This window comes from Amphiprion ocellaris, chromosome 11, assembly GCF_022539595.1.
Source record: "Amphiprion ocellaris isolate individual 3 ecotype Okinawa chromosome 11, ASM2253959v1, whole genome shotgun sequence".
In the NCBI taxonomy this organism is placed as follows: Eukaryota; Metazoa; Chordata; class Actinopteri; family Pomacentridae; genus Amphiprion; species Amphiprion ocellaris.
In genome coordinates, this window is record NC_072776.1 from 24482199 (window position 1) to 24735617 (window position 253419).

General features: G+C 39.7%; 5 protein-coding genes and 2 long non-coding RNA genes across 22 annotated transcripts in view; 3 read left to right on the forward strand and 4 right to left on the reverse strand.

The window, feature by feature from the left end:
- sema5ba (sema domain, seven thrombospondin repeats (type 1 and type 1-like), transmembrane domain (TM) and short cytoplasmic domain, (semaphorin) 5Ba) overlaps positions 1-5753 on the forward strand; it is a 298720-nt gene extending 292967 nt beyond the window's left edge. For all 6 annotated transcript variants that reach the window (XM_055015127.1, XM_055015129.1, XM_055015130.1 and 3 more), the window contains one exon: positions 4138-5753. In XM_055015127.1, the coding sequence (XP_054871102.1) occupies positions 4138-4314 (177 nt within the window). In that variant the 3' untranslated portion in view covers positions 4315-5753. The remainder of the gene's footprint in view (positions 1-4137) is intronic.
- A 6353-nt stretch (positions 5754-12106) lies between these two features.
- LOC118470605 (uncharacterized) lies at positions 12107-18390 on the reverse strand. The gene is made up of 2 exons (XR_008603150.1): positions 18247-18390; positions 12107-17604 (listed from the first exon to the last, which is right to left on the reverse strand). It is a non-coding gene; the product is annotated as an uncharacterized LOC118470605 (long non-coding RNA).
- A 53477-nt stretch (positions 18391-71867) lies between these two features.
- slc49a4 (solute carrier family 49 member 4) lies at positions 71868-154738 on the reverse strand. Of its 2 annotated transcripts, XM_055015623.1 has the most exons (10): positions 154310-154738; positions 148375-148468; positions 133484-133755; positions 132627-132756; positions 124579-124687; positions 118539-118606; positions 106581-106708; positions 101211-101393; positions 75942-76119; positions 71871-72100 (listed from the first exon to the last, which is right to left on the reverse strand). In XM_055015623.1, the coding sequence occupies exons 1-10, from the start codon at positions 154602-154604 to the stop codon at positions 72019-72021; spliced, it is 1539 nt and encodes a 512-aa protein (XP_054871598.1). In that variant the 5' UTR covers positions 154605-154738; the 3' UTR covers positions 71871-72018. The 2 variants fall into 2 exon arrangements, with proteins under 2 accessions (XP_023130339.1, XP_054871598.1); XM_023274571.3 differs by lacking the exon at positions 75942-76119 and having other exon boundaries at positions 71868-72100; positions 154310-154737.
- LOC118470608 (E3 SUMO-protein ligase ZBED1-like) lies at positions 113722-118532 on the reverse strand. The gene is made up of 4 exons (XM_035950117.2): positions 115952-118532; positions 115691-115840; positions 115097-115359; positions 113722-114972 (listed from the first exon to the last, which is right to left on the reverse strand). Exons 1-4 carry the CDS (start codon positions 116700-116702, stop codon positions 114892-114894), a joined length of 1245 nt encoding a protein of 414 aa, XP_035806010.2. The 5' UTR covers positions 116703-118532; the 3' UTR covers positions 113722-114891.
- Positions 154739-154743: 5 nt separating the features above from the next.
- Positions 154744-185672, forward strand: hspbap1 (hspb associated protein 1). The gene is made up of 8 exons (XM_023274572.3): positions 154744-154966; positions 157000-157221; positions 158212-158396; positions 160354-160490; positions 170583-170754; positions 178024-178107; positions 178574-178684; positions 182937-185672. Exons 2-8 carry the CDS (start codon positions 157026-157028, stop codon positions 183480-183482), a joined length of 1431 nt encoding a protein of 476 aa, XP_023130340.1. The 5' UTR covers positions 154744-154966; positions 157000-157025; the 3' UTR covers positions 183483-185672.
- slc15a2 (solute carrier family 15 member 2) lies at positions 184253-225514 on the reverse strand. Its single transcript, XM_023274568.3, has 23 exons — positions 225339-225514; positions 225148-225249; positions 216652-216739; positions 213355-213496; positions 211651-211743; positions 211154-211253; positions 209701-209791; positions 209542-209619; positions 205850-205932; positions 205568-205651; positions 205322-205411; positions 201365-201409; positions 201075-201110; positions 197786-197874; positions 197129-197210; positions 196285-196410; positions 195199-195363; positions 193910-193956; positions 193657-193764; positions 192149-192248; positions 191924-192067; positions 190852-190956; positions 184253-188442 (listed from the first exon to the last, which is right to left on the reverse strand). Exons 2-23 carry the CDS (start codon positions 225154-225156, stop codon positions 188233-188235), a joined length of 2115 nt encoding a protein of 704 aa, XP_023130336.1. The 5' UTR covers positions 225157-225249; positions 225339-225514; the 3' UTR covers positions 184253-188232.
- An 11166-nt stretch (positions 225515-236680) lies between these two features.
- On the forward strand, positions 236681-243560 carry LOC118470604 (uncharacterized). 10 transcript variants are annotated; one of them, XR_008603123.1, is made up of 4 exons: positions 236681-236720; positions 238927-238970; positions 241212-242853; positions 242925-243560. It is a non-coding gene; the product is annotated as an uncharacterized LOC118470604 (long non-coding RNA). The 10 variants fall into 10 exon arrangements; XR_008603124.1 differs by having other exon boundaries at positions 236696-236720; positions 241145-242853; XR_008603120.1 differs by having other exon boundaries at positions 236703-236798.
- The last annotated feature ends 9859 nt before the right edge of the window (positions 243561-253419 follow it).

Genomic DNA, 253419 nt, shown 5'->3' on the forward strand with positions numbered 1-253419 from the left:
TTCTGCCACTCGAGGGTAGAGACGGAGGCGGGACTCGCGATCTTCTTTGCAAAAATCCTGCTTGAATTGGATATTCCTCTCTTTACAGATTCTTGCGTCTTTTGACATCCCCCATACCAGGTCACGCACGGTTCTCTGAGCGAACTGCATGATAATCTGCCTGGGTCGACCATTCGCTCCCTTCTTCTGGCCCAAACGATGTACTGTATCCACTGCATATTGGAGTTGCTCTTGGCTCACGGGGATAACTTCTTTTAGGATGTTAATAACTTCTCCCCTTATGTTTTCCCCTTCTTTCTCTGGTACACCGTTGTCGAAGATTTCATTTATGCTTGTATCTTGCGTGCTCCAAACACATCTCTTTCAGGGCGACGTTTTCTTCTTGAAGCACGGTAACCTTTGTTTTGAGCAGGTTCACTTCTTCGGAAAGATCTTTCACAGCAGCAGTATTGACATCGACAGATTCTTTCACTTTCAGAACAGCCTCCGTGTTTTCTTGAAATCTCCAGTCCATCGCAAGCAGTTGTTCACCTTGGGTGTCGAGTTTTCGGGACAGCTTCATAATGACAGTATAGAGGGCAGAGTTGGATACGTCGTCCTCTCCGCCGCCATGATTCCCGCTTGTCGTTGATGCTGCAGGATGGGGCTCGTTAGACGAGCTCTTTTTCTTTTTGGGGTTCGGGCTCTTAATCGGCGTGTGTTGGCGACCCGTTTGTGAAGAATCTTGGGTGTCTACCTTCAGTGTAGATTCACGTTGAAGTTCTTGCTGTTCCATCCATTCAATATCATAGTCATCACAAGCCTGTTGCAAAGCGGCTAGGCGGGAGTAACCGTGGTACTTGCTTACTAGCAAGGACGACGGTTAATGCAGATAAACAGAAATGAAGCATGCATCACTCACGCAGAAAAATGAAAAAGCTCCTAGAAAACTTGCAATGCAGAACTTAAAAGTCGACGTTTTTATATTAGCTTAACAATCGTTGCACTTTGTAAATATCAATCCAGGTTAGAAGGTTTCAAATCAAGTTAGCATCAGAGCCCACCGTAAGTTTGACGGCTCTCTACTCCGCCATGTTGGAACCAGGAATAAGAGATTGAGCTTGTTTGACAGAAAGTTTCCTTTTAAAAATCTTCCTGATGGCAGCTTGGATAAAAGCCTGGTTGTGTGCAAATTGTACAACAAAGAGTTTTCTGATCACTGCAGCACTTCAAGCCGACGGTATCACCTCAATGTAAAACATGTTGCTGTTAGCACCAGAGCTAACGTTAGCTACGAGTCATGCTAACGGCTAACGGTGTAGCCATCCCATAATAGACCACTTTTCTATACAGTGCTTGAGTTTACAGAAAGTCTTAAAATGTTGAATAAAATCGCTATAATTTCACTTAGATTTGCAGTAATCTGTGAATGTAGCAGACAGATGAAAAATGCAGATAAATAGAAATGAAGCATTTTTGTGGTTTAACTTTTTACTCCGTCGAGGCTCTGCCTCCTTGGAGGAGGAATGACCTAAACAACAAAAATATCTCTTTTAATAACTTAATTATAAAATTTTTGCTTATAAAAAAAATTACATAAATAAAAATTGATATTTCTATAAAAAAGAACCACCAAAATGACACCATTTATCAGACCCAGAAAAGATGAAAACAGAATGAATCTCTGGATTTTCAACTTTCTGAAGCTCCTTGAACTACTTATGCTGATTTTATGTGCCATACAGTGGAAAAAACAACTAAATTCAGGCTTTAAGTCATCAAAATCACTTTTTTCTATATGTCCCATTTTCCTTTTTTTAAAATAAATTTTCAATTGTAAACACGTATATGTCTATTCATTGATTCAACTGTCAACCACAATTTTAGTTGAATTGAAAAACTTCACTTATTGTGTCAAATATTGCTATTTGACAAAACTGCAATTGCGATTAATTACAAAGCCTGTAATTAATTAGATACATTTTTTAATCGCGTCCCACCACTAATACATACATATATATATATATATATATATATATATATATATATATATATATATATATATATATATATATATATATATATATATATATATTGCGGAATGTGTAGAAATGGTAGAAACTACACTTTATGATAAGAAAAATTGCACTCATTAGGGGCACCATCCTCAGCTTGCCTGAGGAAAATCTCAATTCAAGGCAAGTCTCAGACTTTGACTAAATGAAGTTGATCAGTCTCATTCTGAAAGTCGTAAACTCTGATTTCATTGACCTCCATTTCCCAAAACAAAGAAATACACTGTAGAACCGATGATAATTATACACAAACATTCATTAACTAATACTACAAACAAACAATGACATGACAACAACAGATAGTGAATAAATGCATATAAATTAACTAATGAACTGTGATCATCACTGTAAGCAGTTGGTAGAAAAGGAGATGAATTTAGAATTTGGGATTTGGAAAACCAATTAGAATTTGTAAATTCACCCATTAAGAAGAAGGAAAGTGACACTTGTGTAGCCGCTGCAGGATATGGAGCTGTGACGATCTGCTGGATGAGATGTTCAGGAACGCAGAGACAAGAAGGCACTTTGGCAGGTTTGCTTTGCAAAAGTGTGCCAAAGTAAAAACACTAACAGTCAAAGCTCATAGTTATTAAGAAAATATTTGCGCTTTTGTAGTTCTTAAAGTCTGGTTGCATTCTTCTAAGAGATCCTTTGTTACGATAACCCATTCTTACAAGAACAGTTACAAGCCCAAGTTGAATTTTCTCTAAAAGCCCAAGTTACATTCAAAAAGGTCAAAAACAAAGCCCAAACTTAAACAAAAACTAAACCCAAGAAAACTAAACTTAAACTTAAAACAACTAAAACCTTAACTAAACCAAAGTAGCATTCCAGTTACTTTCCTCTATATAGAAAGCTTTGGAGCCAAATGCAAATCAGCATCTAGCCAATCATGGATGTGTTCCTCCCAGTGGGTGGTGTTGAGCTTCACTGTCCAGGAGAGGTCAAAGGCCAAATACCTTTAAAACGTACTCTTAATCCATTTCTTAAATGTAGAAATACAATTGTTCAATATTTATGATGATCACAGATCTGAAATAACACAGAATAAATTATTAAAATGACACCAAACAATATGTTTATCTCATGTAGGTCCTGAGATAGTAATAAAATGTGTAAACATAAGAATAAACTTACAAATTGTAGACTTTAGGCTTCATGAATGCAAAATTATAACATGGTTAAACATAAAAGCATATACATTCAATACTACTAAGAAAAAGAAGATATAGAGAGTAAATATTCTCAGAGTAAAAAGTCTCTCTGTGTCTTTTATGGGGGTGTTTGTGTTTTTGTATCATGTGTGTGCATTTTCAACAAACACTTCAGGTTCCATGTGTTCTTCTTCCATACTGGTCCTGATCAACTTGGTATCAGAAACTGAGTCCAGATCGTCATTCCAACGATGGTGCATTTCCTTAATGTTCTGACTTAAATTGTTCTATTCATTCCTGTGTAGAAAGTTCTGTGTGTTAATTAGGGAGATCAGAAGGTCAGAATGCCAGTCCTGCAGAGGTGTGGTTTTCCTCACAGTTGACACTTTATGACCCTTATCAGATTCTAGTGGAGGTAGGAGGCATCCTGTTGTCTCCAAAAGTGCCATTAGTGGTCCTTTAGTAGTAAACATCCGATCAGCAGATGTTCCATTTGGAGGTGAATTTTGGGTTAGCTTTCTCCTAAAATGGTGTCTTACCAAATTTACAGCTTTGGGAGAGGGTCTTTGGATGTTTGTGTGTGTTTTGCTCCTTAGTACGCTACATATACATACATATATGTATGTATATGTAGCGTATACATACATATGTGTATGTATACGCTACATATACATACATATATGTATGTATATGTAGCGTATACATACATATATGTATGTATGTGTGTGTGTGTGTGTATGTATATATGTATATATACATATATATATACACACACACATATATACATACATACAAGATAAATTTGATTATATGTGTATAGATATATAGACATATAGATAGATATATAGATATATAGATATAGATATATAGCCTATACATATAGGCTACAGAAATGGTAGTTTAATTCTTCCCTTCTTCTGTTATTCCAGACACTGAACAAAAACAACCTGCTTCCAGATGAAAGATCCAACTTCTACCCAACACCACTCCAGCAGACGAATGTCTACACCACCACCTACTATCCCACAGCACTTGGCAAATTCGACTACCAACCCAACTCATCCCCTTCGCCGTGCAGGACCTACAACAACAGTAACAATAGCTGAGATGAGGCCCACAACAGGCTCTCCAACCCCCCTGCTCCAAACGGACATCACCCAAATGCTGTGGTGACATAACATGAACTGAAATGTCACTCAGAGCTTGGCCAGGTTCCTCTGTTCACCACCGCCCCTCTCCTTGCTCCCGTAGTCTTTTCTGCATGGTAGGGTTTGTGTTTTCAAGGGCGTTTTTCAGAACTTTCCATTGGGAGATGTGGGTTTGGACAACAATGCCTGTGTCCTGGCACAGTCATGAACTTATGCAACCAGCTGGGGGTGTGTTATTGTAAGGGCCTGACTGGATATAGCAGTGTCAACTCTCAGCTTCATGTGGGCAACTAGTGGAAAACTCTATGAGGACGAGTTATGGCTTTAGACAGATTATGACCATATCACCTCAGTGCAGGTGCTGGGTCGAGCATACACGATTCCGGAGACAAACAACAACATACTAAAAAAAATAAATTACATTTCTCTGGATCTGGGTCATCATTTTATGCCTCTTCATGACAAACTCACATCCGCAACTTTGAGTCCCTTGACAACAACAGCAGTTACAGAGAACAAACGGCACATATGGTTATGTCCTTGCCGCACAACAGAGAGCAAGAGAACAAAAGAGAAAACTCAATGAAGTCGATGATGAAATAAATTAGGGATCAATATCACTCTGGTCGTTTGGGGGGGGGGCAACAATGCACGCCCTCCATTGATGGTGTTTCACGTGACAAAAGATAAGAACTTCAAAGTTGATTAAGGTTTTGGACGGCTATTTGGAGGAGTCATAACACTCAACATCACTCAACTGGAGAGAAATACTCACTAAATCAGCTTATGATCACAGTTGCGCCTTTTGTGGACAAGGACATTTACTCGTAAAATCAAAGCAAGGAATGCTGGAGGTGTTCTGAACTGTAAAAAGCTTTGGGAATGCCGTGGGTGCCTGTATGCAATAGAGGGCAGGGCGAGATTTGTTTTCATTTCTATTTCTGTTTCATTTTTTCCAAGAACAATAAAGACTTCTGGAAGAGGATTAATTGATTCTCCAATTGATTCTCCAATGGATGCATCGATTCTACTGAGTGCTAAATAGCTCGGTGGTCATATCAAATATGGCCAGTGTGCTGAACAACTGGATTGGGTGTTCTATGACAGTAGAATAAGCTAGTAGACTGGCACTTGTTCTTTTTTTAAATGTTTGTTTTTTAAGATGATACTTCTTTCATGCTCAATCGAGCCGTAGCATAGGTGGAAATATTTTGTTAAATAAGATATAACTGATTAATTCTTTTTCTTAATTACTTTAATTTCACTGAATGAACGCATTCCTTTGTTTTGATTATCCAGCAGCTTCATAATCACTGCATCTTCAACACATGAAATCTTAACACAGAACTAAAACAATGAATTTTATTGATGTGGGTTTTTTGATTTGTTTTTTTTTTTTAAACAAAGAATGACTAATAAAAACACAAAATTGGCCCCAGCTGAGAAGAAAAAAAAAAATGCTTGCTTAGAGGTTTGCCAGTGTGAAGATCAAAATGAATGCATGTGTGTGTGGATGTGCGTACGTGCAAACACATGTACTGTCTGTATGTCTGAATGAGCAAAAGGGGAGTTGCTGTATTTTTTACAAAATTTGCTTTCATACATATGATTATGAGGTCTGTAAAGGTTTGGGTTTTTTTGTATAAGTGCATTTTTCCACACTCTTGTCACTCTAGGCATTCTACTGGTTTTTCATGTATGAGATGTTAATCATTTGTAAGTTAAAGCATCGCGCCTCTGGTTCCTGCAGAGGTGGAATGGACATTATTTATAGTCAAAGCTTGGTTTATAAAGGGCATTTTCACAGCTATATTTTATTATTATTGCCTGATCGATGAATGCTAACCCAGCGATGCTTTTCAGTTCAGCTACTGTACATGCACGGGATGAGAGCTCTATCTGTATATAAGAGCAACAGCCTTCTGCCCATTTAATATCCCTGAAGAGGATCGTGTAAATGTATCTGTATATTGTATAGCTAACACTGTTTGTTAAAAAAAAAAGCCTTATAGTTGTTGTTTTTTTGTTTTTTGTTTTTTTAAATAAAAGTGCAGCAGCTAAGTACACACCAACCATGAAGTTTGTTTGGGGACAGAGCTCCACAATGTGACTGACCGCCTGTGGCTTATGACCTTTCCCAGCTGCTCAAACATCAAATTTCCAGAGATACATGAACCCACAATGAAAAAACCTGCATACAGCACTGCTAGTGAGAGCATTGAATATTAAAAAAAAAACACAAAGAATGAGGATATGGAGTTCAAAAGATGTCATTTTGATCTAAATTTAGCTTCTATTGGCCTGGTTTGAAAACCATTCATCTGATTGGTCAGTTTTGAGCTCTGTCCCCTGCAATGTGAGGCTCTGTGCCCTTCTATGCAACTTACCAGGTGTACTGTTAGACCTGTCATGTAGACTGTAATCACTGCCTTTTAGACACTGTGAATTTTTGGTACCCTATATTTTTGTATATTGTACATTATAAAAAGGACAATAAACCTTGATGCCAACACAAAATTATGGTTAGAGGCCTGTGTGGGAGTTACAGTTGACTGATATTTATGTTATTAAACTGGAGATGTTAAAAGTGGAGTGTGGAAATCTAATACCACACACGTTTTGCCAGAAACGCTCTGCTATAGAGCAACAACATTATCCAGAGAATGATCACTTATATCATGTTTGCTGTCTGTTTATTTTGAGAAGAGAGTGTAAATTGTTGGGTAACATTATTCTATAGTATTTCGCACATCTAAATTACGACATAGAAGAAGCTACCCAGTCTATAACTATGTACACCCTACAGTACATACCAGGCCAGTAGAGCCATATTTTGAGTCAGAAACATGTCACAGATGTGTTTCCTCTCTCTCCTTCATCCCCAGAACAAATGATTGCAGTGCTGGAATCCTTCACCGTATGAGAAGAGGGGAGATGGATGACACAAACGAGCCAAGTAGTCAGGGTGTGTCCAGCAGAGTGCCCGTGGATCACTGCTGGTGCCAATGGCCTAGACATCAGTACTTTATCACTACACCACAATGATTATGCTACTGTGCAGAGAATCAAGATCAAAGCTGGAGAACAGCTACTGTCAGACAAGGCAGTGACAGACCCTAAATAAAATCTAAAACACTCTGTACATTCAGTCTTTAGCCCTCATAAATAACTGAGTGCCCTCTTTGTATTTTACACTGGAGCAACTATATCATCCATTGTCAGACGCAGTCCACTCTTTATACCCTAACACACCCAGGGTTTCACATATCCCTTCTGTACATGTCCTCATTTTGTTCAGTGCGGCCCTAGCTGCATCTCTCAATTAGAGCAGCCTCTCTGCAGTTTTATGAATGGTCGCAGTGAAAGCATTAATCAGTTGGTATTCTGCTGACAGACAGATGCAGTGATCGGCATTCTGGCGGGCAGCCAGGGGGAGGTCGCCAGGAGGAGGCCGCTCAGATAAGATGGTAGATGAGTCATGGAGGAGACAGTGGCAGGGGAGAGGGAAGGACACACGCTCGGCTTTATAATTCATCCTCTGTACGACAGTGAGGGATAACGCTGAAGAGACCGAAGGAAAATACCAGCTCTGGCTCTGTGATGATCACTGATATTAATGAGGAGTCACTAAAACAGAGATAGCAGCTATGTGAGAAATGATTCAGCATCTTCAACAAATGAAGCACTGCTCTGAGAGTCACATTCATCATGGACTAGCTTAAAAAAATGATTGGATGGAGGCCATTGTTTACAAATTTGTTAACATTTAAGGTGATGAAATAACTTCTTATTAAATTAAGTGATAATAAATATTAAAGTTCAAGAGCATTTTAAAAGAAACTGTAGGCACAGCAAGGCATAGTTCACTTATTATTATATTAGCTGTAGTTAGAAGCTTTAAATTGGTAATTGTTAGTGTTATTCATGTTTAGGATTAGCCATTAGAAAGACCTTTTAAGAGTTTTAAACTGCCAGATTAAGAAGAAATGGCTTTAATCTTCAACTAGTTTAATTAGAGCTACACATATTACCTTTCTAGAACATCCCGGACAAAATCCATTCATTAAAGCTGCATTATTTCATTTGTGGAACAAGGGGAAACACAAAAATACATCAAAACATAGCAACAATTGCATAGACCTGGAATATAGTGATGTTATCATAGGCACCATACATGCTTAAGGTACCAGAAACACTTGAATGGTGGTGGCCGGTGCAGATGTATGTCTGGACAAATTACAGACAGACAAAAGCCAGGAAGCAAACAGTGTCACAAGCTATTTTGAAGTAAAGGAGGAAAAACCTCAAACTCATCTAAGCACTTGAAAGACAGTAGGACTTGCACACTTGAGGTGCAATGAATAATTAACATACTCAGCTAAAATTTATGACCTAATTAGTTGCCAAGATGTTGTTCCATGTGTTCGTAGCACTTACCTGGGAGTGTTTTGACATGTAGACATTACAGCTCACTGAAGTCAAGTGTGGCACTATCCAATGTGAATTACAGCCTGGTGTGATTGTATAAAAAGAGGTGGTTTGGTTGCAGTCAGATACACTATAATGCTTTATCTAATATTTGTGACTCAACCAAATTTGGAAAGACGGAGTGCAGCTGGTGAGCACCTCGTTGTCAGTGCAGCCAGCCAAGTTGTCCTCTAAGTTATCACAAACTATAGGACCCAACCTGCAATCAGTCTTTTTCTAGCCTCAAAAGATGCACTTAGCCGCAGGGCTGTTACAGCCACTAGCTCATCAACACATCCACCAAGTTTTTATCATCTGTCTCTTTACCTGCCCTCTCTGTGTGCAGGTCATTCAGGATCCACATGAGAGCATATTTACACACCACTGAGTTTAATGATTTTTCAACATAATATAATAAAGCTTGGTATCTGCAACTGCAGTGTTGTGGCAGCAATTCATGTAAATCACAAAAATACACAAAGGCTATATTACAGAAGTACACAACCTTCAGTGTAATTGTCTTTATAGATTAGTTAGAATATGTCTGAAATACTCTCAAGCCAAATTTAAAAGCTAAACAAAAGCCATTACAAAATTGTGCAATTCATAATCTGATAAGTCGAATATTCATTTCAATAATCAACACGTTGTTCAACTTGAACACTGAGCAGACGTCACAGCAGTTCCAGCAAAGCTGCCAACTTTTACAGCTAAGAGACACAACACAGAGCAACTGCAAACTTAGATTTGTGATTCAGTCCACCTGATTAGTGTAAGTTGGTTTGATCTCAACTTTTTTCACAATCTGTCTATCTATACACCGCTTAATCCTCACTAGGGTCGCGGGGGGGGGGGGGGGGGGGGGGCTGGAGCCTATCCCAGCTGACTCGGGCGAAGGCAGGGGACACCCTAGACAGGTCACCAGTCTGTCGCAGGGCTACATACAAAGACAAACAATCACTCTCACATTCACACCTACGGGCAATTTAGAATGATCAATTAACCTCAGCATATTTTTGGACTGTGGGAGGAAGCCGGAGTACCCGGAGAGAACCCACGCATGCACAGGGAGAACATGCAAACTCCATGCAGAAAGATCCCGGGAAAGCCGGGACGCGAACCAGGGATCTTCTCGCTGCAAGGCAAAAGTGCTAATCACTATACCACTGTGCAGCCCCTTTCCAGGAAACATTAATGCCATTTAGGGGAACTGCTGAGGAGAAAATAAGATTGTAAGGGAGTACAGCTCCTGGAATCAAGCATTTTTTATGGCAACTCAATTTGTGAAAAAACACAATAATCAATACCAGTCAAGGTTATAGTAGTGAGACTGAACCACACAATTAAAACAACTAGCAAAAATTACCGGTAGCGCTGTAGAGTTGGTGATAATTCTGAGTTTGTCACTTTAAACAATCCTGTACATTTGTGGTCACAGAAATAGCAGAGAAAGTAGCAGCAAATCTGTCCCACCAACACAAATATTTGGCTCTTGACAAAACCTGAAGCTTTGAATTTTGTTTCTTGCATCAAAAGATTGATTTTTTTTAATATAAAGCTAGAGTAGAGAAGCCTATGAATGCAAGGCTCTAAAAATTCCCAATAAATATGACCTTGTGAGAACAAATACCGCCTTCACATAAAGGGAGCAGATGGTGTTGAAATTAAGTCTAACAAGATTACAAGATAACACAGGTAAATCGTGTAATTTAGTCTATTTGACTGGATTTGTGTCGACAACAAAGCTTTAATCCAACTATAAATCAAGCAGGCTAATTTACTATTAGCATAAGCAATTTTATTAGCTCTCAGCTTCTAATGGGATTCATGACATCTGCTGTCAAATAAGACTTCTAAAAGGGTTTGGTAAATCACTGAAGACATATAGTCCTGTGTTTCCTCTTTTCACTTTTAAATGCTAAATGCAATTTATGATGAAAAACTTTGGCCTATGAACTTAACCTGATTAACCTACTTACTGACCGCTGCCATACATGCTGCCTGTCATCGTTTCATTTAATGTTAACAATGCAAAAGTTATTAATGGAACACTGCAACATTTGTAACTGCAGATGTAATTTTATACAGTTGTTATAACATTACGGTGAAGCAATGGAGAATAGACCAACCAAAGTCATTAAAAAAAGTTTTTGGGGGTCAAAAAGTCAACAGGCTTTCATTAATTAGTTATTACCATTTTAAAACATTAATATATTAATATTAATAAATAATTATACAGAAATATTTGTTATAAATGTTTGCCAGACAGTGTAGCAGCAGCCCAGTCTGGAAAGACTCAAACGCTCCACGGATCATTGCCGTTGCATATTATGAACATCTGATATTTATTCTGTGTTGTCATGTTTACAGAGCAAACAGCCGGTTGTTTTTGATGTGTTTTGCACAGAGTCCCAGGAGGCGGCCGGCAGACAGACGTGTCTGTGTTCTTGCACAATGACACAGGATGGGTAGATCACATAGCGTCTGAAGTTTCAGCCAGGAAATGTTGTCATCGTCTGCAGGGAGTGAGACTTTGTCGCCTCTGCCATCACAGCTCTGCATCCTCCTCCATGGGAAAATGGGGTAACTGTTTGATATGAATTATCAGCTTAACATTAATCCACTGGCCAGTTCTGTGTGTGCAAGTGTGGTCTGTCAAAGTCTAACTGGGAGGAACTCAAAGGAAATTGGTTATATTGGAAATATAACCAAAGGGGTCAAGACACGGCCAAAGTGCAATCTGCTATGGAATCCAAATCAAGCTTTCCAGTAAGTCCATCTGATCTGATACTGTTGATGTTTCATTCTCTGAAAAACTAAACCAACACAACACCTTAGTTACTTTTCTATCTATTCACTTCAGTCTACCTCAGAACAGTCAGAGTTCAGATGATCAAATTCATGAGTAACAAGAAACTGAATTAGAAAAATTCCATACAGGCCAACAAGGAAAAAACAAATTTACTCAGCATCTATTTTATTCAGGGGTGTTACTGCTTTTCCATCTGCCTCACTTCTTCCAAAGTGCTCCAAGTCATTGACTCATTTTCAAATTTCTTATATCCCTCTGGCCGCTGGCAGCCCTGGATGTGTCCTCAAGAAAAGTTTGGCCAGGGGAATGTAAGCAGAGGTGGGTAAAGTAGCCAAAAATTGTACTCAAGTAAGAGTAACGTTACTTCAAAATAATACCACTCAAGTAGAAGTAAAAAGTAGTCATCCAAAAAATTACTCAAGTAAGAGTAAAAAAGTATTTGGTAAAAAGACTACTCAATTACTGAGTAACTGTTTGTAATGTCCGATTTATTTTTTAGAAATGATGTGATCAGACAGACAAAAATATAAAATAATGTGCAAATTCTGGTATTTCCAAATAATAAAATTTTAAAAAATAGCAAAAATAAACATCTTTACACAATGACAAGTAAAAGCACAAGAAACACAAATGTCCAAATCTCAGTTTTTCACAACATAAAGCTTTTGAAACAAATACCTGTAGTAAGTGTTAAGGGAAGGGGTCAGAGAACCCAGGCACAGATAGTGGCAGACAGGTGGTCCAAGGGAAAGAGGTTTTTATTTTAACAAAACAGGAACTAAACCAATACAGAAAATGGGTAACCGAACAGGGGGGAAACTAAACCAAATCTATACTAAATAAGTCACACTACTAAAACCAACACCAAGATTACAAAAACGGAAGTCTACAAAACTAAAGTGGTTTAACAACACTAAGCTAAGAGGGGTACTCAAGATGGGGAAACTGACAACCGAAGGGAAAACAGGCTGGGGAAAATCCATGAACAGACAGGAACACAACAGAGTCCAAGAGGGGGGAAATCCAGGAGGGGGAAAGCAGCAGAGTCCAGGGGGCTGAAGCAGTCCAGAAGTGGCAGGCTTGGTGGGGAACAGTATCTATGATCCGACGGGGACTGAGAGAAAGAGCAGGGTTTAAATAGCGAACAGGTGATATTGTGGGCTGGTGAGCTGATTACTGCAAAGTGAGTCACCTGCAGTAATCAGCTGAGTGTAGACAGGTGAGCAGGGAGAGCAAGACACAGGGACGAGAGAGACAAGAGGGAAAGAGATGACAGACAGAGGGAGCCAAAGGGACAGGTCAAAATAGATGCAGAAAAACCGGGAGGAAGAAAGAAAGAGGGAGAAGGAACTGGGGCAGGAGCAGAATCATAACAGTAAGGTAACATGCTAATGTTGTCGGACTCCGAAGCAAGATCAAATTTCTCTCCCGTTTTTTTCATTCCAAGTCTGCTACGTGTATAGTTTGTGCCACTATGCTGCCACAGTTCGTATGTGGTCATGTGACTGCAGAGCGACGTCTGGTGAAACGGAGTCACGTGATTATTGTTGCTTCGTCTGATTAGTGAAACAGTCATGTGGTAGATCCACTGGGGACATCTCTCTGGCAAAATAAAGCATATCTAATGTGGTAAATAAAAAAAGTAACGAGTCGAGTGTAGCCCAGTGTAACGGAGTAAGAGTAGCGTTACTTATTCAGAAATCTACTCAGGTAAAAGTAAGAAGTATGACAGAGTGAAACTACTTTCAGAAGTACTTTTTTTTCCAAAAAATTACTCAAGTAAATGTAACTCGTTACTACCCACCTCTGAACATAGGTGTCAGCAAGATTCTCTTTAATGACTGAAGCTCCATGTCCTAAGGTCTGCATTTCTTTTTTTTTTTGTTGTTGTTTTAAAGGTTTTTTTTTGGTGTTTATTATAGTGCATACCAGAGAGAGAGACAGAAAACATGGGGAGAAGAGTGGGGGAAAGATATGCAGTAAATTGCTGTGGGTCGGACTTGAACCCATGACCGCTGTGTTGGGGACTATAGCCCCTGTTTATGGGTATTGGTCAACCTGTTGAGCTACAGGGGTGCCCACGGTCTGCATTTCTAACTACAACACAGGCAAATTTTACAGTGGTGTCAAGGGGAACAAAAGAGTAATGTGTTAAAATTTCTAATTTTTTTGTTACTGATGATCAGAATCATGTCTTTACCAAATACAAAAATCGGATCCACCAACTTAGTTCCTAAACCACAATTATTTTTAGATGCAAAACAGTCAAATCTAACTGAAAAAAAAAAAAAAACTAACAGTAGAAAAAAATAAAACCTCTTCCATTTTATGTATGGTGTAACAGTGGTATTTAACTGCAGGAGATGGCAAATCAAGTCACTGTTACACATTTAAAAAAAAAAACAGATGCCAGATTTTCAGCAAGTCCAGAAAAGAGAATTCTGCTTTCTGTAGTTCACAGATAAACATAAGATTCCTTTGTGTTTTCTCTTCAATCTCTACACAAGGTTCCCAAACTCATTTTATGTAAAGAAACTGAGTGTACACCATCTAACATGCCCACCTGTAATGTATAATTTCTGATCTTAACTTCTATCCAACTGGGCCACTGCTGCGTTGAGCAATGTTGTCGACAAAATATAAAAAAATCTGGCACTCTTCCAACAAACTGGACAGGGAGAATTGACAGGGTTGACAAAAACAGAGGCCTTCAGGGCAAAATGTGTTGGTTGCATGTGACAAGCATGAGAATATTCCACTTTCCCATTTTTGTATGTAAGCCCTCCAGAAAAGCAACAGTTTCTGTCACATTCCTGATGAGTACATTACTTTTGTCTGTGAGGCATGTTCACAGTGTGTAACAAGCAAATGACTACATGATGTATCTGTGTATGTGCAGTGGGGCACACAATGTAGTGCTCTTTTCATATATGTGGATGGAGAGTAAGTCCAAAACGTCGCAGCAGTAGACACATCGTCTATCATTGCAATCATCAGCAAAAGGGTTATTAATACAGACACTCAAATCATTAGTGGCCTTCTGCTAAACAATTTCTAATTGCTTGAAACATTTTTAGCATAAGCAATATATGTGTTAAATGGTATCTATGAAATTTTTGCTTGATATATCAAGTACTTTGAGACATTTTTCAAATACAATTGTCAGTCGATCCTCTTTCAGCTTGTTACTTCAAACATTTAAATTCGAAGCAATGTTTGGAGGACTATATCCCATTAACTATTCAGTCCCTCCAGGATTTCATGGGTGTTTTTCAAGATTGTTGTGGCCTAAAATGCCTGAATTCATGGCAGCTTTTGTAAAAAAAAATTGCGATGTAAGTTGCAATGTTTGCAGCATATTTGTGGCGATGAAATTGCAGGAGATGGTGACAATTGCTAAAAAGATGCATTTTTTTCAGCTTTTAGAACATGTTTCAACATTTTGATTGACAATACTTATTTCGAAATGAATTCTTTAAGATGCTCCAACCCATTTACACAAAAGCTTGAATACAACGGAGGGAAATTAGCAGCAGCCAGATACTGGTTTAACATGAAGTGGTTGGTAGATTTAAGGCACAAAATGATAGTTTACTATTGAATGAATCCCATTTGGACATACCCGTCAGTGGCAATTTCATATTGTAGCACACGGGTATTCACACACACGCTCACAGCTTGTCATGTCAATAATCAAGAAAAGCACTCAAACAGTACTCTGCCAAGACTGTTCATTCCCTGACCTTGCGCTGAACACAGGTGTGTGCTATGCATGTATATGTTATGTAGGGATACCTAATCACCTGACCTAAATATGTAGCGGGAATTGATGGGACTCAGAAACACCCCCACAATTTAATCATTTGTTCCTTGCATCATTTTCAGTAAGTCCACAGTTGTGGATTTGTAGTAGGATCGCAATCATGTGATCGCCTGCAGGCCGCTGTTCATTTGCCATGGTTTTTTAATCAGACGCCATGTCGCTAACTCAATGGGAAATCCTTAACAAATTCATGGATCCATACCATAAGCCGCATCAATGCCAAAATCTAATCACTTGGTCCTTGTGTCATTTCTGTCCCTGAAATTTCATCCATTCATTACTTGTGTTTTTTATGGCCTCATCATCAAGAACAGATGATTCCTTTATCCTTAATTATGCTTATGTATGTAATGTGCTAGTGCGTGTGCATTTTTCACATTGCCTTTCTTAAGGATAGGTAATCAGAAATTATCAATAGCTATCTATATTGAATTGAAAGGAAAATTGAAACAAAAAGTCCCTGGTCATTTGCCACTGATAAGTGCTATACTGTTATTTCTGCAACTACTACTTATGTATACTTTAAGGTTTTTTGGGGGGGCAGGGACTATCTGGCACTATCTCTGTTGCTGTAACACTGCAAATGTCCCCACTGTGGGATTAACAAAAGGCTTATCTTATCCTATCTTTCTTGGCAAATAAGACAACAACAGAAACACACACGCACTACACCGACAGAACTTAAATTTGTCTCCATCAAGCAAAGCATTCAGACACATTTTTAGAGTGTTGTAAGTGGAAAACTAAGACTTCCTCAATTCTGTAAACCAGTCTAACAGTGAAACCAGGACTTAGAGGTCACAACGTCATGTACTTAAAGGAGAAGTTGGGATTCTCTCCTTGCGTTTCCTTGCGAGAGGACAGGATGGGTTAAGGGAGCCACTAGTTAACCCCAGCTGACAGAGAGAGATGAGTAGGAGAGACGAATGCGGCAGTGATGGAGGGTCCTCTCCTCCTCCTAATACAACAGAGAGGGGAAACCAAACGATGTTAAATCACCTTCAATGCCTGCCTCTCACACAGAGCCAAGACTTCACATTTGGCCGTTAAAGTGGCTGCTGCAAAGTAGCGGGGCCTGTTTCCAAGACGCTCATTTGACAAACATTGGGGTTTATGGTGGTTGTGCAGCGCAGAGCTTGAGTGAGCCATTTGTGTTTTATTCAATCTGCTTAACCAGCTGACGGAGGTTGTAAAGGCTGGCAGCCACATTGAGTGGAAGCAATATTGATGACAGTGTCGTAAATAAAACTGCTGATGACACGGAAATATTGATGGGGACACGGGTACCTGTGAATGTGAAGCAAGGCGGTGTCACCTCAGTGCTTCTTATGCAGCTTCCTGAGGTATCTGAACCACATAAAGAAGATGACTGCCTCCCTTTCACCTTCACACACCAATCGATTAAATTTTGCTTGCTCATATACGCCCAGAAAGCTCAAGGCTCACTTTTTGCCATAGTTTGCTCTGAAACTAAATTGGAGTACTTTCTTGAATAAATGCTTTGTAATTGATATTGGAACCACTGAAATGGAAGGTTTGCACTGCGGCAGGGACATCTCCCGCTGCTCGTCTCATAGCTTGGCTAATGCAGCCAATATGCAGCCATTTACTTTCACATTTGCTTTGCAGATCTTAGCAGCAACAATTTGTTCTACATGAATCATTCATTCACTCCAGGGCTTGTGTGGTGTGAAGAGTGAAGGGAAGAATGCGTGTCGGAGTGCGTGAATAAAACGCACAGCGGCTAGGATTTAGGTGGATGTTGCAACAACGCCACCCAGGGGAGTTTCAGCCCTGGGACGTTCTATTCAATATGATCACCCAAGGATCATTTAAACACTCTCAAGGCACACACAGGTTCGTAATCACGTCTGTGTTCCAAAAAAGAATAATATCTTTATTTAATTACAACATTAATTATTATAGCTAAGGGTCAAGGCCGCCAGGTTAAAATAGGAGAGTAGAAGCACTCAACTTAAATATTAAAGGGATAGGTCGGCTTACCATGGCGGCAGGCAAAAATCTGAAAATCAAAAGAGGAAAGGGGTCCAAAAATAATCCCACACCTGTGAGACGACACACCAACGACAAAGGGGACTCGTGAAACCACCACCAGGGATTGGACTGCCGCTGAGGCTCACCGAACCTGCACAAAAGAAATTATTAGTACTTCTAACTTAACAGAGGCCTGGTGACCAGACCGATACACATGATCTGTCATAAAACTCTCTCACACACACACACACACACTCACGCCACAGAACAATGGTTAAAACACATATACAATATGATGCTAGGGCTTTAGCGCTGAAAGTGCAGTGCAATAAAACTAGTACGCCGAAGCAAAGAGCCGCAGAGAGAGCAAGCCAACACAACAAGTCGACAAGGGAGCCGAACAGAGAGCCCACAAAAGAAAAGAGCCGAAACAGCTGTAGGAAAAAGAGCCGAAACAGCCGTAAGAAAAAGAGCCGAAACAGCAGCCAGTCCAGGGAAGCGGTGGCGTCCGACAGGCCACACGTTTAGCTGCAGCCCGATTAGCCGTGGCGCAGCGTGACAGCAAGCAGCCGGAGGAGATCCACCAACAACCGCAGCAGTTATGCCCACCGACACGGACACACCCACGGCACGCTGAGCGGAGCGACCCGTCTCCCAGCATCACAGCCGTTGCTGTACCAGTGGTATTACATGCGCCCCGATCTACCACATCAGATACAGCACACCCGGCTGCAGTCACCTCCACGAGGAAAGCTCAGAGTGGAAAGCATGAAACTGAGGTAAAGCCACCCACCTGTGTATATATAAAGCGGCGCCGGATGCCGCCCCGCTGTCACAGCGGCGATTGAATTGGCACAGTGCCGTACAGCGGCCAGGAGGGAGAAACCATCTGGCTACACTTGGTTTTAACAACACAGTTTCAGCTTATGCCTGTACAGTGGCGTGCACAGATAGACACCAGGTGGTGCTAGAGCACCTGCCCCTTGGTCAGTATCGAGCAGGTGCCCTCCGTGTCTCAGCTTTAAAAAAAATTTATATATATCGTTTATATATGTGCATTTCCTCCTTTGCTGAGTAAATCAAATGTTAATGTTTTTTTCCATAATGTCCCTGAACGCACCTCGAGTGCCATGTTTTTCTCTATAGCTGCACAGTTTGTTGACTAGTTTCTCCCGTGCACATGTTCGGACTGAATGCATGTTGCATTTTTCCTTTACTTGCTGTGTGTGAATGACCAAAGGTGATTGGTCTTGTGTTCTTCCAGTGTAGAGTGTTCACTGTTCATTGTTACCTGTTGATCTTTATTGATACTTTATGTGACGGGCATTAGGTTAGCTTTTAGCCTATCACATTGTCGATTGTCAGCGCGTGTCTGGTTGCGTTGCTAATGTTATGTGAGTTATTAGGATTGAAATCCTAAGCCATACACAATATTTTACAGTTTATGCTATTTTGTTTATGTGCATTTTATGTTATTTCTCAGTATAATTATTATTATTTGGGGCTGTACTTAAGGCAAATGTGTCACTAATTTCTTATTCCTGTTTGTAATATTTCAGAACCACAGTGCAGCACAACACAGCTATCCACAGCTATCACAGCTATCTGCCACAGCTGTCTATAGTACAACAGCCTTTTGAGATATTCAGCAATAAATACCAATAACCTGGAAAGTCTGGCTGCCTGTTCTCTAACCTCATACCATGGCCACTCTGAAACCACCCACCTGGAGACCCTCTCTCCTTTTTAGCCTGCCTGCTTCACAAGCTCGACGCTACCCATAATAATAATAATCAATTAATTGACATAATGTGATGACGATGACCACACAACCAATGTTATTTGGTGAATTGGTACAGCATAGGATCAGTATACTATAACTGAATATTTAATTTGTGTAGGTTTATTATTAGCCTACATTAGGTCTCTACCTAATGTAGGCTAATAACACTTGCTGTGACTTATTTACTAAATGACACACAAAAAAGTAGCTTTCTGCCTTGTAGCCTAATGTCAGGAATCAGTCTTGATATTGTCAATCTCTTTCAATTTACCAATTGCAGCATGCCCAGAAGGGAAAGGATCGAGAGAGACAAAGAAAGGGAGCTACATATCATTTACAATGTTAAGATACAATGTTTTATTGGCCCTTTGTGTGTTTTTTTTAAGATGTAAAATAAATGCCGTTACAGACAATGTGTTCCTGGTTTTTTTATTTTGTCAAATCTCACACTGTTATATTAAGGCAGCCAGGAGTTTTACACGCCGCGCAAGGTGCCCTTTTTTTCCACTGAGCACCTGCCCCCCAAAATGTCTGTGCATGCCACTGTGCCTGTATATAGATGTGCATCTGAAGCAAAGGAATTTAAAAGTGCTTGAACAAGAAAAAGGGAAACATGGGTCTTAAAGTTTCAAAAAATGAAAAGTTGACAAAGTAATTGCAAACTGATTTCAGGCCAGGCATTTGCCACGCATTCTGACAGGCTTTTAACCAGTTTCCCTGTCCTTGTGCTTGTTTAATGTCTTTTCCTGCAATGTCATTGTAAGACAAGCACACATACATGTGCATTGCAGTCACTGTGTTCCATTAACTGACAAGTTATTTCAAAGAAAAGCTGCTTATAAGAAGGTTAGGAAAGTGTTCTCTTTGCCCTCAAAACTCAGACATTATGACAACAGAATAAAAGGCACATTTTATTCATACAGAGTCTACAAAAAGAAGTGAAACTGTTTTCTTGAATAGTAGCAATGTGCAAACTTGCATTGACCCCTGATGGCTTGTTTAAATGCTGCACACAACTGCAGAGATAGACGGGGTAATGAATGGGCCACTCGGTAATTTTTCAACACCGCTCTTTCTTTCAAGCCTCAGGGCATTATTACTTTCAGTGCTAATTTAGCTTCCCTTTTCCCCAGCCTCTCTAAACCAATCACTCAAATGTTCTGTATAGTAATCAGCCGAAATGAGTCACGGTGCATCTCTATACCTGCCGCAGTGCAAACTGGGCCTGTTTTGTTGAGGAAAGTGCGTAAAAAATGGATTTCTTTTTTCATCTTGCTTATGAGTGCTCCGGTGAGATCAGCACTGCATGTGGGCGTTGAAGCCAGGAATGTGTAGAATTACAGTCTGGCTATGCACAGTTTTGCTCTGCATCGCAGTTGTGAAATCAGTCAATCCAGGAAATAGCTGCAAGCTTTTGGGTTTTGAGCATCATAGGAAGATTTGGCTACAACTTTCATCTCGACTCCCCCGCTTCCATCCCAGGTAAAGCCCTCCCTGAGCCCGTGGCACTCGCAGCAGAAACAAACCAGGGCTCCAGTGTGTTTATCCCGAACACAACAAACAGGTTCAATGTAACAAGGTCTCTCACCATGTTTCTGCTCTGCTCTTGCTAGCTGTTGGTGAAGAGATCAAGAGGTTTGCAGGTTCCTTTACAGGGGGAAAAAAAAGCCTTGAATACCGCAAGGAAATCACTGCATGGATTATGAAAATGACTAAAATGAACCCAATTATACACTGTCTACACTGTGTTTACTACTCAAAGCAAGGTTTCTATAGTTTTAGCCTGTGGTTGTTTAAAAAGTGAGGAGATTCCTGCCAGCTTTCACCTCTTCAAAACCACATTTTGAAGATTAAGATTCAAGATTTGGGGTTATGACTGAATCAGGACCAGATATTGCTTTTGAGCTGCAACTAATTATTTGGATGACCGATTGTTCTCCCAATTATTTCTTGATTAATTCATCTGTCAGTACAATAATATTGTGGGAGAATATGGCATTCATAATGTCAGACCAACACTTATGCAAATCAAATCATATATGACAAGCAAAAGCAGCAAATTGTCACATTCAGATTTTTGCTTGCAAATTATTAATTATGGAAATGACCAATTATGTCAAAGCCCTGATGAGAGAGGATGCAGAGCAGCTGCAGGACATACGCAGCTGCAGCTCATCTCTCATCTGCTCTGCAATAAAGACCGGCGCCACGTGCAGTGCAGCGCCGGATCATTTCCTTTTGTTGTTGTCTCCAGTCTCAGAGACACGGTTTGAGACTGAGCCGACAACGCAGCCTGCTTTTCCCCCAGCCGTCCTCAAGAGGTGAGGATGTGGACCCCTGCAGGGGTCCCTGCCGAATGGAATGGAATGTTTAACATCAGCATGAAACTGATCCTGCTAAACATCAGCATATTGAGGATGAGATGATATAGAAACTGAGAAATACAGGAAGGTGGACAAAATAAAGAAACCACTTGTATGGTATTGTACACATTCATCCTCCTAATGTTTGATAATTATTAGACTTTTTAGGGCACTGTTGAGTCCAATGTTTAATTTTCAAGCAAAAAGGTTCTGATCAGACCACGTCCATGTAAAGTCTTCTGATGTGAAAAAAAACTTTTGAAACAATCACTGCTAGTATCCATATAATTGAGAGGAGGGAACGTGTTGAGCTACACATGCATGCACTAAATGCTTTTAGTATGTACGGTTAGGTTTCTCATTTGAATTCAGAGTTTGATCCACTTTATTCAGGTGCCAGCAGCCTCAAAGGAAAGCATGCATTAAGTTATGGAGATGTTGTCCCTTTCCTGGTATTCGGTATCAAAGACAGCTTTGCAGAGCTCCAAAAAGAAAAACTTTCCATAATAATGCTTTTCTCAATGTCAATGGGTCACTGAATGAAGTCTCCTCAGCTTTACCTGCAAGTCAGTCAACTCACAGCAGAAAAGTCCAAGTTGAGTATTAATCCTGGCAACTGAAGCCCAGCTCAAGTTATGATGGTCTTTGTCCAAAAAGGTTTTAACCCTGTCTCATCATGAACATATACAACAAGGAAATATAATCAGGAAAACACTGATCTTCATTTTTTTTTATTAAAGGAAAAGTAGTATACCATGGGTTTTAGGCACTGTTCATGTATAACTTCATCCACCCTATTCATCTCATTCTGTCCCAGTTAAATCTCCAGAAGCTTTGTGCTTGAAACAATGTACAATATGCAGTGAAATCTGTTTCATTGAGTGCTGGCCCAAAGGAGTCTACTGAGGAAAGAAAGGGCAATTTCATTTGCCATTTTCTTCTCACCAGCACAGATTTTAAAGACCCTATGGAGTGCTTTTTGGTTGGGTTTCTTTCTTTTTGTTTCTTTTCAGTATTCGTCACACTCACACATTAACACAAAACACGTCACACATCCGTCGGTCATCTCTCAGATCTCACTGCAGCTCTCAGACATCAACTTCAGGCTGCCGACGGTTAACTGCAGCTGTGAAATCCGGTGCCCTTTTGTTGAACCACAGGAAAAAGGGATGGGTTAATGAAACCACTGACCCAGCCTGGACACTCATCGACATGCTGCACCTCTAATTTTCTGTCCAGTGGGGCCACACAGGCAAAACTCAAGTTTGAAGATGACCACAAAGCCAACATTTCGGTGACTTTTTGTCATTTTCCTCTCAACAGAGAGACACACATTCATAATTGCAGTCTGTCAACTCACATGGCATGGACAATAATGTTGAAGGACTATTGGTTGGTGTCAGGGTTTTGACCCTAAATATGCAGCACTCATCACAGCCAAGACTGCAGAGAAAAACATGGACTGAGATTGTTATTTTACTTGGGCTTGGAGGCAGGATTGTATCTATTTAGGCCAGGGAGTTTCTAATGAATTCATACTATAACAGTCTGCATATTTAAAAAGAATGGTCAATGTGATCCACCAATACTAAAGATTAACACAAGTTCAGTGACAACAATGTATGACTGCATAATGCTTTGGGTCTCTTTTTCTGTTACTGGTTAGTAAAAAGAGCAACCACATCTGTGCACAAGGCTGCAAATATTAAAAAAAAAAAAAAAAGAACATCAAATAATATAAAAGAAGTATCTGTCAACATCAAAATAAAGAAAACCCGAGACTCCACTGTTCAGCTAGCAAACAAACTGACCCATTGTCGAGCAAACCAACTCTGTTAAACACGACTTAACTATTGGTTCACTTCAAAAAACTATCAAATAAGGCTACTTTTAATACAGGTCCAACAGAGTGACAGAACTCAACACATGAACTCACCTGCAAGCTAAATATGCAACGTTTCCAACATTGAAAAGCCTTAAAGCAGCAAGCTTTATGTAGAATCATTTTTTAACGTGCTTACATTATCCTAGATGTTTCAAACATGGCTCAAACACAGAGAAATCCACAATTTCATTCAGACTAAAGCCCTATTCGCATTGGATTAGTATGACCTGGGGATCTCTGGTAATTTGTGAATTACCCCAGGACGTCTGTGTTTCTTGCAGTGCATTTCCACGGGATAAGCGAAGTCTGTATTTTACTCAAATTTTCGGACATTACAGCCCGGATATGATATCAAATCTGTGCAGGTTGCAACGTCTGCCTTTGTCACATCCATGTGCAAAGTGGTCGGCCGCTACACGCAAAAAAATACACCGATCGAGTGAATAAACTTTAAAAACATTAAAAGCCTATGTAGCAACAACGCTATTGTTAGGGTGTCGTTAAGTTTGGCCACAAAAACCACTTGGTTAGGTTTATGGAAAGCTTGTGGTTCGGGTGAAAATGACCACTTTTAACGCGGTATGTAGTTGCCATTTTCAACAATAAATATGTCAAAGCAGCAACGTGACTTGAGAACAGCGGGCAGCATTGTCGGGATAACGGGCCGTCAGGGCGTTTGTATTCAGTCTGTTGAAAGATAGGCCTAGAAAAATGTTTCTTACCACATGCTGCTACGCATGTCATCCATCTCTATATCCTTCCAGATCTCCCTCTTCTTGTTGATCTGATTTTGCCGTTTCTCTAAATGGTCCATGGGCCTGTTGTGTGTAGGCTCACTCCTGCATTTGCTCCTAAAATGCTGTCAATAATTTCCACCGCAGCCTCCATAATTCAACCGAGAAAGATGTAGAAAAAGATGCGCAATAAAAAAAAAAAAACAACTAAACCCCCCCCCCAATCACCGAGATGTAGGTCATTTGCGGGGGAATTATTACTTTACAAATTACCGACATGGTGCATTCGCACGGGATTAAGATCACCGACCTCCTCCGCAATTATTACGAATCGCCAGAGGTCCCCAGGTAATACTAATCCCGTGCGAATAGGGCTTAACAGTATATTCCATTCTGGTTGCCTGTCAATGGTGTCTTATCTCCTTTACCACCTGTAGCCAGGGAAAAATGATGATAAATAAGAGAATGCAAAAGAAAAAGGAGTCAGCAAACTAGCTAGCCACTTTTGATTTTTTTCATTCTATGCTAGCTTTTGTAACTGTACAGGTAGTTGACTCATCTCATGGTAAATTAGCAATTTACATTACATTAGTCAACAGTATTTGTTGCTTATTCACTAAAATTAAACAGAAGCTAAACACAACGTGAATATGGCTTTAACACAGTCTCATCTATGAACATGATTCTGGTGTTTTATGTCAAGATAGATTTTTCATCAGCAATGGCACGAAAGACGACAACTCTCAAATTCCCACACTACTTCACAAGGTCATCAAACATCTCTTGCTATCATTTTGCTTAAGAGACCCCATGCAGCAGAATCTACAATCGAATTATAAACTAAGGATGTTTTCGATACCATTCAATGGCCATGTCATAGCTTTTTTGTTTTGTCACTTTTGAAAATAAGTATTCTACATTTTCTGGCAGCAGCAGATACCTCTGGCAGTAAACAAAGCCTTGAAATAGCTTTCTGGTATGACTACACTTGAAGGAATGTGGTATTTCTTACCCAGCAACTTTTTGAAGTTCAACTACAGAAAATGGTTGTAGGCCAGATAAGGGTCGTGGCTTTACAACTGTAGTGAAGATGACTTTTCAATACTAAACTATACTTTAATGAGAGATGTGTTTTTACATAGATACATGTATACAGAGCATACAAATGGACAGTAGAGACTTGATTACATAGATGGTTGTGTATCCTGTAGAAAAAACGAGCCTTCCTGCAACCCCTAAGTGACAGATAACTCACTTACGACTAATTACATCAAAATATTCCTGCTTTCTGAGGTGTCTGGTGGCCTAACAGCTCAGGCATGCCATACCCGTCTCTTTCTGTCCTTGTTTCATGACTTTCTACACTGTAAACTGTCATACAAAATGTCGAGTTTCTAAAAAAAAACAAAATCCCTCCTTGAAAGAAAGCAGCTAGTGGTCTTAATACACTCCAAAACCTCCCGCACGTGGAGAAAAAAAAGAGTGCTGCACCAAGTCAGTACGAACAGAATCTGTACAGTAGTCTGTAAAATAATGACTGTCCCCGTTTCTATTAGTAGAAGTCCTTATTGTTGGTCCAAAGAGTGCCTCGGATATTTTGGTTTGCCAACTAATGCTAAAGATTTATATTAACAAGAAGTGGGACAGTCAATGTATTTTCATTTACATTATAGTTGTGGCTTTGTTTATACTACACTGGTGATATGCATGTGTGAGTGTGTTGAGTTGCAGCCTTTGCTGGTTGACAGAATTCAACAAAATCTGGTTGACAATACAGACTTTCCTTCAATGACAAAAAAAATAGTCCTCCATAACTATTTTTATTTAAATATTTTTTCATTGATTACATGGATTATACATGAAACAAATAGTTTCCCCCAGTCCAAAAAACCTCCCCAAAGTGTTCAAATTGCTGGCTTTTTCTGATCTAAAGACCAAACCACAAATATATTAATCTACAAATATCATAAATGCTCGCATTTTGAGAGTCCAGACAATGTTTCTACGTACCTTCTCTGCAGGTATTTCTAGCATTTCTGATTTAAGGTTACCGGCCTAACCAAGCTCATGTTGATTAATTAAACTAGTTGGGTAATGAGACTTGTTTGGTAAATTTAAAAAATATATATATTTACATGAGTTAGGTCAACTTGTATAATATATAATATTAAAAGGTAAAAACTTACTATTTAAGTTAGTCTGCTAATTTTGTATTATATATACACGACTTTAATGGGATCTTAATCTTAGTAATTCAATTCAATTCCATTTTATTTATATAGCGCCAATTACAAGTCAAATTGTCTCAAGACGCTTTACAGAATCCATATGCCTGAACCTCCAGATCAAGCCCTTAAGGCGACAGTGGCACATGTATGATGAGCTAGATCAGTGGTTCCCAACCTGGGGTCCGCACCCCCCAGGGGGGGCGCCAGAGACCTGAGGGGGGAGGCGAAGCTTTGTCTGCTCTGAGGCTGTGATGTTATAAAAAATAGATTTTTACATTCTGGATAAAATCAGAGTAACAGACTCGCTGTGTCATCACAAGTCTACTTATAAAACATTTTAAAAACACATTTATTTGGTCTTTCTTCAGGTTGGCTCCTAGTTCATCCCGATTCATTAGTTTGTGTGCAGTTAGAAAATTACTGTCGGAAACGGTGTCTGCAAAACGCAAAATGGGTGAAGATTCATCAGTACCTAAAAACTCCGGCTATAGTTATAGAGAGTTACCTTAAATTTGGTTTTATTAAAGGACAAGACAGAATTATGTTATTTGTGGTGAAATGCTCGCAAATGACAGCATGAAGCCAGCGAATTACGGCGACGTCAGGAAACAAAACACAGTTCGGTAAAGTCGGAAAGATATTCACAAATTCGGACTTCCGGCATCAATAACTCATTAAATATACGTTGTCTAAACATAAACGATGCCTCTTTTCCATCTTTGTAAGGTAGACAATGTGCTACAAGCCCAGTTAAATCAAAAGTAGCTGTCTTTCGAGCTGCAGAAATAACATTGGCATCTATGAGCAGCCGGCTGTGCGACGAGTGAACAGGGACCGTCTGCAAAATGCAAAACCGATGCAAACAGCGAAGAGACACAAATATTAAACAAATTTACTGCAGTCAGCAACTGACTCCTGCTGGTCATACTACAACTCTTGGTTTGATATTAAATATTTTTTCTCATAATTTTAAGGATTTTTTTTAGTTAAAAAAAAAATCAATAACTTAACTCTTATGCATTGTAGTGTCAGCAAATTTACTGCAGCCATAAACTCTCTCCTCCTCGTCATAGTACAACTCTTGGTTTGATATAAAATATTTTTTTTTGTAATTTTAGGGAATTTTCTATTAGTAATACAATTCAATAACTTCCCTCTTATGTTTTGTAGTGTACTTATGTGGTGGTGGTGGTGGGTGTGTGTGTGTGTGTGTGTGTGTGTGTGTGTGTGTGTGTGTGTGTGTGTGTGTGTGTGTGTGTGTGTGTGTGTGTGTGTGTGTGGGTGTGTGAGTGGGTGGGTGGGTTGGGGGGGTTGTGGGGGGGCTTAGAGTTAGATGATACGTACAAAGAACAAGCTAACATTGAAATTGATTCATAGTTTACTGTTATGGTGTACGGCTCTGGCATTAAATATACTACATATATAGCTGGTAGTAAAATTCAAACAGTATGTAGATGAGCATATCAAGTATAGCGAGGGCAATGCAGAGTAGACTGCTGAAAATTGGAGGAAGGTCAGCAGCAGCATCCCACAGTGGACATGATGGAGACTAGGCCAGTTGGTGGGACAGCAACTGCAGATCTGAAGCATCCAGCTCTGGGAAGAGGGACATTTGGAGAAAGGACACAGGGAGAAACAGAATGAGTGTAATGGAATAACAGTATATATATCAGGCATATGGGTTCTGTAGACAATTTGACTGTAATTGGCGCTATATAAATAAAATTGAATTGAATTATATTAAATATAAAGGTTGATAGAGAAGGGCTCAGTGCATCAAGAGAGGTCCCCCAGCAGCCTAAGCCTATAGCAGCATAACTAGGGGCAGAACTAAGGAATGTCGAAAGGGGAAGTCATTTGTGCAAATGAAGATTACAGCTGATCCCCTCAGGGTCACCCAGTCTAGCTCTAACTAGAAGATTTGTCAAAAAGGAAGGTTTTAAGCCTGGTCTTAAAATTAGAGAGGGTGTCCGCCTCCCGAACCCAAACTGGAAGCTGGTTCCACAGGAACTGATAACTGAAGGCTCTGCCTCCCATTCTACTTTTAGAAATTCTAGGAGCAACAAGTAAACGTGCAGTCTGAGAGCGAAGAGTTCTGCTAGGATAATATGGTACTATCAGGTCTTTAAGATATGATGGAAATTGGTCGTTAAGAGCTTTATATGTCAGAAGAAGGATTTTTAATTGTATTCTAGATTTAACAGGAAGCCACTGAAGAGAAACCAGTATAGGAGAAATACGATCTCTCTTGCTAATCTGGCTGATAAATGTATATAACAAATAACTGTAGGATTTTGCCTGAGTATTTAATTTAGTCAAGTAAATTTGTTTGATTTGCAATATTGTAAAGTCTTAACCTTTATATTTAAATTAGCCTGCTAAATCTGTATATTATATAATCTAGTGGGCTCTTAACTTTGATATTCAGTCTGGAAAATGTGTTTTACAATTAGCATTGTGTGATTGTAACTGTGTCATTTAATTCAGGTAAATTTGTACGATATATAATATTACAAAGTCTTAAATTTAATATTTAAATGAGTCCAGTAAATAATATATAATATAGTAGGATCTTATGTTACTTTTTAGCTTGGTAAAGCTCTACAATAAATAATATTTTGAGGTCTTAACCATAATTAAACTTGTTTGGCAAATTTGTATAATAAATAATATTTTTGGGTCTTCACCTCTATTTCAAACTTGTTAGGTAAATTTAAAGTAACAATCTTATTTTTTCATTGGAAAGCACTTTGGCTCAACATCCTTTGTTAATGGAGACATGACTGTTTATGCTTGATGAATGATTATTTACTGCGAATCTTTCAGCATTACAAGAGAACACAACATATTTGGGTTAATGATACTCTATTCTCTGTTTTGTTGAAAGTCATAAATCCACATATATGTAAGTGTGTCTGTACTTACCTCTAAAACACAGAGAGAAGCGGTTGATCAACTGCTAAAGTCCAGTGATGTGGTGGAGACACAGGTGGCAGGTGTGTGCTAACTCTAATGGAGCCCTGTCTGCTAAGAGAAAACCAAACAAAAATGTTCCAAAAACACTAATATGTCTTCTCATTAACTGTAAGTGTCTATATGATTCTGGCAATGATAAAGCAACTATACTCACACATAAAGTTGAAATGAGTTTCACAAAAACATCAACAGCTTCTCGTCTTTCTAGCTAACAGTCGCTAGCTCGTGACCTTGCTAGCTTGTTTGCTTTGTGAACACAAAACAAAAAATAGTATTGCTCCAGCAGGGGAGAAAAATGAGGGGAACCGATGTGTACATCAATGAACATCTGACAAAGAAAAACTTGTATATCACAAGACAGGCCCGTTTGCTGAGGACACAAAACTAAATCCAATCAGTCCAAATCCAACAGCTAAGATCTTCATAAAACTCAAAGGAACACTGGAGGAGGCAAAAGTGCTGGTTTTATCAGAGACATCACTGAACCGGACAAATACCAGTGATGACAATTCACTGTTCTTGGGAGTGCAGACATTCTAAGCCCATCACTCTCCATAACCTTTGTAAACAGTTGAACATCATGTTGTGGATTAACTTCAGTGATGTAAAGTCACATCATTAATAATGAAGTTCAACATGTCTGCAAAGGGCCTTGTGATGTCCCGTCTGAATGTCTGTAGTGTAAAAAATGAGGTACATGAGCTTAACTGTCTGACTCAAGAACACACCATTCACATCTTGGCTGTGTCAGAGACCCACCTGGATGTTACTGTCCATGATGCTGAGGTATCCATCAATGGCTATATTTTTAGGAGGGACAGAAATATACATGGGGAGGGGGGCATAGCAATATACATAAAAAATTATTTTCCTGCAACACTCTGTGTGCTGAGTTCATGCCCAATCATCTGGAATTGTTATGGGTCAGAGTACTTCTTCCTCACCTAAAGCCAATTTTAATAGGTTGCTGCTATAGGCTTCCTGGAACCGACACAGTATTTGGATGACTTGTGTGAGTGGATTGAAAGAGTTGCAGATGTGAATGGGGAAATGTTCTTATTTGGAGATATGAATATCGACTGGCTTGCAAATCAGTGCCTGTTACGGCCTTGGGCCGTTGCGCTCCTCCTCCTTTCTTGATTTTCCATTATGAACAGCTGTGAGCAGTCTGCCATCAGAGGCATCCTTCCTCCGTGGTTCTGGGGTTGGGCCCGCCTGCAGTCCGAGGAGCTGCCTGATTGGTCCAGGACGAGAGCACTCCTCCTACCATGCTGACGGGGAGAGCTGTCAAAAGATTCAGTCACTCAGTATGTCGGCGGCAGCTCGTGGGTGAAGCTGAGCTGCCCGGTGTTGTGAAATTTTGGTGAACCTAGTGTCCGTGGGGGAGCTAAATGCTAGCAATTAGCAGGTCCAGTCACATGCTCCTTGTTAGTTTAGATAGGGGTGCTGCAGCATTTGTATTTTTGGGTTACGTGAGTTGTACATTAGTTCCCCGTTATACTTTTTCCTTTTATTTTGTTCAACAACTGTCAGGACAGTTCGCTTTCGGTTATATTTGGTTCTTTTAGTTCTGTAGCAACCGCTTTTTTTTTCTCTTTTGCATTTAACTCCCTCATCGTTTGATACCTTCATGTACACCTTTTGCTTTTCAAAATAAATCACGGCCCGTCACTCTATAATTCGGTTTCCTGTTGGTTCTTTCCTCTTTTTTTTTTTTTCTTTTCCTTTTGTTTACCACCTGACTACCCTAGACAGTCGGGTTGTAACAAGTGGGGGCTTGTCCCTTCTGGAGTTGGCCAGGCTGTGGTTTTTTTTGGAGGGGGGGTTATTGTGAGGCAAGTATGGCAGCTGTATTCAGGTGGGATCAGTTTGTGGCCGGCCCCTCTCTCGAGCTGCTTGAGTACTGCCGCAAGTGTGATTTACTGCAGATTGCCGAGCATTTTGGCATTGATATTCCGAAACAAACAGTCAAACGTGAACTGAAGGCTATCGTTGCAGGTAGGCTGGTGGAAATGGATGTGATTAAGGTGTCTGCGTCTGCTGTCCCTGCTGTGTTGGGACATGGCTCCCTGGATGTGGGAAGCTCTAAAGATGAGGAGGTGCCTCACGCTTCCTCAGGTGCTGGTGTGGATGTGGGTGGAGATGAGCGGGTGAAAACTCCGCTCACACTTCCCCATTTTGATCTACTATCACCTGTAAGTGCTGGGTCGCGGGATGAGGCGCGGCTGAAAGTTCGCCTTGCTCGTCTCCGCTTAGAGGCCCAGGAGAAGGAGCAGGCAAGACAGTTTGAGCTGGAGGTGAAAAGACTGCAGATTGAAGCCGACACGGCTGTGAGGCTGCGTAAGCTGGAGCTAGACGCTCAGGCTGCTCGGTTGCTACCTGCCTCTGATGGAGCTGCTGGGTCCGCTTCCACCGGTTTGCCGGCCGCCACGTTTGACGTTTGTAAGTATATTTCGATTGTTCCAAATTTTAGAGAGTCAGAGGTTGACTCGTATTTTGCAGCCTTTGAGCACATTGCTGGCGCTCTGCAGTGGCCGCGGGAGGTTTGGCCGCTACTGATCCAAAGTAAAATACATGGCAAAGCCCAAGAGGTTGTAGCTTCGCTCCCTCTTGAGGCTAGTTTGGATTATGACTCTGTGAAAGCTGCCATACTGCAGGCCTATGAATTGGTACCCGAGGCTTATCGACAGAGGTTTAGGAACCAGAAAAGAGCGTCTGATCAGAGCTATGTTGAGTTTGCTAGGGAGAAGGCAGTTCTTTCTGATAGGTGGTGTGTGGCTTCCAAAGCTGATACTTTTGCTTCCTTGCGGGAATTGTTATTGTTAGAAGAATTTAAAAGGTCTCTGCCGGATCGCATTGTTATGTATTTAAATGAGCAAAAAGTCATGTCACTCACCACTGCTGCCACTTTCGCTGATGAATATGTGCTGACACTGTTGTGAAATTTTGGTGAATCTAGTGTCCGTGGGGGAGCTAAATGCTAGCAATTAGCAGGTCCAGTCACATGCTCCTTGTTAGTTTAGATAGGGGTGCTGCAGCATTTGTATTTTTGGGTTACGTGAGTTGTGTACATTAGTTCCCCGTTCAGGACAGTTCGCTTTCGGTTATGTTTGGTTCTTTTAGTTCTGTAGCACCCGCTTTTTTTTTCTCTTTTGCATTTAACTCCCTCATCGTTTGATACCTTCATGTACACCTTTTGCTTTTCAAAATAAATCACGGCCCGTCACTCTATAATTCGGTTTCCTGTTGGTTCTTTCCTCTTTTTTTTTTTCTTTTCCTTTTGTTTACCACCTGACTACCCTAGACAGTCGGGTTTTAACAGTGCCCAATGAAAAAGAAGATGGTATCATTAATCAATACTTGTAACCTGTCACAGATGATTTCTAGACCAACAAGAGTCTTTACTAATAGTGTAGGCAAGGGTTGTCCAAACTTTTTTCAAAGAGGGCCAGATTTGATGAGGTCAACATGCGTGAGGGCCAACCATTCTGCCCGACATTCTGGGAACCATTAAAATCAAATGCAACTTGGCTATTTCATGGAAATTTCATTGCAAATGACACATTTTTCATTTTGTACATGTACAAAATGAAATTGTTCCATAAACTTTAAGAGGAGGGATCAGACAGTACAGTGGACAGATTAGCACTTCTCTCTGAATAAAGAGACATCCTGTCATTAAGGGTGACCTAAGCACCGGGAGTGTAAGGTTGGCTTAAGCCAAAGCATGTTGATGAAGAGAGGTTTTTTCCTGAAAAGTTTTTGGCTTCTCATTAATAAATGCAGTTTGTTACGTATTGCAAATCTAAACGGGTCTTACCAAAATCACTCTGTTTTTAATATCTAAAGGCCAAATAAAATGAAATGAGCTGAACTGAGGGAAAAAAAATCAGGACTCAGCTTCCTTTTTAACATTAAATGTTATTGGTAATTAATGTTGCCTAAGACATATGAACAGGAACAAAACCCCAACATTCAACTTATAATGAAATGCAAATTACATGTGTTCAGATATACTTATAACTGGTTTTAACCAACACAAAACAAATTAAATTAACTGCAACTTTACTATATATTCTTCTCAGATTACCAAAACAAATAATTTTCTTGCATTAATGTTTTGTCTGTGAAAAAAATGTAATTCAGTCACGAGAACAAGGAGTGCAGAAAGGTGCAGAATTACATCACGAGCAAAGAGAAAAGGAGCAGAAGGAGAACAGAAGAACAACTTTACATCATCCCCACACACAGTAAGCATATGGCAGCTCCATACAACACCATCCAGACTACTAAACTCTGAAGTGGCACATAAACACAGTCAAAATAAAGAGTGAGATGGATAGCTTTACTCAGCTGGGATAGACCTAGGATAGGATAGGAGGGATTTAGAACCAAATCACTGCTTCAATGTGAAGGGTGATACTGAGCTCTGGACTGCATCACATGGGCCCAGTCTGGTTCAAAGGCTGTGGTTTGGATGCCCCAAATGTCACGCAAGTGAGAGTCAGTTAGTCTTATCCCAACGCGGTTTTTATTAAATTTATTGAATGTTTTCTCGCACAGATATGTTGAGCCAAATAACCTCAGCATTTTCTTTGCAAACGTTCGAATACCTTGAAACCGGCCTTTTTCAAGTTGACGGTAAAAGTTGACAAGTGAGAGCTGTTGGTGACGACTGCGTAACTCGCTGTCACACTGCAGATCAGTAAGCTCCAGCTGCAGGTGATCTGGAGCATCATCGGGGTCAGTGGAGAATGGAGAGGACAAAAGCCTGATCTCCTTTTCAATACCTACAAAATCTTGAGAGTGCAGTTGAAACTCCCCAGCCAGAAATGCAATGTCTGCTGCATACCTCGTTTGCGCACGAATACTGTCCCGAGGAAAACTGTTCATTATTTCCTGCAGTGCTGAAAAATGTGCAGTATTAGGCTGTTTGTGACAAGTGCCTTTGGAAAAGCTGCAGCTTTGTTTCAAATGCTTTGATGTGTGAATACAGCTGGTTCACCGCTGCATCTTGGCCCTGAAGACTCGTGTCTTAGCAAGCCAAATAGGATCAGATAGTTCTGACATCGGTTGTCCCATATGTGCCAAAAAATTGTCCGATTTCCCTTCAGACAGAGAAGAAATGCTGCAGTGCAGACCCTAGACTGAGCCACTTGATATCGGTGTGATGTAAAACATCCCCATACTCAGCCTGGATGTCCAGTAGAAACTGTTTAACTAGCGGTAGGACAAGGCTTTCGAGCGAATAAAATTAATAGTCTTTGTCACCGGCTTCATGACATGGTCATATTTGAAATGTTTAGCACAGAGAACTTGTTGATGAATAATACAATGAAGCTTAATGGCCTCCTTCTTCACTCACCTTGTTGCAGATTAGGGTTGACAGTCCACTTCGTTCACCAACCATGGCAGGTGCGCCATCACAAATAATCCCAGTGACTTTTTTCCAGGGCAGTTTCATATCATCCACAGCGGAACTAACGGAAACAAATAAATCTGTTCCTCTTGTTCTGTCCATAAGGCTCTGGAGGTCAAGAAGCTCTTGAGTCACGTTTATCTCATCATCCACTACTCTCAAAAAAATAAGCAGCTGAGCAGTATCCGATGCATCTGAGCTTTCATCATACGCTATTGAGAAAAAGTGAAAATTTGCTAATTTGCCCTTCAACTGTGTTTTAATGTCTGCTGAAACATCTTCAATTCGCTGCACTACAGTGTTTCATGCCAGGCAAACTGTGGCAAACTCTTGCTTCTTCTCAGGGCAGCTATTCTCAACCATTTTCATAACACGGTCTTCTATGAAGTCACCATCGGAAAAAAATTTGCAATGCTTTGCAATTCAAGTCGCCACCTCGTAGCTTGCCTTTGTAGCATTTTCATTCGACTCATGCATTCTGGTAAAAAAAAAAAAAAGAAAGAAAAGCACTGCTGTGACAATAAAACAGCTTCCAGTTGCTTCACTTTTTTGCTGCGGTAGCTCCCTGTTAGCCCGTCGTAGACATTAGCATGTTTCCACTGGTAGTGTCGCTTGACATTGAATTCCTTATTATCCTTATTAACAACTACAGTCTCTTGGCAAATTAGGCAAACACAGTTGTTCCGTATTTCAGTTAAAAAAAAACAAAAGAAAAAAACTCCAGTTTCACCTGTCCTAGAAGCAATCAACTTTCCTTTTCTGAACAGTCGCCATTTTTGAAGGGTCAGTACAATTGACATCACAAGGACTATCTCGTTGAACGCTACTGCGCAAATGCTGGTGTCCATTCCATACAGCCTATGGTCAGAATGGGTCATGCTGCCACCTTGTGGTGAAACCTAAATTAGCTTTTTATGTGTGTATTTACACCCTGGTCACAAATGCTGGCGGGCCACAAGTGATACATTTTATGACAGAGGCCGTGGGCCATATGAAATTTGACAGCAGGCCACATTTGGCCCGCAGGCTGGACTTTGGACATGTCTGGTGTAGGCCATACAACTGCCACCTGTATTGACCATATTTATACAAATACTCCTGAATGTTGCTCTAAATCAGTATCTATGCCAGTGGGATTCAGTGACCATAACCTGCTTGCAATCACCATGAAAACTAAGATCTATAAATGTCAGGTCAAAATTATACACAAGAGAAAGTACAAGAAATTTACTCCTGACCATTTTTGAAGATGTTAGAAATATAAACTGGACTGAGATGTATGCTTCTCTTGAGCCAGATGCCTCCTAAAGGTGTGTGTCCACTGCAACGTGTGGTAGTATGAGCTGAGGAGTGGTCAGCCATGGACTTGTGCTAGTGGATAGCAAAAAGAGCAAAGACTTGTAGATTTCCACAGGTTTACATTTATTTTAGAAATAAAAATATAAATGTCAGCTGTACCACATGTTACTTTAGTGAGCACAGAGGTCCGTATACACACGGCCGAGTCCATGACACAAGCAACAGGAAACTAGGAACCATGAAAAAAAAGGGAAGAAGAGTGACCTATTAACCACACCAAATTAGCAAGGCACCACCGTGTGGCAAGATAGGGGCATCTGATAAGAACGGGTCGTAAAACTTGAAAGCTGGAGTTGAGAGTGTCACAATTTTGTTACTGAAAACATATGGACTCAAAATAAGTGTTTCTGACATGTATTTTGTGTATTCATGCCTACCAAAGTTACAGTAAGGAGTTCCTCTATCACATATCCAAAATTCACATCTGTAGGTGATATAGGGACAGAGTTGATGTTTTAATTAAATAATCAGTTTTTTTTTCATGGACCCACAGTGCCCCCCACAGGACACGACGATGTCGGGACGAATTCTATATATTATCCCTTCTATTGTCTCCAATTAAGAGTGTAAAATGTGAAATTGGTACCATTCATAACTGTACACATGAAATGTAACACATATCCTCACAATGACATATAGTTTTGGTATCTAGAGCACATCTGATATATAGTTTGAACATACACATTAACTCACACGCTTATTAAAATGTATAACCTCGATGTTGGTCATGCCCTATTGATAGATCATGGTGAGAGATGGACAGATCGCGTTTGCGCGCGTAATATCATATGTTTTAACTCGGTTTAATAAATATCGCTCTCCCTTCTTTCTGAGAACAAAGAGTAATCAGATTACCAAAAGTCGCGGGAAAGTTTCTTTCCACGCCCCGGGTCTCTCGGCCAGGATAGAGGCCGGACAACGCCTTTCATCGCTTCATAAATGCTGGAATATACTTTCCGCACGAACGAGCCGCGCGGAAATCAGCCGCACGGAAATCCATGCGAGAGAACGTGTGTGCATTTATACTCCGTGCGCGTCTGCTCCCAAACTGCAGGGGGCAGTGTATCCCAAACACACGTCTACCTGGTCTACTCTAGTAATAAACTAGAGAAGAAGTTTGCCATGGTTTACACCACTTACAGCATGGCAATTTACCGAATAAAAGCATTTCAGCAGTTAGTTTTATTTCACACCATGAATACTTCATAACCCGGTTACCACGGTGATCTCTGTGTGATGAATCATATAAGTGCGCGTATTTCTAGACTTCAGCTACGAGTAGGTCCTGGCCCTCCGCCATGTTTTTCCGTGCGGCTCCGTCCGCGTTGGTTAGAAAAATGTGGAGGTGCGCGGAGCGGAAATTTTCCGCACGGAAAGGCCGCTGGAGGGGGCGTGGGTGCGAAAATGACGTTAATTTTTCCGCACGGAGCCACACGGACCTCGCGGACGCGGTAAGCATAAAACAAGCTTTACCCCTTAACCTCTTCCTTCTGACACAGAACACTTCGTCTACACAGCCACTCCAACACCTTATCTCCGTTCTTTAGACACGTGTCGTCTTCTTTAACTTTAGTTTGAACTTTTACTTTCTTCGGTGTTTGTTTTTGCTAGCTTATTCTTGTCACCCTTTCCATTTTTGCAGCATAATTTAGGCGCTGCTCACTTTCAATACAAGCCTGAGCTTACATTTTGATCTGTTTTGCCAAAAAGAAATAACTGGAATCAAAGTTTTACCTTTTCTAAATTTCGTTGCGGCTCGACTCTCAAGTTTTAACATCCCGTTTTATCACTCGGCAGACGCCGACTGAAAACAGAACGAGAGCCACCATTAAACAAGTTATTTTTCATCAACCCTGGAAGAAGAGCATCGGCTCTCCATCACCTGCGGTACCACCTCGGAGGTCGGCGGAAAAGCCGACCGCGCTGAACCATCTCCTCGGCAGGACTCGACTCGTTGCCTGGCAACCACGCGATGCTCTGGGAAAAGGAAAGCCTAGGAGCATTGTGAAGACGTTCCGGCCCTATACCACGTCCCAGCCGAACGGAGGTTTTGAAACAGCGCTACGGAAAGTAAGAATCGCTAAGTTCTTGCTGTTTCTGATTTTGGGTTGATGCCAGTAATAACTTGATTAACTAAATCTAATCACTCTTTAACGTATTGACTATAATCAAATTACCAGCTCATTGCGTTAGTTCGTACGCTATCTGGCCTCCTTCACCATCATTTTCTTCTTTTGATACGTTAATTTGATTCCATGCAGCTAACATGCACACACACACACGCACACACACACACACACACACACACACACACAATATATATTCTTCTTTCACTGTATATAGCTCACCTGTATTGTCTTAGTAGAATAGTTAATAAACACCTTCATTTAGACCAATTCACGGTCTCGTGTATTTCTGGGTGTGGAACTGAAGTCAATTAAATCAGAATTCTAGACTTTTAGATATCTGACTGATCAACTGTATTCTCATCAGAGTTTCTTTGAGATTTTGCTTAATTTAATAATTTCCTCAGGCAAACTGAGGTGGTGCCCCCTTTCATTAATGAGTGCAAACGTAACGACTTCAGTGGTTACGCTACAAATAGTCAATTGTCATGATCAGAACACACTGACACAATAATTAAGAAAATGGATAATGGCATTTCTATGGTGAGAAAATGCCTGCCTTATGTTACTGAACACATTTTGGGTCAGGTAGTTAAATCTTAAATTCTAAGTCGCCTGGACTATTGCCCACCCATATGGTCCTCTGCATCAAAGGGTCTGCTGAACAAATTACAAATTGCCCGGAATAGAGCCGCCAGACTTGTTTTACATTGCCCCATCAGAGCAAACACAGAAAGTATGCATCGTAAACTCTCATTGTTAAAAGTAGAAAAAAGGCTTTCCTTAAGTACAGTCACATTTTTTAGCAATACTGTTTATTCCACCAAACCGAAGTTTTTACATAACCAAATTTTCAGACGTAGTCAGATTCACAGTCATTCCACTAGATTAGCAGATGATGGTCAAATTACAATCCCATGCCCAAATCCAGTGCTTTGAAAAAGGTAGTTATTTATTGTGCCATCAAACTTTTGAATAGCTGCTCCCTCCACATACGACAATCTAACAGCAAGGCCTCATTCAAATGCCATGTTAGAATGCATTAACGGCTGAGCAATATTCCAGTCCAACATGTATAATATCATATTTCTTGTTCTGTTTGTTCCTGTTGACTGAATGATTGGTCTAATATCAACTTGTTTAAATGTAATAAAATGTAAGATTACACAGCACTAATGTGCTGATGTTAGTATTACCGTAAACATGATGTACATTAAATGTCTGATCACCGATGTGATCTGGAAATCTGATGTTTTGATGTAAGGTTTTATTTTTTCGGACACCAGGAAGACTAGCTGAATCCATTGGCATCAGCTAATGGGGATCCTTTTAAATAAATAAATAAATAAATAAATAAAAAGTCAACTAGCGTTGGGTTGTGGAGGCTTTTACCATCAATTTAACAAAATTGCACTTGCACCAAATTAGGTTTTCCGTCATCATTTTACAAGGCAATAAATCATTAACAGTTTTACTTTTAATTAGTGATGTTACGAGATGTGCCAAGGCTTCGAAGCGTGTGTTGAGTAATGGGAATGGGGGGGTGGGGGTTGCAGTCAGTTGAAAGTTTGGATAGTTTAGATAGAGTTTTGATAGTTTGAATACTAGAGTTTGGATAGTGTTTATATAGTTTGGATATATTTTGGAGATTTTAGGGAGAGAGAGATAGTTTGGAGATTTCCTTTTTAGGTATGCTTGATATGAAGGCTGTGGCGGCAGGTGTTCCAGATTCACAATCGGCAATCAGCAGAAGCGCGAGCAGGTGGACCTACCCAATCAGCATTCACCTCCACAGCAGTATAACCAGACGCCTCTTTTCACTCAATGCCAGATCATTGAATGAACCAGTCAATTTTTGACCCATTCTGTCCAGCTGATGTTGCTCTCAGCACTTTAGTAACTTGTGTTTCTGTCTCCCCTAGGTCTGGATCACCACCTGTTTGAGCACCACCTGTTCCTGGCCACCTGGACCTCACAGCCCACCAAGGATCTGCCACTGCTTCATTCCCACCCAAGTTTTCCTCACCTGGTTCATCAGACACCTTCCTCTGCCACTTCAGCCACCGCAGCCTCGTCCCTTCGGCCACAAGCCCCGGCCTCTGTTGTTTTTCCTCACATGGACATTCCCTCTTCCCATCAGCAGCTCCCTGGCCACAGCTGAGTCCCCGTCCGTGCATGTCCAGACTAGCGTCAGCTTAGTATTATACGATAGTTCTGGTTTGTATATTTTGTCGAGTGTAATCACTCCTTTGAATTACATGAGTCTTTAGCTTTGTTACTAGTTGAGCATCTGGGTTGGTAATCCTGTAATTTTGTTGAGTGTAGTCACTCTTTCAGATAGTTCTTTGTACCCCAACCACGTTTATAGTACTTGTTCCGATTTCCTTTTTTGTAGCCTTCGGGTTGGTGGTTTTCTAATTTTGATGAGTGAAGTCACTCTTTCATATTGCTTTCGTACACCAGCCACGTTCATAGTATTTGCTTCGGTTAGTTCCATGAGTCTTTTCTGGTTAAGTGTTCTGTATTTTTATAGTGAGTGTGGTCACTCATACTTTGTAGCTTAGCAACCTCTTGCCTCGTTAGTTTCTATTTTTGTCTCGCTGAGCCAGCTTTCTCGTCCCTGCCCAGGTGTTTCCTGTTGTGGGTTTGTTTTTGTTTAATTCTTATAGTTTAGTCTGCCTGCCTGTAGAGGCAGTGTTTAACTATTCAACCAATTCTGGTCATAATTTTCACTTTCAGTTAAAGTCCCGATTCAGTTCCTGTAAACCTTTCGTTGTAAATAAATACTTTGAACTGTTCTTTCCTGTCTCCATCTCTTTCCTGTGTTTGAGCCTCACAGAAATCTTAACAGGGAGACGATGTGGGAGAACATTGCTGCCCGGGTCAGTGCGTAAGTTTAAATGTAGTCCTTTGCAATCACAATAATATTACAGGGGAGAACTGTTTGAATGGTAACCTATGAAGTTATTTCATTTAGGTGCAATCCCACGGGGGAGAAGTGCATGTGGCAGCAGCTTAAGATGAAATATAAAAACACTCCCTGGGAAATCCTAAAAGAAATTAAAATTACTATTCCCAGTCTGAGGTTGCAGCACAATGTCATTAACAGAATATGATTTAAAATGAATTTAACAGACCTCTACATCATTCACCTGGAATCCTGTGGAACTCCTCCTTGATGGCTCTGACAGGTTTATGTCTCCGCCCTCTTTCAGCCACACACGCTATTTGATTTCTTCATTCCGTCAGCAGGCGAGTTTTGGCGTAGCCTAGTTCTGCTGTCTGTCAAAATGGCATGTCCTTTCATTAACGATCCAGTAGATGAAGGAGCAGCATTACTGCACAGAGAATTAAATATTCGTCGGGAGATTATCAGACCTCGCATAGATGTTGTCGCATTTCCGGACAATTATCTTTTTGAGCGGTACCGTTTCACGTCACAGTCCATAATCTACATACATAACCTAATCCGTCCTTACATTTGCAACATTACCAACCTCAGTCATGCTCTCACATCCCATCAGATATTGTGTGTTGCACTCCGGTTCTTTGCAAAAGGAAGTTTTTTTGTATAATGTCGGAGATGCAGAGCATTTACACTATATTGCCAAAAGTATTCGCTCACCTGCCTTGACTCGCATATGAATGTAAGTGACATCCCATTCCTAATCCATAGGGTTCAATATGACATCGGTCCACCCTTTGCAGGTATAACAGCTTCAACTCTTCTGGGAAGGCTGTCCACAAGGTTTAGGAGTGTGTTTATGGGAATTTTTGACCATTCTTCCAGAAGCGCATTTGTGAGGTCACACACTGATGTTGGACGAGAAGGCCTGGCTCTCAGTCTCCGCTCTAATTCATCCCAAAGGTGTTCTATCGGGTTGAAGTCAGGACTCTGTGCAGGCCAGTCAAGTTCATCCACACCAGACTCTGTCATCCATGTCTTTATGGACCTTGCTTTGTGCACTGGTGCACAGTCATGTTGGAAGAGGAAGGCCAGCTCCAAACTGTTCCCACAAAGTTGGGAGCATGCAATTGTCCAAAATGTCTTGGTATGCTGAAGCATTCAGAGTTCCTTTCACTGGAACTAAGGGGCCAAGCCCAGCTCCTGAAAAACAACCCCACATCATAATCCCCCCTCCACCAAACTTTACACTTGGCACAATGCAGTCGGACAAGTATCGTTCTCCTGGCAACTGCCAAACCCAGAGTCGTCCAACAGATTGCCAGATGGAGAAGCGTGATTCGTCACTCCAGAGAATGCGTCTCCACTGTTCTAGAGTCCAGTGGTGGCTGCTTTACACCACTGCATCTGACGCTTTGCATTGCACTTGGTGATGTATGGCTTGGATGCAGCTGCTCGGCCATGGAAACCCATTCCATGAAGCTCTCTGCGCACTGTACTTGAGCTAATCTGAAGGCCACATGAAGTTTGAAGGTCTGTAGTGATTGACTGCAGAAAGTTGATGACCTCTTGGCACTATGCGCTTCAGCGATTCGCTGAACCCGCTCCGTCAGTTTACGTGGCCTACCATTTCATGGCTGAGTTGCTGTTCCCACACACTTCCACTTTCTTATAATACAGCTGACAGTTGACTATGGAATATTTAGGAGCGAGGAAATGTCACAACTGGATTTGCTGCACAGGTGGCATCCTATCACAGTTCCACGCTGGAATTCACTTAGCTCCTGAGAGCGACTCATTCTTTCACAAATGTTTGTAAAAGCAGTCTGCATGCCTAGGTGCTTGATTTTATACACCTGTGGCCATGAAAGTGATTGGAACGCCTGATTCTGATTATTTGGATGGGTGAGCGAATACTTTTGGCAATATAGCGTATATATATTAAAGCATATTCATACAAATATTTATTTCTCTTTCGTCTTTTTTTTCTTTTGGCCCAACAGATTATTATGGTGCTTATGGTGCTATCTGCCTGGTGGTGCCACAACAAACCTTGTAACTGTAAGTACGCAATACTCCAAAGATTTTGCCAAATGGTACTTTAAGTATACTGAAACATATCACTCATCTAGGATGTAGAGGATGAAACTGTGTCTGCTGTGTTTACAGAAGGGGATTCAGAATTGCATGTAGAGGTATGTTACTGATAGTTCTCTTCCCATTCACATTTCTTAACATTCTGGTGGAATATAGAGTGTGACATTTAACCTACACTGAAGTATTGCACATTCTCATACTTTTTAACAGAGCATGGCTTGACAGCAGCAGGACGGTCCCTGAACTTCCACTGCACAGATTGACACAGTGAGATGGATGTTCAGTAAACACCAGAGGTTCATTCCGTGGAATTCATGTGCAACTGTATCATTTAATGTCCTCTATGTATTCCCAGTGACCAGTAAAACAGATTTAACTGCACTTGCTGAGAAAAATCCAGAAAACAGATGAAGCAATGCAGTACTTGGACCGCCAGATTAGGAAGGCAGATCTGGAAATTGAAATACTGGAGCACAAGTTAGAGGTGGGTGCAGGTCACAGGTGAATTATGTTAGCTACTGGAACATTAACTAAACTACCTCTTTTATTTGTAGGAAATAAAGAAGATCAAATGAAATGTGTATCATGTCTTTATTTGCTGTGGTGGTGATGATGGTGACTTAAACTCTAAAGTGATTATTGCATATGGTGTCTCTGACTGCTCTGCCGTCCTGGATAGCTGGCAGGTGGATGAGGTCATCATCTGGGTCTTCAGTTTGTAGGGCAGGGTGTTGCTCTCCTCTAATAGTGGCAATATTATGAAGAACAACACATGCCACAATAATATCATAGGCCCTCACAGGGGTCACCCTGAGGTAACGTAGGCACTGGAAACGGGCTTTCAGCAGGCCTATGGTCATCTCCACCTGGACTCTCATCCTGTAGTGAGCCCGGTTGAAGTTCTGTTGGGGGCCTGGTTCAGGGTCAGGGTATGGGGTGATCAGCCTAGGTTGGCATGGTAACCCCTGTCACCCAGCAGAAGACCATCAAACTCTCCTGTAATGTATAGTTGATACATTAGAGTATATTAAAGGAGGGAGACAAGTGAATTATATTGTGAAATATAACTGATCGAGAGCTTATTTACCTCTCTTTGTGAAACAGGCTAGAGTTACCCCTCTGTCTCTGGTTTGAGTTACCTCCCTTTTTGAAACGCAAAACTCTGTTTCCCTCATTTCAAGGTTAACAGACTCAGAGTTTTCACTAAACCTGCTTTGTGAAACGGACCCCGGGTTTGTGATTTAAAAACGCCTGTACACGTTCATTGCAGAACACGACTTGTCGTTCACCAGATCTTAGCCACTCGTTAATCTGTGCTGAAGGTAAAAATGCTTTGTCAAAACTGTCCGTGTCAAATCAGCAGCTGGGTCCATAAATACACATGGCATAGCACCAGCATTTAAGAAATGAGCACTTTAATGTCTTTGTTATTATTTTGAACTGAACTATAGTTTGCTGTTAATATATTTTTATTTGTTTATTTTTTTTGCACTGTAACTGTTTACATAGTTGTATTTCAGAATAAATAGTGCAAATGGTGCACATATTGTTAAAAGGTGAAGCAGTGTCCTTTTTCCATTTCTTTTAGTGATTAGTTGCTAAATAATATATTTGCACCATGTTGTAGTCAGATGGAGTACCTACCACCACCTACTGACCTTTTTTTTTAGCATTACTATAATCTGCATTCTGAGTTTCTGAATGCAGATATCTTCATTTCTTATTAATTTGCTAGATTGTACCCCAACCCCCACCCAAAAGGAAAAAAGTTCAGGTTTAGGAATGTTTTTCACTTTAAGCCCTACAAGTGTGGCTGCAGTAACAAGCTTGCTGTGCCTGACTAACAATATGTCTGTGGTTTGGAATTATTTCCAAGTCCACATATATCGGTATCGGTTGATATCAGAATCAGAAATTGAGAGTTGGACAATATCGGCATGCAGTTTTTGGTTAAAAAAAACCCCAATATTGGACATCTCTAAAAAAAAAACAAAAAAACAATGCATGAGTCACTATTTGAATACTTTACTCCTCTCTCTACTCTATTAGTTTTCCAATGGTGTAAATATAGTAAGTTTTAGATAGATAGTTTTTTAAGCAAATATGACTACAGCAAGAGTAAATGCATTCACTCGGAGCTATTCTCAGTCTAAGATTAATAGACATTTGGTGTTTATTTACAGCAGCATTTACAGCAGCTGGGTGGTGTATTAGGGATTGACTCAAAATAAGCTACAGTGTGTATTCATGGTGATGCTGTTGCTTATTTAATAGTTTTTAAATAGTCAAAGTTTTTTGGGGGGGAGAAAACACAGAATAATGCCAGATGTTTTCTTTAAAGCATGCAGGCTGTGTGTGTTGCTACTTAAAATATACAGCGAGATCAATTAAAAATGACATTAAGTAGATTTGCATATTCAGCTGTGGCACATGCAACATGTTGTGGCACTACACAATTAAATGCTCAAACTTAAAAGATTCCCTTCAACTGCATGTGGAAAAAACTTGGAAACAGCTTTAATTGAATTTCTTCAAAGAATGTGAAGATTTGCTCTCATCTGACAAGTGGTGTCACACTTAATTAATTCTTCCAATCAGCATGACATTTTGGTGTCAAGAAACGTGTCAACAAGACTGTGATCTTTCTTTATTCTGGCCCTTTTTTTCTTTGGATACAAAGCTGAAAACATTTCACAGATGCTTGGATTACATCCTAATAGGAATTTATTTGAGCTAAAAGTAAATCAAAGCTGGTGTTTCATGTTGCCTCCTCATGCTCTGCTACTGAGGCAGTCTGTCTAAATGGTATTGAAAGGAAAAATGACTCACTGGTCTGTCACAAACACAAAAGCACCTTCACGTACCTTTGATGAGGAGGGAGGGCAAGGGAAACAAATTATGTTTTAAGGAGTGAAACAGCTGCATGTCATGACGCAGAAGCTCACGGGAGCCTGCAGAGGGCTCAAACTTCTTTTAAAAAGCCCATCTACATTAGCTGAGGATGGCGTCTGCAGCGGAGGTGAGCTGTGATTTAAATAGGCAGCCTGCTGGATCAAAGCCTGTCTTGCTGTTCTTCTGGCTGCAGCCTTTCCGCTTGCATGGTTATCATAATTGCTCTTGCTCAGAGGACATGCTGCTTCCGTCAGGGCCACGTCCTTCTGCATTAGAGCTGAGGAGCCTCAGCCAAGCAGAACCTGACTTTGCTGGTAGACACTTTTTTTGTCTCCTCAAAACATCTCAGGAAGTTTGACACAGCTAGTTTTAGGGCTAATAAGAGGGTACTTTATCACTGACAGCATCATTGCTTTTTAGCTTCAGTCAGGCAATTTTAATTTGACCTTCAAACATATTTTCATTGACCTCTGATATTTTTTCTTCCTCTTTATGAAATAAACTCCACTCGAAGTCTCTGTATGTTTAAAAATTGAAAACCTTGAAAAGGAATAATTGCCCTCAATTAGTAAAGTAACGTGCCAAAAGCAAGCCTGGGGTCAATGCTAAATGAAATTTTAATTTTTAAAGGCTGTGCCTTTATAAATCTAAGTTTTCACAACTGGAAAGCCTCAAAATGTCCAAAAAAAAAAAAAAAACTCAAATCACCTAAATATGCTGCCTTTCTGATGTGGCACCATGAATCAGCAACTTTAAAAACTTAATTGTATGATATTCAACTGCAGTTCAATCAGAAAACCAGCTATAAAATGTTGTATTCAGTCAAAATCACTTCATTCTACAGGTCTCATTTAAAAATCTGGCAAAATCTAGTTGATACTGACCACATTTTGTGAAAAATAAAAATATTCTGCACTTCTCAAGACAACCATTAGTGACAACCAGCAGTCATGTGGAAAAAATTCTGGGACTTTCCTACTGAACTGGGATGAACTGCAGGCCTTGTTTATACAGTGCAGATAAGAAACTAAGTAAAAATACATGTAGTAAAATAACTATTTTAAGTGGAGCTGCCATTTTCTGACTAGTTGTTATGACCCAACCTCTAGGGTCAGCTTGATGTAACAAAAGTACCAGATGCTAATGATTCAAGTAATGGAATTTTATTGCTCAGTGGCAAATTTAACAAAAAAGTGATCATACATAGAACACAAGGCTGGTGGGTATTGCCAAACTCAAAGAACAGATTATAATAAACGAAGGCTAACAGAGTTTGTAAAACTATCTAAACACAAGCAAAGTAACTGAACTCCCTAGCCAAACATAAGTACATTAGCAACACCCACCACAAGTAACAAAAACTAATACAATGGTGCACAAAAATGAACTAAACAAAACTGGTGCCTCTGAACACACATACTGAATACACAGTTCACAAAGACTCTCAATACCAAACAGCTTCTTCACTAAGTTGGCGGACTGCTAACTGGAGCCTCAGTCTCTACTGAGTCTGTAGGCTCCACACCAAATTAGCAGTCACCAACAGAAGCTCGAAGTGTCTGTAGTACCCACCACAAGTATCTACAGACTGAAGGACAACACAGGAATACGGACAATTTATCACTCACAGAGGCACCAGGGCGAACTGGTCACAATTTCCTGCCGCCATGACTGAGAGTCTTGGTTGCAGGTATACTAGTGTATGGTGATCACTGGGGTCTTCTGGGAGGGGGAGTTTTGGTGGTGGACCATCTGATGTGTCAGGAGGCGGGGAGATCAAGGGCTGGAGTGCAGATCTTCAGCTCCAGACTCATCAGCTGAGATGAGTGGCGGTGGGGGTTGCAGAGAAGCTCCCAAACCAGTCACAGCTGGGTCCACACATAATGACCCCATACAAAAGCCAAGAAGGAATCCACCCAAAGAACAAGAAGGCACACAGTTACTTGTGACCGTAACGCTAATATCGGTGACACTTGTGATCACTTGGAAAAAAATTGAGCAAGTTGATTCCAGGGATTGGCATTTGTTGAGAAGAAGAAATTCAACTTAGTTTTTTTTTTTTTTTTTTTAACCTTTTCTTATGATTTATGTTATTATAAGTGTGTCATACTGCACAGAGGACATTTTTGAGTTCTCTCTACTTCTAATCATGGTTGTGCTGTTTCCATATTATGGTGGAAATGAGCCCACAGTGAGCAAAAAAGTTGGTTAAACAGTTAAGAAATAATTCTGTGTTGTGAATTATGGTTGAATCAGTTTCTGTGGATGATTCAATTAGAAAAAAAAATGCTCATTTCAAAGCTTCACCAGTGGGATCATCTGCTTTTGAAGTGACTGTCATCCTCTGTACAAAAGCAGTTTTCAGAATTTTTCAGATCTGTCTAAACACACATTGGGTATGGAATTCCATTTTTGTGTTTCCATGTTGAGCTACAGTGGACAGATAAGGAAATGTATTTTGTACCTAAAAGTCTCCACATCCACTTGATTTGTCTGCATAAGCCTCTGATAGATAAAGTGTGGAATACATTTTTGCACAGAGAGCGATTACATCCCCTGTCATTTAGAGTGAAATTGCTTCACACCTGTTGTCCCGAATGGAAGAGAGTGCGTGGCTCGCTTGTTTGTATATTGGGTAAATGCACTTAGCTGATGCTTTCATTGGCTAAGCTGCAATTAATGAGCTTGTGTGAGTTTGATATGCTTCCTGGGCCACATGGCTGTCTCCCCGTGCCTATAAATCTGTGACCAAAACACGCTGCAAACACTCAGTCTACCTGCTCTGTGTGCTTGCAGCTGTTGTAGTAAAATTTCATCTGTACTTGTGTAACCCTTGTGAGATGTCTTCTAAAATGACTCTTCAGGAGGTGGTCAGGCTTGTGGTAACAGCAGGTTTATTCCACATGTCATTATAAATCCTGCATTCATAACAAAAGACAATGGATTTCAGTGAATCGTCATCTCATGTGGGCAACAGCATGTGCTCTCATCATAAATCCTCTGTTACTCTGAGAATTACCCATCCATATATCTGGGGGGGGGGGGGGGGGGGGGGTGCGGAGGGGGCTGAAGCACCTGCCCCTTTGCCCCTTGATGCCCAAAGTGCCCTTTTGTCAAAGTTTTTTTTTTTAAATTTTATTAAATTTTGTTTTTTTATTTGTTTGTTTGTGTGTGTGTGTGTGTGTGTGTGTGTGTGTGTGTGTGTGTGTGTGTGTGTGTGTAAAAGTATTTGAGGCCCAAAATAATAAATAAGACAAATATAAAAATAATAATTCAGATCTACCCTCAGTCGTACACATGATCCACGTAGACGTCCCTCACTGCTGACCTGCCCAGATGTTCCCTGTAGCTCAGCGCTAGCACAGCTAGTCTAGAAACCGGAGACCTGAGGGAGGACTTCAACAACTGATGGTCCTGATGGTGAGGAGGTTTTGCAGTGGGATTCGTTTGTGCATTCTGTTTGAGTATTCTAGATGACTGACAAAGTGAAGTGAGCATCATGTGTGTGTGTCTAACTCTGCACACAGCTCTCATCAGTTATAGCCGCTAGTTAACCACACAGCGTGTTGAGAGGATAAAGTATGCCAGGCTTCTTTTTGTTTCTGTATGTTTCTTTTGTCATGGGCAAAGGGCATCAGAGAGATGTATTATTTTACTGTCAGTGAGTTGCAGTGTGTTTCCTGTGTTTCTAGAGGCAATGAGGCATAGGTTATGTTATTTCACTAAAACTATGTACATGCATTTTCACATAATTTTGGACTATTGCAGTATAAATACAAAAACAATAATAATTAGAAGAATTTGAATTGTGATTTTCTCAACCTCTCATTTAAACATATCAGTACTTGTTTACAACATTTGTATATAGAGACAAATTAAATATAATATGCATAAATATAAAATATATAACTTTTAAAACTTTGCTGTCTTGCGCAAAATGGATAGTCAAACAGAATAAAAGCACAAATACATTTAAATACATCAATATATCATTTATTTTATTTCATTTTTTTTTTTACTTTATTATTAGCACTATGAATAATAAAGGGCAGATTATGAATCAGCACCATGGAGCAAATCCATGGCTATACAGTATATGTCTGGAAAAGGTATGAAATTTAAAAGCAAGGACTCCAGGAAGAGTAGCCACAGTTAAACAGTCCAGTGTCTAATGTGATCTAAATTCAACTTCAAAATAATAATCATTTGAAGGGCCCAATGGCGGCCACATCAGGATTTGAACCAGAGACCTCCTAATCAGTAGACCAGAGACTTAACCATTGCACCACCACTTCCATGTTAAATACTTCATGAATATGGGTTGTTACAATTCAGCCAGTTATGTTGTCAGGTATGTTTCTGTACGGGGTTTCAAATCCGTGCTCCATGTGCCCCCTTTTAACTTTGAGCACATGCCCCTCCAAAGGCCTCCATGGCCCTGGTGACCAGTGTCAAGCACCAAGGTCTAATAACACAGAGACCGTGAGACTTCTCGGCTGAGGAGTTTGTGTTGTCTTCACAAGAAAGGCAAAGCTGTACTGTGTGAAGGACAGATACTATTATAAGTTGTATGTTGTGTTTTTGTCTTCGTCAGATCTCTGAACACGAGCCTTGTGTCGGAGCTCTGTCCTTTCAACTGGAATATTCACTCAGCGTTCTCTCTTCTTCATTATTCCGGTTTGTCTGTTTGTGTGTCTGTTAGCAACATTACTCAAAAACGGATTTGGATGAAATTTTCAGAGAAGATCAGAAATGAAACAAGGACCAAGTGATTAGATTTTGGCAGTGATGCAGCTTATAGTCTAGATCCACAGATTTGTTAAAGATTTTTGTATCATTACGAGATAGGAGCTGTAACTATGACTACAAGTGAACATTATGTCAGCTGCCTGCTGACAATCACATGATTGCAATCTTACTACAAATCCACCATTGCGGACTTATCGGGACTTGTCCGTCGGAAATCATACAAGGAACAGTTGATTAAATTGTGGGGGTGTTTCCGAGTCCCATCAATTCCCGCCACCTGCTACATATTTAGGTCGGTATCTGTACATAATGTATACATGCATAACACACGCCTGTGCTCAGTGCAATGTCATTTTGTTTCTGGGTACATCTATATTAAATGACCACATTCTATGTTGCCTAGTTTCTGATCATCAATAACTAATAAACAAATGCTGCATTTCTAAAATATATCCTACATTTCTGACAATGTCATATGGGAGAATGAACAGCCTTGGCAGTGTACTGTGCTCTCTGAGTGCTTTATTGTTACTCCTTTTATTCTTTAATAATTACAAAGACAAATACTGTTGCTCCTTGATTTCTTTTGCTATGGCTCATCCAGACTTTCCACAACAGAAGCCATGTTCATGTCTTCTATATCTCACAAAAGTCTGCCTCAGGGTTTTTATAAACACTGGTAGCATGTTTCCATCTTAATATAAGTTGTGTTTTCCCACCAGAGCAGTCAAATATCTCAAAATCATCCGTGATTAATTGTCAAATTAGCGGCCAGCTGTCAAACGCCGGTTGCGCGGGCTTATGCAGCCCATCACTCCTAATCAAGAGCACCTAGCCCCCTTTTTAATATGTCGAAGATAAAGTAACAGGCACTGTGATAGCAATTGTGCTAAATGAGGCATTTTAAAGCACATATTTCATAATCTGGGGAGAAGTCAATTAAGGGACTTGTGGAGCTCAGGGAGACCCAAGGAGACATTAAAGTGCAATGCTAGAAAAAAGCCGGTTTGGACTTCCGGCTTAGCGACGCATTGGGTGAGACGTGTGTAGGGGAGCTCCTGCAAAGATAATATATTTTAGTCATTTAACGGCACAGTTTTCATCACTCCTACGGCTTGGGCTCGAGCTAACCTTTCTTTGACTTTTTAACATCGGCTTTCTACCGCGAATATGCCTCCGAAGAATGTCAAAGCAGGAAACAATCCTCAGTCTAACCTGCGGCCTGTTGCGCTTGCTGACCCCCCGCTCCATGGTGATTCTCCTCCCCCAGAAAATACCTGCTGCACGCCGCCTCCTACCGCAGATTTCACCGTACTCAAATCGGAACTACTTCCCGCTCTTCAAAATGATGTTGCAGCTATATTCAAGACGGAGCTTCAAGCAGTACTGACAATTTAACGTCTATTAAGTCCGAACTGCTCACTCTTAAAACGGATCTATCTAGCAGCATTTCATCCATGAAGTCGGAAGTCACGGGACTCAAAACTACAGTTACTGAGATGGAGCAGTCTCTTTCCACCTGTTCTGATGACATCGCTACTCTTCAGAACAAAGTTGATAATTTGTCAAAAGAATGTGTGAGGCTGGAAAACAGATGCGAGGAGCGAGTCAAGGGCGCGCCGTCAGAACATACGCATCATTGGTGTCCCGGAGGACGACGCTGATCTGTCTGCGACCGGTGTGTCTAAGCTGCTGATGGAAGCCTTTAAACTTGACAAGGATCCGCTTGTCGACAGGACTCACCGAGCTCTTTTGCCAAAGCCCAGACCTGTTGATCGTCCCCGCGCTATAGTAGCGAAGCTTCACTATCCCACAGACTGCTCCGACATCCTCAGGAAAGCGAGAGAGTTGCAGCGGATTAAAGTACGTAATATGATCATCTCCGTCTTCCCCGGACCACACCGCTAAGACGGCGCGGGCCCGCGCCACCTTCAACGACGTCCGCCGCCAGCTACGAGATATTGAGGGAGTCCGGTTTGGTCTGTTGTTTCCTGCCCGGTTACACATAACCTACGGAGGCCAGCAACGTGACTTTATATCACCAGAAGAAGCCATGACATTCATCAAGAAGATAAACAAAGATACTGCAATCTAAATTCTTAGACTGACTCCTTCCAACATGCTACACGAATATAGCCCAAGCCCCGGGGTAAGTGAGTAAATTCAGCAAAAATAACCTTATGTTGTAATTTCTTCCTGGACAATGACTATCTATATGTGCAGAACTGTCAAATTGTTGTGTAATTTCTCATAGACATGGCGCTCTTGTTCAATTATATCTATACAGTTCTGTCCCTGTTTGTTGCTGAATTGTTTAACGTTATGTTATTGTGGTTCTACATACCATATCATACCATTATCCTTTATTTCATTTTCTACTTCTTGCTGTCCTAATTGGACAACAGTTCTCGTCAAAGCTCTGATGGTTGGTTTCATGTGCCTTACATTTTACACACTAAGTTTAATTCTCTGCAGTTGCTCATTAGTTAAACTTTGCTACATAGTCGAAAGTATCTCTTCTTGAGAATGGCTCCCTTTGGAGCTCGCACGGTTTTTATCATTTGAGGATTAGAACATCTGATGTGCGGGTGGGTGGGTGGTGTGGGTTGTTGGTTACTGGGTTATGTCTCTGTATGTATATATGTGTTTGTATTTTGCTTTGGGTTGTTTTGTTTTCCCCTTTATTCCCTTTCTCCGAATCTCCCTTTGGGGTGGATAAGGCAGTTATATCTTCTCTCAAACAATACAGTATATGAGCAATAGTAATTTGGGCAACCCTGATACTGGTTCGAACACTAGATTTGTAAGCTGGAATGTTAAAGGCATGAACAATCCAATTAAGCGATCAAAGGTATTCTCCCATTTAAAACGTTTAAACACCGACACAATTTTCCTTCAGGAAACTCACTTGTGCAATAGAGATCATTTCAGACTCAGATGTCCATGGCTGGGGGATATTTTTCATTCAAATTTTGATTCCAAGTCCAGAGGGGTGGCAATTCTGGTTAACAAAAGAGTAAATTTTTCTGTCTCCAAGATTATAACCAATAAAAATGGTAGATTTCTGATTGTTGCAGGTGCATTATACGGCTACCCCATATTGCTAGTAAACGTATATGCGCCGAATTATGATGATTGTAACTTCAAAGATAGGCTATTTGGGAATCTCCCTTTCTTAAACACTCATCTTTTGATATTTGGTGGTGATTTGAATTGTGTTATTGACTCCTCTTTGGACCGCTCAAATCCTTGCTCTTTGACGCTGTCCTCTATGTCAAAATCAATTTCTGATTTTATGATCAAGAATGGGCTTGTCGATCCTTGGAGGTTCTCCAATCCTCGAGCTAAGGAATTTTCCTTTTTTTCACATCAGTCATATTTACGTATTGATTATTTTTTTTATCGACAGCTCTCTCCTCCCTAAAGTAACTTCTTCTAAATACCATCCAATTGTTATTACAGATCACGCCCCTCTAACTCTAAACATAAAATTTCTTGAACGGCCCCGCTTTTCTTTGGCCTGGAGGTTCAATCCATTGTTGCTGTCTGACGATGCATTTAACGTCCTAATATCCTCTTCAATAGATGATTTTGTTGCTTGAAATTAAAATGACTCTGTTAATTTTTTGTTACTATGGGAGTCACTGAAAGCATATTTGCGTGGTCAAATAATTTCTTCCTCAGCATACTCCAATAAAATCCACAGGGCTAAATTACAAGAGCTCACATCCAAAATTTCACACACAGACCAGTTATATTCAGCTAACCCAACTCCAAATTTGCTGAAGCAACGGCTTGATCTCCAGTCAGAATTCAACATTATAGCAACAACAGATGCAGAACGTCTACTACTACATTCTCGTGCCAACTATTATGAATATGGCGATAAATCAAGCAGCTCATTTGCTCATCAATTAAAAAGACAAGCATCCTCCAGATTGATTCATAGCATTAGAGATTCCACTGGCTCGCTTATCACCAACCCAACTGCCATCAATACAATTTTTAAATCCTATTATTCCTCTCTCTATGAATCGGAATCTCCACCCGATCCAGCAGAGATGATCTCTTTCATTGAGAATCTCAGTGCTCCCACTGTTGATCCAGATGTGGCTAGTGGGCTTGATGCTCCTATTACTTTGCAAGAAATTGCAGCGACCATTAAATCTATGCAAAGCAACAAGGCCCCTGGCCCCGAAGGATTTGGTGTTGAATTTTTAAAAAAAAATCCAGAGTCCTTTGATCATGGTTCATTGCCCCCAACCTTAACCCAGGGGTCCATAACCCTTCTTTTGAAGAAGGGCAAGGACCCTGAATCTTGTACCTCTTACAGACCTTTGTCCTTACTGAATGTGGATGTTAAAATTCTAGCCAAAGTGCTAACAGTTCGTCTGGAAAAGATTCTTCCTACGATCATATCAGAAGAACAAAATGGTTTTATCAAAGGACGCCACCTCTTTTGCAACATTCGTACACTTTTGAATGTCATTTTTTCCAAAAATTCTTCTCACTTCCCTGAAGCTGTTATTTCGATCGATGCCGAGAAGGCATTCGATCGTGTCGAGTGGAATTATCTCTTTGCTACACTTCATAAATTCGGATTTGGTGTAGATTTATATCTTGGATTAAACTTCCTTACACCTCCCCCCAAGCTAGCATTCACACAAATGACACTCACTCTAGTTATTTTACGTTATCTCGTGGCACTAGACAGGGGTGCCCTCTTTCCCCCTTACTATTTGCCCTGGCCATTGAGCCACTGTCAATTGCTTTGAAATCTCTTACCCTCTTTCGTGGAGTCTCTCGGTCTGATATATATATATATATATATAGATAGATAGATAGATAGATAGATAGATAGATAGATAGATAGATAGATAGATAGATAGATAGATATAAAATATTGTTATGGGCCCGTTCATGGCAATATTTGGACTCTCTGTTGACTCCTTGCATGTTAGCCCTATACAGTCAGACGTATTAGCTTTTACATCTTTTTTAGCAAGACGTTGTATCCTACTTTCATGGAAAGTTCCCAAACCTCCATCCATCTCCCTCTGGCTTAGGGATGTTATCTTCTTTCTCAAATTGGAAAAGATAAGACACTCTGTAAGAGGTGCTTCCTCTAAATTTGTTCATAAATGGCAGTCCTTCATAGATTACTTCAATGCGATGTAAAGCTTACCCCCGGATTGATCCTCCTTACCCCCCACCCCCGTTTTTTTGATTTATTTATTTTTAATTAGAAAATGTTTTTTTTAATTATTATTCATTTATTCATTTTTTTCTTTTTACTCAGTTTTATTTATTTATGTTTCACTTTTTAAAAAAAATATTTACAACTACTTTGCATAGTTGCTACATTTTGAGTTTACTTAATTTTATTTAACTGTACAGAGAATCTGTTCCATTCTTCATGTTGTTGACCCCCCTTGTGAGGGTCTGGTGTTCTGCAAGTTGGGAAAAAAAAAGTGGGAATTGTATAATATGTATAACCTCTTATTTTTTTTCTCTGTATCATTATCAGATTTCCACAAAAAAATGATTAATTAAAAAAAAAAAAAAAAAAAAAAAAAGCCGGTTTGAGTCACGAGAGGTAGAAAAACAAGCAGAGTCTCAATGGGAACACAATGGGGAAATGTAAGCAGCGGTGCCTGAAAGGGAGACAAAACAAAAGGTGGAGTATAAAAATGTCAGCCACGGTGACAGTGACACCAATTTTTGTCAGCGAGCCAGCTGCTATCATAGCCTTTGACAGGCGCAGCAACAAAAGTCAAAATACCTAAATTGCCTGTGAGTAAAAGAAGATTATTTTTAGACTTTGTATGGCTCTGTCTGCTCCCGAGAGACCTGCAGACAGAGCCACTGTCCCACATCCAGCTCTGACAGCGAGCCAGGGGAAGAAATTGGAATTGAACTCCTGCTGAAAGGTTGCTATTAAACAGTTAGTGTTGCATCTGTGAGCAGTGGGGAAATGTATGCATCATTACCTTATCTCTGTCTGACAAGAAAACACAGCCACCTCTTTAGTCCCGTGTTTGTTGGAGAAGGTGAGTGTGTTTGCTTACACCTCGTTGGAAAAAAAGAAAATGTTTTTTCCTTAATAACATCCCTCTTTGTGAGTAAAGGGACTCAGTTTTTTTGCAGTAATTTCCGCATTAGATGAAGCTGGATTTGCTGAAATTCTGCTCTATGGGTTGGTGGCTGCAGAAGGTTCTCTTTGTTTCTGACTCAAATTTAAAAGTTGAACCAGTGAGGATTTGATTTGGACCCCTGGAAGATGTAATGGGTTTGAATCGGAATAAATAAACAGGTTATGTGTGTAGTGGACACGGCTTGGCTTTCTTTGGAATGCCAAGAGAGAGGCTAAACCAGGTAACAAACCCTTTTTGTTTAGGTTGTGGACCTAGAGCCCACATAAATCTGCCACCTTGGACACTACACAGAACGGGGAACCCTCCCATTCTCAGGAAGAAATTCTATTAGTGTCAGAGGTGAATTACAGCAGGACCGCTGTGATTCACCCTCCCCATCTACAATCCTCTGGAGCAAATCGTGCTATATTCATTTCTTTTCAGCGTAAGTGTGAATCTTAGACCTCCTGCTGCAGGGATGAAGCTTCATGCAGGACATTAACACTGGCCACGTTTACATTAAGTTTTTTAATTCGGAATTATTAATTCGGAATTAACTCATTCAGAAATAAAGTTTTGTGCTTCGCGTTTACATGGAAATATGAATTCCGAATTAAGGTTTACATGGACTGCACGTTTATCCCCTTCCTTAATTCCGCTTTAACGCTTGGGCGTTGGAAAGGATTCTGATTGGACAGGGAGTGGACGTGGCGTATCCCTGTTTACCGGAAGAAAACAAACTCCATTTGCCGCGGCATTTCTTTTCCCCAACAACATGGAGGAACAACTAATAAGCACGCTTTTCACTTTGCTTTTTATTGTCATTTTGAAACAGCAACTCGACAATGGCATGCTACTTCTGTTGCGTCACTTGGGAAGGAGAAGAGAGATAGAATACCAGAGAAGGGAGGCAGACGACCAAGCTGTGTACGTCGCTACGTCATCGCTACGTGAGGAGCCAAGCATGCGCAGAATGACCGGAATTAACTAAAGCGGAATTAACTGTATACATGAATAGAACATACACAGGAATTAGTTAATTTGGAATTAACATCGTAATAAACCAGGTAGTTTATTCGGAATTACGTTTATTCGGAATTAACTTTTTAATTCAGAATTAAGTGTTTACAAGGAGATTTTAAAGCGGAATTAACTTTAATTCTGAATTAAAGAGGAATTAAAGGTCTCATGTAAATGTGGCAACTTCGGAAGACTGCAACTTAAAAGACACAGTGACTCCCATGTAGCTGTGAATGTTCCTGATCCCCACTTTATTCATGCCGGACCCCCCTCCTTCCTAGGAATGCAGACACCTTAGCCTCCCTTGCAAGGAGAGCATCTGACAAGACAAGCCATAAAACTTCTGCCATATACCTGAGAAGAGTCTGGTTTGAGACTCACATTTTTACACTGAAACATACACTCAGTAACTCAATAACTGTTTTCTGACATCTGTTTTATGTTTTCATGCCTACCAAAGTCACAATAAGGAGTTCCTTTATCACCTATCCAAACTTCACATCTGTAGGTGATATGGGGGCAAAGTTAAGGTTTTAATGAAATAATCACATTTCTTGCATGGACCCACAGTGCCTTTCTTGCAGGAACTGACAGTGCCACCTAGTTACATCGGATGATGTGACGATGTCGGGACAAAATCCATAACAACCACTGTATCATCATCGATTAAGAGTGTAAAATGTGAAATTGATAACATACTGTATATTTGATATATAGTTTGTATGTATAAGGTAACTCACTTCTTCGTTAAAATGTATAATCTTGATTTTTTGCTTATGTTCTATTGATGGATCATGGTGAGAGACGGACAGATCGTGTTTGCGCGCATAATATCAAGTTTTGATTCGATTTACCAAATGCAGTTTGTCCTCTGTCTGGGGAACAAAGAGAGAGTAATCAGATTACTAAAAGTCGCGGTAAACTTTCCCTCCTCCCAAAAAAAAAAAAAAACAACTCAGAGGATAAAAGACCGGACACCGACTTTGTTCTCTCTCATAACTTCTTCTCTTCCTGAACGCGCATCCTACCGCTCTGACACCTCAGCTCCGTTCTTTTCTTGTCTCGCTCTTGAACTTTTTCGTCCCCTGAATTTTTACTCCGTCTCTGTGTTCTTTTTCTTTGGCCCATTTTTGTCGCCTTTTTATTTTTGTGACATATTTAGACACTGCTCACCTTCATTACAAGCCTGAACTTACATGTTTTATTCTACTTGTTTGAATAAGAAATAATAGAAATCACTTTTTTTTCTCTAAAGTCTCGCCTCCGCTCTCAGTTTTTACAATTCTTTTGTATTACTTAGCTAACGCCAACAGAAAACATAATGAGAGCCACCATTAAGCAAGTTATTTTTCCATCAACCCTGAAGACAGCGCACCAAGCGCACTGAACACCGGCTGCCTGACGCTCATTACCTGCATGCCTACATCAGACGTCCGAAACTGCGCTGAGAGCTCCAACGGCAGAACTTATTGCCTAGTGACCACATGACGCTTTGGGACAGACAGCCTGGGTGCGTCGTGAGGAATTTTCCGGCCTCCCACTGCATTCCAGCCGAAAAGGAGACTCCAACCTAATCAGCGCTGCACAAATGTAGGAAAAGCTAACCTCTATCTGTTCCTGATTTGGGTTGATGTTATAATAACTTGGTGATATTTAAATTTATTCATTCTTAAGCCTATCAATCATAACCCAGATTACAGATTCATTGTGTTAGATCGTTCGCTATCTATCCTCCTTCACCATAATCCTCTTCCTGTTTATCTGATTCCACACATTCACCACACACACACACATTATATTTTTCACTGTATATAGCTCACCTGTATTCTTAGTAGAATAGTTAATAAATGTTTTTCGTTTAGACCAATTCACGGTCTCGTGCATTTCTTTGTGTGGGAATTGAGGTCAATTTAATCAGAATTCTAGACTTTCAGATATCAGACTGATCAACGAGATTTTTTTTAAAAATTTAATAATTTCCTCAGACAAACTGAGGATGGTGCGCCTTTATTAACAAGTGCAAAAATGAGTAGTTCCGCTACATGTGTATAGATTATGTTGTTACTAATATTACTAATATTTGTGTTTTTGTGGTACAACTTGCTCAATCAGTTTAAAAGTTCAAAGAAAATAAATTGGCTTGATATTGATTGATTTGGTGTTTCACATCAGTGAAGTATCAAGTATTCTACATATTTAGTTTTTTATTATTGTTAGCAGCATTAAAGAAATCATTAAAGGGAGAAAATTTTGTGGAAAAATGTGATAATTTCTTCTTTACATCCTATATTAAAAGTAACAAACTCCAACCATGACAACAAAGTTGGAGATAGTGTGGACCATGCTGCTAATCACTCCCACATGTTAAGCACATGTGGAAAAATTCTAGTATTTTGTGATTATATGTGCCAACATTGGAGAAGAATCACAGACATGAAATCCATGAAGATATCAGGTGTTTGGTGACATAAAAGATGTTACTGACAAAAATCTATATTTCATACTTTTATGTAAGTTTCAATGCTATTTTTTAAAAGTCTGTAAATATATTAAAATAATATCTATCTATCTATCTATCTATCTATCTATCTATCTATCTATCTATCTATCTATCTATCTATCTATCTATCTATCTATCTATCTATCTATCTATCTATCTATCTATCTATCTATCTATCTATCTATCTATCTATCTATCTATCTATCTATCTATCTATCTATCTATCTATCTATCTATCCGTCGTTTGAGCCAAAGTGGACTTCATGGGAGACGACCAAGGAGGACACCATTGTTGAAAACAAATCATAAAAAAGCCAGACTGGAATTTGCCAAACCGCATGTTGACAAGCCACAAAGCTTCTGGGAGAATGTCCTATGGACACACCAGACAAAACTGGAACTTTTTGGCAAGGCACATCAGCTCTATGTTCACAGACGCAAAAATGAAGCATATCAAGAAAAGAACACTGTCCCTACTGTGAAACATGGAGGAGGCTCTGTTATATTCTGGGGCTGCTTTGCTGCATCTGGCACAGGGTGTCTTGAATCTGTGCAGGGTACAATGAAATCTCATGACTATCAAGGTATTCTAGAGAAAAATGTGCTGCCCAGTGTCAGAAAGCTTGGTCTCAGTTGCAGGTCATGGGTCTTGCAACAGGATAATGACCCAAAACACACAGCTAAAAACAGCCAAGAATGGCTAAGAGGAAAACACTGGACTATTCTGAAGTGGCCTTCTATGAGCCCTGATCTAAATCCTATTGAACATCTGTGGAAGGAGCTGAAACATGCTGTCTGGAGAAGGCACCCTTCAAACCTGAAACAACTGGAGCAGTCTGCTCATGAGGAGTGGACCAAAATACCTACTGAGAGGTGCAGAAGTCTCACTGACAGTTACAGAAATCGTTTGATTGCAGTGATTGCCTCAAAAGGTTGTGCAACAAAATATTAAGTTAACGGTACCATCATTTTTGTCCAGGCCTGTTTCATGAGTTTATTTTTTAAAATAATTCTGTTGAACCACGGTTCAAAAGCAAGGTCTGAATTTCATTGGTTGACTTTCATAGAATTTTTATTTATTATTACTTTTGTCAGATTCAAATTATTTCTGTGACCATTGTGGGTTTTTCTTTCATGAACCGAGGGGTACCAACAATTTTGTGTGTGTATATATATATATATATATATATATATATATGTATATATATATATATATATATATATATATATATATATATATATATATATATATATATATATATATATATATATATATTAGTGGTGGACGCGATTAAAAAAACGTCATTATGGATATTCATCAGGAAGATTCTGTTCCCCCGTTGGTTAAAGTGCACCCCATCCGGAGGAAAGACCTTTTCAAAGTGTCTGAGGGAGGGTTGTCAGTAACCCGACCATTGAAGCTGGCAGCTGCCTTCCTGATGCACCTGGTGACAGTTTTACAGTCAGCTTTGATCTTCACAGGCTTCCCGTATCCCAGGCCTTAGGCTCGTTTGTGGCTGAGAAGACAATGGCCATGGAGGGGAAGGCCTTGTGCAGGTGCACCGGATCCCCCTTTATGTTGGTGGCATGTTCCGCTGGAGACACGAGTCCCAGATTGTTGCTTCCTGCGTGAACCACCAAAACGTCGGAGGGAGACTGCTGGGCCAGCTCAGCGTAGAAACTGGGAATAACGCTGCTCCATCTCAGGCCTCCCTTGCCGAACCAGTGGGCTCTGGTGTTCAGACCCAGATGGGCCTCGAACTCTTGGTGGGCCGCGTTCTCCCCTTGTCGAATGTAGCTGGACCCGATGATCCAGACTTTGTATGAGGTCTCAGCTACTTAGACAAATCTTTTTGTGGAGGAGAAGTCTGAGGTTCCACTGAGGGGTTTCACCTCAGAGATCTTCCTCTTCTTGGGTGGCGGTGAACCGCAGTCAGAGGAGACTGTCTAAGGTGACAATGGAAATCTCACTGAAGCGCTGTTTAAGTGAAGGTTTTACTTCACAGTCTGTCCTCATCTTTGTGGGTGGGGAGGCAGCATAGGGGCTTCTTCTGGGATTCAGGGTGTAATCGTCCAGCTTTCTCTTCACTGGTAGCTGCATGATGGATTTCTGCAGGGCGGTATCTAAGTAATGAAATATGAAAGGTAAATATTAGAGCTGAAAAACAAAGTATTGCACTCTATATTATACTTATTACAGCTGAAAATGAAATATTACACAAGATACTCAAACTGATTTAGCAAAAACTACTGAGAAAAAGTAATATTACAAATGACATTTCAGATTCCAGCTGTCATTACTGCAGAAAGGGAGGAGTCATACAGTTTAAATATGTGTAGTTTCAGATTCTCTGGGAAGAATCAAGTCAGTCATGGGAGACTGAAGGCAAAACGTGTATTAAATTTGATTGAAAGTGCTCAAGTGTGGATTTGTAAGTTTGAACTGGATTGTTTGACTTCAGTAGTCATTTAACAATGTTTGTTCAATATTGGATGTTGAGCTAATACGTAAATTAAAATGTATTTAGTTATACGAAAAATAGTCATTTACACACCTCAATGGAGAAGAAAGCCGCTGAAAGAAGATGTTTTCTTCGTCAGTTGGCTGTCAGAGATGGTTTAGGAAACTTTGGTTGGTCAGAAGAAGATATTTGATGTTTCTGTCTTGATTGAAACTCAATGAGTGTCTCAGTGTGTCCAGAAACAAAATGATGTACCCTATTCAATGGTTTCTTGAGTTCCAGAATGCCTTTGCAGATCTGACATCTTATGTTTTGACATCATAGATCCAGAAAACCAAACACATCGTCATGGTAACTGAGCTAGGCAGCTGATAATGAAGACGATGCAAATGACAAACACAGATGATATGATTAATTTTTCTGTTGCTAATAAATAATACATTTCGTTTTTGTAGAACACCTCTGGCACAAATTCACAAATTTAAGAGATTAACAAACATTTGTTTTCTATAAATGTGAGCTTGAAGGTTAATTTGTCATTGTGGAAACATGCAGTTTTTAACTTCAGGTCCAATAGATTTATTTTAAAGCTGCCTGAATTTGTCCAAGTACCGGTATTCCTGAATAAAAAAAATGCCCCATTAATACATAAATAGTATGTACAGTTTTATAATAATTTTCATTTAAAGCACGATGGTGTGTTTTGTAGGACTGCAATTCTGTTAATGTTATCATTAGATCTTTCTACTATTACATTAATCACTCACTATTTTGATAATCAGTTCATCAGTTTGAGTAATTTTTCAGGGAAATGAAAGAAATAATAAACTTTCACTGTTTCCAATTTGTTAAATTTTAATATTTCACTTGTGTTGTTGCTCATTTTGACAGAAAATTAAATATCTTTGGGATGTAGACATTTGAGGGTGTCATCTCAGATTTGTGAAATATTTTTCATCATTTTCTGGAACTTTTATAGACCAAACAAGTCATCAGTAACTGCCAGATTAATTGGCACTGATACTTATCATTAGTCCCAGGCTTAACTATGTAACTACGCATAATAATGTCCAGTATGATTCATGTTGTGTAATTTTGCCATCATCATGACTATTTGTGAAAATGTAGATTATTGATGTGCAAAATCAACATATTTTTTTCCTGAGATTTGAGATATTATTTGTGATTTAACAAAATAAAAAAACAACTACCTGCAATCAGCCTAAAGCAAAACATTTACATTATTTGTGAAACTGCTTTTAAAGTCAAACTGAAATCTAAATTCTACTCATTTTCTGTCTAAGATATTTGCCTTACTTCTCTCCTCATGTTAGCAATATGCTACGCTTGTCCTCATTTTTCAGAAAATAAATAATACAAGAATACAGCCTGTCATACCTTTAAGAGTATGACATACAAGGGATACTCGTACTTGCCTTCTACTACCAAAGGTTGGGAGGACGGGATGCCTAAAAGCAGTTATAAACTAAGTTAGCTTAGCGAAAGGCTAAATGAGGCTCGAAATTGTTTCCATGTCAGCTTTAACTGCATTAACCTTATTTCTGTCGAAGCCTAAAGGCAAAAAAACTATGATCATGCATTCTTTATAACAGCCAGCAGGGGGCGACTCCTCTGGCTAAAAGAAGAAGTCAGCTTGTATAGAAGTCTACTACTGATCAGAAGGTGGTTCAAACCCCAATGTGGCCACTGTCGGCCCCTTGAGCAAGGCCCTTAACCCTTCCTGCTCCAGGGGCACTGTACCATGGCTGACCTTGCGCTCTGACCCCAATTGGGATATGCAAAAACAAAATGATCCAACTTCTCACTTGATTTGTTACCTCAGTAAACATTCTCTCAGTGATTTTATGGTCTCAGTTATTAGTTTAAAACATTTTTCAATATAGCATGGTGTTTATTTTGTAAATCATGTTTCTTATTTATGGTAAAATAGATGATAAAACTGGGCGTGTTTCTGGACAAAGGTACCCTGCTTTTTGATTGATTGAGGTGATTGATTGGTTGCCATCATATCAGTGCATAGTGTCTTTTGGTTTTCCAATTCCATCTGCTCTATAAACCAAAAACAGATCACTATAAACCAACAGTGGATTAATTTTACATCCCCACAGGCTTGGCTTTGAATGCTTTACAGCAATTTGAGGCACATCCAACCTAAAACCATCCAATCTGATCTCAACACTGGGCCAAGCTCATTTTTTTGGAGTCTGGGTCTGGTTCAGGTCACAGTTCCTGCCTGAATAACATCAGTTTCTTGCATTAGAAAAGTATTATATGGGAAGTTAAAGCAATCGCAGCAATTTTAAGTTCACACACACACAGTCAGCGATGCTAATTGGAACCAGACTGTTGCACGCAAACTCACCTCAGAGACCTTTGCTCTTGTCAGCAACAGAGCATGAGCTCATCTCCAGCTTGGCCGCCGGTGGGAAGAAGGGGGAATACACATGCAGGGACATAATGTAGGGTTTTAAAAACAATTAGGTCATGAATATGGGTCACATTGATCCTGATTTGTATCCAAAGAGAGACAAAAGCATGGTAACTAGAAGGTTTCCTAGAATGCAGGTGTCCTCCAAGAGCAAACTCTGCTCCCGCTTCAAGAAAATGTGCAAGAATGTTCATGTGCAGCCAAAATAACACAGCAGTTGAGTTCAGGCCCCACCAGTGACGTAATTTGCTCCTTAAAGACTTAGTCGAATGTAAACAACAAAAACTCCACAAGTCAAGACTGCGACCATCAATCAATAAGAGTTGTTATGTTGCTAAATATTGATTCAGCCTTGTGTTTTTAATTATAACCAACTGGGGAGCCAATTTTTTCAACTGTAAATGTTGAATAAGGTTGGTGCCACTAATTGTACTAAGTGCGTACAATCACTTCTACGACATCATCTGAAGCTCTTGGGGAGCTTCGTCAGCTGTTAGAAAATAATTCTGATCATGACGTTTCTAAAGGGAGGCTTGTCTTGGAAAGTTTGAAAAGACATGGGCAATTATTTGGCATGGGAAAGTATGGAAAATTAATAGTTGCATTATGGGAAATGTAGCATTTCATATTCCTGATGCTTAACCCGATTATACTCCCTTGCTGACATGGAAGAAACTGCAGGAGTGCTGAAAGGAGATGGAGGAAATCAAAATTAACAGTTCACTACGAGATCTTACATCAACAACTCAAAACCTACAATAATGCAATCAAACAGGCAAGAACTTCCCATTTCGCACAGCTTATCACAGACCATAAAAACAACCCCAGGTTCCTCTTCTCCACCTTTAATGTTTTAGCAGGCACTAATTTTAATAAAGCTTTTAAGACGCCATCTGACGCCCTCTGTGAGAACTTTGCAGACCACTTCAGAACCAAAACCAAGGACATCAGATCCAGCCTTTTATCCCTACAAGTTTTACCTGTTACCACACCTGATCTGCTGTCCTTACCTGAGGAAATGCTGGAGAGTTTTGCCCTGGTTGATGCAAGGACGCTTGGTCGAGTTTTCTTCCAAGTGAACCCAACAACCTGCCTTTTAGATCCAATTCCCACACCTCTCTTAAAATCATTTTATGGATTCTTTGAGGAACAGTTTTTAAACATTATAAATTGCTCTCTTCAGACGGGTGTCTTCCCCACTGCCTTTAAAACGGCGGTGGTGAAGCCCCTTCTGAAGAAGAACAATTTAGATCCCAATGTTCTCAATAACTACCGTCCTGTATCCAACTTACCATTTTTAAGTAAAATTTTAGAAAAACTGGCTTTTAACCAAGTCAGTGACTTTTTAAACAGAATTAACATTTTAGAAAAACATCAGTCTGGTTTTAGAATGAACCACAGTACAGAGACAGCACTTTTAAAGATTTTAAATGACATCAGGTGGAATCTGGATAATAAAAAGCTCACAGTGTTGGTTCTACTGGATCTAAGTGCTGCTTTTGATACAGTAGACCATCATATTTTGTTGAACAGACTCAAACACCTGGTCGGCCTCTCTGGTACTGTTTTAACTGGTTTGATTCCTACCTCACAGACCGTTGCTTTTATGTAAGCACGGATACGTGTTCCTCAGGAACCCATGAAATTAGGTGTGGGGTTCCCCAAGGGTCAATTTTAGGTCCCATTCTTTTTAACCTTTATATGCTTCCTTTTGGGGACGTCATCAGGAGACACGGCATCAGTTTCCATAGCTACGCTGACGATACACAGCTGTACATTGCTGTGTCTCCTGATGACACAGGGCCAATAGATTCCCTTTTAAATTGTATTTTAGACATTAAGTTATGGATGGCAGTGAACTTCCTACAGCTCAACCAGGACAAAACTGAAGTTTTAGTCATAGGTCCTGAAGGCCAGAGAGAGAAACTTTTATCTAAACTACAAGATTTTAAACCAGCAAAATTTGTAAAAAACCTGGGCGTGATTTTCGACTCTGAGCTGAATTTTATGCCACATATTAAGAATATAACAAAAATAGGTTTTTATCATCTGAAGAACATAGCCAGAGTCCGCCCGTTTCTCTCTCAGGCCAGCACGGAGGTGCTAATGCATGCTTTTATCTCTTCTCGTCTAGACTATTGTAATGCACTGCTCTCTGGTCTTCCTAAAAAGAGTATTTTAAATCTGCAATTATTGCAAAACTCAGCCGCACGCGTGCTGACGAGGACCAGAGGGCGGGAACACATTACACCAGTTTTAAAGTCGCTGCATTGGCTCCCCGTCCGCTTCAGGATCGATTTTAAGGTTCTTTTATTAGTTTTTAAATGTCTTAACGGCCTTGCGCCTTCTTATTTATCTGATCTCCTTTTAACATATCGACCCTCGCGGATCCTGAGGTCCTCTGGCAGTGGCCTTTTATCCATACCACAAGCCAGGACAAAAACCCACGGTGAGGCGGCATTTAGCCACTATGGCCCCCGCCTGTGGAACAGCCTGCCGGAGAACCTCAGGACTGCAGAGACCGTCGATATTTTTAAAAGAAGGTTAAAGACTCACCTTTTTAATCAGGCTTTTAACTAACCTTTTAAATCTTTATGTTCTTATCATTTTGTATTTATTTTCGTATGTATTTTTCCTTTTTTTTTTTTTTTTTAACCTTTCACCTTTTTACTTATGTTATAGGTCTTTTATTCTATCTTGTAGTTTTAAATTTTTAGTTATTTAACTCCAGTGTTCTCCTCAGGGGGTCCTCCACACTGGGGGCTGTATCCAGTCTCCCACTGGGGGTGCTGTCCATGAGTCCCCTCGGCCCAGCTGGTTGGGGGGGCTCCCCACCTCGGTGTGGGGGTCCCCCTGTCTGTCGGGGTCAGGGGGTCTGTGGGTTTGGGTGCCAGCGCCCCCAGTGGTCGTGGCCTGCGACTCCTCCCAGTGCGGACGACCCCAATTGGAGGGTTTTTCCACAATCGTCAGTGCCATGCCATGTCTCCCAACTGTCAGTGGTGGGAGTGTGTGTCTGTGGGCATGTGTGTGTCTGTGTATGTACGGGTGTGTGTGTATGTATGTGTGTGTGGACGTGTGCGTGCTCCTGCAGTTGTGTGCATATATGTATATATGGAGGGAGGGAGGGACGGGTTTTCTTGTTTTTAATGTTTTTAATGTTGTAAAGCACTTTGCGTTGCATTTTTAACTGTATGAAAAGTGCTATATAAATAAAGTTTGATTTGATTTGATTTGATTTGACAGTACAGCTGTGAACACCAGGGATTATGCTATAATGATACGTGCCTATAAAGGTGTTAGTGTATTTTTGGAAGTTTTGGAACTTTTCTTTCACGTTACGAAAACCGTTTACCAAAAGATGTTCCTGAAAACATTTGAAACGAGAAAGAAGACATGTTAAAATCATGGCTAAATCGTTCTAAATTCGAAGCAATGTTTAGTTTAAAAGTTTTTCAAGAGGTTCCAGAGACGACAAGTTGTTGCTAGATGCCTCTGATTTGCATCAAGAAGCCTAAGCCTCAACTTTATGCAAATAAGGAGCAGCTAACATGATGCTATGTCTCTAAAACCACAATGTGATGCTATCAGAATGCATTGCACAGGTTCTTACAAATACAATAACTGGGAAGAATGGAAATGACGTATCCTGTGGACACTTTTATACTACGTTTTTAGTGCACTGGAGTCCCCTTGTATGACTTAGTTCCATACATGCACAGTAGCTTGTATCTACGCATTTCCAACATCCACACAAATGCCCAGAATACACAATATTGTCCCATTTAGACACAAATTTTGGGGTGCACATGAACATCCTTGAATGATCCCTGTAACAGACGTCAATGCTATATGGGCAGCAGTGTGCATATGCAGAATACATACATACTAATAAAGTCCTCCAAGTGGACTCCAGGAGACTAGAAACAGAGTCGACGAGGAGCAAAAATTTTGCAGCCGTCCAATGTGTGCATCTGCAAGGGAATATAAGCCAAGGCTTTGTACTCCTTTGCAAATTGTCAGCATGGACACATATTTTGGGATGTCCATGGAGCAGCCCCTGAGGATTCTGGAGGGCAGAGGATAAAATTTACATCACACAGACCCTTTGAAGTACAACAGTATCCTAACACTGACATAAAGGTGACTATGCTTTGGCCTTTGCTGACTTGGTTTTGGCCATTTCTTTCCTAAATTTGTCTCTCACCATCATCATTATCGGAAAGCGGTGATGTAGCATATTAAACTGGAAATAACTTATGTGAACATTTCTGCAAACATAAGCAGAGAAAAGTGTTTTGGGTAATCACATGCAAGCAATCCATCAGCCTGAGCAAGCTGATAATTTGATTAAACTTCAGTCAAACTGAGACAAAAAAGCATAGTTGCAGCATTATACATTGAACACCAGACATCATGTAGAGAAATGCCAATCACAGTTGCAAACCTTAGAAAAAAATGCAACAAAAGCTGTAAGACTGTATCATGTCCTAATTGAAAGCTCAATAAAGGACTCTGATGGAAATATACTAGAGTGTGAAAGTAAAAAAGGCAAGTTGAAGGTTAGTGGGCAAAGAAAAAAAAAACATCCTGAATCAAGTCTGGAGTGAACTGAACATCTTGAATTGATGTCAAGCAGCTGAACTTATCAACAACAGGAGAACAACAGCAGTTTTATTTGGAAAATGTTAATTTTAATAAGGTGCTGGAAATATTTGACAGCCATGTTTGTTCTTTTCTACAGAACAACAACATTTACAACCAAAACCCCGGGATGTGGTGGTATGACCAGAGTTTGTGCCACAGAAGAGAAGAACATGATTTTTTTTACAAAAATCTACAGATAAAATAGTCACAGTGTGGAGGAGAGGGAGGCTGAACGCACTGCACTGGGCAATTAAGGCAACATGTCCAAAGGTAAAAGACAACCTTTTCTGTACAAGGAGAGTAAAAAATAAAAACAATATAAAGAAAAGACAATCACCAGGAAACACACTACAGGGCCTCCTTAAATTTCAGAGGAAACGAGTCAAAATGCCTCATTTGGCTACTGTGCAAGACAAAGACACAAACATGAACAAAAGACGTTGTCACAGATCTTTTTCATTTGCAGTGATGTGTTTTTTAAGGTTATGAAGCTGGCTTTTGTCACAGCTTCAGCTTTTGTCAGTCAAGGAATCCAGGAAAACGTCTCCTTTTCTTTTTTTCCCTTTAGGTTTTATTTGTTAGTCGACTCTTAGTTGGCTCAAAGACACTTGTTGGTGCTTTGGAGGAGGAGCAGCTTGGCAATTTGAACTAATCCTCAAGTCTGCAATATAAAACCACCTCCCTCCTCTCATTGCATCTCAGCTGTGGGTGCAATTCTCACCAAACATCCCGTTTCTTGGGGAAACTGGTTGTTGATTGTTAGTGTTGAGACATTTCCAAAAACAAAAAAACGTTGAAGAAAACAAATGATTAAAAAACGTAAGAAACAAATTAATGTCAGGTTAAATAGCAAATATCCCAGAAAGCGACATCTTTAGCTATAAATAGGTGTGTGAAATGACTCAGCTTCATCTTCCACATGAACAGCTCATTGGTAGAAAAAAAAAAAGCGCAGGTGTATCCAGTCCGCGTCTGTGGCCGGCGTCCAATCATCAATCAGGTAGATAATGTTTGCATAATATTCATCTTGAGATGGTTATAAAACACCGTAAGTGCCTCCCTCGTAGTGACAGGCAATATCACAGGTCACTTAACAGCGTCGGGCTGGTTTAGCCTCCCCAGTGACTCACAGCCTGCAGTTTGAAGCAACACTAAAACACGCTGAGGTCCTTCGTTTATCCCCGACTCGGCCCAGTCGGACATCCTGATTGGCTGACGAAGCTGTCAAGTTTATGCCCTTTACTTCCTTGCTGGGAGCCCAAACCTGAATCTGGAGTCAGTTTGACGTCCTCGTTGTCAGGCTTTGAGGTTCGAGAAATGTTAGAGTGAAGGGAAACAATCGACTCAACTAACAAATAACAGTCCGTCATGCTGTGCCTGGTTAAGAAAAATCAAACTGTTCACAAACATCTGTTTACACACAAACAACAAATAAAAGGAGGTAATGACGTGTTAAATAGTCAGTCATATGGCATTAAGTGGATCACGTAGAAGGAGTAAACATTAAAGTACAACTTCCTGGTTCTTCTGGGCAACCATACAACATATCCATCACCATGGTTACCAGTATATACATACATATATATATATATATATGTATGTATATATATATATATATATATATATATATATATATATATATATATATATATATATATATATATATATATATATATATATATATAATATAATATTACATCATAAAAGAGTTTTCCACTCGCCCTTCGTCTCCCTTTTCTCATCATCTTTGTGCAAGATAATTAATTCAGTCCTTTATTATCAAGTTAGTTTTTGTCCTCAGCCGCATCACACGGAGACAAAGACATCCAGGTAGAGACGGTCATAGGACTCCCTGAAGAAGAGAATGAGGACGAGGCTGAAGAGGCATGAGCCAGTTAGACACCAGTTCAGCCAGGACACATCTGAAGGGAGGAGAGAGAAGGAAAACGAGTTCAGTTGAGTTATGAACAATAATTTATGCAGGTAAAATGATTCTATGTACACAATAAGTTACAACAATCAATCACCAAACACCACAGGAAACAAAAAACATTAAATTAGATGAAAGAAAAAGAAAGAAAGAAAGAAAGATCGAAAAAAGAAAGAAAGATGAAAGAAAGACAAAATAGACAGAAAGAGACTGAAAGGCCGAAAGAAACAAAGACAAAGAAAAATACAAAAAGAAAGCAAGAAAGAAAAATAACATTCACAACAAATTACAACAACCAATCACTAAACACTGCGTGAAACAGAAAAATGTTACATTAGATGAACTAATCTACAAAAGATGATATAATATAGAAAGAAAGAATAGAGGACACGTGTGGGTTACATTTTAAGTAGTTTGTTTCTGCTTGTTTCCAAGACACATTTGTTGAGCATTTCTCACTTTAGAGACTGTGTCCTTGCAAGCTTTCATTTAAATGCACATTTGTTTGTCAGATTTTCTCCTCTTTAAACCTTTTTTCTGCTGCCTGTCAAACTAAATAAATATTCTTATGAGGTCAAATCAGTGTGGATACATGCAGGGATGGAGGTCTCCAACATAAAAAAATTCTGAACGGGAAACTACCAGTGACTTCAACCCTGCTTAAGCACTATGCAACAGACCACATCATGACTTTCATAATACAATGAGTTATCCACAATACAGATAAACCACAACAATAAAACCATTGATAAGTAAAGTAAATAACATTGATTATGTGGTTACAGTGGCACCTGTCAATGGGTGGGATGTATCAAGCAGCAAGTCAACGGTCCATTCTTTAGTGTTGATGTGTTAGAAGCAGGGAAAATGGGCAATATAAGAATCTGAGAGACTTTGACAAAGACCAAAGGGTGATTACTGCACCACATGGTCAGAACATCTCTAAAAAGGAAGGTCTTGTCGGATGTTCCTGATATGCAGTGGTTACCTAAAGTGGTCCAATCGGTGCACTAGGGACAAGGACGTGGGTTTCCACGGTTCATTGATGTATGTGGGGAGCCTATAGAAAAGCTACTGTAGCACAAATTCCTACAAAACCTTAATACTGCCAATAATAGAAAGGTGTCTGAACACACAGTGTATCGGAATGGGGTTTAAGTAATAGTGGAATGGATAGTGAACATGCTGACACTACTAAAACACTTGCAACGGCAATGTGAGCTACGGAACCGAACCATGGAGCAACGGAAGAAGGTGGTCTGGTTTGATAGATTATAATGGTAGTAAGATGCATTACTGAAAGAAACTGGTGGAGTCAGTGCAGACTGTGTACTTTGTGAGGATTTCTTTAAATTGCAGGTTCATTTTCATGTAAGTCCTTTTGAGAAAGCAGCAGACTTTCAGCATCTCTTTCTGAGGATTTTACCAAAACTATGTAAATATGTTGTCGTCTGTGTAGATTCTCAGTCATCCAGATCATGGTAATCGTAGGAGCTTCAGTAAAAATCAACTAGATTTCTCTTGTAGGTTCTTCAAAATGTTTCACCTTCATCCAAGAGGACTCATGAGTCACTCCTGACTTGGCAGATTCACATCCTTTGTTGTGTAAACTGGCAGCTCCACCACCATGATTGTTGTCATTGTTGGTTGACCACCCGGTTTCAAATTATTCACACCTTGAGGCATGTGAGGTCCTGGGTCATTAATGGGCCATTGGCCATGTGACCTGGAATGACTATATGTTCTGTAACTCCCCATTAGTCAGTTAGAACTGAATAAACCAACTTGGATGAGAGGTGAAATGTCTCCAAGAACCTACAAGGAATGTAAAGTTGATTTCTACTGAAGCTGCTAGGATTACATATGTTGTTGTAATATTTATGGGTCTATTTACAGCTGATGATTCTTATATTGTAACATTGTTTTTTGGCAAACTGCTACAGGCAGTGTGTGAGACTCTGAACAATTTTCTGCTGAGAAATCTTGTGGATGTCACTTTGAAACAAGCACTGTTGCAGACCATCTACCCTCTTCCATGGCAACAGTGTTCCCTGAAAGCTTTTTCATCAAGATAATGCTCCCTGCTTCACTGCAGACATTGTTCAGGAGTGGTCTGAAGAACACGACAAAGAGTTTAAGATGTTGACTTGACTTCCAGATTGCCTAGATTTAAATCCAATCAAGAATCTGTGGGATGTCCAATCCATGGAGGCCCCACCTCACAGCTTACACGACTGAAATGATCTGCTGCCACCATGTTGCTCCCTGATCTAACAGGACACCTTCAGAGGTGCCTTGGCAGGTTAAAGCTGTTTTGAGGATCTGTATAATATCATATAGGTGTTTTTAATATTGTGGTTGATCTGTGAATGTACAGAAACCTAATTAGGGTTAGTAGGAAGTGGCATTGAATGATTTATGAGTCCCACCAGGAGTAATAGCTAATCAATAAAAATTCCTGACATACCATATAGGAAATAAGAACAGCTTGTGCTGTCGTTCATAATGATTCTGAATAATTCAATAATATTGACAGTGTTCCCTATTATCATTGACCTATACTTGAACCTAAACATGGTGCAGAATGAGGTGTTCTATTTTCTCAGCTCTGTTCAGGCTCCATTAACCAGAGAGGTGCTCTGGCTGTCTGCAATAATGCTGAATCTGGAGGGCAGATGAGAAGCTCACACTGCCACTGAACCGTCTGCACCTCGATTCATCAGCACTCAGACAAAAAAGCTCTTCTTGCTCAGTGCCTGTGATGCTCGCCCACTTGCTGATTTTATAAGTAAAGTGTCTTTGAGTGTTTTGAAAAGTGCTATACAAATAAAATGTCTCTTATCAGGGTCCGAGCACAGAATGGTGCGAAGACCGTATTGGAATGCAAGGAATTATTCGGGTCCGAGCACCGATGGTGCGAAGACCCTATTGGAATGCTAGAGATGATTATTATTATTATTATTATTATTATTATTATTATTATTATTATTATTATTATTATTATTATTATTATTATTATTATTATTATTATTATTGTTATTATTTTACTGAACACATTGATGATGAATCACAGAGAAAATGGTGACTTGTCATCAAATGTGTGTCTGTGGCAGCGCAGCGAGTTTTGATGTTTCGCCATGAAAATTCAAGTGTTTATATCTCAGCTGCACAAGATCCTATCTGCCCCAAACTTCATGTGCTGAACAAGAGTGTGGGTCTGAAGACATCCACACTCATAAATTTCAAAATAGTCATAGCACCACCTATTGGTAACAGGATGTTTAGGCATTACATTTGCACATCCCATTGCCCTAACCTTTGTCATATAATTCTGAAAATTGGTTAGCTGAGTCTTGATACCATGACCATGGCACAGTGACAAGATTTTGACTTTTCATACAACGCTGTTGCCGTGGCAATGCAAAGTTGATTTAAAAAACAACATGCCTTTGACAGGATAAGAATGCTCCAAAAATCACCAAACTTTGCACACACATCACCACCAGCTCAGGGAAGGACACTGGATGCATCTCAGCACTGCATGTGCGATAGCGCCCCCTGCAGTATTTCTAACAAACAGCCCCCACAGCACGTTTCACCTGCATCCTTGACACTTGGGAGGCTTATACAGCACATCAGGACACACAAAAAAAGCCTCTTGGAGCCATGCCCTAAACCCAACAGGAAGTCCACCATATTGAATTAATTGCACAAATTTTGGCAATTTTTATCATTTTTGAGAACGACCTCCTCTTAGGGGATTGGTCCTTGAGACCTCAAATTTGACCAGTCTATACAACGGAACATAATAATCAAAAGTTATCAAAAGGTACCTTGAAAGCCAAAGGGCATGGCCATGGCGGCCTCCAGAATTTTGATGCTTCGCCATGAACATCAACTGCTGTGTAACTATCCTCTGCATGCTCCAATCTGCCTCAAACTTTACATGTGTGATCAGAGCCCAACTTTGAAGACATCCATAGACCAATATACAGTCAGTGATAGCACCACCTGTTGGATGGACAGGAAATGCTGTATTAGTTATACAGCCTGTAGCTCCAATCTGCCTGACACTTTACATGAGTGATCAGTCCGGCCCTGATGAATTCTACAGACCAATATACACTCTTGGTCACAGTGCCACCTGGTGGATGGACAGGACATGCTGCATAACTAGCCTGTACATGCTCCAATCCGCCTGAAACTTTATATGTGTGATCAAAGTCTGGCCTTTATCACATCCATAGGCCGACATACACTCTCGGTCACAGCGTCACCTGGTGGACATGCTGGGACTCGCTGGCCAGCAAGGATGCGAGGACCCGTTCAATGCTGCTTGCAGCTTTAATTAGGGTCCGAGCACCGAACGGTGCGAAGACCCTATTGAAACCCTAGGATTTTTTATTATCATTATTATTATTATTATTATCCTGACAAAATGACTGCATTTTTGAGGGCCTAAACATGCACCAATTTGCATCAAAATTTGCACACACATCAGGACCGGCGCAAAATTTGATATTTTATGGGGCTTGCGCATGTGTGTCCCAAAATGGCTCCAAAGCGCACCCTGGAAAATTTAAAAATGTGGTATTAGCCCAACTGGGAGGACATTTCATCTACAGCTACAAAATTTGTGAGGCATATGCAGCATATCAGGAAACACAAAAAAGTCAATCACAGCCATGCTCTAAACCCAACAGGAAAGAAGTCCGTCGTCATGCGTTAACTGTAAAAAATCTGTGATGAACTCCTCCTAGGAGGTAAGTCTACGAGACCTGAAATTTTGCCAGTACATACAACAGGCCTTACTGAGCAAAAGTTATTAAAATGTTCCTGGATAGTCAAAGGGTGTGGCCGTGGCGGCCTGTAGAAGTTTGATCCTTCGCCATGAAACAGGAAGTGCTGTCTAACTCTCCTGAACATGCTCCAATCTGCCTGAAACTTTACATGTATGATCAGGGACCTTCCCTGATGACATCCATATGCTAATATTCAGATGTCTGAGGACATCCACCCTGAAAAATTTAGAAATAATCAGAGCACCACCTACTGGCAACAGGACGTTTAGGCATTACATTTGCACGTCCCATTGAATTAAACTTTGTCATATCATTCTGAAAATTAGTCAGCTGAGTCTTCACACCATGACAATACCACAGTGTGAAGATTTTGAGATTTCATACAATGCTGTTGCCATGGCAATGCATTGTTGATGTGATAAAGTGCTTTTTGATAGATTAAGAATGCTCATAACCTCACCAAAATTGCCACACATATCACAGTGGGTTAAAGGAAGAACACTATATGCATCTCAGCACTGCATGTGCCATAACGCCCCCTGCAGCATTTTTAACAAATAGCCCCCGCAGCCCGTTTCATCTACATCCATGAAATTTGGTGGGCATATAGAGCACATCAGGATGCCCAAAAAAGCCTCTTGGAGCCATGCCCTAAAGCCAACAGGAAGTCTGCCATTTTGAATTAACTGGACAATTTTTTGTGATTTTTTTCATTTTCAAGAACAAACTCCTCCTGGGGGTAACTCCTAGAGACCTCAGATTTGGCCAGTATATACAACACGTCATGATCAAAAGTTATCAAAAGGTTCCTCAAAAGCCGAAGGGCACCACCATGGCGCCCCCTGGAAATTTAATCCTTCACCATGAAAGAGTAAATAATAATTTTTGACACATGAACCTACATCCACAATATTTGGTATGCATATATATCATACATCAGGACGATTGAAAAAGTCAAAAAGGCCAAAAACCTAAACCCAACAGGATTCTGCCATCTTGGACTAACTGCGAGTTTTTTGGTAATTTTGGTCATTTTCAGTGGTTAACTACTCATAGGGGACAACTCCAACAGACATCAAATTTGGACAGTATATAAAACCACTCACAATGATGATAAATTATCAAAATCATCTGCATTAGTCAAAGGGCGTGGCCATGGCAACCCCCTGAACATTGATGCTTCGCCATGAAACATCAATTACTGTCTAACTACCCTCTGCATTCTTCAATCTGCCTCAAACTTTACATGTTTAACCAGAGTCCTGCCCTGATCACATCCATATGCCAATATCCCACTCACAGTGATAGCGCCACCTGCTGGAGAGGATATTACATGTTTTACACTTTGATGTACTATTGTTAGTCGATTGCCTGTATTCATGTTCACGGTTCTTTCATTCTCTTTACACTGGCTCCCAGTAATTTCTGTCTCTTCATATTGGCTCCTAGTGTGTTTCAAACTTCACAAACTGGTTCCCGGTATGTTTTATCCTCTTTCTATTGGCTAACAGCATGTTTCAGCCGATTTCAACTGACTCCCACTATGTTTTAGTCTTCTTATATTGGCTCCCAGTATGTTTCAGTCTCTTTACACTGGCTTCAATATATTTTGTCCTCCTTTTAAGACACCAGTTTGAGTGTTAGTACTTTTCTTAGACTTGTCTGTGCCATTTTGCCTCCTTATAAGGCACAGAAATGCTCTATTTTTGCACATACCATTTCTAGAAACTTTGTGATATTATCCTGAAATTGGTCAGCTATGTCTCGAAACTTTCACTTTTATGTCACATTCCGGCGTCCGCCACACGCTGAGGTGCATCAAGTCCCGAAGTGCGTGGATGTGCGAGGACCCATTCAATGCTGCTTGCAGCTTTAATTATTATTATTATTGTTATAATAGAGAAATCAGGTCATAACATGTAACAAAAAACAAGACAATACGCCACTACTGACACTGGATCTGCTTAAAGTCCAATTATGACATTAATTAGTCTACTTGATCAATGCATGAAGAGGCTGGAGCATCTTTTTGGTAAATCATGTGTTTGAGCTGTGCGCCTGATCGATTATCGTGGCAAATATTTTGCATTTTTTCAGATTATCTGTATTTTTATTGGCTGATTATCAAAAAATTAAATGCACTACTTCAGGTCTGATGCAGCCTCCTCTCTGTCTCTCGTCACTCTGTGGTCTCAGAAATGCCTCTTAAGCAGCAAAAACTGCACAAGAAACAAAAAGGGAAATTAACTCCTCTCATAATGGTTTAGGCTACGCTAAAGGCTAGCAGCTAAGTCTGGAAACCTGTAAAACAACAGACAAAAAAACCAAAACAAAAACAAAGTCTGATAAACAATATACTTTAAGATATGGACCTTAGTGGACAATAAAAGCGACAGAACAGTGAAATATTAAGAAAATAGAGAAGAACAGCAACTGCAGGAGACAAACTGATCAATCTCTGTTGATACCACATAAACTGAGGAGAGCACAGTAATTTCATTACTAACATTTCTATTTTACATATTAAGTTACATTCACCCTTAGAAATGAAGAAGCCTAGTTATGAATTACAGGTTCTCTGCTATCACATGCTGTTAAAACTACATTTAATGTACATTGGCTGCAAATACTAATTACTGGCATTTGTATCAGCCCTAGAAAACCCATATCGGTCAATCCCTAGTGTCTGAAGCATCACCTCTTTGACTAGAATTAAAAATATGGGGTGTAAGGTGTAAAGATGAAGGCAAAAGTGATAAACTGGGGCAAAAATGAGGCAGAGAAGTGTCTTGAGGGAAGGGGGAGGTTAAGAATTGTTTGAGGGTATTTGCTGAGAGAAGTCCAGCTTCCTGAAGCATCCTCATTAATCAGGAGTTTGTGAGCCGGACAGCAGGAGACCTGGCATGGAGGCGGGTTAATGGAGTTGTGTTTATCTGACTTGCAGTCTCCATCTGACTGTCTCGCTTTTGTGTTTGCACAACAAAGACTCATCCATTTAAAGTTACAGACACAGTCCGCCAATGTGTGTGCATTTGAGCAAACAGCCTTAAACAAATGCTAATGCGAAGCCGAGCAGTTTGACTAATTCAAATGTGGCAAAAATGGACAATTTGCTAACCTCTAATTGCCAAGCTCACATATGGAGCAAAGTTTGGAGGAAACAAAGTTTTGGACTGATTGAAATCAAACGGGAGGTTAAAGTGAGGAGTCGAGGGAGAAGGTTAGAGCAAATGAGATAAAAGGAGGAACCAAAGACAAGAAGTGCCAGCTGCGACTCTGGAGGCTCCTCGGGTCACCTTTTTGCTTTAAAGCTGATTATAAGATTTCAATGATCACTATGCGAAGGACGAAAACATATGGTTTACGGTGTATTGTGGTGCATTCCAGATCTAAACTCTGAGCTTTTAATTTCTGGTCTATTGACTTTGAATCACTTGAGGAACTTAGACAAATAAAAAAAGCATTTGAAAATCCTTTTTTTATAATTTTCCTACACCTTTTTTGGATAAATTGTTTTCATCTGCTGCGTCCTCATGTTATTACTTATTCAATTCAATTCAATTCAATTCAATTCTATTTATATAGCGCCAATTACAGTCAAATTGTCTCGAGACGCTTTACAGAACCCATATGCCTGACCCCCAGAGCAAGCCAAAAGGCGACAGTGGCAAGGAAAACACCCTTTTAACAGGGAAAAAAACCTCTAGCAGAACCCGGCTCTAATGTGGGGGGACCCATCTGCCTGCTGGCCGGGCGGGTTGAGAGGGACAGAAGAGGTAGAAAGGTAGAGATAGAGGGGTAGAGGTAGAGATAGAGGGATACAGATAGAGGGGTAGAGATAGAGAGGTGGGGGGGTGGGACACAAGGACCATAAAACACAACCACACATCTGAAGCATCCAGCATCCAGCTCTGGGACCAGGGACACTCGGAGAAAGGACACAGAAAGAAACAGAGTGAATGTAATGCAATAATGGTATATATAGTAAATACATAGGTAGTTAGAGAAGGGCTCAGTGCATCAAGAGAGGTTCCCCAGCAGTCTAGGCCTATAGCAGCATAACTAGGGGCAAACTAAAGGGACGTCAAGAGGGGAATTCAGTTTTGCAAATGAAAACACCAGCTCACCCCGTCAGGGTCCCCCAGTCAGCCCTAACTATAAGCTTTGTCGAAAAGGAAGGTTTTAAGCCTGGTCTTAAAAATAGAGAGGGTGTCCGCCTCCCGAACCCAAACTGGGAGCTGGTTCCACAGGAGAGGTGCCTGATAACTGAAGGCTCTGCCTCCCATTCTACTTTTAGAGATTCTAGGAACAACAAGTAAGCCTGCAGTCTGAGAGCGAAGAGTTCTGCTAGGATAATATGGTACTATCAGGTCTTTAAGATATGATGGAGATTGGTTGTTAAGAGCTTTATATGTCAGAAGAAGGATTTTGAATTCTATTCTAGATTTAACAGGAAGCCAATGAAGAGAAACCAATATAGGAGAAATATGATCTCTCTTGCTAACTCCCGTCAGTACTCTGGCTGCAGCGTTTTGGATCAGCTGTAGATATTTCAGAGAGCTATTGGGACAACCTGATAATAAGGAATTACAGTAGTCAAGCCTAGAAATAACAAATGCATGGACTAGTTTTTCTGCATCACTCTGAGACAGGATGTTCCTGATTTTCACAATATTTCTCAGGTGGAAAAAGGAAGTCCTACAGATTTGTTTTATGTGCGAGTTAAAGGACATGTCCTGGTCAAAGATAACACCGAGGTTCCTCACAGTAGTACTGGAGGCCAATGTAATGCCATCCAGAGTAACTATATGCTTTGAAAGCAATTCTCTAAGATGTTTGGGGCCAAATACAATGACTTCAGTCTTGTCTGAATTTAGTAGTAAGAAATTATAGGTCATCCAGGTCTTTATGTCCTTAAGACAATCTTGCAGTCTAGCTAGCTGATTAGTTTCATTTGGCTTCATAGATAAATACAATTGAGTGTCGTCAGCATAACAATGGAAATTAATACAGTGCTTCCTAATAATGTTGCCTAAGGGAAGCATGTATAATGTGAACAGTATTGGTCCTAAGACAGAACCCTGAGGAACTCCATGATTAACCCTAGTATGCTCAGAAGAGTCATTGTTGACATGCACAAACTGGAACCTGTCTGATAAGTAGGATTTAAACCAGTCCAGTGCTGTCCCTTTAATGCCAATAGAATGTTCTAGTCGCTGTAATAAAAGTTTGTGGTCGATTGTATCGAATGCTGCACTAAGGTCCAATAAAATAAGTATAGAGACCAGTCCATTATCTGACGCTATGAGAAGGTCATTAGTAACTTTCACCAGAGCTGTTTCTGTGCTATGATGCACTCTGAAGCCTGACTGAAACTCTTCAAACAAGCTATTCCTTTGTAAATGTTCACATAATTGATTTGCAACTGTTCTTTCCAGAATTTTGGAGAGAAATGGGAGGTTGGAAATTGGTCTATAGTTGGCTAAAACATCTGGATCTAGAGTGGGCTTTTTAAGTAAAGGTTTGATTACAGCAACCTTAAAAGCCTGTGGTACATAACCTGTTACTAGAGAGAGATTAATCAGATCTAACATTGAGGAATTAATTAAAGGTAAAGCCTCCTTGAACAGTCTAGTTGGGATAGGATCTAAAAGACATGTTGATGGTTTGGATGTAGAAACTATTGAAATGAGTTCAGAGAGATGTATGGGGGTGAAAAATTCTAAATTTCCATCTGGTCTTACAGCCAATTCTAAAGTATCTGTACTCGATGATACATCTGTGACATTTGCAGGAAGGGCCAGAATAATTTTTTCTCTAATCGTAATAATTTTATTTGTAAAGAAGCTCATGAAGTTGTTACTGCTCAAAGCTAAAGGAATACAAGGTTGAACAGAGCTCTGACTCTTTGTCAGCCTGGCTACAGTGCTGAAGAGAAACCTGGGGTTGTTCTTGTTTTCCTCTATTAAAGATGAATAATATGTTGTCCTGGCATTACGAAGAGCTTTTTTATAAATTACTAGACTATTTTTCCAAGCTACATAAACTTCCTCTAAATTAGTGGAGTACCACTTCCTTTCCAGCTTTCGGGACGCCTGCTTTAAAGTCCGCAGCTGGGAATTATACCAAGGAGCAGGTCCTCTCTGAGATAGAACTTTCTTTTTTACAGGTGCAACACTATCAAGTGTTGTACGCAGTGAGGCTGCAGCATTATTAACAATATAATCCACTTCTGTGGGGGTAAAATTATAATATTTCCCTTCCATTATATCAGTAAGTGGTGCTGGACTAAATAGAGAGGGTATTATTTCCTTAAATTTAGTCACCGAATTGTGAGACAGACATCTACTGTAATGATATTTATTCTTAACTCCTATACAATCTATTGTTGTAAATTGAAATGTTATCATTAAATGGTCAGAAAGAAGAGGGTTCTGGGGAAATACTGTTAACTGTTTGATTTCTTTGCCATAAGTCAGAACGAGGTCAAGGGTATGATTAAAACTATGAGTTGGTTTATTTACATGTTGAGAAAACCCAATTGAGTCTAATATTGAATTAAAAGCAGTCGTAAGGCTGTCACTGTCCACGTCAACATGAATGTTGAAGTCACCCACAATAATGACTTTATCTGAGCTGAGCACTAAATCAGATAAAAAGTCTGAGAATTGAGATAAAAACTCAGAGTAAGGAGCAGGAGGACGATATACAACAACAAATAAAACTGGTTTCTGAGCTTTTAAATCTGGATGAGAGAGACTGAGAGTAAGATTTTCAAATGAACTGTAACTAGGTTTAGGTCTCTGGTTCATTTTTAAGCTAGAGAGGTAAATTGCTGCCACTCCTCCTCCTCGGCCCGTGATTCGAGGAACATGACAGTTAGTATGACTAGTAGGAGTTGATTCATTTAGACTAACATATTCTTCCTGCTGCAACCAGGTTTCAGTCAAACAGAACAAATCAATCTGGTTATCAGTTATCAAATCATTTACTAACAGAGATTTAGACGAGAGAGATCTAATGTTTAACAGACCACATTTAATTGTCCTGTTTCTTCGCTCAGTTGAAATAGTGGTATTAATTTTAATTAGATTTTTATGGTTACTATGTCTTTTGTTTATTTTTGATTTGCTTAATTTATTGAATTTTGGTGGTCGGGGGACAGACACAGTCTCAATAAAGCTAAGTGATTTACTGGAGGGTGACAGCTGAGAGGAAACTGCAGAGAGGTGTGGAAGACTACAACTCTGCATCCTGGTCTGAACTCTGGGTTGTCATGCTTTAGGAGTTCTAATAAGATCAGCCATATTTCTAGAAATGAGAGCTGCACCAGCCAAAGTGGGATGGATGCCGTCTCTCCTAATCAGACCAGGTTTTCCCCAGAAAGAGCTCCAATTGTCTATAAAGTCAACGTCGTTTGCAGTACACCACGTAGACGACCAGCGGCGAAACGATGCCATACGGCTAAACATATCATCGCTTGTCAGATCAGGCAGGGGTCCAGAGAAAACTACGGAGTCCGACATGGTTTTGGCAAAGTTACACACCGATGCCACACTAACTTTGGTGACCTCCGATTGGCGTAACCGGGTGTCATTACCGCCGACATGAATAACAATCTTACTGTATTTACGATTATCTTTAGCCAGCAGTTTCAAATTTGCTTCTATGTCGCCCGCTCTGGCTCCTGGGAGGCATTTTACTACGGTCGCTGGTGTCGCTAGCTTCACGTTTCTGACTACGGAGCTGCCAATGATCAGAGTTGGTTTCTCAGCGGGTGTGTCATTGAGTGGGGAAAAACGATTAGAAACGTGAAGCGGTTTGTGGTGTGCCGGGACAGCGGGCTTGAGCTTAGGACTACGTTTCCTACGAACTGTCACCCAGCTACCCTGACTTCCCGGCTGCTCGGGAGCTGCTCGGTTACGGCTAGCAGAAGCTACACTAGCAGAAGCTACACTAGCAGCTATATTATTGCGGTCCGCACCGGCTAAGGGAGCCTGGCTAACAGCTAGCGGGGTGTTTTCCATGGTGCGGAGCCGCGCTTCCAATTCAGAGAGCCTCGCCTCCAAAGCTACAAACAGACTGCATTTATTACAGGTATCGTTATCACTAAAGGAGGCAGAGGAGTAACTAAACATGTGACACACTGAGCAGGAAAGAGAAGGAGAGGAAGAGGGAGAAGCCATGCTAACTGCTAAGTGCTAGGCTAGCGGACAGAGATAACAGATTAACTTAGAATTAAGTACTGAGAGGGTGCGTGAAGAAAACGAGTGTATGTTACGATTCAAATATTACCGCTACACACAGATTTAATGAATATCAAATTAGATGGAGTGGATAAGCTACAACAGTCACAGAACACAACACAGCGCTACAACAGGAAGTGACGCAATACGCTCACCGTAACGTCAGACGTCAGAAGGGAAAATCCTCGTGTTGAATGTTGAACTCAGTCTGTTCTACAGTCATTTCAACTCACTTGCTAATTAGGCTTTTATGCTAAGTGGTTGTGGAGTCATTTAAATTGCTGACAATTAGGTTGCTTAAGAGGAAGGAGGAGATGACAGAGAATAGTTTGACTACTGTCTTTTCTTCTACAAATTATTGCTATTCTTTCTCCTTTGTATTTTTTTGTCCCTTCCGTCGCTGCCAATTTTTGCACAGCAGTCCTGTCAGCGCTGTCATGGCAACAACTTTCAGGTCAAGATTGTGAGAATTAATTAACAGCTCTGTAAGTTTTGCAAGAAGAAGTGTTTTGTGCATCTCCGCTCATGAAATTTGCTGCAAAATCGCTAACTTCATTTTCCAAACTTGTATAGTCTATTCCATTTGACAGTAGTATGTCTATTATATTATTATTGCCATTGGAAGCAAAATAAAATGTATGACATTGCTAACAGTATTCATGCCTGCGGGTAGCAGCTTGCTAATTTGCAAACAGTGCGTGAATAAGACACCTAATGTATACCACTATGTCTGAAAATTAACATGGTAATCTGCCAAGCTGGACTTTTTTTTCTGTATTTCTGATCTTGGTGGCAACAAAAAGCTATACAAAAAAGACAATACACAAATTATTATGCAAAGTAGATAAGAAAAAGAAATTCTTGCCCCCAGCACCCATGAACATGGATGCAGTTTACTTAGGTCTGCATGCTAATATTAGCACAAATGAACCTAGTTATTAGAGCCTGGAAAACTGTAAAAGCAGAAAGAATCAATAATTGAACTATCCATCCATCTGTCCATCATCTATACACCGCTTAATCCTCATTAGGATCGCAGAGGGGCTTGACTCAGGGTGAAGGCAGGGGACACACTGGACAGATCAATGCTAACCACCAATCCACTGTGCAGCCCCATCACTGAACGAGTCATGTGTGATTTTTTTTTTTTTTTTTTTAAGCAAAATTTGACTTGATTTAATCCTGAAAACGTGATATTTAAAAAAACAAACAAACCACAAGAAACAACACTATTCTAAATTTGTAGTTTCAAAATTCTGATATATAGATAGATATAGATAATATATAATACACACACGCACACGCACACGCACACGCACACACACACACACACACACACACACACACACACACACACACACACACACACACACACACACACACACACACACACACACACAGTGCTTCCTCTAGGATTTTTTTCAGCAGCAGTGGCAGGGTCTCTGGGACCCGTGGCAACGTAAACAAATGACACTTGACTGCAGATTTTCCTTGTACAACCTATTTATTGAATGGCCAGTTGAAAATGGCTTTTTAAAGGCTGAATGTTAAAATTAAAAAAAAATTTTGAACAAGCTCATCTGAAAATGCAGTCAGCAGTTATTCATACATGGTGCGTAGATATTAACTTAATGCTATCAATAGTTTACTCACGTTAGCGACACTGAGTTGGCACCGGGCCCAATTAACTGAAGCTATCGATGTGTTAGGCTACGTAACATTAGCTGGCCATCAATATTTTGCTAATTTCTGTTTAACTTGTAAAATCTGTTATGAGTTATCTTAAGCTAATAACTTTTCTCCAGTAAGTAGCTGACCTATTTTCCAAGACGATACTCCTCTGACTCTGACCTGGTGCCTGGGTGCTTGACGTGATGTCACTTTCAAGGCCGCACTGTCACGAGTAATTTATTTATTTTATTTCATTTCTTTATTTGATCAGGGGCCATGTAATTATCATAGAACACATAAGACTGATGCATTACATATAGAGTGTGTAGCATTGAGCTAATTTGCAACTCCTGTCCCTGGTTGGGCTTTTAAGTAAAAGTAGTCAAAGGATCAACAACACAAATAAAAACAGCACAGACAGCATTAAAAACCTATAACCCCCACCCACACACGCACACACACACAAACACGCACAATGACACACTCCACAGTCAGTCGGACCTCTTAGATGTCATAGGTGGGTACATTCTTGTTTTTCTTTCAGCCAATGCTTAACTTTTGCTGTAAAAGTTTTTAAATCTGCTATCCTATTAATTTCATTAGGTAATGTATTCCAGATGTGACAACCTTTGATTGAAAAGGCTGTCTGTCCAAATGTAGTTCTGCGGTAAGCTATTTTGCAATTGTTGTTGGTGGAGCTTCTGGTGACCCTGCAGCCGTCCTGTCCTTGGATGAACCCAGAGTGGCTGTGGCACTGATTTATTGAGGCATTTAAAGACTAATTTGACATAGCAAAGATCTATAAAGCTTTCAAAACTCAAAAAATTGTATTTTTTTAAAATAAGACAGTGATGCCATTGAATTGGTTTTTTATCCATAATTTTCAAGGCTTGATTGTATAATGAACCGATGTGCTTTATTGTAGATGGAGCTGCTTGAGCCCAAACTGTAAGACAGTATGAGATATGAGAGAAGACCAGAGCATGCATATACAGCAAGGCTGCCTGGTCAGGAATATAATTTCTGATTAGCTTAAAGCAGTTCAGATTTTTTTTTAGCTGTTTTTGAAATCTTCTTTATGTGAAAATTAAATTTAAGTTGAGGGTCTAGTACAACTCCAAGATACTTGAATTCTGTCACTGGAATGATTTCTTGATTTTGTATATTAACTTTAAAGCATTGTTGGTTTGATTTCCTAACTGAGAAGCACATAGACACTGTTTTTTCCAGGTTTAATACAAGATGATTTTGAACCAGCCACTCTTGGACATTAACCATACATGAAGACAGGACGTCTGCAGCCTGTGCTGGTGTCTTAGTGGCTGTATATATAACTGCATCATCTGCATAAAGCTGACATGTTGCAGTAGAACAGTTTAATGGGAGGTGTGGAACGCCCATGTGGGTATTTAAAAATGTGGATGTCTCGTGGTGAACTTTGACACGTTCTCTATTCTGCAAATATGATGTAAACCAATCTATTGTCTCAGAGGAAAAACCAAAAGAAACCAATTTGGATGAGAGCAAAGTATGATTGATAGTATCAAATGCCTTTTTGAGGTCAAGAAAAACAGCTCCCACAACATTACCCCCATCCAGGCTCTGTTTAATATTTTCAATGAGGCAACAGTTTGCTGTTTCTGTTGAGTGGCCTGGTCTGAAACCAAACTGGTGTGGATGAAGAAGTTCACTGTCCTGTAGATAGTCTATGAGTTGTGTAGCGATTACTTTTTCAAGAACCTTAGACAAGACAGGTAAAATAGAGATTGGGCGATAGTTATTTATGTTATCCCGAATTCCTGATTTAAAAACTGGTACAATGACAGCCTTTTTCCAGTCAGATGGAAATTTACAAGATCTAATCGAGAGATTAATGAGATGAGTCGGTGGTTTTATTAATATTTTGCTGTATGTTTTGAGGAAAATAGTACTCGTTATAAATATCATTAGTTTTAGAGTTAGGTAATTTATTTATAATCTTAGCAACTAATTCCTCATTTACCTCATTGATGTGAAATAAACCTGTAGAAATGATTGCTTTGCCCTGGTGTAAAACATTTGGGAGCTCAAAGTTTTTAGTTAATTTTTCCACTGACTCTACAAAATATGAGTTAACTACATTTGCCAAGGAGGCATTGTTAGTAATAGACTCACCCTGGATTATAAGTTCCTTTACCCCTCTCTGATTGTTTGTTCTGTTGGTTAAATTAAGTGCTTCCATAGAGAAGTGCTATTACCCCTTGGGTTATCTATTAGTTTATTGTAGTAAGATACTTTAGATTTGCGTAGTTCCTTTACCACTGTATTTCTTAAGCTTTTGAACACTAAGTGATCAGTTTGAAGTTCAGAGGTTAATGCTTTCTTAAGAGCAGAGTCTCGCGTCTTCATCAGTGTTCTTATTTCTTTGTTTAGCCATGGTAGGTTAGTCCTTTTTTTTGTATATTTCATTTGCTTCGTGAATTTTTCTATACATTTTCTGATTGTTGTAGTTATAGAATTACAACATTCATCCACGGCACATATTGACATGACTTGTTCCCATTTTTGATTCTTTAAGTCATTTTCAAACTGTACGGTTTTAGACTTGAGAATAAGCCGTTGTATTTTGTGAACATCAGCACCACCAAGATATTGTAGTCGCTTTTTAGTAAGTTTTCGAACTGTAAGTATCAAGTTGTGGTCTGAAAGTCCTGTTACCAGGTTATAGGTTTTTGTTATAAGTTCTGGCTTGTTAGAAAATGCCATGTCAATGAGTGTTTTAGAGTGTTTGGTTAACCTGGTGGGTCCGTGGATCATTTGTTGATAATTAAATTTAGTCATAATGTTTTTCAATTTCTGTTTGTTATTTTTATCAGACCAGTTGATGTTGAAGTCCCCATAACATATTGTTTCTCTGTGAACTTCTAGTTGTTTAATCAGATCAACTAATTCATTATAGAAGGAAACCTTATGTGAAGGTGGATTGTACAGTACTGCAACGTTGAAATTCATTGTTGGTGAGAGTAACATTAACAGCTAGACATTCAAGGGGAGTATTCAAATCGACCAGCTGACATTTAAACTTTTCTTTGATGTAAATAATCACACCTCCTCCCTTCCCAACCTGTCTGTCTTTTCTAAGACAGTGATAACCTGGAATGTCTATCATGTTGGTGGGTATGTTTTTATGTAACCAGGTTTCTGATAGACAGAGAAAGTCCAGATTTGAGTCCAGCAGCAGAGCAGATATCTCGTCTCTTTTTGGGATTATACTGCGTATATTTAAATGTCTGCCTAAAATCCCCTTTGGTTTAGATTGAGGGTCCCAGAGAACTTGGGCATGATTCACGGTTTGGAAGAATAAATATTGTTTCTGTTTTTGTACAGCTCAACTTACAGGTTTTATCACATTTACTTGTAGTTTGACTGCTCCTGCTTCCTGCAGTGTATGCGAATCACTTTCATCGAGCGTTGCTATGGTATCACTGTAAACAACAGAATCTGACAGGTGGAGCGTTCCTCCCGACTCACCCAGCTGTCTGCATCGGGCTGTACCGGAGCGAATACTGGCAAAGTACTGCTCTGGCGGGTCTGTACTCAGAACTGGTAGTGCGTATCCGTGCAGCTCCGGTGCAAGTTGTGGATGTGGCAGTTGAGCCACACCACTCACTTTCGATGTTGTCAAGGTCCATGACAGGCGCAGCCGATCAGTCGATTCAGGTGCTAGCTGGGTCCGAGGCAGCAGCAGCCGACCAGACGATCCAGGTGTCAGCCGGGTCCGAGGCAGCAGCAGCCGACCAGACGATCCAGGTGTTAGCCGGGGCTGAGGCAGCAGCAGCCGATCAGTCGATCCAGGTGTTAGCCGGGACCGAGGCAGCAGCAGCCGAGCAGACGATCCAGGTCTTAGCTGGGGCTGAGGCAGCAGCAGCCGATCAGGTGGTCCAGAGGTTAACCGGGTCCGAGGAAACAGTAGCTGATTAGGTGATTCCGGTGTTAGCCGGGTCAGAAGTAGCTGCAGCTGATCAGGTGAGCCAGGTGTTAGCCGGGGCCGCGGCAGTCGCAGTAGAGGTATTTCAGGTGTTAGCCTGAGCTTATGACATGTAGCAGTTTGTGCTATCACAGGACAGGCCTGTTGTTGTTCAGCTGCGACAGGTCCAGGATTAAGGTGAATATCTCCAGCCAGGAGTAGTAGTACCATAAGTACTTTAATTGTGTAGGCTCTGCCATGTCGAGATGCCTGCTTGACAGACCTACTCCTGCTGTTTCTGCACAGGCCCCTTGAAGACCAGATAGAGTGTAGGATGGAATAACCATGCCCAAACAGATATAGCTTTGTGGATTCACCTTTAGATAAGTTGGCTGAAATCCCCCGCTTGCTATAGGTCCAGACACACACCACAAAGTAGACTAGCAAATAAAAATTAACGTCGTATTAATCCGACGTATGAAAGAGTAGATACTGTGCAAGATAGTTATCTGTAGTTTATCTTAGTGTAGCAGGATGAATGCTGCACTCTCTTTGGGTTGGCTGTGTTATGCTCCTGTGACATAATGGCCGTGCCTTGCTTTGACCAATCATGACAGGAGGATGCACTATAAAGCTGGGAAAGGGTTACTCATCGTTCTCTTGCTGCAACGTCAGGGGCACGCCCCGCTTCCCATTTGCCTCACTTCCTGTTTGCCTCACTTCCTGTTTACCGTTGCTAACAGGTATGGTAGCAGTTGCTGCATTGTTTGCCCTTTCTTTAAGGCTGTGTTCATTTCTAGTGGTTATAGAGGCCGTTTATTTTTATAGGGTCACTGTTGGGTGTCCATAGCCAGAGAGCTGAGCCGCTCGCTGGCTGCTGTACACCCGTTCGAGCCGTGAGTCGCTCGCGAGCCGTTACTGGTAGGTTTCCTTTGCTTGCGATCCCATAATGTGTTTATGTTGCATGTGTGTAACAGCTTGTCATTTTAGGCTGTTACCGTGGCTGCCAGTTGCTCCCCGTGTGTGTGTTTTCACGTGTGAGTGGGGTGATTTCTCCTGGGCTCCCTTGTGATGCCCGTTGGCCCAAACCTCCACCAGAGAGCCCCCAGCTTTGATTAGTCCCCAAACCCTTCATTTAACAATCTCTTGTGAATGGTTGTTTTTTTAAAATTGGTTTTAAACTGAGTATTTTTGGTACTAAATAAAATTTGTATTCTTTTGCCTGCACTGGAATCATTTCTCCTGCCTCACCAGTGGAACGAACCTGAGTTGCCTTCTCGTTAGTAGTGGTTATAATTCCCTGGGTGAAAGTCCCAGGGTGGCGTTGTCTGGCCGGTGTCTACATTTAGTAATTGTAGCACGTTAGTTTATCCCCGACCCCTCCGCTCACCACAATCGTACTTAGTACTCGTATCTTAGTACTCGTGAGTACCCGACACAGTGTGAATGAATGTAGAGGAAACCCTGTGTGTGTGTATATACAGACCTGATCAAAATCTTAAGACCAGTTGAAAAATAGCTAGAATTTACCTTTTGCACATTTGGATCTTAATGAGTGGAGCTACAATATGCAAAAGCAAGAAGGGGGAGTGAGACAAAAAGCACTTTGAAAAAGTAATTTATAGAAAACAACAAGTAAACTGAAATAGGCTGTTTATCAGCTGGTCAAAAGTTTAAGACCATCGCTCAAAAAATTACAAAAAAACTCTCCAAACCAGAACAAAAAATGTTCTCAGTAGGACTCAGTAATGAGTAGCTCCACCGTTATTGTTAATCACTTCAAAAATTCGTTTGGACACGCTTGATGCGAGTGTTTCCAGGAGGCTGGTGGGAACATTGCTCCAAGTGGTGAAGATGGCTTCACGAAGGGCATCAACTGTCTGGACCTGATGGCCATTTTTATAAACTTCCCTTGCCATCCATTCCCAAATGTTCTCTATGGGATTTAAATCAGGGGAACATGCGGGATGGTCCAAAAGAGTGATGTTATTCTCCCTGAAGAAGTCCTTCATCAAGCGAGCATTGTGAACTACAGCGTTGTCCTGTTGAAAAACCCAGCTGTTACCACACAGACGAGGGCCCTCAGTCATGAGGGATGCCTGCTGCAACATCTGCACGTAACCAGCCACCGTTTGACGACCCTGCACCACCTGAAGTTCCAGTGTTCCACTGAATGAAAAAGCACCCCAGATCATGATGGACCCCCCTCCACTGTGTCGGGTAGAAAACATCTCAGGTGGGATCTCAACGTTCGAAGCCATCTGGACTGTCAAGGTTAAATTTTTTCTCATCAGAGAATAAAACTTTTTCCACCTTTCAATGTCCCATGTTTGATGCTCCCTGGCAAAGTCTAAACGGGCAGTTTTGTGGCGTTGTGGGAGACGAGGTCTTTGAATTTGTTTTTTGTTTTTGAAACCCTTTTCCCGCAGATGCCGTCTGATGGTTATTGCGCTGCAGTCGGCACCAGTAAGGGCCTTAATTTGGGTCGAGAACCGCCCCGTGTCTTGACGGACAGCCAATCGGATCCTCCGGCTCAGCGCAGGTGTAATTTTTTTGGGTCTACCACTTGACTTTTTTGTTCCATAATGCTCAGGATCTTTCAAAAAAAAAAAAAAAATAAATAAAAATATATATATATATATATACATATATATATATATATATATACACATATATACATATATATATATATGTATATATATATATATATATATATATATATATATATATATATATATATATATATATATAAAAAAAAAAAATTCTGTAACCTTTCAGAGGAACTGCAGGCTTGGAAAAATATTGTACGAGGTGGTTCCATTTTTTCCCACTTCTCTGTATAATAAGTAATCAAAACAATTTCCTTCAGATTTTCCCAGGTTTCTGTAATGATTTAACGGCATTATAACTGTGTCATACTCTACAGAAGACATTTTTGGTTCTCTACTCCTAGTCATGTTTTTGCTGTTTCCATAAGGGTGCAGGACTGTATACTGCAGTAAAAAAGAGCTCACAGTAAGAAGAAATGTAACAGAAAAGCACCTAGACAGTGTTTTGGGTTCAGAAAGTTGGCATGATAATATATTAATTCCACCACAGGAGACACACGATGTTCTCTGCAATCAAGTGGAAAAAGTAGGTGCATATATTGGAACAAGCAATAAGCCAACATTAGTTTGAAAATATTGACAATAAAGATCTGCTATAAATCAACACTGTCTGTCTCTAGTCTTTACTGGAAGATTTCCAAATTTAAACCTGCAAGGATGCTTCTCTGTAAGACTGTAAAAGCCATGGGGTAAATTGCTGTAATTTTTTTGCCTATTATTTGAATTGTTTGCTTGAATATACAGTAAACAATTTACTGTACAAACAATTTAAACCAACTAAGTAGATGATCGTTTGGCCTCACATATTATATATTAACTATCTTCTATTTAAATCCATTACAATTTTATTAACCATTGAAAACTAGCTGACATTAGTAGTAGGTGATGATGTTAAAGGATGTCGAGTCTTAACTGAACCATAACAATTGGACATTAGCCACAATTGACAATCAAATTGATCACTAGTGTCATGAACTCTACCGGGTTCACTGTGATTGTATGACGGTATTCAGAGGACATCAGAGTGAATGTTGGATAGTTCATCATATTGACAGCCTATTACTGCCGCTGCCACCATCAGAACGGCATACATACATACATAACATGCACATGCATAACACATGCTTGTGCTCAGCGCAAGGTCATTTTTTATTAAAGATTTCATCCGTCAGAAATGATGCGTCAACTGAACAGCCTTGGCGGAGTCCTGCGCTCTCTGAGTGCTTTTCTAGTTATCTATGTCCTCTCTGTGGAGCTATTTTTGTTGGTAACTTTCTTGTAGGTAAGCACAGTTGTTGAAGAATTTCGTGAGGGTGAAAAGGTCTGAGGTTCACAAAAGACAATATTGTTACACTCCTAAAAAGTGTTCAGAAAAAAGGACTTTGGTTCTTATGTGGTATAGAACTAATAATGGAGTTACATTTACATCTTGAAAAAGAATTGCTGACTGTTCACTATAAAAGCTCTTCAGTTTGTACTTCTCCTTTGACAATTTCAACAAACTCAGCATTCTCCATATATATATCCACATACGATAGTAAATCTGTCAATGACCCAACAAGGTGTTTTGTGGTTTCTGACTTTGATGATATAACAAATTTCCATGACACATAGCATTTAACCCTGTGCAACTTTGGTCACATTGGCCAATATAATAAAGTTATGTATAATATTTTTATTGGACAAACTGTGATATTAACACCGTTATGTGAAACAATAACTGGTACAAATTTTGTGCAATTCTATGTTTGAGGTGCAGCACACAGCACCTGAATACTTTAATCTACCTCCATTTTGAGAGTATTGTCTATCTTATTTAATTCTTGCAAAAATGCATTTTTCACTGTTATTGTTTTATTCTCTCTGAATACATTATTTGCACCATTATAATTTGTAATACTTTAATGATAGATGGACGGATGGATAGATAGATGGATAGACAGATAGATAATTTATCCCACTTGGGGAAATTCAAGGTAACCAGTAGCTCATACATGTTGTCGTTAAGACAAGTAAGAAAGTGAGTTACAAATGTGCTGGAATTTACAATAAATAACAATAGTATTAAAACATCTAAGCATAGCATAAAAACAGAAATAATATAAAGTATAGAGGGGCAGTGCAGAATTATTGGATTTTACATCACTGTAACAAGATGATCAATGTATTTACTTCACGTGTCAGCGGTTTTAATGTGAAAAGCAGCCAAATTATTACCAATAAGTGCAAAATTTTGTGTCTTTGTGTGCTTCATGTGTAAACAGAGTCAGTGTGCTCCTGTTGATTTCCTCTGTCACTGGCACCTCTCACTCATGATTCAAAAGTCTCCCAAAAATAAAAAAAAGCAGCAAACGAAAAAAATGACTTTATTCTCTCAGGAATGATTGAGCTCTACAAAGAAATGATGTTTGTTTTTTTGCCTTTTTTTTTTTTTTTAACACCTCCACAGTCTTTACGGGGGGTTGAAAAAGTTAGTCTGTAAAGGCATTTTCACTTCAGAGGAGAACACAAAGTTTAGCAGAAAGGAGGAGGAAAGAATAAAATCCTCGGGACTGAAGAATTGTGGCAGTTATTTCTCTGTGCTGAATTATTCGTGCTCCCCACCGCCCCCTGATGCAGGAGACTAAACTCCTCGGCTCAATGGAAACTCGACCCCCCGCCCAAATCTTCCTACTCCAAAGGCACTTTTTGCTCCACAATGTGTCTCTGCTGCTTTGTATTCTGCCCGACACTCGGCGCTACATGGCAAACCAAAAAAGAGAGCGACAAGTGCGAATATATGGCCTTGAGGCTCCATTCATGTTTTCCCCGAGTAGCATGGTTCGGAAACTTTTGGAGATTTTTGAACATGACAGAGTCAAGAGGCCAGTTAGAGCTCACTGATCCAAGACCAGATTCTCATGGGTATTAAAATGGACAAGGAGGTAAATTCATAAATGCCTCCCTGCTCTCAGGGAGAAGGAGCCATAATTCAGAATACATAACAAGTGGCAGGCAATCAAAAGGAAAACCCTAAAATGAACTGTAAACAGGAAACAGATGGAAATCTTTAAAGGCTGAAGTCGGTGATTTTTCAATATCAAGAGGTGAAAGAGTTGTTTTTTGCTTTTTTTTTAATTTGAAAAGACGAGGCTCATGCAGTATTTATCAGTTTGGAAGTCTGCATATTATTTGCCACATCCATTATGGGACTACAGAGAGGAAATTAGAGTAATGAGACAGCCCACTAGAACACTTCCAAAGGGAATTTGCATAATAATCAAATTAATCTTCGCAGGAGAGATCACTTCAGGAGGACAGAACACTGCAAAGCTAAAGACAATACAGGAGAGAGACACTGTATTTTAAAATCGGGATTTCAATAACTTAAAATTCAAGTTCAGATTAGACGTATTCTGCCAACATAAAAGCAACATGCACATAAGCTTTAATAGTTGATTTTCCCTAAATCCAGTTTAAAAAGGTAACAGACAAACTATATGCCTATTTTGTACCTCAGAAATAGGTGTTTAGCACTCTGATGATTTTCTTTTTCTGTTACGTGACACTTACACCTACACATCTGTGGTAAGATGCTAATATCATTGATCAGTTTTGCTCTGATGAGGATCAGTAATGGCACAAAAGCAAACAAAAACGAGAGTATGGCGACCAAACAAGCACATTCTGCTGCTCACTGTATGGAGAATATTGAATTAGGCAAAGAAAATGTTAATATTTTACAAATCCTGAAGAGCTAGAAAAGATGACGCTGGTCATATTTTTTGTTTTTAATACTGCCAAATTATATATAAAAAGCCCAGAAATAAATCAGCATTAATGGATTATATAAACAAGCACTTTCTGTGTATAAAAAATCTTGCACGTCTTATTCCTCCATGACATTTCTCTCATTACAGTGTAGTTTATTTTGATTCAATCTCGCATATATCATTGCTGAAAACACTCACTAGGGCATCAGATTATTAGAAATCTTCGTCTTAATTCAATTTCAGGACAAGGAGGTGTTGCTTGTCCTAGACAGTCTTTGATTTGTGTTAACTTGCAAACACATTACCAGGTGCTCCTACAAATTTAACCTGTTGATTGTGGGTTGTTTTTGTATAATAATAAGTTCTGCATTTTGGACAGGGTGATGGTCTTAAGCAAATGTATTACTGCGATGTTTCATAAGTAATGTTCTTCCACTTCTATCCACTAGAATTGTGTGTTGTGTGGGTATTTCTTTAAGTTTCAGGTTTATTTCCATATAAGTTTAGGTCCTTCTGAGAAAGCAGCAGACTTTCAGCATCTCTTTTCTAGGATTTTACCCAAACTATGTAGATATTTTGCTGTAATATTTATGATTCTCTGTTTAAAATTACTGATTCTTATTTTGTAAATAATATTAAAAGTATTTTTTTGGTATTTCAAACATCCCTAGGGTATGTGCAGAATGTTTATAGGTGGCAGAGTCAGAGCCAGTCTTTATTTTAGATGACTTCTGGCTTTGTACCGAACTATTTGCCTGATGAGCAAAGGATTCTTACGCAAAAATGTATCTTTCCAAGTGTGCGGGAGTCTGATTTAATCTTTGGGATAAATCAGTCCTCAACAAATCCACTATTTAGTCCTCTTTGACTATTGTTCGTCATAACTGCAGGCGTTTTGTTTTTCTTTAACTACTGACCAACAACTGGGCCTCAAAAGGAAAGAGATGTTCAAAAATATATCTCGCTATTTTGTTATAACCAGCTGTATCGCCCCGTGTCAACAGTTGTTTACATGCTGATGTGGAAACTACAGCAGACCTGAGCAACTCGGGAACTACAGACACTCAGGCAAGCGGCAATCCACCACTGAGGTAGTTATCTGGAAGCTGACATTACAACAGCTACAGCAGTCAGAGCTCCCTGACAAGAGAGCTTCGATGCATCATTCCGTATTAAACAACTTCAGGGTGGGAAGTGAGGAAAAGAGCAGCAAAAGCCTCCATCATCTCAGCTTGATCTACTCCCCGGCTGTCACAGGGAACTTGTCAGGATCCATCTCAGTACACCAGATGCCCTTTGGCGCACACACAAACACACGCATGCACGCACACACACACACTGATGTGTCGGCATCTGCACTCAAAAACAAGCCCATATGTGCACACCCACGGAGGAGCAGGGACACACAAATTGCACGGTTGTATGCAAAACACAGACGCGCACACACACACACACACACCATCAGCCACACTGAGCACTCTATCGTTCAGTTCTGCAGAGAGACATCTTGTATTCTTTATCCTTTATTCTTTTTAGTCCGACTCTTGTGATTGTGTGTGTTGGCTTACAGCTGCTCCATCGTACGCCGAACACTGAACGCCCCACACATCCACACCTGGTACATCGCTGCCTACTCTATGATTTACCACCATACCCACACACTACCGGTTCAAAATACATCGCCTGCCATTTGGATTACAAGCAAAATACAACTTGATTTCAGTCTAGCTGCTCTTACTTTCACTGTGAAACCTATATAAAACATATAAAACACTCCTTGTGCTTCGAGCCGTCAGACTCCACCTGTTCAACGTATTCCGCCAAATCGAAACAAAATCCCACTTACTGTGTCTTTACATTTACAGGAGAGTACCTGCGGAGCTGTTTGCGTCGAGCACAGAAACTAAGATTTGTCACATTCTAAGTAAAGCCATGTCCTAATTAGTGTGATGCCGCGCACCTTTTAAACTTGTCTTGTATCTCACCAGTATAATTGGAGAGCGGCTTGTAATGACGCTTGACAAGATTATTTATCTGTGAAAAATCTGATGTATAATCCCAAAACAGGATGCGACTTTTTTAAAATTACCCCTCTTGCAGGAGATCGAGGTCAATTAAGTACCAGATGTCTGTTTTGGCAGCTACACGTAACCTTATAAGCTACCTTGGCAGGGAAACAATCAGAGTTTATCTACTATCTAAAATCTGTTTGGGTAAGACAGATGTACCAACAACAGGTACACCTTAGAATATATGTTTCAGGAAAATAAATTCTTTGCTCAGAAGACAGGAGGTGCACAAACAAGGACTTGGAAGCCAAAATGTTGGAGAAAGCACACTGCAACTCTTCAATTACATGTTTTAAAGACTCCCTTTGTTGAAAATTGTGTTTTTTATGCACTGGAAGACACATCATGAGCATAATAAGCACGGCAGTTGAGCGTTTTTACTCTCAAACTGCAGTGTACAGTCACAAAAACACAGATGTAGATGTTCGGAATTTCAAATCTAAGGAACCAATGCTGTCTATTTGCAGGGTTTCGGGTTTTCTTTATCATTTTTCATCATCAGAGGAGTTCAAATACGTGTGGTCAAATAACTGTAGTATTACAACTTGCCAGTGTGTAGCATAGCATAGTTTGACGAGATTTGTAGTTGAGATGGTGTGGTGAGCTGCAGGAAATGAGGAGAAGGGAGTAATTTTATTGAAAAACTTCCAAACGTAATTTTGATCGACAGAGATGAGTTTTTAGGGGTTAAATCAAAGACCAGAGAGACTTTACATTACTGAAACCACCACAGTTTTTAAAATCACAACAATAACCTAAAATTACTACTGTGTTCATAAGCCTCACTCTCAAAAATATCAATATGCTGGTAGATAAACTATAAAACTGACAAGAATCTATGTTGACAGACAGAGAAAGCCATATGAAGTTGTCAAGTTGCCCTGTGGGAACATTTAAATGGCTTTTTCCACTATTTTCAGAAGACTTATCCACAGATTAATCCATAATGAAGGTTACTTAACTCTCTCCATAATGGGTTATGTGTCATGTAAATGTTCAAGACCTGCTTTTTCCATCAATACAAGCTGGTTTCACCAACCAAACTATCTCATTTTCCCCCCGAGGGCCTCTGAGCCCGACGGTTATTCGGGTCAAAATAACATTTTATTTCGACCTGCACTGGAAAAACGACCCAGAAGACCAGATCAAGGTAGAGTTGTCAGACAGCAGCTGTCAGTAGCCGTATAGCATTTGGAAGGACTTGGCAAAGGAGGATAAATGTGAAATTCATGCATATGCATGAGGGTCTGAGAATATATCTATTATTCACTAAAAGAAACAGGGCAGAAGGAATGTGTGTCTGAGAAACATCCATAATTGCAGCTGATTGGAGCGTCAAACAACAAAACTTGCAGAGAAGGTGAAGACAGGTGGCAAAGGTCCTGAGTTTGGACCAATATGCAAACGTGTTTTTTCACACATGCAGCCACTTATATGATGACTGAGCTCGGTTTATTTATGATTTGCTTCCTCGTGTGAAAGCTGCAGAGGAAGACGAGAAGCAGATGACACGCTGTTCTCTCTGCCGTGGGCTTAAATTATTATATCAAACTCTGTCACACAGCCGACTCAAAGATAAAGCCGAGGCTAAATTACAACAGGAAGTTTTCCCTTCTTTGTGCACAGTGTGTCAATCACACTGGAACCTAATTTTTCCCACTGTCCGCCTTTTATCTGCAGCATCTGCAGGCCTTGGGATAGATTTTCGATAACAAGGGAGCCGGTAGCTTATGGGAGGTTAGTGAGAAACCTGCAGGGGGGCAGAAAGCCCCCGGATCGAGCAAAAGCTTCATTCAGACTCTTTTAGTGACAGTAATAAGAAACACAAAAGAAATATTTAAATGGTGCTATTCTAATCCTGTGACACTAAAGAGGCACAGAACATGAGGGGATACAGAAAATTGGAGCAGAAAATGAGTCAATTGATGCATTTATGCTTTGAAACAGTTCCAAAGCAAAAGTAATTTGAACACATACTCCTCCCCAGTTTATCTACTCATGTCTTACCTGTGCAGTAAAAGGTGAGGAAGAAGAGCAGCAGGCCGCAGACCAGATTCCCCAGGAAAGTGACGACTCCACAGGTGATGCCTTCAGGTACCGGGTACACCGTCTCGATGAAGAGCTCCAGGAAAATCGGCACGCTGCTGTTAATAAAAATGCCCACCAAGATGCAGGAAGTATAGAGGATGGCTGCAAAAGGACAAAAAACAAAATAGTCACAAAATAACTCACAGTTTAATTGGGAACCTTGATGAAAGAGGCTACCAAATCCCGTCTGAGCAGTTCTTTAAAGAAAGATGGCATTCTGGTCAAGTTTATGGAACATCAGCAGTGATTTTTTCCATCTTCTGCTGCTTCTTGCTCCACCATTTGTCCTCAGCAGCAGTGAGATTCATGACAAACCCTCATCCTGAAACAACTTTTCATTTAGAAAACTTTCACGTAAGGTTTCAACTTAGGACAAACACAACCAAAACGGTGTATGTGTGTTGAAGGAAAATGCTGGGAAACCGAAAAGGTCACATCAGCTTCCCCTGGTCTGCAGTGCGGCAATGATTATCAAAATTTGTCGGTTTTGTCATTTGAACTTTGATTTTTTTATATTGTGATGCTCCTATTTGATGTGCAAAGTTTCAGTGAGAATCAATTTGAGGCAACAGGCGATCACACAAGCGCTGCTGTCTCAGCAGAGCTCGCAACATCATCAAAGACTCCACACACCCCACCATGGACTGTTCTCCCTGCTCCCCTCTGGGAGGAGGTTCTGTAGCATCAGAATGAGAACAGCCAGGTTCTGTAACAGTTTCATCCCTCAGGCCATCAGACTCTTGAACTCAAAATAATCCTTCTGGGAAGGGGCAACCGTTGTCACTGTGAAAACATAACTGCTACTACTTTTTTTTTTCAATGCACGTGCAATACTGCTGCCACATCCTCACTGATGTGTATGTTTACAGGTGTGTGTGTATATATATGTGTGTGTGTGTGTGTGTGTGTGTGTGTGTGTGTGTGTGTGTGTGTATTTATATATATATATTTATATAGTTGTTTACATGTATATATTGCAATTGTTTTTATTTAGGAAATAATTTTGTTGTTTTTGTATTTATCAGTCCGATGGCGAGCTTCTTGCATTGCAATTTCAGTCATAATGTGCACTAACTAGTGTATGTTCTGGCTGACAATAAAGTGGCTATTCTATTCTATTCTATTCTATCCTATCAAGTTAGAAGCAGATGTGACTCTGCTACGAAGTGGTACAGAGCTGTGAAAGTAAAATCAACTGTGAACTCTTAGGTTATCGTGAATTACATGTTAAATCTATTTTGCTCATTTTATCTTTATGCATTCTTGTTTCTATTTCATGCTAGATGTTCCAAGAAAAGGCGGCAAAGGAAAAAGGCTTGAGGTCCATCTAAGGAGATGTGTTTCCATCTCTAGAGGGCTTTTTCCCTTTGGAAACTTGGTATCACCATTTCTAATATGTTAGGAAAACTAACCAAGAGGTTAAACATACAAAATTACAATGAATTTGTGAATTTCTGTTCTCCATAAAAGATGTTAGATTTGTGCTTCTCCTTTGAGAATCTGGATATACTCCTTATACTGAATTCAATATTAAATTTACCAACAACCCAGTAAAGTGTTTACTTTATTATTCATGGTTTTAAGAATCTTAGCAGTACTTCCTCAAAAGCCTGAATAAATGTAGCTTAAATTTTGCAAAAATCCAGAAATATGAGATCAAAGAATACCTAAAAAAAATACAAATCTCACCAAAAATTCAATGTTACCTTCCAGTACTTAACAGTTTTTGTTGCGGACACAGTTCTGTTACTAAAAAGGTAGTAAAGTTTGATACACGGTGCTATTTATAACTCTTCATGAAGATGTAATTTCCTCCCAGTCTGTCTCGAGCAGTTCCTTGCAGTATATTGCTGTTTTCAGTCTATTTGCACGATATGTTAAAATGAAACTCATTTCACGGATTCTACAGTAAATTAAAATCTAATTTCTCATTCTTTTTTGCCAAAATGCACAGGTGTCCACGTAGTAAACAGCTCGTGTCATTCCCTCCTCGTGCATGTTGAGGTTTTAGTGTCCATGCTGGCTACAGCTGGCGTAATTTGTGTTCACTTTTGGGTCGAAGTGGAAGCAAAAAAAATGTCATTCTGGGAAAGAAATTTTTGATTTAAAATAACAATATGTTGACTGGGTTAATCTATTTTCCACAGTGAACCTCACAAAGATTTGTGTGCTACGTAATACAAGCAACCAGACAAACTTTCAGTATGTTTTGCCCATTTAATGTTCCAGTCGAGGCTGCTGCCCACGACTGAACCCAAAGCAGAATGTGTGCTAGAGTGGATGTGCGGAGAGATTAAGCCATCACCTCTGGAGCATCACGACACCCTCCATCTCTCTTATCACAGCAGATTGGTCCAAATGAGCTCCCCATTAGCCTGCACGTCCCTTTAATCACAGTGCCTCTGAGGGCCCTCACGTGCTCGCCTGACTACCTGGCTGTGACGGGGAATCTGGGCGCCACTCGGCAGCCATCAAAGTCACCCGTCTCCCTGGCATGTCTTTACTCAATCCCAATGAAGCACTTATATCAAACGGGTCAACTGCTGCACTTTTCCCCTCACGGTACTACAAGCTCCCTAAAGGTAGCAGGAGATGTCTTAAAAGAAAGAGACACGTGGTGATCACAGCAGCAGAAGAACATGAGACATACCTCAGCGGTCTGAAGAGAAGACTGTTTTCTCTAGAAATTATTGTGTTTTCTGGAGGTCATTTATCAATTGCAGACTAGATTAGAATTTAGTGTTCCCAATTTGCAGAACTTTGTTTTTATCTGTTAATGCAAATTAGGGATACACCGATTATCAGCCTGGCGGATTGTTATGGCTGATATTCGGCATTTTCCTTTGATCCGTATCGTTATTTTGATTGGGCGATTATTGATAAACTAAATGCTAAACAAGTTAATGTAAAAATGCATTGAGAGGTGGTACTTTTAATGGCTGCTACATGCTCACTGTGAAACACTAGAACTAGATGGAAAAAACACATTGTCTTGGGGCAGAAAGTCACTCCACAACAGGGATAGCCTGATTATCAGCCCGGCCCATTATCGTGCCCGATATTTGGTGTTTTTCGGTTATTGGTATTGGTATTTGTAATGACTGATAATTGACAAATTAAATGCGCTACTTCAGGTCTCCTCTCTCTCTCTGTGGTCTCAGAAATATCACTGAACAAGAAACACAAGTCGTTGCCACAAACCAGGAAATCAGCTTCTCTCACAGTGGCTAAGGCTATGCTAACGGCTAGCAGCTAAGTTAGAAGGCAGCCACAGATTAACCTGAAACAGAGTCTGGAAAACAATAATGAATCATGCTTTAAGATATGGATGTTACTGGGAAATAGAAGTGATTGAACAGTGAAATATTAAGAGAATAGAGAAGAACAGCAGACATAACTGCAGGAGACAAACTGATAAATCTCCACATCAACAAGGGAAAACATCCTAATTTAATCACTAATATTTCTATTTTACATATTCATTTATAAGCACCCTAATTAATGAAGAAGCCTAGTTATGAATGACAGGTTCTCTGCTATCACATGATATTAAAACATTACATTCAATAGATATCGGCCACAAAGGGCACCGATAATCAAAACACCTGTGTCAACCCTGGAAAACCCATCTTGGTTGATCCCTAATGCAAACCTAAATAAATCTGCTTAAACTGGCATATATGTTTGTACAGTTTTATTCAAATGGATTATTTTTTGCAAATAGAGAATTAGGATTGAGAAAGAGATTGTGGCTAGGGGGCTTCTCATATTTGGCATGTTTCATGTTAGCTCAAAACACCACACACTGCTTTCAATCATGTGGAGATAACTTGAGGAAGTCAAGGACAATGGATACAGCAGGACCACTCTGATAGACACACAACAAAGTCCAACAGTCAGCAGGGTCAGTGAAAACTTTCATGCAAATTATTTAAAGGTCTTTTTGTTGATTTTTTTTTTTCTTTCAACTGACCGGTCACTTGTTTACAGAGACCAGAGATTACACTCATCTGTGTGTGAGTGTGCTGCTGAGCGTCCCACACTGGGATAATAGGAGTTTTGGCAGATTTTGTTGCAGTGTCACTCCACCCTCTTGTAAGAGATGCCAAGTGGAGGTTGGAGCCCGAGTGCTGCTGACTGCCAGCGTCTGGGATGAGAGGACGTGAACTAGATTGAGAGGAGTTCCAGGGCTTGGAGAATGATGATGGATGATGATGACTGGAATCAATGGCTTTGAATGACATGCTGGTATGCTTATTGGTTCAGCTATGGCCACTAATGTCCGAAATGGGTTTATCACTATTGTCTACTAATAGATTGGCTGCTGAATTATGTATCAATTCTGCACTGAATATGTACTCTGCAGTCTGTGAATGAGTTTCCTTTTATCCTTTTGACACAAACACTTGAAATTAAACAGTAACTGTGTGATTTAACCCTTTGAACACAAAAACCTACCAGTGCGTTTGAAAAAAATGTTTTTTTTTTAAACTAAATCACCAAAATGGGACCGTTTAATAGAGCCAGAATCTGTAAAATTAATGAGAATCATTAAACTTTGAGCCCTCCAACAGTTCTTGAACTATTCATTTGCTGAATGCCATTTGGTTGGAAAACTTAAACAAAACTAAGCTTAAAATTGTGATATTTAATCAAAATCATTTTACTCCATGTTTTATTTAAGAACTCACCAAAAATAAGCTGCTTGCTTTAAACAGATTCTGTAAGAAAGAAAAAATTCAGCACTCCCCGGCATAACTGAGAAATAACAGTCATTTGACATTAATTCTGGGACTGAACTGCAGGCTGTGTAGACAGAGCAAATAGGGGACACGTATGGAAACAAATTTACAAAGTAAGTAGTAAGGTATCTATAGTATGTAGACCTACCTTTTTTTTTTGCAAATATATGTTGATTTTTCAATGAAATACCCTTTTTATGTTTATATTTTATAGTGCTATAACTTTTTTACTCAGCACAACAGATATTTTTAAATTCTGTCTACTTCTAGCTACAGTTGTGCTGTTTCTATAGGGGCGCAGAACTTAATATTGCAGTGAAAAATGATATGACGGTAGGTAGAAAAGTGACAGGTGCAAAAAATGTCCAGAAACTGTTTGGAGTTTAGAGGTTCAGTGGTGACTCTCAGCTTTCAGTGTGTTTGAGACTGCTTACATTCACTGTGAATGAAAACTATGTGACGTATTGTATATATTTCCAGCTGTATTGCAGTATACAGTTATGTGGTATGCAAAGTCACCTTGACAGTAACGCTCTTGTGAACCTACCTGCAGTGGCGGGGAGATGGGTAACTCTGCTTAGACAGGTAAGTGTGAACCAGGTGGAGGCCAGCGATGCTCCTGCCAGCATCAGCACCAGGATCAGCTTCAGCATCCCACGAATGGAGTCTGCAAATCTGAAGGGTGGAGAGGGGAGAAAGGAGGAGCAATAATATATAAAAACGTCAGATGCAAAGTAAAATAAATCCAAGAGACTGATCCAAAAAACACTGAGCAAAAACCAGATAAGATTACTGAAGTGAGTAAAGGCAGCTGCTTGAGAAACACGAGGCATCATTCATAAACACAACGAGCAGCTATGCAATTTCTCAACGTCTGTCTCTCCTGTGACTTGTGTCATAATCTATTATTGGAGACACACACTGTCTCATATAAAGGCTAGATCATTTCCTTCTCCCGCTTGTTTTTGAGTGCATCCGTTGTACTTGTCATTACATGAGGAGTTTTCCAAGAGTTGATTCAATTTGTCTCACCAGCTAAGCCGCAGACTTCAGATGTGCATTGTATTATATTGTGAAAGACAAGCCATCGGGCTATTCCCAAATGTCTCTTGAGCTCTGTGGTTTCTCTTTGTAGCCCTTTCTAAACTCTCATAGTTCATTAGCTTGTCTCTGCTCCTCGGGGTATGCATATGTATGCTTGGGAAAGATTAGTTGAAGCTACAGAAGCCTGTAGCAAAGACAGACACTAATTACTTTTGTTTTGTTGCTCACAGATGTTTGACAAAACAGGGCTGAACTTGACAATGAACTTAATGGAAGAATAAAAAAGACGTATTGGAAGTGGTTGATTAGTTTAGCGAAGTTGTGAAGTTTCGTCCACATGCTGAGGGTCAGGGGATGCTGGAAAGCATCCTTTGGATGGATAATGAGAATGTCTCCACTCCAGAGGAGCATTCTTAGATGACAATAATGTCTCTTGGGATTTCACAGTCTGTCATTTACACTCTTAATACATTATCTCCATGTTTGCAGGACATCAGATACATCCTGAAATCATACCTTTGGTCTTTAGATCGATGTGACAGGCAACAAGGCACAACCGGATGGATTCTGTTGGTCTATTCTGGAAAACAGAACTAAAGCCTTCATATTTTTGTTGACAAGAATGAGGTGGTTGCACTGGAAAAGGCAGTCTAGTCAGAGGGCCAAGTGCTGGCCACTACACAGGGATCTCATTTCTCTGCCCACAGCTACAGCCCTGAAATCTGCATCACCCATCTGCCACTGACTGGCTGCCGTCCACAACCGTTCAACCACTGCTGGTGCCACAGTGTGGACAAATCCTTCGCCTGTGCCCAGCCAAGCCCTCATCTGTTTGCGAAGAGGATCACAGGCTACTCCCCTGTATTATGTCCAATCTGATCCTCTGGGCAGAAACGCCATAAGTAGCTTATTTTCTGCATTCCACCTCTGGAGACCTTCTGAGTCCACTTGACAAAGAGCTTGAAAACTGATTGACATACTACATCACAAATGAAAATATTGATTTATTTAAGTGAGCAGCCTTTAAAAACGCATCCTATCATTATAATCTGTATGTTTTTAAAGTAAAGCTAGCAATGTTCTGTGTTGTCTTTACTGTCAAAAAAAATTTGTGAAGCCCGAATCCAACACTTGGTTCACTCAAAACCAAATAATGCCCGTGTAGCGGAAAACTGACATACAGTACCTTATTTCTCTGCTCCACATGGATATCCACTGATATTCAAAATCAAATAAAAACACAACAGAGAGCCACATTGTCACACTGGATGAACTGTTCACACATTACCCTCAACATGGTAAGTGTAAATTATTTTGATCCCTGCAACCACAAATATTTTAAATATGAAATGAGTTTTAATTAATGGCAGAAAACAGTCCAACAAATGTGATATTTATTCATATTTTAGCCACTTTTGGTAAAAACTATAGTCCCTAGCTACCTAAAGAAATCACTGGAAGTTTCCTAAAATAAAATGGTCTTAAAGTACTTGTTATATCTTTAAAATGTTTCCAAAATGACAACATTTATCAGATCTACAAGCTGTAAAAACAGAAAGATAGTCAGATTTTAAACTTTCAAATGGTGTTTGAGCTAATCACATGTGACACACCCTTCTGTTGGGAAACTGAACCAAATCTAAGCTTAAAATTGTGATATATTTTAGCAAAAATAGCACTGTTCTACATTTACTTTTCCAAAATTGGCCAAAATAAATTAACTCTACCTAGATTGTGCAAAAAAATAAAATAAAATCGGTGCTTGTTTGCTCAACTGAGAAGCCATGAGTGCTGCAACCAAGAAGTGGGGGGCAAAACATGCAGTGACTTTTTGGCTAAACTGGGCTGAATTGCAGGTAGTGTTTCCACAGAGTTGATAGGAGACAATCATGGAGATGAATTCACGAAGTAAGCAGTAAAATATTTACATTAAGTAGCGCTACCATTTATTCCCAGTATTGGTAACACCTGTGGTCACGGAAAAATGCTGTACATGTTGATTCCAGGCTTTTTCAATGCTTGTTTTTTTTCACTTTATAAGATACAGTTGTGCTCATAAGTATACATACCCTGACAAAATGTGCGAAATATTATCCTTTTTTGAAGAAAATATGTTTGATCATGGGGCTGCACAGTGGCATGGTTAGCACTTTCACCTTGCAGCTAGAAAATCCATGTTTGCATGTTCTCCCTGTGAATGCATGGGTTTTCTTTGGGTACTCCGGCTTCCTCCCACAGTCCAAAAATATGCTGAGGTTAATTGATTATTCTAAATTGCACGTAGGTGTGAATGTGAGTGTTATTGTTAGTCTGTATATGTAGCCCTGCAACAGACTGGCGACCTGTCCAGGGTGCCTTCGCCCCAAGTCAGCTGGGATAGGCTCCAGCCCCCCCGCGACCCTAATGAAGATTAAGCGGTGCATAGATGATGGATGATGGATGATTGATGGATGGATGGATGGATGGATGGATGGATGGATGGATGGATGGATGGATGTTCGATCATGGAAAATTTTTTTCTTTCATTTACGGTTAGTGGTCAGACAAAGTTATTTATTGTCACACAATTGTATTTGCTCTGATCATTCATGTTTTCATTAAAAATGGTGCACATTTTACAAACTGTGCCATGGTATGTAAACTTATGAGCACAACTGTATATGTCATTTTAACTTTGTTCTACAACACAGAAGACATTTTCAAGTTCTTTCTTCTTCTAGCCATGATTGTGCTGTTTCCATAGAGGTGCAGGACTTTATATTGTAGTGAAAATGAGTCTACAAGTGAGTAAAAATGTGACGGGGTCAAAAAAAAAAAACAGCTAGAGCCTTCCTGGAGGTTCAGAGGGTAAAAGATTCACATCTCGTTCCTTATTAGAAACAGAACAGCTTGCACAAACAATGTATGGAAGTATTCTTTTCGTTGGATCTGTCAAATAAGATTAACCCAAAAAAAATGTGTCCAGTAATGTAATTCAGTGTTCTGTTATACTATTCATTGAGTTAAAGAGGGTCATGGCAGCTCATGAGGTAATGTCAGAATTAAAAGCCTATCTTTTACACTCCTCTAACAGGATTTATTGGCTATAAAGACAGCATCATTTAAGTCATGTAGAATCAGATCCCATTTTCTGCTCTTCAGTGCCTGCAGGGAATGATGAAATATCATCATTAGTATGATATTATCATTCGGGCCCGCCTAGATTTTTAGTGAGGGACATGCAGCAAATAACCAAACAGACAGTCTAATGTGATGACCAACATGCAATCGCAGATTGTCCCTGTTTGCAGGCTAAATAAATTAGGCAGTGGCTGATACTCATTTGTGTTTGCTCTATCTCATCTCATTAAGCTGGAGTATTGTCTAGCTCAGACTTCCGTGATGAGGAGAATAACCTAGTTCTGTTTTCTGCCACCTCCTTCTTACTTGCCCTGTACCCCACCCCCACCCTCCCACCCTACCCCACCCTACCCCACCCTACCCCACCCTCCACCTCCCTCTTTTCCCGGGGCTTGTAATGGGAAGATAACAAGTGAAGCTTGTTACTTATTCTTTCCACCCTCCTCAATCTGTGGAGGAAAAAAAAAACTCTGCAATGTGTCATTGTCATCCAATCAGCTTCTGTCTGGGACACACAATTAAACAGATGCCTGATTGTTTGTCAAATGTTTTCATGACGAGAGCCATACCTCGGAGCATTCACCACCACTAATTGAACCTGCGGCACCAACGTCCCTGCCATTCAACTATCCACTCGCAAGACAGCACAGGCAATAAAATGTTTGCAAGCATTTTTTTTCTTCTTCTTTTTGGCTAAGGGCTATGGCTATTCCCCCAAGGAATTTAGCTTTGCAGGAGAATAAGCCACTTAAAATGTGAAACTGCAACATCTGCAGCAAAAAAAGCATTTAAAGGAGCATTTTTGCTCCCTGTGGCAAACTGTGCTCAGCACTGGCACAGTACTTGGCTGACTGGAGAGAGAGGGATGGCTACTGGCGTATAATAAGTTAGAATAAGATACATCTCGACATTAACATCTTAAGGGCTGCTAGTGGGTGAGACAAGGGACAGAGATTGTTCTCTGCTCAGTTCATTACCACAAGCTTTCCTGGGAATATACCTAATGATGCCACATTGCGGCAAGTTGATAAAGAAAACGGGAGAAAAAGCAGAAAGGTAGCGTTTACTTTTAAGAGGATGGAGAGGGAATGAAGTTAATTAATGAAATTAAAGACAAAGTTTCATTTCTTGTTTCAGCAGTTATAAAACAGTTTTTATATCAAAGCGCCCTAGTCATACTGCATCTGAGGGTGAAATTCCCAAAGGACATGACAATCAGCCTGCTGACTGGTAATACATAGTGAGAATAGCAGTTTCCTGTTATGTAAGACTCAAAAACAGCAGTCACATCCTAACAGGTTGTCACTTTAGATTGGACCAATGTTAATACACAATATATAAGTGTGTGGGTGAAGTCGAACAAAACATCTGACTTTAAACAAATGAGATAATGGCACATATGTGAGCATAAAGTAGAGACAGACTGATTATTATGGACAATATTTGGCATTTTTCAGATTATCAGTATCTGTATTTTAATTGATCGATTATTGACAAATTAAATGTTCTACTTCAGGTCTGATACAGCCTCCTCTCTCTGTTTGTCATCACTGTTGTAGAAATGTCAATTAAGCAGAAACTGCAAAAACTGAACCAAGAAACACAAGCCGTTGCCACAAACCAGGAAATTAGCTTCTCTCACAATGGCTAAGGCTACGCTAACAGCTAGTGGCTAAGTTGGAAGGCAGCCACAGATTAACTAGAAACAGAATCTGGAAAACTATAATTAATAATGATTTAAAATCTGAACCTTAGTGGAAAATAAAAGTGACTGTGAAATATTAAGAAAACAGAAAAACAGCAGATGCAACTGTAGGAGACAAACTGATCAATCTCAGTCGATCCCACATAAACAGAGGAAACATCCTAATTTAATCATTACTATTTCTATTTCACATATTCAGTCATAGCCACCCTTATTAAAGAAGAAGCCTAGTTATGAATGGCAGGTTCTCTGCTATCACATGCTGTTAAAACATTGCATCTAATGTATATTGGTTGCAAATATTGGCTTTTCTTGATTACCAATAATGTGCGTCGGAATCAACATTGAAAAACCCATATTGGTTGATCCCTAGCATAAAGTTATGAAACTTTCATTTAGACAATGTCAAATCTAGATTTTCACCTAAAGGAGGCATTTTTCACACCCAAATTCCCAAAAAGCTGGACTCAAGTTTTAGAGTTGGTGAAGAAACCAGAGCTGGAAAAAACAAATCAGCTCAAACAAAGTCACAGACTATGTGGCAGTAAAGTGTAAACAACTTTTTACTGCCATCTGCCATCATTTATTAGGAATGTAAAATAGCTGATAAATACAATTTTGTAATCATAAAATAGTGAGATGTTTGATACCGCAGCGCATCACACTGCCTGGTAAGTAGCGTTTATTAGGCATAATGAAATCACAGTTTGATATTTATTCAACATAATTTCAACCAAACTTTAATTGTCTCGTGTTTCTCACAGCCTGCACACAACTCTGCAGAAAACAGACGACAAATTCCCAGATACCTTAAACCAGTTGAAAATTCTTGGAATGAACATTTAAGATGTGTTACTTTTGTACTGTTGAGTTTAAATGGAAGCTACGTTGGGGAACAGCACTATAATGATAATTTCTGCAGCTGCTACCAAATAAACACAACTCACCAACAACACAAACCCAAACCACAACCAGCACCACCAACCATGTTTAGCTCATTTCAGCTGCTGCAAATGGAGAAAATGTGACAATTGCTAATCCGGAATTTCATTTAACTATCAACTGTTGCACCGAAAGAAAGACCAATCAGTTCCTCTGCTGACTATGAGAAGTCTATGTAATCAACACCAATAATTCAACAGCTCTGTCTACATATACTTTCATCTTGTGCTGCAAACAGCTCCATTGTCTAACAGCGCGAGTTATGGGCTCATTTCCCTGATTACAACCTAAAGAAAACACAGGGCCTGCCTGGAAGTGCTGATTGGGCCTCAGCCTGCGACAAACATATATCCGCCAGGGTCGGGAATGAATCCAGTGCTTTTGCAGACTCCACACTTTGTCTTCACAGTGTAGCTTCCTATCCATCAGTGAAGGTGAAGTGGTGGTTGCATTAACATCAATTGCAGCTCGCTCTGTTGCAACGTCGCTGGACTCAGATCATATATTAAAGGAGAGTAGATGAGATGAGGAGAGCAAGAGAGAGATTTCTTCTTTTAACTCAAGTCAAGCCTCCACTCACTAGTCTTTACTGGAGATTTATTAGTTATTAATAATGTGAACAGCACAGCCTTTCTGCTGTCCGGCGGATGCACTGGATATATACACATGCACCAGGCACCCAGGGCTATTCTGCTGTGAGGAAAACTCAAAGGTGCTGGTTGCTAATCTTGCATGTTAGGTAGCGCAGACTTGTGCTGGGCGATATGGAAAAAATCATATATCACGATATGGATTATTTTATATCACGATAACGATATATATCACGATATACCACAATAAAGTATGTATTCAGTTATTCTCTGAAAAGTGACAAAAATTTCATTGCTTACTTTTCTCCAACTTTATTTTGAAGTGACATTTAACTGAACTGTCACAAATGAGAAACATACATTTTAGTGCAGCAATATAAATGTATCAAATGAAAACAGCTGTGGCGGAGGTACAGTAGCCTTCACATTTTTTTCGAAATCATACAGTTATTTAACCCGAATTGTCAAAATAAACTCTATTTTTAACATTTTTTTAAAGTGCACAACAGTTTCAAGTTTCTGAGAAGAAAAATACATTTTTGCACAAAAGTTCAGCTATAAAAAATAAACAAAAATTATTTTTCAACTTTCTGAAATCTGTAACCTTGTAGTGCAAAGTTTGCAAACCAATATCAGGTGTCAAAAGTAAACATCAAGGTTGAACAGAACTCTGTTTAAGGCATTAACCATGAATAAAAGTGCAAACATAAAAGGCTACTTTGTAGAAGTAGATATGTTTCTGTCAAATTTATAGGTTGAGTACAAGGAAGACAAGTTGATCAACTGCGTTTGGCTTAAGACATGACCTCTTACATGTGATGATGTTCCCACTCGCACTGAAGGCCCTTTCAGATGAAGAACTAGTAGCAGGAATGCACAAGTACTTTTTGGCGAGCCTGGCCACCAATGGGAAGTTCATCTCATGCTGCTTCCACCATTCCAGTGGGTCGGTCTCTGAGTCAGGCCCAGGTGCCTGAAAATACATGGAGAGCTCCAGTTCAATGGATGCTCTGCTTGGCTGGGTGTGGGTGGTGGCTTGACCTGCCTTTTTGAAGTAGCTACCTAAACTTTTCTTTGTTTTCTTTGTGGGATGAGGAAGCTCTGGATCATCTTCAGCAGCTGGGGGTGAACTGGAGGCTGCTGCTGTTTGTGCACTTTCTGGTGGCGTGGCTCCCACCATGTCCACCAGCTCCGCTGCAGCTCTCATCTTTATGAACTCCACCCTCTCTTCCTTCATGTAGGCTGTCTTAAAACATGGGTCAACAAGTGTCGCCATGTCTAGGAGGTTGTTGGTGGTATGGTCATCATATTTTTCATTGAGGTACTTGAGGATACCCTCTTTGACTGCTTTTGTGAGCTCTGTTTCCCCATCCTTCCAGCCGAGGATTTCGTTGTTGAAGAGGTGCAGTACTGGCTTCAGAAAAGATACGCTGACATACCTCTCCCACGACAAAGCATCAGTAAACTCGAACAGTGGACCCAGTGCCTTGTTCAAGGACTCTAGCAATGCCATGTCTTGCCAGCTTGGCATCAGATGTCTTGCGTAAGTCAAATAGCAAAAAAAACAGGTTACTTTCATGAGGGGGTGAATCTAGGCTGCAAACATAATCAGAATCCACAATGAAAAGAATCAACATGCAATGTCCAGTGGCCATGCCTCACCTTCTTATCTGCAAGGACGACCTGTGAAAGAGCTTTCTCCTGCTCTAGGAACCTCTCTATCATCCTCTGCCGTGAGCCCCATCTTGTGGGGGTTTCAGTGATGAGCTGATGGGGAGGCAAGCCCAGCACTGCTTGCGCCTTGGCCAAGTCACGTTTTCTCTTCCATGAGGTGGAGAAGGCACTCACCACCTTTTTACACACTCCAACTGCTCGTTCCATAGCCTGCTTTGTAGATGCTGGTGTAAGAGCTTTTAGAGCGTTCTCTGTTGAAATAAAACGAACAAGTATGTAATGTAATAACATATTTTGACAGCAATTAAAATTTTTATCATCATGTATCACTTAAATGATTTATGGATTGATTTAATAATTAGATACTGTGGGCAGCTAGTATCACAATTCATTCTTTACCATGACAGGCAAAATAATAATAAAATGGAGAGAATAACTTGTTCGATAATGTTTTGTACATAGGCTGATCAAACATTACACAGGATAACCAAACTAATTTCAATTCACTAATAATTTTGTTGCTACTATAATATTCCCATTGCAATATTACACTAAGCCATTTTTAGATTGTTTTACACTTACCAATGGCTAGCTGTAGACGGTGACCAAAGCATTGTAGCCGTTCCCACTCATTCAGTTCCATTGCAGAGATGTTGTTAGTGGCGTTATCCGTGGTGACACAGACAAGGTGGCATTCTTGCAATCCCCATGACTCCAGTGTATCTCTCAGACCTAGATAGATGAATACTTAATTAGGGGTCACTCGGAATTACTACAGCAGACAGAACGGTATAATAAAACAATTCTAAATAGAATAAATATGTAGCAACGGCAGATTCATACCTTGGGCTAACATGACTCCTGTGTGGTCATCTGGAAAGTATGCAGTCTGTAAACAGCGAGCGCAGAGGGTCCAGTCTTTGCTGATGAAATGGATGGTTACGCTCATGTAGGGCTGCGTAGCTCTGCTCGTCCACGGGTCAGTAGTCAAGGCATAATGCACCACACTGCAAACATCCTTCTCTACTTTGGCCTGGCATGCGTCATATAAGCGAGGCAACTCAACTTTACTGAAGTGCTTACGACCACGCATAACGTACCTTGGATCAAGGACTTTGACGAGGTCTCGAAAGCTGTCCTTCTCAACTACATACATGGGAGCCATGCCTTTACAAATGTAACGCGAGATGGCACGTGATTTGTTTATGGCGCTTTTCTCATACGGCGTGCCTTGTGCGAAAGACTGCTTTATCTTCGGCTGGCTATAGTTTTTCTTTTCGCAACTTGCCCCCACTGTTCCACAACTTGGTTTAGCTCGGATTTTTTGGATTTTTATGTATTCTTTTTCGTGGACCTTCTTTAGGTGATAGAAGAGGTTTGTTGTGTTGGCATCGGGCACGGGAATAGTCTTGTAGCATAGTTTGCATATGGCCGTCTTCTGCTCCGTGTCGGACGTCTTGAACCCAAAATGTACCCAAATCACAGACGTACCCCCTCTTTTCGGTAATAGTGTTTCTTCTTGGGCTGCCTGCGTAGCTGTCTCTGTCTGTTGCGACTCCGGCCATAAGCATTCAACCTGTTGCGCGTCCATCATTCAGCACTCATGAGTTAAGTAACGTAAAGCAGCGTCATGTCGCAAAACCACAAGACGGAGTTTCTTTGCGAAAAGTCGCTTTTTTATTCTTCTTTATTTTCACTTATATAAACTTAGAGTATGCATAATGACAAGAAAACACTAATACAATCGTCGCAGGCTATTTAATGATATAGTTGCTGTAATAATTGATAAAATCAGGTTAGAAACGATACAAACGATAGAAGAGAAATGGCACGATAGACACTTTTCTATCGTTCCCACGATATGTATCGTCATATCGCCCAGCACTAGCGCAGACACATCCAAGGATATCACACAGAACATGAATTTATTATGTCACAGCTTTGTGAATTAAATATTTTGTTATGTTGTTTTGGCAAAGTTTCCACTGTCATGTTTGTATTAAAGTTGCAGAGACCAACTCGTGTTGTCTCAGTCTACAGACCATGTTTGTTCCATCTTTCAACTGTACAATGTTGAAGTCAGTGCATCTATTTTACCTTCATGAATGTCTAAATATAATATTGTTTACTGACTTGTGACACATCCCTGCAGGCTGCATGAATTTGTAAGTCATGAGCAGTTGAAATGATTTGCTTTACAGGCACGAAGATGTAACCAAAGTCCAGCAATAAGCCATTTTGTGTATTAGAAACATTTTCATATGCAGTAATTATCTCCTGATTTCTCTTCCAGTCCTTTTGCATGTTCTGACCAACCGATCAGAAAGAATGATCTAAGCTGTCCTTCTTATATATTACAAATTTGATAAAGTGAATTATTCATTTTAGTTTGTTTAAAAAGAACACACTTGAAGAGTAAAATGAAACAGGGGAGCTTTTAACTTCTCTCGATATCGTGATCACTGTGTGTGCCATCCTGTATTCTGAATAGAGGTTGGAATCACAGGTTAGCTCATGATACCATATTATCATAATACTATAACAACAGTGTTACGATACAGCAATTACAGTGTAACTGAAGAAGCAAAAATACTCCTAATAAGGCAAAAAGCTGGAATTATGCATTTATTCCTTCGATTGTGGTGTCAGAATGTGTTTTTGTAATTTTTTTTTAATAATGTGTCAGTTCAGTTATTAAGCTCTCTGAATTGCTTTCTGCCATTTTTTTGCCTGTCAGTTTCTTCTTCTTCAAGTTAGATAACTTCCATTCACGTTACCCTCATTTACTCAATAAGTGGCACTAAATGGAGTTAGTAAGTTGTGGCTCTGGTATGTCAGATTAGTGGGGGAATCCATTTACAGCTCCTGCATGTTTACGTTCCTAAATGTCTCACAAGAGGTGATCTGATATGTATTTTTGTACCACCTAATTCTGACCACACTACATTGAGAATAAAATGCGAAATTTGTTAGATTCAGCTGCAAATAAGGCCTCTAAAGGTAAATGAGGAGTTACAGTAAATGCTTATTTTCTAATTTGCTGGCTCAGCGGGTCCATTGAGTTTCACTGAGCTGGCTGGTATTAGCGTGATAAACAGAGTGGATAGCCATTTAAAATCAGAGATGCAAGGGCCATGTCAGAGGTCTGGAACCAGCAAAGGGTCACACTGAATTTACTATATTTTTAAGTAATTTTAAACCAGTTGCAACTCGATGGACAAGTTACATAATAACACGGATGAGAAGGCTCTGTATCGGTTGCCCTCGTCCAAAGAGCTTGTTAGCAAGAGATGTTAATTAGCAAGTCGATTAAAGGGAAGATCTGTGGCACATCAGTCGTCTTAGCAGAGTGGATGTGCTTGAGCAGTTTCACTATACAGCTTAATCTTCTCATGAAGACATGCAATAAAAAAAAGAAGGTGAAACTTACCTGGCCATTGCTACTCCAAACACACAACCACCAACAGTAGACCAGAAACCAATCCAGCCTGCATCCACCTGTGCGAACAAAAGAGGAAAATGTGCTAAAAAAATAAGCTGAGCCATGTAAAAACAGACAGGAGAGAAAAAGAAAGAGGTTATTTTGTGCTCTATATGCCGTCCCTGACTGTGAGGACAGAGCTAGACAGGGAGCAGGCTCTAAGTGTCTGAAGTCTGCTGGGGCCCGTCAATCACTACGCCTGGTAAATTGCCTGGCCTGGCAGTGCTGCATTTGTGTGAGCTTGTTGTCCTTTCTTATTTCCACAGATGAAAGCCAACACACACACTTTGCCCTAAAGTCGGCAGAGAGAGGATGTCATGGTCCGGGGTGGGGAGGTGGGGGGGGTGGGGGGTGTGCTGCTGCCGAATCAATAAGAGGGTACACATGCCGCACGCACGCACGCACGCACGCACGCACACACATACACACACACTACTAATCAGAGTGACACCCAGATGAAAACATCTCCAAGTGCCAATGAAGGTGTTTGGTTCCTAGTAATCTCCCCGAGGCAATAACTAACATTTAACCAGCTCCAACCAGATGGAAGATGATACAGCAAGGGAGCAGAATCTAAAGCAGGATCTGTTACTTTTTGCTTTATCATACTCTGCAGCAACCTGTCAGGGAAGTCTATGATGAAAAAAGGTGGACTATCAAGGTTATTAAATGTAAAATGTATTCTGGCTTAGTAAGTGATGAATGCCAGAACACCATTACATTTGATCTAAATTACGCTCCTCTGAGTGTTCCGTGTGGGCCAGCCGAGACTGTAAAAGCTCATCGGAAACAAACTCATCTCCTGTTTGCATAGCCTGCGGCCCCCTCCCTGGGTAAATGACAAGGATAAAAATATTTGAATCAAAAACATGCTCAACACCCACAGCCCCCATAGCAGCATTAATTGCTGCTCATTCTCTATGTGCAACTCCAATGCAAGAATTTCTAGGGTGTGTAATGTCACATTGGTTTGTGCACCAATTTAGGAAGCTAAACACAAATTGCCTGTCAAAGTCTTTTAGTTCTGCAATATAAATTATGTTTCATGTGCAGGTGGAGGGTTAATTAACTGCAGTATTCTTAGTGCCTTGGAACCCTTAAAAAATGCCAGATTTGCAGCTTAATCATGCCTACTATATTGCGATTTTGTCAATAAGCTGGAGATGACTGGAGCAAGGATAAGAAAAGCAAAAACTGCAGGTGCTAGACATGTTCACGAGTTTGTTTTTCCTCAGTTTTCCCTTTCAATCTCACAATAGAAGCCATTTCTTAGGCCTATGGTCAGAAACCTTGTCATTAGCTTTGGTTTGACGTGGTATTCCTTCTTCAAATCACTTCAAGTTATCCTGGAAATCCACGAAGTGCTGCTTAAAGGTGACAAGTGTTCTATCTGAAGGCAGATGATGCATTATATTAAAGCTATAGTAATCCAGAACCTCTTAAGCGGTGTAATGGAGTAAAAGCAATTACAAAACTAAAGCAAAGGAACATTTTCCTCCTTTTATCTGCATGCAAACAAAAAAAAATCACAAAAACAACTTTTTCAAACTCCTTCTACTATGTAGATATTTGATGTTCTAGTTTACGTATATCAAACATGCACCTGAAAAAATAACAACAATAGTGGAAATATGCTGTTTTCTTTATATTTTTTTAGCGGTAGCAGTTTACAACCCAATGAGGACTGAGGAACGAGGCGAATATTAGGATTGGTTCATATCGCAACGTCCGACGGGAGGACACGTTGGGCGAGACGAATACCGATCGCGTGACATCGTCTGATGGGGAGTGGGGGGTGGTGAATCCAAATATTCAGATCTCAAAATAAATATTCAGTCCACGACCGAATATTCGGATATTCGGGTCCAGCCCTAAAGTCAAATTCAAATCATGTCTGACCACTGATGGTTTGGCTGTCCTTTGCCGTTTTAATTTATTACTTACTTCCCACCTAATTACTGTGGAGACTGTCAAAATATTGTAAGTTAACTGTAGAAATTGCAGCCTGACTGAGTATGGAAATAATGCACAAATTCAGAAACTGAAAGAGGAATAGTAGTGTAACCACGAAGGTGTGTTTCCATCAAAGGAAACTGTCCAGTACTGTTGCTTTTACGTCTTTTTTTTGGGCCAAGCAGCAGCTACTGTGTCTGCAGGGAACAAGTTAATGTGGAAATGCACTGAGAGGTGGTACTTCTAATGACCGCTGCATGCTCACTAGGAAACACTAGAACTGGATGGAAATAAACTAATTCACTTGGGGCAGAAAGCCACTCCGCAACCAGTGCAAAATCCACCTGGCAGTTTGGTGACGACGTTTAACTCACAATATGCTGTGACAGCAGCGGAAAATCCCCTAATGTTCATACAGGACTTGCACAAACATGAACACTCTTTGGAAATATATGTTCAGTCCCAGTTTCTGCTGTTTCCTGGTCTAGCATCAGTCGAATCACCACATCACCTCCTGCTGTGCCGTTTGCCAGCCGGCCGATCCCTGTGTGCCTCTAACCCTCTGTCTGTCATTTGCTGAATCAATCCTTGCAGGCTGTGAAACCCCTGAGGTGCATTTCCAGGTCATATTTAGGAAAGTCCTGAAACCTCAGCATGATGTCTGAAACCGGAGAGCTGGCTTAAACATTTTCCTGTCATCTGCAGAGCATATTTCATTTGGCTTGATGTTGTATAATAGTTTTCAGACCCTGTGCTGTGGAGTAGTTTGTGTTTTCAATCCAATGAAAAATAAAGTAGGTAGCAAAAGTCACCTCTCGATCAGACTGGGTGTTTAGCTGGGGAAAATAATGACAGTCGTGTCTATATTTTGGAGAGGAGAAATGCTGCATGCGAAATAAAGATGCCAATAAATATGAAGGGAGGTTAGAGAAGAGAGGGAAACCAAGGCAGATATGGAAACAGATGGAGGATAAATGACTACATGAAGCAGAGAGTGCAAAGTTGCCAAATGTGTGCACTTTAGAAGACTGAAAATACCATTTGATAGAGGCCCTATTGGGAATGAGTGTATGAGAATAAGGCACCAGGTCTGTTGTTGCAAGAGGAAGAACTAATGAACAGAGGAGAGACACAGAAAAACAGAGACCTTCACAAGTAGGCGGAAACCTGTAACTAGCACAGACAGTGGGAATAAATCAAGACGGCTGGAAATTGAGATGTAGTCGGGCTGCATTACATCAGATCCCGATGTGGTCCATGAGCACAGATGAAGAGAGCACAAGAGAACATAAGTGGTGTGATTTGCAGGAAAAGGAGCTCACTTGCATCCTGCCTATTTGGAACCGATATGCTCGAACTGGAGGAGCACACTGCATCATAACAGGTTGAACATGCTGAATAGTACTGGCTCTAGTGCAATGTTGCAATTAACACTGAAAGGAGAGCACATATTGAACCTATTCAAAAGTCTTTACTTTGGATACCTGGTAGTTTTTGTATTGACTTTAAATTATTCTATTAGTTTATGAGGCACTACATGGCTTTGCATCATGGCTCTCAGAAATATTATTGGTTTATGAAGCAGGGATGCCCTTCAGATCCTCCGGTTCCTCTTTTTGAAAGCCAAAAAAATTAAAAAATAAATTAGTGATGCTGCTTTCAGCCGTTACGCTCCAAGCCACTGCCTTATAAAGAATGTGACAGCAGATAAAAAGTACTGATATATTTAAATGTAAACTAAAAACTTACTTATTCAGTCCAGCTTTTATTTAATTTTTTGTCATAATTTTTATTTCTTTTTATTCCATTTTGTTTTCTTAACAGTTTGTTGTTTTATTCTAACTGATTTATTGTGTGTAATATTTTATAAAGCTATTCTTATAATTTTTATTGCTAATTACATACTTATTTCTTTTATCCTGATTTATTTTAATACCAGTTTACAATTTTAGTAAGTGTTGCATTTCATGTGATTATTTTTATTGCTTGCACTTATGTATTTTTTCATATCTTAACTATACCCATATTTAATTGTTGCTTTTTGTTAATGTTGCTGTTCTGATGTGCACAAGTCTCTTAATCATTTTTAATATCCAACATTGTGTCAGTTATTATTGAAGCACTCTGAACTTCATTCAATTTATTTCAAAAATGCAATATAAATAAAAGTTGACTGAACTAATTATCAGCAAAGGAAAGGAATACAAAGGTGTATGCATTTGTTTATGAACACACCTGCACGTAATCATGTAATCAAAATGGAGAAATTACTGTAAAGTATGAGGAAATTAATAGGAAGTATGAAATTGCTCTCTTGCTATCAGTGCGTTGTGCACTGGCCTGCAGTCCTTACTGCATATTTTAAATTACCAAGGAGAACAGTTTACAAGAGAACATAGCATAGCAAAAATATGTGCTCCAAATGCAAATGCAAATGCAAGGAAAAAGTTAAAAGGACTACATAGATTATATCCCGTGCTTTTAGAAAACACTAATAGAATCACCAAGTCTTACAGCGGATAGAAAAACAGAATAAGTTGAAGGTGTGTTCAACTTGACTTTCAGATCTCTGCAGCCTGTAACAGAACAAAGAAAAAAAAATACAAATCTTCTTCTGCATTAGTACTCCTCCACCTCATCATGTTCAGATGCTGTTTCACTTAGTTTGACGCTCAAGTTTTGCACCCAAGGGACATCCTGCAACATAGCTCACCCCTCTGCAACATACTTTTTTGTTTTCATTCCTGACACACTTTTTATTCTTTTGTTATCTTTCCTAAATAGCAAAAAAAAATAAATAAATCTTTGGAGAACAAATGAAATCTAAGAACAATTTGGTATGCACCCTGCTTCCTCTTGACAGTGCTATAAAGCAGAGGTGTGACAAGAAATGTCTCATCCTCCACTCTCCTGCATGTGATCTCCTTTCCGACTGCACCTGTCTGATGATAACCTTGAAAAGATCCTCCCTTTGTCTTCTGACTTACTGCTGTGTCGAGACCTGAAAGAAGCAAACTATGCGGAGCTTTTTTTCCTCTAGCCAGCACCACACAAACCAGCCTCACTCAACTTTGTTTTTCTGCAAATTATGCATTGCAATTGACTGCGTCCTTCAAAAAAGACAGACTGAAGCTGAATAGGCTCAATAAGCAGAACATAGAAAAAGCAGAGAACATTACATCAAGACAGATGATCATTCTCCTCTTATTTTTAGCTTCCTAGACATAAAACTACACAGAGAAGCACTTCTTTGGACAGTGAGGGACAGTGTTTTTGAACAGTGTGCTCAGAAGAGTTACAGTGAGTTAATAAACCACTGCAGGAAAAAGTTCAACTGTCAGGAGGTCTTCTACAGTAAAATCCTCCTGTCATGTTAGTACAGGAGCCTTGGGTTTAATTATCTCTCAACATCTCCAGTATTTCAGATCTGCTCTAAGAAGTAATGCACACTTTCCGTGCTGTGATGTTTAAAAGCATCATCCTGACAATAACAGGCCGAGCTCTCTGAAGGCACTAAGAATCTCTGAGCAATATTTCAAGATGCAAATGACGAGACTGAGAAGAAAAACTTGCCAGCGATTCATCCCATTGTTCATCTGAGTGGGCTACATGTGTGAAAAGCTTTGCAAATTGCTGGCAAGGGTGGAGGTTTTGAAAATGGGAAAATAAAACCTAGAAAATGAACTGGCAAGCAACCCATGCTGCTTCATTTTTAAACAGAGAAATACAAGATGTGCCTCGGTTCATACTTGGTTGCAACTTATTCACCTAAACTGCCCACCCAGACGAAAACTGGAGTGTTCAGTAGCAGAAGTGCTGACCTTGTCTGCGCACTTTCACAAAAGGCCGTCAAAAGAGCACGATTGACTAAAAGCTGTTTTGGCAAACTGAGCATTGGAAACACTTCCCACCCACAATCACTATTTAATGTTCTTAGTGACTTTCAGCTTACTCATTTTCTTTTTTAATTCAGATCTATTAAATTAACAAGTCTAAAGCTGCTATGTTATTCTGTTGTGTGTGTATTTGCACCTACCTGGCTCACTTTGGCCGGTGTAAGCACCATGTCGAGGACTCCAGACCAGCCGGCCATCACTCCTGTGGGGACTGCATAGGCCACCGCTATCATCAGGAACCGCAGGTTGCTAAAGAGGACAAAAATGTATTAACGATTCAAGACTGCACTCAGAATAAGTCTTTCAAGCTAAACTGATTGGGTACTGAGTCTCCAAGAAATATGAATATGGATGAGTTCTCTGACCAGCAGCGTCTGAGCAATTAGATGAATAATATGTCATTAGATCTCCCAAAGAATGCCAGACAAAGTAATGTTCTATGGAACGACAGGGGCTTATTATGTTTTGCTTGTACTTTATTTATTAGTTTGCTGAAGCCACTTAGTGATGTTTTAACAGACTGTTTAATTCATTTCCAAGATTTTTTGAATACAAAACGGTGTTGATTTAGTAAATTACGGTCTTATTTACAGTAAAATAGACAACAAAGCAAGGTATGTTTTCAGGTGGGGCTTCCTTGTGATTGATGAGTTGTGAGTTCTCAGTCAAACCCACTCCTCCCTCATTTTGTCCAGTTTCAAAACCAAGATGACAGAAGCCCAATGCCTAACTCGAGGCTTCATATCTGGAGTCCACAAACCCATAGCTACATCCATCTTTTATATACAGTCTGTATAAAAGGTGTAGTTTGAAAGTGAAGCAAATGGAGTGACTTGAACCAGAATTCTTGCCTTGAACTTGAATTCCTTCTAACAGCCAGCAGGTGGCAACTGCTCTGGTGTCTGATTGTATAGAAGCCTATGAGACAATGATCCTGCTTTTCCTTTCATCTCATTGAAAGTTTTCCTCATCAGTTTATGGTCTCAGTTGCTAGATTCAAGACTTTTTGAAGAGAGCATGGTGTTGATTTAGCAAGTTAAGGTCCCATTTGGAGGGAAAAAAAATGATAAAGCAGGGTATGTTTTACAGTTGGGCGGCTGTATTTACAAGTTCTTAGTCAAATCCATTCTTCGTTCTTTGTGTCCAGTTTCTAACGACCAAGATGGCAGAGGCCAAAAACCAAACTTGAGGCTTCAAAATGAGCATCCATAAACCTACGTGTCTTTTATATGCAATCTGCAAGTGCAGATCTTTCATATTTTGAAAGGAATTAAATGAGTAATCCACAACATCCTGTTTCTCATCCTTCAAGGTGCATTATTTCTATATCTACTCTTAAAGTCTCCCATTGCAAGAAGAACAGCTGAGTTTCTGATATTTATTCATGTGCATCTAAAGCTTCCTGTGCATAAATATGTTTGGTTGGTAAGTACATTTAATTGAGAGGTTGCCCTCTGCAGACGGGTTTCAAAATTATAAACCAAACACAAAATGTTACTAATTGCACGAACGCTTAATGCCTCCTCCAAGTCCAACCTACATGCTAACAGCGTTGGCCTGAGATGAAGCAATACAAGCAGCATAACAAAGTGTGTCCCTCCCCTCTTGTTCGCTGGTGGTTGGAGGTCTGCCATCAGCTGTCAACATGGTTGCACACACACTTACATACCTCATCTTTGTGAGAACATGCTCTAACATGACACATTTTCTCCAGCCTCTTAACCAACATAATCGAATTCCGAACCTGAATTTTACTTAAAAGCCAAAATTCAAAAATTAAGTCCAAAAATCCATTGAAGGCATACTAGAAAATGAAAAAAGGCATAAATCTGTTCAATCTAACCCAAACCCTAATCACCTAAAACCATCTTACTCTAACCTTAAACCAAGCATTCACCTTAAGATTTATTGATTTACATTACGTGACTTGCTTTTCACACCCAAAAGGTAGATGAGTCCCCACAGCCCAACTGTGCAAATCCAATTTTGTCCCACAACATGAGTAATGCGACTAAACACAAACAGAGTAACAGCTCCGGCTCATCTCCCTGTGCCTGTCACGGCAGAAAATCTATCCTTGTGCTGACTGTAGTGACAGAGAGATAAGCACCCACCTGAACATATAGAGGAAAGAGATGCCAGAATGAAGCTGAGAGGGCAACATGCGCTTAAAACTGAACGGTATTATCTAATGGATTTTATATGATCACTCAAAATACTCACCCCAGAATAGCTCAACACAGACTGGTGTGTTAGCATTCGATGAATCAATTCTGAATTATGCCAATAATCTAATAAATAAAAAAGCCTGCCAACAGTTTGCTTAGGCTGCAGTTATAATAATTCAGACACGTTCAGTCACAATAATCTAGACGAATTCATGCTACTAGCATTTCTTCTGCTACAACTGAAAATCTCTTTTGACAGCCCAGTTTTAACCGTCTTGATTGTTTGGCATCGCAATACTTACTGAAACAACAGAAACTGGTTTGTGTGGAATATTGTAGAACATTTTTGGATCTTTGTGTAACCTTGTTGTCAGGGCCCCCACCCCGGTCCCTGCATCAGCCCCCACCTGACCGCCCTTATTCTCTCTCTCTCCCCTCAACCGATTCTCACCGTGCTGCTCTCCACAGCAGCTGCACATCATAACTAATCAGTCTCAGCATTCTCATCTGCAGAACTCCGGGCAGCTGCGGTACAGCACACCTGTCTTTCATCAACTACCATAAAAGCTGGTCTCACGCTCCACACCCTGCCAGATAGTAACTTCTGCTATTGCAGTCAGTAACTAGTCGAGCTCTGCACATTCCTTCTGTGCATTTAAAAACCTTGGTAAAACCTGTTCTCTCATTCACAGTTCCGCTGGCCCCGCTGCCTGGTTCTGTTACCCTGCCAAACCGGTCCAACCTCTGGATTCCCTACCAAGACCTCTGGATTCCCAGTCTGCCTCTGGATTCCTTGCATACCGTGCAACCCAGACTTCTGGATTCCCACCAACCTCTGGATTCCCGGTCTGCCTCCGGATTCCCTGCCAACCGTGCAACCCTCACCTCGGAAACTCCTGCCTGCCTCTCTGAAGCGAGACGCTCCGGTCCTCTCTCCGCCGCCATCCCACGCTACGGGGAGCACCTCCTGGGCTGCCGGTTTCCGGAATGGATAGCCCCCTGCCCATCCCGTTAGTGAGTTCTAGTTTAGTTAATTTCCCTGACTGTTATTAATTTAGTTACGTAGTTAGTTACCAGCCTGCCTCCTTTAGTTAGTCGTGTAGTTTCATCAATAAATCTGCTCTTTTCTTTATTCCAACCACTCGTGTCTGTGTACTCTCTGCTCGGGTTCACCCCTCACCGTAAAACTTGTAGGAAGTTAGTTTGAAATCATTTGATAGAAACTAATGTTATGTGCTTGCAAAAATCTAAATAGTCCAGTGGCCAGCGTTTGTCAACAAATCCAAGTTTCACATGATACTGACATTTTAATAGCAACACTAGAAGCTAATAAATTTCCCCCAAAACCTAGAAATGCATAGCTTTAAAGAATAAATAAATTTGGGTAATTTTTAAATGAAGTTCAAGAATTGAATCAGAAAAACGTGGTTCAATCAAATCACTGTCGAAATGTGACAGGGTTTAAGAATACAATTCAGTGTGGTGTTGCATAAAGAAAATATTTTGGAAAGTACCTGTCATAATTCCAGGTGATATCTTAAAAGTGCTTCTTTAGTCTTTTCAATTTCCAATGATATTACAAAGTTAAAAGCAGCAAATATTTCCACTATAGAAGCTAAAATTACAGCATGGTTGGCATTTTCCAATAACAAATGACAGTGAACGTTGCTGGACAGACTAATCAGTTTATCTTTTCGGCTTCAGCCAAGTGTGTGTACATATGACGTCTGCTATCAGTTTTTTCACTAAAAGTGAAACTGTACAAATGAGCGCCATCTCCTAGCTGTGATAATGGGCTTCAGGCTACAGATTTTGTACTGCAGTGTCATACAAGCTGTCTGCTACCTCGGCTCACGCTGAACTGTGTACAAAACGGGGGAAATAGTAAAGATAGCCACCTCTATATATCTAGTTATGTATGCGCAGCCCATGGGTTATATGGCATGGCTCCAATAACATGATGCCCAAATACAATCACTTGGAAAACAAGCACCCACACTAATCACCTTCGCCCAATGAGGTGGCATGCTGATTTAATATCGGTGCCACATCAACCCTAACAATGTGATTAAAATCACTGGGCGTCTGACAAATGAGGCAGGGCTGGCAGAGCAAGCTGATTCATAGATCGTTTTGTTTTCCTGCTCTTCCACTCTCTCTCTTTTTGGTTGTTGTTTATGGACACTCTTAACTCTTACATCAATTCTTCCTCCGTTTTATCATAATGTGGGCAGCATCTTGAGCTGTATCGTGCAGAGGGACGTCTGAATAACACCTCGAATCCTTTGTATGGCTTCAAGTACACCAACAGAGAAAGTTCACACTCACAGAGAAACTTCACAAGACACATAACCTGTACAGCAAAAGCATTGTTGCTGTAAACATATGTACGCCCTTTCCTTTTTCCTGACACTGCTGCACTCCAGACAATGAGTCACTTTTATTTGCAGAATGCTTTGAATGTACAGAAAAACAAACAAGTCTGTCTCACTGCTGTAGGTGGCCTGTCTCGTCCTAAGCAGTATGAAACCACTTGGCCTTGGAGAGAGTATGGAGGGACAGTCATAAAAGCCTGTGTGATGGAGCACTCTCTCTGCTTTTCTCCCAGCACCCTTTTCATTAACCTTGTCACAACAGCGGGGAATCAATATCCATGTACCTTTTTCCCCTTATAAGAGACCTTATTTAGAAAACCAAATGTAAGCAAGCAGACACCAGTTAATGGGTGAGAGAAGGAGGGGAGATTTTTTTCGCTTCACTTCTCACTGGTGATGAAATATTTCCAAAGAAATCTCAAAGTCGGCAATGTCATCAGCTAAGTGCCATTTGTCCTTGAAAGACCCGACTGGAAAGCAATACATCAAGATGACAACTTTCAAAGCTAAAGTGTGCAGACTGGGGACAGAGGAACGGATCATCAATACTCGGGCTTTCGCCTGTTTAGTTTTACCTCACAGGATGATCAGAATACAATGACAACTTTGTACCATGCATACAGATACTCGGACTCCTAATTAGGCTGCTGCTCTGGAAGCAGATATGAACAGCTGGAACTGCTCATCAAGCTGAAGATCATTACCCAGTGCTCAGATGCTGACAGCATAAGTGGATGAACAGATACATCAATGAATAGGCATCAGGAATATTAACTAACTAGTTGGCTGGAAATGTGGCCACAAAACTTTCCTACAACTTTACCAGGGACGCATTAATCTAATACACCAACTTGGTGTCAGAGCAGCTATTGATCTTATTAAGCAGATCAGGTCTCATCCAGACATGGTCAGACTAGGGATAGACCAATTATCGTGGCCAATAATTGGCATTTATCCGATTATTGGTATTTGTATTTTTATTGGCCGATTCTTGATGAACAAAAAGAGAGTCTAGAAAACAATAATTAATAATGCTTCAAGATCTGGACCTTAGTGGACAATAAAAGTGACAGAACAGTGAAAGATTAAGAAAATAATCAGCAGACTGCAGGAGACAAACTGATCTTAGATAACAATCTCAGATAAATAAACATAAACGGAGATGAGTGTCCTAATTTATTCATTGCTATTCCTATTTTATATATTCAGTTATCGTTATCCTTATTAATGAGCCTAGTTATGAATGACAGGTTTTCTGCTATCACATGCTGTTAAAACATTACATGCAATGTGTATCAGCTGCAAATATTGGTTATCTGCCTTTGTCGAATACCAGTAATCACCATCAGCCCTGGAAAAACCAATATCAGTCGATCCCTACCCCCTACACAGGTACAACTATGTACTATAGCTTATATACTAAATTATGAAGGAAGCTCTTTGGCAAAAGTGACACTAAGTATATTTTCCAAAATAAATGAATGAAAATAACTATTTTTATTTGTCTGTGTTGTGACACATCGATCGGCTTTCATTAAACATATCAATACATATTATTATTCATTTTAAAACTTTCGTACCATAACTCATGGATTTGTCTTGTCCCTGTTGTCATTTCAACAAGGTACAGATAAACAAAAATATATATTCTGTAGAAAATACTTCTTAACACTATAAAATACGAGCTAAGAAGATTAAAAAAAAAAAAAAAGCTTTAAGAAAGCTGTGGAAATGCCACAAATAATTAATTGGCTCTCTTGTTCGTCTGCTATTCTCCTTTGATGCAATACATGATGGTATAGATTGCTTGGTTAGTGAGCCAGTACTTTTCACAGTGCATTGTGGGATATGGTGAATGCACTAAATAGGATGCAACAATTGTAACTTAACATTTCAGCAGCATTACAAAATGGCAAACAACCTATAAAATTCACTATATAGTGTATAGTGAGAGATTCTGGACACAAGCTAAGTTTTCCATCTCACAGCAGTCACCAGCTGACAAATAAATGACACAAACTGGTAAAAGAATCAGTGGGAGCAGGCATGTGGGAGTGCTGAAAGAGCCAGACAGGTACATTCCTGAACTTTTTAGGTGTATCTGGCTCCCTGAATTGTGAGCTGTTCCACCTCCTCACTAATCAGTATCAGTTATTCTGATGTTTGGATGAGGATGTTTAATCTGAAATCAGATCTCCCTTGCTGCTGGAAATATGGTTGAGGTATGCATTGAGAATGAACCAGTTAAACAGCATTAAAATATCTAAACAATGAGCTAAATGAGGCTAAAATGCTTTATGGAGATGCAGACTGGGTAATACATTGCTACTGATTTGTCATTGCAAGCATCCACTTGCACATTACTGAGACATGTAAGCAGTTTTTTATATTAAGTATCACTCACTGGTGCTTAAATTTCTTTTTCTAGGTGTTTCCATTATTTTGTCTAACTCTATTATAAGTACACAAGGCCACAAAACCTGTCTAGTCCCAGCTGGAGAATTCTAAGGCTGGATGCTGCTGGAAGGAGATACAAACAGGTCACTGGAAAGTTGCCTATCGCAAGTGGAGCAGAAACCCTCTCAGCTGGATGGCCCAGTAAAATTGGCCCAACACTGTGCATGTGCCTACATCTGTCCAGAACTATGCATTGGGAGATGATATTTGCTTGGTAGCAGTCATGTATCTGAGGGAAACTCTTAAAGGAGTAAAACTTCCTGTGCTGGTTGGAGGTCTGTGGAAAGTCTGGCCTACAGTCAAGCTATTTCTTACTGCAGGAGACCAAGTGTCGCCAACAAAACAAGGCCAACTGCCTGGCTGCCATCACCCAGCTTTTCTTCTCCCTTTATTCCCTGGCCACTGCCACAGGCCTCATTCCTTTACAAGCCAGGGAAAGGGCAGAGCACTTGCCACATGGGTAATGCCGTTTCCTTACGGCCAAGAGGATAAATATTGCCTTGGAAGTGTGAAGGTGTGTACGGATTGGGGATAATAAAGTGTGATTCAATCATTGCATTCAGATTTCCTCTTTGCTCTCCCCCTTTGTGCTTTTGCCACAGAGGAAAAAGTCAAAAAACGCAGGCCATCGTTCTTTCTCCTCATACACATGCATCAGAAGTGTCTCTTGAGAATACACTTATAACTCACCTTGATAGTGTAGATGCTAAGGATGATGTTTTCAGCAGCGACCAGTATATTACAGCTTAGTAGTTAATCTAGAAGGAAGGCTGGGTTTACTTTGATAACAACCCAAACAGATGGTGAGTGGCAGACCTCTTCATTAAGATTCCATGTCCCTCTCCTGCATGATTCTTACACTTGAACGCTCTAAGACATGAAGCACACATTCCATCAGCTAATAACTAACCAATCTAAACGAAGTGGATCTGTAGACACCGCAGTTCAAGAGCACTGAAGGTCCTGCAGAATTATGCTCCTGGCTGCTCTCTTAGAGACTGACGTCGTAAAACATAGCACCTGAAACCAATTTCACATACATATCTAATGTAGTTTATTTAAATCAGTCAGGTTGTGCATACTGAATAATGTATTGAAAGAATGGTGTCAACAAAGAGTTTGAGATGCTATTGATCTTTCAGAGCACGTTATGAGTGTATACTGTACATGTGTCTCTGTCTGTTTTACCTGAGAAGTCTGCAGATGCTGCTCCTGTAACTCAGTCTCTGACTCGCAGCGGCAACACTGGGAGGCATCGGTGGGCGTGACGGGAAATATAGCAGGACTGCTGCAAAAAGCACCGCAATTGCAGCCAACTCTGCCAGAGCACAGTGACACAGATAAAAAGAAACATATATGTTATTTTCAAAGATAAGAACGTCCAACCAATTTGACATTTCCAAAAAAGGTCACAGTGACATCTAAAAAAGGCCCCCAAAGACATCCCTGGGATGAAAATAATGGCCTACAAGACAAGACTATAATATAAATCCATCTAACAAAATCACGCAGTTGGGTATAGCACTGTTTGATGTCGCAACTTTTCTCTGAAGAATATTGAAACACATTTTACAGTTTAGATATTTTCAAAAAGCTCCAGTGCAGCAATCTCAGTATGTCGCTTTCAGTGCACCATATATTGATTACCATTTCCTTAGGATGACCCTAAAAACTTTTGATTCATAAAAGGTGTCTGCTTTGTCCTTGAAAAATTAATAACAATATCATTTTAGGTTAAACAAAAGCTGCTGCCTCAATCTAATACAGCATGCTTGTTTCTCTTTTCAGTGTGCTTTTAATTTTCTGAATCAGTTAAGCATAACTGTCCTAGCAAGCTATTTTTCAGAGGTGCGGTTATGAAGATTATAACTGGCAGGTTTTTGGTGTTTGTGTAAAAATTCTTGGACCCCCCCCCACCCACCCACCCCACTCCCCCCACCCACCCACCGATTGGATTTCTGTCCACTGACAGGGTTGACATGATGTTGAAATGATGTGCTATCGATGCCCCCGTGCCCTCAGAGGCTCTCGCTTTCCGAGAGTACCTGTATACAGAACGAGCTGGATCCTGTCTCGGATGGAGTTATCGAGAATCGCTGCTGTCATCGTGGTTCTGGCCTGGGTGTCATTGGGAGCTGGAACTACCAGAGGTCCAACTACGAAGGAAGCGGCGCCTCCCAGGTATGAGAAGAGTGAGGCCACCGCTGTCGCGGTGGCTCGCTGATCAGGGGCAAACCATGTGGTGGAGAGGAAGGGGCCGGCGCTCATTATGGTAGGGCCTGCTAAACCGTTAAGAAACTGACCTCCATGTATCAACCTGTAACAGAAACAGCAGGAAAAACCAGTGCTGAATTTTCAGCAAAAACAATAACAGCAAGAAATAATTAAAAAGAGCACCACATTGAGAAGAACTTGTCAGATCAAGAGTCTTAAAAAAGTATTAACAAGATGCGTGAAATGGGGTATTTAGGTTTATCAAACTAAATAAAGCCTGACTTTAGCTAGCCAGATGTGGTATGTTGAGGTTTCTCAGCTCCATTGCTTTAATTTACTCTGATATAGGTCAAGTCTGCATTATATAAGATCAGGTGTTTGGAGTGTTTAGGTTTATCAGGCTAATTAATGCCTTAGTTAGTCGGATGTGGGAAGTTACTGTAATAAAGGTTGAGTCGGCATTATGTGGGCCTGCAATAATCCTGAAAAGCAAAAATCAATAATGGCAAATTCTCTGCGTTTTTAAAGCACTTTTTGACCTTACTGGTATTAAACGCATTTCACAGTGTTTCCCAATTACACATTCACATATCAGTGGTGGTGCATCACTGCCATCTGGAGAAAATTTGGGGTTCAGTTTCTTGCCCAAGGACACTTCAGCGTTCGGAAGTTAGTGGGGACCAAACCAACCTTGCAATCAGTGGACAACCCGTTCTACCACAGCCACTCTAAGTGAATTCATGAAACTGTGGTCCCATCTGACATCTAACTTTGCAATATCCCTAACCAGATGTGACATTTCAATTGTCTCCGGCAGTAGAGTCATTCTAGAAAATCTAATCTGAAGGTTTGTGACATCTTTAAACAATCAAACCATAACTTGTACCCTGTACACCATGGCTGCAGCAGTGAGCATCACATCAGTGTATCTATTTACTTCGAAACAAACAAAATAATGGTACAAAGTGATGGGGAATTTGTTCTGAGTATCTGATGGAACGAAAGGATGAAAATAAAGTTTAATGATCTTTGGGGGATTTAAATAAGTAACAAGCAGCCTGTGAGAGAATCCAAGTTTCAGCCTCACTTGTGCCCCTTCAGACTGAGCCGTGTGAAACAGATGTATTCTGAGATGTACCCTGATGCTACCAGACCCCTCAACACCCTCAGCCCCCTTCAGAACTGTCTGACTTAGACAGCCAGCTGCCGGAGACAGCTCACGGCTGATTGATTGTCTGTAGGTTCAGTAAAGACACCATTAATTTAGAGTAGAAGGGACAGCAGGAGGCAAGGAGAGAGAAAAGAGGCAGAGAGTGAAAATGACAAGAAAGTCGAGGAACAAAGAGAGATCTTGGATTAATTCTGAGCTCAGGGTATTCAGAAATAATCAGTATATCGTCTGTGAGATTGGAAATTTGGCAGTTAAGAGTCCTTGTTGATCATCATGGAATGTAAGTGAGTACAGACTGGAAGGTGAACACTGACTGTTTGTGGGTTTTTATCAAGCTAAGATTTTTTTAAGATCTTGTTATTACCAATCTGAATGAAATGTATTTGAAAATGGTAACTTAAGGATGTATGACAACTGTTCCAGATTTTATAAAATATTAAGATCTGAAATATTATTCAAGATCTTGGTTCAAATTACATAATTTATATGACCCTCAGTGACCTTCATTTTCTGAAACCATCTATAAAACTACTTCAAAAATTCACCAGTGTGGGAATGACATTTAGACATTTAATTAGGACACAGTACTAATGCAAAAAATATATTTGATTTGCACTAGATAAAAAAATCAATACCTCAAATTAAAGCCATGTTTTTCTAATGTTTCTCTACAAGCCCTGTTTTATGCAAATGTTGTCTTACCACAAGCAGGCATACATGAACTCTGCATAAATAAAATACAGTATTGACAAATGCACCAGAATTAGAACAAATTGATCAAAAAAATAGTAAATGCAGTTATGAGTCTGACCAAACGTACAGTTTTGCTACTTCAGACACATTTCTTCAGGGATCAAATGAGGTTCAATACCCACTTTTACATCTTAAAAAATCTTCAGATACAAAGCAGACATAAATCAGTTTGTTTAGTCTCCAGTGTGTTTACACTTGTCTGCCCTCTAACTCTCGCTACCTTTGCTGTCCGCTGCCTCTGGGGCTCACAGATAAATGTGTCACAGCAGAATACAAAGCACTGTGGTCAGTGACAGACTGATTGGAGAATGACTTGTTCACCCTATATCTCCTTCACACATCTCAGTCCTCCGAACATTCCAGCCGACACACCAACACCTCCTAAAATACTCTGTGGCTCTTTTCTTTATGCATCCCAGTCCTCCTTTCTTTGTACATGAATCTCAGTCTTTACTGCCAACTTTGCTGCAAGGGTTTTCAATATCTGACATGTAGCACATAACTTCTCCGTCTCGTATACGTGAATCTAACATTAGCAAGGTTTCTGATCTGGATGTGTGCATTGGTGCAGGAATGTCTTTGTCCACATCCATCCTCCATCATTTCTGCACTAGCTGAGTGAATTCAGCAGGATTGATGAACCCTAGTTCGGGACACTGCTGCATTTTTCTTCTCCATCTTCTTATGTGTGCGACAGAGATGAGAGCAACAAGCGATAAAATTTATCCTCCACATTATCGCACTGTCATTTTGATTTTAGCATATAGGTCATCATTACATCATTCATTGATATATATATATTTTTTTTTTTTAAGTTTTTTTTTGGCCTTTTTTCCGCTTTATTTTTCATAGGCGTAGTGAGAGAGAGACAGGAAACAGGGGAGAAGAGTTGGGGGAAGACATGCAGCAAAGAGCCACAAGCAGGAATCGAACCTGGGCCGCTGCGTCGGGGACAAGCCCCTGTACATGGGTCGCCCACTTAACGCGTTGAGCTATACGGGCGCCCGATATTTTTCAAACTGACTTATCACTATGTGACTTGGAGCAAAGACGCATGTCCTTCCATGGCAAAAAAAAAAAACATTTCCAACACCTGACTGATTTGTTTACATGCCGCAGTACCCTGAAGTAACCCAGCGAGCATATTCTCATCTCTCAAAACTTAAAAAAGGTCTTCTTTAGGATTCGGAAATAAGATTTACTTCTCTGCATGTGCAAAGAACCTCAATAAATTCAAGCTAACAGCAGGGACAGTAGAGTGCAAAGAAAGATTTACCATATTAAGAACTACGAATAATTTGCTAAAATTAAGGCATTAAAATTACTTTTGAAAGCATCTTTCAGCATCTGTGAATGACGAAAATTTTATTCATCCCTTGAACTAAGTCGTGCTCAATTCCAGCACTATAGAGTTCACAACGGAATTATTATCTCCCAACTGAACACAATCACACCTGAGCAGAGAAACACAGAAAATAAGCAGTAATAAGCAGTACCAAGAGAAAGCACTACTTCTTGAACATGCCACCTCCTGAAACATTTTTGAAATGTTTAGGATATATTAGAATATTTTTTGGTGTACCGTCACATACATATGACTGCAGCTGCCCTTCATTTACCCTTTCCAGCGTTTGACTCGTTTCATAGAAAAAAAAACACTTGATTGGTGTGCAGGTGCCATCAGGCAGCAGGTATGACATTGAATCTATTATTAAATTTTTATCTTTTAATTCTACCAATCTTTTACAGCTTTTAAGAGATGCATCAACATTCCTGCACCCCTTCTGCTTGGATTTAGCCATAAGTTTTGTAAAATATGTGTGTTTGGCCTGTAGAGTTTATGCCACTAATACACGTTGTATTTTGTTCCAGTGCCTGCAAAAGGTCTTTGATTCAAGTCGGCATTGTGTCGTTTTATGTGTCTAATCAAAATGGAGTGGAAACTATGCCCAACAGGCACAAACAGACTCAGAGCGAGTCGGGTTGTGAAGCGCAGCCCTAAATTACAGTCTCATTTAGGCCAGGAAAGGGTCCAGATACCAGACTGGTCCACCTGCTAGACTGTATCTTCTCATTAGGCACAATGACTATTCAAAATCCAACACCAACAGTTTGTCCAAAAGCCGATTATTAAAGCAGCAAAGATGCTCAGAATAATAAAAACAATAACTCTGACCTCGTAGCAAAACTGGATATCATTTTTATCTTTGATATCAGCATCAATGTGATGTTCAAGTTTCTGTATCAAACCCTAAATGATGTTTTTCTTGGTTCTATGTTGCAGAGTATGAACACATATTTCTACAAAACAACATGCCAACATGACAAACAGCTGAAGTAGGACTTTGCAATACCAAACAAAGTTACAGTGAAAACGAGAGTATATATGCAAATAAATGAAAAACAATCTGAAGAATCGATGTCAATTTTCAGTACATCAGTTTTTGAAACTTTGTTTTCAAAAGTTTGGCCAATACCTCATTTATCAGATCACAGAATAGATGTAACTGAAGAAAAGGGTCTTTAATATGACATGATGAGGACAGATGGTGACTAACATGGAGGTTGAGTGGCCACATAAGGAAGCTGCACTGTAGCTGCCGATGGAAAGAGAGGGAACGGAGCAAATTTTTCATCAAGAGGAGATTAATCACTATTGAAGAACCTTGTCAGACCAAATCTGATTGAGACTGAGAGAAAGAAGTCTGCACTATGGCGATATCGTCTAACTGCTCGTGGTCATCCAGTGCTGACGGACCAGATTCTGTTATCAGAAAAAGGTCGAGCCAATTCTATCTTGAAAATGGCACCACAGCAATTGTCACAGTAATATAACAGCCTGCTGTGGGATCCAAAACGTGTTCTGATGGCCAATCAGACAGTGTCTGAATGAGTCTGAGATCGTACTGATAGGCACTTACTAATCACACAGCTGGTCTGTATTTAAATACATAAGAGAGAGAGAGAGGGACTGAAATGACGGGAGAACAGAGTGAATGCATGAAAACACAAAAGAGCAAGGAGGATAAAAAGTTGATGTCTTTGATTTGAGTGCAAACCTAATCACAGCCGGGATCTAATCAGTGACCAGTGTTGGCCGGTGCCTTTTCTGTCCTTGACTGAACTTCACAAAACAAACACTTTTATAAAAAAAAAATCTTTCCCCCCTACAGCTACACAGAAGATGCTGGTTAGAAAAGAGAGAAAGCTCCACTGTTCACATATCCCTTTGATTTCCTAAAAAAAATCAAAACAAAGAGTCAGTTTATTTCCTCGAGAGGTTATGAAAAGAAGATGTAATCGCTTGTCAGACATGAAACATTACACAGAACAAACACACAGATTTGCAGGGAACATGGTGTTTCTCCACCTGGAAAAGGGTCGCCACTTGTCTCCTGGTCAGGGGAGCAGAAAACTCAAAATGCTGCGTTTGATCACTCCTGCAATGCCCTTGAACTCCACATATATAAACTCCTAGAGCCAGCCAGATGTTGCTGCTTTGCTCTTTTCTTCCTCTCAGGTAATCTAAATTATCACTTAAGTCTATGCTGTGTATCTGATATGAAAAAAAATATCAGATTTAAAAGAGGCGGCACATTCAGCAGCAACACGTCACTAAACAAAGCTTTTCCAGTCTGATATTGCATTTTCTCACTACAGCAAAGCAAAGAGTGACATCTACTGGTGCAACACAATAATTTCAGCCTCTACCTTTCTATAATAATCCACTGTCATCCATTAAAACATGGCTTCAAGAGCTGCGACCTATTACATCTATTATGCAAATGAAACTGAACTGAGCCACACTAACATTTGCTGTGTGATTCATGTTATCTTGTCTTCCACCGTGTCATCTTGTTTTCCCACTGTGAATGCCAAATGTAAAGAGCCGAAGGTCACGGCTTTGTGGGATTGCTGTCATCGTGTGACAGGGGAAAAAGCAGCCTGCACTGACCCTTGACAACTATTGCACTTTTTTAGCCTGAGCTCAGCAGACAGTGAGAAATTATGTGTCCTGCTGCACGGTTGGATTCAAGAAAGGTGAGACATAAGGCATGCTGGAGTTACTGGCTTGTGGACTGAACTGACATTACAGTGATGCCGAGACGGGAGTTTGTGCCCTGAGCATATCCAAAAAAAAAAGAAAAGAGGAAGATGTTTCACCTGTCTCTGGAGTCCTGTTTCTATATGACTCTAGTTCCCCTTTATGGAAAAAGCCTTTGGCAAGCATGTAAAAAACTGTGTGCATGCTGGTGTGCAGTGATTTAAATTAAAGCTGCATTAACCCTCAGGACCCCCCCTGTTGAAAAATCAATCTTTTGACCATATAAGCATGTGCATATGGTGTTTTATTTCCATATTCAGGAAGAAACATCATCAGCTAAAGAACCATAAACACCACGGCTGAGCATTTTCTTCTCGGAACTGCAGCCTCAAAAACGTAAATTCCGACTTTCAGACTTAACATACACAAGGAACCAATCCTGTCCCCTCACAGTGTGGAACTTTCTGTATTCTTCTTGAGAACCAGTTTCTAAGTCAAACATGTATATCTGAATTTCTTCAGTACTACAACTTTTTGTTGGGTGGAGACAGGCAAAAACTGTAGAGTTACATTAAACAGCCCCGCCAGGAATTTGCGATGTTGCGATCGCACAAATTCAAGCGAATTCAACCAATCTCTGCGAATTCTGCATGGCCATGCAATTTTGTCCAATCACAGCAACTTTTCCACAATTTTGGCCAGCCTCCCATGAGTTCCACCAATCACAGCAGGGGGGGATTTGATGGACGGACAAAGGAATGACTTGAATATTCGGTTCGGTCCGTGAGGTCAGAGGCGGTGAGCTAACGGAGGAAAGAGCCGAATTTTCGGCTCGGTTCGTAACGCCCGACGGGGGGTGGGGGTGGAGGTGGAGATAGGAAGGGGCGAATATTCGGATTTCAAAATAAATATCCGCATACCACCATGGGGACCGAATATTTGGGTCCAGCCCTAGCAACAGGTTAAAGTTTCATGGAGAAAAATAAGCAATGAAATTTTTGTCAAACTTTTCAGAGAATAACTGAAAACATACTTTGTTGTGGTATATCGTCATATATATCGTTATGGTGATATAAAATAATCCATATCGTGATATATGATTTTTTCCATATCGCCCAGCACTAAGTGATTCAATTTTGACAGTGATGCGGCTTAAAGTCTGGATCCACGGATCTGTTAAGGGATTGAGATAGTGGCGTCTGATAGCGGCACGTTAACCATGGCAACAAGTGAACGTGACCTCAGCGGCCTGCTGACGATCACATGATGGTGATCTTACTACGAATTCACCACTGTGGACGTATCGGAAATGATACAAGAAACAACTGATTAAATTGTGGGGGTGTTTCTGAGTCCCATCAATTCCTGCCGCCCACTACATATTTACGTCACGCGATTCAGTATGTACACATGCATAACACATGCCTGTGCTCAGTGCAAGGTCAGGTAATGAACACTCTTGGTGGAGTACTGTGCTCTCTGTGTGCTTTTCTTGTTAATTGGCGTGATAAGCCGTGAGCGCGTGTGTGAATACATGTGTGCCAGGAAGTGAAATTAACTTTTTAAGCCACTGACAGATATGTCCAAATGTGATTCATTCAATAGTAAATTTTCATTTTGTGCCATAAATCTCCCAACTACTTCATGTTAAACCAGTATCTGGCTCCTGCTAATTTCCCACCATGTTATGCCAGTTTTTGTGTAAATGGGTTGGAGCGTGAAAAAATTAATTTCAGAACAAATATTGTAAATTACAATGTTGAAACATGTTCTAAAAGCTGAAAAAAATGCAACTTTTTAGCAATTGTTACTGTCTGCCGCAATTTCATCGCAACAAATAAGCTTAAAACATCACAACTTACATCGAGATTTTTTAGAAAAGCTGCCGCTAATTCAGGCATTTTAGGTCGCAACAATCTCGAAATATGCCCGCAAAATCCTGGAGGGACTGATTAAAGGAATTCTAAGGGTAGAAAATGATATTTTTTAAAAAAAAACTCTAAATATACAATTGTGATAAACAAATATGAGATTTCAGGGGTTTAATCAATAGCAAGAGAGAGTTTTTAACAGGGGGGCAAGTGGCTCCAAGCACTATAATACAGCCTCAGAAATGACAAAGTCACACTTGCATCAATGATCTGCAGGCTGTAGGTCAAAAACGTACACATCGATACATTTACTTGTCGTGCATAAAATTACTAGACCAGTTAAAGTAGTTGAATATTACAAAGCTGGAGTTTAGTTAAATTGCAATAGCATTTTTAACCAAAAGTCTGCATTGAAAAGAAGAGCTTCATCAGGCAGGGAGAAGTGAAGTGGAAAGGAAGCATAGAAACCAGTATCATTGGACCTCATAAAATCAGGATATCTTGGTTTCTCTTCCATCAAATTCACCAGCATTTTAGAACTGAAGCATAAAAACACTACACTTTAAAAGGGATCACACTGAAAGATTGAATATTAGAACAATTAGACACAAGCAGTTTGCTCACTGGCAGGATTTTGGTTTTGATTTACTGATAAAATTACAACTTCAGTTAGATCTCTCTTTAATATTTAGAGTACCACAAGTACAGAGAGGTGACATGTTAAAAGAAAAAAATGAACTCTTGACCCCTGCAAAGAAATGTGATGGCACTGTCATGCTGTGGGGGATATGTTGCTGGCATTGTTGCCCCTTTAGAGGGAAGAGGCACGTCAAATCAATACAAAGTTGCTGTAAATTATGACTTTTGTTTGATGAATAAACATCTCAATACTGGTGGGAGTGGTCTATCCCAGGATGACCGTGGTCTCATCCATAAAATATGACAGGTCACCGAATGGTTTGAGAGTGAAAATTATTTTTTGGACCAATATTGGAGCGATTTCTCCATCAACACACCAAATGAAGGAATATCTTTTAGAATAATGGTGTTTATCAGTCCAGTAGAATTTCATAGACTTGAAGAATCAATGCTAAGGTGTATTGAAGCTATTTTGCCATCACTTAATGACCCAGAATCTTACTAAAAAGCTTTCTGTTGGATTTTTCTTTGTCACCCATTTCTAGGTTCCAAAAATATTTATGTGGTTGACTAGGTCATTAGGGTCAGGTCATTATCCAGTAAAATACAGAAATCTGAAGATCGTCCCTCCTTTTGCGACAATACAGTCAACAGAATAGTCCCTGTGTTTTTGCTGAAGAAAAAGATTTCCTGACAAGTCACACCTTAGCTCTGTTATTTGAATTTTTTTTTTTTTTACATAATAACTGGTTCAAAATGGGAACCTTCCAGCCTCGTGGGGTCTGAGTAAGTTGCTACAGAGAAGATAACAGGACCATATTAGGCCATTATGCAACAGGGGGACTTATACAAGGTCGGCAGTCGGAGATAACAAGTCCCCATATGTACTAAACATGTTTCGTCTACACGATATATGAAAGGATGTCACTCCTGAGCCATGGATGTGGACCGAGTTATCTGTAAAGTGCTGTGAACATAGTATAAACACAGGATGCTACAACCGGACAGAGAGGCAACAAATCCAGGATGTATAACTTGACATTTCATAGCAAACTGTAAATACATTTTTCAAGACAGGCACCGCCACATGGGAATAATGATTATTTCACTTCGTCTTCCTAATAGCAGAAGCTTTTTATTTTACTTACATTTGGCCTTTATCACTGTAATATAAGCTATTCACTCCACTAATGGCTTTCTTTCTGTAGCCTCATGAGACCCAGAGAGAAAGAGACTGAGAAACAAAATTGATTTATCTGCTCTTTGAAAGCCTAAATTATTTTAAAACTCCTCAACTCCACCGAGTGAAAGTGACATGTGACTCATTCTGCAGAAATACAATTTCCTCCGTGCATTGATATGTCATGATACATGATAATATTCAGTGAAATTACTTTTTTTTTTTTAAAGGCACATTATAATTGAAATGACGTTCTCTGAGATCTTGCATTTCTAAAAGAAGAACAGTGAGCTCATAAGTAAAACTGAAAATGAAACACGACGAATAATGGGATTTTTTTTTTGGAGAAACTGTTTTCATGTGATGGCCTGTCAAATGGCTGTCTGATAGGGGAGGAAACGGGCAGCAAGGGCATAAAAAAGGAGCAACGGATCCACACAATGTTGAGCTGTCATTCAGAATCCTTTTCTTTGGCGGTGAAATGCTTTCTGACTATCCCTCTATCAGTTACTGGTCTCTACTCTGAAGGAAAACGACAGGACCTTGGCTTAATTAAGTTTAAAAAAAAAAAAAAAAACTCTATTTGAAGCTACAATAACAGCAACCAGTAGGGCTGAACGATTTGGGGAACAGATCTTAACATATTTTCTGATAGAGAGTGGAATTAGATTTTTTAATTTTTTTTATATATTTTTTTTGAACCTCTACCACATTGTCAGCCATTCTCCTCTTTCCAACTCCCAAGCCCTTCCACGATCTCTGATTTAATCCATAAATCCAAGCCCTCTACATGTCAAGTAGATCCCCTCCCAACATTTCTGGGCAAATCCTGTCTCTCTTCACTGCTCCCCCTAATAACTGCCATCATTCACTCCTCACTCTCCACTGGTACTGTTCGAGCTCTTCTTAAAACTGCAGCTGTCTCCCTAATCCTCAAAAAACCTGGTTCAGATCCTAACAATTTCAATAACCTCCATCCCATTTATACGCTGCCCTTCATCTCCAAAATACTTGAAGAAACTGTTGCTTCTCAACTCCATTCGCATCTAACTAACAATATCCTCTACGAACTATTCCAGTCTGGTTTCCGCCACCGCCACAGTACAGAAACTGCCCCCAAAAAAGTCACTAATGATCTTCTCCTAGCAGCTGATTCTGGATTACTCACCATTCTCATTCTCCTTGATCTGAGTGCGGCCTTTGACACAATTTCTCACTCCATCCTCCTCAATAGACTGTCCACCATTGGCATCACTGGCACCCCACTTGACTGGTTTCATTCATATCCCTCAGGCCGCACTCAATTCATCCAACTCATGTCTTTCTGTTCCCCGCCCTCCCCCGTCTCTTTAGGTGTGCCCAAGGGCTCTGACCTGAGGCCCCTTGTCTTCATCATCTACCGCCTTCCCTTTGGCAATATCTTCCGTAAATGCAACATTCATTTTCATTGTTATGCAGATGACACCCAGCTCTACTCATCCAGTAAACCCAACTCCACACTCAAACCCTCCTCCCTCACCAACTGCCTGTCTGAAATAAAATCCTGGTTCACCTCAAACCTCCTAAAATTAAAGTGACAAAACAGAGAGTCTTCTCATTGGAACAAAATCAACACTATCCAAAACTGACAGTTTCTCCCTCACCATTGACAGTGCCTCAGTTTCTTCCTCCCCTCAGGTTAAGAGTCTGGATGTCATCCTCGATTCCTCAATTTCCTTCCAATCACATATCAATAACATCACCCAGTCTGCATATTTCCATCTCTGTAACATCAATCGTCTCAGCCCCTCCCTCACCCTCCGTACTAACTCCATTCTGGTCCACAGCCTCGTCACTTCCCGCATTGACTACTGTAACTCTTTGGTCTCCCTCACAAATTTCTCCATAAGCTTCAACCGGTCCAAAACTCAGCTGCTGGCATCATCTCCAAAACCCCCTCCATCGATCACATCACCCCTGTCCTACAGCAGCTTCACTGGCTCCCTATCAAATCCAGAATGGAATTCAAAATCCTCCTGTATACATTCAAGGCCATTCACAACCTCGCCCCTCCTATCCGTCTGATCTCCTTCACATCGCCTCCTCCATCTGCTCTCTCAGATCCTCTTCCTCCATCCACCTCAGCACCATGGGGAGCAGGGCTTTCAGCCGCTCTGCTCCCAAACTCTGGAATTCACTCCCACCGGACATTCAAAATATTGACTCTCTGCATCTCTTCAAGTCCAAACTCAAAATTCTATACTACTCAATACTAATACTCTAACTGCCTCTTTATTTATGTGGGTCATTACATATCATTTCATCAAGTGGTCCTCACCTGACCCCTTCAGATTTTTCTAAATTTTTACATACTTATAGAACATTATATATGATGGAATAATCCAAAATTGCAAGGCTTAATTGTAAAGAGTTCCAAAGTTATGACCATTTGAAGTAGGTGGGGGTACCCTAAAATTGCGACCAAAATTAAGACTTGAAATTTTCGGCTATTATCAGGCTTCTATAACTTCTGAACAAAAAGAGCTAGAGGTCTGAAATTTTCAGGATCATTTCATAGGAATCCATAGTCCTAAGAAATGTGAAAATATTTACTTAATATTTACAATTGCATGTTACAGAGAATGACAAAGTTGAGATTTTATCCATCACAAACTTCTAAAATGCTACTTTTGGCCACCTGTTACACAAAAACTAATCATCCTATTCATTAGAAATTGTATGTCCTGTATCTTGGCTACCTAGGGAATGGATCTCTGTAAAATAAAGGTCCTATGTTATGTTATGTATGATATATGAACAGCTAAAAATCAAAAATATCTGTCCGACCTTCGGATTCAAAGGTCAATATCAGCATGTGGGATAAGTAGTATCACAAAATAAAAGACACCATGTGAAAGTACAGGAATTGCCCTAAATTTTGACACCAAGCACAACTTGCTTCTATAAATCCATCTATGTTAAATGTTCAAATTAAATATGCACGTTTTCACCCCATATTTTAGCCATATATAACAGAAAATTTAGTGATTTTCAAGTTTTCAAATGTATGTATTACAGAGTAAAGAAGATATTATTAAGTACTTACAAATTTTCAAGAATAGTTTGCAAAGTTGGTTCAGTTATGTCTTTTCAGAAATCCTGGCATCCTGGCCAGTATGTTGCAGCTGTTTATGATAATTACTGTTACTTGGGAAATGTTGTGGAAGTGTCAACTGAGCAAGCAGATGTGTTCCTAGACTTTATGAAACCAAAAGGCCCTGCCAGATCATTTTCTTGGCCCAAAAGGAAGGACCAGTGTTGGGAGCCAACAGACCATATCCTTACTGAAATTGCGGACTTGACTACAGCAACGGGTCATCAGTATAAACTTAGCCAGGATGCAGAAAAGAAGGTTTCTGAACTGTTTAAAAAATTTCTGAAAAGACATAACTGAACCAACTTTGCAAACTATTCTTGAAAATTTGTAATTACTTAATATCTTCTTTACTCTGCAATACATACATTTGAACACTTGAAAATCACTAAATTTTCTGTTATATATGGCTAAAATCATGCATATTTAATTTAACATAGAAGGATTTATAGAAGCAAGTTGTGCTTGGTGTCAAAATTTAGGGCAATTCCTGTACTTTCACATGGTGTCTTTTATTTGGGATACTACCTATCCCACATGCTTCCCGGAAGAGTTGAAGCTGTTATAGCTGCAAGGGGTGGACCAACATCATATTGAACCCTATGGATTAGGAATGGGATGTCACTTACATTCATACGCGAGTCAAGGCAGGTGAGCGAACACTTTTGGCAATATAGCGTATCTGTTGACCGACATCGTCAGCCGATATTGGCCTATCGGCGAAATATCAGTATTAGGATATACATTGTACAGTATGGTCATAATTCAGAAAGAGAACATAATGCAGAAAAAATTGCTTGGGGCAATTAAAAAATTGGGGTGTTATGATACAGTTTGTCAAGCAGAATTACCACCCCTATTTACAATACTCAGCACTGTCTGGAGCACATGCAGAGAACAATGGTGCAGAGTCAAGTGACATCTTCAGGGTAAGCTGCTAATAAGTTTGTGAAAAATAACCTCATAATTTTCCCTTCAACACCAGAATTGTTTAATCTCTAAAAATCTGTATCAATATCGTTTTTCTGTTTTTTCAGGATTCATTCATGTAGTCTGGATGGTACATTTAGCATTTACACACCCTTAAACTTTAATCCCTTTATTTTGTTTAATCCAAAATATTTGATGTGTCCACTACCTGCAAAAATAATGACATTCCCACTACCCTCAGCTCTACTTTGTGTTCAGTGTGAATTAACAAATATCAGCGTACTAAACTAACATTTTGAACATAGTAAACATTATGGGTGTCAATACGCACCGCATCATTGTCACTATGAACATATATCCATTAGTTTTGATATAGATTGATCTGCGAAATATTTTTTTTTCTGTTAATTCATTAACTGTTTCGTGGGTAAAATGGTAAAACTAAATCTTGTCACTATTTTCTAGAGCCTGTGGTGACATATTCAAATTCAAATTTCATATTTAAGACAGTTTTAAAAGTGTCCAACCTAAAATGGCTCACGTAAATATCATGCAAAAAAGGAAAGTATCAAATGTTCACAATGAAGCTGAAACAAGTAGAGAATGTTTGACATTTTGTTTGAAAAATAACTGTAACCACACATCCAAAAAGTTGCTGATGAATTTTTCAGCAGTGACATTTCCATTTCTCAGATAATATTGTCAATTCCACCACACATCACTGCAAATGCATCAAACCAGGAAAGGTCCTAACTTTGGCTTTACATGTGTGATCAGACTCCAGCCCTGATCACATTTCCATATCTGGCCCTAAATTGGCTGCAGCAGTCAGAAAAGTTTGCCAAATAAATCAAGTCATGGAAAATATTGACAGCTTGTGACAGCACTGCAGCTCATGAGTCACTCTCTGCCTCCTTTTCCTTTTTGGAAACAAGAGGATCCTCATCACACTAGCCCCCCAGAACGATCTGCTGCCATAATTTTTACTGAGGAGTCTTACCATCGTCTGAGAGGCTCATCTGTCAGCGGGATGCTTCGTAGAGCCGATCCGAGCAGCATGAAGAAGGCAGAGAGCAGGAGGGATGCCCGCAAACCTGGAAGACACAAGATTTGATCAGGGAAGTGGAGAAAAACGCTGTGTGCAGCTGGTCGTCGCGTACTGCTTCTACTATTTTATGCTATTCTGACTTTATTTCTAAATGCTCCGAATGTGTCACCCGCTACTAGTGTATGATCGCCTGACTCTTAAAAGATCCACGCTTTTGTGGGTCAATCAATGACACCACCACCTTTCCTGGACTCCATTCCTCCATACCTGCGATGTTCACCTGGCGTCTTGCCCAGCTACAGCCGCTGCCGCCACAGGCATCCGCGGTAAGAGAAGTGGCGGCCGAGTTAGACTCAGGGCTTACCTGGTTTCGTCCTACACCTCTGATCCTCGCCGTTCATCTGTCCGGAACCCCTTGGAGTCTGGCAGCTTCAATGTGCTGTTCTTCACAGGGTATTGCTACCGATGGCTCAAGCTGGTCATCCCTGAAGCCGGGTACCCTTTTCCATGCCCCCCACCCGTGAGGATCTTCAGTCAGGGCTGCGTACAGGATCATCTTCGTCCGGTTAGTCGTGTCTCTCAGCAGTCTGACTGCTACTTAATCCGCTTGACCCTGATTAATGTCAGATCGCTCACATATAAAACTTTTATCTTGAAAGATTTCTTCACTTCCCACTTCCTGGATTTTCTGTTGTTGACATAAATGTGGAGTAAACCTGGTGACAAAAGTGTGTTTTCAGAGCTCCTCCCGCCTGGCTGCTCTTTCCTGAGCTCTCCTCGAGCATCTGGTAGAGGAGGAGGTCTTGCCTCTGTGTTCAAGGATAAGTTTAGATGTCGACTTCTCTCCACAAATAACTACACATCTTTTGATCTACAGTTATTTGTGATTAATTTTACATGTCAGATTTTATGTGCTGTCATGTACCGCCCACTTGCATATAATAAGGATTTTATCCAAGAGTTTTCAGAGTTTTTATCTGAATTCACTCCTATGTATGATCAGCTTTTGATTTGTGGAGATCAGTTGACGGACCTACACACCACCTTGGTCATACTCTGGACCTCATTATCTCCTGCGGACTGTCTTTAGCTATCAGGGAAATATCTGAAACTGTCATTTCAGAGCACCTTCCCATTATTTTTGAATTTGCAGCCCCTCCAGCGTCCTGCAATCCTCTGGCCTTGTCTCACAGACGCCGTATCTTCACCTCCTCAACAGCTGGAGCATTTACTGCTGCTTTTATGAATACACAATTTTTAAATCCTAGTGGTCATATGCATTCTATATGCCCAGACAACTTTCTGTCCTCATTTTACAGCACTTGGTCCGTGATTCTGGACTCTATTGCCCCTTTTCGCTGCAAACTGCCTAGACCAAGAGCTAATCCCTGGGTAAATGACTCGACCCGTGCACTTAGGCAACACTGCCGTCAGGTCGAACGACAATGGAAGATGCACAAACTTCACACATCCTGGGAAATACTAAAAGACAGTCTGGCTGATTATCAAAGGGCTATGAAAGAAGCAAAATGTCAATATTTATCCACCATCATCTCTAGCAATAGTCACGCCGCAGAATTCTGTTAGATACAATCAACTCTGTTGTTAACTCATCCACCTCTGTTCTAGCTGATGCTTCAGTCAAGACCTGCAATAATTTCCTTCACTTTTTCACCGATACAATTGCAACTATCAGGCAGGTCACCTCAGGAGATCTGGATGTTGACTTGCCCATTGCTCTGGTACTTTCTGCTGTGTTTGAGTAGTTTGAACAGGTTTCACTGCCAACTCTCACTAAGGTCGTGCAACATATGAAACCTACAAGCTGCCCCTTGGAAATCATTCCCACCAAACTGTTCCTCGAGGTTTTTTAACATTGTTGGTCCTAGTCTGCTGGTCTTTAAACTTCCTAAACATTTGATGAGCAAAACTGTAGGTTATTCATTTTCTGCTGTCTGATCATAGCAGATCTTACTGTTTATTTTTACTTACTGCATATTTTCACTTATTTATCTGTATTTATGGTGGTGGTAGCTGTACTCTTTCTGCTGTAACAACTAAGGTTCCCCTTGGGGATTAATAAAGTATTTCTATTCTATTCTATATATTTATTGAATGTATTAGTTACACCTACTTAAAACTAAGGCAGTCTCATACAGCAGTCTTGCAAAAAATCCTTCATTTTCTTCAGCTTTTGTTGGGGAAGTAATTTGTGGAAATGCTGAAAGGTACTGCATTAAACAGAGACGTATTTTAGCTATTTAGCCTGTCTTTACTGATATAAATAGGAGGACAAAGAAAGACCCTTCAGTGCAGCACAACACAGTTTAACAACTCTACTTGCAACTCTCTCTCAGTCAAATCAACACATTCTAAAAAAGGAGGCCTGTTGTATTAGACATGCATTACTTTTAGCTACGTGTACCCAACAGTCTGGTAACTGAACGAATGTGACCGGTGATACACCCCATGAAAGAGCACAACAGGAATTCCACAGTTCCTTATTTAATACCGTCTGTGTGACGGCAATAGTACGAACAAAGTACCTTTCTTTACCAACCTGGAAGTTTCCATTTTCAGTTTCATCCACAAAACACCCATTTAAAAATTATCCACTTCCCTGTTCTTCCTCTTCCATGTGAGTGATCATTTTCTGCTTTGACTAGCAGCCTATTATTACTGTTTTGGAGAGCAGATAGACCAGTCAAATAGGAATGGGTTTGACTCGTACTTTATTGACGGTGGATGGGAAAGTCCCAACATGCCAATATGGTCCAATGGTGGGTGCTGCATTCTTTAAATGTCCAGCGAGTATGGATTAAGACAGTCATTTGTCTCTGCGCTGTGCTCTGTTGCATCAAATATTGACACGACTAGGAACAGGTACTGACAGGAACTTATCACTCAATTCCTTGGTGGATATTACTTTTCTGCCAAGATCGTCAGCTTTTAATAAAGAAAAAACACAAAGGTTTTACCTGATAGCCATGCAGTTAGGGCGAATACTACATGGATGCAAATGTTTTGTGCCTCCGGTTAGATTTTTGGCAGAGGGCAATTTGCTGCATGTCATTCCCCTGCTCTCTCCACTATCGATGTTAAATAAAGTTATTAAAAATCCTCTAAAAATCAACTTTAAAAAAAAGGAGAGAACAAGAAAAACACATAGACTGTGGAAATCCTGATATTTGATTTGGAAATTATGCTATAATCACTGCCTTTAATAATAATAATTATGATAATAACTCAGACGCAGCAGAGCAAGGTGTCACAGTCACAGAGGCCGTTATAGGGTTAGTCAACTAGACTTTTAATCAGAAAATCAATTAGTTAACAAAAAAATGAAAATTAAATACATTTTAAAAACTTTTTTTAAAATAAATGATTACTATGATATTCAATAAATATTTTCAGGCATAAAATGTCAAACATTTGATACTTCTAGCTGCTAAAGCGAACATTCTTACATTACATGTAAGAATAAACTGACTATAGGTATAATTATTTTACAAAGCATTTTGAATATATTTCCTTGGACTGTGGGAAATTGTAATATCCACTTTTGAAATAAGATAACATAAAACTTTATTAATCCTTATGGATATTCTTCTTTTTTCACTATTTTCATATAATTATGGACAAAACCATTAATCAAGGAAATAATTTGCAGATTACAGATCATTAAACTCAGTGCTAATTAGCTCATTAGCTGATTTTTAAATGCTTTTTATGCTCCTCTTTAAAAACGCCTGCGCCAACAGAGGCCTCGAAGGGTCAAAAAGCACACATGCACCTGCCATTTTGATTCCACATAAGTAGGTATACTGTTGGGAGGAAGTAAAAAGGTAGCATGAGCCCTTCTTTTTTTCACCAGTGTTTAATTACGCTTGAGTGAAGCTCAAAACATAGTAGCTGCTCCAGCAGACAAAACTTTAGGTGTGCTGAGCTGCTCTTGTAATGATGTGCGAGAAAGTTGTTGTGCATACCTAAAAATGCCTGACGGGTATTTAAGCAATCAGGTAGCAGACAGTAATTTTGGAAATAGATTATGTGCTTAAGTCATTTACCAAGAAGCAAATTACAACAAAATGACATATAACATTATGTATATTATATTTCACACAGTACTGCATGTATTAGGTGACAAAAAAAAAGCCAGTAACCTATATTTCATAGAATTCCTGGCAGCCAGTCGCTGCAAGCAGGACATGCAAGCTTTACAACCTCAGACTTAAATGGGTGGATCAGCTCTTTGTGCCACATTCTGCAACAACAGCATATACTTTATGTGTATGTCGCTCACTCGTCACATTATGCAAGCTTACTACTTAAGGAGAGCATCACATATGACTCGATTTTAAAATACTCTTAGATGGCAACTACTGTGTTGTTGATCATCTACAGTTTCTACCCTCGGGGAGGGGAAACTCTCAGCAGAAGGAGAAGCATTTTCCCTCACTGACAGGTTGGAGCGGAGCCACTGTGTGCATGTGTTCGCCTACAAGCGTGTATCACGAGTCATAGTTTAAGGCTGTTGCAACCTCTGGAAGTCCTATAGGGTTTAAAACAAAGTCACACCATTGATTAATGCAATTTGTGAATACTGAATGAGTTACCCCTAATTTGATATATGAGTCAGTCGCACACTTTGCTACAAGCTGGGTATAAAGTTGAGCGTTCATTAAAAAGGTCTGAGGGGAATGTATAGCTAGTTTATTGTACTTGATACAGTCTTGTCAGAATTAATTTTACACCACAAGCATATAGGATATGATGGCGTTTGAGTAAATTAGACAAGAGAAACACCCAGAACTTCTACTTGCTGATGAATCAGGATCACAAGGCAGAATTATGCAATTTCTTGGCAAGATTTCGCTTGTGTTCTTTAATTCATCAGCAGTCTGGTTGCTGTGATGAGATGTTGTTACTGTGTCATTACTGTGGTTGTCATCTGACATCTGACAGTCCAGCCCGGGCACTAAGGACTTTGTGTGAGTCAGGTGATGCAGAGGAACTGGTTAGGTGAAGTGCTCTGCTGTGACTCAACAGCTCAAGTAGAGAGCCTTCTTCACATTTTAGCTGTTACTACTCAAAAGCAGTTAGTGAAGTGTTCTGTGCACTTTTGGAAGAGAGAAGTTTGGAAAGTCATTCAAAACTTGCTACTTTGCCTCACGTGGTTTCCCAGTTCCCTACACGCAACACTGGACGGACACTTTTCCACAAACTCACATTGACTTATAATTCAACAGTGGTATAGATCTGCAAAAGAAGAATATAATACTAATTGTCAACAATCTTGATAATCAAGTGATCATTTAGATGAAGTATAAAGCAAAAACTGCTATTTCTAGCTTCTTAAAATGAGAATTCAGAGATATTCCCCATAACACACAATTATAATTTAATATTTTAGGGTATTTTTTGTCTGTTTTTAGACTTTTGTAGCATTCCTGTCAAATTGTCTTACAGAATCTCAGGCTATGCAGCATTACTGGCCTAGAAAAGAATATATAAACACACTTATATCAAGTCATCAGTGTGGAGGGTTCCTTTGTCATCTTTTAAGATAAGAACTGCTGGTTTGACCTGTTAAATTTAGTTGTTTGATTGGTTTATGACACGCTGACAGTGGCAGATGGGTCAGCGTTAGTGGGAAATGCTTGGAAATGAGCAAAATACCTCAAATTTGTAATCAGGCTACACAATCATAACATTGGACATCACTAGCTAATCCGAAACTAAGCACATAAGACTATATTGTGTAGAGTTCAGGTCAAGCAGCTGCACTAAACTTATTATCTATCAAAATATCAACAAGAGAGTCTAAAACGAGGTGAAAGCTCACAGTGTGAGATAGGACACAGTGTACCAGTTCGGAACAACTCACCTTTTTTGTCCATTAACCACATAAACAGCAGCCAAGGGAAATAACCCACCGGGCCCCACAGCACCAACACCGCGATGTCAGACTTTGTGAAGCCGTAAGCGTGAGCGGCCGAGTTCTGGATGGGACCCCAGAAGTTCCACACCATCCCCTGCATTAGTCCCAGCAGGGAAAACAGGGTCAAAACCAGCCATCTTCTTCCGTACACTCTGCTGTTTACTGGTGGACTGTTTGGCTCCGCGTACGAAGGGGCGAGCAGCGGCTCCCTCTCGGCCTCGATGCTCGAACCGGCACCCATAGCGGCTGGTCCGTTCGTCGGTTCTGTTTGAATTCCGATTTCGACGGCTGTTCGATAGAGCGGGAATTGACAACTCTTCTGCCGACCACACAAACAAAAACAGCCGACAGCTTCCGTTTCTAATGCTTTCCTTCACTGCGCATGTCCGAACGGAAATACATTGTGGTAGTGGAAACTGTGGTCAAGGAGTCACCGTTTTGGCTCAATTGGTACGTTAGCTTGAGCGCGGTTGTTGTTGCACAAACAGAGCCAAAATGGAGCAGATTCGCAGTGGAGTGTTCCAGATGTAAATTATAGCTTCTACGGTGTCATGTGAGTTTTGTTTACTTCCGTCCGAACTTCAGCTACACGTGTAGTGTAAGGTGAGTCCTTCGATTTTTTTCTACTTGTACCCCAATTTCCGCGAAGCTATCCGCAGCTAGCTTTCCGGGGATATTTAAACTGTGGTGTTAAAGCTAAGACAGTGTACACACGTAGAGTTCACTCAACAAGATCGCATCTTTATTTATTGAAACAGGAACTGCGTTGAATGCTCATGAACTGATAATTTGAGATATTTCATCTCCGGAGCAGATGTACATTCAGTTGTTTCTCAGTTGTTTGCTAACTTCTCAGCCAAAACTATGCAAACAAGTTGCTCACTGTGTCACGAAAAGCTAGTTAGCCACTTCAGCTAAATGCTAACTTACAATAGTGACCATTATCGTTACAGAGAGTTACTCAAGTAAGAAATAATTTTAAGTAGTGACAATCCAACATACGAATGAGTAGTTCTATTATAGAATAAGCACGAATTAAAGCGAACTACCAGTAACATAAGTGTACTTTAAAGAAAGTTAGCTTAGCACAATCAGTTTGAGTTTGACCACAAATAACATAAGGCTGGATGCAGGATATTGTTTGATTAGGGTGATTCAATTTCTCTGATTTGCCTAAAACTTTGTATCACAAACTCTGGAAATGTAAAATGGCATCTATGAAAATTTAGACTTTCAGCACATATTTATTTACACATTGAAATTTGAGGCTATGTTTGAATGACGAGAACTGTCAGCAACAATTAAAGAAATAAGCCTGAAATTAATATAGAAAATATGTCCATATTAGAAAAAGGTTTTCTTTGTTGTTTTACATTATTGTGATTTGTGACCACATATGGTTCAATAATTATCACTGGTTCACTCTTGTATTATCAGTTTTATTTAATTATGAAACATCTTAGTCCTCATGATTATTTGGAAGTATAGAATCCTATTGGCCCTTAAGAAAGATTGAAAGTCTGGATATCTTGGCCTCTGTTGCATCAGATTTTGATCAATCTAATTCACAGATTTTTTGGAAATACATCTATTACCTCCCGAAATGACCCTTTACAGTCCGACTACGATGTGTACTACACTTATCTTTTTACAGTCTAAGAATAAACTTAGCAGTGTTCTCTGGTAGATAAACACTGTAACATTGACACTTTTTTCTGGATTGCAAGCATATCTTTGCTATTTCTTTACATCAATTTCTTGCTACTTATTGACCAACATACTCCATGTACTAATACCATCCATAGCATGCTGCCACTGATAATATCAGTAAACCAACATAGTTTAGGATCTTATCAGCGTGGAGTTCCAGTTAAATGTATTACATACAGATAAGGTAAGCTTTCAGTCAAGTGTAAAATACACTGTCTGGACACAAGCCAGTTTTAGATCTTTTGTGTCAAGTAGAAATCCACTCATATGTGACCAGGACCACCTATCTAATATACAGACGGACTGAAGTGGAATTTGAATTTTTAGTACAGAAACAAGTGGGTCTCAGTGAAAACTAATTTTAAAAAATACTGATATCAAATGTTAAATGTTCCCTCTCTTCTGTGCAGGCTGTGTAAGTACCGTAATTGTTTTAAAGTAATTTTAAAAACTGACCCCTAGAGTCACTGGAGGTAAGGTAACTCATTCTGTCAAGTAGATGAATATTTGCTTTAAGTGACTGATGATTGCCTCCCTTACAGAATAAGATATGTTTATTTTGGAGGTTTGTGCTATAAGTAGTACAAACCTGCTTGAATATAAGGAAGGCTCAATTTCCTCTTGTCTCTAAATAGTCCTCAGGTTCCCTGCACTTTCCGTGATAACACAGTTTGGGATTTTTAAGGTTGTGTGTGACAGAGCGCTGCAAGAGCAACAAATACAGCAGCGAAAACACACATAAACACAGCAGTTTTCTTTCCAGCCTGCCTAAAATGCAGCACAGTGTTGTTCAGTGTTATCCTGCTGACGACAAGGAGGTCTCAGCTAGCAGGCCCAGTGCCTGTGAATGCACAACACATCAACATCACATAACACATCACATCACAATTTAAATTGTTAATCTGTATCTTCATCCTGTGTTGCAGCCTACTATCAGTGTGTCCCCTTGGCTATGGCTGCCACCACCTCCATCAAACCCTTCAGCCCAGAGGAAAGCCGGAGGATTCTGGATCATTTGCAGCAGCCTGCAGTCTTCCTGAACATGACCTGCAGCTGGCCTGTTCTCAACTGGACAGCAGAGCATCTTTCTGGCTGCCTTGGTGACAAACTTGTCCGGTTCAGACTCGGGAGGAAAGAGGAGACAAACAGTAAGAACAGAAAGTTAATCCAGAGAGAGATGACTTGATATGATTCCTGTTTCAGTAGTCTTTTAGAATAAATGTGCAGAATAAAAGCACATGTGACCCAAAAAAGATTCAATTCAGGCTTCACACCAAAGTTTTATTTGAAATGACTGAATTAATAAATACACGCGACGTAGGAGTGGTTTTCTTTACACAAAGACATTAATCCAAAATGGTCTGTCTCAAGCACATTATTTAGCAAGGCAAGAAATTCACGTTCCCATTTAAAAATTTCAGCATAACTGATGATTTCTCAATTTCTGTATGCTAAATTAAAGATATTATTCTGTTTTTGTGTTTCCTATTACATCAGTGTACTGAGCCTCATACAGCAACTGTCTGCTTTCACCCACTTCTCAATGAGCACATAATAATTGCCTACAGCCTTGTGTCATTTATCCTCGGACATGTGACAGTTTATACATTAGGGTAATCTGACGAAGTATTGGATGCTGTTTAATGATATGATTTATAATGTCACATAATGAAAAAAAACATACACACCGAGGGTTTTTTGTCTGTGAGCAGCTAGTGTATTTTGCCCTCCATTTGGCTCTAAAGCAGCTTCAATGACTCTTTCTCTGATGAATGATGGAGAGCGTGTCCTCTGATAAAAGCCAGCTAATTGGATTTCTAAATCATCTTTTTTGGCTGCAACAGTTAACAGGACGGCATTTCTTATCATGGATTTTAAATGTCATGACTCAACCGTAGACACACTTTGTTAACTAAAACAAAAGCAACAGTAAGTCACGGCAACTCTGATTAATTCCTCTGTTAAAGTGTTTAAAAAATCCATACCTGTGATGATGCATAGCACTGTGATGCAGGCTCATGAATTATATTTCTGTTTTAACAAGGATCAATTGTGTCATTTCACTAAAACTTTTCCAGTTTTCCAGTGATTACTCTCTTTCTAACATGTGCATTTTGTGATTTTCTTCTAATCTTCAGCTCCTCTATTTGAGACACAGTGTTCTTACGAGGAGGCTAAAGTGGCTCAGTTTCTCAGCTGGACCCAGGGTCAGTTTGGGGCAGATGTGGGGCCTTTTTCTAAATATTCCCACTCAGAATACTGGGCCTATGCTGACTACAAATACATCGCCATGCTGTTTCACGATCAGCCTTCCATGTTTGAGGTAATAATCCTGCTGCTATACATACATGCTAAGATATAAAGTCTATGCTCCTCCCTATGTATGGTACAGTATATTAATTTTACAGGTGAGCTTATAGTGTTTTGTGTTTTAAAAGTTAAGACAGGTTTTCCATAAAACTGCTCAAACAGTATCTGACAGCTGTGTTTGAACTACAAGGGATCTCGTTGTACAAACTAGGTGTTAATTGGTACCTCAGGTGTTTGAATGGCTTTGCAGCTCCAGGGCTTTTTGGAGAAATTTGCCACTTTTATACTCAGTTTGATGATGTGAAAATTACAGCAGCTTTCCAATAAGTCAGATCCAGGTATTTTTTTGTATTTTAGGTTTTTCTGTCAGCAGCCAAGATAAAAGATCATGAAACTAAAATTTGAGGCTTATGATGCAGTGAAGTCACTTTATAGCTGCATGAATGAGTGTTGTACTGTATATTCCATAGCATTTGGATTTTTAAATATTAAAGATACATCACAGGAGCAAAATGTGTGTGGATATCTGGACATTACACTCTTACCAGAACCAAAATGAGAGCTTCAGGGTTGGCTGCAGTAAAGTGTGGCTCACAGCTGGTGTTTCAGTTTATCGAGGTGTTTGACTGGGTTGAAATTGAGGCTCTGTGTAGGTCAGACACTTGGAGTGAAGCGGGCATGACAAAGATCACCACAGCTAAAAAGTGTGTGGACACAGATGACCAGACACATATTGTATAATGTGTCTTGCTCGGATCCATTGGTTTTCTAGCAAAATAGCCACTTTTTAGTAAGTTATTTTTATAAAACAGCTTTTAAATATGTTTGAGCAAAGAGGTGGATGTTACAAGAGCAGCAGAACAAGTTAAAGCAAATAAAAGAGAAGCCAGGCTCATTTTAAAAGCTTGTTTTGTTAGTGTTTTTATTGTATTCATGTATGTTTCTGTACTCAGATTTCCCATAAACAAATGCATTAACATCTTGCTGCATCACTAGGGATGTATCACACATGTGGAAATTTGTATTTGTCTTATTATGGTTTGTATAAAACCAAACTGTATGGTGTTACATACACTCTAAGCAGCAAACTTTTATTTACAGTGATTTTTTAGAAGCTGGCTTCTTAAAGTTTAATTTAAAAAACATTTCTTACGCATTTTTATCTCTTCATGCAGTTGCAAGAATTTTGAATTATCAACAAATTAAACATGAATAAATAAAAAAATACAAAATGAAAAGAGTCAAAACTTCCCCCTCCCAGGTCTCATTTATATTCTTACATTTTACTTATTGTTTTGACACTTTCAGTTATAATGTTAAGCTTTGTGCCCACTGGGGATTTTATATTAGCAGCTATTCTTATCCCCCCTACTAGGTAGAGATATTAAAGCGGCATCCTTTCTTAAGCCACTGCCCACAAATTTATTTCATTTTTTTATCTCTGTGATAAATTGTTATTGGACATCCACCTGCAATTATTACCTGCTGACATTCATGCCTTTGAGACAGGTAGACATGGGCTTTTTGCAGGATAAATGGTGCTAGGGAAACAGCTGCCTGGAGGCTAGATTGGCCAGTCTGTCACTTATAGCAGCCTGCATATTTGGTAATGACTTCATTATTCAGGATGCTGATTAGATTGCTGCACCTTTGTGTTCTGACCGTATGTGATTGACAGGGTAGTTTTCCTTGAAAGATGACAAATACCGTAGCTCAGTTTCTCTCCACAGAAACCTCCATTGGTCACCTATAATAAGCCCTGTCAAAGGAGCTGATGAGGCAGAGTTACATCTGTGAGAGAGAGAGTTGTGACGGTTGTGAAAATGCGAATCATGTTTCAATGTCATATAATTATTGTGGACAAAAAAACTGAAAATGTAATTTAAAAATCATAAATGGTTATTCATACTTTCATATTATTTTGCATTGATAGGTGTCACTTGAATGTGGTATGTTTGTGTGTGTTGCAGGATGTAAAGTGGTCCGAATTTGGTTTTGAGGGACGTAATGGGAGAGAAAGCACCTTATGGATCGGCACAGAGGGGGCAAATACTCCATGCCACCTTGACTCTTACGGCTGTAACCTGGTACTGCAGGTTCAAGGAAGGTAAGAAGGATTATTGCAGGTCTTTGCTGCTTTATGTGCAGCAGAATCAAAAGACTGCAAGTTAGTCTTCCAAAGTCTGAAATATCACATGAACAAGGAAGTTTTCTTGTTGGATTCAGGTAGATTTCTGCTGCTTGTTTGACTATGAATATAGGTCAAGAAGAGAAAAGACAATGAAATTAATATGTTTTGCAAATAATGTGTGACTTGAAATTGTAAAAACTTAAGCTTACATGAATAGAAAGCTTACATTCCATAGAAAGCACTATTTTCTTTTAGTATATTATGCTAACATTTTCGCAGACGTTGGTATTTGTCCAACTGAGTTTATAAAAATTGTTTAAAATAATGCCCATAATTGATATTTTTATGTAAGAAATACGTGAAATCGGGCATGAATATCAAACGTATACCTTGGAGCTTGCTGCGCCTCTCAATGCATTTAACTAACGATGATATGCACCCATTCAGATATTATTTACAAAACTTTAAATAAAACATCACATCACTTTCCTGTTTCACGGATTTGTGAGTTTTGCTTCAAGTCACAACAAAGACTTTCATTAAATGCAGCAGGAGTCAAAGTCCCTCTCCAGCCATTCATTAAAGCCCTAAAAACTAATCTCCATGCATCAAAACTGCATATTTAGAGTCTATTTTTCCATGAAAACAATCCCTTAAAGCCTTGAAATGGCATAGATATATTTTCCACTTTAGCTTCCTCTAGATACAAGGGTACCGAACTCACTGCCATTTGCGGCCTGCGAGACGATTTTTTGTGGCCCCCTACTTGACATTAAAGTTTAGTGTTAGTGCAGCCCTCGCCTTTTTCTGATACACATCTTTTTTTTTTTTTTAAACATATTTTTAGGCCTTTTTCCGCTTAATTCATGGGTCACAAACTGGCGGACGGCGGTCCGGATCCCGATTCAGGCCACGATTCAAAATACTGGCACGGCAAGCTGCAGCTCAGTTCTCCCATTAAGCAGCAGGGATGTAAGGGAGTGATATAAGACAGGAAAAAAATGTAAAAGCGTTAAATTGTTCAAATTTTTTGAGATTTAGATATTGTTAAAGATGTATATAAGTTGGTTCAGTCATTATTATTTCAAGTTCTGCACTTTATTTTAAGATGTAAAGTTATATCAAAAGTGATTTATTAATAAATATTATCTAAATGTTTTTGAAGTTTATTTGATTTGACGGTTAGTTATTGATTACGTGCAGACGCTAATAGAGCTACAAGGTTACATCAGCATATTCACATTAATTCAAGTTAGACATTATGATGCTCTGGACCTTTGCTTTAATACGTCAGCCACACGGAAATCCGTGCGAGAGAACGTGTGTGCATTTATTCTCCGTGCGCGTCTGCTCCCAAACTGCAGGGGGCAGTGTATCCCTAACACACGTCTACCTGGTCTACTCTAGTAATAAACTAGGGAAGAAGAAGTCTGCTTCCAAACTGCAGGGGGCAGTGTAGCTCAAACACACGTCTACCTGGTCTACTCTGGTACTAAACTAGAGAAGAAGAAGTTTGCCATGGTTTACATCACTTACAACACGGCATTTTACCGAATAAAAGCACTTCAGCAGTTAGTTTTATTTCACACCATGAATACTTCATAACCCGGTTACCACGGTGATCTCTGTGAGATGAATCATATAAGTGCTAGACTTCAGCTACGAGTAGGTCCTGGCCCTCCGCCATGTTTTTCCGTGTGGCTCCGTCCGCGTTGGTTAGAAAAATGTTGAGGTGCGCGGAGCGGAAATTTTCCGCACGGAAAGGCCGCTGGAGGGGGCGTGGGTGCAAAAATGACGTAATTTTTCCGCACGGAGCCGCATGGACCTCGCGGACGTGGTAAGCATAAAACAAGCTTTAGAGGAACGCTGCCAGGTCTCTTGCAGCAAGCAGTAGGCAAGAGAAGCCTATGTTCTGAAGAACCGTTCATGTTCTGAATAAACACTCATGTTGAAGAACTGTTAATGATAAAGCCTGAGAAGATTGGATCAGTTGTACTTTTTTAGAAATACATGATGCGGCCCAGCCTCACTCAGACTCTACCTCCAGCGGCCCCCAGGTAAACAGAGTTTGAGACCCCTGCTGTAGAATGTGCACGTCTCTCCATCATCCTCTCTGCAACTTGCTGTAGCTCGAGCACAGCAGCTCACCTACAACTTTGCAAAAACACTGTTGAATTACTCTGCACTATACAATGGCAAGTTGTAATATTGGAGTAATTCAACCATATATTTTCAAACTGAGAACCAATTCTGAAGAAGAGCAATGATACCTGAAAGCCCCACCTTGCAAGTTGACAGGAACGATAGCTTAGATTTGTTACCTGTGTTTATGAGACTGTCATAGGTACACTCCTAATTCAAGGCGAAAATGCTCAGACTAGAGATCGACTGATTATCGGTCGGGCTGATTATCGGCGCCGATATTTGGAAATTCGACATATATCGGCATCAGCCTTTTTTTAATCCGATGGGCCGATATGAAGAAATCAATTTAAAACTGGGTTATTTCGGCTCAGATGCAGCCGCGCCTCTCTCTCTCCTGCCTTCTGTCTCCAGCACTATCCTCTGAAGCAGAAGCTGCCTCACACACACACGGCAGAGAGGGAAAGTTTTCTCATGTGAAAAGCTCCAGAGAGAAAACACGTGTCGAAGGTAAACACAGAAAACTCTTCCGAAATTGTAATAAACATCCCAGTGCTCTACATCTCACAACTACTACTAACGTTACAGTGAGCAGCAGAATAACGTAAGAGCGGAGTAAACATTAGCGGCAGCTCTGCTAACTTGTGTTACCTCCCGACATGTCTGTGAATTACTTAACCCTCTGCATAATCGAACAAAGCAGGAAGATGAAGCGTCGACGGGTCTCACTTTAAACTTGTCTCGAAAGTGCAGATTTTGAACTTTTTACCAGTTTTTGAATCGTGTTGATCGGCCAAGTAAAACCAGAGTTATGATCAATAATAAACGCTGTACTTTTGAGCAAACTTTAGGGGAGCGCATTTCGTGCGTCATTGTATGATACACGGCTAAACGGGAGATTCTGTGAAGCCCTCTATAGCCGACACAAAAACAATCAGAGAAACATCAAGGGGAGTGATGTGAGAAAAACAAACAGGTCTGAGACTCCCTGCTGGGAGCACCTGGGACAAAGACGCTCAACACTTGGAGCGGCTGGGGGATGGACAGAGACGTTCTGACTGGGAGTGGCCGCAGAGACAAACTCCCAGTGAGAGCATGTCTGTCTTACTAGTAAGAGAGTGGAATATTTCAGAAATATACAGAGGAGAGATGGCCAAAGTGCAGATTTGGAACTTTCTATCATTTTCTTTAGTCAGGGGATAGTTATAACTCTTTGGGAGAGCAGCTGTCAGCTCCACTCAGAGAGCAGCACGTCCTTCACTGGCTTTGGCCACAGATCACTGTCTCTGCCAGACACAGAGAAGACACAAGATGCACAGAAAATGAAGACTTTGCTTCAGATGTAAAATAATAATAATAATAATAATAATAATAAACATTCTAGCAATGGAGAACACCTGGACTCCAGATTCTCCCCATGATCCTAAAACCCGTTCTTATTGTTTTTGCCATTGTAGAGGCTGTGGTGGACAGAAAAAGCTTTTTTGGAGTGGCACAAATTGATTTATGTAAAATTCTATTTTGACTCCTGATGATTTTGTAAATAGTTGTGCAAAAGCGCCTAAAAATTTCCTGCATTTTAGTGCAAATACTGGTATATAACTTTGCAGAATGCTAAATTTGCACATTGTTTTATGACATAAACAATTTATATTTGCATCCTAAGTTCTGAAAAGGATTGTTTACACGTTTATGGTGTCCACAGTAAAAAAAAATCAAACTTTTTCCTACTCGGACTTTGTATTTTTCTGCAATTTTAGGTCCAGTGTGTTCATACATTATATCAAAAATGTATAATTGTAAAATCACACAGGTTGTGAGGTTGTGCTGAAAAAAACACACCAAGCAAAGCAAGATCAACAGTTTTTAAGGTGAAATAAAAGGTAAAATCAGAATTAGTCAAAAATGGACTTCAGTCAAATTGTTCCCCCAGATTCCTAAGGGTTAAACAAAGATAAGTGATTATAGTTATATTTAAATTTTACTTTATTTATTGTGGAAAAATTTCAGGGAGCTATTTAAGCTTTTATTCAACTTTATAAGAGATGCTTCTGAGTCTAGGAAATCTATGCACTTCTGGAGCTATTATTTTCCATTTGTTTGATTAAATAAACATGCTTTAGGCATTTAAACGAAGTTCAGTGTTTGCATTATTCTAATTTTTTTTACGCCAATTTTTACACTTTTACTGCAAATGAATATCGGCTCCAAATATCGGTTATCGGCCTCCTCTAACTACTAATAATTGGTATCGGTCCTGAAAAACCCATATCGGTCGATCTCTAGCTCAGACATGGTGTTTGCTGCTTCTTTACTCATGATTTGTCTTCCAGCCTCTAAAGCAGTGGTTCCCAACCTGGGGTCCGCCCGCCTGTTCTTTTTAAATCAAAAATACTTACATTAATGCAGATTTTAAATTACAATATTTATTATAATTTTTTAAAAAACAAAAATGTCTTCGGTGTAAATGAACTTTGACCTTGTCCGAGTCAAAGTTCACTGCACATGTCAAACCACCAGGTCACCCTTTGCTGAAGCATCCGGGCGCAGACACTTTGGGAAGCTAGATGTGGTTTTTACCCCCAAAACATGACAGAGGAGTGAAAGAGAAAAAACACTATTTTCACGATGACTGGGAGGAAGAGTTCTTTTTCACTACAGTGAAAGATAAATGTATGTGTCCTATTTGGGGGGCGACGCGTCGGCAAAGCGGCACAATGTGGAGAGACACTACCCGCCACAAAGCTTCCATGCTAACTTCCCACCTGGTAGCGCACATAGACTGTATGCACACTACGGACAGGAAAAGCCCGGGACTTAAAGGCAGCTTTGACGTCTATTACGCGGCAAAACGTTTCTTCATGGAGAAAAATGTGCCGTTAGAAAAGCTTGTTTCAGTGACGACAGACGGGGCTCCCTCCATGACGGGTCGGCATGCAGGCGTTCCAGTTTAACTGGTGATCAGGTTAACTGGCGATAGTTGCCGTCTCCAGATGTTTCGTCCGCAGATTCGTCACAATCAGACCTGGATTTACGTGAAATAAAGATACCAGATAAAGAAGACCTCGCCGAAAAACGTCGGCATCACTACTATATAGTGCTATATACTATATACTATATAAAGTCTGTATCCATGTAAATATCATCTACAGACAGTAAAAAGGAATGTGCGGGCCGAAATAAAAAACACATATTTTTCAAGTACGGTGAGAGGATTCAAAACCACGTAATCCAGCGATAAATTTACGAGACCACCGTTTTACTCATTGTGCTACCGATCAGCTCGGCAAGCATTCCGCTTCATCCACATAGATCACTGCCATCCTGCGAGGTGTTTCACACCTGATGATCGTTCAGGAATCACGCCCACATCGACTGGGGATAGTCACAACACAGGCTGCCTGGTTAATAACGAGTCAGAAAACTATTTTTTGTCTCACCAAGAAAAACCACAACATAGAAGCACGTCCACTGCTGTGTTGCGTGTTAGTTTGTGTGTTCAGTGGAACAGATCCAGAGCAGAACTTCGAGCTTAACTCGGGTTTGTTCTCAGAAACACTCAGACCCTCAGCAGCCTCCCATCAGAACAACACGCAGCACATTAGCTTGATTTGCTAAAATACATCAGAACAAACTGAGACCACATTGTCAAAACTAGTCACTCAGACAACAGTAAAACACGTTCACTCATCCACATCCTAACCCCTCATTTCAAAGCACGTTAACCGCTGACAGTTTTTTTTTTTTTTAAAGGAAGGGATCCGACCTGGTCAAAACAAACAATATATTTGTGTGATTTGTGTCTTCCCAAACACCCTGGCTGGTTTAGAAATGGCGGAAGATACTTTTAAAGAAGTCGCAGAGGAAGACTAGAGTGAATTGTGGTGTTTGACAGTATTTGATTTAATGACATGCTCCTAATCCACCTTAGAGTACATGGAGGCTAAATATACAAATATGGCAGCACAATATCTTCAGAGTCCAACAGGAATATCTTTAGCTGTAACGTTCATATGTGACTGTAGTCTACTTCAATACATCCACTAAGTGCTCATGGCTCACTGTGTAGAGCGAATAAACCATTGTTTGTTTTGACCAGATCGAATTCCTTTACTTCCTTTTATTTTTTTTTAAATATTGTCAGCGGTTACAGTGCTCTGAAATGACGGTTAGGACATGGATGACTGAACAAGTTTTTATTGTTTTCTGAGTGACTAGTTTAAACAACGTGGTCTCAGTTTGTTCCGATGTATTTTAGCAAATCAAGCTAATGTTTTGCTGCGTGTTGTTCTGATGGGAGGCTGCTGAGGGTCTGAGTGTTTCTGAGAACAAACCCGAGTTCAGCTCGAAGTTCTGCTCTGGATCTGTTCCACTGAACACACAAACTAACACACAACACAGCAGTGGACGTGCTTCTATGTTGTGGTTTTTCTTGGCGAGACAATAAATAGTTTTCTGACTCGTTATTAACCAGGCAGCCTGTGTTGTGACTATCCCCAGTTGTTTCCTGAACGATCACCAGGTGTGAAACACCTGTCAGGATGGCAGTGATCTATATGGATGAAGCGTAATGCTTGTTCAGCTGATCGGTAGCACAATGAGTAAAACCGTGGTCTCGTAATTTTATCACTGGATTACGTGGTTTCGAATCTTCTCACCGTACTTAAAAAATACGTGTTTTTTATTTCAGCCCGCACATTTCTTTTTACTGTCTGTAGATGATATTTACATGGATACAGACTTTATTAAGTAGTGATGCCGATGTTTTTCGGCGAGGTCTTCTTTATCTGGTATCTTTATTTCACGTAAATTCAGGTCTGATCGTGACGAATCTGCGGACGAAACATCTGGAGAAAGCAACTATCGCCAGTTAACTTGATCACCAGTTAAACTGGAACACTGGCTTCACTGTACGATGCAGAGGTGATCCAGACTTCCCAACATTCCTACATTACCACTGCATCATTCACCAGCAGGCGATATGTATGTACAGAAGTGGCCGTATTTGATCATGTGATGACTCGTGCCGTGAAGATCATAAATGGCTCCAAAGCCAAACAACCCAGGACATTGAAGGTGCTACTGGAGGAGCTGTCAGCTGAACATGGTGACCTGTTACTACACACAGAAACCCCATGGCTCAGCAGGAGACGAGTTTTGCAGCGTTTTTTGTCACCGTTGGCCGAAATCAAAGAGTTCATGCAATCCAAAGGGGAAGGCATCTCGCTGCTTGAGGACACTGAGTGGATTCTTGACCTTGCATTTTTAACGGACATCACTGGGAAACTTAACCATCTGAACTGTGAGCTGCAAGGCCAAGGTAAGACTGTCGCTGGCACGATAAGCTCTGCAATGCCAGGCTTCCCACTAATACACATTTACAGGCAAAGAAAGAGGTAGCATATGTTGTCATTCAAAACACCGTGCCATTACACAAAAATTTGAAAAATAACTTGCTGAAAACATGTAATGATTTGTTGTTATGATCTGTTAAAAATGTTGTAGTGCTGGTGAAAAATGCTGGTGATTAGTACTAATGTGATAGGATTCATTTCAAAATGTGAAAGAGTTGATTTTTTTCTTGCATAACTGATAATTTGTACAAACATGGGACAGAGTTCATAAATTGTTCAAAAATGTTACAGAAGTAGTGGTTTGCACAAATGAAGCGTGATTTGATGACGGTTAATGATTTCCTAAAAATGTTAGAAGTGATAATTTGCACAGAAATGTAACTGGTGTGATTTTGAACAAAATGCTGCAAAATATGCTGATGCAGAAATGTAACTGGTGTGATTTTGAACAAAATGCTGCAAATATGTTGATTCATACAAAACTGCCAAGAAAGATATTTACAAAAATTTCAGAGATGGGATACCTCTGACTTTTAAATATTGGAACAGATTTCCATATATATGTGTGCGTGTGTGTTCCCTACCGTCATTGTTGTGGAAATCGTTGTTAATAATTATTGTAAGGGATAATTAACATAAATGTGATCAGACAGTCTTTTTACATATTATTTTCATTATTATTAATATTATTGTTTAAAGATGATGGCCCAAGTTTGTTATTGAGGAAGTTTGTATCAAACATGGTGCCCTTCGTACTGTTCAGTACCCTTGAAGTTGCTCTCAGGTTGAAAAAGGTTGGTAACCCCGGACTTAGACGGTATACAGCCTATGATATTGCACTATGGTGCCAACCCAAATACTGGAATCGGAAATATGAAACAATGCAAAACTACTTGCTATCTGTATGTGAAATGAAGATTAACAGTTATCAGTAATCTTTTTTTACTATGTGCATCTAAATTTTACTTGGACTTCTTTAACAAATTTCACATTTTCTTTCTCAAAAACAGGTGTACATTGATTTTTAAATTAATCAGCAGAAAAAGTATAAAGAAAGAGATGCTTCCTAAGAGATGTCAAACGAAATGTGACACTGCAGTGTCATACATGTGCATTTAAAGGTGGAGTCTGCAATTCTGGAGAAAGATTGTTGATATTTAGCTACTTAGAACATTTAGTTAGTTATCGTGTCAGATTTACCCTCCCACTGCCCCTTTTCCACCCCATTTTTCCTAATTTTCCATCTGTCCTGTGCATAAGCTTGCACAAGACAGGATGTTTTTCTTAGCTTATAAGAAAAGCTTATAAAAAATAGTCTAAATATGGACAGAATGGACAGCTAAGTGGTCCCACCATGAGGAGATACTCACTCAATTTGTTGAATGTTTTTCTGGATTATAATCTAAAATTCAGGATTCCATACAACCACATCTGTATTTCACTGTTGTGGTGGCTGTAAAAGTTTCCTGCCTAAAGCATCGAGCCCCTTCACGGGACAGACAAAACGCAGAATACTGTAACTGCTGATACTGAAAGTAATCTGTCCTCTGACCTCTGAAAAAGGAGTTAATCTCTCACAGAGCTTAACCTGAGAGGGAGGGAAATGGAGACAGAGGGTGAGACGGGGCGTTGTGAGTCAAGAAATAAAAGGAAGAAGGTCTACCTTATCTCGCTCTGCTCTTCCCCCAGAGAGCAACAATTTCACTTCACTCCTTCTTATTGGGTGTCAAGCTCTTTTTTATTTTGTACTGATCTCGAACGGAATGAAATTGAACTGAATCGGTCCTTTGACACTATGAAAATACAACAGTGCTGATTAATACCATAATATTTGTGGCAGTGGTGGGTCAGAAGAATGGAAAACAATAGTGGCCCTGTTGGGTTTTATTGTCTCACAGAACAAGATTGGAAATTTGATGATTTAAAAGTGACTGGGGATATTTTAAAACCATCAAATCAAGAAAAATAATCAGATTTCTACTGATTGTCCACTGGAGTCATCACATGACTAGTTAGCACAGTGAATTAGTCAAAGGATGGAAAAATAAACCACCAGAGAACATTTTTGATAAACTTGAACTGAGAACAATTTATGACCAAATAACACTTTCTTGTTCTTCTTTCGAATGTGCATGAAATTGTTTTTAAATCTGACTATTCTTTCAGTTTATAGGGTTTACAGTAGTCTTCTTTAGGGCCACAACTAATAATTACTTAATTTTAGTTTTAAAATGTCAGAAACTAGTGTAAAAGTACATCAAAGTTAATTTAAGTAATTCACAGTAGGAATATTTCTTCCTGTTTTCATTATTTCCATGTTTTATGTTGTTTTTTTTGGGTATATCTGCATTCATCATAGTTTTAAAAAACTGTTTAACTGTCTGATATGCTCGGTCAAAGTGTTGTTTTTTTGCAATTCTAGAAAGCTGAATTTGTAGAAAAAGCGGCTCTGCTTAAATTTACAGCTTGTTAAATTATTTGACACCACTGTATCTGACCGAACAAAGACATGAAATTCTACTAGCAATCTTTGCCTGCTCTTTTCATCTGAAATCTTGTTTCCTGTCTGTAGGAAGCGCTGGCACCTTTTTCCTCCAGAAGACACAGCTAAACTTTACCCAACCAGAGTCCCGTATGAGGAGTCCAGTGTCTTCAGCCAGGTGGACGTTCGGCATCCAGACCTGAGGAGGTTTCCTGCCTTTCAGGGTGCCAGAGCTCACGTCGTCACTCTGCAGCCTGGACAGGTCAGGATTCTTTACGTTGTTTGTCCAATATAAAATATAACGCTTCACCGAGATAGAGACTAAAGATATGAAAGTGTGCCTCCAAATTAAGACTACAGCAGTGCCTACATGTTCTCATCGGAAATATAAATATATTTTTTCTCAAGGTTTTAAGTTTAACTTCATAACCAAATAAGGATGATGTCATTCCAGCAAACTTAAATCTGATATTCACGCTTGATCTTACTGAGGGTATTGTATATGCATTGATCTCATCAATTCCTTATTTTGTTCTTCAGTTTAGTTGTGAGTTTGTAGAAGCAGAAAATATTTTCATTGAACATATTCACTTTGTTTTGCTAAAATATTTCAGTCAGTGAATTACTCAAAGGATGGAAACATAAGATGCTTTTATTTTGATGACTTGTGAATGTTTAAGTCAGTTTCCAAGCAACAATAACAAATGTTTTTCCAATTTTTAAGCTGTGAGCATTTACTGCTTTATATTTTCTGATGTGAGTAAACTGAAAAACTTCATGTTTTATAGTGCTGTTCACACAAAACAAACAGTTTGAGGACATTGCACTGGCCTTTAGAGAACTTTCGTACTTATTTTTTTTATTAAAAAAGACAATCTGGTAATCAGCAAGGTAATTGGGAATGAAACTAATAATTAGGTAATTAGCTAATAATTAACAGCCCTAATGAAGACTAATTAAAACCCTATGAACTCACGGAATAGTCAGATTTGAAAGAAGAAAGAATCCTTTGGTGATAGTTTGTTCTTAATTAAACTTCATCAAAATTATTGTGTCTGTATTGAACTTTGAGCTCTGCATCATGTACCACATCAAACAGTGAGCTGACACATCTTTGATTTGTTTAAATCACTTCTGTTTTTCACACATTAGGAAATCCAAAGAGCGATATCTGAAGTTTGATGTTATGCAATGTGTGATGAACTGCTTGTGACACAGAAGCAATAACCATAAAATATAATTTTATTGGTTCATAAGCTGTGGACATGTGAAAGTAGACTCCACATTGAGATTTATTTGTCGTCGTGTCCTTCAAAACAGCGTAAAGTGAGGCAGCAGTCATGACTAGTCTTCAGATTAAAACCTGGCCCCCTCAGTTATATTGTGTCACCTTCAGCAGACGGTGATTTTTCCACTGATGAAAGTAGGAGTTGTAATAATATATAATAATCAAGCTACATCATCACTCTTGATGTCTTGTCAGGGGAGAAGTGACTGGATCTAACTGGGTCACGTCCTGGCAAGTAGGCCAACTGACAAATCAGTCAAACTACTGTCATCTGTTCAGCTTTAGAAGTAGGGGAGCTCAAACAAATCTTAAGTTGACTTTCATGACAATGGCTTTCACGTACGTCCCTCCTTTGATCGTGAATCATTGCGCGGGTTTTTCTACATGGATTCATCCTTTGCCTTATTTCAGATTCCAGCTGCATTGTTTTTGTTTTTCAGGAGTCAAAATGGCGACAAAGCAATTGCCATCTGTCTCTTTTCTCATGAAAAGAGACAGATGGTTATAGTGGAGCTCCTGTAGCGTACTAAACACCCTCCTATCAGCAAGAAAAACCCTGCTGTCAAGTAACTCCGCCGACTAGTTGTGAAGTGATTTATAGGTCAGGGTCACAGCCGATCCTTTTGCCATATACGTTTGATTTTTTTGCCTTATAATCTCTTCTTACTACAATAATATCAAGGTAGTTTTGGTGTAGCTAAGTCCTGACCAGTCTAAGTGGATCAGATGGTCAAACGCTTACAGTATTTTTGAGCAGAGGTCTTCATTCTTGACTGGTGAAATGAATCAGGTCACAAAGAAGGAAATTCAGTTTCCTCGCTATCTTACAATCTTCTCTTGGTAACTGGAGTTGGCTCGGGTGCTATCACATGACCTTCATCTGGTCCTTCAGCCGCGCAATAGGGTCGATGATATGAACTGTGCAGACGGCAGTAAAGGGCGATGGCTGTGCAGGATATTGTAAACAGATTGACAGATTTTTTTATCAAACACATATACCAGTCTGTATGCAGTTTTCAGTAGTTTTAATTATGACAGCGTAGCCTGTTTAAATGCTATATGTGCAATCTGTGATTTCTGTTCATTGTTTAAACTTCATTTTGCCTGAATTCTTCATGTTTATGCAAATGTTATTTAGAAAATCCTCACATCCCACTTACCAGATATTTGAATGTTGCTAAATTCTTCAGGAATTAAATCAGTTTAACAATAATATACAATTGTGAAGTATTTTGTACTGTCTATAATCTGTAATATATGTAATATGTTTTTAGCCTCTGTGGCTGATACACGCTGTGAACGCCATCGTGAACCAACATTTGTTACTTTGACAGAAAAATTCTTCAAAATCAGGAAAAGTTCCTCGAGTTCAACTAAAATGAAAGTTTTCTCTCAGAGCTGCAGTAGTAAGTCGATTAAATGTCAACTAATTAGGTAGTTTTTTTGATTGATTAGGTGGTTTAGGTAACTTTTAAAGGAAAAAAGGCAAAAATCTCAAATTATAGGATCTAAAACTGAAATATTTTCTGGTTTCTTTATTCCTCCATGACAGTAAACTGAATGTCTTTGGGTTGTGGACAAAACAAGACATTTAAGGACATCATCTTGGGCTCTGGGAAACACTAGTTGACATTTTCGTGAAATTCTGACATTTTATAGCAAATGGATAATTGATTAATTATGAAAACATCAACATATTAATTCTTAAATAAGATAATAATGTACTATCAAATGTTTTGTTGTTGACTCAGTATCTAAATCAATCAGCTGTCAGATCAGGTGAAAGCCAGGCGTTTGCCATCATGTTCCAAGTCCATACCATCGCTGGAAGACCGCCGTGATTGGTTCCAGAAACTGCAGATGCTTTGATTTTACAATGGTATCGTTGAGTAAATCAAGGCAATTCAGGATCAAGTTGGACAGAAATCAAACCAACATGCATTGTGCAGCGATTGCCAGAAATCGATTCTTTGCAGGTATGGCTCATCTTGAATGAGTCTAATAACAGGAAACTTTAAATCATGGCCTCTATCTTAGTTTAAAATTGGCCTTTTGATATCTGACATCGTTAACCTCTTTGATTCTGCAGCTACTCACAGATATGACCTTGATGTCCTCCACTCAATCCTGCGGCTGCCATTCATATTCTCTTAACAGCAGCTACAAGTCGGCTTCTGCGCTCACATTTGCTTCACTGTACACTTGGAAATACTCAAGCTGTTGACACAGAATGGATAGTTTTGGTATCAACAGCAGTCTCATACATGATGACTCCATCTCTGCAAATCAAATCAGAGGAAAGATCATTCCTCTTGTCAGACCACAACCCACGAATGAGTCAAGAGTGCTGTGGAGGCCTGGAATCAATATGCCACCTTCTTTATAATAGTGTCACTTTATATGGAAAGCCCTTTGAGCATTTATTCCATATCCTTGATATCAGACATTAGTTTTCTTCGCTAGTTCGGTCTTTGTCAGCACTAGTTGGACATTCAGCCACACTAGTTATGCACTTTGCTGTACTAGTTGCAGAAAAACTCTGACTAGCCAGTCATTTTCAGGAACATGTTAACTAGTCAAACATGGATTCTCGTCACTAGTTCACTAGTGACCTAGGATTTCCTTCACTAGTTAACTAGTGAGAACCAAAACATCCACTAGTTAACTAGTGAAGGCCAAAATACTGACTGGTTAACCAGTGAAAGCCTCTTGAAGTCCAAATATTTAACTAGTGAGGCTCAAAAGTTGTACTAGTTAACTAGTGATGGCACAAATATCCACTAGTTACACTAGTGAGACATTTTGACTTAACTAGTTCAACTAGTGAGGTCCAAAATGTTTACTAGTGGAACTAGTGAATGCCAAAGTGCACACTAGTTAACTAGTTATACAAAAAAACTAATGAGGAGATGGGGAGAAAGTGTGCATCCAGGATTCCTATTGGCTCTACAGTTAAAATACACCAATCAGGATTCAGATTTTGTCATTATCCCACCCAATTCATTTGCATGTTTTAAACTAGATGACAAGTTGCCCTGAGGAATTGCAGCTAGTTAACTCGAAGCTGCCTATTACAGGCTACATGTTGACTAGTGAATGGAGAAACCCAGACTACTTAACTACTTACAGTTTATTTTGACCTTACTAGCTAACTAGTGAGGCCCAAAATGTTTACTAGTTAACTAGTAAATGTCAAGATATCCACTTGTTACACTAGTTGGGCTCATTTTGACCCCACTAGTTAACTAGTGAAACACGTTTTCTTACTAGTAAACTAGTTGGGTCCAGAGTGAGTCACTAGTTAACTAGTGACACTGGTATTCGTCTCACTAGTTAAATAATTGAAGACATTTTGTCTCACTTGTCAGGCTCAATTCTGAACTTGTACAGACTTTGAACGTGTTTGATAAAATTGTTTACTAGTTGACATGTGCACACAACTAGTTAACTCGTGACATTATCAAATTCGACTGGTGAACATGTTTGCCAGTTACAACACTTTACAAGTTCACTAGTTGTGTTCACATGTCAACTAGTAAGCAATTTTGTGAAACTAGTAAGATGTAAATGTCAACTAGTGTGCCGAAAACATTAACTAGTGCTCCTAAAATCCTTGCATGTTAGAGAAACGGTGTACTAGTTGTAATGATATATAATATAATATAATATAATATATTATATATGTGTGTGTGTGTGTGTGTGTGTGTGTGTGTGTGTGTGTGTGTGTATATATAATATTTCATGTCAACTGCTTTACAGAACCTGAATACAGGTGAGCTCTTCTTCTGCCTGTCAGGTAATAAAACAGAAACCTTTTCAAACAAAAGCAGCGTCTGATCAAACAGGTCTGATATTAGAGGAACATTTCATTATGGCTTCAACAATTACATTAATTTTTTGAACACAGTTGAAAAATGTTTAATTGCAAAATGCTTAAATATATTTAAGCATTTTATCTCCTTCAGTTTCCATGAACAGCATCATGCTGGTCCAGATGCTGAAGATGGAGATGCTGATGTTCTGTCTGTGGAGTCTCCCAGCAGTCAATGAGGATCTTGGTTTCTTCAGATGTCCCTCTACTAAAATTTTGCTTAAATGTTATTTTTACTGCACAGTAACAGTCATAAGAGTAGAACAAAATCGTACTACAGGTAATGAAGACAAAATAATTCAGAAGTACACAGTGAGCGATCGAGTAAAACATTAACAATATAAAGTTACGAACATTAACTTCTTTCAAACTGATTTTCTCTAAACAATAAAAAAACAAATAGTGTGAGGCCAAAGTGTGACCGTTAGATAAATGTAAAACTACTAATACCCGTGTTTAACCACTATAGAACCGTCAGAGCCAGCGGCAGATTTCAAAAAAGTCTTGCCGAGAAAAGGCTGCTCTCGGCGGCTGCAGTGAGCGCTTACCGTCTGGTCATAGCCGTCTATCCTGGACCCTCACATCTCCGAAACAGTTGGAGTAAATTTTTAATCAGGCTTTAGCTGGATAAACTGACCACATATTTGATGTTTACAAAATTACTTTCTCACCTGAAAAAATCTGAAAACTACATTTTGGGTCACAATAACAGTAGTATTCCCAAAAATACTTGTGTTACCTCTGAAAGTTTTCTCCTCAGCCTTTGCGCAAAATGCATTATGGGTTATTTGGCTGCCCCAATCTGGTCCGCTGCATCCTCGATAATGTAGGTGGAGCGAGAACACATCCACATATTTCATCCGTTCTCAGCTAGATACATACTTTGTTAATGCTAATGCTGTCGGACTCTGACGTTGAACACCCTGAGAATCATCGCTCGAACATGCGTTTCACCCCCCCGGCCGACGACCAAATATTCGGATATTCGTCATTAATTGAACCTGAATGTCCGGAGCCCAGAAATTGCTATTTGGACCAACCCTACTGTTTATCAAGCTCACCAAAGCAAATCATTATGTGGCTTTGGGTTTCAGAATTTAAAAAGAAACAAGGAAACAAAAAAATCAACCAGTTCAGTGTTTCCTCGAGGGCAGGCTCTCCGGGGAGTCGTGATGTGTAAACAAATGATACTTTACTGCACATTTTACTTATACAACCTATTTATTGAATGGCCAGTTGAAAATGGCTTTTTAAAGGCTGAATGTTAAAAAAAAATTGAACAGGCTCATTTGAAAATGCAGTCAGCAGTTACATCATAGTATGTAGATATTAGCTTAATGCTATCAATAGTTTACTCATGTAAGCGACACTGAGTTGGCACTGGGCCCAATTAACTGAAGCTACCGATGTGTTACGTAATGTTAGCTGGCCATCAATATTTTGTGAATGTCTATTTAACTTGTAAAATATATATTAAGAGTTATCTTTGGTTATAACTTTTCTCCGGTAAGTCGCTGCCCTATTTTCCAAGACGACACTCCTCTGACTCTCTGACCTGGTGCCTGGTGCTTGACGTCATGTCACTTTCAAGGCCACGCTCTCGCGAGTAATTAACATCGTATTAACCCGACGTATCAAATAGTAGAAACTGCTCAAGATAGTTGTCTGTAGTTTACCTTAGTACTCGCGAGTACCCGACACAGTGCAGAACTCTGCTGTGAAAGCGGTGTATTTCATATGGGTGTATTTGCGACAATAACAAAAAATAAATAAAAAATTTGAAGGAGCAGCTGTAGAGGAAACACTGCAGTGAATTGTTACAACAGGAAAAAATGGCTTTAATCTGCATGCATATTAAGCAAGGGGCAGCGAACAATAGTGGAAACTCAGAATTAGGCTTTACAGGGTTAAATTTTTGCTGGGTGGAACTCTTCCTGGAGAGCCAACAGCAGGTGTCCACTTACGGCACTTTCCTGCCTCCTGATTAGCATTTAGAGCAACGAGTGTAACTAGTGGGCAATTTGGGTTTCACTAGTTCTACTAGTAAGCATTTGGGCATCACTAGTTAACTAGTTGATTCAAAAGACCCTTTAACTAGTGAGCACTTTGGGATTCACTAGTTCAACTAGTGTCTGATATCAAGGATATGGAATAAATGCTCAAAGGGCTTTCCATACACTTCATGAATGGATGAACCACTGACAGTGCAGATGGGGGGGTCTGCTGCCACCTGGTGGATGATCAGAGCAGTTACGTATTCTCTCACAATTTATCTTTACAGGCTTAGATAGACAGAAGGGAATTGGAGTTGGACCTGTAAATGAACTCTAATCCATTTAAGCTCCTAAGGATAGTTTATCTTCTTTGTGCAGGTGCTTTATGTTCCCAGACACTGGTGGCACTATGTGGAGTCGGTGGATCCCCTCACTGTCAGCATCAACTCCTGGATTGAGCTGGTAAGCTGCGCTATCATGTCTCGTTTTCACACTTAAGCTCATCGGCTCAGAACCTAAACCAATGTTGCATATGTTCCATACAAAATGTGGCTTTTAAGTGGAGGCGATATGTTGCTGCCCTGAAGAACTGCTGCTCAGGTTGATCCTGCCACTGTTTAGTGCTCCCAGATTAAGACCCCTCTCATTTTTGAGTAATGAACAGGCTTGGCAATAACAGATCCTCTGTCATTTTGATAAGTGTGTGTGCTCAACGAGGAGTGTGTGCCGCATGAAAAAAAGCTCCCTGCGGCCAGACAAATGTTTATTCAAAGAGTGGGTCTCTCTTCAGTTCTCCCTGCAAGGTCGCAGATACAACAAACTGTTTGTGCAGCACACCCAGAGGCTGTGTGCTCATGACTGACTGTAACTATCTTGATATTCAGTATTCATTATAGTGATGCTTACTTGACTGCCTGTTCCTGCACAGGAGATGGATGACATGGCAAGAATTAGCGAAGCTGTGGCCAAGACGGTTGTCTTCGCAATTAAAAGTGCTCGGAGTGATGACAACAGTGACAAGTGGCTTAACCCCACAGAGGTAGGAAATAATTATTCTCTGACATTAATTACTCTGTCAGACCAAAGGCTCTCTTCTGACTCCTGCTTCTGGCTCGTATAGGCACCCTGTAGGTGTTTTACTCTGAACAACTGCAAAAAAACACTTAAGTTCTAGCAGTTTTAAAGAAAATATTACAGATCTGCAGCAGAATTTACCAGCATGTCCCTCCTTTGCCCATTCTCCACCAGATTTCATGCAATTCAGCTGTATAGTTTTTGCATAATCACGCTAACAAACACAAAAACAGCACATTGATTGCATATTGTTTTGTACTTGCACGTTAATCTTTCATATATTCTTTCTGTATTCTTTTCCTTACCCATCTTGTATCTAACATGCATGAGCTACTGGATACCTTGAATTTCCTCAAGGAGATGAACAAAGTATCTATCTATCTGAAAGCATACCTGTGTCTCAACTTTACCACTTTCTGGAGGAAAAATACAACTTTCTTTAGAAAAGATTAACACGTTCCTGTTACTTTTTCACACAGATAAACCCCAGGAAGTGCTGTGTGTCAAAGGGCAAAACTGGAACACAGCTTTGGTCATTCCTCATGTCAAGCCCCCTTCATCTAATAGTGGTTTAAACTATAGTTGAGTCATGATTTACCATTTGTATATACAGTTGTGCTCATAAGTTTACATACCCTGGCAGAACTTATGATTTCTTGGTCATTTTTCAGAGAATATGAATGATAACACAAAAACTTTTCTTTCACGCATGGTAAGTGGTTGGGTGAAGCCATTTATTATCAAGCAACTGTATTTACTCTTTTTAAATCATATTGACAACAGAAACTACTCAAATGACCCTGATCAAAAGTTTACATACCCCAGTTCTTAATACCGTGTATTCCCCCCTTTAACATCAATGACAACTTGAAGTCTTTTGTGGTAGTTGTAGATGAGGGTCTTTATTTTGTCAGATGGTAAAGCTGCCCATTCTTCTTGGCAAAAAGCCTCCAGCTCCTGTAAATTCTTGGGCTGCCTTACATGAACTGCACGTTTGAGATCTCCCCCGAGTGGCTCAGTGATATTGAGGTCAGGAGACTGAGGCCTTGTCCACACATAGCAGGGTTTTTGTAAAACCGAATATCCTGTCCCCTCCGTCTAGAAAAAACTTACGTACACACCACCTCGTTTTCAGAAAAAAACTTCATCCACACCTTACATACGCATAAGTGCGTTTTTAAGCACATTCATAAGCATGCGAGACCTTTAGGTGGCAGTAGTTCCCCAAATCCTAGCAAGGTGGTGGAGAATAACCGTCCTTAATGTCATCCTTCGCCTGTGTTGTTGAATGTGGAGCAGTATCTGGGCTTGTAAAAACAAGCAAGTAAAAAGCGCCTGTACAAGAAACAGCGCCCAAAACCTTGTGAGAGCATCCATACTGTTACCGAATGCATATGTGACGTAAGAACATATTTTGTCGCAGGTGGTGACATTTCAAAACGCAAAACCCCGGTTACTGATGTCCACATGCAGACGCATAAAACGGAGAATTCGCAAATCTTCACTTTGGTCGGAGTTTTTAAAAAGAATCATTTTTGATGACGTAAATCTGCGTTTTCATGTGGATGATAGGCCGAATCGTAGAAAAATATCTTCGTTTTGTGAGATACCCGGCTACGTGTGGACAAGGCCTGAGATGGCCACTCCAGAACCTTTACTTTATTCTGTTGTAGCCACTGACAGGTAGACTTGGCCTTGTGCTTTGGATCGTTGTCATGTTGGAACGTCCAAGTATGTCCCATGTCCCCAGCTTCTGGACTGATGAGTGCAAGTTTTCCTTCAGTATTTTCTGATAACATGCTGCATTCATCTTGCCATCAATTTTTACCAAGTTTCCTGTGCCTCTGTAGCTCACACATCCCCAGAACATCAGCGATCCACTTCTGTGTTTCACAGTAGGGATTGTGTACTTCTCATTATAGGCCTTGTTTACTCCTCTCCAAATGTAGCGTTTATGGTTGTGGCCAAAAAGTTCAATTTTGGTCTCATCACTCCAAATGACTTTGTTACAGAAGTTTTGAGGCTTGTCTCTGTGCTGTTTGGCATATTGTAAGCAGGATGCTTTGTGGCATTTGCGTAGTAACGGCTTTCTTCTGGCGACTCGACCATGGAGCCCATTTTTGTTCAAGTGCCTCCTTATTGTGCATCTTGAAATGGCCACACCAGTTTTTTTCAGAGACTCCTGTATTTCAGCTGAAGTTATTTGTGGGTTTTTCTTTGCATCCCGAGCAATTTTTCTGGCAGCTGTCGCTGAAATTTTTGTTGGTCTACCTGACCGTGGTTTGGTTTCAACAGAACCCCTCAGTTTCCACTTCTTAATTAATGTTTGAACACTGCTAATAGGCATTTTCAGATCCTTGGATATCTTTTTATATCCCTTTCCTGTTTTATACAGCTCAATTACCTTTTCCTGCAGATTCTTTGACAATTCTTTTGCTTTCCCCATGATTTAGAAGCCAGAAACGTCAGTGCAGCACTGGATGAAAGATGAAGGGCCTGTCAAGAGCCCAGAAACTCACTAACCTTTTATACACACACACTGATTACAAGCAAATAGATCACAGGTGAGGATGGTTACCTTTAGTAGCCATTCAAACCCATTTGTGTCAACTTGTGTGCCTGTTATCAGGCCAAACCTCCAGGGTATGTAAACTTTTGATCAGTGCCATTTGGGTACTTTCTATTGTCATTATAATTTAAAAAGAATAAACACAGTTGTTTGATAATAAAAAAAACTATAGCACAACACTAACCATGAGTGAAAGAAAGGTTTTTGTGTTATCATTCATATTCTCTGAAAAATGGCCAAGAAATCATAAATTCTGCCAGGGTATATAAACTTATGAGCACAACTGTATGTTAAGCTAAGCTAATTAACTGCTAACTGTAGCTTTACATTTATTATGACACACGAGAGCAACTTTCTTGTTTAACCCACCCAGTCAACTACAAAATGTTGTAAAGCTATTTTATATTTTGACTTTCTGGAATTGATTTGAACCATATTGCAATGACTTTTTAGCATTCAATTAAAAAAAAGTGTCTTTATAGTATGATGCTCTTGTTGCTGGTGATCAGTTTTACACTACTTTTCTGTTGCAAGCTACATAGTGTAAAATAATTCACTCTCTATAATGGCATTTGCCCTCCTATAGTGGAATATACAATAAATAGTAAATGATTCTGAACACACAAGAAGAAGAAGTTTTTTTTTTTTTTTTTTTTTTTTTTTTTTTTATGGAAACACTGACCTCTTTAACTGAGCCTCAAAGTGTTATCTGTCCAGGTACAAGAAGTCTCCCATTGTGCAGTATTATTAGTGTAAAGTACAACTGAACTAACTTTTGTGCTTGAATTTATTCAGATCTCCACAAGCCTGATGCAACTCCAGTTTGCCTTTGATAGTTTACTAACATTTCCTCCCACGCTGTTTTTCAGCTCTTACAGCCAGGAAGCTTCTAACACTTACAAAGTGTATTTATCCCACCTACAAGAGATCATTTACTGTGTGCTGAGATGTAGTATAGAAACACAGATGGTAGAGAGAGACTAAAGCCCCTGGGATGCTTCCTGTAAATACAAATAGAGGAGAAGCACTGAACTTAAAACCCACTCGTGGTGCTTTCTAAGTGTGTTAGAAGCAGTTTACAGGCTACACTGAAGGTAATAGGCCATCTTTGAATCAGGCAAATCTGAATGATATGAGTCATTTGTTAGCCTGTGATTCTTCCAAGACAGCAATATGAGGTTTCTAAAGGGTTTCTTTTATTATATATTGTCTTATCTTTTGTGCATGTAAACTTTAATAACAGCATTAATAAAATGAATAAAATCTAACTGGTAAGTACAGAGGTTTCTGCAGACATTTTAACAATCAACTGCTGATGCAAGACATGCCTTTTCTAATGATGTACCAATCATTCAACATTTATTTGACTATAGCTTGCAAATAGCTTAAAGGCATTTTTTCTTTTGTTATAGAAAAATGAGAAAATCAATGCATGTGTGTCAGGGTATATTGCTCTTTTTAATAACTTAAAGCTCACAACACAGAACAAAGTGGTTTCTAGTACATTTGGTTGTTAAGCAGTTAGTTTCAAATATCGCTGAAAACATGTATTGATATTTTTTTGTTTGTTTCCTCTTAAAATCTCAAAGGCTTTCAATGCTGTGTAACTCTCAGTAGCTATCTCAACTTCTCTCTTGTGTTTTTGCAGGAAGGAAAAGCATCCCATGATGAGAACATGCAGTATGTGAACCTAGCGGTGAGAGCTTGTGCTCAAAGACAGCAGACTCAGAACCCGAGAGACACCTGCCCAGTCAAGCGGGACTCGAGTGGACAAATCAAGAAGAACCGAGACTGTGTTAGAAATCGTGCACCATTCAGTGTTCCCTTTGGACCACATCTCATCGCTGTATGCTCTCAGCAAGAACTGAGTTTGACCCAGAAACATCTAGATGTCAGCTCTTCCAGGAACTGCACCGCTGGCTCAGATGCTGAATCGAGAAGCACTTCTGAATCGATTGTGAAACCCCACGATGGAAAACATGAATGTAGCTCTGGTTTAACTCAAAGTGGACCATGTGACTGTGCAGGAGGGACATCAGAGCACTCTTCAGAGGATTATAAGGAGTTTAAACATACAACAATAACCACTAATGACCTATTAGGCTGCCTGGTGCATCCTGATATCGTCACTCGTGTCACCAAGCTTTTATTGGAAAGACATATGGGAAGTCACAGGAATACTATGCCACTCTAACTTTAATACGCACCTGAGGAAGACAATAAGTCTCGCTGAAGTTTGCAGTGATTTAGAGATGTGAGCAAGACTAAAAAAAAAAAAAAAAAAAAAAAAAAAAGAATCTCTGGCTGCAGAAATACATCCTCTAAGCTACCGGTAGTGTTGTGATGTCAGTTATTCTTCTCTCATTTGTCAGTTTCTCCGGGCCTTTCCCCTGGATGCAAGAAGTCACACCTAAAGCAAATCGTAATCGCCATCGAGTGGCTCTAACATTTCCTTGTTTTGTTTACCTGCACATGCTAATCCTGTTTGGTTCCCCCAGAGTAGGAAAAATGACCACTTAAATCAATTTAGTATGCTAATAAGCCAAATAATTCACAATAATATTGCAGGGATGCAAACATTTGTTTTCAGCGTAATGTTTCTCTGTCAGTCGGTAATGGGAGTTGTCACTGAGCAGCCACAGAGGGCTGATCGTAATGGTTTTGTGATTGATGGAACCTGCGTTAGGAGCAATGAATGAAATGGGACTGTTTGAACAGTCTGCTGCCACAGGTCACTCATCTCAGAGGAGACAAAGGACGGGTGTGCAGCTACAGGCAGGGGGATAATAAATGTAATATTTTCACAGATTTCTTTTCTAAACTTAATTTCTTGTATTTGTTTTCGACGACTTAGATGACATTTTACACATCTGAGCATAGATGATCACAGATATAAAATATTGTGGCACAAAAATGTTCCCGGTCGTGATTAAAGGGGGGGAAAAAATGCAAAAAATTTTGACATCACAGTCAAGAGTTTATTTACAGAATTTCATAGGGAGGAGCATCATTTACTTTTTTCCTGAATAAACACTATAAAAATATGCACGGTTTTGCATGTTTGAACACATAAAGAACAAATCACATACACAACAGGCCTTTTTCACACTAGACATTTTGATTTTTCACAGTAGGAAAAGCACACAAGTTACTACTGACATTAAGAGAAGTTGTTTTAATGACAGTGAGCCAACATGTACAACCCCTGGAACCTGAACCTGAAGCAGCTTAATGGATTTCAGCTTGTAATTTTCTTACCAGGATATCTCAGAATGTTTTCCATAAAAAAGGCAAGAATCAAGTATACAAAATAAAGCTGGTTGTCTCTATATGGTAAACTTTCCCTGGTCTTCATATGTTGTACTGTATAATAGTATAGGTGCAGATAGGTACTGGTTTCCTTGGTAATATATTCAAGACATCAGACATTTGGTAACAATGAGCTTTGATTTCTGAAAGTCAAACCCAGCTATTGTGCTTTAATATCATTCTTAAAGGCACAGTGTAAACTGAATCATTTCTCCCATGTGTTCTGTCACAGATGATGTAGGATATGATTATTATGTAAGCAGCATTAAAAATACAACACTCTAACATTGAGTTAATATGCAACAAATATATGCAAAATATAATCTTTTAATTTACTAAAATAACACTATTGATCATGGTGTGAGAAATATTTTTTTTTGTCTCAAACACTTTAATGTGCTGAGTCTCATTCAGATAATTCAGCTGTATAGTTATAACTTGGAAATGACTGGAGTGTTAAACAGGCTTCACAGAATACATTAAAGGTAATGTCAGTGGTTCTAATCAAAGATACTTTTTGGCCAAATTCAGTGAATATCTCCTCATTGTCTGCTGGCTGTCTGTTCTTTGTGTGAGCTGAATGCTGAATAAAAAAATCTGGTATTCGCGCACAGCTCTGGCTCTGTAAATGGGAAACAAAGTGGCTTGTGTGGCTCCACAAAACACTATTCTAGTGTGTTCTGAGTACATTCATCACTAATCACATGGTGACTGTAGGTATAAACCTGCTATTTCTGCCTTTCATTTCATGTCTCTTTCATCGCCTGCTATCTGCATGACCCTATCTTTAATCAAGAACATGTTCTTTTAGGTTGAGAGCGTTATTTTTTTAATTTTAAAGGCAGATATTGTGTGGTTTCCCTCCAAACCTTGCACTATTTCTTAAATAACCTTTGCTCACATAGAAATCTGCTGTGTTGCTGCTCAATCTGCTGATTTTCTTGCACTTATATGATCATATACTGTTGCTGAATAGTTGTTCTGTGCTTCTGCTCTCAAGTTTGTGCTCTTACACTCGAATTTATGTGAAACAACCTTTGTAAAAAGTCCTCAACAAATAAAATGCCAGGTATGACGCTGACTAAAGACATTCTCCTCTTTGCAGGTACGTTTACTTCAAACTTGAGCGAGAACACAGGGTTTTGAGAGAAGGCATTACAAAATCTGAACATAAAATGAAGAAGTAATCGACTCAAACTCAAAAAACACACTCTCAAGTAAAGATAGGAAAGTACACACATGGACAAAATTGTTGGTACAACTCACAATGGTCACAGAAATAATTTGAATCTGACTAAAGTAATAATAAATTAAAATTCTATGAAAATTAACCAATGAAAATCAGACATTGCTTTTGAACTGTGGTTCAACAGAATTACTTTAAAAAATAAACTCATGAAACAGGCCCGGACAAAAATGATGGTACCCCTAGAAAAGACTGAAAATAATGTGACCATAGGGACATGTTCAATCAAGATGTGTCCTCTAATTTGCATCACAGGTGTCTACAAACTTGTAATCAGTCAGTTGGCATATTTCTAGGGTTACAAGTAGTCACTGTGCTGTTTGGTGACGTGTACCACACTAAACATGGACCAGAGGAAGTGAAGGAGAGAGTTGTCTCAGGAGATTAGAAAGAAAGTTATAGACAAGCATGTTAAAGGTAAAGGCTATAAGACCATCTCCAAGCAGCTTGATGTTCCTGTGACTACAGTTGCATATATTATTCAGAAATTTAAGATCCATGGGACTGTAGCCAACCTCCCTGGACGTGGCCGCAGGAGGAAAATTGATGACAAATCAAAGAGACCGACAATACGAATGGCAACAAAAGAGCCCAGAACAACCTCTAAAGACATTAAAGGTGAACTCCAAGGTCAAGGTACATCAGTGTCAGATCAGACTCTCCGTCATTGTTTGAGCCAAAGTGGACTTCATGGGAGACGACCAAGGAGGACACCATTGTTGAAAAGAAATCATAAAAAAGCCAGACTGGAATTTGCCAAACTACATGTTGACAAGCCACAAAGCTTCTGGGAGAATGTCGTATGGACAGACCAGACAAAATTGGAACTTTTTGGGAAGGCACATCAGCTCTATGTTCACCAATATAAAAATGAAGCATATCAAGAAAACAACACTGTCCCTACTGTGAAACATGGAGGAGGCTCCTTTATGTTCTGGGGCTGCTTTGCTGCATCTGGCACAGGGTGTCTTGAATCTGTGCAGGGTACAATGAAATCTCATGACTATCAAGGTATTCTAGAGAGGAATGTGCTGCCCAGCGTCAGAAAGCTTGGTCTCAGTTGCAGGTCATGGGTCTTGCAACAGGATAATGACCCAGAACACACAGCTAAAAACACCCAAGAATGGCTAAGAGGAAAACACTGGACTATTCTGAAGTGGCCTTCAATGAGCCCTGATCTAAATCCTATTGACCATCTGTGGAAGGAGCTGAAACATGCCATCTGGAGAAGGCACCCTTCAAATCTGAAACAACTGGAGCAGTCTGCTCATGAGGAGTGAACCAGAATACCTGCTGAGAGGTGCAGAAGTATCATTGACAATTACAGAAATCATTTGATTGCAGTGATTGCCTCAAAAGGTTGTGCAACAAAATATTAAGTTAAGGGTACCATCATTTTTGTCCAGGCCTGTTTCATGAGTTTATTTTTAAAAATAATTCTGTTAAACCACGGTTCAAAAGCAACGTCTGATTTTCATTGGTTAATTTTTATAGAATGTTTATTTTTTATTACTTTTGTCAGATTTAAATTATTTCTGTGACCATTGTGGGTTTTTCTTTCATTAACGGAGGGGTACCAACAATTTCGTCCACGTGTGTAAGTTCATAGTTACTATTATCAAAATCTACTAAGTTACAGATAACAACAACAACCACAACCTCTGAGAAACAACCTACATGCTGAAAATGGCAACCTCTGATCACATGAATTGTGCAATATGGCAGACCTGCTTGGTTCTTTCTAGAAATTATCAATTTTAATGACAATTCCCTCCTCTCCATGTGCAAATGTTCCACCAACACAAGTTCCTCTTCATCTAATTTGACATAGTTTCTGCATCTTGGGCTTGGTTCTGCCAAACAAAACTGCCATCCAGGGGTTAACTGATTATCAGTTTGGCCAACTATTAGATCAAATAAAAGTTAAAGTCTTCTGTTAAGTAAACATATGGAAAACAATAATAGCATAACAATAGTGCATTTCAATAAAGTTTAGATTTATGTTGGAGTGTTATTTTAAATTTTTATACCAAGATTACATTTTTTTCTACAAATTCATATCCATTTCCAATTTTGATTATCAGTCTTCTTGATTATAAATAACTGATAGTTTAGATACTATTGTGAGTAGTTGTACTGATAATGAGGTGCAGTCAGACCATTCTCCACCACTGTGTAGAATGACTATGCAAGACTGTTCACAGGTTTTCTATTGAAACATGCTAACTAGCTAAAAAAAAATCTGTTTCCACAATCGCTGACTCCATCTGTAAATGTCACAAATACTGGACTTAAAAACCACAAGAAATGTCCAACGATCATATTTTAGTGCTGCATTTTCACAAAAATTATACCTTAAAAACCATAAAACTTCCAAGAAGGCAAGAAATTACAGTCTGGTGCCCTTCCCTGTTTTTTTCAGTGGTACGTCGTTATTTTTCTTCTTCATGTTCTCGTTGTTGTCTCCCTCCTTCCCTGAATTTTCCAGGTAAAACTTCTCCAGCTGCTCAGGGTTGACATAGGTGTAGAAGCAGGTCATGATGGAGAAGATGATGCAGACGCCCAGCAACAGGCTGGCAAACAGCAAGAACTCTTTCCACTGAGGTAACAAACACAGGTTAGTGTTTATATTTATATATATATATATGTATGTATGTATGTATGTATGTATGTATGTATGTATGTATGTATGATATATATGTATATATATATATATATATATATATATATATATATATATATATATATATATATATATATATATATATATATATATATATATATATAGTGGGGATCGAAAGTTTGGGCACCCCAGGTAAAAACTTGTATTAATGTGCATGTCAAAAAAAGTTAGATTTTATTTCCATCATTTACACTTTCAAAATAACAGAAAACACAATAATGGCGTCTGCAAAAGTTTGGGCACCCTGCAGAGTTAATACCTTATATTGCCCCCTTTGGCAAGTATCACAGCTTGTAAATGCTTTTTGTAGCCAGCTAAGAGTCTTTCAATTCTTGTTTGAGGTATCTTCGCCCATTCTTCCTTACAAAAGTCTTCCAGTTCTTTGAGATTTCTGGGCTGTCTGTCACGCACTGCACTTTTAAGGTCTATCCATAGATTTTCGATGATGTTGAGGTCAGGAGATTGTGAAGACCATGGCAAAACCTTCAGTTTACGCCTCTTGATGTAATCCACCGTGGATTTTGAGGTGTGTTTAGGATCATTATCCATTTATAGAAGCCATTCTCTCTTTAACTTCGGCTTTTTCACAGATGGCATCAAGTTAGCATCCAAAATTTGCTGAAATTTTATTGAATCCATTTTCCCTTCTACTCGTGAAATGTTCCCTGTGCCACTGGCTGCAATACAACCCCAAAGCATGATTGATCCACCCCCATGCTTAACAGTTGGACAGAGGTTCTTTTCATTAAATTCTGTGCCCTTTCTTCTCCAAACGTACCTTTGCTCATTGCGGCCAAAAAGTTCTATTTTAACCTCATCGGTCCACAGAACTTGTTTCCAAAATGCATCAGGCTTGTCTATATGTTCATTTGCAAACTTCAAATGCTGATTTTTGTGGTGAGGACACAGAAGAGGTTTTCTTCTGGTGACTCTTCCATGAAGACCATATTTGTACAAGTATCTCTTTATGGTGGAATAGTGTACCACAACTCCAGCGTCTGCCAGATCTTTCTGGAGGGATTGTGCAGTCAAACGTGGGTTTTGACTTGCTTTTCTCACAATCCTCCGAGCTGTTCTGTCTGATATTTTTCTTGGTCTTCCAGATCTTGCTTTAACTTCCACTGTTCCTGATGACTGCCATTTCTTAATTACATTCCGAACAGAGGATATTGGCATCTGAAAACGCTTTGCTATCTTCTTATAGCCTTCTCCTGCTTTGTGAGCGTCAACTATTTTCAATTTCAGTGTTCTAGACAACTGCTTGGAAGAACCCATGGTGCTGATTGTTGGGGTAAGGTCAGATGAATCTGGGCATTTAAAACCTTTGAGATTGACATCACCTGGTCTTTCCAGATGATGATTGTGAACAATCCATGACACTGTCAGGTCTCAGCTTTCCAAAGGGGGCGGTGCATGCTATAAACTCTGCAGGGTGCCCAAACTTTTGCAGACGCCATGATTGTGTTTTCTGTTATTTTGAAAGTGTAAATGATGGAAATAAAATCTAACTTTTTTTGACATGTTATAAGAATGTCTCATCTGTAATTTGATGCCTTTTGGAGATGTTTCCATCTTTCCTTGGCTTCTTTATGCACATTAATACAAATTTATATCTGGGGTGCCCAAACTTTCGATCCCCACTGTATATGAACCGTTGTGAGTGAAAAGGTAATTTAATGCAGAGGTTTAATACACCCTATAGAAAGATTACAACGCATGCAATGTTTATATTATGAAATATTTTAGCTGTAGATATAAGTTTTATTGACGACAGTAATAAAAAGGAATTTATAGGAATGATAGAGAGTGAGTTCACCCACCCATATTACTCATTTAAAATCAGTGGCAGCCATGCAGGTAGTTTGGATTTTATGTTGCTTTTGCAGTTTCTGCCTCATATCAAATACAGTTGAGGTCATTGGGATTTTATTTGTGGGTCTCAGCACTGGAGCTTGCCTTTTTAATAATTTTGTGTCTAACTACAGGGGCAATTTACAGAGCAATAAAATAAATAGATCCAGAAAAAAGGCAACTGTGAATACATGAAGTGAAGCTAATCTTCACTGTACTGGAGGCATGGAAAAAACAGATGATCTTGCCAAATAAAAAGTAAACTATCTGCATGACTGAACACCACTAGAGGAAAATGAGAAACTGTCTTTTGTAATTCAAGGGATGCAACAGACCCAAGGTAGGCATTTCTGATATTAAGATATAATTCAGCTTTACAGCTACTCCATTCAAACAGTTTTGACTGTGTTATCAGTATGTATACTCTTTTCCCTTACAGTATATGGGAGATTTAAATGTCTCATGAACTCCTACCTGTTCTAGTCCCGCTCCTTCTGCCACAATCAGCACTATGACGTTCCCAAATGCGACCGTGAGCAGCCAGCCAGCCTGCAGGACCGACTTCATGTTGGCTGGAGCCTGAAGGGACCAGAGGTGCAGCATTTGTCAAATAAAGAGACAACAAGCAGCCCAAGGCTCGTTCAAATATTTAAAGGTCTCATGAAATGGGATCATTACTTCCTAAATGTGAAGGAAAGCATTTCTTTTTGTTGAAAACAGTAATAGACTGTAGTTCATACAGTCTTAAGGGTAGAGCTATACTTTTGCCATATCTAACAAGGAGGCAGAGCCTTGGCGGACTTAAGTGATGATCAGCATTGGTTTGTCTGTTCGTCTGTCTCTCTGTTAGCAACATTACTCAAAACCAGACTAATGGATTTGGATGAAATTTTCACGGAAGGTCACAAGGAAAAGTGATAAGATTTTGGCAGTGATGCAGATTTATAGTCTGGATCCACGGATTTGTTAAAGATTTCTGTATCGTTGTGAGATAACGGCACGGCATCACTGTAACTATGACTACAAGTGAACAGTACATCAGCTGCCTGCATCAATTCCATCAATTCACACGGCCCGCTACATATTTCGGTCAGCCAACGGAAATGATACAAGGAATGAGCAGCCTTGGCGGAGTACTGCACTCTCTGAGTGCTTTTCTAGTTCTGAATGAATTCATGCCATAGGTTCTATGTCATTCTGTAGTTTAATAGATGGAGCTGTGCTCAATTAAACTTAATTCTTGTTTAGAGTATCACAGTATGCACAGAGACAAAATACATTTTGAAGCAGACTAACAAATTTTGGGGAGTTTTAGACATGGTCTGTTCAAGTGGATTAACTGCAGTTCCTTGAATGGCCACTTGAGTCAGTCCGGATTAACCCCTGTCTTTAAATACTCAACTTTACTGCAGCAAGCTACAAACTTTTTCTTTCATACCCACAGGTAGTGAGTGTTTAATACTCAAACCAAACATTTACGTTGGAGCATTAAGAATACAGAGAATACAGGATGTGAGCCTAATAGATGCTGTGTAGCGACACAAACCTGTGAGTAGGAGAATTCCAGGCCCGTGATGGAGAACATGACCTCTCCAGCCGTGATGAGGGCGTACTGAGGAATCTGCCAGGCGATGTGCACGTTGTTCGCTTTCACATCCTCCGTTTTGTGAGCCACGATTTTACCCGATTCCTGACAAGGTACACAGAGTCATGTTGTACAACTGGTAGAATCTGTGATCAAGAAAATAAATGTTAAAGAAAGCATCCTGACCTCCTTGAGTATGATGGTGTAGATAGCGCCAAAGTCCAGCAAGCCCAGATCAAGTCTATAGCACTCGCCTGACTTTAAGCAGCACGTGACGTCTGAGTATCTACCCCGAGGAAGGAGATACATAAAAGACAGATGAATTACAAGGAAACAAAACAAAAAAGAAACACATGATTTGACTAGCTGAGTATGCCTTGAGAATAAGAGTTAAGAATTTCTTTGACACCCACTTTAAGTCTTTAATTGAGGCTACATTGACCACGATGTCAGTGGGGCTGTGAAGGTGAACCCAGAACTTTCTGTCTCAGCAGTGACAAAACTTGATCCAAAGTCAGACTTCATATGCAAATCACCAAAAACCCAACCTTAGAACATTTACCAGTCCTATAATTTACCAAAATTTAATTTAGAAATAAAAGTACAGTAATAATAAAATAAAGTAATATATCTACTTAGTCAAACCTAAAATATAGCAAACATTTGTCCCACATTGGTCTGGAGCTGTAATTGTTAACTTACACCAATTAGCCACATTAAAACCACTGATATGTCAAGTAACTAGCCTTATCACAATGCAGTGCTCTGCTGGGAACCCTTGGGTCCTGTCTTTCATGTGGATGTTGTTTTGACTTGTAGATTGTATATAAAGATGGACACACTACCCGTGACATCAACCATAGTTCCCTAAGTTCAGTATGTTGGCACTGCTCATTGGCATTTACCTTTTTTGTATTTTTTGCTTTTTTGATTGACTACCCAACTCCTTTGTCTTTGTTTATTCCAAAAATGAGCAAAGCGTTAGTAGAGCTGAGCCATGGACTGTCCTGTGACGGCACTCACTTGTCACTTAAAGCAGCCACACCCTTAATTATGCATAATTTTAACCATGATTACAATTTAAATACATGATTTATACAAAAATTCACCCCCTTTACACTTCTCAGAAATGGAGAAATTAGCTATACAGAACAAAACAGTTTTTTGTACCAGGCTGTAAACATGTTTATTTCATCAGTAAAGTTAGGGACCTATGGGGATTGACTTGCTTTTAGAGGAAGCCTCGAGTGGCCATTCGAGGAATGGCAGTTTGTGGCACTTCGTCATTAGCTTCATTTGGATTTATCCACCTAAACATTGTTGCAAACCAAGACTCCCCAACATCAGCAGCCTAACCAACCAGGACGTTTAGGGACTGCTTGAGGAACACGATAAAGAACACAACCTGACCATCAAACTCCCGAGAATTAAATTCATCCAAGCATCCATTAGATCAATCTCAGTATGAGCCCAATCCATGGATTTCCGAGGCTCTGCTGCCAACATCCCAGTGCCAGACACCCCAGGACCTCAACAGACCACTCTTGTCCATGGCCCAACTGGTTAGAGCTTTTTTGGTGATCCAAGTGGGATCTTCTTATCAGGTAGATGGTTTTAATGTTGTGGCTGATCAGTGTTTTTTTGGTATTTTGCATTTTTTGTTCAGACCCAAACATCCCCCCCAGTCTACTCACACTCCCTGACTGACAGTCTGGTTTGGAGACACACTGTACTCAGAGGACACGTTGAAAAGCACAGTTCCAACTGTTATGTTTAAGTCCTCCGGCAGTGTGTTGAGGAACCTGTACAATCGAAACCAAGCGATCTCATGAGCAAATCTAATGCATTAGTTAAGCTAGTTAAGTTACATTTTAATGCCGTAGAGGACGAATTAGCTTAAAATGTTGTACAGTTTAAGTATAAAAGCCAAGTTATAGCACATTTTACCTCACTAAAGGATTCCCGTCTTCGTTTTTCATTATGTAGTCTTCTACCTGAGTGATTAAAAAACAGCCATGTCAAGGAAGTTTCTGTCATTAACATTCATTTCTGTTGTCTTCAAATTCCTATGTTGTATCCTTTCAAATTATTGGAAATATTTAGGCTCTACAATCTTGTAAAAGTTTCTCCAAAGCTGAGCGATCCCCAAGAGTGCATGATATTTTGTAGAAGGCCTCGAAAAGCTACTCATTCAGCTTTTTGTTGTGAGTGATTTGCTCCAGATTGACACAACATAATCTGACAAAAATTTCAACATTTGTGTTTTTGTCTGTTCTTTACAAACTGGTTTCAAGTGGGTTGGTAATTCATTCAGTTTTTAGTCTGACTACAGCAGGTAATTTCACTTACTTGCACTACTATATCTTTGAAATTATGTGATGTAGTCTGGTTAGAAGTGAGCTGGTGTATATTTAGCTCTCCATGTCACATGGTTCATTGACTCTGCTCTTGATGTAAACATTCCAGATTGGACACATCTTTATTTTGTATCCCTGATCTTGTTGTTAACCCGTTCCCTTCCAGTTGAGGTTTAAGGGTTCTGCACCATTAAAAATCAAAATGTGATGACAGTTCTGGAGTGGTTTACTTGTGTTGTTAATCAAATCTTATCAAAACCAAATACAAAAAATATAGAGATAGGTCCAGATCTGTCATCTGGGGATCCAAGACCTCTAAGCCAGTAAGAATAAAGCAGGGTCCCATACATGAGATATGTAACTTGTAGTCTTTTCTCTATTATCTATTTAGTTTTTTATTGTCTCCTCTGCTCAAATCTTTAATTGTTAAAGCATTTAAAGTTTTCTTTTTGTCACATTTTGTCACATAAGAACAAACTAAATATTCTTTCTTGTGTGTCAGAGAAATCACATGCTAAATTACCTGGAAAAATACAACATTTTTATACAAACGCCTGGGATACACATATTTTAAGATATCTTGTAGAGTAAAACAAACTTCTCTTATACTGTAAATGGTACTGTTTCATTTCAATAATCCACGTGTCTAAATTTACACTGTTTTAAAATGTATACATACCATAAAAACAATAAAAACAGCAGTTTAAACTCCTCAGTTAAGATAAATACATATAAATAAAGCGATTTCAATGATGAAAGAAGCAAATTCTTATTAATCTTATTAAGTTGGATCTGAATGCATAAGGATGCTCTTTCACAATTTTTCGAAATATTCACTGCATCTGAAAAAACTGAACACTGATGTTCTGCAACACTCACAAGTTTGCACTGAGTTCCAGCAGGTCCTGGGAATAAGATGAGACTGTAGGCCTCCTCTTCTTCAAACCTCTGGTTGCACTCTGTATCTGCTCCCAGGGAAGTAACTGTAATGTAAGCGTACTTGGCGGGGCCTTCCAGTGGAAATGTCTCATATGTAGGAGAATCCTGATACAGAGAAACCAGACGGTAACATTAGTTTCTGTGTTAGAAATTCTTAAAGAAGGTGGGATCATGTCCATTTATTTGTTGTTTCCTTCCTGGCAATCTGCGGATCAATGTTTGAAGTGCCATAACTTGAGAAATCATATAGCTGGAGTCATGAAATTTTGCAGGCTCGTTGATATGCACAGATGGTCTTCAGTGGTACAACTCTGCTTTGATATAATAATACAAACCAGTTATATGATGGTGCCCCCCCCAAAAAATACCCCCCCCCCCCCCCCCCCCCCCCCCCCCCCCCCCCCCCACCACCACCACCACCACCACCCCCCCACCCCGTGAATGGCACCATTACAAGCTTTGGAAATGTAGAGTATGGTGCGAGTCAGAGGCAACTATATGAGAAAAAACATATTAAAATTACACTTTTTGAATTTATGACCAATATTTGAACATGCATTGAGCAGATATGATGGTGAAACCCCTCCAGTTGTGTAAGAGTTCTGTAATATTGTTTCTGGGCTAAAACAAAAGGTAGCAATAATACATGGTGTACTGGGTTGTACTGCTGAAGACCAGATGTACATATCAGTGAACCTGCAAAATTTCAGGACTCTGGCTACATTATTTCTCAAGCTATGGCACTTCAAACATTGCTGCACAGATTGGTGGAAAGAAAACAAGGCAAAAATCAAGAATTTTTCACTCAAAAACTATTACCTATGAGCCCATATTTTACACATGGTCACCTCAATCAATATTCAACACTTTAAAAACAAATCCGTCAAATTAAAGATGGTCAGGCATGGGGAATTTGGGGAATGGAGGCGGAATGACCCACATAGGAATATGAGTTAAACTGGTCACTGGTGATTTTGTGCTGCCTTACACTGACAGTGAATAGAATAAGAAGTTGTGTCTGGTTACATGGAAGTATGGTATCGGTTCTGGAAACAGGTCGGTGCCGAGGACCTTCACACTGGCATCACCTCCTGCCAGGTTCACAACCTGCAGCAGACTATTCTTTGCAGGTGCAGGATCCACCACAGTTTTCTAGTAGACAGAGAAGGATGTTACTGCACCATAATGAAAAATATCCACTGTATGTGGTACTTTTTTATGATGATGCTAGGAAATGCACATTAATCTCAGCAGAAAAAGGAAGACAACAATTTGTTGGCAGAAAAAGCAATAGGCAAAGTTGCTCAGAAGAATATGCTGTATATATTTTTAGACACTGCATCTGTTGTCAAGAGATAACAGAATAATATTGTTTGGACTCAAGAATTGCCAGAATGATTATAGTATTAATTCCCATTGTGGCACACAAGCTTGTAAACATAACTGCAAGCGACCTGCATGATTTCAAATTTGCATACTGAAGACGGGTCTAATCTCATCTGCCAGCTGCTATATTATGAGGACATCATATGCAAAAACACATTCAGGGGCCTTGTGACAGTTTACATAACACTTTAACTGTAAGTACAGCTGAGCTTGTTCAAGGATGTTGTGGCCAATATTGCCTATTTCCATGACTGGAAGCAGGTTTTCTAGGAGATATGGGAACTCTGGGTTTATTTAAGTGAGATATTTGTGCAGGTATTGTGATGTTATTTGCAGGATGTACATGTAAGCATTTAGTTCAACTAATTATGTGTGTATATTGTTGCACTTTGGGTCAATGTCTGTTGTTTTAAATGTGCAAAAGTAAAGTTTTTGGTGTCTTTCTGTAGAATGAGGCAGGATCATCATTGCCCTTCATACGTACCACAACGCTGATCTCCACCAGTGTGGCAGCTCCGAAGGCCAGCGCTGCAAAAATCATTCCTGTAGCCATTTTCCTCAGAGGCCTGCAGACACAGGGAGTAGGTGACAGCAGCCAACACCTTCATGCATTTTATTCATGACTGTAAGTCCAGTGCGTGTTTTCTGTCCGGTAAGTCATGCTTTATCACTTTATAAATCAGAATGATGATTTCCACATCATATATCCTGCCTGATAAGAGACCACCTCATTTTGATGCAGTGCCATCTGCTGCAAAAGTGTTTTTTACAACCTGAGCTAATCTCTAAAACACAAATAGAAAATCACACGTAATAAAAGAGGTTCATGCTATTTGTGTGTCTGAACCACCTGATACCACATAAGATCTGAAAGCGGTTTTAGTTCCTTTTTCTTGAGAAAAAAACTACTGAAATCAACTTTTAGCATGTATTCCAAACAAAGTTATGCAATCAGCTACTTTACATTTGTAAATGGAAAGTATATTTCCCACAGTCACTAACCTGTGCTCCTGAGGCGTATCCCTGGGACATATTTCTGAGGTCATATAATTCAATTTTCCAGTTTAAGAGGCTCCTTGCATGTGTATGGCTGCAATAAACATGGGAGTATCCACACAAAAAAAATTTTGATTCTACTCACGTGATCTTGATTCTGCAAAGGCCAACAAGCGGATATATGATGAGGTCAAAGATGGGCACAAAGACAAGAATCAGCAGAGCGTTGAGCATCTAGACAACAGCGAGAGAGAAAAACACGTCTATAAATGACTCTATAAAAGCTCACTAAAGCGCATAAAATCATAAAGGTGGCAGTTATCCACAAATAACAAGAGTGATTCAGATTCAGTATTGCTTGTGAAATGGTGAGATGGTGGGGATACACAGCTATAAAGGTGTTTTTGTGAGAATGATGGCATCACTTAGTCTAGTCAAACATCAGGCATCTTCAGGGCACATGTGTGTTTTCATGTGAAGTGAAAAATATGAAAAAAAAAACAGTGATCAGGGTTGGATGGTAGGTTTTCAGACTGTTACTACTATTTTATTGTGGTGCAATCAAGTACACTAGATTTAAAATCAGTGATTATAAGGAAGAAGAGCTGACGTTAAGCTTGAAGGGTATTTTAGGGCGTTGACATCTATATCAGAACACTGATGTTCATCTCACAGACCAGGCAACCATTAACATTTTATAGTTTAAAGGTGCAATGTTCTTTGCAGCTCAGTCACATGATGTCAGTGTAAATGAGCATATATTTCACTTGCTAAAGACCAGAAAAGCTGCAAGAAGTTTAGATGGCTGCAGTGCATTAAAGCATTGTAAGACATTACTTAAGTGTCTATGGGCACATGTTGGCTTTGTTTATTGTTACTCTAACAAGTCTATTTTATCTTAAACACTATAAAAACATCTAATTTGAGTGGAAGTGAAAGTGGAGCTTTAACCTCATATGTATTTGTTAAGACACAGACACACCTCCACATACACCGATCAAGCATAACATTATGACCACCTGCCTAATATTGTGTTGGTCCCCATTTTGCTGCTAAAACAGCCCTGACCCATCGATTCATGGACTCCACTAGACCCCTGAAGGTGTGCTGTGGTGTCTGGCACCACGATGTTAGCAGCAGATCCTTTAAGTCCTGGAAGCTGAGAGGTGGGTCCTCCATGGATCGGACTTGTTTGTCCAGCACATCCCACAGATGCTCGACTGGATTGAGATATGGGGAATTTGGAGGCCAAGTCAACACCTAAAACTGATTGTTGTGCTCCTCAAACCATTCCTGAATGATTTTTGTTTGTGGCATGGCGCATTATCCTGCTGAAAGAGGCTACAGCCATAATAAGGGAATACCGTTTTCCATGAAAGGGTGTACATGGTATGCACCAGTGCTGAGGTAGGTGGTACAGGTAGGAAACCTTGGGTCCTGCCATCCACATGGATGGCAGGACCCAAGGTTTCCCAGAACATTGTCCAAAGCATCACACTGTCTCCACTTGCCTTCTTTCCATAGTGCATCCTAGTGCCATGTGTTCCCCAGGTAAGCGACGCACCCAGTCATCCACATGATGAAAAAGAAAACATGATTCATCAGACCAGGCTTCCATTGCTTTGTGATCCAGTTCTGGTGCTCTCATGCCCATTGTTGGTCTTTCAGCGGTGCACAGAGGTCAGCATGGGCACCCTGACTGGTCTGCAGCTATGCAGCCCTATACGCAACAAACTGTGATGTACTGTGTATTCTGACGCCTTTCTATCAGAAGCAGCATAAACTTCTTCAGCAGTTTGAGAGACAGCAGCTCGTCTGTTGGATCAGACCACATGGGCCGGCTTTCACTCCCCACATGCATCAATGAGCCTTGGTCGCAGATGACCCTGTGGCCGATTCACCACTGTTCCTTCCTAGAATCACCTTTGATAGATACTTACCACAGCAGACCAGGAACACCCCAGCTGCAGTTGTGGAGATGCTGCGACCCAGTCGTCTAAGCATCACAATTTAGCCCTTGTCAAACTCGCTCAAATCCTTATGCTTGCCTATTTTTCTTGCTTCTAACATGTCAACTTTGAGGATAAAATGTTCACTTGCTGCCCAATATGTCCAACCCACTAACAGGTGTAATGATGAAGGTGTTATTCAGTGTTATTCACTTTATCTGTCAGTGGTCATAATGTTATGTCTGATCGGTGTATATATAAGATAGATGTCCTATAAACAAGTGCAGAAAACATAACCTGCTATCAAATGGAAGAAAGGAAAATACAGAACTCAGGTTATTTTAGTAAGTTATTGGACCCGTATCTATTCTTAGGTTTCACTTCATGTCCTTGTTAAAGTCCCTGTTTGGTTATTGATTAAAGCTCAAAGTTAGATATTTAGAGGTTTTTCCAAACCCCTTCATGCCTTGAAATGGCTTAAAATGAACCCCTTTTGCTTTGTCTGGAATGTGCACATCTATGAAATTGTAGCCTCTCTTTCTCCACCACTCGCTGCAGCTTGAGCTCAAATACTGTACTTCAGCCACACGTTTGACCCAGGAGTAGATTCTGAGGAAGTATAATGATGCATAAAACCTCACCCTGCACGTTGACAGAACTGCTTCTTTATCTTATCTTATGATTGATTTGTTACATATAAAACTCTGCAAGTCTGAATGTATGATTTTCATATTGTCATTGCTGTATAATGTAGTTTCAAGGTAGAAAAGCTCAGCCATAGCGCTTATTTTAATTTAAAAAAAAACACCAAATGGATATGTATAGCAAGACAAAAATTAGCTCTTCACAACAGGGGGTCTTTAACTTTTTACAGAGCTATGACCTTTTAAAACTCTGCACTCCAAGACTTGAAGGAATTAATAATCTCACTTTTAGAATACTTTAATACAATAGTGTAGTTCTGGTCAGTAGTTAATTAACTGTTTCAAAGTGACAAAAAATACCCAAATATTGACCACACACAGAATTCATCACATACTATATACGCCCCCCCCCACCCCCCACCCCACCCCACCCCACCCCACCCCACCCCACCCCACCCCACCCCACCCCACCCCACCCCTCACACACACACACACACACACACACACACACACACACACACACACACACACACACACAAAAGATTTAATTTATATTTTAATTTATACATTTACCATTTACTACTACTGATGGGAAAAAGTAACTTCCATATGATAACTATAAAACTAAAAAGCATCTACTGAACTCAACCTCTATTTCCAAGATCAACAATGAACTCACTGTGATGCTTTAATGAAGAATTGGGAGAATATACATGCATTATATACTTTATATGAAAATATTAGGTGGGGTACAAGGTGGCTTTTCACCTTATTCATTATTTTCTTATATCTGGACAAACATATTGCTAATATTATAGAAACTAAATTAGGCTGCACATACCTGCATCTGGTCAGGCTTGATACTGAAAGCATCTCCCTGTAATAAAATAAAACGATGATAGGACAGTCACTTAAAATTGAACATCATAAATCTAAACCTAACGACTGCATGATTTATCACAGCCATAAACAATGTAATTTCCTGGAGTGAAATGACAAATTGCAGCAACACCCAGGACGGATTTTGAAATCAAATAAACATCAAAACTCATTTAATGATATCAAAATGCAGATACGTTATCAGGCTTTTGATAATTTTGATGTTGTTACTTTATGTAAGAAAACTCTTACAAAAGCCATGTTCATCCTCGTGGCTTGAAGCGTCCAGCGGGAACCCTGTAATAAAGAAAATCACTGACTGTTACTGTCAAAACAATTTAAGGTGACAACTTCACTGTTAGCTTTGCAAAATGATCCTTCAACTAAGCAGATTCTTTGGTTTCTTAAAAAGGATAATCACAAAGAATCCATAAACTTTTGTCATGCTTTCAAAGAATTTGTGGCATTGTTTGTTTTTTTGTTTTTCTCCTGACAATTTAATTTAATTATTTGATTTAAATGAAAAATGACATCTGCAGGAATGAGATTCAGGAATGTCGAATGCAGGTTTGAGGTTTTTCATAATCAGATGGTTGTGTAGGAGTGTTAACCAAAGGAGAAGATAACAGATATTTATGAGATTTTGTGAGAAAGTTATGCCACAAGACATTGAATGTGAAATGTGAATTAAAACTCAGCAATGTCTTTTTCTCAGTACTTTGGTAAATGAAGCTTCTGATGTGATAATACTTGGATTAAATGTCTGATGTATAAATCAAGAGGGACTTAAATAGAAGTCAGATTAAAAATCGCAAGAATTTATTGCTATTACTCTAAACTACAGACTACTTTAGCTGTGTCCAAGCTGTACAATATAATCTGTACTGAAAACAATAAGATACAGAATATTTTAACGCTTTATATGTCTTTATAGCATCTTTTACATTATTCTGGTGCACTAGTTTTTGTTGTTGTAAAAAGTGGGGTGGTATTTGTCTGTCATTTTAAAAATAAGAATTCAGAATTTTGGATTTGTTTCGCTTTGTACTGGACAGATGTTCTTATGTCAAGTGGAAGCTAGGTAGCTTAGCTTACAGTAAAGACTAAAAAACAATTGGACACAGCTAACTTCGCTCTGTCCAGTGCGAACAAACATCTGCTTACCAGCACCGTTTAAAGTTCACTAATGCTTTACCTTTTACCTTTTTAAAAAAAAAAAAATTTTACTTTGTCACTTACTCTAAAGGATAATCAGAGTTTTTAAAGTGCCCATATTATGCATTTTTTTGTTTTTTCCTTTTCATGCAGTTAGTCCATGGGCCTGGACCCAAAATTTAAGGCATCGGTACCACCCGAGGTGACCAATTCTTTTTGGTATTTTTAACTTGCTATAGGTCTCTAGTTTGCATTTTGATGTGATAGCCCTTGCAGACTCACAGCTTAATATATGTTATCACTCGTTTAATGGACATGCCTCCACAATAAAAGGTGTGGGGTCTGAGCCAAAAGTCCTATCAACCCGACAGGATGGAATTTGATGGGATTTTTCCTTATTACGAAAAAATAAGCAATGCCACATGCTACACATCATCACCTGTATAATAACTTTACAGCACAGAACAACACTATAACAAACATGAGACTGAGAAAGATTTTGTTGCTATGGTAGCAAGATTTTCTGTAAGCAGGACAGAACAATAGAATAGTGAAAGTTTGACAAACAGATTCAAAGTTAAATTCTATTGAAGTTAAAAACCAAAGACTAACCATGTCTTGTGATTTTTGGTCAGTGTGATACAGCATATTATAACTTCCAGTTAATCATACAAAATACCTATTTAAGTGTTGTCAAAACAGCCAAAATTGTGATAAAAAGTTCAAAATGTAACCCAATTATAACAGACTGCTACCAGAACTGATCATATGCCAAAAACACTGTTGCAAAGACTATATCCATTACTAAGTCGAATTTTCAAATGCTCTTGCAGTTTTTATTCTAATTACATTTTTAATCAATTCTGTTCTGTTGTGCTGTGTGGGCACTTATTCCAGATTCAAAGGTAATTTTCTGAGAACAGTACAGGGTCATAATGAGACAAAAACATAAAATACAGGTAGGACTCGTTTCTTACATGATACTGCCACCATCGTGTTTAACTGTAGGGACGGTGTTCTTTGGGTTCTACGCCTCTCCCTTGTTTCTCTAAACATAAGCAGCGTCTCTACGGCCAAAGAGCTCTCGTTTGGTCTCATCTGACCAAAGGACACACTTCCAGTATTCCTTATCTTTCTCCTGGTTGTCCTTAGCATACTTCAGTCTGGCTTGAAGGTGTCTCTTCTGTAGAAGTGGAGGGTTAGGGCTCAGTCCATTTCTGTGCTAGGCTCTCGTGACTGTCTTCTTTGACACTACAACTCCTGACTTGGTTAAGTCACTAATGTTTTGGTAGTTGTTCTAGCATCTCTCACAAGTTTTTTTTTTTTTCCAGTTTTTGAAATCTTTGGCTTCCTCCCTCTGCCAGACTTGTTCTGTACTGTGTGGCTCTCTTTGAATTTCTTGATGAGACTTCTCACTCCACTTCTTGACACTTGGAAACACTGTGATAACTTTGTAGACCCTTCTCCTGCTTTGGAAGTATCAACAATTCTTTTTTTCTTTTTGTTTTTGGCATGGTACTTGTGACAGCACAGTTTTTATACTGTGTATATAGTGACCGACAACCCTCATTTTTAAATTGGTTGATTGATTACAAGCTGTGAGCACTGCAAAGTTAAAGCACATGACTGGACAACAGTGGTTTGTGTTTTGGCTCAAAAAAAGGTAAATTCTTAAGGGGGCTAATAACTTTGACCCTGGTAGTTCTTGGTTTTTGTTAAATAATTTTGTTTCTCTGTGCAAAGTAAAATAATGTAAGCATCCAAAATAAAACTAGGATGTTTGGAAAAGCTGTTAAAAATTCCTTGACCTGTTTAACAGCACTTAAGATTTTTTTCTGGGAAAAAAATAACTAAAATTTCATAGGGTGGCTAGTAATTTTGTCTTCAACTGTACTATACTTTTTTTAAAAATTATTTGAGTTGTCTATCACTAAACATCTTTAAGGATGAAGAAAAAAATATTACAGGTTAAATACTTACTTGGAAAATGATTGAAACTGTTCCAAAAGAGAGAGCTGGGGGGTCAGTGGAAGACTTATTGATTGAATTTGGAATTTGGTACGTCTTACAGTATTAATATTTTCCTGCCAAAGATGTTGCAATTTTGCAGTTCAGAGTGTAGGGTGCTGGCAAATGTGGTGTTTGTCTACATTCAGTCAGAAATAGGTACAGCTAGACAGCCTTTAAAAAAATGTAATTTTGCAACTGTGGGCCTCAGAGGGTTAAATGGATTGCAATGCAGCAGTTATGGTGAATGTGACAGTTTCACAAATAAGTGATAAAGCTGCCAGTGTGGAAAGGCTATCACATCTTAATGTACTTATATTAACCCAATGTACATTTTAGTACCACTTAGGTTTGGTCACCTGAGATGGTACCAATATCTGGTCTGGCCCATGGGCTAAATGTGTTATATCTTTTTAGGGTATTTAAAAATTCCACCAAAGTCCACATCAAATAGAGTTATTCTGTCCCACAGAAAACACTGCTTCTTATCTGTCTGAAACACCTCGTTTCAAGTCCAGGTTCTTCTACTGTTACTTATTTACATCATTATGTAACACCTGGCTTGTTTGACACATTCTCAAACAAACAATATAATGCTATAAGACCTATAAGGACATGAGAAACATTGTATGACAAATATTGACCTGTTTTATTCGGCCAGCTGACCAATCAGAGCACACTGGGCATTTTGGGAAACAAGCTTTAAAGAGACAGGAGTTAAAATGGAGCATTTCAGAAAGAATGTGAATAGAGATGATGCAACAGTGTGCAGTACCGAGAAATATAACATATTTTTTGGGCATTACAGTATGTAAATAGACTAGTATGTAGTAGACCCCAAATATACAATTATAGACCTATAAATGTGCATAATATGGGGTCTTTAAGATTCATCCTGCAGGAACATGACTGTCTGAACCAAATTGAAGTCATCGTTGTTGAGCTATTTCAGATTCATATCCATCTCTAGAGCCTCTTCTAACTTTAGCGCATTCGGCATGAGTGCATAGTGTATAAATTATAGAGTTGTCTTTTGTCTTCCTGTACCTGCTGATCAAACAGAGCCCAGAACATTGGCAGGGGGATATAGAGCACCAGAACCCGAAGAACCATCTTAATCTCCTGAATCAGACGCTTCTGTTGATGCAGAAACACACAGACCAGATAGTTTAGTGCTGCAATCAAGACACAAACATGCATTCAACTTTGTTAAGTCCCATCCTTGAGATAGACTCTCAAACAGATGCTAATTTCTATGTGGAAAAGCTAATAGCAGTTGTGCTCTGGTGTTACCGAGTACTTCTCTTCGGCCCAGTCCAACCAGTGGCTCCTCCGAGGTTCGTGCTTCGATCTGTACCAGCGGTTTCTGAGGGCAAACTGCAAAAAAATTAAATAAAATCAAACAACCACACTAAAAATGTCAAACAGACCGCAAATAAGTAGAAGCAAAGTGCACATTCTTATGTTTATTACATCCCAAAATGATTCTTGACAATTATTAGCCCTAAATCAATGTGTGTTTGCACTTTTATTAAATCCTCAGATACGTTGGAGGAGAAGAGGGAGATGACTCACTCCAACGCAATTGCAGACTTCCAACAGGATGTTTCCTTGGAGAGGATTCTTCTTGTACATACCGCTGCCAGCAATGAACACAACTGCAAAAGATGAATGCAGAGTTACATTGGAGTCAGAGGTTGTGAAGAAGTGAACAGTTTGTGTTAGAAATGGCTCCTGCAAATAAACTCGCCTGCTATCAGAACAACCATATGCTTACATCAGCTTAACAACACGAAACAGCACTATTTTGCAATCGCTTATCTTATAAAGACATATTATCGTCTCCTGTGATTTCTGAAACACTTTGGGGTAGTAAATTCTAACGTGTTGTAAACAGGCTTCAAGCTGCCAACACTAAAACTACTACTCTGTCTCACCCTCGCTGCAATATGTCTGTGGCTTCTCTAGTACTAAATCAGAGTTTGTTTTCACAGGGAGCAGCCAGCCAAGCATGAATCCCATGAGGATCAGGGGTGACGAGGACTCAGAGACAACTGACTGTCAGGATGTATGTGGACGGGCCTTGATCATGAGGGAGTCCAGCCTGGAAAAATACGTCGTCAGCATGCGGATCTCAGCCTGAACAGTCTGACTGTGACAGTTAATTGGGACACTGATATAAGTTTGCATAATTAGCCAATAGCTTATTGCAGCTATAGCATTTTAAATACATTTTTTTTGTATATAATAGAAACTTATTAAATGTTTTATAGGCTGCAAAATTTTAGTCTTGCTTGTGGCCCATAAGTGCATCAGGAATTTTAAATTTGTGCTGTAGATTTTAAAACTTGCTTAAAACCACTAAACCTACTGAATTAAGACCAACTAAAGACACCAAAGTCAGTTTGAATGTTGGTAATGATGCACTGGACATTAGAACATTTGCATTTGGTGACACATTAACAAAAAGTATTGAAACCTAGGTTTTGAACCAGAAAAGACAAATACAAAGCAAATATATCCCAACTGAATTTACAGAGGTACAATACACCCATATAACTCCTTTTGCATTCAACATTGTCTGTAACATGTTGGAATTTCCACTGAAGTTCACAGTTTATTTATGGTCACCTTTACTGTCAAAATCAACTGTTAATTTATAGTCACTATAATTTACATGGTCATAGTGTCTTTAAAGGCCACTAATTTTACACAAAATCTGCTTCTAGTTCTTTAGGAGTTTTACTGTCCATTTAGAAAAGTTGTAAAATGTGTTTTGAAGCTCTAGAGGGAGCTGTGCAAATTGTGATAAATTACCTCGTGTAATGTCATGCGAGTCAGCGCCAGTTCAAGCTAAAGACTACAAGTTTGAAAACAAACAAGTACCAGACCTCTGTTGCCTGTTTCTTATCTCTGCTTGAGGCTTTGTCATTATCAATCAATCAATCAATCAATCAAAAATCAATCAAAATTTATTTATAGAGCACTTCACAACACTCAAGGTGACCTAAGTGCTTTCCAGTTAAAATCCAACAGTAAAATTAGAAATAAAAGCAAATTAAAAGAAAGCAACAATAGAACACGTCAAGAAAACAAAATCAAATAAAATCAAATAAAATCAGATAAAACATAAGATAAAATGTCACCACATTACTGAGTATTAAAAGCCAGTCTGAAAACATCTGTTTTGAGCCGGGCTTCGATAAAGCCAAAGTCGGTGATGGTGCGCATGTCAGGGGGCACTTTGTTCCAAAGTCTGGGCCCAGAAACTGAAAAGGCTTGATCACCCCAGTGTTTGTACCTGGCCCTAGGGACTTACAGAAACAGCTGATTTCTGGACCTTATCGCCCTGTTAGGGTTTTGGACAGAGAGAAGCTCAGTCAAATAAATAGGCGCAAGGTCATTGAGGGTTTTAAAAACGAAAAATAAAATTTTAAAATCTATCCTAAAAGAAACTGGAATCTAGTGGAATAAAAAGAGGACTGGGGTGATGTGCTGATGCCTTGAACTGTTCATCAGGAAATGGGCTGCCGCATTTTGCACCAACTGGAGGCGGCTCAGGGCAGACTGGGAAACACCAACATTAAGAGCGTTGCAGTAATCTATTCGTGAGCTGATAAAAGCATGAATAGTCCTTTCAAGGTTGGTGCAATTTAAAAAAGGCTTTACTTTGGATAAAAGACGTAATTGATAAAAACTTACTCTGACCACGTTGTCGATCTGTTTGAGAAATGTAAAACTGCTGTCAAAAATAACCCCGAGGTTCTTTACAGACAGTATTAATTTTGAAGACACAGAGTCTGAATCTGCAAGAACATTGTCACCAAATAAAATGTACTCAGTCTTGACTTCATTTCGATGGAGGAAATTTTTCCCCAGCCATGACTTAATGTCATTGATGCTGTTTGTGAGGGATTGAAGAGCACCACTTTTGTTTGAGAACACCGGTAAATACAACTGGAAATCATCGGCGTAGCAGTGAAATGCTAAATTATGCCTTGCTATAATTGACCCCAGTGGCAACATATAAAGGGAAAATAGCAAAGGGCCCAAAATGGAGCCCTGGGGAACTCTACAAAACAAAGAGGCAACAGCGGAGGATAGGTCGCCAATCATTACGGAAAAAGTCATTAATCAGTCATGGGTTTCTCTCTATAATGTAATATTATATGGACTTCTCATTTATAGAAATGTGAAGTCCTTTGGGTGACTTATGGTGTGAACTGGCGCCCTATAAATAAAATCTTATTGAATTTAATTAATGCTGTGTGCAATACAACAGATAATTTTCTTCTTAACTATAAATATGGCAATAGTATGGGACAGCAATGCTAAATCAGCCAAGTACTGTCTTTTTCTAGTAAAGGTCAAACATCTGCCTCAGGACATTATCGTGGCTCTCAAGTTACCTAATTTTAGTAATAATTGCCAAACATGTAATGGAAGACAAACAGTCTACAGCCATTCTAGCTGCTCTGTCAGACTGTATTGTGGCATGCATGTTAACATGCTGCTATAATGTTTACCATGATCACTACTTGTTAGTTTTCTCACATTAGCTAAAAGACTAAGTACATCTGACACTTAGTTTTGCAAGTGGTTTCCAATAAACAAATTAAATAAATGGATAACAATTTTAATGGTGATGGTGCTAGATGAAAAGTCAGGGAATCACCAGACTTATTACAACTAATTTGGAGTGGGGCATAAATATTTGCACCAAATTTCACAGCAATCCATCTATCAGTTGTTGAAACTTTTTACTGAAAGCCACAAAGGTTGAACCTCCAGATGATCTCGGAGGGAACTTTAGCTGATTACCAAAGACTTCATCCACTGGAAACCATAAATGTTCGACAAACTTGCCTGATATTTCATTTAATACATGTTGAGGTCTAAGCGGTTGACTGACCAACAGGTCGACTTTGCCAAGTCAAGGCAAATATACTTATAATTATTATTTAAAAGTCCTTATTTTACAGGCAGATAGACTTGTATATCATCTGCAAAAAAAAACTGAAAGGAATGTTGTGTTTCTTAAATATGGACTTCAAGGGCAGGATATATAATGAAAACAACACTGGGCCTAAAATGCAGCCTTGAGGTACTCCACAGGGGCTGCAGTGGCCTTAAAGCATTGACACAAGCAGGGCTCAAAGGGAAAATAGTATTAGCAGAATTTTTGGACCTATGAATGAACTGTTTTCCTTTTACTGCTTTAAGGAATATTTGTGATTGGATGATGCTGCAGCTGGAGAGAAACTCACCTAAAGCCACAACCATCAAAGCTGCAGGAACTCCAAAGGCCAGAGCATAGCAGTCACCACCGAAACACTGAACATCACCTGCAGATGTAGAATCATGTCATTCAAATAGACTAGGCATGTATTTAACATATTTTGAAGTTTATTACTGTGAATGCTCACCTCTCAATATGGGTGTAATTATAGTTGACAAGAGGCTCCCAGCATTGATTGACATGTAGAAAATCGAGAAGAATTTCTGTCTCTCTCTGACCTAGAGGTGATGAACCAATAATCAGGAGTTAAACTGTGATCACCGTGTAAAAACAGGATCAATGGGGACACTACAAAATTTACATTTGGTCAGCTAACAGCTGCCAGTTTATATTTCCAGCAGATAACTCTTGAGAAACATGTTCTGCCAACTGTTTTGCTTTGTTTATCTGCTGTTTAGTGTCAGGCAGGTAGTGTAAACTGACTATATTACTGCTTGTCTGGGGAAAACAGCCATCTGCTGCTGCTGGAAACAAGGCTGTTGATAAGGATTAGACTAAAGCAGAGATTAACTGTACCAACATCCAAAACAAGGAGTAAAAACATCCTAAAACTGTTCATACAGCCCGAGATGTGAACACTAAAATGCCTTTGAGATTCAGTGTTTATATGAAAATTTAGTGCACCTAAATGCACAATGCATGACTGTAATAGCTCCTTTGCCATCTAATTGGAGAATTCATTGCCAAGAGTCTGCTAATATAAGCTTTACAAGGAACAGCAGATCTCCGGGTATTTTCATCCTTAAATCTTTAAAGCTTCATTCGGTAACATATTCCTGTAACGCTGCATTGAATTTTTATGTGGCTCAAAAATGAAGCAGCTGTTATAGACACCATTATTCTTTTCTTTTAGGGCAGAACACATAAAAATACACCCTGTAAATAACCTAGTACATTTCTTTATTTGCTAAAGATAACTGCTGTATTTTATTTTGGCGCTTTACCTTTGTTTACAATCAGTTAAATGTAACTTCCGGTTGATGCTTTTATTTTGAAGAGATTACATCCTGTTGCAACCAAACGCAAACAAGCTTACCAGCAATAAAAAGACAAAGAAGGAAAAGGGCACGGAGAGAAATCAGCACCTAAATATGTGTTTTGCACTTAGCAGCCCCTTTGAAAGATGCACAAGGTATGTTTTTGTGTAAAGAATAGCAATTCAAGTCATGAAATTTGTTGAATTTTATCGCTAAAGCTAAGGTTTATCGAAGTTGTTAATGTTTGCAAGAGTATAGCGTTTAGCTTACATATTGTTTTGTGTATTCTCTAGCTTTTACGGTGAAATTTGAGGGTTTACTGTCAATAAACCTGAAAACTCATCAGTAAGTGTCATCCTTCAATCAAGGGGGTATGCTACACACCCTATAAAACTCACAAGTACCTGGAAGCTGTTTGAAAGTAATTTTGACAACATTTTCTACTTGATGACCCAAACAAAATCTTCCATTAGTGTTTTGTTTTTTTACTGAACCTTTTTTTTCCAGCATATGCATGACTTTCACAGCTTAGTTTTCTATCTCTGTGTTCTTCATACAGTACAAACTAAAAGGCTTTCAAGAAGAAGTGCATATTATTCTCACGTGCTCATCCTCAAACTGGTCTCCTCCGAATGCTGCCACACAGGGTTTGATTCCTCCAGTGCCAAAAGCGATGAGGATCAGGCCCAACATGGACAAAGCACTAGGATAAACACAAAATAATAACAAACTGCTGACACAAAAGGAGAATTATTATGGAAATGCAGGGTAGATTGTAATACTTAGCAATAAGTAAATTAGTTGACAGAAGTTATTCAACAAATAAAAATTAGAAATATTTACTACTTCTGCTCAAATTTTTCTTGCCTTTGCTGTATTTAACTCTGAATTTATCATCTTTTGATTTAGGCCGATGCAGCACTGGCTGTGGTAGCTGTAATGTGCTTTATTCACTGATATTAACATTAACACAACATAACTAAACTGTGCCTAATTTTAGCTAGTTTTCACACTTTTCAATCAACTTTCACATCTCTGTAATATCAATCAATCAAAGTTTGCCTATTACTGTGTGACTGCATCAGCTCCAGATAACTTACATGTGCACGTCCCGGCCGCCCACAGTGGGAATGGCTCCCACCGACTTCACTACATGGCCTATCACATAAACAATGGACAGGTAGATGATGGTCCTGTTGGGAGCAAACTGTGATTATGTACTTTCAGAGGAACACTCTTACTATTATTTAAACTCAGTCCATGTGTGATCACAGTGATTCATGTCCATTAATAGGTAGTGTTGGTCGATTTAGTCCAACCTCTTTAGTTGAAGGGATGAAATATTGCATGATGCATTATAAACTGACATTATGGGACACTGACAATTTTCCATACTGCAAAATTTTCTGTACTTTGAAAAAAGCCATACACTTTCACTGTACTGGGGTGACAAACATATAATCTTAAAACCTCTGCACAAAAAAAATTGCATGACTTGATACTGATTGTGTTCATTCAATTTGGTTGGACCACAGATTGTATAAAATAGATAGCTGTAACCACCATGACTACACTCACTAGTTTGCGGACTGCCAATTTGAAGACTCAAGTTTGGAATAGGGTTCCAACGCAAATTGGGCTGGCCAGTTATTGGATATGATGTTCAGAATTTTTCTGATAATTGGTATTCTTACTTTTAATGGATTCCAGATAAAAGAAAGGAATTTTAAAAATGCGCTTACTTTGGTTCTGACACAGTTGCCTACTCAAGGATTGATAAAGTCTTATTTTAATAAACCATGTGTCACGGCCCCAGCATGACCACTCCCTTCTACTGTCTGCTCCTGCCTATTCGGTGCGTCTGCAGATGAGCATGGATGGAGAGCAGCTGCGGGAGCCGCACACCTGTAGATCATCATCATCATCATCATCATCATCATCATCATCAACTCCGCCATAAAACCGGCGCTGCACTACGCACAGCATTGGATCATCCTGCCTATGCAGTGCATACTGACATTGTTTCTTTTTTTTGTAAAATAAAACCTGTTAATTTTCCATCTGCCTGCCGTCTGCTCTGTGTGTCTCTCACTCTTGGGTTCAAATTCCCCCCGTACCATGACACCATGTGTCAAACATATATGAACCAAGGCATTTTAACAAACTAATAAAAATTGTTGTTTAAAACGATGAGCAAGAAATAAGAACTCACAGACGGATGCCTATATGGCTGCAGTTTAGTTTTTTAGTTTTACATTTACATTTTTTTTAACATTTAGTACACTTCATTGTGTATTTTGCATCTTAGTATAATTTTCTATTTTCTTATTAATTTGTATTTGTGGTGGTGGTCAATTTACTCTCTCTACTCGCTACTGTCACAACAGGGGATCAATAAATAATTTCTGTTCTATATTCTATTCAATATGTTATTTACAAGGAGCCACACCGTAACATATGTCTCACATTATCATCTATTTTACTCTAAATGGGACCATAAACTACAAAATAAGCACCATGTTCTATTGAAGGAGACTTGAAACTACTGGTTGGAGCCAAACTCATTTGGAAATGTTTACTGATGTAACAAATCAAGTAGAAAGTGGCTCACTTCTATACAATTGGACTTCTTTTTGCAATCAGAGGAGTTGCCCCCTGCTGGTAGTTAGAAAGAATACAGGTATAAGTAACTTTTGCATTGGCTTCACTTTTCAGTCATGGCAGTTAAATCTGTCTTTTCTATGCAGCCTATAGGTTGAATGGCCCCTTTCATGCATTTGTAGTTAAAGGAGACAGGAATTTACTTGAATTTTCCGAGCCAGGAGTCAGCGATAAGAGCTCCCAGGATGGGTGTGAAGTAGCAGAGGCCACCGAAGGCATGATAGATAGCAGTGGAGAGGTCCTTGTCCCAGTGCAGGTAGGTGACGAAGTAAAGGGTCAGCAGTGCTGTCATCACACACATACAAAAAAGATCAAAAGATGAACGAACCCACGTAAAAATAACAAAATACGTCACAACAAAACCTGTCTGAATAAGTGGAGTATTTGCTCTAAGAATCCCACAATCCTTTGCATGCTGGTCAAATGGTTACAGACACCTTCAGTCAATCATATTATTGAGTTCATAAAGTCCAGGACATGATTGCACCGTCTTTACCTGGTGTTTGTCTTGGAGTTTTTCTAGTCAGTTTATCAATCACATAAACTGAACCCATTAAAATCTACAGAGAGATAAAATAATGGTAGTCAGACTTATTAGTGGTTCTGCCATCACAAACTCATTCTCTGGAGCCAAACTTTAATCAAAATAGAAAAGCTTTGTTTATTCTATTGTATGTTAGGGAGATCCTCAATTGTCCAAAGCCACCAAACCTCTCAAATCAACATTATTTGGTAATGTGTTGCTATAATTTCCATATGACTGTTTCAGCCCTGGTAGACACAGTCTTTTGTTTGCATATTATTCTTAGAAAAAGTATTTTTTCTATCCTTAAAACTACTTAAATTAAGGGGATGTTAAACTGTTCTGTGTTCTAAATAAAGAAGCCTTTACAGTCAAACAGGAGTCACATGAGGATGTTTACTATTAACCTTGTGTGACGTTGACATAGTACAACTTACACTGTTAACTCAACAACCAGTGGGATGACAGACGGATGGACGGAACATCAGAGGCAGTGAGCAAACGGAGGAAGGAGCCGAATATTCGGCTTGGTTCGTAATGTCCGACGGGGCGACACGTCGGGCGAATTCACGAGGCGAATATCGGTCGCGCGACAATGTCCAACCAGGGTGGGGTGTGTGTGTGTGTGTGTATATTCGGATCTCGAAATTAATATTCGGATACCACCATCGCCACCGAATATTCGGATATTCAGGTCCAGCCCTAGTGTACTCTACTTAAATATCGAACAGCATAGTATGTTTAAGCAACACTGACTGAAGAATTGTGACAGACAGACATGTGAGTATAAATAAGGTCATGTGAAGCAGCCATATCTCTCCGTTATATTAGCAGATAATCATTTAACCAGTTTAACAAGCTGAGCATCATAACTCTGTGTGTTGGACTTTTCGCAGTTAAATTCAAAGACCCTGAAGCTACTCTAAGAAAATACTCAAATCCTGTTCTTCAGGCTGCCTATAAAGGAATACAGGAATACATAAAGGAACACATACGAGTTTAACATGGTTCCAATTCAGAGCATTAAAGTGCTGCACAGTTTAAATAACCAGCTTTTATTTTCAAAAAACCACATTGTGCAACAGACATAGAAGCATGTGACAGGGTCGGTTTTTTATGGACAAACGCAAGTTTTATCTTTTTTCTTAACCTGTTGTTGTGGTTTTTAGTGGGTTTTATTGTATGAATTGTTTTTATCCGACCGACCCTGAAGGCCTCACAGACAGTCCATAAACTTTTTAAGCAGCAGGAGAGTAGTGATAAGGAGACGCGACGAAGGACAGACGGAGGGCAAGATACACCATGGAGGCAGACATGCCACGGAGTGGGGAGCTGACGAACTTTCAAGCCGAGAGGACTGCCACGGCCACCATCGCCACCGTAGCCGCAGAAGACGTGGGGAGGTTAGCAGGACGCTATCTCCAGGAGCCGGCAGAACGCCGACCAGGCAGACTTGATGAGAGGACAGGAACCAAGGAGGTGGACGCTGGGCGTCAACACAGAGAGAAGGCGCTGCATCAACTGTCTGGAGTAGAGGGGAAGTGACAGGGGAAAGTAGAGGGATGTGTTCGCGATGAACCCCTCTTCGAGCTAAGTATCCTCTCCATTCATTTTAACAACTTTTTTTACCAGTAGATTTTATTGTTCAACTTCTTTTAAGGAATTTTTATTAGTTTTATCCTCACCCATTGAGACACTTTTATGCTATTGAGGCTGCAGTTGTTAGCCTGGCTAGTGTAGTGATATTCCTAGTATAGCTTTTATATCACGCCCTGAGTGACACTCAGTGCTGTGGAGTGTGAGAAGGAAAACCTGCTTTTTGGCCAAGAGGCTCTCTTTTTTGAGTGGCACATGGACTTGGAGTGGTTGTTGGAACGTGTTGATGGGCTATTTTTAAGAGCACTACCGTCAGGCTAACCGGCCGACTTGTTAGGAAGGGTGTCTCCTATGAAGTCCTCATGATCAGTGGAGTGACGGAGCCCTTGTTGTGAACTTTTTGTTTAAAGGATCCCTGTCTGCATCCTTGGAGGCCACGTGGAAGATGGGACAGGGACGGAGGCGGACAGAACCACCACGAGAGACTTGGGGCTGGGTTTCCAGTTTTCTTTTTTAGAATAAATTATTTAACATCAGGAGCTGCACAGTGGCGTAGTGGTTAGCACTTTCGCCTTGCAGCGAGAAGATCCTTGGTTTGCGTCCCGGCTTTCCCGGGATCTTTCTGCATGGAGTTTGCATGTTCTCCCTGTGCATGCGTGGGTTTTCTCCGGGTACTCTGGCTTCCTCCCACAGTCCAAAAATATGCTGAGGTTAATTGATCATTCTAAATTGCCCGTAGGTGTGAATGTGTGAGTGTTTGTTTGTCTCTGTATGTAGCCCTGCGACAGACTGGTGACCTGTCTAGGGTGTCCCCTGCCTTCGCCCGAGTCAGCTGGGATAGGCTCCAGCACCCCCTAGTGAGGATTAAGCGGTGTATAGATAATGGATGGATGGATGGATATTTAACATCAATTTGAGTTTGTGATTTTTAACCCTGCTCACCCCTGATTACAAAGAACCTGTATAACTTTTTAAACCGAGTCCTAGGCTCTTTTTAACCTAGGTGGCGTTGTCGGCTTTTATATATTTTTTATCTTATTTTAAATCTAATTCTGTTTGTTCAACTTCGACACGGCCACAAGCACATTTAAATATAACAAAATGCAGTAATAGATTCATTGCTTTTAGCCAACAATTAGCCTTTGTTATTTCACATTTAATCAATTAGAGAATTGATTTAATTCTAGTAGGTAATGTTGTCCAAAGTCGACAGCCCTCACCAGGTGCTCCTAGTTTCTGTTACTGTTTTGATTTTGGATTCATGGAAATAAACCCACTCTTTTGTCCAAACTTTTATCACCCAGGCTTTACTTTTTCTTACCTTTCATGCCATAGTAGGAGAACCGTTCACAGAACTCATTCACCACTATGAAGCAGATGCTGAGCGGGTAGTTGGTTCCACATATTTTCTAAAAGAAGCAAAGAATATTTATTGAATGAGATCCAACACTGATTGTGACACTTTAATTAAACAGCCGCACTGAGACGACCGTAAATTCATAATCTGCTGTCACACCTCTGCTCTCTTTGTCCCATATAAACAAAAAGTTACACATCTAACCAATAGTTTCACCATTTCTCACGGGTCATTGACTGAAATTCTACTGGGAAATGAGAAGAATGTCGATGATGCATTCGTTCCGTTAATCAGTCTCATGAGATACTGAAGTTAATCATTGAGTTTCATGGCTTTAAAGCTTCTTTATCAACAAACTGATGGAAAATACCCAATAAATTCCTTCAATTATCAGATAGACTGCAGGTTCCTGCAGCTTAATAGCTGGAATTTCCAACTATTGTACTTAAATTCCATTTGTTTTTATTTATATCACCTGTTTGAGAATTTAATTAAATAACTACATGTGTATTTTAATTCAGTGCAATGTTTTGCTGCTACTTGGGTACATTTTGAAGTTTTATGTTTTACAGATTAAGCTTATACTGCATAATTACAAATGACATTATTCAACAATATACATACACTATATTGCCAAAAGTATTTGCTCAGTCATCCAAATAATCAGAATCAGATGTTCCAATCACTTCCATGGCCACAGGTGTTTAAAATCAAAAACCTAGGCATGCAGACTGCTTTTACAAACATTTGTGAAAGAATGGGTCGCTCTCAGGAGCTCAGTGAATTCCAGCATGGAACTGTGATAGGATGCCACCTGTGCAACAAATCCAGTCGTGACATTTCCTCGCGCCTAAATATTCCACAGTAAACTGTCAGCTGCATTATAAGAAAGTGGAAGTGTGTGGGAACAACAGCAACTCAGCCACGAAGTAAACTGACGGAGCGGGGTCAGCGGATGCTGAGGCGCATAGTGCGAAGAGGTCCCCAACTTTCTGCAGAGTCAATCGCTACAGACCTTCAAACTTCATGTGCCCTTCAGATTAGCTCAAGAACAGTTTGCAGAGAGCTTCATGGAATGGGTTTTCATGGCCGAGCAGCTGCATCCAAGCCATCCATCACCAAGTGCAATGCAAAGCGTCGGATGCAGTGGTGCAAAGCACGCTGCCACTGGACTCTAGAGCAGTGGAGACGCATTCTCTGGAGTGACGAATTGCGCTGCTCCATCTGGCAATCTGATGGACGAGTCTGGGTTTGGTGGTTGCCAGGAGAACCATACTTGTTGGACTGCATTGTGCCAAGTGTAAAATTTGGTGGAGGGGGGATTATGGTGTGGGTTTGTTTTTCAGGAGCTGGTCTTGGCCCCTTAGTTCCAGTGAAAGGAACTCTGAATGCGTCAGCATACCAAGACATTTTGGACAATTCCATGCTCCCAACTTTGTGGGAACAGTTTGGAGCTGGCCCCTTCCTCCACAAAGCAAGGTCCATAAAGACATGGATGACAGAGTCTGGTGTGGATGAACTTGACTGGCCTGCACAGAGTCCTGACCTCAACCCGATAGCAATTGCTATAATTACATTTTGATTTTGCAGTAATCTGAATGTAGTAGACAGATGAAAAATGCACATAAATAGAAGTGAAACAAACATTTTTGTGGTTAAAGTTATTACACTGCTAAAGAGGCGGAGCCTCGGCAGAGTAATAAGTTAAACCACAAAAATGTCTATCTTTTAATAACTTAATTATAAACTTTTCGTTTCTGAAAAAATATTTTTGTTTATAAATAAAAAAATTATGGCCCTAAAAAAAAGAACCATCAAAATGCAACCATTCATCAGACCCATGAAACTATGTAAATAGAATGAATCTGTGGATTTTCAACTTTCTGAAGGTCCTTGAACTACATATGCTTTTGTTATAGCCATACACTGGACAAAACAAACTAAATCCAGGCTATAAATCATCCAAATCACTTTTTTCTATATGTCCCATTTTAAAATTGTATTAATTTTAAATTATACACACATATGTCTATTCATTGATTCAACTGTCAATCAAAATTTATTTGAATTGAAAATAATTACTTATTGTGTCAAATATTGCTGTTTGACAAAAATGAGATTAATTGCAATTAATTTATTACAAAGCCTGTAATTAATTAGATTAATTTTTTAATCGCGTCCACCACTAATTTTTATAAAAGGAACAAATTGGTGCATGAAAATTCAGCAAAATGCCGGAAACTAAGTATTCGGGGGGAAGTCACATCCACCTCACTTATTGCAATGAGAGCTATGCCTTAATCAATATTAAATACAATCTTTTTGCATTAAGATTTTAATAAAATTAAATGTTCTCTTTCTTCTCGGCCATACTACCTGCCGAGGGAATTCTCGCATGTTATCATGATAGCTGCGTACGTTTCCCCCTCTGCTAACGCGAACTCTGCTTGTGATGTCCTACACACAGTAACAAGCAAGCTTGTTACTGTGTGACCATTCCTCTCTATCGTCCACACTGCCCACCTTCACATAATATGTCACCTTCTATACCAGAGACAATAAAATACTGGACATTTTTTATGCCAACACCAAGATGGCATATACATCATCTCCTCTTCCACCACTTAGTAAATCTGACCATAACCTGGTTCACCTCCTTCCTGTGTACAAACCTCTGGTACACAGACAGCCCGCTGTCACCCTCACAGTCAAGAGATGGTCCAAGGAAGCTGAGGAGGTCTCAAGGACTGTTTCGACACGACTATGTGGGAAGTGTTGTGTGAGGATCATGGGGAGGACATCAACAACCTAACACACTGCATCACGGACGATATTAATTTCTGTGTTGACTACACTGTGCCCACCAGAACTGTACACTGTTTTGCCAACAGCAAACCCTGGATTACTCCTGATATAAAGGTTCTCCTAAAGGACAAACGGAGGGCTTTTAGGTCAGGAGATGAGGTCTGCACAGAGAGAACTGAGGAAGAAGATCAGAGAGAGGAAATGCAGCTACAGGAAGAAGATGGAGGATCAGCTGCTGCAGAATAATGTCAGTGGGGTCTGGAGGGGCCTGAAAACCATCTCTGGCCACAAAGACCCCAAGACTGAACTGAGACGGGACCAGGAGTGGATGAATGACCTGAACACCTTCTTTAACAGGTTTGAACAGGCAGCCACCCCTCCCCCGGACCAGTCCACCCTGCAGCAGCCACCACCGCATCTGTCTGCACTCCCTGCTGACTGCACCACCCCCGCTGCATTCCCCCTCCTTACGGCTCCACCACAGTTCTCCTACCATCACACCTCCCCTCCCCCACAGGGCCCCACACTTGCAACCAGCACACAGCCCCCCCTGCCCCAACTTGTCCCTATCGACACCCCAGGTGAGGAGAGAACTGAGCAGGCTGAAGATCAGGAAGGCTACGGGTCCAGATGGCATCAGCCCAGGCTCCTCAAATCCTGTGCTGATAAGCTGAGCAGGATTGTGGAGCAAGTCTTCAACTTGGGCCTGAAGCTGGGGAGAGTACCACAGCTGTGGAAGACGTCCTGCGTGGTACTGGTGCTGAAGATCTCGCACCCCAAGGATCTCAACCACTACAGGCCGGTGGCACTAACATCCCACCTGATGAAGACCCTGGAGAGGTTGGTCCTTTGTCATCTGCGACCCTTGGTGAGCTCATCATTGGACCCGCTACAGTTTGCCTACCAGCCCAGCACTGGGTTTGATGATGCAGTGATCTACCTCCTGCACCAGATGTCTCTCTCACCTGGAGAAGACGAAGAGCACTGTGAGAATCATGTTTTATGATTTCTCCAGTGCCTTCAACACCATCAAGCCTGCGCTTCTGAGGGACAAGCTGGAGAAGACAGGAGTGGACTCTTACCTCACAATGTGGCTGCTGGATTACTTGACCAACCGGCCACAGTTTGTGAGGGCAGGGACTGTGTGTCCGACACTGTGGTCTGCAGTACAGGGGACTGTCCTTGCCCCTTTTCTTTTCTTTTCTCTACACAGCAGACTTCTCCCATCATACCACAAACTGCCATCTTCAGAAGTTCTCTGACGACTCCGCCATCGTCGGCCTCATCATGGACGGAGATGAGGAGGAGTACAGAGAACTTAATCTTTGTGGACTTTGTGGACTGGTCCCTGCTGAACTGCTTCTAGATCAATGCGGTGAAAACCAAGGAGCTGGTGATGGACTTTAGCAGGAACAGACACACTTGTCCTACTCCAGGGAACGGACAATGAGATTGTGGACTCTTACAGGTACCTGGGTGTTCACTTACACAAGTGGACAAAATTGTTGGTACCCCTCGGTTAATGAAAGAGAAATCCACAATGGTCACAGAAATAATTTGAATCTGACAAAAGTAACAATAAATTAAAATTCTATGAGAATTAACCAATGAAAATCAGACATTGCTTTTGAACCGTGGTTTAACAGAATTATTTAAATAAAATAAACTCATGAAACAGGCCTGGACAAAAATGATGGTACCCTTAACTTAATATTTTGTTGCACAACCTTTTGAGGAAATCACTGCAATCAAACAATTTCTGTAACTGTCAGTGAGACTTCTGCACCTCTCAGCAGGTATTCTGGTCCACTCCTCATGAGCAGACTGCTCCAGTTGTTTCAGGTTTGAAGGGTGCCTTCTCCAGACAGCATGTTTCAGCTCCTTCCACAGATGTTCAATAGGATTTAGATCAGGGCTCATAGAAGGCCACTTCAGAATAGTCCAATGTTTTCCTCTTAGCCATTCTTGGCTGCTTTTAGCTGTGTCTTTTGGGTCATTATCCTCTTGCGACTGAGACCAAGCTTTCTGACACTGGGCAGCACATTTCTCTCTAGAATACCTTGATAGTCATGAGATTTCATTGTACCCTTCACAGATTCAAGACACCCTGTGCCAGATGCAGCAAAGCGCCCCAGAACATAACAGAGCCTCCTCCATGTTTCACAGTAGGGACAGTATTCTTTTCTTGATATGCTTCATTTTTGTGTCTGTCAACATAGAGCTGATGTGCCTTGCCAAAAAGTTCCAGTTTTGTCTGGTGTGTCCATAGGACATTCTCCCAGTAGCTTTGTGGCTTGTCAACATGCAGTTTGGCAAATTCCAGTCTGGCTTTTTTATGATTTGTTTTCAACAACGGATAGCTTACAGGCTAGCGAGGCTACAAACTATTTTTAATTGGCTTTGGGCTCAATGGCTCTTGCTTGTTTTTCCCTGTCATAGCAACAGCTTGGAAATCTGGGAGAGGCCCTGTGAACTTGATGACAAACCAAAGGCAGTTTTGAAGCGTAACTTCGGAAGACTCGACTGGAAAAGGAGTGAAAATGAAGAAGCAGTTCAATAGGATGAAGCAGCTCGCCAATCAGACAGTTGGCAAAGCGGAGAAAACAGAAGTCCTTGGTCGTCTCCCATGAAGTCCACTTTGGCTCAAACAATGACGGATGGTGCAATCTGACACTGATGTACCTTGACCTTGGAGTTCACCTTTAATGTCTTTAGTGTTTGTTCTGGGCTCTTTTGTTACCGTTCGTATTATCCGTCTCTTCCATTTGTCATCAATTTTCCTCCTGCGGCCACGTCCACGGAGGTTGGCTACAGTCCCATGGATCTTAAATTTCTGAATAATATGTGCAACTGTAGTCACAGGAACATCAAGCTGCTTGGAGATGGTCTTATAGCCTTTACCTTTAACATGCTTGTCTATAATTTTCTTTCTAATCTCCTGAGACAACTGTCTCCTTCGCTTCCTCTGGTCCATGTTTAGTGTGGTACACAGCATGTCACCAAACAGCACAGTGACTACTTGTAACCCTATAAATAGGCCAACTGACTGATTACAAGTTTGTAGACACCTGTGATGCTAATTAGAGGACACACCTTGATTGAACATGTCCCTATGGTCACATTATTTTCAGTCCTTTCTAGGGGTACCATCATTTTTGTCCAGGCCTGTCTCATGAGTTTATTTTTTAAAATAATACCATTGAACTACGGTTCAAAAGCAATATCTGATTTTCACTTGTTAATTTTCATAGAATTTTTATTTATTATTACTTTTGTCAGATTCAAATTATTTCTGTGACCATTGTGGGTTTTTCTTTCATGAACCGAGGGGGTACCAACAATTTTGTTGGCGTGTGTAAACAAGAACCTGGACTGGACTACTGACATCAATGCACTTTAGAAGAAAGGTCAGAGCAGACTTCACCTGCTCAGAAAACTGAGGTCCTTCGGGGTGCAGGGAGCACTTCTCAGGACCTTTTATTATTCTGTGGTGACATCAGCCATCATGTATGGAGTGGTCTGCTGGAGCAGCAGCATCACGGTTGCAGACAGAAAGAGACTAAACAAACTGGAAAAGAAAGCCAGCTCTGTCCTGGGCTGCCCCCTTGATCCTGTGGAGGTGGTGGGAGACAGGAGGATAATGACAAAGCTGTTAACTATCATGGAGGACACCTCCCACCCCCTGCAGGAAACAGTAACATCACTGGGCAGCTCCTTCAGTGACTGCTTCACCCACGGTGTCTAAAGGAGAGATACCGCAGGTCCTTCCTTCCTGCTGCAGTCAGACTTTACAATCAAGCCTGCTCCCAGTAGTTTCAGTTCACCCACTTACAAACTGTGCAATAAAAATGTAAATAATGTTGCTGTGCAATTTCATAGAAATTTTGCTGTAAATATTGTATTTTTTTCTTCTAGAAGAAGAAAACATTTATATCTATGCACTGTGTGCATTGTGTGCTGCTCTCTTTTTTATTCAAACTGTTCTTCTATTGTGTGCTGTTACACTGTAAATTTCCACGTTGCGGGATCAATAAAGGTTTACTCTATCTATCTATCTATCTATCTATCTATCTATCTATCTATCTACCTATCTATCTATCTAGTATTTATTCAGTCTTTCAGCTTCTGACTGCCACTACAATCACTGACCTCATGTTACCTCACATAAAAACAATTTCAGCAAGTTTCACACAGTCACTCTGTATCAGGAGACACATAATAAAGTTAACTTGGTACATCGTTAAACTGTACAAGTTTGTACATTTTTCATGAGTTCATTGCTGTTTATTAGATTTAGATTGTATTGTGAAAGTACAGATGATCATTGGCAAAATCACAGAAAACAAATATTAATTTACATTCTTACCACTAAATAACAGGCCATAAATGTGAATAATGTCTTCATCAAAAAACTTTAGTTTTTTTTATGATAATTTGTTCTTTTGCAAAATTTGACCATTATATTACACTATTTCTTACTGCTTTTAAATTAAAGGAAAATATAGTTATTTTACAGACATTTGCCATTAATTGCAAGAAAAAAATTACTGTTAATATTCAGTAAAATCTCAGAAAAAAATATTATTTTACATGTTGACTGTGATAAAATAAAATAAAACAGGCCACACCTGTGGACTATGTCCACTTCAAAAATCTGCAATTTTTTTTTCTCCAAATAGAAATTTAGTTTTAGTTTTATTTTCTCAATTTTACATTTTTTGAATGGTATTATATGGTATTATATTCCATTATTATTATATTCGGGCCCTTTTCCCTCTGACATACCAGAGTTTCATAGTTTTTATTAACAATTTTCTTTACAGTTTTTCTTTCTGAATTTACTTGTGAAAGGTTGTTTTGATGACTAATTATAAAATTACAATTAAAACTATTTTTCTTACTATCTGTGCAATACGTGTCCTAAGATTTCTTCCTGCTACTGCGTAGTTGAATGTTATTTTGTTTGCAGAATTAAGTAAAAGAAGTATGGAAAACCTAAGTTTTACAGTTTTGTATCCACCCAGTAAGGCCAATTTGCCGATGTTAATCACATGATATCAAAAGCTTTAAAATGGACCTTGTTCTGTCACTGTCTCCCTAAATTACTCTTTAACAACAGGGACTCTTTCTGAAGTGGAAAACTGAATTCACTGCAATTAAAACAAAGACAAACTTGTCCAAAACTGATCAAATAAAGAGGACATTTATTTTCTAGAAGCCTTTAAACATGATAAAATAAGCTTAACTTCTGTGCAATAACGCTTTAACAGATTTTCTATCTCGACCCGTCTGCAGAGGACATCTTCCTGAGGCCATGCAGCATCAACTTTCTCCAAACAGTCCTCAGCCTGGACGCGTTTTTCTGCCCGAGAGGAGGGACTGAATGTTGCATCATCTCCCCAATAATTTAACGTAACCGTTCAGTGAGAGCTGCTGAACACAACAAACAGCTTCCAGACTCTTTAACCTACAACTTTCAAACCTAAAACCCATCATCTCTCCCTTTTCATTTCCAGACATCTGCAGCAAATTCCGCTCCAAGCGTCCACGCGGCTCTTCTTTTTTACGCGGCATCAAAACTGCTTTTTAAAACTTCTCAACAGTCACAAAAGCAACGTAAATTAGTTGGTACATGCTCCAGAAAACAACATTTACCTTCCCCATGGTGCGTTAGTTGCTGGTGAAATTTCTTTGGATCTTTACTGTCGCATCGGGAGCTCCTGACTAACATCCAAGTCCGTCCCACTCGGTTCCGCTCTGAGGGCACGAATGCAAAACCTCGATCATTTATGCTCTTAAAGCCGACTTCAGAGTTAATATTCCACCACAAAGCTTGGACTTGTTACCTCAGGAACAGCAGCAGCGCCTCCTCAGACTTCACCTCTTCAAAGAAATGCGCCCAAGCGCACCAAAAACACGACTCAGATGCGTATTTTTTTAAAAATGTTTTTTATCTGTCAACTTGGCATTTAACTCACTTTCTGTGCCGCAGGAGTCCGCTAGTTGTACGAGTGGTTCAGCCTGTCTTGGTGCACAAGAATGACGTTGTTGAGCACAGACCACAGTGGTGGATGGAGGGTCCAAATGCCCTGGAAGTTGTTGGCCAGGCTGCACCTTTTCTCCGGTTGGATGAATGCATCACTGGTTTTCTTTGGAACCACCATGAGCAATACTCTCTTCCTCACTGTGTGTTGTGGTGACATAATTACATAGCGACATTGTGGTGACCTATGACCCATCTGGAGAGAGAAAAGCAAGTCCCAATAGTGTAAATTATAGTGAAGACTGCAAGAAATTAATATAATCCAGTGTAGTGTCCTCAGAAATTATGGCAACACCACCATGTGACTGTATGTGGCTTTACTGTGGTTTGAGAAGTCACGTACATCTTATTCTGAAAAGAAGTACTGATTATTAGTCATATTCATGGTTTCAACTTTGTGTTGAATTAGATGAGCAACACTAAACAGTAATATCACACTGTCATATGGACAATATGCAAGATTATATTGAACAAGAGGAAGCAGCATACTCAGATCAAGTCTCTGTATTTAAATACTGCAAGGCAAACACAACAAACCCAATGTGCTGCACAACATCAGACAAATAAAACCATTAAAATGTTATAATTTGCAAGAGTTAGTCATTAGGATTGTCCACCCAGATAGAAACTACATGTAAAATGGAGAAGCCAGCAAGTAAAACTTTGTTTTCCATTTTGGAGCTACGACTGAGAAAGTATGTCGGCTTCAGGTTCCAGAATTGGATCTAAGTCTCAATCTAAATCTACACTTAGATCTAAATCTGGACTTGATCTAAATCTAGACTAAGATCTAAATCTAGGCTTGGTCTAAATCTAGACTTGATCAAAATGTAGACTAAGATCTAAATCTAGGCTTGATCTAAATCTAGATTTGATCTAAATGTAGACTAAGATCTAAATCCAGATGTGATCTAAATCTAGACTTAGATCTAAATCTTGATTTGATAAAAATCTAGACTTAGTTCTAAATATAAACTTAGATCTAAATCTAGACTTGATCTAAATCTAGACTTGATAGAAATCTAGACTTGATCTGAATCTAACCTTGACCTAAATCTAGACTTGATCTAAATCTACATGTAGATCTAAATCTAGACTTAAATCTAAATCTAGACTTGACCTAAATCTAAACTTGACCTAAATCTAGACTTAGATCTATGAACTACAAAGAGATTCTGGTTTAATGATAAGCAAGCTAGGTGTGAAATAAGAGTGCAAAAGGTTTGCCCAATAAGCTGAGGCTGGTATATATATATATATATATATATATATATATATATATATATATATATATATATATATATATATATATATATATATATGTATATATATATATATATATATATATATATATATGTGTGTATATGTGTATATATATATATATATATATATACGTTTTTAGAAATATATATATATATATATTTCTAAAAACATATATATGCGTTTTTAGAAATATATATATATATTCTTGTGTTTGAGACATGCATGTTATAGAATTAACTAAAAATATATATATATCTAAATTTTTAGAAATATATATACACACACACACACACACACACACACACACACATATATATATATATATATATATATATATATATAAAAAAAAAATTCTATAACATGCATGTCTCAAATACAAGGAACAGGTAAAATATGCTCCCATGTATGACTACCAGTTAGGAGTATATTATATACCAACCTTATAATTTATATTTTGGCATTAATTCATACAGTCAATTTACTAAAAATGTGGTGTGAATATTTGAAGGGTTTGGAAGCAGAGCGGTTTAACCCACTTTCTGTAGTTTTTGAGAAAAAGGGGTTCAAAGTTTTGTATTTTCAAGAACAATCTAACATTTGAAGCGCCACTCTAACGTTATATTTGGGTTCTGGGTTAGACCATTTTGCCACAAATATTGCATAAATTATATAAAATTCAGTTCGGATTTTTTGTGGGTTAGACCACTCTCATTTAAATGCATTCACAGTGTTTGCATGTTTGTGTTTACACATTCAGTGATTCAAAAGTTTTATACTGCATTGTACTTTACAAATTTACATGCTTTAGTTCTGTTTTCCCTTTTAGATAATTGTAATTAAGGTCATCTAAGTCTAAGCCTTCCTTGATTCTGATTGGTTGTGGTTGTCACATGGGAGTCAGACCAAGGGTCCTTTTCACAAAGCTGGTTCAAGTGTAACCCTTAACTCTGAGTTGATCTACTCTGAGATAGGAAACTCTGAGTTTCCAGTTCCAGAACAGCTGATTTGAGTTGGTTTGGGTCAACTCGGAGTCGTTTCACCTGGAGTTAAGCGCGTGCACCACAACTATAAAAAGCCAGCATCAATGGAGCAACAATGGTGATGCTTCCCCGTCACCATGGCAACGGGGTAGCGGAGGGCTGCGTTTTTCACCCCACTTGAACTGGAAATCTTAATGTGCTCATATGGTGAGTTTGAACACGTTTTTAGAAAGAAGTGCAACACCGCTGCAGCTGCAAAAGTGAGGGAGACGACGTGGGAGAATATTGCTGCCCAGGTCAGTGCGTAAGTTTAAATGTAGTCCTTTGCAATCACAATAATTTTACAGGGGAAAACTGTTTGAATGGTAAGCTGTTAAGTTATTTCATTTAGGTGCAATCCCGCAGAGGAGAAGTGCACGTGGCAGCAGCTTAAGATGAAATATAAAAACATTGTTCAAACAGGTAAGACCTCGGCATAATCTCATGGAGGTACCTCATTTTGATCATGTTTTACATTGTAAAGTAGCCTAAATATGAAGTGACTCTTTGACTGTACAGTTGTTTTATCCCACACATAGCCTAAATGTCTTCATCCATATCATGTTCTGTTAAATAATTAAGCCTATTTAAACTAACACAGACTTATACTCAGCCAACAGAAAGAAAGCAGGTGGGTAAAAGCCGTTTCAGGGCCAGACACACTTTTCTGACCGCCCTGCATACAGTTGCCTTAAGTGCTCTGCATCTCTGACATTATACAAAAAAACTTCCATTTGCAAAGAACCGCAGCGCAACACATAATATCTGATGGGATGTGAGAGCATGACTGCAGTTGGTAATGTTGCAAACGTAAGGACGGATTAGGTTGTGTATGTAGATTATGGACTGTGACATGAAACGGGACCGCTCACAAAGATAATTGTCCGGAAATGCAAGAACATCTATGCGTGGTCTGATAACAATCTCCCGACGAATATTTAATTCTCCACACAGTAATACTGCTCCTTCATCTACTGGACCCTTGTTAACGAAAGGACATGCCATTTTGACAGACGGCAGAACTAGGCTCTGCCAGAACTTGCCTGCTGACTGAATGAATGAATGAGGAAATCAAATAGCGTGTGTGGCTGAAAGAGGGCAGAGACAGAAACTCGAGGTTTATTGAGAAAAACCTGATCCTGACCAGGTTAGGTTCATAGACTCTGTTACTACGGTAACTGACCGAGAGCTTAAGTTACCTCTCTTTCTGAAACAGGCTACAGATACCTCTTTTTCTCTGGTTTGAGTTATCTCCCTTTTTGAAACGGAAACTCAGACTGTTTTCACTAAACCTGCTTTGTGAAACGGACCCCAGGAAGTCATGTTGTACCTGTCTCCATCATGTTGCTTATCCTCTGAAAAGTGATCCAACAGCCATACAATCGAACCTTCATGCATTTCCTTCACATAGCCAGATCTATTAAAATGTTGTGTCAGCGCTGGAGAATGGTCTGACTGCGCATCATTATAATTCTGCTAGGGGGAAAGAAACACCCAAGCTTGTTTGCATTTGTTGTAAACAAATGACAGTCGTTTTCGTTAGTGTTGAATCCAGGATGCAGTATAGACTGGATAAGAAAGATACCTTTGAGTAGTCAGACAGATTGAGAAATTTAAATGAACAATTTTCAACACTGGTAACTTGTGACAGAATCTTTTTTGGCATTTGATGGCCTGACCATGGATTTAATAATTAAAAATCAACTTAGTAATGGATCTTTAAAATTGTCAACAGTTGTAACCAGTGGTGGAAGAACTCTTTAGTACATTTACTCAAACAATGTTAGATTTATTAGCCTTGCATTTAAAGCTTACTCACTTCTATGTTATATACCAGTGTACATGTCATTTTGGTTTTATCACTGATGCATAAATGTTATTTGATCACCCGCATCAATTTTCCACTCTTTTATATAGGACTTCATGATGTATGCTTTAAAATGTCATTATATTTTATAAACTAGTCACATTTTGGGGTAAAATCTAAACCTATAGTGCAGCTAGTGAACTAATTTCAGCTAACTGTAACTGAGTAAAAAGTACACTTTTTAAATGTCGTGGAGAGGAAACAAACCATGAGAATACTCCTATATATAAGCACCTTTTCTTACTTTCTTGTAAAAAATGACAGTGTCAGATAGCCAAAGCGGCGGAGCGAACAATGAAGGAACCAGAGAGATTCAAATTCGTATTTCTTTTTATTGTCGTTTGTACACTATAATTCCAGCCAATATTTTAGCATGTTCGGTCCACCATTAAAAAAGGACCCTGGCATTTCTCCCCCACTGGCTTATATACCATGTGCCTATCAGGCACATACCACCTGAGAGGTAAACCCCCAAACACACCCACATAAATAGATATTCCATATTTACATAAAAATCCATTGCAAACTACAAAAATACACTCAATAAGGATAACCAACTCAACCCCCCTTTAATAAATAACCCCCGCCCCACCCCCAAATACTTTAAGCAATTATTTACACAACTGAAAAACACAAACTCCCCTCTGCCTACTTCCCACATGGCACCTCCCTCCCGGAACTAATAAAAGGCATGCGAACCTCCAAGGAACGCTTTTGCTTGGACACCCTGGGAGGAAGAGGACAAGCAGAGGTAAGTTTAGCTACCAGTAGACCAATAAACTCACATTACATTTGCACAGTTTGCTTGACTTGGTCACAATGCCACTTTCCACTACACCATCTCCTGCCATGAATCACCTGCTCCCTTTGTTCACAGGTGAAGGCCCTGATGGAACTTTGTGGCATCACAGCTGCAAACCATGTGCTCTAATCAAACAAAGAAACAAACAAATCACTTCCTATACCTAAATAAATCATTCTACAAATAAAAGAGTGTGTTGGTACTTGTTTCCCTGTACTAATTAGCATACCTCAGGTAACGGCAGTTCATTGTTACAGTCACTTTTGCTTTCTATATGTTGATTTACCATTATATAGTGTATATTTACCATTATAGTGTATATTTATAGTGTACCATTATAGTGTATATTTATAAAAAAAAATGGGGGTCACTTAGAAATGTCCCTATTTTTGAAAGAAATACATTTTTTTTTTCAAAAAAGATAACTTTAAATTAATCAGAAATACAGTCTAGACATTGTTAATGTGGTAAATGACTATTCTAGCTGGAGACGACTGATTTTTAATGGAATATCTACATAGGGGTACAGAGGCCCATTTCCAGCAACTATCACTTCTGTGTTCTAATGCTACATTGTGTTAGCCAATTGTGTTGAAAGGCTAATTGATGGTTAGAAAACCCTTGTGCAATTATGTTAGCACATGAATAAAAGTGTGAGTTTTCATGGAAAATATGAAATTGTCTGGGTGACCCCAAACTTTTGAATGGTAGTGTATGCATGTATTTAGTATTTTTAAAATACTCCATATCATGCAGTGTTTAGTTGTAACACTGCAAATGTTTCATCTTTCATGGCAAATACATTATTTTCCTAATGTTACTTTATCTAAATTTTTCATTTGCAGAGACACTGATCCAAACTTTTAGACTTCTGGTCAAAGCTGCAGACGACAAAACAGTGAAGCTAACCTCAAACTGAATGACAAAACAGTTCCAACTCGACTACTTTTAATTGTCTTCGTCAGTAAAAGCAGCTTTTTCAGTTATGTAGATGCTGAAGTGTCGTAACCAGCAGTCATAAATGTTGGAGATTTCCTCCTTGGTCTTTCTCTGGCTGTTTTCTGACTCTTGTTTTATGGTTTTTCAAGAAAACTGCAGTTTTAAGCATCACACTGACAGCTGCAGCCTCAACATCCAGACTTTGGACAAGAAGCTTCACCTTCAGCTCTCTGTGAACATCAGCCTAAAACTACTGTGATGGGGTTAAAGGTTACCGGGTCGCAAACAACAACAAAAACCAGGACTGAAGCCAGGATTTAGGAGTTTAAAGGTCATGAGGGCTGCTGAAAGGATGCTGCAGAATTATCTTAACATTTTCTACATTTTATTCATTCATTTAACTGTTGTATCACTTCAAGTGCATTTTTCCCAGGAGAAATCTGGCTCACACACATAAAAGAAAAAAGCCACAAAGACTTGTCAGGACATAATTCAGGTGTAAATTATAATATTTTTACATGTGTTTTTTTCACTCATTCATTCTTCTTGTCTTGAAAAGAAGATTTGAGTGCAGGTTTATTTTGTTTATGCACCACAAATGATCACAGCAGCTTCTAGTCTGGGAATAAGTCATCACTTTAAAATTACTCCCACAAAAACTCTGGACAACTTTCCAACACATAAGGATGATGAAAACACTGAGAAACCACTGTGAAATGAAAATAACAAACTGTAAATTCAACAAAAATGTGGAAGTCATGCAAGAGCCCATTCATGCAAGCCGAGACGTACAAGATAGTACAAAAATGTTCTGTTCTGTTTACCTTGTTTGAAGACCTCTTTGAGGTCTTCAAACAAGGTAAATTTAGTTAAAAGTCATTATAAATTAAATTACAGATTCTCTGTGCTACAGCTACTTCATTTACATCTCAGGTTGTCAAGAATAATGAACACTTGATGAAGACTTTTATCCTCAAAGACAGAAGCAGTGCTCACTTGGAGAAAATGGCTTTATCTAGTTGTACAACTGAAAATCAGCTGTGAAGAATTATAAAAGTCCAAACAATCACGGTCCTGTGACATTTAACAATTATTTAGTAATAACTTTGTGGGAAAAAGTGTCATGGCTTTATTATTTGGCATTTGCGACTTCTAGAGCTGCTCCTGGAACTACCAGTTATTCTAATGCATCATCAAAACCTCAGATGTTTCAACGCCCTCTTTGGTCACTTCTTAGACATTTTAGTGTGACTGTTTGACCTATCCAGAGACACTGATGCAATTAAACCAACATTTCGTAAATGTGCGTCACCCCCGTTAAAGAAAAAAGCAAATAAATAAGGAACTAGAAAAGCACTGTACTGCTGTACTGCGCAGTACTCTGTCAAGGCTACTCAGTTGACATATCATTTCTGACAAAAGAAATCTTTAATAAAAAATTACCTTGCGCTGAGCACAAGCATGTGTTATGCATGTTCTGTATGGATACCAAATTGCGTGTAAATTACTCTTATAAAGGTCTGTTGATCAGTTCATCACTGTTGGGAAGCCTTTGTTTTGCTAGTGTTAAAATAACCGTTCCCTCCATGCTTTTATTTTGAAGGCGTATTTTTAATGTTACAGGTTTTTATTTGGCACCATTCCAGCGGCACAACAGGAGGAGGTTTCTTGACATGACAAAGAGTCCGAAAAGTCACATAAAGATGAAAGACAACAGTTACATGCTGTTGCTGTCTAGCAAAGGATGTGTATAAACTTATAAGCACCCAGCTGCAATTGGGACGAGTTACAGTTTTTCTCAACTGATAAGCCACTGTTCCTGAAAAATAGCACACATTTCCCAACACACTGCACACTATTTTTTTTAATTGAACACAATTCACAAAGCACTGCGCACTTGTGTCAAAAGCGCACTTTATTGTCAAATTTTGAACTTTGTTTTCAAAATTAAGACACACGAAGCAAAAGTAGGACACTGCACTGCTAAATACAACACACTCTTCTCTCACTGTGTTTTCACATGAAGTGTAAAAAAATTATACAGTCCTCAAATATGACAACTTTAACACAAATGCATCCTATAAATGAATCAGAGAGGGCCATTGCAGTGCCTGACTGTACAATATAAAATAAAAATGATGCTAGACAAAAAATACAGCACTCTGTGTACACACAGTACAGTATGCAAATATTTACACCACATCTGCATCAATTCTTTCAGCCTGGTCAGACCACAGGACCTCATCAACATCACAAGCTATGTTTTCTCTGGCCAGGCACCGTGGAAAGAAAGACCTAATGTGTCTGATCCAGCCGTGAAATGCATCAGCAGAAACATCATCACATGCCAAGACCAAGTGATTTTCCCAAAGTATGGCTGCCACTCATATACCTTCCACCTCCATATAGAGAATATAGAGAATTTTAATTCTTTTATATGATTAAGAAAGGGAGAATATGGCGGCAGAAAAACCACAATAACTTGAAGGTTCATATTGAACCATTACCTAATCAATAGTCCTCTATGAAAACTAACATCCGAGACAACAAAAACTGTGTCTTCTTGCCAAACGCCCTGCTGCACCTGTGTCAGTAGGCCCTTGCCAAGTCCATCTAGGAAAGTCAACAAATGCTGGGTGTTGTATGGGCCCAGAACTGCATGACGGTCAATTACTTCAAGATTGCTTATTGCAGCACAAAGGGTTACGTTGCCCCCACGCTGACCTGGGACGTTGACTATAGCTCTTTGTCCAATGATGTTTCTCTCTCTTCTCCTCCTCTTGGCCAGGTTGAAACCAGCCTCATCCACATAGATGTATTCATGTGTATCATCAGAATCCAAATGACATCAGAATCCAACTGAAAAACGCTGGAACAAACAGAGAAAAAGTCAGTCTGTACACTTTCTGTAATTTTACTAGCACTTGTGAACCAGAATTATGCATTAGATTTTTTTTTACAGTATTCTCAGAACATTTCTGACTGCTTGTATTGTTCCAGTAACATGTCTATGTTACTGAAGTGGCAAACAACATTTGCATACCATGTAAAGTAGTCCAGGACCAGGTGCATGTTCAGATCCAGGTTCTGGTTCTGGTTCTGGCTGTGGTCTGGGTTGTCCATGTCCTCTTCTTCCAGCATGAGCTCTTGCTCCTCTGACATCCATTCTGAATAGCTAATGCTATTTCCCAGCAGGTTTTACAGTGTGCAGTTCATTGGCAAAGGTGTTTTCAGTTTTGACCTGTTGTGTCTTAATTGTGACAGCAGTGTTGGAACAGTTCCCCAATTCTGCTTCCTAGTGTTCACTTTTTGAAAAATGTGTGATATGAGGGAAAAAGTGTGTTCAAATGAGCAAAAAACGTGTTCAGTCTTTTTCAAAAAGAGTGCAAGAGTTTTGGAAACTGCTTTGCAAACCATGAATAGTGTCCAAAATTTTGACAGCAGAGTCCTGTTTTTAAGAAATGTGTGCAGTCAGTTGGTGGCTGTGTGCAGTGAATGGAATTTAGTGTCTTATCAATTGAGAAAAATTGTATTATGGTGAAGAAAGAAGGGAAGGACAGAAAGGTGAATTTGTGTTCAAAATAAGGCTGAACGGAAATAAAGGCTTTGTGAAACATCAGGAGCTTTCACCATTGTCTGGCTAGGGTCTGCTACATTGCATGACCTAAATATGCAGCGGGTGGCAGGCAGGGGTGGGCTGGGGCAAAAAGTCAGCCTTGGTATTTTTGGGCCAGACCAGCCCACAACATTATCGGTTGACTGAATCAAGCACAAATTTTTGAATGCAAGGACGAAAACTGACAGAAAGGTCGGATTTTCAGAACAAAAATTCAAAAACATCTTTAGAGACCTATACAAACTTGTTGACAAATTGGAAAAAATATTGCAATCCAGTAGAGCAGGGGTATTCAACAAAAATTCAAAGAGGTCCAGTCAGAGAAAATGTATTAAAGCAAAGGTCCAGAACATCATAATGTCGAGCCTGAATTAGTGCAAAATATGTTGATGTAACCTAGTAGTTTTATTAGCGTCTGCATGTAATCAATAACTAACTATCAAATCAAATAAATTCAGTATGGTTCAAAAAACATTTTGACAACATTTTTTTTATAAATAACTTTTTATATAACTGTACATCTTAAAATAAAATGCAGAATTTGAAAAAAATAATGACTGAACAACCTGAACCAACTTATATACACATTCAACAATATCTAAATCTGAAAAAATTTAAACAACTGAACACTTTTACATATTTTTCCTGTCTTATATCACTCACCTTATACCCCTGCTGCTTAATGGGAGAACTGAGCTGCAGCTTATCCTGCCAGTGTTTTGAATCGTGGCCTGAATGGTGTCAGGGTCGTTCACAAACACATCTGGAGCTCATTGGTCAGTCTGGTAAGATATTTAGTTTTGATTATGTTCATAGTTGAGAAAGCTGCCTCACAGCTGTATGTTTAGCCGAACATAGTCAGCATGTGCAGGGTTACTTTCGTCTCTCTTCTTTCTTCTTGTCCTCCTCTTGTCTGTCCCTTTTACATCTCAACTGTTTTCTGAACGCAGAGCTTACTTAGTGGCTACAATGCTCAGACTTCACTGGCTGAGGAGCGTCACGTTGGATGTCTGAACTCGTACGTAATTGGTCTGTGTGTTTCCTGAGCTGATAACCAATGCCTTAAACACTGGAAAAGCTGCGCCGGGACAATAGAAGCGACCCGTGAAATGTAAAATCCCGTTACTATTTACTGATTACAGGTCCGGGGGAACTTGTTGACGAGCCCCCACTAGACGCCGGTGTTCCAGTTTCACTGGCTATCAGGTTAACTGGCAATAGTTGCCGTCTCCAGATGTTTCGTCCGCAGATTTGTCACGATCAGACCTGGCTGTGTGTGAAATAAAGACAGTAAAAAGAAATGTGCTATTCGAAATAAAAAAAAACACGTATTTTTCAAGAATGGTGAGAAGATTCGAAACCACATTATCCAGTGGTAAAATTACAAGACCACAGTCTTACTCATCATGCCACCAATCAGTCTGTAGCAGGATAGTCCTGCCCAGGGCAAGTTTTTGTGCTCTCCCGCGCAGTACTGGGTTGTAAGCCAATCGTGGCACACCCACCAGTTATAAAAGCTTGACTCTCTCTCTCTCTCTCTCTCTCTCTCTCTCTCTCTCTCTCTCTCTCTCTCTCTCTCTCTCTCTCTCTCTCTCTCTCTCTCTCTCTCTCTCTCTCTCTCTCTCTCTCTCTCTGAGGCTGAGGACACGCCCCTTCCGGTCTTCCGGTTGCTCGCTCTGGTCTGTCGCCGGCGTGAAACATTTTGTGTGTCATATTGGTTGGAGTGTTGTGCAACCGCGTTTTGGAAGCTGCAATGGGTAGAACTGCTCCTGATGTGCTCTCCCTCTCCAGTGTGTGTGTGTCACGCGGCTGCGTGACCTTGGCGGCACCAAGGTCCCGCTGCTGCTTTGTTTCGCTTTGCTTTGCCGTGTATCGCTGACTGTGCTGTGCAATATGGCAAATTGCAGCTATCCTCGCTAGTATGTCTCTGCCTCGTCTGCCTGGTCTGCCTCCTCATGGTGTCAGCCGGCGCAGACAAAGCAGCTTGGGATTTGTTTTTTTTTTTTATAGTGCATCCTCACCGGCTTTTAACTGTAGTTCTCCCTCTGTTTTTATCTGTATACACAGTAGGGGACACTGCTTCATTTGTTGACTATTGTTTGAGTCTTGTTTCTTTTTGTTTGGCCCCATGGCCCTAGTACCATGCCTTCTGCTTCTGTGCCTCCTATCGCTATTTCCACTGCTCGTGCTCCCTTGACAGAGAGACTGGTATTTATTCCAAGAGATAGGAAGTGTCCCATGTTTAGGGGAAGGTCAGACATAGGCTTGGCAGAATGGATTGAGGAAGTATAGGCTTGTATGAGGGCGCGCCACTTACCTGCAGCTGATCAGGCATTTTTCCTCTTTGACCACTTGGAGGGGGAAGCACGTGAGGAGATTAAATATCACTCTAGTGCAGAACGAGCAGACCCCTCAGCCATTATTGCAGTGCTGCAGGAACTGTATGCGTGTTCTGAGTCCTATGTAGCTTAACAGGAAGCCTTTTTTTCTAGATGGAAGCAAGAAGGGGAGACTTTGCAGGAGCTGTCCCTGGCTTTGATGAGCCTTATGGCCAGAGTTAAGGAGCGTGCATCCAGTGACATGCGTAATGCTGAAAGTCTTTTGCGTGACCAGTTTGTTGAGCATGTTATCGATGGGGCCCTCTGCTGTAAATTAAAGCAGTTTGTGCACAGGCAGCCGACTGCTGCAACTTGAGGTGGGAACGTGAGAGTTTGCTAGGAGGCATGAGGGGACGTAGTCATTCTGTCCCCTCAACATTTGGCCTTCAGTATGGAGTTCAGAGCAGTTCGCAGGGAGTGATTAATCCACCTCCAGTGTCTGAGTTGGGAGAGAAGTGCTGAGACTCCAGCAGGAGCAGCTCAATATACTCACTCAGAGTCTGGCCCGTTTACACAACTCTCAGGAGCGTAGTCGTCCCTCTCGTAACGGTCCCATAATATGTAGACGCTGCCAGCAGCCTGGTCACTTTGCCAGGGAATGCGATGGTGTGCGTGTTCCTCCCCACACTCGGCCTACCTTGCCGGCGCCTCAGCAACCTGGTAGGCAGTCTGGTCCCTCTCAGGCTTTGGAAAACTAGCACCTGCTGGACTGCAGAGCCACAGTTCGGTGGTAGTATCCATTGGCTCAAGAGAAGTCTTAACTGATTTTGAAGGAGCTTCTAAGTTGGTGTCATCATATCCACATTTGACAGTGACCTTAGGGGGAGTTAGTGTGCTTGCCTTGTAGATACTGGGTCTATGGTGTCTACAGTCACAGAAAGTTTCTTTCTCCAGCATTTTCAGCCGTGGGGTCACGAGAGACTCCAGTCTTGTCATTGGCTCCAGCTCAGGGCCGCTAATGGGCTAGCTATTCCCTATATTGGTTATTTAGAGCTGAATGTTGAATTGTGTGGTAAGTTAATACAAAAGTATGGAGTGCTGATGGTTAAGGACCCCCATGGTGAGCTGCCCTCTCGGGTCCCTGGTGTTTTAGGGATGAATATGATCTGCAGATGCTATGCAGAGGTTTTTGGCCAACATGGTTCAGCTGTATTTGATTCATCAGAAGTCTCCGGGGCTTCAGAGTCTGTCTTGCAGGCATTGCAAAAATGCCATCAGGCTAGTATAAACACCCCTGAAGCTGTCCATGGTAAAGTTAATCAGATAGATAGATAGATAGATAGATAGATAGATAGATAGATATCACACAACAGTAGGTGTGATAAATGTCATATATTGTGCATGACTGTTAAGCATAATGTTCACTGCTGTGCTGCTGAATGTTTTGAAAATCACTAGAACACAGAACCAGATTCACTAGAAATCTCCATTTAGTTAGAGATTTGCTGTTAAAAATAATATCACCATCAAACCTTTTCACTGTAATAATTGGAATTTTTTTTTGCAGGATCATACTGTCGTGCATCTGTTCCCCTTCTTCGGTAACCTGAGGTATGTTTTTCGGTTGAATAATTAAATTCGTTATTAAAAAATAAATAAGTCAACTTACCTGTTTGGTAAAGCTAATACATCATCACCACCCACAGTGGATCATCTTGCAAGTTAAAATTATACCAGGCACATTTGACTGCTTTCATGGTACATGAAGCTCTCACATGAAAGAGTAGCTATATTTGTGTTTAAACTAATCACAAATTGTGACAGAACTTCTAGCGTTTGTTTTGCGAAGCAAATGTATGTGTTATTCTAATTATAGGGTGCAGGTGTTTCAGTGGATTGGAAGTGCAAGTTGTGTTCTGCATCCTTAAACACTCATGCAAAATTATTCAGGCATTATCGTTTGCAGCATAGCCATTATTTAATTATTAGCCCTCTGCCATGTCTGTATGACAATTGTATTTGTATTTTTCAGTCATTTAATGCAATGAAAGCTCATTTGTCAAGATCTCATAATGATGCTAGCAGATCAGAGCAAAAGAACAGGCATTTTTTTTCATGCTGCATATGTAACTTCAAGCAGCCTTTTTCTGAAACATTGCTGTTTAGTCATTTGAGAAGTCATTTACGAAACCATGAGATGGTAGCATGCTCATTTAAAAACTGTAATTACCGTACAAATGTATACTCATCATTCAATGCACACCAAAGCAGAAAACATGTAGGTAGTTCAGACTTTGATGATAATGTCATGTCAGCAGAAGATGTTCCAGGAACATCTGCAGACTTTGTTAATGAAGGGCCTGCTCAGTGTGAGAGCACAGACATTTTTGATCGATCTAAGGTTAGTGAATGTCACACTGATGATTTGAAAGTCCAGTTGCACCATAACTTAGCATCATTATTTCTAAAGATGCAAACTGTTCTTCACGTATCTGATATGGCAACTAAGGAAAGAGTAGAGCATTTGGTTCAGCTATTTTCCTTGTCCCAACCACTCATCAGGAAGACTATTGAAGACGTCTTACAGAGTCAAAACATGTCTGCTACTTGAAACATTTCTAGACGAGGTAGTCAGCGCTGTTAATAACAGTAACATTTTTGTCAGTTCAACAGCTAAAGGGGAGGAGTTGTCCTTGACCAAGAGATGAAAAACTTTTATCAAGAAAAATTATCCTGTAGTAAGACCTGTACAGTATGTACTAGAGCCAGGGCACACAACAGTGCACATTTCCATCCTTGAGATGATCCAGGAAATGTTCAGACACACTGACATTCTTGACAAACTTAAAGAAACAAAGACGGTACAAAATGGTCATTATATGAGCCACAGAGATGGCTCATATTTCCAGGCTAATGAATTATTGTCATCTCCAGAGAAGCTAACACTGCCTCTTCTTTTAGACATTGATGATTTTGAATTAGCAAATCCACTTGGCACATCAAAGAAAATCCACAGCTAAGTGCAGTGTACTGGGTACTTGCTGATCTGCCAAGTAAATAGAGATCAGCCTTGAATGTTATTCAGCTCTCAGCATTGTGTAAAATTTCTGACATTCAGAGATTTGGCTATGAGAGAGTACTTCGTCCTCTGTTACAAGACCTTTGTACTCTTGAACAAGATGGAGTATTCATTGAGTCCATCGGTAAGACGGTTCGAGGCACTGTCATGTGTGTGGTGTCAGACAACCTTGCAGCCCATGGGTTAGCAGGCTTTACCAAGTCTCTCAGGTCCAAATATTTTTCCAGATTCTGCATAGCTACTCAAGAACAAATGCAGTCCTATGATGTAGGAATGTTTGTATCTGTGGGACAAGAGGGAGAACTGTCTCTGTTTAGCAAAATTGAACAGATTCTTCTTGTTAGCAATGAGGTTGTTTTTCTTTGTCAAGAACACAAATCATTCTACATTGAACACCTGCGATCCTATGAACTTTTGTCAGGGAATTTGACAGTTCACACCCTATCAGAGCTCAATGATGCATTACCTCTCTCTGCATACAGCATTCAGGGAAGACTGCTCATAACCCCAAAAAGATACATAGTATTCTCCTGAAAAGCAGATTACTTCTTACAACATACCATGTATTACCAGTGGTAGCTTATATAATTGATTTCAGATACTGCCTGTTTGAAACAACAAAGCTACTACTACTCTTGTTTTTTTTTCCATGTGTATGTATAAATGATGTTAAACTGCATTAGCCTTCTCTGTGTGTGTAAAACAGAAAACTCTCACAAAGATGGAGATGGCTGCTCCCCAGAAATTTATTGTACGTGTATATGTTGCCACAGATGTTGCCATGAAGCTCACTCTGAATGAGCGACCAGTCAGTAGAAGAGCTGACAGGCATAGTGCAAGAAAAATTCAAGCCAAGACTGGACGGTGACTTCAGCCTACAATAGGAGGATCCAGACTTTGACGGCCAACTTAGTGTACTTGTGGACATTGAGGAATCGCCAGAGAAGGGCACATTGAAAGAAATTAGATCTGAAAGCGATGACACTTCTGCTGGAAGTTCTGATACAGACATCCTTCCCCATGTACCTTTAACACAGCGTCAGAAGAATTGGCCCGATTCTTTTCCTCGCCAACTTTTTCTTATGAAGTGGAACATGTCCTTGAAGAAGGTAACAGTGCCTTTGAAATGTCTGGAAAGACACTGAAATTGACAAGATCCCAGAAGCACAACATCCTGGAAAACATGGCTGAAACAATGCATAGCTTCAAACCGTACCCAAATGACAGGGAAGTGGGTAAGGCAGCTGAAGCTCTAGTTACTGCACACCCATGCCTCAGAGAGCTTGGAAGTGACAGTGGATGGTATGGATGGAAGGTCAGTTTAAAGTTTCAGATGGGGAATTATCGTACAAAGCTGGTCAGATCTGGGTGTGCAGAGGTGTCTGTTAACACTGGCAGGAGGAGCAAAAACAACCCTGAGAGGGAGCAGCCTCATTCCAATATTAAAAGAGCTCGGCGTTTTGAAGTTAGCTTTCTACCCAATTTTCGAAGAGGGGAGAACCAGGCTACTTGGTAACAGATGAGAGTACAAATTCTCCAAGAAGTTGAAAAGACTGAAAGAGACCAGATACTGATAGAGAAACTCATGCAGACAATCTTTGCTCTTCGTCGACAAGATATTGTCCAGGGAGATCTTCCAGTGAGGGGCTTCTTGCAAAACTGGCCAGCCTTACGAATGGAGTCACAGGTAACGACTGTAGTATTCTTAGTCTGCCTATCCTCAAGCATTTGTTGCAATATACTACACATATTGATTTTGATTGTTTCAATGTGTTTTTTATGAGTGATTTTCCCAGGTCTTTGCTGAGTTCCACCGAATTACCAATGTGAACTTGCGCAGTCAGTTCTATTCAGAGCTTGACAGACACACACCACGACTGATTGCCTTGTACGCCTGTACAAGGCAATCAGTCAGGCAAGACAGCAGAGGCACTGCAGGAGATCCTTGGCATTTGTGATCTAAAGGTCTATTCAGGATTAACTTTTCTATCACCACATTTTGTACACATTTTGCACATATTTTTGCTGTACAAAACCAGAGCAGTAAGCTAAATGAAATAACTATTTTTTTAAAGGGCAGTTTAAAGGTAAGCTACTTTTATTGTAAAGAAATTATACATAGACTCAGCTATAATAATATATGATCGCCTTGAATCATCACTTCTGACCTGTTGGCAGTGTGTGCAGGTGTATTTACTGTCACAGCCACAGTTTAAGGCTGTGGGCTGTGGTAGTGCTTCCTCCTCCGGCCCTGCTCTCTCTCTCTCTCCTAGGTGTGTGTTGGTGAAGCTGGCAGCTGGTGCATTGTAATCAGCGGACGAGCTGCAGGTGGAGCTGAGTGACTGGTCTCTGAGCGTCTCTATAAAAGCAGATGGCACCCGTCATTCGAAGCTGTGGACTGCCATCTAATCTCCAGTTAGTGCTGGGAGTAGAACTGTCTTTGCCACCAGCCTAGAATTTCCAGTAATTCTGTTTTCTGTGTTTAGTAAGCTGATTCCTGCCTGCTGAGTTTCCTGGGTTCCTTCGTCTGCTGGTTTTCCGCTCTACTACGGATTCTGCTTTCTTCTCCGGAGGATCTCCACCTGTCGCCAGCTTAACCTGGGAACATCAACTTACACCTGGAAAGAGGACTTTCTCTGGAAACATCTGCCACGACCGGGTTCTACAGACACCAATTTACCAAGCACATGGCGAACACCGGGAGGGAGAGTTCGGGATGAAGTCAAACCAAAAGGACTGTTTCTCAGCTCATCAGCTAAGTCTCCAAGCCCTAGTATCACCAGACTATTTGTATTGTTAATACGTCGAATTAAATAAGCTTTCCGTATTTAACTTAATGTATTTTTTGCTTTCATAGGATGGCTTTAGTCTGGGGTTTCAGCTCATTACTGGTAGTCTAGGCTGGGTTAGTTTTTTATTTTCAGTTGTTTCCCCACCTTGGTGTTACCATACGTGGGTTAACCTTAGTTTCAGTTTCCATGTTCATGTAGTTATTCCTCTGTACCGCTAGCTGGGTTTTGTTTTTCAGTTCTAGTAGTAGTTTAGTTCTTCTGTGTCAAATACTCTAGTTCTGGTTCTTGTATAGAGTTTCGTGTTGTGAATAAAAGCATTGTTAAAATGTTTACACTGGTGTTTTATTTCCTGCTCCTGAGCCTTTTGAACCTGCCGTAACATTTACAGTTGAAGACAAAATTATTAGCCCTCTGGTTAAATTTTATTTTTTTTTTCAAGAAATTCCCAAGTGCTGCGAGATGGATCAAGGATTTATTTATTTTTTTAGTTTGGTTTCATCCGACCAAAGGACACACTTCCAGTATTTGTCTTTCTCCAGGCTGTCCTCAGCAGACTTCAGTCAGGCTTGAAGGTGTCTCTTCTGTAGAAGTGGAGGGTTCAGTCCATTTCTGTGCAGGGATCTAGTGACTGTCTTCTTGACACTACAATTCCTGACTTGGCTAAGTCATTAACTAGTGTTTTGGTGGCTCTTCCAGCATCTTTAGGCACATCTCTGTTTTCTTTCCAGACTCTTTGAAATCTTTAGCTTCCTTCCTCTGCCAGACTTGTACTGTGTGGCTCCGTTTGAATTTCTTGTAAGAGTTCTCACGCCACTTCTTGACACTTGGAAATGCTGTGATAACTCTGTTTATCCTTCTCCTGCTTTGATCCTTTTTTTCAGGTCTAAACTGATTTCTTTTGTTTTTGGCATGATGCTTTTTCAAGTGACCGCTCAAATCCTTAATGAAGTTTTTACACTGTATGTGTGAAGTGTAGGACAATCCCCAGTTTAAACTCTATTAATTGATTACAAGCTGTGAGCATTACAAAGTTAAAGCACATGATTGCACAACTGTGGTTGGGCTCAATAAAAAGGTCAGTTCTTAAGAGGGCTAATAATGTTGACCCTGGTAGTTTTGGTGTTTGTATTATTTTGTTTGTTGGTGCAAATAAAAATATTGTAAGCATCCAAAATGAAACTAGGATGTTTGGAAAAGCGGTGTTTAAAAATTCCTTGATCTGTTTAGCAGCACTTGGGAATTTTTTGAAAAAACTAAAATTTCATAGGGGCGGCTAATTTTGTCTTCAACTGTATTAGTGTGGAGCTGAAACATTGAACTGCCAAATCCCCTAATTACTTTTCATTTCTTTTTATTCTTTGTGGGTTTGGGTTTATTTTAAGTTTACATCTTTGAGATAATACATAACTGCTTTTGATAATCAAATTGGGGGAGCTACATTTATTTTATAGAAAGTATATAGAACAAATTTAGGTCAGGAAAAACATTTATATTTAACGTGATTTGTTATTCAAGAAAGAACACAATGTCAATATGCGAGGCAGTTTCTCACTTTGTGCTCTTCCTGTGCTACCTGTGTGAGGATGGCATGGAGCTGTTCAAGACCTTTAACGTAAGGACTGATATTTTTATTTTTATCAATTAAAGTTCAAACACATCAAGTAAACACAGTTAAAAGTCTAGCATTTTTCATGATCAAAAATCATTTCCTTAAAATCCTGCATTTTTCAAGTGTACCTTTTTACAATATGATAGTACAATAAAGACTTATGGATTAGCTTCAGCAATGAGGGTAAATTTGTACTTTCATCGGTTTGTCTGGCTGTGAACAAATGATTAGATTATGATGGTGATCTGGACTTGGTTGAGGTTTGCATCCTGAGTGCTGTCTAATTGGTAGCTGTTATCATATTGCAGAAAAGTGTCTTGATACCTTGCTTCTTTAAGTCTCTTTGTTACAAACCTTAATCTTTTGTGTTTTGCAGCTGGACAAGGAGCTTGATATTTGTTACATCCCTGTTGCTCTCATCACTATTGGTGACATCTTCAGCCCCCAGAACATCTTGGTTGTAGTTGAGGGAGAAGTTCTTGCCGAGCTTCCCAGGTTTCCTGACGCATTCATGTTATTTTTTGGCCTTATCTACACATTCAATTTGCACTATCCAAAGAAACTCCTCAACATGTTCACCTTTGTCCAGGAAATAGTGATGTGCCTGGATGATAGCACACCACTCAAACCACATTTACAAAGTTTGAAGAATGATCTGTTGCATTGCTGAACATAGCCGCAATCTTGAATGCACAAATGCACAAGGACTGTGTACATTTTTGGACTTCAAACAGCAGAAATGACAACAGTAACCTGATTGGTACAGTTCACAAGGGTGACATGTTTCATGTTTAAGGCAGTTGACGGCAACAGTTAATGTTGTGCTTTTTTGTCAGCCAGTATGTTAGGCCTCGTGTTGGAAAGTGCTTTTGATGTGATGTTAAATTGTGTGCTCTTTTGAGGATTTTGCTGGGTTTAAGTTCAGTTGAAATGGTAATGGCAGAATTATGTTATGATACTGATTGCGTCTGATGATTTCTCATCGTGATTTGATGCCTTTGAAAAAGCAGGCTGTTGTGCAATACAGTAAATAACCTGAATCTCAACAATGGGTTGATGAATTTATAGAAATATTTAACGTGTTATTTTAAATCCATTAATTATATTTATAGAATGGGTTTCCGTGAGTATTTGAGTTTAACACACTTTTACCTTTTGAGTAGATTTTGTCAAAGGAGATAAATTGTGAAGAGTCAAACATTTTGGGTTGTAGTAAAGTTGGTGGAACACAGTTTCTTTAAGCATTATTGAATATAAAAGTCTAGTATGTACTAATTTAAAATATTACAAAGTGCAAATATTGCTTTTTTTTTTTTCCAAATATATTTATTGGATTTTTGTTTTTGTTACAAAGAAAAACAAAACAACACAACATTCTGGCACAGTTTTGACAGACTCCTGTCTGTCAAAACTATTTGTATTCTAGACAAATAGAATATAGTGAATATACAAATAGACATACAGTAGAGGTTTACGAAAAGCCTCTATAAAGAAGTGCTGAGATGTCCATACCAATGTATGACATAAAAGGGTCCCAGATTTTACGAAAATGATCATCTTTACCATGCAGTTTGCAGGTTAGATAGTCCAAAGATACATATTCTAATATTGTCCGATGCCACTGATTTTTGCATGGTACTTTATCCGAAATCCAGTTTACAAGGACACATTTCCTCGCACAAAATGTAAGCATTCTATAAAGTCGTCTTTCATATTTACCAGTGATGGTGACATCAGTTGTTCCAAGTAACATAGTCAATGGATTACACACTGTAACATCAGAAAGTGAGAATATTTTACCTAATTCGCATTGTACATCATACCAGAAATATTTTATTTTTCCACATGACCAATAACAATGTGTAAGGGTGCCCAGCTCAATTTTACATTTGGGACATAACGGAGAAAGGTCAGAACTAAATTTATGGCGCTGAGATGGAGAGATATGCGCACGATGTAAAATTTTAAGTTGTAGAGCTTTTACCCGGTTACAAACACTTAGGGAATTAGCATTACTCCATGCATTGTCCCAATCCTCATTGCTGATTTCCATTCCCAATTCTTTTTCCCATAATCCTCGCAAATGGGAATTGTTGGTGTTTGGATATTCTCTAAGTAAATTATAAGATGACTTAATAGTGGTTTTGGCTTTGGGCAAGAATATTTGTTTTTCAAAATCAGAGATAGATTGATCCGAAAGTAATGTTGTTTTTCTTTGAACATAATCTCTCACTTGTAAATAGCGGAAAAAATCCTGTCTCTTTATGTGATGTTTATCAATCATTTGATCAAAAGACAACATAGAGGGTCCATCTATAAAATTTGACAGAATAGTGATCCCTTTAGATGCCCAAACACGAAATCCAGAATCTGTCGTTCCAGGTGGAAAAAGGGGGTTATCACACAGAGGTGTAAATAATGAAGTCAGTTGAGATCGCCCTTCCAGTTTTTGAACTATGTTCCACGCCTTCACGGTGAGAATTGAGAGTGGATTGCTGCACAACGATTTCAAATGTTTCAATTTTTTAAGAAATAATAAATTTTTCAAAGGGAATTTAGACATGGAGCCCTCTATATCAAGCCAGAGAGAGAGACAGGATTTTGAACCCAGTCAGCTACAGCGCGCATATGAGCACTGAGCTGGTATTTTCTTATGTCTGGGAGGTCAAGGCCTCCCTTCGAGGATGGGAGGCACAGTGTGGAGATTTTTAAACGAGGTTTCCTTCCAGCCCAGATGAACGAACTCATCCAGCCATTTAAAATTTTTATTGTTTTGTGTGTAAAAAGAACTGGGTTCATTTGAAGTGGGTATAGTAGTCGAGGGAGGACATTCATCTTCAGGAGCGATACACGGCCCAACCAGGAGAGAGGTAAATTCTTCCATCTCTCAAAGTCTATTTTAATATGATCAAAGTGAGGGATGAAATTGAATTTGTACATTTTGTCAAAATTGGGTGTTACATTAATTCCTAAATATTTAAATCCTTCCGGAGACCATCTAAAAGGGAATGGAGAGGGAACTTCAGGTTTTTCTTTTAAAGTGCCCAAAGGCATTACCTCTGATTTGTTAAAATTAATTTTGTAGCCTGAGATGACGCTGAATCTGCTAATAGTCTCAATGAGAGTGGCAATGGATACCTCAGGCTTAGTCAAGAAAATAAGGACATCATCAGCATACAAAGTAATCTTATGATGCCTTTCACCAACAGTCAGACCATGTATGTCCTTATTAACTCGTACTACTTCTGCTAAAGGCTCGATGGCTAAGGCAAAGAGCAGTGGGGAGAGGGGACAGCCTTGGCATGTACCCCGCCGAACCTGAAAGCTGGGGGATCGCAAACCATTTGTTAGAACAGCGGAACAAGGGCTACTGTAAAGAAGCTTAATCCAGTTTATAAAGGTGTTACCCAGACCAAATTTATGTAACGTATAGAAGAGATAAGGCCATTCGACACGGTCGAATGCCTTTTCGGCATCGAGAGAGGCAACCAAACCCTGCATTGATTTTTGTTGAAATATTTGTATCACACTGAGCAATCTACGCATATTATTGTGTGAACTGCGGCCTTTAATGAAACCGGTTTGGTCTTGGTTAATGAGCAAAGGGAGCAGTCTTTCAAGACGTTTTGCTAGCACCTTAGAGAGAATTTTCAAATCGACATTTAATAAGGAGATTGGCCGATATGAAGCACAATCTTCAGGCGGTTTTTCTTTTTTAAGTATCAATGAAATATTGGCTTCTCTCAAAGATGAGGGCAGAAGACCTTTCGCAAATGAATCATTATACATATTTAGAAGTGGATCTACTAATATTTCTGAAAATTCTTTATAAAATTCGGAACTAAGTCCGTCAGGTCCTGCCGCTTTTCCGGACTGTAACCCTTTTATAGCATCCAAAACTTCTTTCCTAGATATAGAGGAATTTAAGGTAGATCTTTGATCGTCCGTCAAACTAGGAAGATTGAGATGTGAGAAAAAGCTGTCCATCAAACCAGAAGTGTTGGTGTGCAGCTGAGAATTATATAGTGTCTCATAAAAACTTCTAAATGTGTCATTAATTTTTGCAATGTCAAAAAAAAGCTTGCCATTCACGTCTTTAATTGAAGAGATGTTGTGGGAATCTGACTTCTTTTTTGTAAGATAAGCCAAATATTTGCCTGGCTTATCACCATGTTCATATAATTTTTGTTTAGCGAATCTCATTTTACATTCTGCTTCATTTGTTAACAAACAGTCTAACGCTGATCGGAGTGTAGTAATTTCTTTGAGTTTCTTGTTTGAGGATTTACTGATGTAGTCTTGTTCAGCTTTTTTCAATTTGGATTCTAATATGACTCTCTGTTCTGCCTGTCTTCGTCGTTTACTTTTAGTGTAGGAGGTGATTATACCTCTGGAGTAAGCTTTAGATGTCTCCCACAATAATGATGGGTCATCTGTGGAAGCTGCATTTATTGAAAAGAACTGTTTGAATTCCTCTATAAAATATGACACAAAGTTTTGATCATACAATATAGAAGAATGACATTGCCACCTTTTGGTCCGATTAGACATACTCCCAATGCCACATTCAATAAAGACTGCAGCATGATCCGATATGACTATATTACCTATAGAGCTTGATGTGATGGACGGTAATAAGGTTTTGGGAACAAAAAAATAGTCAATCCGAGTATAACATTTATGTACCTTTGAGAAAAAGGTAAATTCCTTATCCGTCAGATGTTGTGCCCTCCACACATCTACAAATGCCAGCTCTTCACATAGCATTGTGATTAATTTGGCTTGGGGTAATAGCTGTTGTCTACCTACCGGGGATTTGTCTATAAGTGGGTTTAAATGACAATTAAAATCTCCCCCAACCACTACATTTTTAATATTAAGATTAACTAATTTTGTGAAAGCTGAAGTAATGTAGGGCTGCACAGTGGCATAGTGGTTAGCACTTTCGCCTTGCAGCGAGAAGGTCCCTGGTTCGCGTCCCGGCTTTCCCGGGATCTTTCTGCATGGAGTTTGCATGTTCTCCCTGTGCATGCGTGGGTTTTCTCCGGGTACTCCGGCTTCCTCCCACAATCCAAAAATATGGTGAGGTTAACTGATTATTCTAAATTGCCCGTAGGTGTGAATGTGTGAGTGCTTGTTTGTCTATATATGTAGCCCTGTGACAGACTGGCGACCTGTCTAGGGTGTCCCTTGCCTTCACCCGAGTCAGCTGGGATAGGCTCCAGCCCCCCCCGCGACCCTAGTGAGGATTAAGCGGTGTATAGATAATGGATGGATAATGGATGAAGTAATGTAGTCTCCCGGCAGCCCGGGGGGCCAGTACAAACTCATAAATGCAATTTCCTCTCCATGTAAAATGCCTCTCACAATCACATAGCGTCTTCCTGTGTCTTTAATGCAGTCTACCAGTATAAAAGGGACATTTTTCCTGACTAAAATTGCCACACCTCGACTTCTGGATGAAAAGGAGGAGGAATAAACGTAGTTAAAGGCACCCTGTTGTAATTTAGCATGTTCTTGATCATTTAAGTGTGTTTCTTGTAGTAAAGCTATATGAACCTGTTCCCTCTGAATATAATTCAAGACCTTTCTCCGTTTGATTGGCGTGTGAATCCCATTCACATTCCAAGTACATATGTTTAGCGTCAACATGATATTAACTATTCACTTATAATATTCACATAATTATGTCTATTTGCTAAACTATTCAACAAAACCAGCCGGAAAAACACATTACAAACATGACAAATAAAAAAATAAACATTGCCTAAAACTGGCAAGGAACAGAATACACTTTTCATCTCCTAACCTGTAGGAGCACAAGTGAAAGGGTTTCCTGACAACAAGAGCAAGCTCTTAGAAAATAAAAATGAATACAAACCTAACTAACAGGCGGGAGTGGTGAAGCTTAAGAAAGAAAAGACCCACTACTACTCATAAACGAATGTCTATTAATATATTGAACCTGTTTCAGTCATATTATAAATGAAAAAGGTCAGCGTGCAGCAGACTGCTACTCACAGAGATATGAAAGTATTGGCTCATGAGCATCATAAGGGCAGGCTTCAGTTCGGAGAATTCTCAGCTTCAGATTGTCCCAGCAAATCCAAATATTTATCCACGTCGGCCGGATCAGAGTACACCTCGGTGGTCCCGCGGTGAGTGACTTTAAGCAGGGCGGGGTACAGCATTCTGTATACAGCTCCCATGGACTTCAGGCGCCTCTTCACGTTGCCGAAACTTTTACGCTTACGGATCACAGCAGCGGAGAAATCTTGGAAAATCATCACTGTTGCATCACCATGTTTCAGTGGCAGGTTCTTCTTGCTTTTCTCCCACGACGCAGTCATAATTCTTTGTTTATCCTGGTAATTATGAAGCCTCACGAGGACGGGACGCGGTCTCTGGTCGCGGGTTGTGAGTGGACCTGTGCGGTGGGCTCTCTCCACTTTGATGCGGCCCGTCTTCGTCTCAATGTTCAAAAGTTTGGGGAGCCACCTCTCAAAAAACAGTGTGGGGTCACCACCACCTTCCGCCCGCTCTGGGAGATTGAGAATGCGGATGTTCTTGCGTCTGCCTCGATTCTCCAGACCATCGATGTATTCCTCAAGCTGTGCTACCTTTTTCTCTAGCGACTTGAGCTTGGTGTGCGTGGGCGCTGAGGCGTCCTCTGTGGCTGAGATCCGTGTCTCTGCTTCGTTGATGCGCGTCTCGTGGCTCTGCAATTGTTCTTGTTGTGACTGTAGGAACTGGTTAATCGGCTCAAGTTTGTCCTCAAAAACTTTAGTGAGATTGGCTGTTACGGCACGAATCACCTCCTGAAGGGCTGGTATCATTGCCTCAGTGTCGCTCGCAAGGATGCTCGTAGCCTCATTGCCAGCGTCACCTCTGGAAACCTCAGCCGCATCCGATGCAGGACTTTTATTGCGTACCCTGCCGTCAGACTGCCTTAAAAAGTAGTTATTAATGCTCATTGTGAGCTAAGCAGTGGAAAAAATGTCGACCTTGCTGCAAATCAGTGGGTTTTAAGAGCAAAAATAATAAAATTCTGTGCTGCCACTCCCGATTGACCTTACTTCACGCCGCCATCTTGGAAAACCCCCGCAAATATTGCATTTGATTTAAGAGAACTCAAAGTGTATTTTTAAAAGAACCCAAAACATTGAGTTAAAAAAAAAACGTAAAATTTAAGTTAAACTTTACTCAAAAAAATTAAAACAGGAAGTAAAATTTTCTTAGGTAATCAGTTATAGCAAATGTTTTGAGTTCTCTGAACTTGTTCGGTTTTACAGTATGATTGAAAACTCATAATTTAATTTTTCTGTACGATGCCACTCAATGATGTTATACCTTTTTTTAATCCACAATTTAAATCTAGTTTATTTGGGGGGAAGTTATAGTTGTATGCACACCAACTCAGAATTTTAATATCTTTTTCTAACTCGATAAGAGTTTCCGTTTTATTCATATTTAATTTGTATCCCGACATTGAGCCAATGTTTTTGAGGGAATCCATGACTTCTGGTAGGGAAATTTCAGGAGTTTTTAGATATAAAAGTACGTCGTCCGCATAACACGCTATTTTATGTTCCCGACCATTAATTTCAATGCTCTTTATTTTCCTGTTTTGTATTATGTGTTGGGCTAGTGGTCCTAGAAATAGGGCAAAGAGAAGTGGGGACCAGGCACATCCTCGTCTTACTCCCCTCTCCAGAGTTAGCGATTTGTTCAAGTGACCATTATTTTTAATTTGTGCCATCGGGTTGTTGTAAATTGCTTTTATGCTATCTATTACTAATTTATTGAAACCAAATTTGTCTAACATTTCGTAGAAATATTGCCAGCTGACCGAATCGAATGCTTTTTCTGTATCCAGACATATCACTGCCTTTTCTTTTTGTGTTGTATATGATCCATAATATGTAGAGTTTGTCTTGTATTATCTTGTGTTTGCCGTCTATATATAAATCCTTTCTGATCATTGTGAATTAGGTTCGGCAGTATTTTTTTCCATCCTTTTAGCCATGATGGAAGTATGTATACAGTAGTCTACATTGAGGACTGATAGTGGCCTGTGTGACCCACATTCAATTTTGTCTTTCCCCTCTTTAGGGATGACAGATAAAATGGCTTCTTTCCAGGTGGGGGTGGATTTCTGCTTTCTTTAGGGCCCAGTTACATGTAGTGATTCTTGTGAGTTCCTCTCTAAATGTTTATACCATTCCATTGTGAAGCCATCACTTCCCGGTGACTTGTTGGGTTTTACAGTTTTTCTCAATTGATAAGACACTAAATTCCATTCATGTCATGAACACAGCCTGAGGCTGTGGTCAGGGGCAGTGCTCTCTCCTCCTCCGGCTCTGTTCTCTCCCTCTCTCGCCCTCCCTCTCTCTTGTTCTCAGGTATGTGCTGGTACAGAAGGCTGCAGCAGGTGTTCTGAGTTGGTGATTGGGTGATAGTGTGCAAGTGGAAGTCATGCAATCAAGCTGCCTCCGCTCTGCTTATAATCAGACGCCACTCTGTCTTGGACGTGGGACTGTGAATGACGAATGGTCAGTGCTCTGCTCAGTTCAAGTCTGT

What these genes read in the sequence shown, in the direction of transcription:
- LOC118470608 (XM_035950117.2), bottom strand. Translation starts at nt 116,702, where the DNA reads ATGATGGACGCGCAACAGGTTGAATGCTTATGGCCGGAGTCGCAACAG. An exon ending in AGGAGTCATGTTAGCCCAAG is followed by an intron (nt 115,841 to 115,951) that starts GTATGAATCTGC and finishes TCATCTATCTAG; the next exon opens with GTCTGAGAGATACACTGGAG. An exon ending in TCGTCCTTGCAGATAAGAAG is followed by an intron (nt 114,973 to 115,096) that starts GTGAGGCATGGC and finishes GACTTACGCAAG; the next exon opens with ACATCTGATGCCAAGCTGGC.
- slc49a4 (XM_055015623.1), bottom strand. Translation starts at nt 154,604, where the DNA reads ATGGGTGCCGGTTCGAGCATCGAGGCCGAGAGGGAGCCGCTGCTCGCC. An exon ending in CCAGCTCGTTCTGTATACAG is followed by an intron (nt 132,757 to 133,483) that starts GTACTCTCGGAA and finishes GTGCTCTGGCAG; the next exon opens with AGTTGGCTGCAATTGCGGTG. An exon ending in AGCATCTGCAGACTTCTCAG is followed by an intron (nt 124,688 to 132,626) that starts GTAAAACAGACA and finishes TGTCCTCTTTAG; the next exon opens with CAACCTGCGGTTCCTGATGA.
- hspbap1 (XM_023274572.3), top strand. Translation starts at nt 157,026, where the DNA reads ATGGCTGCCACCACCTCCATCAAACCCTTCAGCCCAGAGGAAAGCCGG. An exon ending in GAGGAAAGAGGAGACAAACA is followed by an intron (nt 157,222 to 158,211) that starts GTAAGAACAGAA and finishes TCTAATCTTCAG; the next exon opens with CTCCTCTATTTGAGACACAG. An exon ending in AGTGGCTTAACCCCACAGAG is followed by an intron (nt 178,685 to 182,936) that starts GTAGGAAATAAT and finishes GTGTTTTTGCAG; the next exon opens with GAAGGAAAAGCATCCCATGA.
- slc15a2 (XM_023274568.3), bottom strand. An exon ending in GGGCTCTGTTTGATCAGCAG is followed by an intron (nt 201,410 to 205,321) that starts GTACAGGAAGAC and finishes TCTTTATTACAG; the next exon opens with GGTTCCCGCTGGACGCTTCA. An exon ending in AACCGATACCATACTTCCAT is followed by an intron (nt 195,364 to 196,284) that starts GTAACCAGACAC and finishes TCTCTGTATCAG; the next exon opens with GATTCTCCTACATATGAGAC.